At 37.6% G+C, this 288,358-nt stretch overlaps 17 protein-coding genes and 1 long non-coding RNA gene across 31 annotated transcripts in view; 8 read left to right on the top strand and 10 right to left on the bottom strand.

Moving 5' to 3' along the window:
* Window positions 1–7,372, bottom strand: part of ciartb (circadian associated repressor of transcription b) — a 9,256-nt gene extending 1,884 nt beyond the window's left edge. Inside the window, exons 1-5 of the mRNA XM_074632870.1 lie at window positions 7,210–7,372; window positions 4,583–5,030; window positions 4,181–4,256; window positions 3,442–3,520; window positions 1,422–1,548 (exon numbers count right to left, since the gene is read on the bottom strand). Of these exons, the coding sequence (XP_074488971.1) occupies window positions 1,422–1,548; window positions 3,442–3,520; window positions 4,181–4,256; window positions 4,583–4,990 (690 nt within the window). The 5' untranslated portion in view covers window positions 4,991–5,030; window positions 7,210–7,372. The remainder of the gene's footprint in view (window positions 1–1,421; window positions 1,549–3,441; window positions 3,521–4,180; window positions 4,257–4,582; window positions 5,031–7,209) is intronic.
* Window positions 7,373–33,002: 25,630 nt separating this feature from the next.
* On the bottom strand, window positions 33,003–39,470 carry fbxl22 (F-box and leucine-rich repeat protein 22). The gene is given in 4 exon segments (XM_074632865.1): window positions 33,003–34,271; window positions 38,895–39,249; window positions 39,252–39,275; window positions 39,278–39,470. Coding segments are annotated over 4 exon segments (792 nt in total). The 5' UTR covers window positions 39,342–39,470; the 3' UTR covers window positions 33,003–33,922.
* A 3,769-nt stretch (window positions 39,471–43,239) lies between these two features.
* LOC141766890 (uncharacterized) lies at window positions 43,240–46,252 on the top strand. Its single transcript, XM_074634062.1, has 2 exons — window positions 43,240–45,794; window positions 46,227–46,252. Exons 1-2 carry the CDS (start codon window positions 43,268–43,270, stop codon window positions 46,250–46,252), a joined length of 2,553 nt encoding a protein of 850 aa, XP_074490163.1. The 5' UTR covers window positions 43,240–43,267.
* Window positions 46,167–57,781, bottom strand: usp3 (ubiquitin specific peptidase 3). 2 transcript variants are annotated; one of them, XM_074632869.1, is made up of 16 exons: window positions 57,659–57,781; window positions 57,207–57,344; window positions 56,452–56,512; window positions 54,684–54,821; window positions 54,186–54,269; window positions 53,992–54,073; window positions 53,561–53,640; window positions 52,179–52,292; window positions 51,717–51,830; window positions 51,371–51,520; window positions 50,847–50,953; window positions 50,679–50,759; window positions 50,441–50,559; window positions 50,219–50,332; window positions 48,322–48,389; window positions 46,167–47,304 (listed from the first exon to the last, which is right to left on the bottom strand). In XM_074632869.1, exons 2-16 carry the CDS (start codon window positions 57,298–57,300, stop codon window positions 46,854–46,856), a joined length of 1,857 nt encoding a protein of 618 aa, XP_074488970.1. In that variant the 5' UTR covers window positions 57,301–57,344; window positions 57,659–57,781; the 3' UTR covers window positions 46,167–46,853. The 2 variants fall into 2 exon arrangements, with proteins under 2 accessions (XP_074488970.1, XP_074488969.1); XM_074632868.1 differs by having other exon boundaries at window positions 57,654–57,712.
* A 1,977-nt stretch (window positions 57,782–59,758) lies between these two features.
* LOC141766218 (inter-alpha-trypsin inhibitor) lies at window positions 59,759–64,450 on the bottom strand. Its single transcript, XM_074632867.1, has 6 exons — window positions 64,293–64,450; window positions 63,025–63,216; window positions 62,191–62,367; window positions 62,008–62,052; window positions 60,985–61,063; window positions 59,759–60,864 (listed from the first exon to the last, which is right to left on the bottom strand). Exons 1-6 carry the CDS (start codon window positions 64,357–64,359, stop codon window positions 60,774–60,776), a joined length of 651 nt encoding a protein of 216 aa, XP_074488968.1. The 5' UTR covers window positions 64,360–64,450; the 3' UTR covers window positions 59,759–60,773.
* Window positions 64,451–66,520: 2,070 nt separating this feature from the next.
* ca12 (carbonic anhydrase XII) lies at window positions 66,521–79,843 on the top strand. The gene is made up of 9 exons (XM_074632864.1): window positions 66,521–67,195; window positions 67,502–67,522; window positions 70,521–70,700; window positions 71,871–72,013; window positions 75,350–75,445; window positions 75,528–75,591; window positions 75,758–75,915; window positions 76,006–76,132; window positions 76,769–79,843. The coding sequence occupies exons 1-9, from the start codon at window positions 67,132–67,134 to the stop codon at window positions 77,404–77,406; spliced, it is 1,491 nt and encodes a 496-aa protein (XP_074488965.1). The 5' UTR covers window positions 66,521–67,131; the 3' UTR covers window positions 77,407–79,843.
* A 10,970-nt stretch (window positions 79,844–90,813) lies between these two features.
* man2c1 (mannosidase, alpha, class 2C, member 1) lies at window positions 90,814–99,410 on the top strand. Its single transcript, XM_074632861.1, has 26 exons — window positions 90,814–90,997; window positions 91,267–91,392; window positions 91,484–91,607; window positions 91,680–91,750; window positions 91,828–92,005; window positions 92,091–92,280; window positions 93,144–93,250; window positions 93,351–93,461; window positions 93,589–93,681; window positions 93,806–93,922; window positions 94,007–94,102; window positions 94,213–94,358; window positions 94,700–94,823; window positions 95,493–95,614; window positions 95,709–95,794; window positions 95,881–96,027; window positions 96,119–96,198; window positions 96,290–96,384; window positions 96,464–96,568; window positions 96,674–96,830; window positions 96,914–97,057; window positions 97,425–97,534; window positions 97,643–97,722; window positions 98,302–98,444; window positions 98,531–98,634; window positions 98,730–99,410. Exons 1-26 carry the CDS (start codon window positions 90,897–90,899, stop codon window positions 98,839–98,841), a joined length of 3,069 nt encoding a protein of 1,022 aa, XP_074488962.1. The 5' UTR covers window positions 90,814–90,896; the 3' UTR covers window positions 98,842–99,410.
* neil1 (nei-like DNA glycosylase 1) lies at window positions 99,361–103,895 on the bottom strand. Its single transcript, XM_074632862.1, has 10 exons — window positions 103,772–103,895; window positions 102,546–103,024; window positions 102,348–102,467; window positions 100,921–101,029; window positions 100,738–100,822; window positions 100,528–100,649; window positions 100,021–100,048; window positions 99,859–99,929; window positions 99,566–99,776; window positions 99,361–99,481 (listed from the first exon to the last, which is right to left on the bottom strand). Exons 2-10 carry the CDS (start codon window positions 102,998–103,000, stop codon window positions 99,435–99,437), a joined length of 1,248 nt encoding a protein of 415 aa, XP_074488963.1. The 5' UTR covers window positions 103,001–103,024; window positions 103,772–103,895; the 3' UTR covers window positions 99,361–99,434.
* Window positions 103,896–104,715: 820 nt separating this feature from the next.
* commd4 (COMM domain containing 4) lies at window positions 104,716–108,439 on the bottom strand. Its single transcript, XM_074632863.1, has 8 exons — window positions 108,300–108,439; window positions 107,993–108,064; window positions 107,849–107,914; window positions 107,706–107,745; window positions 106,292–106,411; window positions 105,494–105,574; window positions 105,190–105,366; window positions 104,716–105,080 (listed from the first exon to the last, which is right to left on the bottom strand). The coding sequence occupies exons 1-8, from the start codon at window positions 108,300–108,302 to the stop codon at window positions 105,040–105,042; spliced, it is 600 nt and encodes a 199-aa protein (XP_074488964.1). The 5' UTR covers window positions 108,303–108,439; the 3' UTR covers window positions 104,716–105,039.
* A 7,975-nt stretch (window positions 108,440–116,414) lies between these two features.
* Window positions 116,415–126,953, top strand: sema7a (semaphorin 7A (JohnMiltonHagen blood group)). Its single transcript, XM_074632860.1, has 14 exons — window positions 116,415–116,656; window positions 117,142–117,281; window positions 118,081–118,122; window positions 118,227–118,322; window positions 118,573–118,675; window positions 118,864–118,974; window positions 119,222–119,364; window positions 120,310–120,488; window positions 122,106–122,214; window positions 123,467–123,662; window positions 123,857–123,969; window positions 124,395–124,540; window positions 124,685–124,755; window positions 124,849–126,953. The coding sequence occupies exons 1-14, from the start codon at window positions 116,551–116,553 to the stop codon at window positions 125,271–125,273; spliced, it is 1,980 nt and encodes a 659-aa protein (XP_074488961.1). The 5' UTR covers window positions 116,415–116,550; the 3' UTR covers window positions 125,274–126,953.
* Window positions 126,954–133,330: 6,377 nt separating this feature from the next.
* islr2 (immunoglobulin superfamily containing leucine-rich repeat 2) lies at window positions 133,331–137,641 on the top strand. Its single transcript, XM_074632834.1, has 2 exons — window positions 133,331–133,648; window positions 134,348–137,641. Exon 2 carries the CDS (start codon window positions 134,357–134,359, stop codon window positions 136,481–136,483), a length of 2,127 nt encoding a protein of 708 aa, XP_074488935.1. The 5' UTR covers window positions 133,331–133,648; window positions 134,348–134,356; the 3' UTR covers window positions 136,484–137,641.
* A 471-nt stretch (window positions 137,642–138,112) lies between these two features.
* stra6 (signaling receptor and transporter of retinol STRA6) lies at window positions 138,113–157,394 on the bottom strand. Of its 3 annotated transcripts, XM_074632837.1 has the most exons (20): window positions 157,210–157,394; window positions 157,015–157,098; window positions 153,950–154,032; window positions 152,310–152,719; window positions 150,882–150,948; window positions 149,241–149,323; window positions 147,615–147,748; window positions 146,972–147,138; window positions 146,033–146,158; window positions 145,286–145,353; window positions 144,491–144,570; window positions 144,331–144,392; window positions 143,997–144,159; window positions 143,812–143,887; window positions 143,248–143,381; window positions 142,124–142,241; window positions 141,691–141,792; window positions 141,414–141,577; window positions 140,626–140,763; window positions 138,113–139,108 (listed from the first exon to the last, which is right to left on the bottom strand). In XM_074632837.1, the coding sequence occupies exons 4-20, from the start codon at window positions 152,378–152,380 to the stop codon at window positions 138,879–138,881; spliced, it is 1,983 nt and encodes a 660-aa protein (XP_074488938.1). In that variant the 5' UTR covers window positions 152,381–152,719; window positions 153,950–154,032; window positions 157,015–157,098; window positions 157,210–157,394; the 3' UTR covers window positions 138,113–138,878. The 3 variants fall into 3 exon arrangements, with proteins under 3 accessions (XP_074488938.1, XP_074488937.1, XP_074488936.1); XM_074632836.1 differs by lacking the exon at window positions 153,950–154,032 and having other exon boundaries at window positions 157,011–157,098; XM_074632835.1 differs by lacking the exon at window positions 153,950–154,032.
* On the top strand, window positions 156,632–212,389 carry LOC141766203 (coiled-coil domain-containing protein 33-like). 10 transcript variants are annotated; one of them, XM_074632846.1, is made up of 16 exons: window positions 156,632–156,795; window positions 157,784–157,959; window positions 158,068–158,130; window positions 158,717–158,843; window positions 179,704–179,775; window positions 187,801–187,895; window positions 205,659–205,831; window positions 205,969–206,032; window positions 208,466–208,661; window positions 209,366–209,454; window positions 210,244–210,375; window positions 210,518–210,611; window positions 210,686–210,813; window positions 210,991–211,080; window positions 212,034–212,091; window positions 212,246–212,389. In XM_074632846.1, the coding sequence occupies exons 4-16, from the start codon at window positions 158,819–158,821 to the stop codon at window positions 212,335–212,337; spliced, it is 1,308 nt and encodes a 435-aa protein (XP_074488947.1). In that variant the 5' UTR covers window positions 156,632–156,795; window positions 157,784–157,959; window positions 158,068–158,130; window positions 158,717–158,818; the 3' UTR covers window positions 212,338–212,389. The 10 variants fall into 10 exon arrangements, with proteins under 10 accessions (XP_074488947.1, XP_074488945.1, XP_074488943.1 ...); XM_074632844.1 differs by having other exon boundaries at window positions 156,634–156,795; window positions 157,784–157,953; window positions 212,034–212,154; XM_074632842.1 differs by having other exon boundaries at window positions 156,634–156,795; window positions 157,784–157,953; window positions 158,063–158,130; window positions 212,034–212,154.
* Window positions 212,390–212,597: 208 nt separating this feature from the next.
* On the bottom strand, window positions 212,598–216,785 carry LOC141766202 (cholesterol side-chain cleavage enzyme, mitochondrial-like). Its single transcript, XM_074632840.1, has 9 exons — window positions 216,291–216,785; window positions 215,852–216,007; window positions 215,494–215,693; window positions 215,179–215,382; window positions 214,862–215,022; window positions 214,610–214,776; window positions 213,285–213,363; window positions 212,977–213,168; window positions 212,598–212,885 (listed from the first exon to the last, which is right to left on the bottom strand). Exons 1-9 carry the CDS (start codon window positions 216,560–216,562, stop codon window positions 212,763–212,765), a joined length of 1,554 nt encoding a protein of 517 aa, XP_074488941.1. The 5' UTR covers window positions 216,563–216,785; the 3' UTR covers window positions 212,598–212,762.
* Window positions 216,786–216,924: 139 nt separating this feature from the next.
* On the bottom strand, window positions 216,925–221,784 carry LOC141766208 (stomatin-like protein 1). Its single transcript, XM_074632858.1, is given in 8 exon segments — window positions 216,925–217,429; window positions 217,431–217,452; window positions 217,633–217,833; window positions 217,922–218,138; window positions 218,222–218,425; window positions 219,512–219,661; window positions 219,757–219,863; window positions 221,637–221,784. Coding segments are annotated over 8 exon segments (1,209 nt in total). The 3' UTR covers window positions 216,925–217,269.
* On the top strand, window positions 221,654–237,962 carry LOC141766211 (uncharacterized). Of its 2 annotated transcripts, XR_012593588.1 has the most exons (5): window positions 221,654–221,791; window positions 223,994–224,119; window positions 226,731–226,793; window positions 236,012–236,570; window positions 237,368–237,962. It is a non-coding gene; the product is annotated as an uncharacterized LOC141766211 (long non-coding RNA). The 2 variants fall into 2 exon arrangements; XR_012593589.1 differs by lacking the exon at window positions 226,731–226,793.
* LOC141766205 (photoreceptor-specific nuclear receptor-like) lies at window positions 223,563–226,724 on the bottom strand. Its single transcript, XM_074632851.1, has 8 exons — window positions 226,291–226,724; window positions 225,865–226,015; window positions 225,622–225,725; window positions 225,231–225,494; window positions 224,757–224,944; window positions 224,418–224,658; window positions 224,233–224,338; window positions 223,563–224,099 (listed from the first exon to the last, which is right to left on the bottom strand). Exons 1-8 carry the CDS (start codon window positions 226,364–226,366, stop codon window positions 223,967–223,969), a joined length of 1,263 nt encoding a protein of 420 aa, XP_074488952.1. The 5' UTR covers window positions 226,367–226,724; the 3' UTR covers window positions 223,563–223,966.
* On the top strand, window positions 232,667–235,073 carry LOC141766197 (uncharacterized). Its single transcript, XM_074632833.1, has 2 exons — window positions 232,667–232,806; window positions 232,952–235,073. Exon 2 carries the CDS (start codon window positions 233,030–233,032, stop codon window positions 234,773–234,775), a length of 1,746 nt encoding a protein of 581 aa, XP_074488934.1. The 5' UTR covers window positions 232,667–232,806; window positions 232,952–233,029; the 3' UTR covers window positions 234,776–235,073.
* Window positions 237,963–288,358: the final 50,396 nt, after the last annotated feature.

The following is a 288,358-nucleotide window of genomic DNA, read 5'->3' as shown; positions in this document are numbered from 1 at the left end:
GTTATGTCCACAACTCAAAAATATTCAGTTTACTGTCATAAAAGAGTAAAGAAACCAGAAAATATTCACATTTAAGAAGCTGGACTCAGAGAATTTAGACTTTTTTTTTTTAAACAATTATAATCAATTGTCAAAATAGTTGGCAATTTATTAATTTATTTAATGGTTGACAACTAATCAATTAATTGTTGCAGCTCTAGAATTGTCCCTGCCAAATATTAAAGGCGCTTTAAAAATGAAAAAAACAAAAACAAACCTATACACTGTATAACATATAATACAACTCAGTAGTAGTATCTGACTGTGGACCACTAAGATGAATAGGCTGAAAGCAACACAAGAACTACACTAATTTACACTGGAATTTTGTCATATTTCTACAAACAAATAGAATACCATCAGAAAAATATTAAAGCTGTATTAATCACATAAAAAAAATCGACACATTGTGGCCTTTAAAACCTGCAATAATTGATATTTTTGGCCACTCGGAGGTAGCACAACAAAACACGACACTGACACATCACCTTATAAAATGGCTAATTTGTTAGCAAACACGTGCCTATTTACATATTCAGTATTTACACAGAGCAACATTCATTTGAAGATGTGCTTTATTTTTAATCCAATACTCGCTCTCTAGCTTTGATTTGGTCTCACAACTTCCTGAGAAAAACATCTGTTGGCTTTTTCACTGCATGTTCTCTAGCTGGTTGCTAACTTAATCTGTCTGCTGTTTGGTCCTGGGCAGGTAGTGTACTCTGGGTTTATCAGAGCTTTATCACTGAAAACAGATGCCTGCTGTTGCTAAAAACAGCGCTGATGAGAGCGATGTGAACCAAAACAGTAAAGTTGCGAGTCATAACACATAAACAATGATCTGTGGAGCTGAGAACTGCAGAATCGGGTTTTAGTCATTCCCACGATTCGTCATTCTGACCCCTTTCACATTACGAAGTCATTTTATCCATTGTTGATATAAAAATATTTAACATAGCAGCTTTAAAGTTACTGTGTTGCCTTAGCAAACAGTATAACCAGCTACAATGTGCAAAAGAAAAAAAAATGTCCATGACATTCCTGTTTATGGGAGGGTGTGTCAGGATTAGCCACAGAATTAAATCCCTACCAATTAAATGCAAAGGAATGTTCCAGAGTATTCTGACCTTTCTTATCCCCTCAGGAAGCCTCCTCCAAAATTACCTTTTCTCCTCTGTCATTGTTCTTAGCGAACCTGAGACTGCAGTAATACCTCAGCAAAAATAGCTTTTAATCCCCCCTCTCCTGTCCCAGACCTGTGATTAAATAATAAGATATTTTAGTCCCTCTTTCACTGCGTCGTCACCGTATGTTCTTGGCAGCAGGCCTTCTCTCTAACCGAAGAGCTCTTACACAACAGTTCTGCTTTTGTGCAACTTTACCTTTGGTTTCTTGGTGGGAACAGCTTCCTCTGTCTGGGTGACGGTGAGTTGGTCTCGGAGTTTTACATTAGGGAACCAGCTCTTCAGCATTTCCTCCATTTTTAGAATGATATTAATATATTTCTCCCTGAAAAAAAGAGGAAATGAAGGAGAGAAAGAAAGAAACAGGGAGAGAAATAGTTACTCAAGATATCATGCATGAATCTGAGTAATCTACCGATAATCTTGCCAACCTCTTTTCTGAAATCTTATCTCTCCATCAAGCTCATACAGGAAAAAGGCAATGTTGAACAGCGGGTGAACACTTACACTCACTTAGAAAAGCCTGTGTGTATGTGTGTGTGTATGTGTGTGTGTATGTGAGTGTGTGTGCAAGGGGGGGGAGTGGGGTTGTCTTAAGTACATTTCTCACATGTCTTGCGCTCACACGTGTCCTGATGTATAAAAGCTCCGCTCACCTCTAAATATAAAACACCAAAGCCACGACGGTCTCCAACAGCGTCATTGTGAAAATAAACTAATCGCGGCAGTGACGCAGTTTGCGTTGGAGGTGCGCAGCAGAGCGCAGCACACCATTAACTCCCACCCGTCAAAACCAGATGGTGGGTGAGGGATTAGCCCATGTCATATGATCAGGACCTTCCTGCAATACTCCATTCGGGGCATGTTAAATTCATGTGAAAGATTATCCGCAACAGTGACTGCTAAAAAAGTCACTTTGATCCTATCTACCATTGTGTTGCTGCAGGGGCTGCCAGCTGGCAACACAGAGCAGACGCAGGGAGCGACGGAGGGGGGGAGCGACGGAGGTAGGGAGGGGTTCAGTCCACCTTCCAGCCTCTGTCCCGGCTGTCTGCAGGGAGGCTGCCACACCCACTCTTTGTCTCCCATATGAGGGCAGCAGCTGGTGGGTGAGGGCTCCAATTAGTCTCAGCAGCACTTTATCTTATATCAGTATACCTTGATGCTTTGCCTCCCATACAGGTACCAGTAGCGCTGCTTTGAATTCAGAGGAAGATGGTACATGAAGCTGCTATTTCATTTATGGACTTGTGAGATCATAATGTGCTATTTTTCTGTACATTTTTTTTGTCCAATTAAAAATTATTGTTTTTATTGTTTGGTTACTCAATCAACAGAAAATTGCTCAACAACAATTTGCATAATTTATAATCACTGGTCACAGCTTCTCAAATGTAATGATTGTAAATTAAATCCTGTTAGGTTTTTGACTGTTGGTCGAACAAAGCAAGCAAATTGAAGACTTAATGACATCTTATAGACCAAATTAATCAATTACGAGAGATTAATCAATGAAGAATATAATCATTTGTTGCAGCCGTAGTTGAAATTAATGATTGAAAGGAAATTGATATCATTATTCACACGTGAGGAGTTTTTTGTCAAGTCAGATTATACTCTTATTGCTATTGTGATATGGATTTCAACCATATCAGATGCTAAATCAGATGCTAAAGAGCCTGAGAATGGCAATCATTTGCTATTTTATAATGTAAAACATCAAAACATTTAAACATGACTGTATTACAGGGACTAAGACTTTCTCTTTTAAAAGGGGTGATATCATACTCCATTATACCGTCTGGCCAGTGGAGAGCTAATCAAGCAGACAGAAGCGTGCTGCTCCCACAGTGGAGCCTGATACATTTTTAACAAGATGCCCGGCTATAGCGAGACCCAGCCATCTCTGCAGTAAATTTATCCTGAATGTGTGGGGGTGGTGGCGGCTCCTCGCAGGGCAACCTGCTGTGAGCCATGTGTCACAGACGTGTTGTAGACCACTTGGACACACAGACAGCACGAACCATGTCTAGCTATTATTGTTGTGTGTTGGGTTGAGTGTATTTTAGTTGTGATTCTGATAAGATTTCAGTAAAAGTAAAACACACATATCTCAAAATGTGTTTGTATCTACAAAAGCATACAGGAGATATAGTGAATATTATAAGAAGATAGAGCTCATTGCTTCCAGTCTGTGGGTCACGCTGAGGACACTTACCCCATGCAGGGGTTCTGCAGGACACCCATGATCCTCTGAATCCTGTCCATGGCCACGCTCTCCTGGAAACTGCTGAGTCCTGGAAAAGAAGAAAGTTGTACCGTGAGCCATGTGAACTGTGTTGACAGCAGGGCTGTGAGTCTGTGGAGCAGATGGATTGTGTGAAATGCGTGTGTGGGGGAGCAGACTCCCTGCCTCTGTGGCCAGGAAGTGCTGGGTCACACAAGGTTTGACAAAGATCCCAAATGAAGCAGTTTTCAGAGCCTGTCTGAACATGGCGCTGTCTTCTAAAGACCCTTACAATGCCTATCAGACGACTCACAAACAGCAGCTGCTTTGAGGCACAACATGTTCTCGCTCCCCTCTGCCAGGCAGCTAATTTAGAAGCGTGATATTGCTCTCAACTGGCAAAAAAATAACATTTAAATGTGTTTTTTAACTCTTAAAAGAGTGTAGCTGTTAAGAAGCTTTATCCAAAATGAGCTCCATTGTTAAAGATAGACACATGTACACACAGGAAATAGTTGGTTTGCTACTTGATAGCCCTGCAACAATACACATTTCAGACATCTCGCTCTCAAATCTCAGGGACACATATTACGAAAAGAGTGGCACGTTGTCTATCCAGTCCATTGTTCTTTGTTATTTTTTCTCTGAGGCACAAGAAAAACAGGAGCAAAGAAAAAAAACTGTTAACTGTTAAAACAGAGTAAACAGAAAAAGATATTAAATGACTTACGTTCTCTGTATCTCCCTGAACGAAGGCCATTCAAGATAGATGACAGCGGATGAATGTAGCATTGTAGCTCCATGCACTGAAAACAAAAATAGATTAATTTGTAGGTGATATCAAACTCCACACACTGCTGTTCATTTTAATATAATATCAATATGCTGAACATGATTTAGATAAGCCCTAAACTCCTTCTGCTGTCTGACTCAGAATGACTCTAGTTCTGCAGAAAAGCATGACTAATCCTGCTAGTAGTTATAGGGTCATCTTTACTGGAAATGTGATGCATGAAACACCCAGTAAAACCAGCAGGGAGGGGAGTTGATCTAGGTGATAGTGCACGCTCTAGTTTTGCTGACGCCGTCAACCACGTCTTGTGGGAAACAGACACACGTCAGAGGTGCTCACCTTTCTGCTGAAAATTCTGTTTTTCTCGGACACGTTGAGCTGCCGTTCCTTGCACTCCTCCTCCTCCTCTGTGGAGCCGTGAGGTCTCTTCAGTGCTTGCTGAGTGTTTTTGCCATTCGTTTTCTCTCCTTGTTGTGTTTTACACAGTCCAATGGCGCTGTTGACCCAGGCCTCCATGCAGTCGGGGGGAAATCCCCGGCCCGAGGCCTCCCTGACCTTGCTCCAGTTACTGTCGCCTTCCTTCACCTCGCTGCTCCGGCGGCGGCTGCCGTCAGACGGGCCCAGGTGTGGCGGGGCGCTGTCTGTCTGGCTGTGCTTTCCGTTAAAGTCAGACTCCTGTTCGCTGTCGTTGTCCTCATTGTCACTAGCCAGCCAGTCAATGGAGTTGTCCGAATCTGTAGCAGACATCCTCGGCTGCAGGCTCTAACTAGCACTGACCATCACTGACCTGTGCAGACAGAAAGGTCATGGTTATCACACAGAAAAGCATAAAAAGCAGCAGTGATGAAGATGAGAAACTGCAGCTAAAAATGTTCCAAATTCAAGCCATGTAAACAGCTTTAATATATGCAGTGCCCTTGGGCAAACACTGCAGGTTAGTCTGGACCTGAATAAAGGCGCAGACACGGCAGAGCACTCAGAGCAGATGGTGGCAGCGAGACCACAGTTGTTGAGACCACAATGACCTGTTTGTTTTGCAGATGCAACACCTGAGCCAGTAAACACTGACTAGCCGCCATCCAAAACAAACACCAAACATCCCGGTTGTCCACAATGGTCCTGCGAAGCCCTCAGTACGCTCAAATCTTTTTTATTTCATCTCAGAATAGTTGCTATTATAAATCGCCACATCACGACAAGAACAAATACTGTATCTTTATCCCCATTCAGGCTCCATCAACGGGCCTGCCAGCTGCTACCACCACAATCATTCATAAACATTGTGAGCTTGTTTATTCAAAGGGGGCAGGGGTCTGCCACCATGACGACCAGCGCCTCAGACTGCAGACCTCCCATCAACACAAGTGACACTTGTGTGGGGGGGGGGGGAAGGGGATTTTACAAAATGAGAGACTGGCACTGTTTGAATGCCTCGTGAATAAAAAACTCCTCTGACCAAAATGTTCTTCACGGATGTTTCATTTGGCTGAGGAAATCTTTAGATCTCTCCAACATGCTTCCTCAGTGATTAGCAGATAACAAGAAACGTGAGGACAGCATTTTCAGCACGGGGATTATTTTTGGGTGTTTTGAGTGGTTAATGCCTGGCATGTCTCTTGCCTCCTGTGAGATTTGAGGGTAGGAGAGTTAATTGCTCCCTAGGTCTTTGTCACAGGACGACCACCTTCTGATCTTATTGTTACAGACGAGGGTGGAGCAGATTTACGGATTTTTACAAGCTCTAACAAAACAGAGATGCGGGTTATAATTTTACTCCAGGGAGACCACAGTTGACCAATTTTAGTGGGAACAAAAACGATGTGCGAGGAAAACGATTGTGCAGTGGCCAGATTACCAAACAGCACGGGGAAGGGCTGTAATAAGAGTTTATTTCATATCCAAATACTTGGAATCGTACAATATCAACATGTCCAGCATCAAAGACACCTTCTACTGTTGATATTAATATTCAATCCCAGATGGTCCTTTAAAGAAGCGTGACACGACACAACACACAAAGGTAAAATATGTACAAATAAATGTGTTATCTGTGCCAAATGCAAAGCATCCATCATCAAACTTTTGTGGAATATTACATTGTATTATATCTCACGTATATCTTATTATATCCTAGCATAGACATCCTATAATACAATCATCTTCTCAGTCACATGTTTGCTTTTCTATAAGTAGACTTCCTGCAACATACTGACACACAGGGAGATATCAACCACGAGTCATTTCTTATAGCAAGTTATAATACACATTCCTTGTTTGATTTAACTGTCGTAAAACAGCATTCAAATACTTGTTCAAATAGTCATTTTGAATACAGGCCTGCAGTCATTCACAGTGTCTCAGACAGACATTCAAATTGCTCACTGATAATAACAGCTTCTACTCACAGATACATGCTTTTAAAGAGCACACTGTTTCTTTGATAGAATAGCCTTTATGATATCCATGTCTCCATCTATACCTGTGTAGGTGGGGCACATGAATAGAGATGCCCACTTCACACACAGTCTCATTTAAAAAAAAAAAAAAAAAAACAGTGATAAATATGAATTATAAGAGAATAATTCCTTCATCTAGAGATCTTTCCCGCAGAGAAAAACAGAAAAGGATTAAGTGAGTGATCCAATGTGTCGCCTAAATGCAGGTTGGGTAACAGACACAATAGACTTCCTCGTCAAGGCATACAGTATAGTAAATTTGGTAGAAGCCACTGTTAGGTAGTATAAAAACCCCAAAATACAGACAGGACCAATTATCCCTGTCACACCTTAATCTGCCATGTAATAATAATAATAGAATATTAATCCATCACAATAGATACATGTTTGCTTTATTTGCATGCCTGCACCAAAATTCCTGTGGATGATTTTTTTTTAAATAAAATATTTCACCTCCACAGAGATGATGATGATGATGAGGATGATGTGGAATCAGATGAGGGTACCTACCTTCCCAGGGATGGAGAGCGGCTGCTGGTCCAACTCTTGTCGTTGTTCAGCGGGTAAATCCAGCAGGACTGTCTGAGCAGAGAGCAGCTGATGTGTTGGACGTGTGCAGTGTGTGTGAGCGGAGGACACGGTGCAGCCAGCAAATCGTTGCCCGTGTTGCTTCTCCCAAGGCAACGTGTCTGGGAGGGCGGGTTTACCGAGGAGCGTCTCTCCCATTCGCTCCTCCGACGCCCCCGACTGACAAATCATCTTCTCGTGTCGGTGCAGCCGCGGAGCGATAGGCGAGGACCGGTTTACATATGCAAATGACATGGAAATGACACAAACACGTGGACACGCGGATCGGTTTCATTTCAGCAGCTGGGGCGCAAAAAGTCAACCCAGGGCTAGTTTTGGTCATTCTGTAGGCATTTTCTTCCTCGTTATATCATCATCCCGGATGATGGGATGATGGCTGTGACTTGTGTGGCATGCCAGTAAACTGAGCTGGCCTGGTCAGCAGTTTCAGGACTGTGATGGTTCATGTGAGAGTTTGCTCAAGGACACTTCAGCATGTGTGTGAGCTAGACAGTCATTTCCTTCTAAGTTTAGAATAGATTTACCAGTATAGTGGAGGAAGTCTTTACCTCCTTTACTGAAGTAGAAGTACCGATACCTCAAATACTCTAAAGCCTATAAAAGTAGGCCTATCAAAAATAAAAAAATATGCATTGTGGTCACTTAGGCTATACCCTTACAAGAAAAGAAGTTTATTCAAGTGTGCTATTAGTATACTTATTTTAAGCTTAAAATAAGTATGTTTTCAGTTTACTTTTTATGTATTTATCCAAGATATACTTAACAAAATTATACTTAAGTATACTTGGCTTATACTGACAACAGAAAAGTCTTAATATACTTTGCTTATGCTGACAAGTATGCACAAAAGTCTTTGTATACTTTGCTTATGCTGACAAGTATGCAGAAAAGTCTAAGGAAAGTCTAAGTATACTTGGCTTATACTGACAAGTATTCAGGAAAGTCTAAGTAAACTTGGCTTATACTGACAACCAAAAAGTCTAAGTATACTTTGCATATGCTGACAAGTATTCACAAAAGTCTAAGTATACTTGGCTTATGCTTACTTTTTGATAGAGTAGCCTATTAGAGTGTGTGAGAGTTTGTAAACGTATGTTTATTTACTTCAATTTACTTCAATTCATCAGTTTTTACATTCTCCGTTCACTGTGGAGGCATGCGAGAAAAACTAATTTTCATCACAAAACATCAAGTTAAATAGCACAAGGAGCAGGTCTCTTTATGTAATACATAAATCAATGGCTAAGTACTATAAGTTAAAGAAAACTTACAAGTATACTTGCAGCAAAAACTATTAAACTAGTAGTTTACTGAGAGTATACTTAAAAGTATAGTTTCATAAACTAAAAAGTGGGCTACAAGTATATAACTAGTAAACTAACATTATAGCTATAAGTTCACGTGTAGTATAGTTCACTTCCTAGTATAGTTGCAGTACACTTACAAGTATACTACTAGTACATTGATATTAGTAAACTTAAAGTATACTTGGGAAATAAACTGCACTTGAACTTTACTTCAGTTTACTTGATAAAATAAACTTGAAGTATACTACTTTTTTGTAAGGGTAGGCTATATGTTATATTTTTAGCTGCTTTACATTTTTTTTAGTTTAATATATCATGATCATATGTTTAGTATGTCAAATTTTAATCTGAAAAGCATAGTAAGTAGCTCTGGGGTAAAAAAAGATAGTAAAGTAAAGAGTGCAATAGTTCCCTCTGCAAAGTACTTAAGTATGAAGAGGCATAAAATGAAAATACCAACGCGTTCTCATCCCAACTCGTCGTGACGCTATGTCAGACCCCTCGGCGTCACTCTTTTCACTGAACGTTGTGAACACGGGACATGAACAAACAGCTGATTGTGACGTGACGCACGGAACACAAACAGCGGTCATCTGGATGAAAGCCTTGTGTTTGTTGAGAACGGGCTGGATATACTTGTAATACTTGATAATTGTTCTTAAAGGTGCAGTGTGTAGGATTTGGCAGCATCTAGCGGTGTGGTTGCAGATTGCAATATTATAATATTATATTCCATTTCTGCTAATAGATCTCCCTTAATGCTACAAACTGTTCCTTGAAATACAGTGCTTACTACAGCAAAAGTACTTGTAGTTATTTTCCACCACTCAAATTCATGAGAGCTCTCTAAGTTGTGAGTAAATAAGTGATCAAATTAGTTAGTCGTTATCTAATGTTATTTATCTTTAAAAAGAACAGCCTTTAAACCCTAACAAGTAAATCATTTTACTAGCAAAACTGTCTGTAGTTGAAGATGCAATTGACATGCAGTGTGTGTTCAATCTGCATGTTTTTTTCTCTTTGTTGGACAGAGCGACGGTAAAGGCGTGACTCACAGGACCTCTGTTTGACTGAGAGGGTGGGATCAGGAGCACGCCGTCAGAGGCCAGACGAGGATCCTGAGCCTGGAGCCAGTGAGTCACGAAACCTCTCGCAGCAAACGTGATCACGTGCGTTTGGGAGACACCCACCCACAAAAAAGCATAACCAGCCTTGTTTCCCTCAATTGACGAGGACAAGCTGAATTTAAAACAACACATATCTGCAGTGTGAACGGGTCACATGTGAGATGTTTACAGAGCCAAAAACACTGCCCAGACGGTTTTAACAACTGGGTGCAAATCTGTCTGACATAAAACGCTCTTTTGTGCGTTCTATAATGAACCTGCACCATGGTAATTAGATTCTACGAGTATTCTGTGGTCAGGTGATCATAGAAGAGCTCTACTTTTGCTTTATGTGCTGCTGTCAAAGTGAGGAGCAGGCAGGACAAGGTGGGTTTACTCTTTGCTGCTAAGCCTTAAATCACATCCCACTGTGAAGAATGCACCACCACAGACACCACAGCACCCATAAAGCCGGTTGAGGCGTCACGCTTGCTGGCACAGTGAGCAACTCATGTTGAATTTTAATTGTCTTATAAGCTGCTGCAATCTATTAAACTCGCCATAAAGAGTCTCGCGTCGTTCTGCTCCCCAGGCCCAGATCCTCCGGCGACCCCAGACTTCGTGACGACCGAGAGCTTCCTACAGATTCCCAGCAAACTCTCATTTCCCTTTTTTGTCTTCAAGGCTCCCATGTCACTGTGGAGTACATCACAACCACTTCAAAGCACAGGAAACACACATCTACATTTTTAGGGAGGGGGATCAAAGAGATATTTCATGCACATGCATGCAGCCCTTGTACACTGTACAAAACAATGCCTGTATTTATATAAGTAACAGATTAGCACAATTGTCTTTTGTTGAAAGTGTTTTTCAGTGTTAAACCGCAGATTGTTCTGAACGTTTTCAGTACATCTTCTGATCTCCGGGAACGTTTATGTATTTTACAATAATCCGTCTCCATTCAGTTGCACCGCAATTTGTCATCCACATAAAGAACAACAGCAAAGCGATTTGAAATCTCCTCACAAAAGGGAACTCTTTTTATCTGTGCGTTCTCCTCTCAGAATCCGGGATGAGTCACACAACACAAACTGGCACTGTGATTTTCAATTTGTCAGAGAGGCTGGCTGATTCTGTATCCCACAGAGACTGGATGTCTCCCGCTCTCATTCATAAAAAAAATAAAAGCCAAATCAGAGCCCCACGCCCACTTTATTATAGGGCATACAGTGAACATCTGCCCTAACCCACCCTTTTAGAAAAAACGCAGCACACGTGTGCGTGGGTGAACTTCGATGCCACACCTCACCCAATGGGCCGAGGAAGTTTGGAAGCCCTGTGGCCTGCTGGGGGTTTCATGCATGTGTGTACAATTTACAGTATTGCAAAATCTGCTTCTCATTTTCAGACAGGGTGACTAATGAAATAGCTAACCATTGAAAACGTCCACTGGGGCGTGGATGGCTTGCTGATAGCCTCAGTTGACCCTGCGAGCTGTATAGTGAAAGAACGTGTCCATACCTGCAAGTATGCTGCAAGTGGATACGGGTGTGTATGTGAGAGTGTTTGGGTGCTGCTGGCAGGGGGAACATGTTTGTGTGCGTCTTGTCTTACTAACAGCTGTCCCATTCAATGAGCTGTGCATATGACTCAGCTCCGCGGCCCCTGGCTTTGGGCCATGTGCTGTCCTGTACCCAAATCTGGACCTATAGTGACGTGAGTGTCTGTGTGCTCAGGCTATAAAGTGTGCAGCTCCAATCCAAAGTGGGACACCAATCAGCGGGCTTTTTTCACAGCATTGTTCGCATTATAACTGCTCACCACTAATAACTGGAGTGTCACTCAGGCACGGGTTTGGGGCTGAGCTCGGGAGGGAGGAGAAGAGCAACTGTTCATAACTGTGTAAACGACGAGCGAAGCCGCTGCAGGGAACACAAACGTAAACACAAACATGTGAGCGATGACGGCGTGGATCAGGCACATGCACTGATGATGGGACAGAATATTAAGTCCTTGCAGCAGTTTATAGCTTTGACAAGATTACATTATTTTTCCTTTGGTGTTTAAAGGCCTCAGCAGCTGCTTTGAGTCACCTCTCGTCGTCTTTTTAAATAAATTGAGTATGTCTGCCTCGACAATGGATTAAAACTTTATAGCACTCATCAATCTAGTTGAAACTTTGTAGCTTGGATCTCACCCTCTAAAGTTTTCAGCACACTCCAAATGTTTCATAATGCTCTCCACACGTTACACATGACAGTTACATAAAATGTGAAATGCATCATTCATGGACTGAATCTTACAACCTAAGTGTGCTTATTGCATAATTTGGCCAACGCTCCACTAAGTCTGTAACTCTTGTTAATCTTGGTTAGAAAAACGTGTCTTCCACTTCTCTCTAGTGTAGCTTACTCCTCCAGATATGTCATCCTGTTACATTAAATGCTAGTTCAGCCGAGTTAACCCCACCCACACACCAGAAATGTGACTTACACGTAGTGTGGGCACGCTGCAGCAGTGTGAGGGGGGGGGAGGGAAGACAGTTGTGTGTGGCAAGGCGCAGCCAATAGCGTTTAGAGTTGGTGTTAGAGGTTATGTAGTCAGAGGAGAAGTGATACTGGGCGCATTTTTGTGACTTTAAAGGGCTGGACTTCCGGCACCCCGTCACGTACCTCCCTCTCCCTTTGTGGCTTCTTCCCGGTCCAACTCCACTCAGTCACATGTGCTTCACTCAGAGAGAAAGCTCCCTGACTATTTTCCACACACAGTTCACATGCAGGCAGTTGAGAATGTCTGGCAGCGAATCACTGTCACATCTTGTGTGTGTGTGTGTGTGTGTGTGTGTGTGTGTGTGTGTGTGTGTGTGTGTGTGTTTATATGCTCTCTAATGTCTGAACGGCTGCCAGAACAGCTCAAGCGACAGTGGGATATCTATCCGCAGGACTGAACGCTACATGTGACTGGGGTATATTTTAACTGGGTTATGTAAGTGCTCCAGTCTGCGCTCTCCACGCACAGATGAGGAGGGCTACGAATGATGCAGAGGACTGTGAGCTCACCACGAGCATTACCTTCGCACATTGAATAATTCCTTCACTCGGCTGGAACTTGTGCACATTTCACAGAAACTGGCTTTTCAGCATTTGGTTTCCACTTTAAAAAAAAAAAAAAGGCGTTCTAAGACAGACAGTTCTCTCTTGTGATTTACAGTTATTACAGTTTATCTTTGCTGTTAGCAAAATGTCTTCATATTGATTTCAGATGGTGTAACGTTTAGAGCTAGTAGCAGTATGATCTAATCTTATTGTGAGGGTTACGTAAGGGGATTTCTGAGATTAAAAAAAGTGACTCCACTCACTTCACTGCCATTGTTAGATTCATCTGGGGGTTATGGTCACGTGGCATGACATAAGCAGATAATTAGGCAGTCATTACATGCAGACATGAGACAGACACTTCTCGATAGGTTGACCAAGTCTTTACTTGAGGCTCCCCGTGGAGAGCTTGTCGAGAGTGCTGACAACAGGCTAGCCGCCAAATCTATGTCCAATGTAGAACTGCCCACGCTCCCTCTGCTAGCACTTTTATGTGATCATTATGTGGGCGTTTTAGTGTGAGATCCTATCTAGAAGTGATGCGATATGGGCTGATAATTTCTTAGTAGGCAGCCGTCCAACCTCAACTGGAGAGGAGCTGATGATCATAGCGCTTTCATAGCGGAGTTTTGACCCGAAACTTCATCACAGGCCCGCTCAGACAGCATCACAGATGTGTGCTTTCAGAGGTTGGAAGAGATGTTTAAATAAATAAAAGCTGTTCTATTAGGACTATTGTAAACCTCAAATGCACAGGGTAACCTGATACCTTTTCCTTTTGTTCTGTTCTGTCTTTTTATTCTATGTTTCTAAACTTGATCAGTCTCACGAACAAAGTCAAAATGAACCTGAATGCCTCTATAATTAGAATACCCCAATATCATGCAATGCCTGCTTGTGCTTAGTTGTGAACTTTGTGTTATTTGACAGCAAATTGTTTGGCTTCTCAGGCAGTTTTAGCCTAATAGTTTTGGGGAAAAAAGTGGAAAAAATTAAGCTAATTTTTTAAAGATTCAAAGATGTTTTCTGGTAATTCAATAAATAAATAGTCTGTATGAAATAACCACATGGTAAAGCCAATTTTTGCATTATCCTGTGTGAAATAAATACTTGACAAATGAAAAGTACTGAGTATTTTCTCATTTTAACAACAGTTTAAAGTGAAATTATAGAGAAAAAAGAAATAAATATAGGCCTAGCCTATATCGCGATAGAAACGATAAAGAAAAATATATACAATAGGCATTTATATATATCGTTTTGACAATATATATCGTCATATTGCTCAGCCCTAGCAATAAGCATGCAAACAAACACACACACACACACACACACACACACAGGAGCTGTGCAAGTTCTGGATTTGCTATTAGGGCCGCAACTAACATTTATTTTCACAATCAATTCATCTGCAGATTATTTTCGCAATTAAACGCTTAGTCTATAAAACATCAGAAAATAGTAGAAAATGGCCATCAGAAGCAAATGTTTGGCATTTTTGCTTAGAAAATTATACATTTTCTGTCGACTGAGTAATCAATTAACGGACTAATCGTTGCAGCTCTACTCGCTATAGAGCTGCAGGGTAAAACGGGCGAATTGAAGAATGTTTAAATTAGCTTGCTGTGTGCTGTGCAGCCAAAAAAAAAAAGTATTACATTTCTCAATAGGCAAAGCATTATCTCATTAAACAGTGTGTGTACATTCAAAATATGTAGCTGTGAAAGTACATTTCATGGTTGTGATTTTCAAGGTTAAAGTTGCCGTGGCTAGAAATGGAACAAATATGATTAAAAAAAGTTATTTTTATAAAACGGTCACTATATCCTGACAGTAGTGCATGAGACTGGTAATCTGAAAAAAAATCATGTGCCTCTGTGTCCTCCGGTGCTCCTAACGGCATCTGCAAGATTTCACAGACCAGAGGAAAACAACCAATCAGAGCCGAGCTGGAGTCTGCCGTCTCTGTCTCTGAATCACTCGCAAACTCCGATCAAACACTCAAACTAGGCAGCGCTGATCAAATATGAATCAATATTCTGTTACTGTAATGACTATTTCTCACCTCAAATGATTTCAGAAACATCTTATAGTGTACTGTTTAGCTGTAAAATGAGAAAGTTTGTGACCAGGCAGCCATGTTGAGATCAGCTGAGGAAATACCAAGCACCGCCCACCAGCCGGAGCACAGCCAATAGGAACGCTCAATAGGAACGCTCTTTCTCTGAAATGACCTGTGATTCGCCAAAGTGTTCCATCACGGGCTAAATGTTTTAAAGCCTGAAAACAGAGCCATGAGGAGGTGCAGATGTCTAGTTTTCTCTCAGAACACTTGAATTACAATATGCTGAAAGGTTATAATGGAATTTTTGCCAAATGATGCTAAAAACATTCTGCCTACTGAGGCTTTAATTCTGCAGAATAAAAATGTAATGGAGCATCTGATCATGTCATTCAAAATAAAATGTTCATTTGTACTTTATATTCTTAATCACCAGTGAAGCCAATACCGTTCAGAGTTATGTCGACCGTCACTAATAATGTTTGTCAGGGCTGCTGTGTGAGCTGACGGGGAGCACGGTGCGTTTATCCAGGAGGGCAGTTTCACCTTGAGTCACCTCATAGTCACACCTCACTGCTGTAGCAGAGCAGCAGACACACATTAGTCACTCATTCAGAGTTACTTTGCAGTTCGGTTGAGAGTCAGACCTCAAAATTTCCATCCAGAACAGATCTTTAATAGCGGGGGTTGTTTGTGGCTAACACGTGTCCTTGGCCCTGCCCCAGGTGTGAGGTTTCTGCTTCTCTCACCAATGGGAACAGAAAAGCTTCAACGTGGGCTTTTTTTATTATTATTATGCTGCTGCTGCTGCAGTCGTACACTTGCATAACATTGTGAGGCCCACATTAGGACTACAGCTCTTTTGTTTGGATGTCATCCCAACCTTTTCAAGTGAAAAAAAGTACCTGGCATCTCTCCAGCCTTCTTCAGCAGAGCAGTGCTGAGAGGAGTTTGCTTCTCCTCCATCACATCCTTTGAAACAATAACACCAAGATGGCTCTTTAAAGTGATGAACCTATGCCCTATGCTTAGCCATAGGACACCTATAGAGGCGAAGTTAAACCCGTCCGGTGGACACCATGGGACCTTATTTCATAAAAAAATATGTACAGTAGTCAACGGAGAGAGACAAATATTTTTTTATCCCGTTTGAATTGCGTCATGAATCACACGTATGATGTTTGTCAATTTCAAACATAATTTTGCAAGTAAAGAAAGTCACAGTTTGTCGTAGTATCATTTAGTTTTGTGTGAAAACGCTCAGTGAACTACATCTCGTCTCGCACAATAAACGTCACCAACACTAGCTAGCTACCTTACTTGGCTATGTACGCACAAATGAAACGTTATCTTACCCGATATGTTTTATCCAGCGACTCCTGGTCTTTTTATCAGCCAGGAAGAGAAAGAAGGAGCGAGACCCGTTGCTGTGTGAGTACATCAAGTACGAAACACACAGGCATCGTAGCTTCAGCGAGAGAGAGACGTCACTTACGCGACTTTAAAGTGTGTAGTCTTTCTAATTACGTATTTTCACATTCTTATACTTCAACAGTTTTACAACAAACAAAACTTTCTTGACTTGCAAAATTATCTTTTAAACTGACAAACATCATATGTGTGATTCATGGCGCAATTGAAACGGGATCAAAAAAATATGTGTCTCTATATATATATAAGGCCCCATGGGGGTCCACCGAACTTCGCCTCTCTATACTCCTGCTCTTTAAATGAGGCACGTGTTCTCATGGCATTCAAATGTCAACAACATAGATTTACAGTAAAGCCATCCTGCATGAGAGCATGTGCACTGAGTACGCAGAGACAGAGTCATTCAAAAATCCTCTACGGAGGGAGTGAGAGAAAAGCCTGGGGGTGGAGTTAGATAAGGCGAGGGGGAGGACAGGTGTCAGAGTGAGGTTGCTACAGAAAGTACATGTGGAAGGAGCATGGAGGACCTGAGGGACTGAGGGTCTGACTCGCTGCTGCTGCTTCTGCTGCTGCTGCTACTGCGTCCAGAGATCGCCCCTGTGCAGCTCTGTGCTTATTCTGGCATACACGTGACACTCGCTCTCCCTCCCCTGCCCCCAACACACACACACCTTCTATCACTCTACGTACAGAACTAATCCTGTTCCTGCCCCCTCACTGCCCTTACTCACATTTTTACACTCGTTTCCTAATTCCTTCAGTGATCTTCCAGTCAGTCAGCCCCCCACTCCCCCCACCCTTCATCTCTTTTCCTCGTGTCATCCCATCATGCCCACAAGTAAACACATGTGCAAACATCTGCATCCTTCCTCCATGTGATCTTTAGCATGATGACTTCATAGAATGAAGCCTCTGCTCTCTCTCAGTACAGGAATGCATGATTTACAGGCTTTCTTGCTATACAGGCATGTCTGTGTACATTTTGTACAGCTTTAAAAAATGTGGAAAAGTGTGAATTTTTCTGTGCTTAAATAAAGACAGGCTGATGAAGAGAATGAATATGACGTGAGCTGCAGTGTGCCACTGGGTTTTTTCTGTCAATACAGTGTGTGCTTTAGGAAGCAGTCACAGTCAAGAAGAAGAAAGGACCAGGGTGATGATGATGCTGGATGATTCAGACAGCAATTTCTGCTGCCACTGGCATCGTAGTTAAAATGATAATAAGAAGACATTTTCTGTCATCTACATTTTCAGACCTGTGACCCCATATTTAGTCTGGTGACCTGAGAAATTAGGCATTTTAAGAGAATATTTGAAACTGTTTCAATACTCATTTTCCGCAGTATTGATACACGGGTACCAGCTGCACTTTCTGCTCTCTCTTCTCTCGACAGCAAGTTGACATACATGCACTGATATTTATCTTTTAATAAAAATCTAAATGATGCAGTCAATGTTGTGTCAAACTGTCCGACGGCTGGCCGTCGGCTTGGTGTGTCAGGGCCTTTAGACACAGCTCAGGATCCTGAAACAGGCACACCTAAATGGAATGCAGCCATGACTACACCTGTGCTTTTCATATTATGTCAATTATTTTCAATAGCGTGTCGTATCTTCTGTTTAATCTTAAAAAATATTTACACAAAGATCAATCACCTATGATCCCATCTGCATATCAAACGGAAGCACAGAAAAATGACTGTAGGGAACAACTAAACTATGTTTTAATGTTTGTCTTAATCATGAGAATGACCATAATCCTGTCATACCGGCTTCAATGTAAATATTTGAGCAGATGTTAGTCATTAAATTGACAATACAGCCTTCTACTCCATGTGCACATGCCTACAGGACACTTACTGTATTTATAAAGAAGATAAGGGAAGGTATAAAACAAAGACAGGATTAAAAACAATTTGAGGGGAAAGTAATGTATATTGAGAACAAATGTTTTTGTCGATGTTTTGCACCCATTTACCCGTTCACCCGTTATTTAATTGCTGATGTTCACATGTGCATTAAAGACAGGACCAAAAAGAGAGACATGATTACTTGCTTTAAAACTTAATTTCACTCCGTAATAGATTTTGGTACAGAATATGGAGTCCATAAACCAAAGAAACTTATAAAAATCAATCAAATATCACTAAAATATGTTGAAGCTACAGAGGTATTTCATCAGATAAAGATGGTGACCTCATTATGGTCTGATCTGGTATAATGTCAACATGTTATCAACCAGTAAAGGTTGGTGATTTTCCACTATAGTAGATTCTGAGCCAAACATGTCCCCCTATCCTCCTTTTAGTGGACACTAGCCTGTGAACAGGGTGTGTTAAGTATGGAAAATTCCAGGTTTTCTGGAGAGGAGCAGTTGCGTGTGTTTACTCCTCCATCTCTCCAGAGACATTAACTAGGTCAAGCGCAAATGAATCTGCCAACAGCCTAAAGAGTAGTGGTGACAGGGGGGAGGGAGGAGGTGGTGGTGGTGGTGGTGGGGGGGGGGATTCTGTGGACTTTGGGCACAAATCTCATAGTCAGGATGAAACTCTGTTACCTAATTTTAGCTCAAGCCTCCCACATGGCCCATTAACTTTCCAAGGAGGGCTGAATTCACGCAGCACTGGCTGGAGCTCAGCTTAGCGGGATCCTGGTTAAACAGTTTAATGGTCACACAGCTAATTATGTACGGCCACAAACAAAGCCAAGCAAGGACACTCAACATTAAAACCATTTATCCTGCACTAAATCTTCCTTTGCTGTAGACTTTTGAACATGTTTTCTGTCCCCATAAAGTACTAAATTTGTGTGCATGTGACTCTACTTTTGTGTTGTTGGCTGGAGTACGCTTGAGTTAAGCCCATCCTCTCTGTGGTATTTTCATTTCGTCAATAAAACGTGACCATGCAGCAAGACTGTGGGTTATTTTTTTCCCCCCAGATACAGCTTCTCAACTTCCTCTGAGATTAAAATCTCTCTTTCATCGAGATTGTATTTCCCCCTTGTAAATAACAAGACCATGAAATAGCAATACACATTTTCAAAGGATACAGAAAAAACCCAGCAGCAGCATGTTGTAGATCTATATAGCGCTCTAACACATGAGGTGCAGCTAGAGGAAACCATATAATTACGTAAGGAGGACATGCGATGTAATAGAACAGAAATTTTGTTTTTTACGCAATGGAACGCTCCTCTCAGTCACATGCGTATGACGTTAAAGAGGTGTGAGCAAACGGGAAATAGCCTCAAAGCATAGCTCAGCACATTGAGTCTGACATCTGATCCCCAGGAGGACGGGTTTCAGCCAAATGTTTTAGGCTAATTTGCGGGTCTGCTGTTCCACGAGGTCAGTGGGTTCAGAGTGTCACAGATGGCTGAGCCCAGCAGCCCAGGAGCTGGTATTTCTTAGCTAAAAGAAAGCTCTCAGCAGGTCAACGGGTTTGTGTACATTTTTGTGTGTATGTGCACAATGTATGTGTGGAGCCACGTGCACTAGTGTGTTTGTATTAGCGTCCCAAATTTCTTAAGAGCAACCAATTAGTGGATTGGTGTGTATTTCTGAATGGAAATTTGTGTTTCCACTTTACAATGACACATAAATGGAACCTAAAATGACGTAATCTCATTTACAGATTTATGATGACGTAGTGGAGGTTTACAGACACCAATTAAAGGGGTAATTTAGCTTCAATGCCTCAAAGAGGAATGCAAGAAGCACAGACAGAAAATCACCAGTCGTACCTGAAATAACAGCTCTGTATCTTAACAACTTCTCTCCTGCACCCGATACGGAAACACTTGAGCAGTTGAAGTGACTGTTCACTTGCTGGTGCTTAACACACGGTGACCTCTCATTGTCCTTGGCCTCAGCAGAGCTTTTCTGTTCTTCTGTTGTGTTATGAAAACATGAGCTCTGGTCCGAGCTGCCTATAGAACGACTGACACTTCCTACCTCTCACTCCATATACATGCAGCTGATTCAGCGCATATAGTTGTTTCAGTTTCAACCTACTATTCATTAAAGAGTAAATTCATGTAATGTGATGCATTGACGCATTTGCTAGAATCATCATACTGAATTTTACTAACAGTTTCCAGGTTTGTATTTAGAGGAATATTTCAACATTTTGGGAAATATGCTTATTCGCTTTCTTGCCAGGATTTAGATGAGAAGATTGACACCACTCTCCTTTCTGCACTGTAAGTATGTATATAGCTACCGCCAGCAGACGGTTAGCTTAGCTTAGCATAAAGACTGGAAACGGGTGTTAACAGCTAGCCTGGGCTCAGTCCAAGAGTAACTAAATCTGCCTTCACGTCATGCATCAGACTTTTTCTTGGCCCGGAGCAGTTGCCAGGCAACCAGCGGCGACTCAGGGGAGTTACTGCTCCCAACCCAGTAATAGTCGAGCACATAACGGCTCATAAAATGACAAATTGACATTTTTAACACTTCGGTTTTTGTACGGATTAAACAAACAGGATATAAAGTGTTAATTTGTGAGCTTTAGAGCTGCTGGTGTTACCTTTGGACAGAGCCAGGCAGAGAAAACACACAGAACCACAGTTTCCAGTATTTGTGCTAATAACCAGCTGGGGTGTAGCCTTATATTTAAGGAACAAATATCTTCTCATCTAATTGTTGCATGTCGTCATCTCTCTCTCTCTCTCTCTCTTTCCCTACATTTCTTGTCCATCTCATTACATTTTCAGGAATAAAAGGTAATATTCCTCTAAAAATAATCTAAGACAAAAAGTCTGCCTGTTGCATTTAAAGTATACTCAGCTACTTACTCTGGACCAGTGAAGACTACAAAGTTACCATTAGTGAAAGCGTAAATACACAGTGGCATCATGTCATTAACTAATCTGTGGACTTAACTTATAAACAAACTGTCAGCACGACTAAACATTTGTTTATTGAACTTAGTGTCTTAAATTTACACGATGAGTAATACTATGCTAGAAAAAGCTCTTGAATGTGGACACTAAATGTCCGTACAATTTCAGTCAAACCACAATAAGTGCCTTAAAATTTTTCACTTTTCAGGAATGTGACTCCTTTTTCCTTCATGTTATTGTTTAACAATTATTGAAACACGATAGGGTGCGACTGCATTTTGGGCATAAGTGAGTCCCTTTTCATTCCATAGAGCTTCTGCAGGAAGGTATTGACAAGAAAGACCTCCTAGCTATTCTTACAGCACCCGACCTGACCTCTGACATCTAGCCTCTGGCTTCTGGCTTTGGAGTGAGAATGTAACAAGACACAAAGTGAAATGTGAGGTCTGAGCCTGACCTGCCAGAGCACATTCACAGTGAGCTGGCTAAAATGTCACAGCTGAGCCACAGTTCATACAGGAAATCATGTGAATGAGGTCAGAGGTCGCTGGGTTCACTACTATGAGGGGCGTCAGGGTGACCAGTAGTGGAAAGTAACTAAGTACATTCATGCTTAAGCACCCTTTTGCTTTACTTGAGTATTTCCATCTCATGCTATTTTTACTTCTACTCCACTACATTTACAGCTTTAGTCATTTTTTGTATATTATTATCTAACAAAATGTGATCAGCTTCTAAAACATGATGTATTGTTCATTGACAAAAATCTCCCTGTTATCAAGTCATTTTAATGTGGAAATTAGTTTTATTTTCTTATTAAAAAGTGAAAGCAAGTGTGCTGTGTAGGAGGAATATTTCAGCCTGTTTGCAACACCTATCAACTTGTTTCTAAAATCAACTTTTTTATAATTAGATTTAACTGGTGCTGCAACCTGCTTTGTTCCTTCTTGTTTCAAGATACAGACACTCATTTAGACCTTTTTCAACAAGTTGATTTAAAGGGGACATATCTTGCTCATTTCCAGGTTCATACTTGTATTTTGGGTTTCTACTAGAACATGTTTACATGCTTTAATGTTCAAAAAAACATAATTTTTGTCATACTGTGTGTCTGAATATATATATTGTATTCACCTGTATTCACCCTCTGTCTGAAACACTCTGTTTTAGTGCCCATCTCTTTAAGCCCCCCTCCCGAAAAGTTAAATCTGATTGGCTTGCGGGAAAAATATGGTGCACTTTTGCAAAGGTAGTTCTCAAGCTGTGGACGATATATTCTAATGAGCCTGCATGTGACATAGGAAGGGGAGCCAAATCTGAATGGATTGTTGAATTACATGTTTTCTGATCTAGGCAGCCCGCTTCAGATACCCACATGTATGTGCACAAGCACTGAAAAAGTGAGTGTTTCATGATATGTCCCCTTTAAATTAAAAACACTTTGAAATATTCATACTGCTCTGAAAAAATAAGGTTTCGGGACTCAATTACAGGCAGGAATGGCTTTATAAGATTTAAGTTTTTGCAGGTTAAACTGCACAACGTTTTATAAATATGAGCTCTACCTCGACTAGCAATAACAACAATTCAGCTCACATATTAATGCATCCTTGATAATAATCCTATAATATATATAACACCTAGGACTGTGTATTGGAAATAATCTGGTGATACGATACGTATTATGATACAGGGGTTACAATTTAATATATTGCGATATTTTAAATCTAATTTTAGGAAAACTGTATAGTATAAATAACTCACCACCATATGCATAAAATCTGAGTAAGAAGGTTACTTTTTTATGCAATCAGAAAAGTGGGATCTATCACAGTCCCTGTAACATCCAACATCATAGCACTACTTTTTGTGCAATCTGAGCCACTGTCTGCTACAAATCTTTGCATGTCTTTGCACTCTTTTACATTTATTACTTTAAGTACATTTTGCTGATAATACTAAGTAAAATATTGAATGCAGTGCGTCTGAATGTTGTTATATTAGTACTTTTACTAAGTAAAGGATCTGGATAATTCTTCCACTCCTTAAGACGACTAGTACAATGATAGTGATGATGATGATGTCTGAAGATCTTTTGAGCAGGGCTAAACCAAAGCTTGTTAGACCAACAGAGATTCCATCAGTTCACATGCAGATTTAGACGTCTGGACATTAATCATGTCAGACAGGCAGGTTAGTGTCACATTGAGGCTCCTTTTACATAGTTTTGGTTAGGAGAGTTTCACAGCTACTTTAACAACTTCTTTCATAGAAACAACAAGCATGTATGCATTTGGATTCTTGTATTAAAGCAAGTGGAGGTAATTGACCATTGCTACATACAACAGTGAGCACACATGTTCACCCCTAAATTGACCTCTAATGGAACATATTAGAGACAGTGAATTTAAGTGTCAGATTAGCCTGACGCTGCTGCATTCACCAGGGTTAGAAGCCCATTACTGCTACTCTGTGTTTCTAATCCTTTCCACCCATGTTCCCTCTGCAATTTGAGCGCCGACAACAAAAGAGTGAACACATTATGAACTCCAGTTGAAAGCCTGTCATTATAAGTAGCGCGCTCATGTGCCCATGCTGTGACTCACGAGCGTGCTTCATTCAGCCTCCCACTCCTATCTGCACATGTCATCTGCTGCTCTGTCCTCCATCCGTGCTAACGTCAGAGGAGGCTGGCTGTCCTCCTACATCCCCTGCAGAGTGCGACCAGTTGGATAGGAATCCTGGTCCAAGTATGCAACCTCTCTGTAGAGAGCTGTGATCGACAGCAGACACAGAGGGCCCTCATACGGCCTGTCTAATTACCGGGCCACATGGGGGACGAGCAAAACACCACACGGCGTGAGATATCGGCTCAGTGTGCTCCTTCACATCCTGCACCGCGTTTGATTCTGTCCTTGCCTGAAGCCCGGCCAAGACGCATCACCAGTGTCTTCACTGTCTTCCCCTTTAGTGCTCCCGTTACTCCCTCACGCTCTGGGCAGCCTTTGTGGACGCTCTGACAGACGGAAACAGAAATAGCTCCACAAATAGACCCGTCCTCTGGCTCACAGGGGAGCAGTAGCCCCACTTCTGTGTGCTCTTGCCTCCTATTTCGCGTGTGCCTCGGGCCAAAACAAGTTAGCTAAGAACCACAGGGAAATCAAATTTGGAATTATTAGATCATACCGAAAGTATCGAGGGAGAAAGAGAAAAGTGTGCATAAATACATATTGTTAAGAAAATAGGTTGATTTCTGGAGCTTTCTGTCAATGACACAATCAGTTTAATTTGAAACGACAACATAACAGCAAATGTAGGCGGATGTATTCACCTCGCATCATGTTTTGTAACAAATTCCCAATAACCTGAGGGTCCGTTTTAATCTGCAGCATAATAAATTGAGAGACAAATATAGTCAATGAGAAAATGAAAGCAGCCATTTATCTCAGGATGCCGATAGTGTGGCGATCAGATTACTTAAAGCCTCCCTTTTTTTGCAGTCAGACATGTTACATGATGCTTTCTGGGTGATAGGAAGTAAGCAGCACTGAATTTGGAAACTGAGTCTGCACAATGCCAGCATTACATGGAAGAAAAACAATATCTGCATTGAATTTTCATTCTCATTTCACTTGTTCTGTAGCAAATGTTTCCAATTTGACTTTAGTACTGAGTGTGCATTCAGTAAAGCTCATAATCTCAATGCGGTTTCACAGCGCGGGAAAGTGGGAGGTGTGAGACTGTCGACGACTGAGTCAAACCTCCGTCTGTGATGCGGCTCCTATGCTTTTTTTTTCTTTTTTGGGTGCATGTTTGTCATGTTGTGACAGACAAAAACATTGTCTCTTTCCTGTGTCCTTGAGCCGGCCTTCCGTTTCCCCCTGCAAGGATGCTGCTCTCTATCATCCCTCTTAACAGCATCTCCTTCTCTCTGCTGCGTCATTTCACCTTACACAATATCAGTATGTTTGTGCAGAGAAGTAGACAAATCTTAGGTCTCAAGTTTAGGTAATAGAACCAGCATTGAAGGACGTGGATGTGCTTAATTTTCCTTATTCTTACTCTCAGTTTTAAAATATAATCCTGTGTGCATCTTTTATTTCACTTTAAGATTATACTGTATGTCTACATATAACTTAGAAAGACTCCAGCTCTCTAAATAATTCACAACAGAGGCCTCAAGCAAAAAGCCTTTGAGTTACTCCAGCAGGGAATAAGGAGAATAAAGTACACTAGGACAAGAGAGGGGCTTCAAAGCTCTGCTACATTATGAAACCAGTCTCTCCATCTGCAGACTGGGCACCGGGAACAGACTCACACCTGCCAGAGCAGGTGCAAGATCGCACCTATAAGCGTTGAAGTACACAGACGCAACAAGCTTAGCATCGAAATGTCATTTAAAACGAGACTCAAGGGGCAATATTTCTTCATCAAACTCTGATAGCAGTTCTGAACAGACGTCTCAGGGTCAGAGGCGTTTACATTTGTCACTTTATGCATCTGTTATCCAGATAAGACTGATCTACATTCCACGCTCATGTGGGCACATACAAACATCTTAGATATAGAAATCTAGCTGCATCTACACTGTGATGTTCTGTAAAAATGACCTTTATTTAAATAAAATTGGAGCTTGTTGGAGAATGTATTTAGATCTTTTGCTCAAGTAGAGTAGCAATAACATAATGTAAAAATACTTAAATACAAGTCAAAGTTCTGCAATCAAAATCTTACTTAAGTATTAGTACGAATGTACAGTATTATCAGCGACATGTATGTAAATTATCAAAAATAAAAGCACTCAAAAAGCAGAAAATTGGCCCCTCTGAGTGTTATATATTATATATCATATATTATCATATAAACTGGAAATACTCAAGTATAGCTGCAACGATTGATTGATTGATTAATCGATTAGTTGTCAACTATTAAATAAATCGCAAACTACTTTGATAATCGATTAATCGGTTTGAGTAATTTTTTAAGAAAAAAAAGTCAAAAGTCTCTGATTCCAGCTTCTTAAATGTGAATATTTTCTGGTTTCTTTAATCTTCTATGACAGTAAACTGAATATCTTTGAGTTGTGGACAGAGCAAGACATTTGAGGACGTCATTTTGGGCTTTGGGAAACACTGATCAACACTTTTAACCATTTTCTGACATTTTATAGACCGAACAACTAATGGATTAATCGAGAAAATAATCGACAGATTAATTGACAATGAAAATAATCGTTAGTTTCAGCCCTATACTCAAGATATAGTTTCTCTAAATAAATAAGTAAATGCACTTAATACATTGCATCACTGAGAAATATTAACAGAAGAGACATACAGGACTTCAACTTCGGAATAACCTATTTACAATTACAAAGCGGCAGCAAAAAGGGATCATATAAAGCGAGAACACTTTTGATACAAGTGGTTTAAAATCAGATTCCAGCCCCAACATGTCTTATTTGCACTTGCACTTGACAGAGACTTGATCAGCTCAAGACATGTGATAATAGAGGTAGAAATTGAAGGATTTACAACCTATTTACATCCTGTTTCATACAAGCAAAGATAACAAACATGCCTCCACAGTCTAGACACTGGATTACTCATCCACAGTGTAGAGTTTTATACCCCGGCCCAGACTCTTCTGAACTAGTTTGGGTTGTAAAAAGTAGCACAGTCAATGATTAGTTGCTTCAGCTAAATGACTCTATATCTGATATATAATATCACACCAAGGCTCAGATCTCAGATCTCTTCTCTGAACTCAAAGAGATGGAGATCAGTAGAGCCTCTCCAAGCCCTTGATGAGTCACGAACTCACAAACAAAGTACTCCAAAAACCACAAAACACAAACCCTCCCTCTTTTCCTTTTCCTTCCTCCCTTCCATGGGTGAGTAATCAGTGGGAGGACACTAGAAATGCCTCCCGTGGCTGACCTTATAAGGCTGTCAGGAAACTGCTGATTTCAGGTTTCAGGGCTCAAATGGCTACCCCCTTTCCGTTTACCTCCATTGCCTCAGTCCCTCCCTCTATATGCAGCCAGCATCCTGTCTTTATCAGCTCATATTTCACACAGGGGAAAAGCCAGCGCTACTAGCTCCACTCAGGCCTTCTCGCAGCATGAATCCTTAAGATAACATGCTGGATCTTTTGCCTGCTGTCATCCTGAATGCATCTAATATATATTATGTGGGGAATCTTCTCTGCTAATGGCAGGATGCAGACTATACTGTACTTTTTTCAACCACAATAACATGAACTCTCTGTTGACCTGTGATTAGCGGATACGGCCACAATCTTTCAATCCAGCCAATTAAAATGTTTACCATCATTAAAAAAGTTGTGCTATGTAAGTTGATTCATATAGTAAAACCTACCTGATAATAACCAGCCAACTAGTGCAGCTTTTTAATGAGCCTAAAGGAAGGCTTTGGGACTATTGCTTAGGCTTTCTATTTTCAAAAACACTTTCTATCAGGTTCTAGCAACTTTGTTTGTCTTGACTATACCGACTATACAGAAGCAGGTTCAAAAGGATCAATATAAGGTTAATAAAACCTGAGCATGGTTTGGGCAGGGGCTGCACGATTTTGAAAAAAATAGTGATTATTTTGACTGATATTGCAATTGCGATATGATTTGCAATATAAGAGGGAATGATCATTTTTACATCATTATTCTCATTGTCATTGAAAACCATATTAAAATGATTTTGCAGGGATCTGTACCAAACAAAGATGTTTTCTTAAGTCGTAGAATATGATGTGTAGGTCAGGACATCTCTGCAGCACCACGATATTTAATTTAAAATACAGTACACGCAATGTAAATGTTAAATTGTCTTTTTGACACACATTTCACCTTTAACAAATATTATCCTCCTGCGATTGGAAATTTGCCGTATAGGCTATATTGTGATTTCGATAAAATTTTGATTAATTGTGCCACTCTAGTTTGGGCATATATTTTAGCAGGAGGACATACAAACATATGTCAGGCTGTACTGTGCATTTCATGTTTTTTTTAAAAAAGAAGCATATTTGTAATAGTTTCTGAAGATTGTTACAATTAACTGTGTTTAAAATGATTGAGAGGCTGCAGCAGAGTGTTTCTCGAGGTTAAAGGTATTAGTTATTGTGGTCTAATGCTCAATTTTAAATTATGGGGAACTGTATTTTAATAAGCACATCAAAGTTTACAAGTCTTGGGGAGTAGGCTACTATTGCATGAGTGGAAAAAGTTGTATAAAATCTTTAGGTTGGGGATGAAAACTACAGGTTTGAAAATGAAAACAATCTGTTGTGTGTGGAGGAAAAGACAGACGTGAGCTTACCAGACTCACCTGTGCTTCAGGTGAGGTCTTCTTCTTCTTCTTTGAAGTTTTAAGTCAGTTGGCATTCACCATGTTGAAAAGTGTTTGTCCTTTTATCCAACTATAAATATCTGAACACTGTCTCTAAAATGATGGTCCCTAAAATTATAGTACCTGAGGACCAGAATCTCCCAATGAAGGCCTGGCGGCCGAGTTGCATTGTGGGTAATGAAACTTTTTTTATTATTTATTTTTTATTTGTTTGTTTTTGTTTAGCACAAGGAATATATGCAAAACGAGACAGGGAATTAGTATACAAAGATGAAGAATAACTATGGTGGAAATGATGCTGCAAAATCTGACATAAACAGTAAACAATAGATTAACCATTATACTGAGAATCAAGAGTGGGTAATGTAACTTCGTTAATGGCTTCAGGGAAATACAAAAAATATCATATGCTACTGTCATAATACATTTTAAAATGCAAATTATACTAATAAATGAATTATTAAAATATAGACTTACTTTTTTGTCCTTTGTGAGTCACATTAAAATGCAATAAACATGAGTTTTCCAAACTAAATGCAAAAAAAAAAAAAAGAGTCCCATCCTTAACATTATACGCTCTCATCTCCCCATGAAGCCACTTGTGGGGAGCAGAGCAGCTCATTAAAATGATTAGAGAGTTAGAGAGAGTTTCCCTCGGCTGAAGTTTTGTAATGAAATTTGTTATTCTAATGGAGCAACGGTAACTAATTTAATCAATCCCTTAAAATTAGCCTTTTACCCAATTTTCTGTCCGGAGAACAGAATTTAAATCTTGCTCTTCGTTTAGTTCAGATGTGTCCAGCCACGTGCCAGTGAGGGCCTGGAGTATGCAGAGCTCCGTTTCTATTCTTGAAGATGTGCATTTACTCAGAAGGTAATCTGAAGCTGAGCATATGAGATATCTTGCATAAAGTACAGTGGTGAGTGCATTTACTCAAGCACGGTACTTGTACTTTAGTCTACTTGAGCTATTTATAAAAATAATAATAATAATAATAATGCTTTTGCATGACTTTTGCTTGTAATAGAGTATTTTTACATTTTGTTTTTGTTACTTTTTACTTGAGTCAAAAATCTGAATACTTCTTCCACCACTTGTGATGTACTTCTTTCAGAGACTTGAACCTGTTGGGTGGGTTATTTGGCTGAATGGAAAGCACGTCAGCAAAAAACAAGTGCATGCAAAATATAATTCTTATGCTCTCAGTGGTAGAGTTACATAATAGAAAAAACGAAAAGGAGAAAACCGGCAATGCCACATCGTACAGTGTTGCAGCTGAATCACTCCTCAGGCAATTCAAACAAGTCTGTCTGTCTTTTTTTATCCTCTAATGTCTTCTGAAGCAGGTCATAAAGATAAAATGTTTCATCTGGCTTCAACCAGAAATCTGTTGGCACAATATTCCACTTAAGCACTTTCAAAACATGAACGATCTCGCAGACTGTTCCCATAAAGGAAGGATATAATTGCAGTGTGGTCTGTTTGAAGACATAGTTATAGCCCCAACCCCCCGACCCAGTCTGATTCACCTCAGGCAGAGCTGCTTGAACAAGTTCGAGCCCTTTGCAGACCATGGTGGAGACAGACACATGTGGGTGTCCATATTTGATCTTAGAGGATTTATATTACACCAGCTCTCTCATGAACTGCCCTTTGAACCAACCATGGCCAAGGATAGTAAAATACTCAACACAACTCAACTTCAATAACTCAACTTTCATACTATCATGTAGCCCAAAGTGCTAAACAGAGCAAGATTAAAACAGCGCGGACGAAAAACAAAGATAGACAACAATAAATAGAATTTTGCAAGACTAAAAATTACAACTATAAAAGTCACTAGAATAAATAAACACACGGGATAAAAAATAGTTTGAAAACCAACTTAAAACTAAGGAAACAAATGACGAGGCACCTTAAGTAAAAGCCAGTCTAAAATGATATGTCTTGAGGTTTCTTTTAACAATGTCTCCAGAAGTGGAGTCCCTCAGATCTTCAGGCAGACTGCTGGCCACAGTGGCTAAACGCTGACTCATGCGTTTTTGTTGACATTCTTGGCCACGAGGAGGCTGGCTGCAGAGGATCTGAGGGACCTACTAGGTAAATTACCTAATAAATAAGCATGTCTGAGAGAATTTAAAAACTAGTAAGAAAATCCCAAGATTAATTCTAAAACTGATAGGCAACCAAAGTAATGACTTTAAAATAGGAGTTATATGTGCTCTCTGTCTGGTCTTTGTCAGCACTCGGGCTGCTGCGCTCTGAGCAAGTTATAGGTGGCCAACAGTTTTTTTATGTAGAGCATGTTTGAACAAATGCAATAGTCAAGCCAAGAGATTATAAAAGCATGCATTATTTTTTTCTGTGTCAGCCTGAGAGAGAAATGGTCTCAACCATAGTGATGTTTCTAAGATGATAAAATGACCCAAATATTAAGATCACTGTCTTGTCGTGATACAGCTGTAGGAAGTTGTGTGACATCCGTACATTTAGTAAGGGATAATAAACAACGAGCCAGTCATTGTTGTGAAATAAACCTTGCATCGCCCTGAAGGGGTTTACTTCACAACAACGACCAGCTAGCTGTACATTATCCCGCTTATTACACGGCTACTTACTTAAGAAATCAATAATTTGACACAAAAATGGTCCTCCAGAGTCTGACATCAGAACTGCGCCCATAGCAACGGTCTGTTATACATGGCAACGGTGTGCTATAAAGAATTAACAGATTGTAGAGCTCTGTGATTGACCAATCAGAATCGAGTATTCAACAAAGACGTATAATAATGTCATATAAACATTGCACTAACCTGTCAATGAGGCTAAGGATACAGAAATGTATAGTTGGGTGTCATCAGCGTAGCTATGAAACTCACTTTTGTGCTTTCTGATGACATCGCCAAGTGGTGGTTTAGAGACTAAAAAGGACTGGACCCAAAATGGATCTTTGCGGTGCCCCCAAAACATTAAATAAAATAAATAGATAAATAAAACTGACCAACATGAAACACAATTTATCTGAATGTGCCAATAGAGATTGGAAAGAAAAAAAAACATTTACATTTCATGAAATGTTTGAGATCTGAAAAGTAGATACAGTGAATTGGATTACAGTGCACAATGTAGTTTAAATTTAAAATCACACAGTCAGAAAGTGATGTATGACTTTCTCTCACAGTATAATAGGATGATATTCAACATAGTAGCCACTCTTTTCAGACACAAACTACCCTTTTGTTCATCACTTTTCCCTGGATTCTATTAGAGTGAAGGCTGGACTTGAACACTTTATTCACAATTCAGATAAATTGAAGGAGCTGCATAAATGAGGAGTCATACAGAGTTACTTACATCAGTATTGGTGAGGCTGCAGCTGACTCAAACTAAATAGCTTGCACAGCAAAAGGCGGTGCTTTTAAGGACACGCATCTGGGCAACAGGTCTTTCAAGATCGTCATCTTTTCATGATAAAAAAAACCTGCCCCTGGTGGAAACAAGCAGAGGAGTTATGCTTTGATACAGCTGTGTTGTTACATGTCTGGAGTCCTGTATGCAGCCGGATGTGCCTCAGGCGTCTCCCCACCTGGAACTCATAAATCTAAAGCGTCTATGCATTTCTTTATAGTAAATGATATAGCATTTGTTGTGTGGCCTCTAAACATTGAGTCTCTGTGCAACAGAGGGCTTAGGGCTTTCTTTGTCTATTAAAACAGCACGTGCTATACTATCCTCACTAGCCTCGAGGCTTTCTTTTGTCACCATTGTGTGTTGCATTAAAGGGATACCATGTGCCTACAAGGATAAATGACATACATATAGTGATTCACTCTAATTTAAATGTGTTCTGACTCTTATCAACGCAATATGCAAATGTTCGGTTTCACTGAAAAGATACAATTATTCTTAAATGTACTCTCAATCTCCTCTAATGACTTAAAAGCCAAATGGAATTTTTGAAATTGATCCTGTAGCCGAAACCACTCTAACCACATTTCTCAGCTCATTCTGTTTCATGTAACCAAGCACCCAACCTGTGGGAGGGCCAACAATAGTCTTCAAATACAAACTCTGTTCATTATGTCTCATTACGTATCACAAATCAGATCAACTAGCAATGGGACGCAGTTTACTCAGATATATTATATTGTCACTGAATGCAATTTAGACAAAAACATTTGCATGATGATGCTGAGTACTTAAACATACAGTTTACAACCACCAGTGCTATAATTCTGCAATAATGGATCAATACAAACCTGTTAATGGCTCATTGTTGCCTCAGTAGTGGTCCTGCATAGAATCCTGATCATATATATGAGTTTGGTTTTGAATTACAGCACCAAATAAAATGTCGTAGTAGTTATAATTTTAATAGCTTTAGTTTTAAGCTGCTACTAAACACCATTATAGGAAATTATATTAACCTAATATTATAACAAGAGTCATCATTGTGAAGATTCAGATTCACATTCAGAAAAACGTCATTTTCCACCACAAAGCAATGTAAAATTGTCTTTAATATTTTTAATAGATAAGTAAAAAAAAAAAACAGTCAGTAGAAAAACACAGTATCTGAGCACACGCCCTGATGGGATTACAACAATTCTTCATTGAGTTGACCCCTGTGTGGAAATTTATGGTCATTCTTCAGAGATGCAATCATAAGACGGGGAGCACGCTGCACCAGCAGCCTGCAATAAACATTTACAGACGGACACACGCCCAAAATCAACCTTTCATTTGTCTCACAATCTTATATAACACAATTCCAATCAAAGGCACTTTGTCCTCGGAGAACCTTTCCTCCCAGCTCTGACATGTCTTATCATAACAGAGACAAAGCACACGTGCAACCACGCACCTTTTGTACTGTGTAAGTGTGCGTTTCATTTTTGGGGGAGGTGTGTTTGTGCTATTTTAATCCAACTAAATGCTATTAACGGGATAATTTGACATATGCTTTTTTGATTTCTTGTTGAGCGTTACATGAGAATATCAACACCACAATTGCATCTGAACGTGTAGCTGGTGCCAGCAGCCGGTTAGCATAGCTTAGCATAAAGACTGGAAACGGGGGGAAACAGCTAGCCTGGCTGTGTCGCTTCATATTTATCATATAGATGTGACAGTGGTATTGATCGTCTCATCAACTCTCAGCAAGAAAGTGGATAAGGCCACCTGTGTGTACACTATAAGACTTTATTGTGAGTGTGTCTGGAATTCTCCGTGGTTAGGATAACATGGAATTGAGACAGCTTAAAAAGTACATGTCTCCATAAGGAAGACTCATATTCAAAATGTGTTGTATAAAAAGGTGGAAAAAAGGGAGCAAAAACCCTTCTATTAAATACAAATACTAATCACAGCAAATAAGGCATCTTAGTCAAGTCTTCAAAAGTCCAAAGTTACAGTATTTCCATCAGGAGAACAGCAGGACTTTCTGCAGTGTCCTCCTGAGTGGCAGTGTCTCCTCAGGCTTGCTGTCAGGGATCATATCAGCGCTCCTCTCTGCACTCAGCCGGATGCCCGGCCTCTTCTCTCCGACAGCCTGCAGCCCCGCCTGAGTGATGTTCCTGCAGAAGTCCACTTTCACCTCCTCCAGACTGCTTCCGTGGGCCACCATGCCCTCCAGGCTGCGGTCGGTGATGCGGACGCAGTTCTCCAGGTGGAGGCGGCGCAGCTTCCTGCAGTTCTGCAGCACGGAGATCACATCCTGGTCAGTGATGTGTCCACAGCCAGACAGAGTCAGCCAAGACAGATTGGGACACCTGTAGCACATGCAGACAGCAGTCAGTTACATCATGAACAGGTTCAATGACAGGTTTCATGCTGGAGTACAACCAGTACAAGACCTGTTCTGTGTCATCTATACTCATCACGCCTTAGGACATACTGTATATAGATGGGGAGGGATTAGCTTGTTTGGAGACGGACTAGTCTTAAGTAAGCAATGCTGTTTGACGTGTGCGCTTATTTTCAGATGAATACCTCTCAAGTCTCTTGAGTAGAATCAGATAACAGAGGAGAACATAGAGGCCGGGGGCCTGATCTGAGCCATGTGTGAATGAGATCTACACAACACCACTGTGAGGCAGCAACATGATCTGTTTAGCGATAGAGCAGTTTAATACCTAGACCAAGCTATCTTTTCTTTACACGCTGTCCCACTGGGCATGTGCTTCCGTCCTCTCAAAAAGCTTTTGTGAATAAATGGAGCATGGAGAACAATTACCGGATGTTGCTGATGAATTATAGCATGACAAAAATGCATTTTCTCATGCTCAATTTTACAGGAATTACTTCTAAAAATGAATGTGAATTGTTGCTGCATGTTTACTGCATGTTTCCAGCCGGAATAAGGAGTGCACTGCAGCCTACTGGCAGGCCGGCAGTACAGAGCTGGCAGACACAGAATCCCTCTGGTGGCAACGGATCGTGGATGTCATTCACGTTCACTGATGCAGATTACATAAAGACTTACATAATCTAACCACTTTACCACATGTGAGCCAAACATATTCCAGTTGCCTGCAAGTGTTGAGGGTGCTGCCCCAGTAACCTCTGAACATGGGGGGGCACAGTCAAGCCACGTGCCCCGTTGCATTACATGAGGCCAATTTAGGGCTTTATCAGGGGATGTGGCTGCACGCTATCGACATTAACCAAGAGAAAAAAAAGAGGAGGTGGGGCGTGGAACAACTCAAAGCCGGCGGCGTTTAGAGATTCAGCAGTCTCTAATGACTACAGTTGCTGTGTAAGTGAATGGAGGTAAACACGACAGGAATAAAAACTTCATCAACCTTTGTTACATAATCCACCCTCTCACAGCCCCTCCCCTCACTTTGGGCAGATATTTGCATGCGGTTGTTTTTTTTCTACCAAAGCATATAACTATCTGCATGCCACCTTGTGTTAATCTGTCCTTATCAAATTCCTCACTTACTCTCTCACTCACAAATGCACACTTGCCCACATGTTAGTAAGTTTTAGGCACATTAAGGAGCTGGTTCATAACACTTCTTGTGGTGGCAAACTCACCCTATTGGTGGCTTTCTTTATTTTCATTTCCCAACTTTAAATAATTCCACTTAAGGCTTTTTGAAATTAAAATCTGAAACTTATTTTTTCATTTCAAAATATAATAAATGAGATTTTGATCAATTCAAACCAGTGCAAGCTGGTAATTTGAGAACACAACCTCCTCTATTTAAAAAAAAAAAAGTACTGTAAATGAAGACTTGAAACTTCACTTGTACTTGCAAAAAATGACTTGTGAGCATCTTTGCTTTTTAGTTCATGAAGGTATACTTTGTATACTTTAACTTATTGTACTTAGCTAATGATTTATGTATTACACAAAGAGACTTGCTCCTTTTGCTATTTGACTTGATGATTTGTGATGAAATAAATTAATAAAATATGTTGTTCTCGCTTACCTGTACGGTGAACGGATAATCTAAAACTTAATGAATCGAAGTAAATTCATATCAAAACATCCTTTTACAAACTCTCACACACTTTAATATGCTACTCTATCAAAAATAAGCACAACTACAAGCCAAGTATTCTTTTCTGTAGGCAAGTATATCTTGGTCAAAAGATTAATTATACTGTCTTATTTTAAGTTCAAAAGAAGTGTACTAATAGCACACTCTATCTATCTATCTATCTAAACTATATGCCACAAAAATGTCGGTAGTGTTTCCTTCTTTCCATGATGGCGTTCACATTAAAACAAACATCATGGAGGGCAGTCTGATCTGGTCTGAGCTGAGCACAGGCAGAACGCCACACTGCTAACCTGTAATCATCTCTCTAATGACCTGTTTGGTTTTCCTAACGGTTATTTTGTCTGGTCAAATTATCCAGTGGACTCTAAAAGCAACTACAGACATACATTTAACTTTCAGCTGCTTTCGGTCTTTCAAGTGGAAGGGGTCTATTTCAAACATGCTAAACAGATTTTGGACATCTTTAATTTCACTATCTAAATTCAGTGGTGAATATCTTCAAAAGCAGCGGAAACTGTACTTTGTAAGCAGAAGTCATAACTTATAACTTAAATAGTATAGCCCATAAAAGAGAGAGCGAAAGCATCAATTTTATTCAAATGGTGTACATGACATTTTGGAATGGAACTACTCCGAAATATTTAACCATGAATGCCCCATGCCAGAGCTTCTTGTGCAACCCACACTGCATGTTAATTAATGTTGTGTAACTCTAATACTGTGACCTGAAGATAATGAAAATGAGTTATTTATCATTGATTTAATAGTCATCTGGCAATAGAGGAGCGTCAAACAGTAAACTAAAAACGGCCCGAAGTCATGCTATGTTTTATAGTTTTTTTCCATGAAGATAAAAAAAGAGACACATGAGCTTGGCGTCAGAGTTTGCGCGGAGTCTTATCCAGGAAGAGGCAGGCAGAGACAGACGCACATGTTCATTCCTCTGACAGCAACAAAGAGCCAATTGTAGGCTCCACCTGCCTGCATAAAGCTCCAGTCTGCAGCTGACTGGGAGGGTCTGCGGCCAAATCACTCTTTATCACCCCCACAGCTTCTCTGCGTCCCCTCCCACTTTGTCACGTGCACTTGCTCTCTGCTCCCTTAGAGACAATTTGGGAGGGTTTATCAGTATGCAATGAGTGTGCCTTAAGGGCGTTGAGATACAGACAAAGTAGGTGGTTCTACTGGTCTCACAGTCTCGTGTCTTGCGTCTCAAATTTCACAATACAGGAAATCCTCACAGGGTCATACACCGAGCCAATGAGCCGGCCCCTCTTCCCTCCTCTCCTCCGGGCCAGCTGCGGCGGCCAGGCTCCCTCACATCAACGGTTATTACTGGCTGCCTTGAAGAAATTATCCAGAGACCTCATTACGCCTCTCCAGGCTGAGTCCTGCATGCAGCCAGCCACGCACACAAGGCCAAAAGCCAACAGAGCTTCATTTCAGTGACCTATCACATCCAACTGTCACATCATTCAATAAATATAATTTGGTATTTGACCACAGTTATGTTAGTTAATAGAATCAGTCTTATGTCACACAGATGTGTCACTTTTCTGTCTCCAGTCGGCTCCGGATACACCATCTGTTTCTAATGATTTTCTCCCCTGCTGCCTACAGCTAAACATGGCAGTTTTAGTAAGCCATGTGCCTCGAAATGAAAACAACTTTGTTCCCCGTGGTGGGTGTGATTGACCCCAAAGAACCCGGAAATTATGTGATCATCCTCGAGACACATCTGACAAAAAATAAAAACCTTTCTTAAGACAAAAGTTTGAATGTTCATGTGTAACAGGAAACTATGAAACCTCAAGGTCTTGTAAAAAGCAGCTGCAGGGCTGGACAAAATGACAGGAACACCTTAAAATACATGTATCCAAAATAATGCAACGCTACTCATGTTCAGTTTGGATTAAGGATGTGTTGTTAATTCAGCTTCATATTTGAGGTTACAGTTTATATTGTTGTCCAGTGCTGGAAGATGTATTCAGATACTTTACTTAACTAAAAGTAGCAATAGGCTACCACAATATCAAAATACTCCATTATAAGTTCTGTATTCAAAACCTTACTTAAGTAAAAGTATTATCAGCTAAATTGACTTTAAATAGAAAAAGTAAAAGTACTCATTATGCAGAAAAATGGTCCCCATTTTCCAATAACAACCACAGGTTTGTAAACAGAGTCAACTGTTCATGAACTCAGAAATACAGCCCTTGTTTTAATGATGCATTTTCAAGCGAATTCAATGTTTGTTTTTTTTTTAATTGAGAAGGAGGAGAATTTTCTCAACCAGTAAAGAAACACCTAATCCTTCATCTTATCAGAAAAATTCGAAAGTTTGGAGATACATGGTTTTAATCTGAAAAGTAGCTAAAGCTGTCAGATAATGGAGTAAAAAAAAAAAAAATACTGCCTTTGAGATGTAGCGGAGTCGAAGTATAAGGTTGCATAAAATGGAAATACTTCAGTACAAGTACCTTGAATTTGTACTTAAGTACAGTACTTGAGTAAATGGACTTCAACACAGGGGTCAGGACCCCCACAAGGATATATCTGAGGGGTCACAGGAGAGCTAATAAAAGAGTAAAAGCAATTAAAAATAAATAAATAAATAATACCCAAAGCTTTGCTTATTTTTTCAGACATTCAAAAAAAAATTGTGAATTACAGGATCATTTTACTTTGTGGGGACTCTAAAAGTTTCTAAAACACTATAGTAAATACAAATAGTAAATCACTCTTCAAGTAGACAATATTTTGTTTATGGTGTCACAAGCCAAAAAGCCACTGCTTTGGATTATATTACAGCATGCTGTTGGTCAACAGTATTTCATTACAAAATAAAGCCGGAGGGGAGAAGCACACACAGACACTCACATGTGGCAGACATGGGCCAGGAAAGTGCTGACCAGGCTCTCGTGTTTACTGCAGATGTCCTTCTGAAACGAGCTCTTCAGCCAGTCCTCAATGTTGCACACTTTCAGGACTCTACTGGAGTACCAGCAAACTGTCAAGGAACGCAACGAGGCTCCCAGCACAAAGTTGTCCCTGGTCAGCTGACCCGGGTAGCTGAAGTGCAGTAGAGTCCAGAGGCAGGGGTCCAGGAAGACCTCTCGCAGCTCATGACAGCTAAGGGACAAACTCCTCCGGCTGTCCTTGTCTAGGAAGGAGAAAAGGTGGAGGAGACACTCTCGGTTGAGCTGGGTGAGATGCATGGTGAACTGTCCCAAGGCAGAAAGAGAGGCCTCGTCCCTGTGGCGGCCTGCTGGTGAGCAGCAAACAATGAGCCTGCAGCCTGCAGCCTATTGTGTGGCCCAGATACATGATGCCTCCTCAGGCACATGCTGCAGGCCTGCACATATAAGGCCGGGGAGTGCAGGCTATTTTGGGAAGACAACTGGCAGTATAGCCTACGGTCGAAGATGGAAGTGTTTGAGCCATACGCTCCCTTTCCATCTGTCATGGCTGTCTCAACAGGCGGCAAGCGCTGGACTGAGCCAGATGTTTACACTGGCCTGGCCTAGTTCTCAGATACAGATACTGAGTGCTACAAAAGAGAGAGAGAAACACCTCCAGAATGTCCCAGCAATAATAATGTGACCTTCACTGTGCAGAATGACAGTAGTAGCATTATATTTCAATGTGGGAGAAGGAGTGGGTCTAGAGGCCATTTTAAGAATCTTTAAATAGGTAATTGGACTTTTTATAGTGGAGATTCATATCAGAATCCAATTATTAGCCTATTTGAAGCAGAGTATTTTTTAAAAATGTCTTAAAACATATCACCCCTAAAGACAGAGGTGGTGCAACAATTGAAAAGTACTAATAATTTGTCCACTTCATATCTGGAGGGGCAAAGATATGAGGATCAAATGAAAATGTAATGCAATCCACTACAACACCATCACAAATGCAAATTACAATGAGTTGAGTTGACCTCTGCACAGCATCAACAACTGACTTTTCACAATACGAAGAATATAGGCTATCAGTGGTGGAATGTAACTAAGTATATTTACTCAAGTACTGTACTTTACTTTTTTGAGGTACTTATACTTTACTTGAGTATTTCAATGGTATGCTACTTTCTACTTCTACTCCACTATATCTCAGAAGGAAATATTATACTTTTTACTCCTCTATATTTATTTAAAAATTGTACTTACTAGTTACTTTGCAAATTTAGAGTACTGATACAAAATATTGGTTGAGTAAAAGGTTTTAATATATTATTATAGGAGTAGAGTAATTAAAATTAACTCTACCTTTACCAGCTGCAACATTTAAGCGATGAACCCACAAATGCACCAATAATTAGGCCTATAATTCAATATGATTCTGAAATGGGTCATTCTGCATGATGAGTACTTTTACTTTTGGTACTTTAAGTAGATTTGGATGCTAAAACTTTTGTATTTTTCCTTGAGTAAGATTTTGAATGCAGGATTTTTACTTGTAACAGAGTATTTTTACACTCTAGTATTGATACTTTTACTCAAGTAAAAGATCTGAATACTTCTTTCACCCCTGTAGGATATATAGAACCTGTTGTACTGGATTAAATGAAACTATTTTAAGAATCTTTAAAAAGGTATTGGACTTTTTTGTGGGGAACCATACTGTATGCAAATTATTAGTCTATTTGAAACAGAGTATTTTTAAAAAATGTCTTGAAACGTATCTGGTGGGGATCTTTAAGTTGTTGTTTGTGTGCCATTTCAATTCTATGGTCATTTAAAAGATAGAGGTGGTGCGACAAATTAAAGGAACTAATAGTTTGTCCGCTTCATTTAGGGAGTAAACTGACCACCCCTCACTAAGGGACAACATTTATGGATATTTCACATCATATTCAATGCATAACAATAACAATAACAGAACAAAACAACTGATAATCTGTACCATTAACCCAAATAGTGTACGCAATAACTGCAGGTTTGTGTAAAACCTTTTTTTTTTTTTTTTTTACAAATTCAGTGTTTTCTTCTCCCTGATGCTCATTTTCTATCAGCTCTGTGGTTGTTTTACCTGCATACTTTTCAGATGCAGGACGAGGCTGTTTGAACGAGGCTCTTCACTGTGACCTTTTCCAGTTTATATCTTAAATTATAATCCAAACTTAAAAAAAAAAAAAGTTTCTTCAGATAAATGAATGAAATGCTGAGCAGGCCAACTGTATATGTATTTAGAAAAATAAATACATAAAAAAAACACCCCTTTAAATCAAAAAGGCCTCGTGACCTGCCGTGAAGCTTTGGCGACCCCCAGTGAGGGTCGGGACCCCCAAGTTGGGAACCAGTGCACTTCAACACCATCACAAATGCCAATTACAATGAGTTGAGTTAACATCTCTGCACGTTTTACAGAGGTAGTACAAGCCTATACAGTAGATCCCGTTGAACCTGTTGTACTGGCACAATACAAGTTTAATTACCCACTTTTAGGACCTTTCTCTATCATATACAAGGTAATTACATCAGCCTAATAATTTCAGAACCTGGCAAACGTTTCTTCACGTGAGTGCAAGTCACACAAGCACAAACAGTGTTACGTAGGACTTTGCCTAAAGGAACACAGTGAACTATGACTCAGTGTGTTTGAAATTGCTCAATTGAACCACAGAGGACATAGTGAGATGGCAAAAAGGCAAAACAAATACCATTAATATATGCCATTACTCCACACTACATTACCAGTTATGTCCTGTTCCACTTGCTATTACCAATCTCAAAAAAAAGAAGAAAAAAAAACGCAGGACATTGTGAAAACGCTGTTGGGGAGGCTGATTACAGTCTGTACTGTGACTCACTGTGTCATGCTGTTCTCAAGCAGACCTCTGATCTAACAAACACCAATGCAATGTGAGCTTATTATTAGCAGCTGTGATGTAGCCTCCAAGAGGAAAAGAAAAAGGAGGAGGATGAAGAGGGGAGGTGGAGGCCACTTGTGTGTCATTAATGGGGACAGAGTAGCGAGCCCACAGCCACCTGTGAGCAGGCGAGGAAGAGCAGCTGTTCATCATCATACAGGAGTGCTTGTTCCTGCCTGAGCGAGGAGGCTGACTGGCTGGCACGTGTCCCGAGGGGAGTGTGTGTGTGTGTGTGTGTGTGTGTGGGCGGAGATGTTCGCTAGAGGAAAGAGGAAAACAACATAAAAAGGATGTGCTCTCTTTCTCCTTTAAGGTCGTACCTATCAAAGGATGTTTTCTATTGCAAGACAGAACAAGAGTGTCAGGGACAATAATGTAAACGCAATGTACCTTCTGGTGTGCATGTGTCCAGCTTGACATGTTCCTATACACATACATCAAATTGTACACATATGGTGTAAATAGTTTTATAATGCAAATTTGCTATTAAAGTTCCTCAAAGGAAATAAACTACTGAATAAAAAGACATTAGCAGCTACAGTATATGCTGAAAGAATTATAGGCATAGAAACATATTTGTGATCAAGTTTTGTTTGTCTTTAATTTAGAGCTGCAACCAATGATCATTTTCAACATTAATTATTTCTCAGACTAATTGATTAATTGATTGGTCTACATCAAAAGAGTAGAGTGAGAGAGAGTCTGTGATAGTCTTCAAATTGTGTTTTTTTTATCTGAAGAGCCATTTAAAATTCAAATATATTCAGCTTACTATTAGGGGGATAAGGACAAACAGTAAATGTTTACATTTGAGAAGTAAGAATCATTAAATGGTTGGCATTTTTGCATCAAAAATGACTTCAATACTTTAGTTGCTTATCAGAGTAGTTGCAAATTAATATTCTGTTGATCTACTTATCATTTCAGCTATACATTAACTGTCCTTCCCTTTGTCCTGCAGTTTACTTTATCTTCTTCAGTATTTTTTAACTATAGTTCACAAATTTGAATCCTACAACAGAATTCAGAGAAGGTGAAGCACAAATAAACTCCAGTAGGACTGTAAGGGAGATTGTTCCTCCTGGTGGGATGACTCTAGGCCTTTATTATTCTGACTTTAGTAATTACAATAATGGGAGCTTCTGCCACTTTAAAAGATTACTAAAATAATAATAACATTAGCACCCAGTGGACAAAATACTTTAACTACATAAAATAGTAATGGTAGAATAAACAACCATGTCTTCCTGTTTTCCTGTCTATCACTGACAGGAAAATTGACTTTCTCTGTCTAACTGAGACTTGGCAAAATCAGCAGGATTTCATGGCACTTAATCAAGCCACTCCCCCTGGATATGTCTACATACAAAAGCCTCGCTCCATGGGTCGTGGTGGCGGGCTGGCTGTTATACATCGAGCTGACATCCTGGTCAAAGACCTTCCAGTACCCAATGTCACCTCGTTTGAGTGTGTCATTTTCTCCCTGGTTGGGTCTACACAGCTCCAGGTTGTCCTCATCTACCGCCCCCCTAAAACCTCCACCACCTTCATGTCTGAGCTGTCTGAGCTTCTCACCTCTGTCTGCTCCATGTCTCCATCTACACTCCTGCTCGGTGACTTCAATATTCATGTGGACTCCACCAGCTGCTCGTTTGCCACTGAATTCCTGTCACTGTTGGACTGTTTCAACTTCACACAGCACGTTAAAAGTCCCACCCACACTAAAGGCCACACGCTGGATCTGGTGTGCTCCACTGGCACAACTCCCTCCCATCTGCAGTGCCTGGACCTCGCGGTCTCAGACCATCTCGCTGTTCTCTGCACTGTTCCTGTCACCCTGCCCAGGCAGCGCACAAAACGTACCATCCAATACAGGAACATCAAGACAGTGAGTACACCAGCTCTGAACGACCTGATAGCGACCCATCTGGCCTCAGATCCACACGACAGCTCTGCTGATGGGCTGGTTGCCCACTACAACGCCACTTTATCTGGCAGCCTTGACTCCCTTGCCCCCCTCAAAACCCGGACTGTCTCCTATACCCGTCCCGCCCCCTGGTTCACCACTGAACTCCGCACCCAGAAGTCCACCGGCCGTCAACTGGAGAGGCGCTACAAAAGATCTGGCCTCACTGTCCACCTTGAGGCTTATAAAGAGCATGTGAGGGCCTACAAAGTAGCTCTCTCCCAGGCCAAAACACAGTACTACTCCACCCTCATTACCAACCAACAAAACCACCCCAGACTGCTGTTCTCCACCATCAACCGGCTCCTTCGCCCCCTCGACCCCCCCCTCCCATCAGGTGCCCCCGACCTCTGCACTAAGTTCCTGGACTTTTTCCAGGACAAAGTCGAGTCCATCCATCAGCAGCTCCTGGTGCCTGCCCACCTCCCTCCACACACACCTCAGCCACTGGGCGTGGCTCCCTTGGATGTTCGTCTGCCTCAGTGCTCCCTCTCCTTCTTCTCCCCTGTATGTGCTCCTCAGGTCGCAAAGTTGGTCACTAAGGCCAAAGCCTCCACCTGTTCTCTGGACCCCATGCCCACAGCCTTGGTCAAGGCGTGCCTACCTGCCCTGTGCCCCATTATGGTGAACATCATCAACTCCTCCTTGGCATCTGGTCTTGTACCCGACAGCCTCAAGATGGCATCAGTCACTCCCATCCTCAAAAAGCCAGGTCTGGACCGGGATGACAGCAACAACTACCGACCGATCTCCAACCTTCCTTTCCTGAGCAAAATTCTGGAAAGAGCAGTGGCCGCCCAACTCCATCAACATATGGCCAACCATGAGCTCTACGAAACGTTTCAATCTGGCTTCAGACCACACCACAGCACAGAGACCACCCTCATCAAAATCACAAATGACCTCCTCATCGCTGCAGATTCTGGTCACATCAGCATCCTCATCCTCCTGGACCTCTCAGCTGCCTTCGACACAGTCTCCCACACCATCCTCCTCACCCGCCTATCTGACTACCTTGGCCTCACCGGTTCAGCTCTCTCTTGGTTTCAGTCCTACCTCACAAACAGAAAACAGTTTGTCACCATCAGAGACTCCAGTTCCACCCCGGCCCCAGTCAACCATGGCGTACCTCAAGGCTCTGTGCTGGGACCCCTCCTCTTCACCATCTACATGCTCCCCCTTGGTCAGATCATCCGCCACCACGGTCTCAGCTTTCATTCATATGCTGACGACACACAACTATATCTCAGCACCAAACCATCCACCCAGCTACCCCCACAGTCACTTCTATATCTCAGCACCAAACCATCCACCCAGCTACCCCCACAGTCACTTGTAAACTGCCTACATGCAATAAAAATCTGGATGTCATCTAACTTCTTAAAACTCAACAGCAACAAAACCGAGCTCATGGTTGTGGCTCCCAAGGCCCTGCTCCGGAAGGTTGGAGATCTCCACCTGGATGTTGATGGCTGTTCCTTCTCCCCATCCTCGGAAGTCCGCAACCTGGGTGTCATCCTGGACCCAACACTATCATTCCAATCTCATATCAGGTTCATCACCAAATCCGCCTTCTTCCACCTCAAAAACATCTCACGTCTCCGGCAATCACTCTCTGACTCTGTGGCAGAAACCCTCATCCACGCTTTCGTCACCTCCCGTTTGGACTACTGCAATGGAGTTCTGTCCGGGGTTCCCAGCAAAGCCCTGGACAGGCTCCAGTATGTGCAAAACTCGGCTGCCAGGGTTCTCACCCGCACCAAGCCCTGGCAGCACATCACCCCCACCCTCATCCACCTCCACTGGCTCCCGGTCAAGTCCCGCATCACCTACAAAATCCTCCTCCTCACCTACAAATCCCTCAATGCCCTGGCTCCTCAGTACCTATCTGACCTCCTCCACCCTTACACACAGCCCCAGAACCTTAGATCCTCAGGCACGGGTCAGCTCTCCGTCCCTCACACAAGAATGAGAACTTTTGGGGACAGAGCCTTCAGTGTGACAGCCCCCACCCTCTGGAACTCTCTCCCTATAGAGCTCCGCAACGCACCATCTCTGGACACCTTCAAAAGACTCCTCAAAACCCACCTCTTCACCAAGGCCTATGGCCTCCAGCTACTGTTACATTTGTTGTATTTATTTATGTCTTTGTTAAGCGTCCTTGGGTTTCATGAAAGGCGCTATATAAATCCAAGCTATTATTATTATTATTATTATTACGTATTGTCTGGCTGTAGTAAAGGTTTAGTGGTGTTCAGAAAAAGGTGAATTTTAAGGTGTTTTTTTTCCCCCACAGATAAAAAAACATCAAACATTTGAAAAAGATTTTTCGTTGTATTTTGTCATGTTCACTTTATCTGATACATTTTAAAAGAGAATTTCACCGGGGCCCGTTTCTAAGCCCATTTCAGATCAACATAATGTTAAATTATACTCCAGCATCAATACACACAAACGAAACAATTTAAGAATGATCATTTCTTTCACATTGGTTCTGGTCACGAAGTTATACCAACATTTCTAAAGCCCTAAGGATCACTTGTCAGTCAATAAATGCATTCTAGATCCTAAAATCTCCCCTAATGACTGGAAACAGTACTATGAGGTTCTCAAGAGGTTGAAATTACAAAATTAGAAAAAGCAATAAACTCCAAATATTGTTACAGTCGATTTCTTCAGTCTAGGCTAAATATTGGACCAACTGAGGTTTTCCAAGGCTACAGCTTTACTTCATTATTTTAAACAATCACCTTTGGAATCTATTACATACAGAGAAGTCTACCTCAACTGAGGAATAAAACATCGAGGAAATAAATGCAAATACTAACGAAATCTCAAGCAGCAAATTATACATGATGCTGTCATGCAGGTCATAAAAAAGAAAATAGTTGCACATACATTAAACTTGGAAATTATCTATTTAAAATCAAGCACTGTGAGAAATGTGATTGAGGTGAAGCCAAAATGGAGTGAGGAGCTGGTCTGAGGCAGTCTGACAGAATCACTGTGCGACGGCTGGTATGGCTTGGCTGGCTTCCTCTGTTGCAGCCTGGTCTGAGGTATCCCTATCTGTCGCAGCCTGCATTGAAGCCGTGTTATGCAGTTCAGCCATGTCTTCACCCACATTTTCCAACGCATCGTTATCTGGGGCCGCCACGTCCTCCTGGGTATTCATGTGTGAGGCTGGCACATCCATCAAAACCATGTCTGTGGCAACCTTGTCCTGAGCAACTGCTTCTGAAGGGCCGCTGCCCGTGGCTGCTGTGTCCACAGCAGGCTTGTTCGTGGCAGTCTTGTCTGCGGCCACCTGTTCAGTCCTCTCCACGTAGAAGAGGATGTAGGCCTTGGCCTTCCTCACTGTGTCCTCATTGGTCAGAGTCACTGTGCTGTCGTTGAAGTGGTACCACCGACTCTCGTGGCTGCCATATGCTGTATAGTGCCCCGATCCAACTCTGTGAACACAGACACATACATCACGTTCTGCTGTCTGGCTTCTTACAAGAATACATTTATTGCTGCTAACGTGAGAGGGACACATTCGGTTCAGCAGTGCAACATCGCCACTCAGAGGCCAGAGGTGAAACAGCATTTTGATTAACAGTTCTTGGCATATCTTAACGCATTTTTAAGGACTCTCAGCCTTATGCCTTTAAGCATTTAGTGGCTACATGCATTTTTAAACTGCAGCTGTCCACAAGGCTTTTCTACAAAATTGCATCTGAATTGTTTATACAGGAAATTGGAGACTGACAGCCAGCTGTGGTAGGCAGAGCTGGTCGGCAGATGATGTTTAGATTTGTATTTTTTTTTTTTCTCCAGCTGTTAATTGTGCTACCATGGTGACAAAGGCACATCTTGCAAGTGTCATCTATCAGCTGGAGGTGGGGAAAAGAACACCTATCGACCCTAAACAGTACTCACACAGGCGAGTAGTGCGCCTACGCAAGCGTGAGACTGTTTATGCAGAATTGTTTTAAATACAGTAATAAGGTTTAAGCAAAAATGCATGTGTTTGGGAAGTAGTGAGCATACGACTAAATAAAGGCGACTTGGATCATACTGCACAAGTTGTGTTCAAGGTAACACAAGATGAGTAATTGATATATGGATGGTCATTTTGGAGGTGAAATATTCCTTTTAATGCCATTTACAATAATTCACTACATGTTTACAATAGGGTTGGAAAACTCATTAAAATATACAATAAAAAAACAGTGTATATGATGGAATAGTGACATTAGAGCGTGCCAGAGGCCACCAAATTTGGGGTTTTACGGACAAAATATTGGCTACTTTTCCCCACTGGCTGTCTACGCCATCTCCTTGTGGAAAGCCCTGGATATATGCAAGATGCTGCTGCAGCACTCTAGATGCTGATAGTGCTCATTAAAACAGCAAATTATAATCAAACAGAGGAAAATTGAACAAACGTTAATTTCAACTTTTGTGTGTTTACTTCATCTACTCACCCAGATCCATGATGCACTACGACAGCAACAAGGTCGTACAGGCAGCTTCCTGGTAATGAAGTCTCTGGCTGCAAACATAAAAAGACAAGATTTCCTTTCTGGGATCTCAATTCCACCCAAAACATCATGCTTCAAAGATTTACATCTTAAAAGAAGACACGTAGTATCCGGACATGTATGCAAGCTAGAGGTCTCACACACTAGAGTCTGAAAGGTTTCAGGTGAAAATGATGGTACTCTCAAATTCCCCCAAAAATCCTTGGCGGTTCCAGGGTTAGTGTGACAGAGTTCACATGTGTTTTATACAAAGACGAGAGGCTCCACCAACTAAAAAATTATACAACTTAAAGAATAACAAGGAAACTAAGATAACAGAATCGCCTCCCCCCCTGGAGGCATCAGTATGGACACTTTAGCGGGGGAACATTTCCATAGTCTTTGACACAGAATGGCCTAAATACATTACATGCACGGTCATGGAAACAAGTGAGGGCCTCCTACATGGCTGGCTGCAGATCTGTCACCATTAGAGGTATCACCCAGTGATCCAAATAATAAATATGAAATGCACTACAGATGGTGGTACAGTAACAACACAGTTCATTGCCCTTTAAATATCCTCCTTAATTTAACATTTATATTTATTTATTCCTTTAAACATCAAAGTCTAATGATCATTTTCATTATTGGTTAATCTGTCAACGATTTTCTCGATTAATCCTTTCGTCTATAAAATGTTAGGAAACTGTGAAATATGCCCCCCACAATCTCCCAAAGCCCAATTTGATGTCTTCAAATGTCTTTTATCGTCCGACCAACAGTCCAAAACCCAAAGAAAACCAGCAAATCCTCACATTAGAAACCCTGAATTTTAAGCATTATTGCTAAAAAAATCATTGATACAATAAACAATTATCAAAATAGTTGCTGATTAATTTGATGCTGATCAACTAATTGACTGTTTCAGCTCTATTAGTGTGTGTGAACGATGACATTTAAGACAATTCCCATCATTTTCCAGATGCAGTTTATCTTTGGTCGGCCAGCAGAGGCCAACGTTGATCTCTGGTTGACAACTCCCAAAACATGTTTTTTCTCTCTGGATATAAATCCATAATCAGCTGACTAACAGGAAAATTCAATTTGAGTAAATCACCAGTTTGGCAAAGGAGCTATTGTAATTTTTGTATATAAAAAAACCTTCTATATCTTTATTTTAAATAATGTATTCTTCATGCTGTCTGCGGCTCCTCTGTTTGTGCCCAACTTACAATGCAGCCATTTCAGTTCACCATATTATCCATATATCATATTTCACAGGCATTACCAAGTCAGTTGTCTAGCATTTCGTTTGAGATCTTTCCATGGTGTGACTAGTGTCTTGACTCCCTTTTGAAGTTACTAAACCATACCCCTTCATTACAAAGGTTTTACTTTGGCAAAAGTACTCTAAGTTCTTGTGGTATTGTGATGTTTCCTACAAGTATGACTGAGGCAACACCAATAAAACAAGTATGCATTTCTCTTGGAATCTTCCATAACAGCAGACACAGAAAAGCAAAGATGGCTTATTAATACAAGTCTTTGTGAGGATCTTTTTTTGCAAAACTGCAGCTAATTTTCACAGAGTCCTGAAATGAAAGAGCACAGCTGGCATCTAACGGTTATTACTGTGTCACTAGTGTGGCCTACGAGCCACGACTGTTTCCTGAATAATCTGCTGCACTTCCATTTTTGTAAATGTATTATTGTTCATCATTTTTTATACTGATTTAAATGTATTTGTAAAAGTCTCGCCATGGATTTATACCATTTGCTCCTATGCCTTGTCTGAAAAATTATTTAAAAACTATATTATGAAATTCCATGATCAGCATTTCTTCTGTTTTGAGCTCACCTCAAGCAAGTAGCCCCTCATGTCCAGGTCTTTCAGTGGAAACTCCACATAGGTATCCACCTTGTTTCTCAAAAAGGCCGTCCAGTGGAACCTTTTTAGGTGCAGGCACAAAACCTAATAATAGAGGAAAGAAAACCTCCAATTACACCCAAAACTACTATCATAGAATAAACTTTCAAATGAGTAAATTGTAATAAAAGAATTGAGAATTTCGGTCTCTACCTTTGGCAGCTTCTGGATCCAGAACTTCTTAGTGGATTTCTGTCTCTTTTTACACTTATGGCAATAGTACAGCTCCGTTTCATCAAGTTCTTCCAGGTCAGTGAAGCTACGTACGCAGTCTAAAACAAAAATAAATCAATAGAAAATGCCGTCATTGATCTCAGCAGTACACAATTAGAAACTAATACTGCCAAAAATTGTCTAATTAAGGCATTACCTCTGACAGTGGGAAACTTACCACGTAAGGTGCAGGTCGGCCCTGGCTCCTGGTCTTTACTTCTCTTTTGTCTGAACTGGCTGGGAATGTCCAAAGACAGATCTGAGTAAAAAAAGAACAGACATAATTTCACAGTGCTTTAATGATATACCCCTAAGTAATGTGTTCACATCAAATACTGAGCCTTACCAAGAAATGGATCAAACTTCCGAGATTCAGTCCCACATATCAGGCAGTTGACTTCGTTCTGAAGTATGCCACCAAAATTGGATGTGATAACACTGGCCGTCCCATTTCTGTAAAGAATCAAAAAACAAACCATCAATAAACGAACATTCAAATCTTCTGGTGTTCAATCAGGGCATGATGCAAACATCATATTCTTCTTGTGGACCAGTAAATGTTACAGACTAGTAAATGCAATACAAAAGCATTTTATGATATGATCATTTGATCATTACAACTTTTAAAGGCCAAGAGTACAAACTTAAAACTAGACTGCTTTTAAAAAAGAAAATAAGCAGACACATTAAACCAAAATGCTATAATAAAATGGGATATTGGAACAACAAGAAGAAAGCAGACACTTTCGGAAGACATATCATGGATGACAGCATGTCTACAATGCTAAATGTGTCTACTTTGTCAGTATAAAATCAATTGAAAAACAGGAGAAACACATAGAACATAATTGTAAGTTTATATGGGCTTACATGCAGCATTTGCCCTCTGCAGTGGAGAGGCGGACCCCATCCTGAGGTGAGACTGGGTGAGATGCCCCGTTGCGACTGTACTGGAGCTCCCTGTGGAGGTGGTCCAGCAGGTAACGCATGAACTCATGTGCATCCTGCTGCTGATAGCCTCTGGACACAAAAAAACACAGTTACTGTAATAACTCCCAATTGTTCCAGTCTGTGATGCATACTGTCTCTTCCATTATATCTTGACTACAATATGCTTCAAACAAATTGACTGAAAACAGAAGTGAAAAGGAAACGGTTTACTGCTCAGCAGGAGGAGCTTAATTCTGGCAAATTCTTCTGTGCAATGTTGGCATACCTGAAGCTTGGCATGATTTTCCATATAGCATAAAATAAGGAGTCTGGACTGAAGGCCGTCTGGCTTCCTTGCCACAGGGAACACAGGGTTTTCCTGAACTCCTCCACCAAAGACCTGTTCAACATAAAGCAACCCTGTTACACAACCTGGGACAATCAACATCTAAAGCCTGCCTAAAAGAAAAAAGTTTACGGAATACTTTTCAATACTTGACACACAAACACATACCCAAACTTCATTTCTGTACTATTTAGTGTGTGTCTTTCCAGACTTTCTCTGCAGCAGGATTAAGATAAATACTGCTATTAGGAGCCTCATGAGAAAAGATTTCTGAGACGGTCATCTTCCATGATCACTCACAGTCACAAGAAACAATTTTGTCAATTTTTTACTTGCTGAAAATGATTATTAGATCAATACACTCAGCCCATAAATCCTCCCTCCTACAGAAGAGGACCTTACACACTGTTGTCCCCTTGGCTTCGGGTGTGGTACATCCTTCTTCCTGCCGTCTTACCACTGCGTAGAGCCACTGCAGGCAGCTCCTTGAAATAACAGCTGAACTGCTCGATGTTGCTGTCAAAGAAACACATTTTGTTAGAACACCCGCCCCTATCACATCACACTTTTCCGTAAGAAAAACAGACATCAGCCTTGATTACCATGTGACTACCAGTGGTTAATTCAACATAGATAACGAATTACAGGTCTTGCTGACCTTGATGTCAATGGGTGAACGACCTGACTGTAGATACTTGTGATCAGACTGGTGCTACCACTGTGAATCCAAGATAACTTGTATTACAGCTAGAGTAATATGGTTAGTAATAGGAAGAGAGAATAGGACGATGACTGATTTGCACACTATTGATTTTTGTATTAATATAATTTCTAAATGATTTTTGGTATGCATGTATATATAAATGCATTTGCCTAGGTGTATTGCTATCTGCATGTTGATATATACATATTATATTAGAATTCTCATTTAAATAGTTCTACTTGTGTATATAATCTCTTTTGTTTCTTGTATACGTATATTTATGTTTATCTGTATGGATGTGTTGTTTTTTTTGTTTTGTTGTTTTTTTATTCCCCTTATCTACAACTACTTGCTTATTTATATTTAATGCTATGTTTGCTACGTTTCTCTTTTTACAGAGAATATTGTGTTATCGGGGGTACGGGAGGGACGGTGTTTGTGGATGTTTGTTCTGTTCATTCCAAATGAACAAAAAGCCAATAAACATAATGTGAAAACAAGATGACACAAAGAGGATTCATTGCAGATAAATCAAGTCTGTGTTACATTATTGCTCACCCTCATACAAATATGTCGGTTGTTTCGATTTACTGATGAATTGAATTATTTATTGACTTTAAGGGGGAAGCCGAGGTTGATATGCAAAGATAATATAAATACAACAACTATACATTCCATATTATATACAACTAGAAAATTCACAGCCATTTTTCTGATTTTATCACCGTACTGAAATGAATGGAAACTAATGGCTGCCTGTGAAGTAGGAAAACAGATCATGTTTATTTAAAAAAAATCTATGGAATGCGTTGGTAAATGGTCAGCAGTAATATAAAATGTACTCAATAAGAAGAAAATGTAAAAACACCAGTCCTGGAAAAATGTCTCTTTGCTGGGAAATCTGTCCTTTGACTGTGTCTTGTTTCCAAGCAGCCTGTGTAATTCCCCTGACTGTGCCCCAGACTGTATTAATAAAGGATGACTGGTCGTGGGGCCCTGGGTCTACAGGGGCAGAGCTACTGAACCATGCTGCAAACCCAGTTTACCACCCACATACTCCATCTTCAGTGCAGAGCCTTACCTGAGGGACTGCAGAATGGCATTCATGAAGCACGTGTTGCCCAAGTTCCTCAGGCCTGTAGCACCTAAAGCCGCCCCGTCCTGACAGAGACAAGTGAAATGCATAAAGATGTGTATATACTGTATATATAAATATACATATACATGTATACAGTATATTTTTCAAAATGCCTTAGGAAAAATCATGATTAAAAAGCAAGTTTTAAGCTAACATTTAAAGATATTGTGGTAGTCACTTGGTGTGAAACTCTATAAAGGCTGCTGTGACTCATTTAATTGGAGCCCAGTGTGAACAAAGACTTGTAGAAGGAAAATTTGAGTTAAGTTTGAGCCGTAGTACAGTCTTTTGTGCCAGAACACAACTATGGAGTGGCTGCAACTTACTGCTTTTTCTTTCAAAAGATATCAATCATAATATTTTCAGCCACTTACATTGTCTTTCAACAACTTGCTGTCTGGAGCTGGGCTTTCCAGAAGTTTTCTTTTCCTCTGTCTGTCACCCATCATTGCTGGACTGTAAGAGGGAAAACATTGTAGGTGTAATGATGATGGAGTAAAGCAATGAGACAAAATGACATGTTTATCATATAATATTTCAAGACTTTATTCTTGAGATTTGTACTTACTTTTCTAAACTCTGCAGATGTTCCCTCACCTTCTGCACCTGCCCGAGTTTGGTGTCATTGACAACAAAGTCATCACATCTGTAACTAAAAAATCCACATTAGTCAAGACATTGGTCATTTTGGACCCATTAAAACTTTGCATAAGAAGCACAGTATCATAAATATATTACATTGTGTTTCAGTTTGGTATCATGTAACATTTAAGTTGAGTGATTTTCATCAAATATTTCTCAATATAGTTCATAAAATTCAGATCACTGCGTTTGGCTTGTAATTAACATGTGATCATTTGTGGCATGTAACCAGAAGAATGTCGGATCACTTACAAAGGTACCTGATAAGCTTCAATACATTACTTAAGCGGATATAAAGAAACATTTGGTTCTTATTACCACAAGATAACCATCCTTTGACCGTTTTTATGACTGTACTGTTGCAGGGTCCCACAGTGAGTCACAGATTGTAGACGTAGATACGATGGTCATGAAGGACACTCACCAAAACACGCTGTAGTTGCTGCAGTCCATGCAGACAGAATGATGGGATTTCTCTTTCTCCTGTTTCTCGCCCTTCTTTTGATTAATGCCAACGACTTGACTCTCTTCAAAGTGTTTCTTTGCATGTCCATTGACATATCTATATAGAAAGAGATTACTTTATTACACACAACATATGGAACTACCAGAAAATAATCTCATATTTATTGCTGGCCTAAGTTATGCTGACAAATTTTATCAAAAGAATCTGCCCAGAAAAATAGATATTGCAGTTTTCCTCTTGAGAACAACTACGGTGCTCCTCATCGACCAGAGCATCTGTTGTTATGAAAGAAAAATCCCTGATGATCTTTGAAAGTTGTTAAACACAACATGCTAATGTTTTGACAGTATTTCAAGAATCCTCAAAGATTATTCTTACCATCTGGATAAAAAAATTGTCTGTCAGCTGCACAATAAAAACGATTATAACCCATTTGCCGAGCTCAGACAATATTACATTCCCTTGTCCAAACAATGATGGTAACTTGAAATGATACAGTTCCTTGTTTGATTAGATTAGCAGAGTATTTGAAGATTCTGGAAATACTTCAAAAACAGTGGTACATCTTGTTTAATCACCTATGTTTTTCAAAGATTGTCAAAGAATAGGACAGAATTTTAGCGCTGTAACTTAAATGACAGAAACTGGGGCTATATTATTGCCTAATAGGTGCGTTTGCTTTTTGCTTCAACAATAAATCCTCTGCCTCCTACTCCTGCTACTCTGAGCTGACGAACCAGATGCATTCACGGTCAGTATGTAGTGTCCGTCGTCTGACTATAGATTGATAGCATGCCGCTGATACGCCAAAACGAACAAAATGGGTCAATTATTTTATTTATTACTTAAAGGCTACATGCCTCTGTTTTTTGTAATGTTCAAATGTTTTTAATAAAAGAGTACGAGTTGAATTACATGGGATTTATTGTTGTTGTTTTTTACCGTGGTATCGAATTGGTAATGAGAATCGTGGAAATTCACTGGTATTGTTATCGACTACTAGATTTCTGGTAATCGTGACATCCCTAGATCTGTAGACTAAAAACCTTAACTTATGTATTGCAACCCTTACATGGTTGTATAATTAAAAAACGGTCACCAAAAGCAAAAGGACTGAGACTCACCAGAGTATTAGCTACTTAAAGGTCCCATATTATAAAAAAGTGAGATTTTCAAGTTGTTTTATTATAAAGCAGGCTTATGTCCTATATAAATATAGTGAATGTATTGAAACACTCAATCCACAGGGAAATACACACAGCCCGTATTCAGAAACTTTGCATTTGAAACAAGCAGTCAGGATTTCTGCCCATTCGTGATGTCACGAATATACAATATTGAATCCCTTGACACAGTTTTAGTCGTAAACATTGTAAATGTGTCCCAGTTTATTTCCTGTTGCAGTGTATGTAAATGTCATCAGCTAACAGGAAGTACACATGGACCCAAGCTGTTGCCTAGCAACGCAATTCTATTGCAATTCCGTGAAAATGCGCTAAAACAGAGCGTTTCAGACACAGGGGTAAATACAGGCATATTCAGGCAGACAGTATGAGGAAAATAAAGTTGTTGTTTTTTTAACATTACAGCATGTAAACATGTTCTAGTAGAAACATAAAATACAAGTATAAACCTGAAAATTTGTATAATATGGGACCTTTAAGTGTAGTATGTTTGCTACTCTGACTATAGCTTTAGTTGTGAACATGAACGACAACAAACCTACCTTCCACAATGGACCATCAGACAGGTAAGGCAAATCCATGGACTTTTATTGGACCTACAAACTGGAGATAAAAGATGAAGTCTAAATTAAGAAGAGTACAGTACATACACAGAGTACAGTACAATCACAGCAATACAGGACAATGTATTGCTGTGATTTTTCTTTTGAAATGACTATTCCTTCATGTGTTCATTGTGATCTCCCCTTGTGACAGCTGTTGTGTTGACTTGTAATCAAAATCTTGGGAGCTTACATTTAATTTTTGTAAAGAATTTTTTCCTAATTTCTTCATATGTGATATATATTGTAGCAGGAAATGTTGCTCTGTCTCCACCTGTCTCTCTGGACAGAGCTGTCTCTCTCTCTCTACCTGTCTCTCTGTCTCCACCTGTCTCTGTGGGCAGAGCTGACACAGCCTGTCTTCTCTAGGCAGCCAGGTCTGTCTCTCTCTCTCTCTACCTGTCTCTCTGTCTCCACCTGTCTCTGTGGGCAGAGCTGACACAGCCTGTCTTCTCTAGGCAGCCAGGTCTGTCTCTCTCTCTCTCTACCTGTCTCTCTGTCTCCACCTGTCTCTGTGGGCAGAGCTGCCACAGCCTGTCTTCTTCTAGGGCAGCCAGGTCTCCCTGTGTCGGCCAGTCTCTATGGCCAGGCTCTATCTAACATTAGCTGTGTGGCATTATATCAGGAAAGGCTGGGATCCAAAATGATTGCAAAGAAACACCTGTAATGTGTGCATCCATTAAAGTCTATCTTACCGCTGCAGCACCAGGAGGACGGAGCACCGTTACCAGGGAACCGGGAGGTCTCAGCAGGACAGCTCACGTTTGAGTTCAGATGAGGGCACTCCATCAGTCCACAGTTGTAGTAGTAAGTCAGCTAATGTTAGCCAACACCTACAACACCAACCAGGAACAAGGCAGCTGTAACAATAGTCAGCCAGTTAACCTGTATCCTAGATACTAGCTAGCTAACGTTAGCCGACCAACTACTTCTGCTCAAGAACGCACGTTTTCTGTCTTTTCCTGTCTTTTCAACACCGTTTGACTATATTTCTCGCATCATTTCAGTAGTAACAGCAGTTTACAGAACATAAAAGGTAACGCCGGTTCCACCCGGACATGTTGTAGGTTAAAATAGAAAGCTTTGGTGTGTATAAGGTATAAAGATCACTGCTGGCGTTTGCCACAAACAAATGGAAATACCTTACAGGAAGTGACGTCGTTCTCTGCCGGCTCGGCCGTTTGCCAGCAAACCAATCAAAGATGAAAAAGCTTTGGAGAGTTGTATTTAAGTACTTCCTTCTTCGCTTTTACATTTCCACAGCAAACCAATCAAAGATGAAAAAGCTTCTGAGAGTTACGTGTAACTATTTCCTTCTTCGCTTTTACATTCCCCGGTGCCACTTAAGAGAGGTGCCTCATATTTGGGTCCGCAAGTCTTTACTATTATATTTATACCTACTGACATGTAGAAATTCTAATATTTAACCTAATTAAGCCGTGATGTGAGACTTAAATTTGTTTGGAAGTGTAACTGCCTCGCTTATGATGGTTTGTATGATATACAGCATGTTATTTCCAATCTTCTCTTGACTAAAATATAGCATTAGGCCCATCAAACATATATAGTGTATATATATATATATATATATATATTTAGTGAATCAAGACAAAACAGGTGCAATTTGACAAGACAAACAGAAACAAACAAAAGAGAAAAATAAATAAATAAAATACATAGGGTGACATATTTATGTTATATTTATTTATTTTAATATTCATCTTAAGTTTCTCATGTAGAAAGTTGGCTACATCAGCATTCTTGTATATATATATATATATACAGTGAAAGAATAGATGGAAAATACTCTCTTTTTCAAGTCTACAGAAATCACACTTATAATCAATATAATAATATATGATGATTGCTAAAATGGTTGAGCGGACATGAATCAGTTGCTGTTACTGATAAAAGTATGTAATTCCATTACATTTTACTCCTTTATGACTGTTACCTTGTTGTTGTAAGGGAGCTTGTTCACCCCACTGATCCCTTAGAGCTATGCCGGTGAGAGGCAACTCCTGGCAGGTTTTACCAAACCGGACAGGTATAGGGCGAGGGGTCGGACAAAACACAGTCAAAACTGCCTCTTAACCATGGAGCTTTTAGAAAAATGGTCTACGACCACTGCAGATAACTGGTGGAAACGGCAGTTTGGGCTAATCACCCACCCTGCTGTCAAATAAATGATTACAGAAACCGAAACTATGGATACTTACCTTGAAATTGACCTAAGCCTAACTGACGACCCTTAAATGGGACCAATGAACCCCTTGGGGCAAACTCAACAGAGACCTCAAGGGGGGAAAAGTCTGCTGATGCTTAAGTCAAGAACGAGAATTGGATGCTGGAATGTTAGAACATTATACCAGACAGGAAAACTGGAAACAAACATAACAAGACAAACTCTGGACTACAACCCACAAGGAAAGAGGAAGCCAGGGAAACCAAAAACCAACTGGAGACGGTGCACGCTCGACGAGCTAAATAAGATCGGGACCTCCTGGCAGGAAGCAAAGATCACTGCACAGAAGAGAGTGAGGTGGAGATCCATGGTGGACGCCCTATGCTCCTAAGGGGGCCAACAGGATTAAGAAGAAGAAGAAGAATTCAATTACAGTTACTGATCAAAATGTTGGTGATTACAAAAGGGGTTACATCTAAGTATATTCTTTTTTGGTAACAAGCTTATATAACATCCATGCTGTTGCTCTGTTCCAATCTTAATTCAAGTTATTTTGAAGAAGTTTTAATACAAAGTTTGACAGTAATCAGTGTTGAGTACTATTGTGAGGTTTACACTTCCTGGTCTAAGTTTATGTTTTAAGGAATTTTCAGCTTTATTGGCCAGTTTAAGACATTTGTTAGTAATCAAAGTAATCAAATGTAATTAGTTTCATTACTTTGATGAAGTAATTAAAATAGTTACATTACTTATTACATTTTTAACAGGGTAAATAATAATTTCTAATGTATTACATTTCAACCGTCCCAACACTGTATATCAAATATTAGGCTATATATTCATCCCCATCTTTCCATACAGGGGATGGGATCTCGACCTCAAGGGAATATTAGCTTTTTATTTACTGAAAGATTAACTTTTACAAAGTGCCTGCATTCATCAAATCAATGATGATAATCAGATGTTTTATGTATATTTACACCATGTACAGTGAAAAACAAAAACTAAATGGAACCCCACCAGAACATTTCCCCGTAAAATAAGACAACATACCAGTGATTCTTTTGCAAAACTGCTTTTATATCCCAAATACAAAGCATGAGCATTTGATATTACAGCCGCACATTTTAGGATAAATGTGAAAAAAATCTGAAAAGTTGTTTTTTGTTGAGATGTTTACAGCCTAAAACAAAAGACTCACAAACGCTGAGCAGGAAAACATAATAACAGAGTGTGCAGTGGGCATCACTTCACAAAAACACCTCTAAATATATGTGTTGGGTTTAGAATTGGCACATGCCTTCAGGAGACTTCAGACAGTTTTCAGCAGATCTTCGAGCCAGGTGATGATGCAGTTATATTTTGGAAACATTGACATGTTACGAGACCACATTGTTAAAAGCATTTCAGGTAACTTCTTCGTTCTGCTCCTGTTTATACTTGAGTGTCATAAAAAAACTCTGACTTGCTTCTAATGGAAACATTTCCCAAAAGGTTTGATGATGGATGTGTTTTCTAGGGCAGCACTTACCAATGAATTTAATTAATAACTGATGTGCCGACTGTTTTCTCAATTAATCATTTGGTCTATAAAATGTGTGAAAAATGTCACAATTTCTTGGATCCAAAATAATTTTGTCAGGGCCAAGAGTCCTAAACCCAATTATATTGTTTATTATCACATAAGGCAAAGTAAAGCAGGAAATCCTCACAACTGAAAAGCTGGAACAACGGAAACCTCAACAGTCAAAATTGTTGCTGATGAATCAACTAATCAATTAATTGACTAATCGTTTCAGCTCTGATTTCTTTTGATTACACTTTGACTGATCAGATTTGTTTTATATTGCTGAATGAAAGTACACAATAAAGCTCCAGAAAAATACAACTTAAGAAACTTTGGTGAGACAAAAATAGAAAATTGAACAAAATTGTAATGGCTATTACATGTCAGTAAAAAAAAAAGATCTAAATTCAACTTAAATGTTTTAATCAGTTGATATTTGTGGTATCAAGACTGGTAGAGTTATAATACAAAACTAAATACTCCACATGTTGCTATCGAGGTGATGTGATTTTATGCCACTTCAGTCCCCTTCTCCTGAAGAGGTACGTCAGTCTGGGGGTCTTTACTTTTCCCTGATGACTTCTTCTTGGGGTTCTTTTTCCTAGTACAAGACAATATTAAGATAATTACAGGAGGGTAATCATTAACTGTAAGAAATGCTTTTCATTTGTAGTCCGTCATCATTCTTTATGTAAAGACAAATAAAAAACAACCCTCTTACTTTGACTGAATGGTCAAGACGATCACAGTTATGAAGATACCGGCAACAATGAGCGCGAGCAGAACGCCACAGATGATTGCTGTTGAAGAGGACAACAGTGTAACAGATGAGTAGGATTCATGAAGATTAAATACTAACATTCGAACAAAAAAAGTATATAACAATATTTGTAAACTTTAAACTAGGGCTGACCCTTTGGCTTCGAAGCTTCAACCGTTGCCATGGTAATTGACTTTCAAATCAGTATTCTAATGCTTTGTTTTGGTTCTTTTATATATACAGTATGTAATAATAATGTATACATCCCAAAATAGCCCATGAAATAAGGAATAATCCCACAACATTAGTCATTATTTATTTTCAACATGAATTATTATTAGTTATTATCAGACTGATATCGCTGTTTGTTATGTGTAGAAGTGCGTGTGTGTACAGTAGTGGGGCTGCGATGCTGTCCCGAAACTTCGAATACCTTCGAATATTCTCATCAAAGCTTCGGAGCCCAAAAAATGGTATTTGGGACAGCCCTACTTAAAACCTACATATTCAGCCAGGCCTTTGATTAAGAAGGGTTATTATGTTATTCAATTATTTTATTGTATTTAAGTTGTAAACATTTGTTTTTATTATTGTTATTTTATTCATCACTTATTTTATTGTATTTAATTTGCATAATTTTGCTCTATTTTATTGTTATTTTATTAATGTAGTTTTTACTTCACACTGTTTTACTACTGTTACTGTTATTGTAGTTTTTAATTCTATTTTATTACATTTTTATAATTTTATTGTCTCGTGTGGATTTGTCTCAAATTATCAAATTGTTGAATTGTTTTGATCTTTTCTGTTGTTTTCATGGTCCACACTTGTTCTGTCTTATTTTTGGCTTCTCAGTCATCAGTGAAGCACTTTGAACTGCACTAACCTGTATGAAAGTTGCTATACAAAACAGTTTGATTGATTGTTTTTTTATGCACTAAACTAAAACAGGGATCTGTTTTGTTTCATTGTGTGTCTACTGACCAATAGGAGTGTCTGACTCCACCTCCTCTTCTTCGTCGCCCTCATCTTAGAACAAAAACAATTGACAAAACATATTTTCAATAGTGTCATTACTGACTCATTACTGACATTTTAAAACATTCATTGACACATTGATATATTAACATATGTAATTATGAACAAATGTGTACATATAGTGCTCACCGTGGATGCCATCACAGGTGGCGTTGCAGCTGCCCTGGTCAAAAAATCTGTTTCCGTTTCCAAAGCATCCGGTCCAGAGGAACTTTTTGCATTTGTCATGAACAGAATCGTAGTAGTATCTCAAATGCTGAGCCTGGCATCCACCTGCGGCCTTTTTCAAGTGGCAAGCTTGGGACACTGTAAAGAGAAAATCCCCATAGAAGCAGTCATAGCAGTGGTTGCAGTTTATTAACAATACTAATATTATATATATATATTCAAAAGAAAATTAAAACTTTATCCAGCAGTTTATAAAAGCCTCAGGTGTATTCATTCACACTTCCATCTGTCTTGAGTGAGTAGTCCTGCTCTTTCACCACTTGGTGGCGCATTGCTAACACTCATGCTGACACGTGTCTTTCCTGCAGTCTCTGAGGATATAAAGTAATTAAGTGGAATAAGTAAAACTATTTGGGTCTATTCAAGTGACACACAAAATAGCATTGGCATTGATGTCATGAAGATTTTGTGGTCATAATGAACATGCTCCTCTTCAGACAATGATAATCTGGTTGAGGCAGGTCTCAACCAGACTCTCTCTCTCTCTCTCTCTCTCTCTCTTTCCCTCAGTTGCGATAGAGGAGGCTCGATGATGATGGTTTCCTTTCATGATCCTTCAGGCCATAAAACTCTACCTCATTAGCCAGTTCATGTTCCAAAGTCCTCCGACAACAACCAGGAAGGACAGTTGTTGTTTTTTTTAAGTTACATTAGACATTTAGCATATTTAAAACAGAGTTAGTGGTGAATAAAGATGAATTGTTATATTAATATTAGTATTTCAAAGTATCTTACCATCCATGGGGTAGTGAGTCTCTGCATTGATGGAACAGTTTCTTATGCACTCTCTTTCATTCAGAAAACGGTTGGCATTTCCGCCTTCGCCTTTGAATAGGAAAGGAATGCACCGATCTTGGACGGGGTCATAATACAAAGCAAAGGTGAAGCTTAAGCCTTGACCTTCATCATGCTCCAATTGACAGAAATCTGTTGGATAATAAAAAGTATACTGTTAAATATAGTTTAATACGTTTTATTTGCAAAAGGTGATGCTCTGGTTTTCAGTACAGTATTGTGGTTGAAAATGCTAAGATGACCATTGTTACTGTATGATAGGTGTTTCAGTGGAAGTCATCAGCACATAACTAATGTTTAACTAGTATCATCACCAGATACCCACTCCCTCTTTTTATGACAGCAATAAAAAGTGTCATTTATGGTACATTTTCAGTCCTCCCGCCCTTCATAGGTTTCACAGAAGGGAAGTTGTTTCAAACGGTTCTTTTCAGATCAGACTTTTTAACCCAAAATACACTTGATTTTTGAGGGAAACTAACAAAGAAACTAACTGGCTGTCTCTGGTGCCTCTCCGATCATTTGCACAGCCGTGAGGAGAGATGAAGTTGCAGGTTGACATAGTTTCATCTCATCATGCTCAGGCTCAGACAGAAATGATCTCAGTGTTTAAAAGTTTGGAATTACAGAGGAAGGAATTGTCCAGTCAGCTTAGCCGGGTGTAAATAACATTTCCAGGAGAGTAAACATACAGTTAATACCATCTCTAAAGACGATCATTGTTGGCTTCAGTTGCAAGTTACAACATGAACATAAAGGCAGTTAAAAAAGGTCAAATACAATTAAATCCTGCTTGAAAGATGCAGTCTAAGCAAGTCTATTGACTTCTGATTAAATTGATCGATTTTTGCAGGTATCACTTTTATGCTGTATATGATTCAGCCTGGTTTATTAAGTCTTCCGCCAATGTAAGCGCCATGTTGCTCTGAAAAGACTGAAGGTGAAACTTTATCTCTTTGATTCAGTTTCAGTGAAAATGACACATTACATTTAAGTGAAAAAACATTGACAATCATATACGAGATATGTAAAACAATATTTTTGCAGTTATGTTTGAAAAAAGCAGCAATACACAAAGCTAACACTTGATCAGTTTTCATTTAAGATGAGCCTGTTTGCCAAAGTAACCTGGCCTATTCTGGAAAGTAAACCTCTGGTCTATAAACCCTTCTTTGATTTTAAATGAAGAAGAAAACAGTTTGATGTACCTGGAGGATTCGAATGGCTGATGCAGAATGCAGCAAATGCGACCCCCAAAAACAGCAGGTGCTTCATCTTGCTTCTTGTCTTTGTGCCGTTTCTCCTGGAGTGAGAGAGGGTTGTAAACTATAATGGGTTGTCATGACTGACCTTTGGACCAACATTTCCCTGATGGTGACAATGGCTGCAATCGAAAGAAAAGTTAAGGACAGGGATACATCTTCCTCTTTTTTATTACCTTTATTATGAGTAGGTAAGAGGTCTTTTTTTATTTTAGGGCGTTACCAGGTATTACTGATCAATATGCAATAATTTGCTGGGTGTTATGTTTGAAACACCTCATGGCCTAATTCAGGGAACATTCAGGCTCCAGTTTAACATGATACCTGCTACACAGCACATACACACATTAACATGGGTTAGCATATTGACCAACTGGTACATTGTAGATACAGTAGGTTATTTTTGTCATTTTATGGAGCACGTTGAGACCGTATATGCATCAAAACTGAGAAGCATATTAAATGGTTGCAAATGCAACCTAACCTCTTGCAGAGGACTTGATTAGAGAGCATTTTTAGGAAGTTCAAATCCTCCTGTCATAGAGTTACCTCAGGGAGTTGCTCCATTCTCTTATTTTGTTATTTTGGCTGAAATACTATCGTCAGCTTTGTAAGGCTTTCATTTTTAATGTGTGATACTCCTCCTCATCATGAGCCAAGGCAAAAGAAAATAAACAATTTGTAATTATGTTGTCTTCTATGTCTTCAAAGAGTAAGCTTTAGATAGATAGATAGATAGACAGATAGATAGACAGACAGACAGACAGACAGATAGATAGATAGATAGATAGATAGATAGATAGATAGATAGATAGATAGATAGATAGATAGATAGATAGATGTCACCTAAATAGTAACGGTAATGTTGGAGGATGAGAATAGTTTACGGATCCCCTACTGACATGTTTAAGACATATAAATTACTCTGCATGGAATAATAATTTGTGACTGATACAGTGTTTTTTTCCCCCTAAAATTTAATTTCTGAACGCAAGATGTCTGTAAGGTCCATTCTCAGTGTAAGCTATGTCAGTGGTTCCCAAAGTGGGGTCCCCCAGGGGTCCTTGAGGATGTTCCAGGGGGTCCCCAGTAAAAAGGGGAATCATTTATTTTCACTATAAGTCCATCCATAAATAACACAGTTATTTATTATCAGAAAGTATGACTATTTTGGTCATGGGTTTCATACACTTTCTGTCGCCTATTAAAACACCTAAAAGCAAAAAATCCTATCAGATGGGGGTCCGTGGTGTGATTTGTGTCAGTTTAGGAGTCTCTGACATGAAAAAGTTTGGGAACCACATCATTCTTACAGTATGTTCTGATGCATCTTGTTTTTCCCCTTTGCTGCTACACTGCAAATTTCCCCACTGCGGGACTAATAAAGGAATATCTTATCTTATCTTATCTTAACTAACTACAAGTTTCTTAAAATAATTATATATATATTTTTTTAATTTTATTTAGATGACATTAATTATATAACTAATCATTTTGAGAGAAAATAAGTTAACATTTTGCTATGATGGTTGTTTCTTACAGTAATCTATTGTTGGGGTCCCCAGTCAGTGTATGTTATATACTGGTAGGTTGGTAGGATGAGGGTTAACATGCATTTTACAGCATTTGAGTGGGGGAATATTATGAACATCATATTGTATTTGACAGTAAAGCTTTTTATCAAAATGGTGATCTTATAGTATTTCAATAGGGCAGGGGTCAGCAACCTTTAATATCAAAAGAGGGAAAAAAATCAAAAGAACTTTACGAGAAAAAAGTCGTAATATTACGAGAATAAAGTCATAACTTTACGAGAAGAAAGTCGTAATATTACGAGAATAAAGTCATAACTTTACGAGAACAAAAGTCGTAATATTACGAGAATAAAGTCAGAACTTTACGAGAAGAAAGTCGTAATATTACGAGAATAAAGTCATGACTTTACGAGAAGAAAGTCGTAATATTACGAGAATAAAGTCATGACTTTACGAGAAAAAAGTCATAATATGAGAATAAAGTCATAGGTTTACGAGAAAAAGTCGTAATATTACGAGAATAAAGTCATGATTTTACGAGAAAAAAAGAAAATAACACGTAAAATTACTACTCTATAATATTATGACTTTATTCTCAAAATACTACAACTTTTTTTTTCTCGTAATATTATGACTTTATTCTCAAAATCGCAGATTTATTTATTTTTTCCTCAATGTGGCCCTAATACTCCGTCGTACCGTAGACCTACAACAATGATAAATAAAAATGAAAATGTAAACAAAAAAACAGTTATTCATTTCCATGTTTATAAATCCACAGGGAGCCACTGGAGAGGAGCTGAAGAGCTGCATGAGGCTCCAGAGCTGCAGGTTGCAGACGCTGAACTAGGGTTACAAACAGGTTGTGCAGGTGTGTCTCGACTTGTAGAGCCCTCAGTCACACCTCACCTCTTTGACCTCCAGCGTCACACAATCCTCTGTGTAGCACATTTCTGCGTAACACCACCAACGGAACATACATGTGCAGCATTTCCTGCATCTTTCATCCTCCGGCGGCTCTGAGCCCTAAATGAGTGACTTGTCTGGGATGCGGTCGCCTCCGTGGAGCTGTCACTCTCCGGTGACCCGACGACTCTGGAGGCTGGTTTTGTTGTTGCTCTGACGTCAGCGGGAGCCACAATGGAGCTGACAACATGAAGTATAAAAGCCGGTTGGGAGGCTGGAGCTGCGCTGCTCCAAAGCTGCTGCTCTGCACCGGGTTAACTTAACAAAACATCTGAGAGATCAAGATGCAATTCCTGAGCTTCACACCCATCGTCTCACTGCTGCTGACTTTCCTCGCTGGACTGCATGGTAAGATCTTTGCAAAAAAGTAGCCTGTTGTGATGCAGATGCACTTTTAGATTGTGTCTTTGTAGGGTCTTGATGCTTCATGAGCAGGTGTCTCCATCCACCTGCTCATGCTCTTTTTCTGAGGAATGATGCACTTGTCTCTGAGATGAATACTTTCTGTTCCCAAATAAATTGTTTTCTATTTGTTTTTGTTTTATTTATAAAAATGACTATTATGCTGCAGCCTTTAACATGTGTGGAAGTGTAGTTATTCTAATATATTTGAATGTACAGTATGACAATAGTATTTTTTTCTGTCTGTTTCAGGTGCCAAATGGACATACAATGGTAAGTCTGATTTTATTTTCCTATCATAATTTGTCAATGGGCTGTCAATATAAGTTTTTTTTACGACACAAAAATAAATAAATAATGCAATCAGTCAAATTCATCTTTAACTTTGTTTTGTTTTTTCTCTTTTTTTTTGGTAAATGAACTACACTCAAAATACGACTGTAGGGAGGTGGATAGAGTGTCTGTGACTGTAACTGTATATATAAAATTATTTAAGATGTGCTGTATTAATTACACAATATTATCATGTGTACATTATTAACATCATATCAACATTTTACATCAATACCTGTGTATCTCGAAACACCTAATATTTGGTGCACCAAAAGTGAAAATTGGATGTAAATTTACATCCAAATTTCACCGTCTGTGCATTTTTCAATCCCAGTCCATGTGCACTTGTATGTCTCAATCACTCACATTAGTTTTCTACCCTTAAACCAGCATTAATAAATTGAGTGATAGAATTCAATTTGACGCAACTCTCCGACAGTCGATAACTCTGAGTCAGAGATGCCACAAAGTCATATATCGAATGCTGTCTGATCAAGAGGAAAAGATCCTCTGTGACCCTTGTTTGACCTCCAAAGACGAAAACTACTGACACTCCCGCTGCCCCCTGATGTAACTTTGGAGTTCATCACAGACTCTGCAATTACAACATTTCACAAGTGGCTGACTGCCTTTAAGGTCTATGGGCAACCATGACTCTCTGTTACATAAACTGTCCTCAGAGCGTGACCTCTTGTCATTGTGTCACTGCTTCTCAAAAGTGTGTTGCATTCAAGGAATAAACGTTAAAACCAATATGTGGGCAGGTGAAATAATTCAGTGCATTTTTCTTAATTAATTCTTTGGACAAATATTAAACACGCTTTTGACGACTACAGTAGCACCATTGGTCAGACTTTTACTGTCCTCTTTTTAGGATGTCTTAAACTCTTTCACAGGCACATCAGGGATGAATAAGAAAAGAGCGACTTCCCTGCACAGTAATTTATGGTCAAATAATTATAGTTAGAGGAAATTATACTTGTTTAATTCTGACCTCTGAGAGACGCTGATCCACTCTGGTTTTAATTACAGCACTGGCTTGGCATTAATGGGAGCAAATGGCCCTTTGTGGATTCTACACAGCTGTTTGTCTCATATTTGTGGAATTTGGAAAATAAAACAAAACCTAAACAAACAATGGAAAACTGGATTAGAAAACAATCTAATGTCTATGTCAGTACACACGGGAATACTTTAACAATGTAATTTAACAATTTAAATGATGATTCACCCTGTGCTGTAGTTGTCCGAAGTCTTATACATATTGGATCCTTCAAAAATGTATACAGTGCATTATACGTAATAAAATACAATAATCAAATTTTACCAGAAATTTTAATGGTAACAAATTAACTAGGAATCAAAGTGGAAACATACAGTATATAGCCTATATAAAAACAAAACCTCCAGCCTCCTTCGAAGTGCAGCGTGGTGGATTTCATCCTCAGTTACAGTCAAACCCTAAGACGCCTTGTCATAGTAGTCAGTAGTCTTGAGGGCTGGTAGCACTTTCTGTTGACGGAGACACGGCTGAGTCATACAATTTATCTCCACCTCAACACTCCACCCTCTGGCGGAGGACAAAACAGTGAACCTTAACATGATGGGAGTAAAATAAATGATGTTGATGGTGACTAGTTTTCTCACCTTGCTCTTTTGTTCTTTTTACTCTGACCATTGATGTTGAACCATTGACTTATATAAATCTTCTTATTAACATTTCTTCTAGGAAAGCTCCCATGTATTTAAAAATGACCCCCAGTCATGTATGTTCTAGCAAGGACTCCTAAGGGGCCACCAAAGGCCACTGAAGGCCATTATTAAAGGGCAAACTGGGTCTCATTAAAACAGCAAATGAAGTGGACACTGAGTAATTATAGCCATAAGAGCAACTTCCTTCCTTATTACAGGGAGGGTTCGCCTAGATTGAACTTTGCTTCAGACACGCATTCAGTGATTTCACAGCTTCACTTGATGCCTTTTGGCATGTCTTGCATAATCAATCCACATTTGTCTGAGTACTGACAGACAGGGTGGGGGCAGGCCTCATGCTGCATCATTCATATTTAACCACGGTCAGCTGGCATATGGTGAATGGTTGATTTTTTGATGAATTCTGGATAGATAATGAATCGGTGACAAATATGCAGAAGTGATGAGAGCTCTGGTACATTCATTACCGTTTTCTTATCCATAACAATTACGTTATTTCAGACTTGATAGGGTCTATTCATCGCAAACTGTTAGCCTCACTTTATACTGAGCACCATGTTTGAAAAGCTCGGCATAGATCTTTACACTTCAGTCGATACACTGAATGAAAACATCAGAAATCAAGAGCTTCCTGAGTTTGATTTCTCTCTTGTATTATCTCAGAGGCCAGTGTGCCTCATGTTGCATTGAGAGACACCCTCATGCAGCTGATGTCACTCTGTTGCATGACTTTATCTGAAAATGTTGCCGTTTTCGGTGACCTGTGCTTATAGAAACCTCTCATTTGGAGAGAGAAGGCGTTCTCGCTGCCTCTTCCCGCAAACAACAGCCTGGTTCTCACTCCTGCTGCTTTAGAAAGGGCCAAAAGCGAAGCCACGGGCCTCTCCCATGCCGGCTTCTGCATAGATAATAATACTTCATGTTTTGATTACAGATAAAATGTGCAGTGGGCCAAGGAGAAGCCCTGGCCCTCTTTGTAGCCATCCTCTAGTCAAGTTCACACTGCTTTGCTCATTTGCCCTTTAAAATGGAACAGTTGAACATTCGCAAAAGACATAAAATGTATCCCTACTAGTGTTCTAAGGTGAAATACACTTTCTGGATGAAGGATTAGAATATATGTAGAACCACTCTACAGCACTTAAATAGTGAAAATTACATTTTAAGGGGCAGACATCTTCCAAAGGCGTTTCAACGGTAATGATTTACATCAATGTTGTTGCAGGGCCAGACGGACAGCATTACTGGCCAAAGGATTATCCATATTGTGGTGGAGCGTTCCAGTCTCCAATAGACTTCAAGCCAAACCTGCTGAGGTTCGACCCAACGTTACGTCCAATTGAGATTCAAAACTACAACCTGTCGCCCTATGAGCAGCTTACACTTGGAAATAATGGACATTCTGGTGAGTATAAATCATCAGTGTTATCAGCAAGTTACATAATAAGGTATAGTGTGTCAAAATTAAATGTGTATTTCAAACTAATCGCAAAACTATGTTAACTCAGCAAATATTTAAGTTTAAGTACAGACTATGTTTTGTTTGTCTTGGGATCGAGAAATCCTTCAAATCAAAGTGGTGGTGGGTCAATGTATTCATTGGAAAAGGTCCCCCATAAACATGGAGGAGTCTGTTCTCACCGTTAAGACCTAATTTCTGGGTCAACCTAAAGAAAATGATAGGAGGATCTTCTCTCTGCATCTGCCACAGCAATTTTCCATAACCACTCTCTTATTATCTTAGCTGCCCTTCCAGCCAAAGAAAGAGCTCCATGTTTTGGGAAAATATGAGCAGAGATTAGTCATCTGTTCTGCCGCTGCTGGGTCTGATGTAAGTTAACAAAAGAAACCAGCTTCGGCATAATGTTTGATATCTATACATAACTCACAGCAATCAGAACATCGACAACCATGCCCAAAATATTTGGATGACTTGGCAGATGAACATGATTATTCCACCAAATTATAGTTTGTTGAATGGTTTTGTTTTGTTTGAAGATAAGAAACAGTTTCAATCAGAGAAAAGTGAGGTTATGTGAACTCTGGCACTAAACAGTAGGATGCAGAACCTTGTCATTTGTTTCTTACATCAAGCTACTTTTATGTAGAAATTGCTGTTTATGAGAAATGTCAGTGACAAGCTCTGTATAGCCAAACATGTATGTAATGTCTGCCTTGTGTTGGTGACCATTAAGTTGCTGTAATGTTGGTGTAAGTAAACTGTTATGTGCAAAGACCACCAGACAAATGCTTATGTGTGCATGCCTGATGGGCCTCAACGCCACAAGCTGAGTGGCATCATCAGCGTGACGTGTGTCTGAAATGAGCTGACAGAGGTTTTTCACTTGTAAACATTCGTCACACACTGATGAACATGTGGGAAGCGCCCTGCGCCACTCACCATAAAGTAAAGGTAGCTGCACAGCTTTTGCAAAAGGACAGTAAAATGCGGGCCACACTGACTTCTACAGTTTAGATAAAGTTTACCTTTCTTGATCCCCTGATGTTAACTAAAGTAACCTCTACCCTGCTCTGTTATGTGTGGTGGGGATGTGTCATGTCTCTTGATCCACAGTGCAAATATCGCTGCCCTCTAAGATGCACATCTCCAGCCTGCCTCATCGTTACACTGCAGCTCAACTTCATCTCCACTGGGGCACCAACGGTAGACCTGGAGGCTCTGAACACACGGTGAACAGTAAGCAGTACGCAGCAGAGGTAAACAAAGCAAACAGCACTTCTTACTACCCACTATTGTTGGAAAAGATACTGGTGGAAAGTAAATGTAAAATGTACTTTACTTGAGTATTTCCATGTTTTGCTACTTTATATTTATACTTATATTACTCCACTATATTTCACAGACAAATATAGCACTTTTTACTCCACTACATTTATCACAGTTATAGTTAAAGGAGACACATCATGCTAATTTCCCCCCCTCCCCCCAAAAAAAGCCCAGTCTGCTCTGATTGGTCAACTGAACCAAACTCTTCGGACTCCACTCTGGCTCCGCCCTAACTACGCCCTAACTACCTTTGTTTGAGGGCGTGCCACACTAGCTGCTAGGCAGGTACTATGCAAATGTGTTGCATGGTGACATCACCACATTACAGAAGAAAAAGCAGGACTTCAAGCAAGGTGTTTCAGGCAGTTCAGGAGCAGTGTTTCTGTGGGGGAGAGTAACTCCCTTTGGCGTGGACTTTGGGCTTTGTAACTTTTTACATGCACAATAAACTATATAACACACTAAAGGAAAGGGGAAAAGCATAGTAGGTACTCTTTAAAACTGCTCTATACGATATACAGAGCATTAATATAGCAGCAAACAACTATTTTCGATGTAAAAATATAGAGGAGTATTGTCTACCTGAGCAGAGAATGAAGTCGCTCTCCCTCTGTGTGTGTTGTAATCCGAGGTTCTCAGTGCTTTGTTGATATAGCCGGATCAAAGTTTGTGCATGTGAGCGCGCCCCACTGGCTATAGCTCGCAGCCGCCTCTCTGCACTGCTCTCATACGGTGGTTACAGCTGATAACGCCAACCCGACCGACAGCGCCATTGCAAAAGCAGATTAAGATTTGACATGTAAAACAGTTCATACAATATGAAGCATTGTTATGGAATACACCACCCAATAATAAAAGTAATAATATATTTATAATGTGTATATATGGTCCGATACATATAACTCTCTGAATGGAGTACTTTTACTTTTGATACTTTATTTACATTTGCTAATAATACTTGACGTATTGTACTTTTACTTAAGTAACATTTTGAAAGCAGAACTTTTACTTGTAATGGTGTATTTTATAATATAGTGTTGCTACACTTATTTAAATAAAAGATCTCAATATGTCGGTAAAAGGTCAATATGCGGTTAGTTATCAGCGATTAAACAGGTCTTCGACTTATCTGCAGCATCAGGTGACAGCATCTCTGGCACCAGATGAATGATTTCATACTTTATGACTTAAACGTGTGACATTTGATTCGGGAGGAATCGGAGACACTGATTCCCTTCAAGGCTTACAGACGCTGCTCGAGCTCAAAAGCTCTGCATCTGCATATTACTGTTCCAGTTTCTTGACAGCGTGGCAGACATTCAGTTGACATCCACTTGCCAGAAAGACAGTTGCTGAAAATGCTTATTGTGCATCTTCCACTTTATTGTGTAATTGACTGTAAAGTACAATTGAATGCTTGCATAAAGCACATTCTAATTAAAGAGACTTCAAAGTTTTTAACAGTAAACAAGTTATGAGTCTTAAAAATGTTGAATTCTGAAATTATAAAGAGAGGACAGATAAGGTCATTTGTTTTGTTTTTTCAAAATAAATCATACCTATAAAATTTGCATATTTTATGACATAGTTGCACACACTAAAAAGACATGTTTCCAGTCAGCCTCAGTATGTATAGTATGACAGCGTGTCTCATTTCTGCAGGGTTTAAAGGGATTAGACTACCAGACTATTATATGCTTTGGTTTTCAACCACCTCTGAAAAGGAGTGGCTGTCTGCTCTATTTAATGTGTCAAGCCCTGGAAGCAGTTTTCACACACCAGTTTGCTCTATTTACTTGGTACTTGAAGTGAAGCAGACAATAAAGTTTAAAAGTAAGAGTCTCTTTTAACCAAAATGAGAGACTTTTTTTATACATAATTTTGTGTCATTTGAGTTACAGTGGGTAGACACTGAAATGGTTACAACCTGTGTGCTTTTATGTGACCATGCCCCAAGCAGCTGCAGGCGGCACTGCCACATGTAAGGTGCTGTGGTTTGACCTGAAGTTATGAGTGGACACGTGGAGGACGTGCATCTTTTCAAGTCCCTCCAGAATCCAGAACCACAGTTCCTTGATGGCGTGTTGTTTTGGAGGGAAATTGAACATTTCCCAGAAATAGTGCAAATGTCCACCTTAGTCTTCAAGACAGAACAAAGTCTGTAAATACAATTTCATCACATCTGGACAGAATGACCAACAAGCTTTTGCGTTGCACACAACACAATACCGTCAACAAAACAACCGACAGTCTGGTATTTATTTATATGTTGTAATAGACCACCTACTGTGTCTCCAGTGTTTCTCGCGTGCTGTTGTTGTAGACTTCCCACCAATTTTACATCCCCTGAACACCACCAGCTATTTCCAATCCGATATACTGTGCATTGAACAGGTGTTGTGGCAAAAAGAAACAACAAATCTCTTCTGCAGGCTCCCTGAAACTACACCGCATGTTATTCAAATAGAAAATGTCGTAAAATATTAAAGCTGCAGTGGGTAGAAATGGAGCAAATATGATTACAAAAGTTATTTTTATAAAACGGTCACTCTATCCTGACAGTAGTGCATGACACAGGTAATCTTAAAAAATATGCCTCTGCTCACACAACAACCAATCAGAGCGGAGCTGGAGCCTGCCGTCTCTAAGCAGCTGTCAATCACTCACAAACTACGATCAAACGCTGATCAAATATGAATCAATATTCTGTTACTAATGACTATTTCCCGTCTCAAATGTTTTCAGAAACATCTTGTAGTGTACTGTTTAGCAGTAAAATGAGAAAAGTTTGTGGCCATGTTGAGATCAGTTGAGGAAATACTAAGCACCGCCCACCAGCCAGTGCAAACTTTCTCATTTTACAGCTAAACAGTACATTACAAGATGTTTCTGAAAACATTTGAGGTGAGAAATAGGCATTGCAGTAACAGAATATTGATTAATATTTAATCAGTGCTGCCTAGTTTGACCATTTGATCGGAGTTCGCAAGTGATTGATGTATCCTAGTATCTGTTATAGCACTTTACATACCATTTTCCAAAATGTTTCTGATGTTTCCAAAAAACAGTGTGAGAGTGATCTACATCAAATGATCCAGAATTTCTCCAACGTATCTGACGTCAATGTTTCCACTTACTTTTCCCCTCAGATGTAATAGAAACAATTTTTCAATCATTCATTTCAACTACTTGCAACTACATGCTATTTTGTATCTTTTTGTATCTTTTACATGGTCTTGACTCATTTCTTTCATTTTCTTTCACAGATGCATGTAGTACACTTCAATTCAGACAAGTATCCCAACATGGCCTCGGCTGTAGATAAATCCGACGGCCTGGCTGTGCTGGGTGTGCTGATTGAGGTGAGGCATTGAGGGAGGGGGGACGACGACGATGTGTGAATTTCTGAGGAAATCTAACCATCTAACTGTGTTTGTCATACAGGTTGGAGAGTTCAATCCGGCCTTCGAGCAGTTTCTGAAGTTCCTCAATGGTATCAAATACAAGGGTAAGTCTAACGTGATGACTTTATTTTATGAGTAGTGAACTAAATATCAGCTGCCTCTGACATTTTCTGGGGTTTTGGATCTTCAAAGTCTTCATCAGCGTATTCATGTGGCCATTCTGGATGTAAATAGTTGTTAAATGGTTACGTAATACTTCTGTTTTGGCAGATCAGAAAGTCCAGGTGCCCGGGTTCAACATCAGAGCGCTGCTGCCTGCACGTCTGGATGAGTATTACCTCTACGACGGGTCGCTGACGACTCCTCCGTGCTATCCCAGCGTGTTGTGGACAGTGTTCAGGAATCACGTCACAATATCTCGCAAACAGGTGCTCCTAAATGGATTTTGCAGACATTTAAATGTGGTCTCCTCCTTTACAAGTTGCATAACATGCTTTTGTTTTGTTGTGTCTTCTTAGTTCCTGGCCCTGGCTACATCCCTCTACTCCTCCCATGCCCAGGACACGGTCCCCGCGCCTCTGAATGGCAACTACAGGAGACCGCAGCCATCTGACAGCCGAGTTGTGTTGGTATCTTTCAAGGAGGGTAAGTATGGTCTTCAAACTGGGCTTGCTTTATTGTTAGGGCATGAATGCAAAGGTCACATAAATGGCTGCACTGCTTTAGACATTGCAAAAGGACCGGTTTGAATGATGTATGGGCATTTCTTCAGGGCTGTCACACTTGTTTGCTATCACCTGCTTGTGGTTGAGCTTTCACGTCGATGCCTTTCTTAATCATCTTTAAAGCTGATTGACTTTGATTAGCTTGGTGGAAAGTAGACCAAACAAATTAGCCTTCCCCTCTGACATACTGAAATGTCTGCAGCCCTTAAATTACTCCTTAAAGGCTTACTTTTATGTGGTTGACAGGGTTTACCACACTGTATGGTATTTAGCTCCATATAGTGTGGTATGAATGCGCATGTTTTCCTCGTTTTCAAAGCTTCCCTCTCTGAGCAATGCTTTTCTGATCGCACATGTGTTTTGACATGGCAGTGTGAAATCCTCTGCTTTTAGCTTTCATGAGCGGCATTTAGCAGGCGATGGCTTGTGCTTTTAGTTCATCACTACAGGCAGCGCTGTTGCATGCTGGCTGTGAAGGCCCAAAGTCGTTCCAAGAAATATCCCACATGAAGGCTGGGATGTTTAACAAGCTGTGATTGGGTGTGTGTCGATGCAGGCAGAGGACTGCAAGGTGCTATCACAGTCACATCTCTACTTAAGAGGAAGCAAATCGTTCAGCAGCTGCTGGTCGGTGACCTAGCAGACCTGGCTGATGAAGGGCTCTATCAGCTCCTACCGAGCGGCTCAGAGAAGCTCCACGTAAGCAAGAAGAAAGACCTCAATGACCAGGGTGAGACTCTGGCCAAATCCAAACAACTAACGCTGAATCCATCCCCTTGGAAGAAGAGCTCTGTGGGAAACTTAGGGCTTGCCAGAGACGCGCTGTGCTACGTCTCACTGGAGCAGAGCATTTTGCATCCGCTCCAGCAGTCTCACACTGAGTACAAGCTGGTTCACGCTCTCAGAGATGCAACGTTCCCTGAGCTCAACCTCAAGAGCTACATGGACTGTAGGTCAGACTTAGCCCTCCCCACTATCAGACACATCCTCCGTGGACGGCCAACAGATGAGGCTTTTGAGTTAGATCGCTCTCTGACAAAAGCCTGGAAGAATACAAGAAAGACTTCCACAGCAATCAAGCAAAATGTGCCAGTGACAAACCATGGTGGTTTGTCTCCTGCCACTGTTCCCGGGATACCATTCAGACAGGGTTATCCACATCCTTGGCTTTTGCCAATGGAGTGGGAAGACTAGAGAGATTCCTGAAATAGCTGCGACTCACATTATGTCACATTCTGTAGCAGACATCAGTTGTGGGTCCCAGTGAAAGACACATTTTCAAGCCACGCTCTGCATTTCTTTGACCAATCTTTCTCACAAATGTATTTAACATTGAAGGGGACATATCATGCTCATTTTGAGGTTCATACTTGTATTTTGGGTTTCTATTAGAACATGTTTACATGCTTTAATATTCAAAGAACATACTATTTTTCTCATACTGTCTGTCTGAATATACCTGTATTCGCCCTCTGTCTGAAACGTTCCGTTTTAGTGCCTGTCTCTTTAAGACCCTCTCCCTAAAATGTCTGCTCTCATTGGCAAATATGGTGCACCTTTACAAATGTAGTTCTCAAGCTGTGGGTGCAGATACTCAGATGGGGGGGCGGTATATTCTAATGAGCCTGCATGTGACAAATAGAGTTTTTCCATACAAATATGCAGGCTTGGCTCGACGTGGTTTGACTACCCGCTTGAAGGTGTGTGTGTAGTGGACAAAGGAGCGGTTGTAAAATGGTGGATAAACATTTAATTTCTATATTTTTCACAATTCTTCCACCGGTACTTTTGCTGCTTGTTCTCTTCCTCCCTGCAGTATTAGTAGACGTGTTTTTATTAATCATAGCCGCTAACAAAGCACCGCAAATTCGGAGATAAACATTTCACACTAAACACACAATAAAAGTCCCCCGTTATATTATTATTTAAAAGCTTTTATTATGAAGCAGCAAAATCAGGAAATATTGGGTTTTCATCAGCTGCAACTTAACACGCCTCCTATACAGCTTAAAGCGAAACAGTAATATAAAGTAGATATGTGAAAGTACAAACAGGGACGCAGTAGAGAAACTAAACTTCACACCTCAGAGATTCAATTAGAAGCTACAGAAGCAATGAGAGCTGAGCACACATTAACGTCTCTCTGGTCTCCTGCACATTGAGTCTCGCGCATAACCAAAGTGCAACCCACTTGGAGGCGGGTTGGGCGCAGTTTGGCCCGATTCCGGAGATGTTGCATCTCGGGCGTGGTGCGGCACAACTTGCTGTGCTAAAACTGGTAATGGAAACGCAAATCAGCGCGGCATTGTTTGACTCGGCGCGGCCAAAAGGGCTAATAGAAAACGCACTAATACCAAGGGGAGCCAAATCTGTATGTTGAATCGCATGTTTTCTGATCTAGGCAGCCCACAAAAACTGTCTGGGTTGTCCTATTTCATAGTTTGTGGGCTGGTAGGTACTCCAGATACCCAAATGTATGTGCACAAGCACTGACAAATTTTGATGATTTTTTCATGATATGTCCCCTTTAAATTATTTTTTCCAGTATGTGCACATCATTATAACATGATTTCTAACCTAACATTTAGTAAAAGTACAAGTAGTATGAGTTCATGTATTTAATGTTTTTGCAAACATACACCTATGTATAACCAGTCATCACCAGTGACTGTGCTCAGTGCTGTAAGCAGATTCTGAAATGTTACGACAATCTCAACATGTATGTTTTCAGAGATTTTTTTTAATGAAAATCTGCAAAAATGAGAGACATTTATATTCTTTCAATGGGCTTTACGTCTGTTTGTATAACGTTGCCTTGCTATGAAATGCTTTAAAATAAACTGCCACAACGCACATATTCCATTGCTTCAAAATCTACATGCATGTAGCTACATATATAGTACACAAAATGTCTGGCACAGAATATTTATAGTGTTATGCTGTACACCAGGTTCTCTTCTATAGTATGGTAATTGTGGAGTTATACTTGTAATTACTATCTTGCACAATATAGAAATGCAGCTAAACCAAAAGAATTTGTAAGAGCTTAAGGGCTTTACGTCACATCCCTGTCTTCTGTTACAATTTGTTCTTCTGTTCAAAATAATGAAACAGCGACTGTACATATTGGGATCTATTTTCAATAAAAGCATTTTACATTAAGTGATATATGGCAAGTTTCTTTCCTGCTGCATTTGCACCCTTTCTCTGTGAACTTGAATTTAAAATGTAGTCTTTTTCAGGAACACACAGGCCTGCCAGCAAGGCAAAAGTGGGCCAAACCGCCTGGAAATAGACTCCCTGTCTCATTTAAACATTATCATAGTATAGTCGTTATACATGTTCAGTCATATATGTAAAGACATACAATTATGAGAGGCAGAAATCAGAGAAGGGATAATGTTTGCATTAGCCAAGTTTTAAGGGCGATGGGATCACACCAGCTGCCACGCCAAACCGGGCCGTCAGACCACCTTCATTTTGATCTCAACGCATCTGAAAAGTTTCGTGACTGCATCTTGCACGGTTATATCGCCATCGCGGTCACAAAATCTGTCCCCAGACATAAACACACACCCCTTGCTCGGACCACGGCCATCTTCAAACTCAACCTTTATTTTGATTTCAACACATCTGTAAAATTTCGTGACTGCATCTTGCACGGTTACGACGGCACATCGGAGAAGTTTGCCTTCAGGCCTTGCTGCCGGTAAATCTCCTTAAGTTACGCAACAAACCCACTTGGTTAGGTTTAGGAAAAGATGGTGGTTTGGGTTCAAATAAACCTTTCCTGGCAGAACGCCCTGAAGGCAAACTTCTCCCGCCATCGTGGTCACAAAATCTGTCCACAGACACAAACACAAGCAGACACGCCCCCACTTGCTCGGACCACTCCCATCTTAAAACTCAACCTTAATTATGATCTCAACAACACATCTGTAAAGTTTCGTGACTGCATTTTGCACGGTCGCGGTCACGAAAACATTCAGACTCACAAGGTGAAAACAATAACAGCGTCGCTGTCATGGCTGGTAACAACACAGTTTACATTCTGTCCTGTGTAGCCAGGAGGAAATGGGGGAAACGTACTTTGTTGTTTCTTATACTGAAGCTGTCCATGTCCAGGACCCTTATGGAGCTTAGACGAAAAATACTCAACTCTAATCTGAGGAGTAAAGCAAACAAGACGCCATACGGCATAATCTCCATGAATGCCCTATATGCTTTTTGTTTCATTCATGTAAAGCCTCCATTATCACATGCAGTAATTTACATTAGTTTGATACATAACATGATTTGTGCTACAATTGTATATATTAAGACTTACTGTATGTCTGCCTATAAGTGAGTCTTCAAGTTAGAAGATTGGTGTTCAACTCCTTAATAGACCAGCTGTGAGTCTCTATACTGTCAGCTTGTGTCATGAAAAGACTTGTTTCTTATACAAAAGACATTAAAGTTATATATTTTTTGTTTTATCTTTAACACTTTAACTTGTTTTCCTCAGATGGTACCATATCTGAAGTGTCTATTCCTCTATGAATTTCATTTTCACCCTCGTTTCTCTCTTTTTCTCTGTTACTCAGCTGACCTTTCTTGGATAAACACTGGTATGTTACTTTTGTATATTTTGTGCTTCCTTCCTTCCTATATGTCATGTTCACTTTCAAACGCAGCCTCGAGGGCTCCTCCCTTTGTAGGCCACTAACAAATCAAACAACATGAGAGTTCAAATGACCTTTTCTCTGTCTGAATAACGGAAAACGAGATCAGAAATCATAGCTTCAAATGTAAAGCCAATAGAAGGCCAAACTAAACCATTAATGGAATATATACCTTTATTCCATTAATGGAATAAAGGTATATATTGCATAGAGTAGATGATACATTAGTGGAGAATATAACAAATATTTCTCATTGAAACTAAAACACTTGCTGTAACAAATGAAGCATTTAATTGTTTGGGTTGTCGATTGTTTTAATTTACAATCATTTATTTTTACTTTCAAAATGTTTAAACCACACACACCAAATGAAAACATGGATAAAAAAGCATGTCAGATCCTAATTATCACATAATCGTTTGTGCTTGTGTTGCTCCATGCTCTGCAGGTTTACTGGTCACCATACTGGTGGGCTCTGCACTGGGACTTGTTCTCATTGTCTCTTTAGTTTGCTGTCTATTAAGGCAAAAAAGGTAAGCAAAGGACAAAAAAAACAAAACAAGACCAAAATTACATCAGTTGAAATCACCCTCTGCACGTAATTAGACAAAGGACTCAAATGCAAGATTCAACACACTGAGAGAAAGTGAAGAAAAGGTTGACTACTCACAGGTAGTACACAGGTAGCAGTCCAAAAACAGGTAAAGGAATAAAAAAAAATAAAAAATACACTAGGCAATGTGAGTAAAGGTACCTGAAGGTTGGTCCAAAAAACACTAGGAAATCACAAGGAACTTACAGCTGGAACGCTCACTAAAACAGATAAGACAAACTGGCCCAGACAAAAGGGGAGCACACAGACCAACTGTGTGTTCCAATACCCGTACTATCATACTATTTAGTATGCCAGAAAAAGATTTAATATGTCCCAATACATAGTATGTCAAATGCAGTATGCCAAACATACCAGGATGTCCTACTACATCTGGTCGCATTTTGCAGTTTGCAAGCTAGCATGCTTTTCTGGCTATTCTGACCCACAATCCTCTGCGCAGCGGATATATGAGCAAGAGGTCAAAGTTCAAGGTGCAATGTTATGAAGAAGTAGTATGTCCCAATTGTATGAGTACTGCATGCAGCAGTATATACTTTATAAGTGCAGCTGCAGTATGTATTAACAGTAAAAAGAAAATGATGTGATTTGTAGCGTAGCCCATGAAAGAAGAGATAAAAATGAGTCTACCAAAATAAAACAGGAAATAATAACTGGAAATTGGAAACAAGGAAAAGAACATAACCTTAGATCATCATCATCATCATCATTTCCATCATCCAGATTTACAAACCTGTGAGTTGTTTGTCAGTGGGATGAAACCTGTTGTTTGAATACATTTGTATGCCCAAATCCAAGTGAACGAATTCAGAGCTTTCCATGATTTATTGTAGGTGGGGACATATGTAATGCAAAATACAGTTACAAAGGGTATTTCAAGAGGATCGTTAACCTTAACTGACCCGAACATCGAGGGTTTTTTAAAAAAAGGATCAAAGACTTTATAGGGGTGGTGTCCTCATTAGTTGAGATTTTTGGGAATGTGCACTCATTTGTACCGCTCTTAGTCATCCTCGCCGCATAAATTATGAGTCCATTTTGTATAAATGTGGTTTTCTATGAAAGACTAGTTGTGCCCGGGAGAATATTGTCTTGGGTTTGCATTACTGTGGGACATTACAGAAATACATAGTTGAGAATGCATCTGAGCATGAACTTTTAAATTGGACAAAAGTTTGGAAGAAAGCGTAATAGTTACAGTAACTGTAGCTGTTCATAGCACAGAACACACAAGATGATACACCTGCTAGACTTTCAGATTTTAGTGTGCAGGGAACTGAATCCACAGAGGAACAGTCTATGTTAGTGCTATTTGATAATCATTAACTAACTTTACTACATTCAGGAGGAAATACATACAGAGAGGATGAAAATATGAATACAGTAGGCTATGTTATGTAAAACTTCAGTGGCTTAACTGATGATTTTAAAATAGATTTAAAGAAAGTTTATAAAACTACAAAATGTCAGAATAAAAGCCATGACAACTCTCTCTCTACACGGGGACAAACAGGAAATAATAATATAGTATTTTAAAGGTGCTATTGATAACATTCAGCCACTAGATGTCGCATTCTCCCTCCTCCGTACCGTTGCATTTACTTCACAACAAGTCGTTGCCAGGCACTTACCGTCAATTTCAGCCATTTATCTGTTTTTTCCACACTAACTGACGACCCAGAGATACCACGTGATACCAACGTTGTTTTACTATTAGCTCACAAGCCTTATTGTAACGTCAGATATCTTCCACAGAGATAGACAAAACATTAGTTTTGGACCCACCCACATTTTTTTAATTATTAATTCACAATCATATTTTTTTTTTCAGGAAAAGCCATACTTTTATTCGGCATCTCTCTAAAAGATTTGTGGATGTATTATTTTTGAAAAATATTCGTCTACATAAAAATATTATTAATAAGACCTAAAGAGATTGGCTCATTGAAAAATAAAACAGGGACTTATTAATTTGTCTCCAGAATTAAAACAGGCAGATTGTACATTTGTTGGGATTTTAATGGTGAAATGTCCAAATCTCATATAAATTATGTTAAATACATCTTTAGACACAAGAGTATGAAGTCTTCATACATTTCAAGTCCTTCTGCTTTCACAAATATATCTGAGGATAGGGAAAATGTCTTAAAAAGAGGCACTCTAGAGGTAAAATGTGCTTTGAAGCTGCCTCCTCATCAGTGGATATCACTTCTCCTTTTTCATTTATTTATGCAAATGATGCAAAATCCTCTTTTGGAGGTGTAAAGGCTGAGTGACAGTATCATCACAGATGGTTAGGTGTCAGGCTGTGTGCATTAAACAGTGTCAAATGTTCCTCCTATCTTCAAATGTTCCTTCTCTGTCTCTTTCTTCCAGCTTCCAAAGTAATGACAACATGTTTCCTTACACTGCCAAAATCATTCAGCGGCAGTTCTGTGTTTATGTACGACCCACCTCCCGCCCATATATCATGGAACTAAATAACAAACATTATCTTGACGGCATAACAAAACTCAGCAGGAGAAACTTGCAAATTGCATGTATTTAGATGTATGATGTCACTTATAATCAGATTCTGAATGCATTATGGTTCTTTTATTCCTTAGAGCTAGGGCTGCTGAGCGGGACAAAAGCAAAGGTGTTGGATACAACGCTGGAGAGAGAGACGAGTACGGCTCGAGAGTGTAGCCCGTTGCTTCAAATGAACTCAAAGATCATGAGACCACTGTCCTCTTGCATCACTCATTCTGTATTTACGTCCCATGGGTCAGCTGTGGAAGCATGAAAGGTTTAAGTGTATTTACATGATAAAGTTTGCATGCAGCTCTGGGGTTTTTGGGAAGCACTCCTCTTTTTTCTCAAGCCACATTCTGGACTTCCTGTGCTGTGTTGTGGCGGGCCGAACACAGGCCGCCATGGTTGTTTTATGCTGCATGACTACTTCCTTAGAGCAAAAGGAACAGCTGTCCTCTCTAATCCCCCTATTATTTATCTGACACGATGTGGTGAGTTTCTTAAGGAGAGCTCCACACAGATGCAAACACAGTAAAAGGCCAGAGCTGAACTGGCGAGACTCTCGGGTCAAATCTGACCGTGGCACCCGCTGCTCTCCAGACGTGGTGGAGAACCCGACCACAGTCCAAACAATAGCGGGTGAGGAATCGACAGACATCCCTGATGGTAGGGTGGCCTGAGAGGGATGGGCTATACCACATTTTTCCACCAAGTCTGTACTTAGAGCCGCTCTATGGATTTTATAATAAAAGGGCGCTTGGCTCCGTACAAACAGAAACACACAGCTCCTTCCCTGTGAATAATGCCGAGGGAAAAAAGGCTTTTGTGTTTTCCAGCTGCACGTGGGCCGACCCCTAACCCCTGTCCACCCGGCTGATCACAAGACTCCTGAGAGCCTCTCAGTTAAACTGCAGCCTGCACAGTTAACCACGGGACCGCTGGGGAGATATTGCATCATCATGTCATCCTCAAAGGGTTTCCCTCGGCTATTTTATCATCCCTTCTTCCTTTGTTATATACATGCATTTCTTTCACATAATTTTAGATGTAAGAGTTTATGTTCAGTGGACAGTATTTGCATGCTGATGGCGTTTTTAGATACTTTAGACTGCTTAAACAAACTACCTGATAAAATGAGGAAATGACATAGTAAAGAGAAGCACAGGGGGACTTCTTCTCCACAATAAAGTGTTACAGCAGTGCACACGATCTTCCATGACAGAAGATTATTTTGCCCGTTCATTGCTGCGTGTGACCTCATTGCCCTGTTGATATCCTGTTGCTTAGCTATATTTCAAAACAATGTGCCACTCCATGTGTTAGTTGTTTTGTACATTTTATCTGTACCATGATGTTTTTCAGTTGTTACTTTGTGTACAATAGGTGTAAATAACTGTTGTCTCAGAATAGAATAAAAATATTTATTAAGTAAAATGTTATTTTCATTGTTTTTTTTTATAATTCTCAATGGCAAGTCTAGCAGGCTTACTTTAAGCAGCACTGTCAGTGACCTATCATAGAGCCATACCATGACCTATAAGACCTATTTTGACCTTGAATACCTGTTAAAATAACTGAAATATAAATAGGTCTGTTTTATAAGATTAGAATAAGAATATAAGAATTCGACCTGTTAAAAGAGATAAGGCTTGCAGAATCGTCAATTTCTTTTTAATCACTTCTTAAAACTAAAATTTTATAGGGTATCAAATTTTATATTTTTCATACGATGTTGTCCTTTTATCGTATTTTTATTGTATTTTTATTGTTTTCTTTTCTTTTTATTTGTATTTTTTTAATGAATATGTTTTTTTTTAATATTTGTATCTATTGTTCTGTTTTATCTGTGTTTACATTTTACCTTAGTTGTGTCTTGCTTTTGTTTGGCCTCACCTAAGAAGTATTTGTGTTGGGTGGCTGTTGTTCACGCACAGTGCTTAATAGAAAACATATGTATGAAGCATATGAAGCAATTGGTTGAAGCAATTGTCGAAGTCTGTTGACTCAGAGAAAAGGGGAAAGTGACCGCACCTGAAGCGAGATTCATTCCGCCTTACAGCTTTATCTTCGTTAAGCTATAGTAACCTAGACCTCACGAGGGACGCCCCTGTTTGTGTGTCTGTTTTATTGATCTGTATGTCTCATTACCTGTGTCGATATTGTAGTGGCAGAACTATGGAGGTTATATTCCTTTCTGTGAATTTAAATGCACATTGTGAGACACAGTAACGAGTGCATGACACACCTTAACCCTCATCCTACCAAGATATTTAACATACAAGGACTGCCGACTGATAAACTACTATAAGAAACAACCATCATAGCAAAATGTTAACTTATTTCTTCTCAAATTATTATTAGTTCCCTGAATGAAAAGAAAAAAGATAATTTTTTTATGAAAGTTACAGTTAATTTGCATATTGTGTAAAACGAAAATAGACAGAGCACGTGAGGGAATGTGCCACTACCCCCCTGATAGTGTGTGATACTTTAAATTACGACCCATAGCAAATATTGTATCTATCTGTTCTATTTTATCTATTGAAAATGCATAGGCTGCAATGTACTGAGCTAGCAGGTCAGACACAGATCAATCAGGCTCAGTCTACAGTTTGAAATGAAGTGGACACGAAATCACTGAACATTTAGCTCAGAGTTAAACTAGCAATACTAACAAAAGTAGTGAGGTGATTCAGGATGATCTGACACCCAGGAAGGTATTTCTGAACCAACTTTCATGCTGATCTTTTCTCATGTGAATATTATTTTAACTAAATATCGACCTACTATGTGGTAAGTTATGTATGTTATGGTATGTGGTTGAGAGAATGAAACTATTTCAGTAGATCACATCTGACTATACCTTGAGTTTGGGTGTCAGTGGTTTAGAACAGGTGCGTCCCTGTGGCGTACTGGTTAAGGTGCTGATCATGAACCACACCACACCAGGTTCAAGTCTAGCTGGGCGCCCTCCCCACCTCTCTCCCTTCATTTCCTGTCTAAAACCTCTAACATGATGTTTTTCACATAAAAAGCTAACACATACACCGATCAGCCATAATATTAAGACCACTGACAGGTGAAGTGAATAACATTGATTATCTCGTTACAATGGCACCTGGCAGTGGGTGGGATATATTAGACAGCAAGTGAACATTTTGAACTTTGAACTTTGTGTTGGTGGCAGAAAAAATGGACAAGCGTATGGATGTGAGCGACTTTGACAAGGGCCAAATTGTGATGGCTAGACGGCTGGGTCAGAGCATCTCCAAAACTGCAGGTCTTGTGGGATGTTCCCAGTCTGCAGTGGTCAGGACCTACCAAAAGTTGTCCAAGGAAGGAAAACCGGTGAACCGGCGACAGGGTCAGACCAGAGGCTCATTGATGCACGTGTGGCGCGAAGGCTGGCCCGTGTTGTCCAATCCAATAGGAGAGCTACTGGAGCTCAGACTGCTGAAAAAAGTAATGCTGGTTCTGATAGGAAGGTGTCAGAACACACAGTGCATCGCAGTTTGTTGCGTATGGGGGCTGTGTAGCCGCAGACCGGTCAGGGTGCCCATGCTGTCCTAATGTTATGGCTGATCGGTGTATATGTAATACATATATATACAGTATATACGACATGCATTTAAGCTCTTTTAGACCCCAAAAATATACCTATCCCTATTAATTCTGCATCCCCAACCTATAGACGAATCCGGCAACCGCTTTGTGTGTTCCGTCATCTAGCGCAGCCTTTAACATTGATTAAAACATAACTGCTGCCAATACGAGCAACTACAGCTCATTTAGCTGAGTCACCAGTTAACACAGATAGCAGACAATTTGTACATGTTCTGTTTGTGATGCTGACCGATTAATGATGTTTATTTGTGGTCATTAGGTTTCCCTAGTTCAGGGGTCAGCAACCTGCGGCTGTTTAGCCCCTCTCCAGTGGATCCCTGTGGCTTTGACAAAAAATTATATAGAAATGAATAATGGTTATTTTTTTAACATTTTAACTTTGATTAATCATTGTTGTAGGCCTAAAATGATTCTTACATTCTGCAATTGCAAAAATGTGTAGCCTATATTAGGGATGCACCGATACCAATGGGCCGATACCCAAAGCCCAGGTATTGCTATAGGTATCGGGACTGAAAAAGTCGGATCGGTGCATCCCTAGCCTTTACACTGAATAATAAAATAAGTTTCAACATTTCAGTAAACTAAACTGTGTGTCATAGCCTACGTACGTCTACGGCCCGTCACTTATCCTCTAATTTTGACAATCCTCAATAGTGTTGGCAAGTCTTGAGCTTTCCTAGCTACAGTAGGTCTCCAAATCCCCAAAAAAGAAAATTCTTAGAGGAAAATGGAGAATTTTATTGTGCGTGGACAGATTTGTTTGCTTTCTGCGGCGAAAAATTAGCAAACAACAAAAAAAGTAATTGAAAGATATTTCCAGAACAAACACACTTGAAGCTCCGGCTGAAAAGAGCTTCCAGACAAATCTCCTCAAGACGATTCTTCAATGTTCTGCCTCTCGTTTGCACTCGGGTCCTCACTGCATTAGACTTAGTACTCAAATACGTTTTGCGGCTTCGGACAGATTTTTTTATTTATTTTTTTGGCCAAAAAGGCTCTTTTGATAATGAAGGTTGCTGACCCCTGCCTTAGTTAGAGCAACTAATGTTGTATTTCACAATAAAGCCACAGTTAGTTGATTGAGTTAATTTATTCTGTGGGACCACCGCAGCCCCTAGACAGTGTCTCAGCCCGCTAATGTCATTAGCTAACGTCAGCTAAGCAGTGTTAACTTAGCTGACGTTCCTCGTTTCACCATGTCAGGCTAACATTAGGCAGCTGGGAACTGCTCAGATTCTTCCTGAACTCCTAGACATCGTTGTCAAAAGTAACACGTAAATGTACAAAATTGTACACTTCTTAGGACAGCTTGCATTCAAATGTCCACATATAGTAAGGAGACGCCACCGCTGTGATGGCGACTTGTTTACTTCTGTATACCAGTATTAGTCAGTATTAATAGCATCAATATAGTCAAAAATGCCCTTAAATTTTCATAATATGCCTGTGAGATTCATGCAGCATGATTTTGTAAAAAAATTTATATATATATATATACACACACAGTAGACACAACTATATCTTCATAAAAAATCACCACTCACAGAGCAGAACATAGATTTGTGGACAGATTGTTGTACCGCCCTTGACCTTGGGTTTCGTTGAGTTTAGTTCCTGCTACAGGATACTGTACATTTTGAGAAGAGTGACATATTTTAAACTGCTTTTTAAAAATAGATCTTTTTTGGCCTTGGTTATGCATGTTACGTACCTGTTAGAGGTAGATTAAAGATAATATTTAATTTATGGTTTAAAATGGTTCATCATTTTAAACCACATGAACCAGTGACAGGGAAAGGAGCTTCAAACCACAGTGCATCTGCACACTGCACACACACACGTAAAATTACTGAGGTACGGATATGTTTTGTATTTCATAGAATCTGCGCTCACAACCACAACGTCCTCTGTCCTCCGACCCTCACTCTTCCTCTGAGAAGCATTGACCACATGACCGCAGTATGTTTGCATGCTGGGTAGTGTTGATTTTGTCATGTAACCTGCTACCCGTGCCTGCTGCCACACACACACACAGACACACACACACAGACACACAGGCACACACACAGCATAATAAAAGTGAGGGGCTACGAGTGAAGCGGACAGAAAGTAGACAACCAGATAGACGGCAAGCCAGACAGACAACAAAAGCAGCGTTGTCAACACCTGTAAAAAAAGTACATCGAAACGTGCGTAATGATCGGGAATGGTTTGCTATGACTGTTCTAAGAGATTCGCGTAGCGGTCTCCGAGAAAATCGCGCAAAAGCGCTATTTCTTTGCTCCATAGGAATGAGACGTGAAAAGAGCTCAAAAACACTCCTCTTTAGGGCCATACAGAGTCGCCATACTTAAACGTAGAAAAATGATTAAAAGTTTAAATGGGTCACGAGACTTGGGACTTTATTGGGCCTATTATCCCCCTTCTTATAACCTCACTATGGTCCTCAGACCCCCCCACCCCCAGCACCAGGCACACTGGTCAAAATTTCTTGCGAAATTTTCTAATATAGTTTGCTCTTCCTTTGTTAAATGTGCCGCTCAGCCTGTCTGTCAGTAGTCTTGTTCATGTCTGTGATTGGTCAGATGCTGCAAACACCTCTTCGTTCATGTGAACGCGCTCATATTCAGACTGAGAAACCCTGGGTTGACTTACCGAGTTGAAAACCAGCTTCGTAGTACAGTTTAGCGAGATCTCGTTCGTTAGGTTAAGTGAAGCCAGATAATGAGAAGATACCCTGGGTATGTTGAACTCGCTTCGTAGTACAGGCCTCTGACCTTCCTTACCCTAATATTTTATATTTTTCATATGATGTCGTCCTTTTATCATCTTTTTATTGTTGTTTTTTTCTTTTTCTTTGTATTTATTTAATGAATATGTTTTATATATATATATATTGTACTGTTTTATCTGTGTTTACATTTTACTTAGTTTTGTCTTGCTTTTGTTTTTTTGTGCTATATCATTACTATTGTTATTGTTGTTATTATTATTGTTGTTTTATTATTTTTATTATTAAACCCCAAAAAGATGCCCACTGGTGACACTTTGCAGAGTTCACCTGACCTTTCTGACCCCTGAGAGTGAAAAAACAAAACAAGTTGCCTTGTTGCCAGGTGTTGAGTAGGACTGCCATCTAGTGGCTGCTTACATTAAATACAATAACAACACGTTTTACTTCCGGGTCTTCTCTGCAGATTTGATCCTATGATCCGTGATTGGAGTATTGTCTGCTGGCTGCAGACGTGTTGCATGTTGGCATCGTGATGTATCACCAGCCTGTGCTGAAGAACAGGCGCACTCTCCTCGAGAGAGCAGAGAAATTCATCTCTGATATTTATTTCACAGACTGCAACCTGAGAGGACGGTGAGGCTTCTCATATACAGCTGTTTTCAATATCACATTCATTCATATCTTATACTGAAATGCACAGTGTTTCTTTGAAGACCAGTACCACTTTCACCAGTCTGCAACATGGTGTGTATGAAAATAAAACTGTTAATCACTGTAATATCTACAGGGAGATAAGTTGTCTTTATGATACACAATACTAAGTTAATGTTGACCTCATCATACTTAATGCACTTTGTGATTTTGGATTATATAAAGACTTTTTGAATGATCATTCTCTGCAGACTCTATGGAGACTCTTGCCCGCTGGAGTCCCTCGCCTCCTTCTTGTCCTCTAAACGGATCACATTCACAGAGGCCTCCAGACAGACCTTTGCACCCTATAAAGTGGGTGATACCTTTGGACCCACGTAAGTAATATCAGATTGTTTATCACCCTCAGATCTGTTTATTCCCCCTGATCTTGGCAGTAATAACCCAAACCTTGATGCTTACTTGAAGGTGGTGGACCTGCTGGTTTAAAGTGACCCTGAACATCCCCGAGTCCTGGAGAGGGAAAGAGGTTCATCTTCTGTGGGAAAGTGATGGAGAGGCGATGGTTTGGAGAGATGAGCAGCCAGTTCAGGTAATGTAATAGCATTTTTATTTAAGTATCTATGTTAAACACATGATTTCATTGTGACGTGTTTGTTTGTAGGGCCTGACTAAAGAGGGTGAAAAGACAAGTTACATCCTGTCTGACTGTCTGAAAGATGAGGAGCCACACAGGTCAGTTACTAAAACTGTTGCTGCTTCTGCAACCAACTTGGCTCACTGACACGTTCATATCTTCTCTTGTTCTTTAGTGTCACTCTTTACGTAGAAATGGCCTGTAATGGGCTTTTTGGAGCTGGTGGAGGGTCCATGATCGCAGCCCCAGATCCAAACAGGAAGTTTTCTGTCCAGAAGGCTGAGCTGGTGGTATTTAACCGTGACGTACGGGAGCTGCTGACTGATTTTGAGATGCTGATCGACATCGTCAAGGTGAGGTCACACACAAAGCAGAATATGTTGGTGCATTACTTTACTTTAGTTGAAGTTTAATGAAAGTTTTCTCTTCCTTTCACAGGAACTGGGAGAGGGAGAGCAACGAGGCTACCAGGCGCTCTTCGCTGTCAATGAGATGGTGAACCTCTGCGACCCCTCTGATCCCAGGTCTTTCTCCAGAGCTCGCAGTCTGGCTCTCACCTTCTTCAGCCAGCGGAACGGGGAAAGCCAGCACACTGCTCATGCCATGGGTCACTGCCACATAGACTCAGGTCTCAGTTTAATTAGGATGTTCTCATTCCCAGGGGGTCAAATACTGACGCTTTGTCACAGCCGTCACCGTTCGGTACCGCCACACAAGGCACCCTTAAGCGGTGGTGGGAGACGAGCAGGAAAGTGGTGACGTATTATCAAAAGCGAAAGAGACACAAAGGGTGGGAGGGGAGGCGGGCCAACAAACAGAAGACTTTCATCCAGGAGACCGCTGTTTGTGTCCTGTGTGTTACGTTTCATTTAGATTTTTACAATCAGCTGTTCGTTCGTGTCACATTTTCACTGTAAAGGTGTAGTAATTTTAAGCCCAACTATGTTTTTTTTCTAATCTTAACTAAGTGGTTTTGTTGCTTAAACCTAAGCAAGTGTTTTTGTTTAATTCACAACATTTAGCACTTGTTTACTGCGTTGGAAAAAGTGACGGCGAGGGGTCTGATAAAGCGTCAGTATGTGACGAGTTGGGATGAGAACGTGTTGTGTTAATGTCTAAACTTTGTCCTTCTGAGTGTGGAGAACTGTGAAGAAAAGCTGGCGTCGTATGCCTGGTTAGATTTGTAGTTGAATTCATGAATTTGTGATTCGATATTTACTGATTTAAATCATAATTTTGTCAGTATTTGACTATTTCATTTAGCCAACATTTTTCTCTGGCTGCTTGTGTTTAGCTTCTTTTGTTTAAAGGGAAAAAAAGTTTTGTAGAAAAGCATATTTTTTTTCTGTATCTGTCTTAGAAAAAACATACAAAAAAAAGATGCTGAAAAAAAAAAAAGATGCTCTGCCCCATTTTTGAAGTAGAAACTAATATAAAATGCACATAAAATCTTTCAATATTTTTGTCAAATCAGATTTTCTGTATCTGCAGCTTGGCTGTGGCCCTACGAAGAGACCATTCGCAAATGTGGCCGAAGCTGGGTGACAGTGATCCGTCTAATGGAGAAGAACCCAGAGTTTGTTTTTACCTGCTCTCAGGTGATTTAAAAATTTAATTCCCCACTAAAACAGTTCTGTACGAGCCATAAAGTTTCTACAAATATGAGCGGTCCTCTTCAGTTTTTTGCTTTTTGTCCAGGCCCAGCAGTTCCAGTGGGTAAAGAGCTGGTACCCGGGACTCTTCTCCCAGATTCAGCATTACGTTGAGAAAGGCCAGTTCATTCCAGTCGGGGGAACGTGGGTGGAAATGGTAAACCTGATCTTGCAAATATACATATATATACATATTTCATATATCTTATGAATTTAACCGTATTATTGGGCTCTTTTTTATGAACATGATATCCTAAGTTAAGATGTACATGTTTGCCTCTCAGGATGGCAATCTGCCTTCAGGTGAGTCCATGGTGCGGCAGTTCCTGGAAGGCCAACGCTTCTTTAACCGCGAGTTTGGGATCCATTGCAAAGAGGTAGGAATTCATAAAACAGGTTTACATAACTTGACTTGACCTCCGTATGTAACGGCTGCTACATTTGTGGCCACTTTTTCATCCCATATGCATAATAAAAGGATCTTTTCTCCGCTATCTTTAGTTCTGGCTTCCAGATACGTTCGGCTACTCTGCCCAACTTCCCCAAATAATGCAGGGATCGGGCATTTCCAATTTCTTGACGCAGAAGCTGAGCTGGAACCTGGTCAACACCTTTCCTGTAAGTTGGTACTGGGCACCGGTTTTAAAAACACACATTGATTGTTTATTTTTGATCTTCAGTTTTGATTTCTCTTTTTTTAAGCACAACACATTTTTCTGGGAAGGTCTGGATGGCGCCACGGTTTTAACCCACTTCCCACCAGGAAATTCCTATGGAATGGAGGGCAAGGTTGAAGAAGTGAGTTTGGTTTATGGAACACCTAACATAACATGGTGAATGTTGAGTCTCTGGAGACAATATTTACAATTCTCACAAAGCTTACATCAGGGTTTTTTCTCTGCCCACAGCTGGTGAAATCAGTGAAGAATAACAAGGACAAAGGCAGAGCGAACCACAGTGCAGTGTTGTTTGGTTTCGGCGATGGCGGCGGCGGACCCACACAGCTGATGTTGGACAGACTGCACCGGGTCCAGGACACAGATGGACTTCCCAAGTCAGTTCCTGTCCCACACTTTACACTCAGCAGTCAGTAACAAAAACCCAAACTGAGGTGGAAATACGTCCCACATGTCATGAAAAAATGAGTCATGAGGTTTATATTCACTTTATCCTGTGGGGTTTCTGTAATGGGGTGTGCCCGCAGCACGTAGGCAGGGGACTCCTCAAAGCTTGTTGAATTAAAAAGGATATGAGTGATGTCGACTGATGTCATTATGGCGTGGTTCAACAATAATCATCTGTAACAGTCATGGTTTAGTCAGAATGAGTAACAAAGGTGTAACTGGAGACGTCATTTCTCACGTCCATATCAATTTCTCTCTGTGTGTTTCACAGAGTCCAGACATCCAGTCCCGACCAGCTCTTCTCTCAGCTTCAGGCTGACTCGGCTCTGCTTTGTACCTGGACCGGAGAGCTCTTCCTTGAGCTGCACAATGGCAGCTACACCACACAGGCTCAGGTAGAATAAACATCTGTTCAGAGTCCTCATTATAAGAGGTTTGCAATAACTGAACTAATAGGATTTCTATGAGAAAAAAAGAAAAAAATCCAAGCACACAAATAGGCTTTGCAGCTTTAACACTCAGTATGGGAAATAGATTATTTACATGCAGGATTTACTTGGATTGTTGCATCTTACCAATCGTACTAATATACTTCATTGCAGGAGCTCACATACATTTATATTTGCTTACATATGATGTTATTTATATTCATATCACTCTGATAGTGTTTATATTTTTTATAGTGAAAAAGTAAAAATGACAGTGAATTAAAGAAAATAACAGGAATAAAAACAAGGAAAAGATTAAGCATAAACAAAACAGAGAAAGAAGAAGAAAAATAAATAAATTACTAAAATATAAAATAAAAAAAAACAATCGTACTAATTGTCTTGATTACTAAATATAAAATATGAATTAATATTAGTAAAGGCAGATACAAAAGACTAGATGCAGGGTGTAGTCATAGTTACCAATGACATCTTACAATATAATACAGTCCCACACAACACCACAAAATAAGAACAAATGATAGGAAAAGGGTCGTACTTGTCCAGGAAATAGAAATGAAATGTGTGGAGTATATCTGTTTGTACTGTTTGATAAAGTTATTTTCTTGCTTCCAGATTAAACGAGGAAACCGGCAGTGTGAGGCGCTGCTTCATGACATTGAGATCGCCGGCAGCTTGGCGCTGTGTCGGAACAAGACTTTTCAGTATCCTGTGGAAAAGCTGCAGCAGCTCTGGAGGTCCAGACACATCTATTAAAGTTTGTTGATCAATAAATAAATGGTCTCTGTTGTTATGAGTATTAAAATGTTTTCTTTGATTTTTCCCTTTCAGGCTGCTGCTTCTTAACCAGTTCCATGACGTGATCCCCGGCAGCTGTATAGAGATGGTTGTGGAGGATGCACTCCGATACTATGAAGGTTCAGTTGCGTGTCCCAATAAAACCACAGCCATGTTCATGTATTGTTTTCCAAAATAAAAAGAACATCACGCTGTGTGTGTTTAGATATCCGCAGTGATGGTGCTGCACTGCTGCGTGATGCCTTTGGGGCTCTGGGGTCAAAAGGCAACTCCACTGGCGTGTTCAACTCCCTGCCATGGGAGCGCCATGAAGTCATCCAGATTGAAGATGGAGCTGGTAAACCTGGTCTGGGTATGTTGATAAGATATTTACAATATTTATGTTGTTGCCTTCCAAACTACAGCTGCATATCTGATGCTCTGTGGTGTCTGTTGTACTGCAGCTCTGGTGAAGGCTCCCAGCATCGGTTTGTCCCCCGTCAAAGACACACAGCCAGCGGCTCCAGTCTCTGTCACTGTTCAAGTATGTACTATATATATAGAGAGAGAGAGCATTTAATTAATTTAGCTATGTTGTAATTGAATTTGGTTTACCAAGACGTGTAACATTACAGGCCGACGGCACTGTCCTCATGGAGAACGGGATTTTACAGGCTGTCGTAAACAAAGATGGCACATTGGCGTCGCTGCATTTGATCAATGCCAACAGGTACTGTACATGTGGCCATATTTTATACTACTGGATACATACTTTTTTCCCGAATTAACATCTGTTACACCACTTTCAGAGAGGCCATCTCTGACAGCTGTCATGGGAACCAGTTTGTCATGTTTGATGATGTCCCTCTGTACTGGGACGCCTGGGATGTAATGGACTACCATCTGCAGACAAGGTGTCAGTCATTACTGTTAACATCCACTGTGATACACACCACAGTATTTGCAGGTGTTGTAGATATGAATATGAAAAACCTAACTGCAGGGTTGTGACCCTACAGGAAACCGGTTCTGGAGGTGGTGCAGCCTCTTCGCGTGGCGTCCTCAGGCGGGATCCGAGGCAGCGTCAGCTTCACCCTCAGGATCAGTGATAAGAGCACCATCACACAGGAGATCGTCATGGACGCCATGTGTCCTTACATCAAATTCAACACAGAGGTACTTTATAACCGTTATGATATCTGGAGAAACGGATGACAAATGCTTCAAGAAATACCTAATGTTTCGTCCTCCATTTTCAGGTGAAGTGGGCAGAGTCACACAAGTTTCTCAAGGTGGAATTCCCCGTGCGAGTACACAGCCCCAATGCTACATATGAGATCCAGTTTGGCCATCTGCAGAGACCCACACACAGGAACACTTCATGGGACTGGGCCAGATTTGAGGTACAACACTGTGGAACCAACTGTACGAGTAGGTAACGCTGATCTCCTAGGGTATTTTGACAGCAACGCCTAGTGTCCTGTTTTGGCCCTGCACGCCTAAACTGTATGACATCTGGGGGTGTAAGATAATATTGATACACTTGAGTATCGCGATATTATGTTTTGCTATTTTGCAATTTTCAAAAACACTATTAGTATTTAATTAATAGTTTACATGCAAAGATTTGTGGCAGACAGCGGCTCAGATTGCACAAGTAGTGCTATGATGTTGGATGTTGACTGTGATAATTACTAAATAACTACAATGATTACTGTTGAAAATGCTTTGTATTGTCTTTGCTGTTTCTCATCATGGTTTCCTCCTCAGGTTTGGGGTCACAAATGGGCCGATTTGTCGGAGCACAACTTTGGGGTTGCGCTGCTGAATGACTGTAAATACGGCTACTCCGTCCACAAGAACACTATGACGCTGTCCCTGTGAGGTTTCCCACGGTTTATATACAACAATTCTACAAATGGTACAAGAATTCAGTTTCACCAAATTTAAATAATCATTGCATCTAACAGTAGATGTCTTTGTGATAGACTGAGAGCACCCAAGGCACCAGATGTCAACGCTGACATGGGGACGCATCATTTCACCTATGCAATCATGCCACACACAGGTAGGATTTCATTGTTCTCATTAAACCTTAAAACTCTCACAGTGAAACTTGTAATATGTTTTCAATTTCATTTTAGTTTTAGTTTGTTTTCAGCAAGCATTTGCTAGTTTTAGTTTTGTTTCATTTTTTCAGAAAGGTTTAGTTTTACTGTAGTGATAGTGTGTTTTTGTCAGTACCAGTAATAATGTTTCAGAAGTATATAGCTATATACACACAATACATGGTTGGAGAACTGTGTAGGAATGGCCATAATGTTGATGTTTGCGCTACTTTGGTGTCCGATGTGAAGCAATTGTGGAATCTCCTTGAAGGTCAAGTCCGTTCAATTTCTGTGGTTCAACGTCCCGACAAGTTGACGGAAATTAATGCCGTCTCCTTTTTACGATAGTGATACATTATAGCTAAAAAAAAAAAATAGAAACTGAAATTAATTTACGTTCATTATTTTATTTCATTAGTTTTTACCCAGGCAATACATTTTCAGTTTTTCTTAAAGGATTTTGTTTTTATTTAGTTTCAGTTACCTCAAATTATTTTAACTACTTATTTCATTTTCTAATAACCCTGGTTGTCATATAGGATCCTTCCAAGATGCCTCCGTCATCCAGTGTGCCTACAACCTCAACTTCCCTCTGAGGTCAATCCAGTGCGCTCCCGACACTGAGCCCTGGAGTGCCTTTTCCGTCAGCACTGCAGCCGTCATCCTTGAGACCATTAAACAGGTATCCCATTAAAACACTAAGTTTGACCTAGCTTGTCTTAATCCACTCAGCCCGCTAATGGCTGTTTACTGTATTTACCATAACAGGCTGAGGACAGGAAGGGGGCACTTGTCGTCCGGCTCTATGAGTCACATGGGAGCAGCGTGACCGCAACTCTCTGCACCTCCCTTCCGGTCAGGGAAGCCTGGCAGTGAGTGTTTCTATTTTTATAGTCTTCCCTGCTGTCTGGTGTCTTTTATGTTGTATTGTCTTCTAAGAAATAAACTTTTTTTTCCCCCCTTTCAGTTGTGATCTCCTGGAGAGACGAGACTCCACCCAGCCGGCAACCATTACGTCAGAGGGAATTACTCTGAACTTCAGACCCTTTCAGATTGTGTCACTTCTCCTCATCTTGTAAAAGAAGCAGCTTTTTACCAAAACTCAGGGTAGTCACAAATTCTAAATGCTATAAAATAGGGCTACAACGTGGGGACTAATGACTAATTGGTCAATTATTTTCTCAATTAATCGATTAGTTGTTTGGTCTATAAAATATCAGAAAATAGTGAAAAATGTCAATCAGTGTTTCCCAAAGCCCAAGATGATGTCCTCAAATGTCTTGTTTTGTCCACAATTCAAAGATATTCAGTTTACTGTCACAGAGGAGTAAAGAAACCAGAAGCTGAATCAGAATTTTGACTTTTTCAATCTTAAATTACTTAAACCGATTAATCGATTATCAAAATAGTTGGCGATTAATTTAATAGTTGACAACTAATCGATCAATCGTTGAAGCTCTACAAAAAAATGGATCATCTGGTGCTGCAGTTTATCAGGAGACTTCAAATGGAGGACATCTTTTTGAGCTACTCATGGATGACAATCTGACAAAAATAACGTTATTACTTTTACATCAAATCACAAAAAAAGTTTCAGATCTTTTGTAGAAATGTGTTTTATTAAAAACTATTTAAAAATATAAAAACATACAGTGGTGCCTCCTCTTTCTTTTTATTTGCTGTTCTGTCTTGTCACTCTCCCGCTCCGCCTCTGTGGATCTGCAACAAGGACGACTGGGAGATTAAAATACTGTTTAATTTTTTTTTTTTCATTTTCATTTTGAGAGAATATCGTGAGCCCACCTGCTGTTGGCTCTGCACTGCTGCTTTTCCTGCTACGTGCAGATGATCCCTTTTCATGTTGAGTTGTGTTTACTTCTCGGGTCTTTCTTCTCATGGATCCGGCTTCCTCCAGACGTGCATTCTTTTCTTTCTTTGGTGTTTTTGTCACAGCTTCCTGTTTGACCACCTTCTTCTTCTTCTTCGATGTGCTTACTGAGCGACTCCTGGCCACCTGTTGAAATCAAACGTGTGTTAAAGAGTTGCATCTGTAGAGTTCATTACTTGTCAAGGGGGAAAAAAAGGTGATATAATACCTTTTTCTTGTCTGTGTAATCGTGGTCATCTTCTTTCTTTGCTCTCTTTTTTGCCTTGGGTGACTTTGACTCTATTGTGTGAGAAAGACTGGATCAGTTTATGCATTGACTGCACTCAGATACATTTCAGCTGAAGTTCTCAGTTTCATGTATTAAAAGTACCTTTAGGCGCCATGGGGCCTGGATCGCCCTGAAATTAGAACAGTAAGTATTAGTATCAGTGATATTTAAAATTCTGTGCCAGAGATTAAAGGTCTTTATAACATTTTTATGTAGACAAATATATATATATTTTTTTAAATAATACATCTACAGAGCCTTTAGAAAAGTGCCGAATTAAAGTCTGACTTTTCCTAAAAGAAATTATGATTGTGAATGAATCATTTAAAAAATGTTGGCGGGTCCAAAGTGAATGCTTTATTCATCTCTGTGAAAGATATCCGACGTGGTTCCCACTTCTAACAAGGCTTGTGAGCCAAAAGTAACAACATTATCTCTGGCTCCTCATTTAGTGTGGGAAAAAAACATAAATGGCTGAGATTGACGGTAAGTGCCTGGCAACGACTTGTGAAGTAAATTCAGTGGAACAGGGGAGGGAGAATGAGACATCTAGTAGCTGAATGTTTTCAATAGCACCTTTTAAAATATAGGATTTCCCTATTAACTCACTCGGAACCACATTGTTCTGCCGTTGTGGTCCCGTATAGACTTCATTCCATCCACGTAGTAACACTGCAGCCACGCCTTGAAGTCAGAGTAGTCGGCCTTCTGGGGGTCGTAGCCCTTTCCACCTAAAAGACACAAAGTGTGTCAAAAACAGGAGGCACTTCACAGGAAAATCAATGTATTATCTCTTAAATGAATTATGAATTAACCAACCTAGGTTGACAACCTCTAAGGGTACAGTATGACACAGTCTGAGCAGGTCACCCATCTCCCCTTTCACCTGCTTCTGTTGTGAGGTCTTGTGCACAGAGGAAAGAAAGAGGCACTGTTAGAAAGTGTAAAGGGCGGATTCTCCAATGATGATAGAACTGTGAGTCTCTGTCTTGGCTCTTTCACCTTTGTGTCTGTGATCTCATTTTTCACAGGCTTCTTGTTCTCACACAAATCTTCTGACTCAAGGCCTTCCAGTACAGTCCTCGCAGGCACAAAGGGAGGGATGTTCAACCTAAAGAAGATGGACTACTTTAGACCCATTCTTTTGTAACACAGAAAGACTTGTTTTCGAAAGTGCGTCTGAATCATTACGCCTTTTCCCTGGAAGTAAGAAACCGAGACAGCCATTCTTTTCATATCGGGAGGATAACAGACCAGTCTCGAGGTCAAACAGACCTCGAGACTCATGAGAGGCGTTCTGTGTTTCTGTCAACAATACAGAATATGAACAATCGCCTTGTTAACGGTGTCGGATAAAAGCAAAGTTGATACAGTCTTTCTAATCTGACCTTGAGTGAATCATTTTAAGGAACAAGCACTAAAGAAAAGCTACTCTCTGCTGCCTTCTTACTAATCTTGTTTTGTTTCTTTTCAAACTGTTTATAGAGGCCTACAGTTCGACCTTGACTATGTGCCTGCTTTCTCTCGCTTTCTGTTCTAGGGCTGCAACTAACGATTATTTTCATTGTCTAATAATCTGTTGATTATTTTCACGATTAATCAGTTAGTTGTCTGGTATGTAAAATTTCAGAAAATGATGAAAAATGACGATCGGTGTTTCCTAAGGCCAAAATGACTTCCTCAAATGTCTTGTTTTGTCCACAACTCAAAGATATTAAGTTTACTGTCATAGAGGAGAAAATAAACCAGAAAATATTCACATTTAAGAAGCTGCAATCAGAGTTTTGACTTTTTTTTTTCTTCAAAAAATTACTCAAACAGATTAATAAATTATCAAAATAGTTGGTGATTAATTTAATAGTTGACAACTAAGCGATTAACCGTTGCAGCTGTAGTTACATCTAGCAAGGTACTACAGATGCAAACTAGCCGTATGAGAACATCTACAGAAATTTGTTGTCTCCCTGTTAATGAGTAAATACTTTATTAATGATTAGGGATGCACTGATCCAACTTTTTCTCTCCCAATTCTGATTCTGAAACTGAATTTTATGACATTGACAAAGAAGTTGTCTCCGATTAAATAAACTGGAGCTGAAACGATTAGCTGATCGGCATAGAAATTAATCTGTGATGAATAGTTTGAGTCTTTTTTTTCCAAACAAAATGCCAAATATTCACTGGTTGGAGCTTCTTAAATGTGAAGATTTGCTGCTTTTCTTTGTCTTATTTGATTGTAAACTGAATACGTTGGGGTTTTTAAACGGTCAGATAAAACAAGTAATTTGAAGATAACATTTTCAGCCATGGGATACTGATACCCGATCCACTTAATAAGGTCAGTATCGGTGCATACCTAACGTATGACTGTACAATGTGTCATGAATAGTTCTGAGGGTTATTCATGGTTACTGTACTGTACTTTTCACCTGAAAAGGATTTCAGCCCTCAAGTAGTTCCCGATCCCGTTGAAATACTTCTGGTTGAGCAGAACTTCACAGATGGGCCTGTCGAAGGCTCGGTCGGAAAGGTGCGACACAACCTTTTCCCTGCAAAATCGTTACATGGTCAGTGTGACAGACAGTGATAATTTGGTTGACTCAAGTGACACTCTCAGCATTACTAACCTGAATCTTTCGTAATCAAACATGATGCAGGGCCCTCTGTCAGGCTGCCACGTGCCATTGGGCTGCCAGCTGCCGAACCTGCGTGTATCCACAAAGCTCAGCACTCTGCAGGGCTTCTCATTGGAATAAAAACGCAGGTGGGCATGTTTGGGCAGCTCGTCCTCTGCGGTGAAGCGGAAATAGCCCGACATCCCAAAGCGTATCACTACCTCCATGGGCTGGTCTGCTTGTCCGGCCTTCGCTCTCCGTTTTGGATCATCACTTTTCATGGGCGTCAGCGTGAGCTTCACTTCCTTCCCTCTGGAAGTGGCAGTGATCAGATAGGCCTCACAGGTGAAGGGCACATCTGGACTCTTGCTGACCTCAGATTTTGTGACCGGTCCAGTGAACACCACTCCTGCGCACATTTTGTTCACGTAAAGGCTGGCCAGGTGGAGCTCTGGTCCCTCGGGCATTTTGATGGAACAAATGAAGCTGTTCTGCAGAGAAGAAAGTTGCAAAGCAAAAATTACATCACAAAATATAACATCAAGAGCCATATAGCTACCTTTAATGGACACTGAGGGCATGTGTGTGTGTGTGTGTTTTTTTAGAAACCTGAGGAAAGTTTATTCTACAATTAAAAACTTTTCAGATGCTTATTCCAGTATCTGAACACTTGATGTTTACTTTCAGGCCAACAAAATAAGCTTTAACTTTTGTCCCCCAGAATTTTATTCCTAGGACTGTGGAGACGGCTTTGAAACAGCATATAGGGCCTATAGGACCTTTTAGGGAATTAAAAGTTACATAAAGTGTAATTAAAACAGTTTACTGAATGAATAAATCTTTCTATTAAAAAAAAAATAGCCATTGGTTTATGTTCACCAGAGTGGTAGGGTGTGTGTTGGGTGGACTTGTGACCTCAGTATTTTATAAAATCCTGGCCTCTACACACCCACACAACAAAGCATGCACGTCCTACAACCACACATCCTGCTTCAGACACAAAACATTACTCACATATTCTCAGACAACATGATACACCAATGCATAGACTTTACAACATTTTAACAGCTGCACACTTCCTGCCGCAGACAGTCCTGAGTGTATTTTGTCTGAACGAAACATTGTGTTTATGCATTCTGCATTGCACTTGTCCTAACAAGGAAAACAAAGACGCTCTTAAAGTAAAAGTAGGCGTTTTCATTGAGTTGTGAGGAGCATCAAGGGGCAAAAGGACTTACCCAAACCAGGAAATAGACCACGCAGTTGAAAAACTAGTTACTTTAACAGACTTAAACTGCAGTCACATAACCGACGGGTTACTCTCTCTGCAGGACTGCTGCACAATATGCAGGTATGGCACTATCCTAAAGGCTTTCACAACATGCTTGTTACCAAACATCTTGTATAACATCACCGGGGGGTATTCGTTCATCCGGAAATATCGCGAGATTTCCATGGCGTGTTGTAGTCTCGTTTATTTAATTTTATTTAATTTTATTTAATTTTATTTATTTATTTATTTATTTAATTCATTCATTCATTCATTCATTTTTTTATTTTTTTATTTTTCTATTTTTTTGCACAATTTAAGACTATACAACATAACCAGAAAACTAAATGCATAATATACAGTGCAGGAAGAGGCAAACAACCCACTGGGCTTATCAGAAGCCTCCTCCCAGAAACAAGATTAATATAAAAAAAATAATATGACTACATAATAGTGATAACAAACAATTAGGACAATTAGTCACTTGTTAGCAACTACCTTTTAAGACATATAAAAGCCACAAAATTCACAAGTGGGATATTTACTGACGTATTTTATGTCATAGAACAAAACTTTAAAATCTCTTAACCTTCTGTTAACCACAAACTTTATTTCAGGCATCTAACTAATTAAAAAAAAAAACATTGACTGCCAGATGAGGGAACCGGAAGTGTTCAAATACCAACTCATTTCCGGGTTTTAAGACTCACTCCTGCACCACTCTATACTCATGTATTTTTCCTGTGTTTTTCATCTAAGTGGATGTTTTATCATGTTTTGTAATAAGTCATTGAAAACAGCAAAACAAGCTTTTCTAGCAAACGTAATGTAGAAGCACAGCAGGATCAAATAGTCGAGACCCAGTACATGTTGGATATGTAGACATTGCAGAGGTAAGGATACAAATATCTCTGTGTTTCACGCTTTTATTTTGTTATTTATGAGCATACGAAGGTAAAACAGAAATTATTAACATCATTCAAATCAACATGTGTGAATCAATATACAATATTTTACAAAAATGGTCCATTCGGTGTTCTTGTTCAGTCTGAAACCACTTATTACTAATGTGGTAGAAAACAAAATATCAGTTAATATAAATATAAGGAATGAGCCATTCACATGATCTTTGAGATGACTAAATGCATATAAAATTGTACTGTACAAGGTGTAAGTATGGCACTTTTTTCAGCATCATTTATGTCCGTCTCTTGATCAGACATTGAGGTCCACTCTTCATTGCAGTGCATTCATCATAGTCTGGGCTTGTTTGAGCTCTGTAGAAACACACAGGAAAAAAAAACATCACAACATAATTCTAGCCAATAAAATAGTTTGAAATGGAAGAACTTAACTGAAAATAGATGCAATTTGACAAGAACTAACCTGCAAGCAAGACTCTGAACTTGTTGGCGGAAACAGAAACAAGAGTCATCTCTGATTCACCTGACTCTGCTCCTTGCGCCTGCAGTTTCAGCTGAATCATCGGTTCATTCACCTCCCTCAGCTCACTGGAGCTCAAAGTGTAGTCAACACGCCAGGATACAGCCTCGAGTCGGCCCACTGAAATTCCATACAGGCAGAATTGAAAGACAGTCTCAGTCAGCAACCTCACACAGAGGACAGCTCTCATCATCACTTATTTTTGGCTTCCTCTTAAAAAAAGGACAAGACAGACAGAAATACTTACATCTCAGACTCGTCTCTCGTAGTTTGCCTTGCAGTGCAGAGTGCTTGTCTTCATATGATTTGCAGAGCCCCGTTGTGTGTTCTGAAATAATGGATGTTTTAACACACTTTTAGCAGCAAGTACTGTGCCAGCACATTAATACAGAAGTAACCGATCAATAAGAGTAACAGCCACAAAGCACTTGAAAAGAAGTTAACATCTACATTTGAAAAAGATAAACTCATGCTGGTGGAGAGTCAACTGTGATTGTTTTATACTAATGCACCAAAGTCACAATGCACCCCACCAATCAGCATTAACCACACTGTACATTGTGCATGGACGGTGTCACCTTCAAGTGCCAGCTGAGTGCAGTATTTTGTCATATTTAGTCACACACTAGACAATTATGCAATACAGTAAGCTCCAATAATAACACAATCGATTGTGATTTGGGACCTGAATGTTTCTGAAGTGGGGCAATTGTCTGTGTGCGCTATGATTTTTTTTTAAATGTAGATGTTCCCTGCTTGGATTCATATTCTGAGCACAGTTTAATATACAAATTGTGCAAATCTTACTAATATATAACTCTGTATTCGGAGGCCCTTGGGTGGTCAGGAGCCCTGGGTATATGCCCCAAAAGCTCTACTTAATGCAGACAAAGCCCCTGAATTATTACAAGTAGTTATACAACCAGACTGTCCTTACTCTTGGCAAAAATTGAAGTATGGACAGAGGTTTGTGCATGAGTGACTACAGATTATACAACATAATCATCATTCTTATACCAAACATGGTGAACCCCAGTGGACTAACCTTTAGGCAGACCGAGCTGCTGCAGCTCACTGGACAGAGACTCACTGTCAACATCATGCTTCGCTGCACTGGAGAAAATGAAGCTGAGCACTGCCACGCTAGCTTTGATGTCTCCACTCTCTGCAAAATGGATTGATGTCATGAGTGAATGTTTTATAACAAAAGATGCAATACAAGTAGGACCGTTTTATAGGCTTGTGTGTACAGTATGAGTAGATTTAAATGCAGTACCAGCAGTAGTGGTATAAGTACATTTACTCAAGTACTCTACTTAAAAACAATTTTGTAGTACTGGTACCTTACTTTTTGTTTTTAATGCTCCCTTATACTTATACAACACCACATGTATACACAGCTAAAGCAAATATTCTGCATTAATTTTTACTCTACTACATTTATTTGACAGCTATAGTTAAAGGGACTGTTTGTAACTTCTTACACGTATAAATCAATCCGGGTTGATGTCCCATGCGTGCTCGCGTGTGGTTACGCTGTTCAGACAAGACTCCAACACAAACTACACGGAAGCACCAAAGTTATATCTGGTGAAGCCCGTCTTGCAAAACAGTGTTGGCCGCGGTCGAGGACGCGGGGGAGACCATAGCTTTGGTCTCCAGGGCCGGAGTCTCTGCTGTACTCTGCTCCTCTGCCTGCCTGCTTGCCTTCACTCAGCTCGCTCCACCTCACGTGCATGCGCTCACACTACACACTGCAGAAGAGTTAGTAGCTCTGAGAACATCTAGTGAATGTACAGTGGACGTTTGTGCAGAAATAAATGCTGCAGCTCCTCCAGACCAACAGAGGTTTTCCGTGTCTTGTGAAGTGACGGGGCCCCGCAGTGAGAAACGTTATCGTCTCCGACCGGGTACCGGTGTCTCCCTCCGGCCGCAGTCGGGAGGCTGAGGCAGGAAAAGCCAACACTAGGATCAGCATTGATTCATGGAGAGACCTTTGTCTGGTCAGCTAACATTACTGCCAAGCAGGTGAAAAGTAGTGATACTGTGGTTTTAGCTAACGTGTGTCGCCTCACTGTTTTGAGCGATGCTCATTCAAGTCTATGTAGAGCGAGCACAAGCGCGAGGCCGACGCTGACTTTCGTTTACTTAACGGCAACAGGTGTCGCTGTTAACAAGCAATTCTGATTCTTACAAACAGTCCCTTTAATAGTTAGTCCGTAGATTCATATTTTACACACAAAACATATGATTAACTTATAAAACATGATGCATTGTTGTAGATTTAGCTACCCAAGCAGTATTTAAAGTCTAATTTTCCAAAAAAATACTTCTGTGCTTTTAATTAAAACGCACTTTTAATGCAGGCAATTTTTTAAATTTATAATGGACAATTTCTATACTGTGGTGTTGCTACTTTAACTTTAGTAAAACATCTGCAGTATGAGAGGGAGACTTACCAAACTTTGCATCTGCAGTAAGCTTAGTAACCTTGTCATACTAACAAAACAAAAAAAAAGAGAGAGAGAAGATAGCTCTGATCAGTGTGAGTGAATATAACAAGCAAGTAAATGATAATGTGGAAATATTTTTAAACTCTTACATCAATGCCATCTCCGAGCAAATCCTTCAGCACTTGAGCACAGAGTAGTTTCATTTTGACACTTGACTGTAACATCAGAAGACACAAGTATTAGTATAAAAAAAAAACACTATACATTGAATATTGACCTTAATAATTACTCACAATCTTCGCTAATGTGCTGATTTCTGCAAGTACCCAGTCTGGGCAGTCCAAATCCCCACAGAAACGGAACCGCTACAACAGACAAGTCATCACACACATGTTGTTTACTGAACTGCAACACTAGCATCACACTCACATTAAGTTAGCTTAGCCTGCTCGCTACCTCAAAGCAGGGCTAAACTAAATAATGTTAACGTTTATAATTACCTAAAGCAGTTCAAAAGAAAGCGACTAAAATGTCCTATGAATAAACTGGCTTCTAAATAAGCAAATGAGTGTTAATAATAGGATTATTAGTCGTGTTTACCATGGTGGCTGTCAGTCAGTCAGCTGAGCTGCTGGACACGGAAGAGCTGAACCGGAAGTACTTGCTGCCTCCTCACATCTGATTGGACGACAGTGGTCTTCCCTTGTGACGTCGAGGATGGTCCTGATGTTGGAATGCATCGTTATCATATTTTTTGGCACTACTTAACATTCCTTAAACTTAAAAATTATCAGTTTCTCTGGTTTTACTATTTATTGGTATGTGTTTGAATAAAATTAAAATTTGAGTTTTATTCTATAAACTACATTTCTCCCAAATTTTCTCCCAAATTTCTCCTACATTTCTCCCAAATTTCAAATAAAAATATTGTCATTTAGAGCATTTATTTGCAGAAAATGACAACTGGTCAAAATAACAAAAAAAAATTGCAGTGTTTTCAGATCTCGAATAATGCAAAGAAAACAAGTTCATATTAATTTTTAACCCTTGTGTGGGGTTCATGTTTTTGTTACTCAGCCAATGTCCGCCGGTCGTTTTGGACCCACCCCATTATTGGGGTTTCAAATCAATACAGCCATAACAATTTATGTAAAAATACTTAAAGGGACTATTTGTAACTTTTTAAGCGTATAAATGTAGCGGGTCGCCACACAAGCGCGCTCGCATATGTGCGTTTGCGTGTGGCCGCTGCCTTTCCTCCTCTGCCTGCCTGCCTTCACTCAGAGAGCGCGCGCGTTCTCAGCTCGCTCCACCTCTAGACGTGAACGCGCGCTCACTCCTCACTGCAGAAGAGTTAGTTTAGCTCTGAGAATATCTATTTTGCAGAAATAACTGCTGCATTTTGCAGAAATAACTGCTGCAGCTCCTCCAGACCAACAGAGGTTTCCCGTGTCTTGTGAAGTGACGGAGCTCCTCAACTAGTAACGTTATCGTCTCGTTACCGACCGGGTGCCGGTGTCTCCCTGCTCTCTCCGGCTGCGGGTGGAGAGAGCAGGGAGACACGCTGCAGAGCCCCGCTGCATCAGCCTGCGCTGAGGCAGTAAAAGCCAACACTAAGATCAGATCTAAATCATGTTCATGGAGAGACTTTCGTCTGGTCAGCTAACATTACTGCCAAGCAGCTGAAATATAGAGTGATATTGTGCTTTTAGCTGACTTGTGTCGCCTCACTGTTTTGAGCGATGCTCGTTCAGGTATATTTAGAGCGAGCAAGCGCGAGCCCGACGCTGACTTTCGTTGATTTCACGGCCACAGGTGTCGCTGTTAAGAAGCATTTCTGAAAGTTACAAATAGTCCCTTTAACAGATGTTTACATTATCCCAATTACAAGCAATATAGACAGCATATGGTTAATATATGCCATTTACTTCTGTAGGATATTATTTATGAACAAAAGTGCTATTTGTTTTTTGTGATAAAATGTAATAAAAAATAATTATAATGAAGATATGGGTGGAAAAAAACCTTTATCTTGAACAAATATAAATGAAACAATGTTTTTATTGATGTTTATTTCTTTGAACTTAATTAGAAATTCATGTCAGTCTACACAACACGAACCCCATTGAACACATAGCCTATTCATGCCAGCTTATAAGATAAGATAAGATAAGATAAGATGAACCTTTATTAATCCCCGGAGGGAAATTCAGGTGTCAGAGCAGCAACATCAGCAAACAGAGTGAATCACAGGAGAGGTAAAGGTATACAAAAATTATAAAGACAATAATAGAGATATAAAAGATACAGAGTGAATGGGTGAACATAGTGTGTACAGTCCGTCAATAAATAAATGTAGTATGTACAATAAATAAATAAATGTAATATGTACATATGTGCAGTCAGCAATAAAGTGGTAAATAGAATGTATAGTGTAAAGTGAGTGTAAAGTGCGCCAGATAGTGCATGTTAAAAGGTAGATAGTGCATGTTTAAATTTCTTAAAAGTCCTAATAGTTCTCAGCCTTGGTTGTGGAGCCTGATGGCTACCAGCATGAAGGACTGACCCAGGCGCTTTGTGTTGTGCCGAGGAGGGATGAGTCTGTGGCTGAAGGTGCTCCTCATCTTGACTAGCTCATCATGGAGGGGGTGGGAGGGGTTATCCAGGATAGCGTCCAGCTTCCTCTTCATCCTGCCCTCTGCCACCACCTCCAGACCGTCCAGCTCAGATCCAACCACAGAGCCAGCCTTCCTCACCAGCCTGTTCAGTCTGTTGGCATCCCTTGTGTTCGTGTTACCCCCCCCCCCCCCCCCCCCCCCCAACATACCACAGCAAAAAAGAGTACACTGGCTACTACAGACTGGTAAAACATCTGCAGCAGCCTATTACATACATTAAAAGACCCGAGCCTCCTCAGGAAGAACAGTTTGCTCTGTCCCTTCCTGTAGAGGGCCTCGGTGTTGTCAGTCCAGTCCAGTCTACTGTTCATGTGTACTCCCAGGAACTTGTAGGTGTCCACCACCTCCACCTCCTCCCCTCGGATGGTGATGGGAGTTGGGGGCCTCGTGCTCCGCCGGAAGTCCACCACCAGCTCCTTGGTCTTTCCAATGTTGAGCTGGAGGTGATTGTTATCACACCACCCTATGAAGTTCTCCACCAGGGCTCTGTACTCCTCCTCGTTGTCATCTGTGATGCAGCTGACGATGGAGGAGTCATCGGAGAACTTCTGTAGGTGGCATGTGCCTGAGTTGAAGCGAAAGTCGGAGGTGTAGGTGGTGAACAGGAAGGGAGACAGCACAGTTCCTTGGGGGGCGCCGGTGTTGCTCACCAGCACATCTGACAGGCTGCCCTGCAGTCTGACATACTGTGGTCTGCTGGTGAGGTAGTCCGTAATCCAGGCCACCAGGCCATGGTCTACCTGCATCGCTGAGAGCTTCTCAGCTAGCCGGAGTGGCAGGATGGTGTTGAAGGCGCTGGAGAAGTCGAAGAACATGATTCTAACGGTGCTGTGCGGCCTCTCCAGGTGTGTGTAGGCTCTGTGGAGCATGTAGATGATACAACATATGAGGGGCAGAGTTTTACTGTGTGTGTGTTGCATTTTTTGACATCCATATTTCTCCACTTGCTGGCTGCTGGGGGGCTCGTTTTTGGAGCTGCCTGATGGTCAGTCTCATCCTCTTCTTCATACTCATTGTCAGACTCTGAATTGACAGAAAAAGTGATCCTAATATTCTGAAAACTCTTCCTCTTCATCTTCCAAACGTTCTTTCTCTTCTAAAATCATTTCTAAAGCCCTCTGAGCAGAGAGTCTTTTCACCATCTTGATCGATTGCGATAAGGAGCCACACAGCCAATTTGCAGCTGGGATATAGTGTGAGAAAATATAGACTAGTTCCCACAAGACAGAGGGTAAAATGTGCGGGAATGTGGGAGCAGACAGGTGTCGGTGCTTGAAATGTAACAACCTCATGCGGGAACAGCAGGTGCAGAAAGACAAAACTCACACACAAATAGAAACAAACACACACACAAACACACGCACGCACACACACACACACACACACACACACGCACACACACACACATACACTGCACTGTACACAGCACCTACAATTTCCACACATTTATCTCCCTCGGGAGTCCAGAGGACCCGAACATCACATATGTAATATAATTGTGTAGGGGGGTGTACAGTCTGCAGTCATTAAAAAAAGTGTTCTTTTGAATGTTCTTCATAGAAAATGAGCCAAGGCCAATGAGTCTGAGGTTGAACAAATAATGAATCACATCATTTTTCTTTTAGTAAACATTGAAAACGGGTCCCACTGACCCCGAACACCACACAAGGGTTTTAACCCTCCTGTTACCTTCAAATTTACTAACATCTTTTATCCTTGGGGTCAATTTGACCCCAGCAATTTAACCCTCCTATTATCTTCGGGGTCAATTTAACATGCAACTTAAAATCGTCAAAAAACTTTAGGGCCCTAACCTAACATAACCATAACTGTAGTAGTGCGAGAACCACTGATAGTTCACACGACATGGGGGAGGGGAAACATCATTCTCGCGAGAACTTTGATATTTCCCCACGCTTTGGGGGCGGCAAAATATGGTTCCCGTGAAGATATTGCTTTTATTTAAAGGGCTATTTAGGTAGTCAACAAACAAACATAAAGTACCTGACATATAAACTTTAGTAACAATTTTAATTATAATCATTTTTTGGAGGTTTAAGGACTTGTGACCATCCATCTTCCTCTTGATCACATTCCAGAGGTTTTCAATGGGATTCAGGTCTGGAGATTGGGCTGGCCATGACAGGGTCCTGATCTGGGGGTCCTTCATCCACACCTTCACTGACCTGGCTGTGTGGCATGGAGCATTGAGTTGGGGAACATTGTCCAGTTACAACAAAATCTCTTTGCTCATCCAAGTTTTTAGGAATTTGTTGTAAGACAAACCTGGGCAAAAGTAAACAGGTTAGAGACCCATGCAGGAGTGTATATGGACTGGAATGAAAACAATTTGTCTTTGAACAACTTTGCTAAAAACCTGAGAATGAAAGAGCATGTAGCACCTAACCCTAACCCAAAATGGGGAAGTAATTTGTGCACAGCAGAAAAGGAAATATTAGTCATATGTGGAAATGATTCAGATCAGATGAGTCAGTAAACAGAGTCTGGTATCCAAGACAGGGATCCCCATTTGCGCAATAAATCTCGCAAATACGTACTTAAGGTGATGCCACTGTTTACGTCAGAGCTAATGCCTTTGCTGTGAGCTTTTTATAGGATCGAAAAGGAAATTACTCAGACTGCAACTACTTCGTCTCCTCTTTATGGCAAGGGGAGCAATCAGATATTATTTCACTCACATTAATGAGTCTCATGATGTTTTATCTTTTTGCTGTGGTGCTTCAAGCTGAAGATTTGCTCTTATATGGTAAATGGTTTTCTTCTGTAATATGATTTTCATTTATGTTTGTTACTGTAGTTTCTTCCTACTCATTTTCCTCGCAATAGGCATTTGAAATAAGCACTACGTCTTCACAAACAAGTTCACCGCCTAATATTAGTTCCTATATGCTGTACTGTATTTGTATACATTTACATGATGGCATTTTGTTACCTTTTTTTACTACCCATTTTTTTATTAGCTATTATGCAATGCTGACCACTTTCAAATCCAAGCTAAAGACCAACCTGTTGACCATTGCTTTTAATTAATTTTCTTGTAGATCTAATTAATTTGTTATTTGTTTTATTGTTCTTAGTCTGTGGGCAGACTGGCAGGCGCTGCAGTTACTCTCCACCGACTCCAAAGACCCAGGGCATGATGGGAAACACCTGGCTCGCGTCTGATCAAAGAGCTGATTGGCTCTTAGTTTTGACAGCAAACACCAGGTGTTGTAGAAAGTCACAACTTTCTGAGTAATGTAATATTTAACACTAGATTGTAGGATATTAGTCTCATGTTGTGCAATGAAGGTTTCATCTGTTAACAAACATATCTTGTGTGGTTGATAATAATAGTTATTTTAATAATGAAGGTTATCTATATATAACACTTATCAAAACGTGTGCTCATTATGTGCTTTACAAGGCGGACATAAAAATAATAAAGGATATAGAATCCAATGCCAGATACACTCACATTTCCACATATATTTACAAACAAATAAAAGTTTGGAAATTTGTGTTTGGTGGATTATTTCTCTGTTGTTACAATGCTAATTGGCATTGTATTTTACATCATTGGAAAGCCTGTTTATTTACCTTCACAACGATGTCCAACTTGTAAGGATCATGCTTTTGTGGGATGAGCAGCACAGCTGATTATGTGGGTAGCGCCCAAGAAAAATTTGCCAAAATGCTCTGCCAATGGTAAACAGTGTATTCTCCTGTTGGTACTGACTCTTGTTTTGAGTTTTTTGGTGGATTGGATGATTGAACTCTCTATCAGTAACAAGGAACAAACAAGACACAAACTATGGTGTACGGTCTAAGACCTGAGGCCTGTACTACGAAGCGAGTTCAACATACCCAGGGTATCTTCTCGTTATCTGGCTTCACTAACCCTAACAAACGAGATCTCGCTAAACTGTACTACGAAGCTGGTTATCAACTCGGTAAGTCAACCCAAGGTTTTCCAGTCTGGTTATGAGCGCGTGCACATGAACAGGGTTGTGTCTGCAGCATCTGACAAATCACAGACATGGACAAGTCTACTGACAGGCAGACAGACAGACAGAGCGACACATTTAACAAAGGAAGAGCAAACTATATTAGACAAATACGAAGAAGTTAAACACTTAATCCAGACTAAAAGTAACACAGTTGAAGCTGCCAAATGCAGGAAGAACAGCTGATAAAAGAAAGAACTCCGGATGTGTGAATGCGTTAAAATTAACAGACTTATTAATTTAACGGAACACTCAAAAGTCAGATTTAGTCGTCTAAATATAAATAGCGTTTAAGAGTGTAATAGAGGAAAGGATTACTCATTTTCGTACCCTGTGCAAACTGTGGCGTCTATCATTATTTAAACCTTCTTTCAGCTGTGTCCTGCCTCTCTCGCAGTGTGAAACGGACTCAAGAGGAAGTAAACAAATAGAAATATAAAAATATAAATCAAAGCGGTAAACTACCAAAGCATACAGCCAGCTGTCCTTCCTGCATTCATCAGTTTAAACTGTGTTAATTTAAGCCTGGATTATGACTGTAACTTCTTCATTTGTGTGTAATATTATCATACAATCACCGCACTGAGCTCTGATTGGTCAGTAGGTGGTGCTTTTATACGAGTTGATCTCTTATCTGGAACATAACCTGCTCCGGAGCAGGTTAGCCATTCAGCATCAGTTACCATGGTGATCTACCCCGGTAAGAAGTGAACCAGCTTCGTAGTACGGAAAACCCAGAGTTAACCCTGAAGTTACCTCGATAACCGCAAATCCTGCTTCGTAGTACAGGCCTCTATATATAAAGCGTCTCGAGATAACTTCTGTTATGATTTGACGCTATATAAGTTTGAAGAAACACCATCAGCATGTAGATGATGCGGCTTGGACACATCATCAGTGATGAACCCAGGGTCATCGGGTGTTTCGGGTCTTTGATCATCAGACACCCTCACTTGGCCGACCCAACCGGGTCCCTCTGTGAGGGCTGGTCTTTCCTCTTCTCTTGCCTTCCTGTACTGCTGCTTTAGAGACCTCAGTTCTTTCCTGAGCTGGGTGATCTTAATCTCGCGCCGATTTGGCCTAGCTGTGCTGCTATATAAAAATAAATTTAATTGAATTGAAAGACATATTGGCAATTTACACTTTATTAATTTAATACACTATCAGGAGCCTACCCACATAATCAGCTGTGCTGCTCATCCCACAAATGCATAATCCTTACAAGTTGGACATCATTTTGAAGGTAAATAAACAGGCTTTCCAACAATGTAAAATACAATGACAATTAGCATTGTAACAACAGAGAAATAATCCACCAAACACAAATTTCCAAACTTTTTTTCCCAAGTTTATTATGTAAAATAACTAAACCCATTCAGTGCATTTAAGTGCCATTTTATACATTCTGGATTTTAAAGAAAACATTTTCTGAAATGCAAAAACAAATAACCAAATACATAAAAAAATATTTAAAATTACTTAAAAAAAATTATACATACAACCTAAAACTAAGGCATAAATTGAAATGATAATAATACATAAACATTGAGAAATAGAGAAATAATCCACCAAACACAAATTTCCAAACTTTTTTCCCCAAGTTTATTATGTAAAATAACTAAACTCATTTAGTGCATTTAAGTGCCATTTTATACATTCTGGGTTTTAAAGAAAACATTTTCTGAAATGCAAAAACAAATAACCAAATACATAAAAAAAATATTTCAAATTACTTAAACTAAGGCATAAATTGAAATGATAATAATACATAAACATTGAGAAATAGAGAATGATCCACCAAACACAAATTTCCCAACTTTTTTTTCCGAGTTTATGAATAAATCCCAACGTGGTCTGAAAAAACTACAAATGGCCTACAGATCGGATCTAACAGGAAGTAGTTTTTTCTGTGACTTCCTTTAAAATGATGGAAACTGTTCTGATTTGACTGCAGCATTGTGTCACCGCCCCCTGCTGATGCCGCCTGATCTCATCTACTTTTCCATGCGAGGCGCAGTTCATCTCCAACGAGCCTATGATTTACCTCCATGTTGCTGACAACGCACCTGTCTGTCTGCTCCTCCTCGTCGAACAGAGAGACACCGAAGAGCGCTCAAAACGCAGCCTACAGAAATAAGAGAATTATTCACCATCTAAGGCGCAAAAATGATGCGATTTATTTCCATTTATATTTGCCTTGCTGGAGATTTTCAACTCGTCCTTAATTCCCTGACTCTTGGATCGAAAAACAATCCCAGGCTGCTGAGTACAGGTAATGTGATCATCTATATATCACCTCTTCATCACCTGCATCGACTGCAATGTGTTTTAGATGAATATTCTTGTAAAAATCAATGTCTCAAATCAGTGTAGATGTTTAGCAGAGTCAGTTACAGAGTTAATCCTGTCTTCAAATCCTTTTTAAAGCCTAGAAGCTCTAGTTCAGTTCAACTTTACTCTCTAAAGGGAATGATCACACTGAGAGTAGATGCACTATATTTTATACTTCTAGTGTAACACTTCTGTTTATATTTATTTATTAAATCTACTTTACCTGTTTTATTTGCATTATAACTGTGTGTGTTTTACCTGTTATATGTTTTATCTGCCACGTTTAGTCTTGTCAAGTATTTGTTTTAAAGCACTGACCAGAAGTGGCAACTGTGAATCTCGTTGTATTTAATACAATGACAATAAAGCTTTCTATTCTATTCTATTCTATATATATGTGATAATGTGATGCTTTTCCTCCCTCAGATACAATCAGTGGTGGATTTGAATATCCAGTCAATCAGAACCACAGCCTGTTCTTCTACCATGAAGACTCTAAGGAGATGTATATTGGAGGGACTGGTTTTGTGTGGAAACTTGATGTGGATAATTATAATATTACAGAGGTGGGTGTTTCTGAACTTATAGATTTTTAATTAATCTTTTTATTTTATTTTATCCCCTGCATGTACATTTATTTGCCTGTATACTCTTCATCTAATGGTTTATTGCTCGGCTACCAATATAATTTCTGTGGGTGTGTGTCATGCAGCTGCGTGGGGGTCATAATTAGATGCTGTACTTTAGCAGATGGTTGTCACAGAGCCCATTGTTACAGCAGACTACGTCTGGCAGCGCCCGCTGACAGTTATGGCCTTTCAGAGCCAGCTATATATAACATGTAGTTTTAAGCCAGGAAAGAGCTGCTTATTAACTGCTGGTGTCGAACACATGTCACAAACGGACCCTGATGACACACGGACGTTTCTATAATATAATAATTCAGAAAGGCCAGATAACCCCAAGAATGAATGAGTATAATGGGCTAAGGGTTGTTGATGGTTTTCCAAGAAAATAAAGCAAAAGTGGTTCATTTCTGACCATAAGATAGACACATATCTTCATTTCACTAATGGATACTAGCCTGTGGCTGCAGCAGCTTCTGAAGAAGACATTATCTTGAGTGAAACTGTTTATACCCGAGAAAGAAAACCAGATCGGTTACAGATGTTTCTTCCAGGTATTTCAAACATGTAGCCTAATCGCCAAAAACAAATCGAGCAGAGCTTTAAGTGCAACATTCCTTATCGGTTACTAAGTGATAAGGTGATGTTGTTCATTTTGTCTTTATAAGGTCTCATTTTAAACTCTCCTCAAGTGAAAACGTTGTTAATTTGTCCACCAATTGATTTCCCCCCCCTACAGAAATTTCCTCTGAAAGCCCCGCAGCGGCAACACTGCCAAGAGGTTAGTTATTAGAGAATGGTGCATTATGTGATCAGAAAAGACTTCTCAGCAAGTTTGCTGAATAATATCATGACACTTGGTAATAACAGCTTCTGTGTTTGCAGGGCCAATGTGAAAATGTCATCACTGTAATTGAGAAGTTTCAAGACAGCCTGTTTGTCTGTGGAACAAATGGACGCAAACCGCAGTGTTGGAAGCTTGTGAGTGTCTGCATACGTGTCACACTTACTTTCACATCTGTCTGCCACACTGCAGTCATTGTGTCTGGTTAATTTTACGGGCAACAAAAGGGCGAAGCTGATGAAAGCTTGGGATTGTTTGGTGTGGCGGATGTGGTTCTGATTCAACTTTAATTAGCACCCTGTCTGGGATTTCAGTAGGGTGTTAAGTGTCTGGTCTTTTGATATCCATCACATCTAACTATCAGAATATTCCGTTGACTTTCTACAGTTTTCTTCAGTGAACAACCAGTCGCTAGAGATAGTGGAGAGCTACGAGGGAACGGGCATCTCTCCGTTCGTTCACACACATAACTCCATATCCCTCACAGTAGGTATGTCAAACACGGCTTCTTGCACAACCATACAAATAGCCCATGTTTGTGAAGGTTAAAAAATGTGACCACAGACTTGTGTAACCCCATCAAGTCATGTGTGATAACAGAGTGCACATTCACAGAAATACACTCAATAATTGAACATCTTTGCTCGTTTCCCTTTGATGTCTCTGTGCTATTTTTAGAGGGGGATCTATATTCAGCAGCACCTTTGGATGCTGATGGAAGTTCATTACAATTCAGAAGGAACGCTGGCAGCAGAGCGAATGTCTGGATGTATGACAACTGGGTCTCAGGTGGGTAAATGACAGAAGTCGGAATACAAAAAGATCCCATAAACAGCGGAAATCAACAAGAATTAATATTGCTTCATCTTGCATGAAAATAATGCCCCTCGTCAAACTGTCCAATACTTCTATGTTCTGTCCACTCCTCCGTGCACTTTCATTATCTTTGGCTTTGGTATTGCATGCCAAGCTTTTTTGTCACACGGTGTACTGTAAACAGTGAAGCAGTTCGGTAAACATGTCCTCCTCCTCACAGAGCCCACTTTCATCTCTGCGTCATGGGTGAAGCAGAGGGAAGACCCTGACAACGAGAAGATTTACATCTTTTTCCGGGAAAAGAACTCGGATCACAACCCGGAGGCTGACCAATGGATATCGAGGGTTGCCAGAATTTGTAAGGTAAGCCGGACACTTAAGTGGACTCAGCTTACGTCAATGACGCTCTCATCTTACTCGGCTGCTTCAGTGAATTCCCCAGAACCTCTTCAGGCCTATTTATGCTGGTATTGGTATTCATGAAACTATGACTTTACACGTGAATGGAGAACAGAACAAAGTCTGTGCTCCACGCTTTTATTAGACTTATAATGTAGTACATGAATGAATACATTTTCCATGATGTGCTCACACGCAATTACTTCTTTCTTCTTCTAGTTTCTGTTAGAATAAACAGACATTGAATTGTTGGACACCTCAGCAGAGTTTATTGTTAATGTTCTGTGAGTGTCGGCTGTGTCTCCAACAGTAATCCCTCCTGAATTTGCCAGACAAAGGAGATGAAAGGCCGCTGTTGGTCAAACCAGTTTTGTTTGATGTTGACTTTAATCTGTTTTTATTCCATTAACAATGGTTAAAGGTCGGCCACTATTTACATCAGCTTTACAGAGTACAGTATAACATATTGATATGCTCAGGCTGTCGTCATGGATAACATGATGACCGTGTAGGAAATTAATTATTTACCTGCACTTTGCTTAAAAAAACAAAGGGAGATGGCATTGTCAGAGTGATATCCTGCAGTTACAATGCCAGTCTTTGACAAAGGCATCCACATGATTAATGCAGTGGTGAAGCCATCTGGTGGTTTCCACTACCTGCACCAATGAATCAGCCTCTTCTTCTTCTCCAATTAACTGGCGTGCTATTATTGTGGTGAAATACAATCTTCTCAATACCCTTGTTATTTGACATCTGTGCAAAACAAGACTTGCCCTAAAAGCGGTTAGGTGTTTCATGGTCCGTCTGAACAGAGTCCTATCCAATAACGCTTAGATGATGAATTTCAGTTTGCAAGAAAAGCGAAACAGCGTCTTCCTGGTGTAATTCATTGCTGTCATTTTGCAGGTAGATGAAGGCGGATCAAAAAGATTCTTCCAGAACATGTGGACATCTTTCCTCAAGGCCCGGCTGGTCTGTGGGATTCCAGGGGAGTCGCTGTATTTCAACCGGCTCCAGGACATTCATGTGATGCACGCTGAGGACTGGGAGGACACCAAAGTCTTTGCCCTTTTCACGAGCAGCTGGTGAGACACTTTTTCTTCCTTTATTATCGGCCATTAAGCAACAACACAGACAATGCTGACAGGGTAACACAGAGTGGCTCTCACTTCAAATTGAAAGGTCAGCATTTTTAGATGTTTCCGCCCATGGAGACAAAAGTAACCCTGGCCTGTAGGCTTTGACCCACACAGTATATCTGTATAACAAACACAAAACGGGGTTGGCGACATGAGCTATCTTGTTTGATGAGGGGGAAAAAAAGAAAAATCAAAAGACTAAATCCAGGGCGCCTGGGTTAGCTCAGTTGGTAGAGCGGGCGTCCATGTATTAAGGCTTGGTCCTGATCGGGGCGGCCCGGGTTCGAATCCGGCCTGTGGCCCTTTCCGCATACACTCTCTCTCTCCCCCCTTTCAAGACTCTATCCACTGTCCTGTCATAAAAAATGGAAAATGCCCCCAAAAAAATAACTTAAAAAAAAAAAAAAAAAGACTAAATCCAAATCCACTCCTGCTGAGGTTACTGAATTTACTATTTCTACCCTCTTATGCAAGGGTCCATTCATCAAGATTAGACCCACACATAAGATGAGTATTCATTTCATTCTCTACCACCTTTAAGTCTCTCATTAGGAGATGCACACATTTTCATGATTCTACTTTGTGTACAGTGTGTAGCATCTCCTCCGCTCACTCCTCCCTTTCCAAGAATGCAGTAACGTAAGCCGCCAAGTGCAAAACCGCGGTAACGTCATTCACCTCGCTCAGAGGCCATCCATACCATAATGACACTACTTTAGGAGCAACGGAAGTCAGGCGGCGGCTGGCGGTACCACGGTTTTGCACTCAGCGGCTTACATTACTGCAGTTTCACAAGCATGTTGGAAAACTACGGTGGCCTTCAGGTAGTGTAAAAACACTAAAGGCTCTCTCTAGAGCCAGTGTTTGGTTTGTCCGTTCTGGGCTGCTGTAGAAACATGGCAGAGCAACATGGCAGACTCCATGAAGAGGACCCACTCCCTATGTAGATATAAACCTCTCATTCTAAGCTAATGAAAACACAACGGTTTCAGGTGCTTATACATTAATGAAAACAGAGTTATGAATAATTTATTCTATTTCTGCTAATGGATCCCCTTAATGTTACACACTGTTTCCATTAAAGGGGCGCTCCAGCTGTTTAGTATTGAACTTCTATAAGGTTGCGGGACTCACAGAAGAGTCATATTTTTAAAAGGATGCTCAAAATCAATAGATATCCAGACTTTTGGTGCTTAGTACAGATCAATGCTGTATGACCAAGGGAGTGGCTCTTCTTCCACTCGACCAAGCCCCAGGGCTGTTATGTCTGGAAATGTAATATTTATTAGTAAGTGTAATGGAGGGTTTGATTCGAGGGGTTACATCAATGTTCCATTTTGTGAGTACCGCACCCCATTTAAACGATCTTTCAGAAGTTACTCAGTTCTCCGGTGCCCTATGCCAAACAGCTTTTAAGAATCCAGTCATAACTTGTAAGATCTTCAGCTAACAGACAAACAGAATGAGGCAATGGGACAAAATCATAACCCTAACCACCACCACTAATATACAGAAACAATAAATTGTTTTATGCTAATTTCAGTTATCTTATTTCTCCTCTAGGAACTCCACAGCCGTGTGCATCTATTCAATAAAACAAATTGAAGAAATATTTGGGAACTCAACTTTCAAGGGCTATGAAAAAGAGATCCCCAAACCAAGGCCAGGAACGGTAACTATTTGTTTTGTTTCTATTTTGAATACTTCCTCTAAGGCAGGGGTCACCAACCTTTTTGAAACCAAGAGCTACTTCTTGGGTACTGATTAATGCGAAGGGCTACCAGTTTGATACACACTTAAATAAATTGCCAGAAATAGCCAATTTGCTCAATTTACCTTTAACTCTATGTTATTATTAATAATTAATGATATTTATCTTTGTGAAAACACTGATCATGTTAATGATTTCTCACAACAAATATATAGAAACAGATAAATATCAATATGCAACACTTTATTTTTATATTTTCTCTAAGTGCACATGTTTTTCAAATTTTTCAAACATTTGAAAATGATCACTTCTACGACAGTCTTGTGAAATCACAATATCCCATTTTTCTTCTCATTTTCGTTGCGTCTGCTAGCTTGTTTGTATGAGCGCAACAAACGCTACGTTTTGGTCATGCGCACAATACTGACCTTTGAACTATACTAGGTCAGAGTTCATTTATATTAAACACAAAAAACATTTTAAATTTTAAGTGTTTTTATATATATATGTTGTCATTTGTAAGTTACATGCAAGTCTGATTTAAACAACAATAGCAAAAAAATAAAATAAATAAAATTTAAAAAAAATAGAGGCAGCTCACTGGTAAGTGCTGCTATTTGAGCTATTTTTAGAACAGGCCAGCGCGCGACTCATCTAGTCCTTACGGGCGACCTGTTGCCCGCGGGCACCGCGTTGGTGACCCCTGCTCTAAGGGTTTTATTTTTGTTTCAAACCCTCTTGTGCATATTGTACTGTATAGGCGTATCACATGCTCCTGAGTAAGACTGTAAAAATGTTACATAAATGGGTGGAAACGTAGAAAATGTGTGTCTGTATGACTAATCCCCAACAAATATGGTTCAGTTTAGTTCTTTTACATGAAGTCTATTTGAGTTCAACCCTGTAGTTGAGGAACTGAAGGGGCCACACATTGTGCAAAGTTTCTTCTCATTGTAGTAAACAGTTTACGGTGATGGTTCCTTAAAGGGGGTGGACTTGTTGCTATGTCTTGTAAAGAAAACCTTGTGCCTTCCATATTTTCAACTTATAGCTTGAGGAAATGTTTGTCTGATTTGTTTTTATACAACTTCGGATGCCTTTAGTTTTGTATCCCTGAAGACGTTAGACTTGTTTAACCTACAAACATTCAGTTTATGTTCCCATTTCCTACAGTATACAGACTAAAAAAACTTTGCGCCCATGTATTTCCCAGTGTATAAAAAACAGCAGGACTCTGCCGCTGGCTACTGTCAATATGGTGAAGGATTACCCAGAAATGACTGACTGGGTTCACTCCATGCATCAAGCAGCTCCATTTTATATAAGCAGCAACAACTACACCAAGATAGCTGTGGACCGAGTCCAGGCAGTAGACGATCGCATGTATGACATTCTGCTTCTGGCTACTGGTAGGTTACACTGCTCCCGGTCTTCCGTACTTTGTTAAGATATCATGTCATGTCATGCCTCATGTGTTTCCCTGTTGATCTGGCTCGTAATCACGCTTTGTGGATAAACTCTGTGAGGAACAATGGGCTAAAAATATAGCCTCACTCCCAAAATAACAACGCTACAAAATGCTGTTTGTGTGCTGCTCCAACAGACTCTGGGAAGATCCATAAAGTCTTAGAGGCGGGGTCAGAACCTTTCATCATCTCTGAAACACAACTCTCCAGCTGTTCAACCATACAATCAATCAAACTTGACTCCAAAAAGGTATTTTAAATGTCACGCATTGTGCAGAGCATTTTAATAGCTTTCATCTCACTATTTTGGTTTGACAACTTCACTGTTTTAGTTGACTCTTACGGCTCTCATCAGGCAGCTAGTTTCAGCAAATAAACTCTAAAAACCAACTGTATGCCCAACACCAAACAGCAGACAGACAACATTTCCCTCACAAGTTGGTAGAGACCAAAACAGAGCTAAAAGGAGTGGACATACATCAGAAACACAATTGTGTCATGTCTGCTGGGTGTGTAAATAGACAATTATTTGCAAGCATGTTCCCCATAGAAACTTTATATGGTGATAATATGTCAATGTTGTATTTAAAGCTTCTTGTACTGCACCCAAGTGTCGCAAAAATATATTTATGCAGATTTTTAAGTGAAATTATGTGTCTGTCTGTCTTTGCTCAGAAAAAGTTAGTGGTGGGCTTTTCGGAGAAGATTTCTGTCATGGACCTCCAGAGGTGTCAGGAGTACAACAAGTCCTGTGCAGATTGTGTTCTGGCCCGGGACCCGTACTGTGTCTGGACCAAGTCTGGATGCACCAAGACTGTCCCGTAAGTGTGGACAACGTTAAGAATATTTGTTGATGCAAAGATGAGAACATTTCCTTAGAAACTCAACTGTTTTCCAAAATTCAACAGATTATTTCTCATAAAGAAATGCACTTGTTTGAACGTGTGTTTTGTTTTTGTTCACAGTGGGGCAGTTGACCGGGGCATTCAAAATGTCGTTGATGGGAACATAAGTGTGTGTCCTAAATCAATAGAAGGTAACTATGATGAGACTGTTATTCATGCACACTTGTTAAGGACTCAAAAACTTTTGGTCACATCTCTATTTTATCTTCTTTTTATTCTTGTAGCACCAAAACAAGTAAACCGGACCAGACGGGAAACAGCTCTACCATCAACAGTGGATCTAATGACAACACACTCGGCCCCCCTGGGTGTCCCTTTCTATCTGTCCTGTCCTATAGACTCTTACCACGCTGTCTACACCTGGGAGCACGGAGGCCAGAGCAACCCTTGTCTGCAGATGCAGTCTAACTGCCTGCACCTCATCCCCGCCATGACACAAGAGAACTATGGAGGCTACGAGTGTGTTTCCAAAGAGAAAGACTACACCAAAGTGGTGAAAACGTATCAGCTTACAGAGCAAATGATCCCAGATAGAAATGACAACCATGGCAGAAGCGATACCCCTTTTGATGATGCATCAGCTGCCGTGCCGCAGATGGCGTGGATCACCCTCGGACTGGCTGTAACAGTGATGGGGATTTTCAGATAGGGTGTGCAGGAATGACTATTTAATCTTTACACTCCTTTCTCTTTGAAAAGCTTTTCAGTTGGTTCAGCTGTTTAAAAATGTAGCAGAAACATTCTCATGCCCTTCCTCATTGCTATTGCTCACAGGCCAGGACACAGGTTGCATGAAAGGAAATCCACTTTAACATCAATGAAGCCTATTCAAGCAGGAACTCTCCCGCCGTGAACTTTAAACCGTATTTGTGCAAGTGGTCACATAGCTGTGTTTGGCAGAAAAGGTTAGGTTTTGAAGTCTACAGGAACATGCTGTCGCCAAGTTTCTTTTTAAGGGGGAAGCCAGAACAGGAAGAGATTTGGTGTGATGGAGAGAAAAAATCAGCAGCGGACGGAACACAGCTTGAAGGATCTGAATGGCCTGTATGGTGCCTAACGGTGTTTGTTTTGGTCAGTGACCTCAACATACTTCATGAATTACTGCATTGTTTCATGGAGTACTTCTCTTTCGTTTTAAGACAAGTAGGAAAAAGGGAATGTGTAAGAAGTAATCTGAAGGAATTCCTCTTCACAAGGGCTCAGTCCAGACCAAAGCACACTTTAAAATGTTGTTATCACAAGTGCAAAAGCTGCTGGTCAGAGAGCTACAGACAGTACAGTACACCGTAAGTAGGTGTGGCTGTGTAGTAGTGTGTGCACATGTTGAGGCCAGCTTTTTGGTCTATTCAAGGTCAGAATTTTTTTTTTAAGTTCCTGTGTAAATTCCCTCTGTGGCCCACCCCTGTGCACTGCTGATAAATTAGTTCTGTCAGAGCGGTTAGGGAAGGGTGGAGGCAGCCAGGGACCCTCCCTGAATTTCCCTGTTTTGTTGAACTCTCCCACTGCTGTTGTAACAGTCGGTGGTTAGAGAGGAGTTTGGAAAATGTGCAATGAAAAACTTTTTTGCTGCAGAGCAGACAGTCTGACTTCTAAAGTCATAGGGACCTTGTTCAATTTGCACAGACATTTTTGGCAAAATGTATTTGAATTTTGCATTGACATACAGAAACACATCAACATTAGCTGCAGTGTGAGCGATGTATATATTAGTCCCACATTCCATTTGACGTATCACAGGTTTGAGATGGTTTTTGAAGGTTTTGCATCTACACAGTGTGCACTCATCTGTCATTGAAGTTTTCTATAAGCTATTTTTCTAGTCAGTTATTTATATTAAAGCGAGACTATGTAACTTTCGTCAAACAGTAGCCGCTGTTGCCACAAGTTCTAAAACAGCAATGCTAATAAGTAGAGAAAACCGGATTAGTAATGTCCATTATAAAGCAATATCTGGCTGAAGTTTGCTAACATTAGCTAACAAAAGCTCATATCAGACCAAGTAAGGCAGCAAATTCTGAGTTTATTGACTTAACCAGTGGTGTGTTTTATTGCTTATGTTTTCAACTTTTCATATGTAAAAGGAAGACTTCCTTTCAAAGGTTACATACTCTCAATTTAAACTATTCGTTAAAGTGTTTAAGAACTACTAAGCAAGATATATTTATTGTTAATAGTTTTGGTACGTTCTTTTGTGTTTCACACTGGAGATTTTTATACGTGCAAGCAATATGTGTCCTTATAATTAAAAAAAATTGTATATTTTTGCATAATGAAAAATGTAAGTTATTATTGATTTACTGATTATTAAAATAAAAAAATGGAGCTGAAATCTGTAAAATTGTTCACTTAGAGTCGTAGTCACATACCTCTCTTAAATCAAGAAAGTAGTTTATTCATCCTTAGTAGGTCATGCCTTCATCAGACGTGGCACCCAGTAAACCATGTGCAGCCTGATCAGACTACAACTAAGGATCCTTATCTTAATCTGTCTTATTCCTGGATCTAAAGTCTCTACCCTCCTAATGACGGCAAAGTGAGTACATCGTGTTTATACAAGGAAAATAAATAACAGCACAACTACACTGTATCTCTTTGGCCATCGCTCCACAAACACCCAGGGTGGAGATCCTGCATTCTTCAGATTAAGTAATTGGTTGAAAAGCTTCATTAGAATTCTGCTGTTTGTATTCCTGTCATCTAAAATCTAAGATCAAGATTACACGTCTACATGCACAGTCAAATCTGACGTCTGATGTAGAGTATTTCTGAACTCTGACACAGAAATGAACTGCTGGGATTGTTGTGTTACTGAGGTAAAAGCTAAAATGGGGGAGCAGAGTCATCTAGGCGTGCTGTGTTGGCTCTCTTGTTTGCGACCGAACCGTTACTATGTTGTGTTGTCATCCTCAGTTTTGGAAAAAGGGTTTCAACAATGACTTCACATGATATATGAAGTAAAATAACCTACATGTGGTATTAGGCTCCACCAATACCACAAAGTATGTCAGTTGTTTTCATCTGAGGTTACAACACAGACTTTTGACAGCTGAGAAAGAGGCGGCTGTTGTTTTGTTTCCCCAGCGATGTAGGCCACGTCATGCAGTGATGGAATGTAACTAAGTACATTTACTCAAGTATTGTACTTAAGTACAATTTTGCGGTACTTACTTTACTTAAGTATTTCCATTTTCTGCCACTTTATACTTCAACTCCACTACATCTCAGAGGGAAATATTGTACTTTTTACTCCACTACATTTATCTGACAGCTTTAGTTACTTTAAAGATTCAGATTAATAAAAATATAAATAATGATATATCAATTTAAATACCCAGCAATAAAGTTATTGAAAGTAGCTCCACCTTAACCAGCTGCAATATTAAAGGTATAATATGCACCATTTGCTAAAAAACAATCTGTAGGCTGATACAAGCATAATCCCTCTGAATCATCACTTACGCCTCACTAGAAGTGTGTGGCTATGTCTGTATCTACAGAGACCCTGCAGCCTTCTGCCTGGATTTTCTCTTTTCTTCTTATTTTGCTTTACTTGGAACGCTTCTGGGCGTCTGCAAACAGCCTTTAGGCCCCACGTGGGGGTGTAACCAATTACAGCGTGTAGGGTGTGCAGCCCGTTCAGGTGGTCAAATATCGCTGCTTTGTCAAGCCCCTCGGCCTCTGACACCGAGGCACTTTAGCTCTGTTAGATACAAAGCAGCCGTATTTCACGGATGAGAACAGGTTTGTTGCATCGCTGTGAGTTCCCCTGTTCCTCTGTCTCTCCTCTGCTGTGTGCAGTGGCTGCTGTGTGCTGCTATCGGTGTGTCAGTTTGACCGAGGCAGCCTGCCTTTTGGCTGCATTCATTCAAAACCGGGTTGTGGGTTGTGCGGAGGTGTGCGGAGTTAGTTATGTGTTTATTTGTGCTTTGGAATGTAACTGCCGGGAAACAATCAGAAAATGTATTTCTCTGAATCACTGCTTTGTTCCCACTAACAGCGCTCTCTCTCTCTCTCCGTTCAAGCTCGCTCGACAATTGCTGCTCTCTCCATCACTCGCTAGTTGAGCCGAGGAGGAGGGACCAACTTTGAATGCAGTGTGTTTACAAACGGCAACCGACAACGGTTATATAGTATACCTTTAGCATAGTGATGAACGCATTAATGCATCAATAACTATAATCAAGTGATTTCATATTAATCTGAAATTCTGCATAATGACTATTTGTACTTTAAGTATATTTTGATGCTAATACTTTTGTACTTGAGTACGGTTTTGAACGCAGGACTTTTACTTGTAACAAAGTACTTTTACACTGTGGTATTGTTACTTTAAAAGACCTGAGTACTTCTTTCACCACTGACGCATGACTACAGATGACCCACATATTACTGTACATGTGTCTTGTTGTCAGGTCACTTTAATGAAGATCATGGAGTCTCTGGCTTAAGCCGGAGCTGACCTGATACCTGACCAGACAGCTAAGTGCCTCCTGTGGTTAAGTGTCTGTCTGACCTGAAGACTGTAGGTTAGTCATTGTTACAGCCTCTCAAACAAACAAAGGCTCTGTCTGGAGACACCAAAGCATATGAAAGGACGCCATGAGACAGTTATGTGAAAAGAAAACCATCAATTTAGTTTAAATCAGGACAAAAATAACTATCAAAAATGCAACTGAGCAAACAAAGGGTTGGAGATCCCGGTTAAATGAACGAAAGAAGGGGAAGTCGCCAGGCCAGTCTCACAGTGGGCCGTCACACCCAGCTCGTCCCTCTAAACTCACAAAGTAGCTAACTTAAACCAAAAGCACGAAAAAATGTAACTACCAGGGACCTCCAGCCCAAAAACAAAGTAACAAACTAAATGATGTGGGAAAAAAACAAAGGAACATGGAGACGGGAGTGTCCGAGTAGTGCTGCCAGATGGCTTTAGGTGGGGTTTAGGTGGAGATGCAAAACATGTTTTCATATGTCTGTGGTGTCAACGTGGGTCATTGTTTGAGCAACCCTGTTTAATTCAATCCAGACCCTCTCTGCTCAAGCTGGAGGCAACCTTGTATTTATAGCTAAGCATCACTGATATGGTGTTTTGTACCTTCAGAAGCACTTTCAGTATCAACTTCTCGTAACTGTCAGCAGCTCTGAGTCTGGATGGCGCCACTCTGCAGTCTCAACTGTGAGATAGGGTGACAGTGAGCTTCTGGCGTCTGTGCTGTGCTCTGATATGAGCCCAAGTAGACCTTGGTCCCCAGGGAAGAGGGACCACAATTAGCAGCTCCATGTTTTCCTGCTGTGCCTCATGTATGGGAAAGTCTACAGGAAGACTGTAGGAAGGAAATCATGAAAGAAAACAAACAAAAGTCCTTTTTTTTTTTTTTTTCCTAAGCAAGGAAACCAAAGTTATGGTTCAAGGCCGGAACCCCACCCTGTGGATTATAACCAAACTGTACTTGTTGTACATAACAGGAAATTGACATTATCCAAAATTTGATTACTATTTGTTAGAATATACTTTTAATTTAATTACAGGTTTGTTATTAGTACAATAATTAAGTCAAAATGCTCTCTGTAATTACAGCCTTTTGACAGCAGAGGTCACTGTCGTCAAACAGGACTGACATGTTTACAACCTCAACCGTAACTATGGCAACAAAATACCTAACCCCAACCCTCAGACTAAACTTACCCTCATCAGACATAGCCGTCAGTAAACCATTGTCAGAGTACAGACAACACTGTAAATATCTTTAGCTTGATTTGTCTGATTCTTGGATATAAACTCTCAACACTGATTAAAGGGATAGTTTGGGTGTTTTGAAGTGGGGTCGTATGAGGTACTTATCCATAGTCAGTGTATTACTTACAGTAGATGACAGCATCGAGAAATGGACAGGAGCAGTGGCACCGGAGCAAAGCAATACAGTGCTGTGAGACTTTTTCAAAAAGATTTTCCACCTAAAAGAAAGGCTCACCTAAAGAAATCAGAATCAGAATGATCTTTATTGTCATTATACTCAAGTACTATGAAATTTCGCAGGCTTCCTTTGTTGTAGTTAAGATTAAAAACAAATAAAATAGTAATAGTAGCATAAAAAACAGTAATAGCAGTAAAGAATGAAATAAAATATAGAAACAGTAATAGCACTTAAATTAGATTTTTCACATTAACAAAGGTAACAATTTACAGAGGTGGATTTTAAAGACAGATGTTTAAAGAAAAATCTTTGTTTATTATAATTTGTAATAATGTGTTGTATGTGGTTGCAGTCATTGAGGGTGGAGGTGTGTGTGTGTGTGTGTGTGTGTGTGTGTGTGTGTGTGTGTGTGTCTGACAATCTTTGATGCTAAATTTGATGAAAAGTGTATATACATTTAAGTGTTCGCTATAACTGAACTGAAAGTGAACTGTCTCTAGACTGTTTTTGTCATCTGAGCCTGATGGTTTTGGAGAGAGCATTGATTAGTTTCACTCTGAGTTCAGTTCCCTGTCGGAAAGGAGAAGGAAAAGGCTGTCTCACGGCAAGATGAGATATACTTTTTTTAGGTGAGCCTTTCTTTTAGGTGGCTAAAATACTTTTTTCTGCCGTCCACAGCAGTACATTGCTTTGCTCCTGTGTTGGTACTCCTGTGTCTGTTTCTACAAACTGAGGTCGTGCCGACCATCATTTACTGTAGGTAACACACTGACTATGGATAAGTACCTCATACAACCCCACTTCAAAACATCCGAACTATCCCTTTAATATGTGTATGAATATAGAATTTACTTGTTGTATGAGATCTGTCTGTAGTTGCAGTTGTTTGACAGCAGAGGTCACCGTTGTTTAACAGGACTGACTAACGATCAAACCCCAACACTTACCCTAAACTAAACTGACCTTAATCCTGAAACCAATTAGTCTTAAAAGATAGGGTCACATTTTTTCAAATCTGTCTTAAAACAATACTCGCATGCCCATTTATACATTGAACATGTTTTAGCTTGCTATAATCATTCCTCACATTCCTCTCCAAACTTTATTAAGTTAATATGAAGCTTCAGCAGTCTGAGTTGATCGAATCAAGTGAGTATCTTCCAGAGTTACCAGAACACACTGGTGTGTGTAGTTTCTGGAATATCACACACACACAGTCAATAGTTACACTGAAAGTCCTGTGAAACTTTGTCCATAGAGAACAGCAGATATACTGATCTAATTAATCTAAAAAAGAATGAAGTGGGTAGCCAGGATATACTTTAAAAAAGCTTTTGCTTGTAAAGTAAAAACTACAGAATATGAACATTAAGGACCAAAACAATGTCAAAAGAGTCTGAATCTTTAGATTCATGAATTATTCTCTCACTAATTTGACAGTGTATATTGCTCACTTAGTATTGGCCAAGTGGTGTGTTGTTTGTACTGCAGTACACCAGAAGATGGCAGTATTTGAGCAGGAAACCAGTCTCCTCAGATACTAACACTAAACCATATGACCCAAACATTTAAGGAACAATTCTGACTAATAATGTTCATTTAGAAATAATATGTTTAAAGTCATAAGCGACCACATAGGCCTATGTTTAAAAACAAACCAGCAGATTGGCAAAAAAAAATATGTGCATGATTGAGAATGTTTCCGATTAAAAAGATTATGAATAACACATCTGTGATTTACCTTAAAGAGGTTTCTAATCTATTATCTTTCCATGCCACTTCCGGTTGTAACACATCCAATAAAGCTTACAAATCAATTTAGGATTCACATAACATAATGACATGCCATCAAATGATCTGATGTGGTTCAATATTTTGGGTCTTTTCTCTCATTGGACTCCTCTGGATTCAGCCTATTGTCTTTTAGCTTGTTAGTTTTTTTTTATATTAAAGATTAATTCTTATAATGCAGCAGTGATGGAAAATTGTGGTACTCGCAGCACAACTTAACTTAAACCCTGTCGGTGCGTTTAAACTCATGTCTGAGTGCTTTAAAGGTCCCATATTATAAAAAAAGTTAGATTTTAATTATCATTTTTTTTATAAATCAGGCTTAAGTTTTATATAAATACTGTGAAAGTATCGAAACACTCAATCCACAGGGAAATACACACAGCCCGTATTCAGAAACTCTACATTTGAAACAAGCTGTCAGGATTTCTGCCCATTCGTGATGTCACGAATATACAATATTTAGAACCCTTGAAACAATGTTAAACGTAAACATTCTAAATGTGTCCCAGTTTATTTCCTGGTTGCAGTGTATGTGAATGTCATCAGCTGACAGGAAGTACACATGGACCCAAGCTGTTGACTAGCAATGCAATTCTGTTGCAATTCTGTTGCAATTCTGTCAAAATGCGCTAAAACGTAAAAATGTTTGTGCAATGGATTGTCAGAGTTGTATTAACAGAAACTCTGTTTAAAAAAAACTAAAAACGGAGCGTTTCAGACAGAGGGTAAATACAGGTTTATTCAGGTCGACAGTATGAGGAAAATAAAGTGTTTTTTGAACATTAAAGCATGTAAACTTGTTCTAGTAGAAACACAAAATACAAGTATGAACCTGAAAATGAGCATAATATGGGACCTTTAATTAAAGACAATAAGTGGCTGCAGCCAAACCGAATGAGGTCAAAGATTACAGGCTCGGGTCGGGGTTTATAAATTAAACATCCGGATCCTAAATTATGAATGTTTCTCTGAGGATGGAGGACCGGGAGCTTCTGTATCTTTAATAGTGAGGAGAGAGAGATGGGAGAGGCTGCGCGTTCACGCTCCCTTCTTCTCGCTCCGCGGCGTCGGGCACGCGCACTGGATCCCACTCTCACTGGAGAGGAAAAAAAGCTCCGTCGGACAACAGCGAGTCTCCGGGAAAAAAACATGTTGCCTCCGCCGCCCTTCATCAACGATGCTGTCTGCAAAAGTCACGTGAAAGGATCCGCAACATATGAGGACTCTAGTTTTTTCGACCATTAAACTTGTTTCAGAGGATTGTAAACTCTAGGAAGTGATTAAGAAGACACAGGATTTGAAGTTGGACATCTGACAGGTAAGACCATTCAATGCAGGTAAAGGATGATAATATGCATCTAGGTCTAGAGGGGAGAAAATATAATATCGCCCTGTAGGTTAATTGTAACTGATGAATCACATCTATTCATACGTGCAAAAAGCTCCACCTCTATGTAAACTGATAATGGCAATATTGCAATTTAACTCTTGCTAAAAGTAAAATCTTTTTGATTAACTGCAAAAAATCTAAGGTTTCATCACCATAAATAGCTGTCCGAGCTCAGAGCAGGAGCAACCACCTGACCTGAGATTGCTGCAAATATGACACAGTGCATTATGTGCATATGTGTATTTATAACGTGCATAGATGTGCAAAGCTCCTAAAAAAAAACATTTGTTTTTGTGCAGTGCATTGGTTAAAGTGCCATTTGAAACAAAAAGGAAACTTTCCATGCATGCTTTTTCAATCAGATTGTGTGACAGCAGCAGTATTTGTGGTTGTTTTTGTTTTCAGTTTCTTTGATTTTATCAGTTTGTAATATAATCTTGAGCTGCCTTAAAGAGCTTTGATGCCCTTTTAAAAAAAAACATAACCTACTCAGTAAAACATATTTGAGTGGCTATGAGAATTAAAAGCTTCCACAGTGCATTTCCGCTGGTGTAATGGACATAATGGATGAATGTCTGGTAAAAAATTTGACCTTGGGCTAATGTCTAAAATAATTGATGCTTGCAGGTGCAGAAGATGGCGAGACGGCTCCTGCAGGTCCTCGCCTTGTGGACTACCGTGGTTGGCGTTGTGCAGTGCTGTCCAGAGCTCTGCAGCTGCCAGGATAAATTCAACCACCAGTTTGTCGACTGCGTTTCAAAAGAAATGCCGGAGGTACCCGTGGGTCTCCCCGCCAATGTCACCACCTTGAGCCTCTCTGCCAATAAGATCAAATTACTGAGAAGTAAAAGCTTCGTCAACATCACGCAGGTCACCTCTCTCTGGCTGGCCCACAATGAGATAATTACCGTAGAAACGGGCACCTTGGCCCCCCTGGTCCAGCTCCGCAACCTGGACATCAGTTACAACAAAATTGTGCACTTTCCGTGGGTGGATCTGCACAACCTCACGTCCCTGCAGCTTCTGAAAATGAACAACAATGAGATGGTGAACCTTCCCAAGGACGCCTTCTCCAATCTCAAAGACCTGAGGTCGCTGCGCATCAACTTCAACAAGTTCACCACCATTGTGCAGGGAACCTTCAGCCCCCTCCTCTCCATGTCTCACCTGCAGATTTTTAACAACCCCTTCACATGCTCCTGCACTCTGGAGTGGCTGAAGGATTGGATCGCGACGACTAAGATCTCTGTCCCTGAACAAAATTCAATTGTATGTGGGGCCCCTGAACACCTGAAGGGTGCACTGGTTACAGCGCTCCCCAAACTGGACTGTACGGCCCCTGCTGTCACAATAACCTACGAGCCCGACATTGAGAACACGGAGGTCTACGAGGGCTTCATGGTCATCTTAAATTGTGAGACAACAGGGAGCCCTGCGCCACAGGTCAGCTGGGAGGTCACTGCAGGAAACCAGAACTATGTATTCCCCTTGCCCTCCAACGGAGAGATAAATGATGTGCCAATTAATGATAAAACAACCAACAATCGATTCCTCGTCTTTAGGAACGGCACTCTCGTCATCCGTCGGATGAGTAAAAAGGAAGATGGAAATTACAACTGCTCTGCGGTGAATGAGTTAGGTAAGGCGGAGAGCGGTGTTAAAGTGGCTATGGCAGCCACCCAAAAACATGACTCAAAGCCCGATTCTACGGTGGACAAGATCCGCCCATCTGCTAAAAAGCCTGCAGAGCCCTCCAAAAACAATGTGATCAACTGGAGCAAGCCCGACGGCAAGACAAAGGGAAGCCCCGAAGGGTCGTCGGACAAAAGCGCCGGCACGGGGCAGGCCGGCGACGTTTCAAAGGACCCCACCTTTGCGAGCAAGTGCGGCGTGAGAGAAAGCAGTGAATACATCTCCAACCACGCCTTCAACCTGAGCTTGGATGACCTGAAGCAGTACACGTTTGATTTTGGCGTCATTGCGTTAGAAGTGTCGGAGACGGAGGCCAAAGTTCAGCTGAATCCGCTGCAGCTTCCCAGCAGCAAATCTAACCTCCATCTGAGTCACACTGAAAACCAGGAGACGGTGAACAAAGAGGCCTTTGGTGTGTACCAGTCCTCATCCGGCAAAGCCACCCTGGACATGCTCTACCTCTGTGTGAATACAGGTAACGGACACTCCATGATTCAGTGGTCCAATATAGAGGAGGGGGTCAATGCGTACCGCTTCCATGGTTTAGAGCCCGGCACCAATTACACACTGTGTCTCACCTATGGGGGGCAGGACTGCCAAGTCCAAGTAGTCTTCACAACCAGGAGGAAGATCCCCTCCCTTCTCATCATCGTGGTTGTCAGCATTTTCCTACTGGGTCTGGCCACTGTTCCCTTACTGGGAGCCACCTGCTGCCATTTGTTATACAAGTACCAAGGGAAGACCTACAAGCTGATCATGAAGGCCCAGAATCCGGATCAGTTGGAGAAACAAATGACTGGAGATTTTGATCGCAGGGCGTCTTTTGTGGAGTCAGAGAAGACCTTTGACCCCAGCGAGTTAGGCGAGGGAGAGGCCGAGGGAGAGGAAGGGGACGGAGAGGAGGAAGCCGAGGGGAGTGTGGTGACAGAATCCATCCCAGGGTCCTCATCCAAAACCAACCAGGAGGAGTTTGAAGTGGGCTCGGAGTACAGTGACAGGTTACCGCTGGGTGCAGAGGCAGTCAACATCTCGGAGGAGATCAACGGCAACTACAAGCAGCCGAGCCGCTGAGCTCCATCGACGTCTGCTGGCATACTGTAAAAATATTTTACTTTAAAGGTAGCCTACATTAAAGCAGGTAACTCACCCACCATTACTTCTTCATCACGTGACCAACGATGACTTCTCATACAAACAAAAAAAGGTGGATCTTTAATTTTTTTTTGTTACCTCAGAAAGTAGTCAATCACTTGAGCTTGTGACTTGGTTCATGTGACATTTGTAGTCTGCTGTGTAAGGTTGAAATAAGCAACATAAGTTTACAATGCAAGCACAGATTTCTACAGTTTATATAAGACCTCAAAACTGACAGGAAAAGCAGCACAATGTTCCCTTTCTGCAGGACAAACACAGACAGGCGCAAATTGTGCACAAGGCGAAGTTTCAAGTGAAAAAAACGGTATTGAAAATTTAATTTTGGAGAGCAAAAAAACAACAAGTGCCATATATTTTAAAGCCATTTTAAAATAAACTTGACATCAGGGACCAATTGCTCTTTTTTTCTTAGCTGTGCGCGTCTGTGCGTAAAGATGTGGATGAGCGTTTCCATCTCCTCAGGTGTCTCCACTTGACTCGTGCACAAGCAGATATGATATTTGATCAAATGATACTAAATGCAGATTTTTGGTTTCGGTGCTGACCTGCCCGCTGTCCTGTGAGTCTAAAAAAAGGGACATTTCACTTTCAACTGTGTTGTGCTTGACAGGGAAATCCAAAATGTTGTTTTACGTAACGTAAAGGCTTTAAAAAATGTGCGACTTTAACCTCTTTAACCAACCAACAGGGTGCTTCTTGCTCGCTTTTTACAATGAACGTGTCCATGGCATGTCACACGTATTTCCTTGTGTGGGTTTTTCTTAGTGTAGTCTAGAGGACTTTAGATGTTATACTGTCAACCTGTGATGATGTAAAAGCCATGTGAATTGAAATTATTCTTTTTCTTTTCTTTTTTTACGACGGTGAATTTCTATGAAGCCTTTAACAAAAAAGACGCACTGAGCGTCTGGCGGATTCACTGTCTTGTAATTGGATGCATATTATATAATATAGTGAGTTTTTTGTGAATTGTTGTAAAAACGAAACGAAGAACAAAACCCCGTGACTTTTCGATATTTTTTTTATATCATTTTATGTAAGTGGAATTAATAAAACATGAAACTATACAGACTATTTTTCTGGATTTGTCTTTGAGCTTTGCGGATTGAGATGTTTCAGGAAAAAAAAAATAGCCTACATTGAATCTAAATTTATCTCAAATAATAATAATAATAATAAAAACAATTATAATCAAACTAATAGCCTACAATTTCACCAGTTTAAGTTTGAAATTCTGATTTCTTCCCTGTTAATTCATTTTGCATGCGTTTTTTTTCTTTTGATGCCTTTTAATTATGGGGCTTTGGTTCGATGTCTGTCATATTTTCTAACAAAATACGAAAAACTAAGCTCTGTGGTTTTGGAGAATGTGTTTATGCAGAAGAAAGCGTTTGAAAGCGATGATGAACACAAAGCCTCCCTTTGTCTTCATTTTGGCCCTGTGCAGTTTATTTCGCTCAACAACACCACACCATGTATTTAAAATAACCGACTCTAGAATTAAATATTTCAAATAATATAAATGATTGAAAAAAAAGAGAAGACTTTTGTTTCAGTTTTTATTTTCACAGTAATCATAAGGAAAATTCGGCTGTTCATATTTTCACTTAAAAGTCGTTATTTAACATGTAAATGCAGAGACAAACGATGAAATGTTGGTGAATATCAGAAACCAGAAAAAGGACAAGAAGAAAACGCTGGTAGCAGCAAGTGGTTTGGGACTTAAAGATCTAGAAATAAAACAAAACAAATGCATTTGTTTCCTATTCCACAGGTTATTGTTAATTACACAAAATGTGTACAATTGAAAAAAAAGAAAGAAATTTAATACCCTGTTTATGAAAACAGCTCATTATGTAAATTCATAAATAGTGAAATACTCTATAATACCCTCTTTAAAAAGGATGCTGCAGTGGAATGAACGTCCATGTGTTTAGTTTGGGAGACTACACATTTGCATTATCTGCACTTTGTGATAATAACAACATATTGGAAAACATATGCCATTAACCTACAGGTTGAAACATTAAAGCAAATGAATGCCATCCCAAAATAAGCACATGAAAATGATACGTAATGAGTGTGTTCAGATGGGAGATCAGTGCCATATACGAGCTTTCCCATCAGACTGGAGACTGTGGCCCTCACATAGAAGCAACCAGGGCAGCATGAAGAGCACAAAGTGGACACACACATCTCCAGACAGGAAAAGGCTCGGTGAACTCTAAGTGCACTTATTGTGGACAAATAATATGACTGTAGAATTTGCCCAAAACCAGAAGAGACTTTAATCCTTAATCAGGGGTCACATTCATTCCTCTGCCTCCTTGGTTGCTGCCTCCTTCTTGCTCCCCTCCTTGGCGCTGCTGCGGTTCAGGCTTCCATTCAAAAAGCTCTCTGTGGTCTGACGCTGGAAGTGCTTCCTGGTGCCCACCAGGGAGGGGTTGTTGACCAGGGTGTAGAGGAGCTGCCAGTGCCTGCGGGCCCTCTTTGCACTGGACACTTTGTGCTGTTTCTTCTCCTGATGGACCAGCTGGATCCCTGAGGACATTCAGACATCATGATAGCACCCAGATGGTATGTCCTATACAAGTCCTATACAAGTCCTATTGTCACAAGAAGCTTTTTTTTAAATCTTAACTGGAATGGGAAAAGACTTGAAGGCCACCCAGGGACTATCAAGATACAGAAAGAGTAATAATAGAAAGCAATCATATTCTAATCCTCTAAGCATGGAGGGAGCATATTGGGCATGCTATTAACACACTGAAAGCTTAAGCCCTTGGGCTACATGAATACGAAACAGGCAATTAGCGTAGCTCGTCTGTGTAATCAGCTACTGGAGAACTCATCTTTGTAGTACAATAGATTATTTCTGATAATGCATTGTTCTGTAGATGCAAACAAGCAACATCTCCACTGCACATAATTGGACTCAGCTGTGACGAGGTAACATGCAGGCAGAGCTGAATTCCACAACAACCAATGAAGGCTGATGCATTTTCCTGCTAATTTGTCTCTATAATGTCCTCTTGTCAGCACACGTGTAGGCGACTATCGCAACCTGTTTGCCTCAAAGTAGCTGCCCATACTTTATGTAAATTACATAAATGATTCATGGGTTGAATAATATGTATAATGGCGACCTATAGGACTACATTATCTCTTGAGGCTGAGGGCTCAGGCGAGTGTGGGCATGAAGGACAGCTGATTAGTTTATGACAGATTTGATTGAGACCAGCAGCAGGACCGTAACTTATTGCACACAGTGAGACTCAATTTGCTCCTGGCATATTAAATCAGAGCTGCTAAGCTTTCATTTCTTCTGCGCGTGCCAGACAGTGTTATGATCTGATTATGTGAAACAGTGACCTGCTACTGAATTCTAAACCTCTCTGGAGAAATTAAGTGTGAATCTGCTGTTTATCTTTAAAGGATAAAGCTGGTTGATTCTATATGTTTCTTATTATCATGAAAAGACCAAAAACAACAATGAATTGCTCCTTCAAACAAGTATTTACCTCCTATTTTCTTAGCTTATTCATCTGTGCCACAAACCTCCATTGTTGTCCAAAAACTATTAAAAACACTGGGTGACTTGTTCTTTCATAACCATAAACATGGACACTGTAGTTTATTTTTAATAAATTCAACAAACAGCAACCTGCTGCTGTAAACACTCAATAAAGCAAAAAATGTATATTAATGCGATTGAAATTAATTCCCAACAAATGTATTATTTACTTCTGTTTTAGTAACGTTTGCTTAAAACTACAGTGCTCCGTTGTTCTAGGACATTATTGACCCTTTTTTAAACAAATAAACTATATATTTGTGATCTGTTATCTTTTCAGAAAGTGCCATAGACAAGGTAGGGAAGTCAGAAAGAATTAAAAAGGACTAATGTTTTGTTGCTTTTGGTCTTTTCATGTGATTTGTTGACAAAAGAGAAAAACACTAGCCTTATCCTTTAAATGTATGAATACAGTGAACCCACAGTGTGAGCTGAATCATTAGCACTTGTATGTAGACTGTGATGTGAGTTTTGTGCTACAGACCCTCTTCGGCGTCCCGTGACCTCTGCTCAGCATTGTTCTCCTGGCCCACGGACTGCAGCAGCATCCCGCAGAAGGCCTTCATCACGGGGTGCGACTGGCTCACCTCAATCTTCAGATAATGAGCGTAGCAGCGGTAGGCTGCAGACAGACACAGGGAGGGGGGGGGATCACTCTGACTGGGCAAAAGCAATAAACACATAGGACTGCACCCCGTGTTGGCTTTGAGGCAATCACACATAATGGGCCATACAATCACACCTCTTTTTTTCCTTTTTTTTTAAACCACCTGCTTTTTTCCTGACAACAGATGTCTTAAATCTGCAGCCATTTCAGAGATCGGTGTGCAATTACAGTCACTGCACAGAATACAGATATCATAGGAGCTGCAGTGAGCTGCTATGAGGGTAAAGTGGAGAGGATATGCAATTCTGGCCTCTAAGTGGGATCAGTAAAAGTGCATTTGCTCGTAGGAAATTGCTTCATTTTAAGCCTCCACAGTGAGAGTGAAAAAAAACCCACAGTGTCGTCTACAAAGGTAAAAGCAGGATGTTAATACCAATGAATATGTTAACATTGTGTGTCTGAGACTAAGGAGAAAAAAGGCATTGGATTCATTACTGGATTTTAACCCATATAAAATGCACACAGGGGGTCCAAGGTTGAAGCTATCCTTTATATTAATATATACATTTTACTGAAGATGACATTGAACTTGACCTGATGCTTTGGCCCAGTCAGCACATTAGATAATGACATCATCTGTACAGAGTGCAGAATATCCGTCTCACCTGGGTCAAACGCCTCCACATTGCGGTTAAGAAGACTGATGTCCATTCGTCCCATGTGGACAATGTTGAAAAGGGCTGTGATGATCATGCGCCACACTGCCAGCAGCACCCCGATCAGAACGTTGACTGGAAACAGCAGGTACGTCAGCAGGAACAGATTACCCCTGTAAGAGAGCAGGATAGGATACATTAATCACACAGGACTATGCTGTAATTATCTGACAGTAAAACCATAAAGTAAATGAACACGAGATGATGCACAAATACAGTGACTCACCTGTTGTCTAGGTCTCGTGTGCCTGCTGTTTTTTTGATGAAGCAAAACCTGCCGGTGATGTGTTGAATCAACACAGCCAAGAGGATCATCAGACAGAAGGGCCTGGTGGGAAAAAACAATCAACAATCAAACATCTCCTGCAGTGAGACGGAAGTAGGGCTGTCAAAACAGGCCAAAAATTACATTTGAATATTTGTTCTAAAAAAAAAACATATGTTTGAATTATTCAAATGTTTATTTTTGCACATCATGCCAATGACACCGTGTCCCAACTGGCTGCAAGCGACACAGCACTGCACAGCGCGATGCAGCATGTCATTTTGAGCTGAACTCTTGTCTGGTGTCAAGTTTTCAGGAAGTGAAAAAGCAGCCTGACCAACATGCATTTTTGAGATATCTAAAACGGGTAAAAGAGAGATGTGACGACGCTCACCACATACTCAACAGGATCTGAAAGAGGATCAGATTCTGTCCGTGCAGCACAGGCATGATGATGAGGAAGACGGCGACCAGGAGGCAGAGGAAGAACACCATGGTCTGGACGATCATGCCTGCAGAGGAGAGATCAGAGCGTCAGGGCCTCCTCACTGCTGATATCCTGTCCAGCATCCAACAAATCACTGCACACACCCCCCACATCCAGACGCCACACCTCCCTCAAAGAATAACTGATGCTGTAAAGTTGTACATTTATACAACAGAGGAAGGTAAACATGTTGCCTTGGTCTTGTATTATGCCTGGTCAAGTGTTTAATTTGTATAACAACTACTTTTCTTTTTCAAACAGCTTTCCATTTTCCACTGAAGTTGGCTATATCTGGTGTAGTGTCATTTATTACCCTGTATCGGGTTAGTGAAGGGAGGGGCAAGCAATATTTTTTTTTATCTTGGAAAACTCAAGAACAAAATTTGAGAAGTATCCTTTCACGAACCAAACAGACACATACAAACATAAAGGGAGTTGTGAACAGACAGAGTGCGATTAATAAGGCATGAAATGTTACTGTTTTACCACTATCTGATGTGCAAACACATCCCCTCTATTTAGGGGTACAGTATGTATGGTACAGTAACCATGTGACACACAAAATCTAAGGTTTAGCAGCATTTCTGAAGTGAAAAAACAAAAATAAGAGATCCAAAAAATTTAAACAAACTGGAAATATGGTAAACAAACAAAACAAAAAACTAGAATTACACCCTTGTGGTTGTATGCCTCTGCCAACCAGTCAAGTTGCAGTTTACATCCATGTCTGTCCAAAATGTCATCACGTCATCATTTTATCCTGTTAGACATTTGTGTGAAATTGTCATAATTAGCTTATGAATTCTTGAGTTATGGCCAAAAATGTGTTTTGTGAGGTCACAGTGACCTTTGATCACAAACTCTAGTCAGTTCATCCTAGAGTCCAAGTGGACGTTTGTGCCAAATTTGAAGAAATTCCCTGCAGGCACCCGAAAACATAATGCCTCCGGCCACGGCTGTCGCTAGTGTGGAGGCATAAAACCCAGGATAATCTCTATTCTTTTCCTTTAGTATTCAAACTGTAACTGTACCAATGCAGATGTGAGCTGCAGTGAAGCTGGTGTATCCCATCCAGCAGACCAGCGCTGGCCGCGACGCCCTGATGCTCCTCTGACAGTTGTAAACATCATAGATATCTCCTCTGTACAGCGCCTTCAGGTTCGACCTAAAACACAATCAAAACAATGCAGCACTATGCAAAACATAAACTGATTCATCAATGAATGTACAAATTACATAATAAATTGAAGAGGTAATTTAGCATGGGATATACGACCGAAATGCAATTCAATACTCGACACAGAAACCCATTTCTTGTTAATACGACGTAATTTATGGTAATGGCACAGTATTTCATTTCTTATCTTAATAGCCATTTTTCAATTCTAGCAGCAGTTAACGCAGAGTGAATGCTATTCTGTGTGTCTGTGGATGATTAGTACTCTATTATGTTATAATAACTCCTCTGTGAACCATTATGTATTATAATGAAGAAGCCAGAATGAGAAGCACGCTCGCGATTCTTTGAAACTTTGGGAAGAGAATAGAAAGAGTAGGAAAATACAGCTGTTATATTGTTCTTTTCTCACACCTACCGATGTAAAACCATGGACCGCATGAGCATGACCAGGTTAACCAAACCAGACAGCGTCATCGCTGAGATGTAGCACACTGCAGGATGAAGAGCACACGACATTCAGGTTGTAACTAAATGAATACATGTATATTCTGCATCTCACATGTCACTAAATGGCTGCTTCTGTTTGTTGATTTCACTCACCTTCTACACACCACATGTAGTGAACCACTATTCTGACCACTTCATGTTTGTCTGGAGACAGCACAATCTTGAAGCCAGCTAAAACGTTGGCGATGTCTTCATCGACTCCCGAACGGGCAGTCTGGAGAACTGGCACCACTGCCGAGATCAGTAGGAGACCCACCTAAAATAAACAGGACATTTATTCTTCATTACTGGAAAAGCTCTTACCCTAGCATGACAATGAAATGGCTTTTACAGATGTGGAAATTTAAAAATGCACTGTACAGAAAGCAGCACTTAGAGTCTACTGACTTTCTTCTTTCTGGATTATAAAGTCTAATATGGTACTTACCTGATACAGGGTAATAAATGACACCACACCAGATATAGCCAACTTCAGTGGAAAACGGAAAGCTGTTTGTAAAAGAAAAGTAGTTGTTATACAAATTTAACAAGACGTAACACTTGAAGGCGTAACCAGACATAACACAAGAACAAGGCGACATGTTTACCTTCCTCCGGTGTATAAATGTACGACTTCACAGCATCAATTATTCTCTGAGGGAGCTTTGGTGTCTCTGTGCTTGATGTGCTGAGGTGAAAGGTAAACAGAGGCACACATTTACAATGCACTTTTGCATACATTTGTGAAAAACATTCATCCTTGAATACATCAAATAAAAAAAATGTGTTTCTATGTAGGTAGGGTCAAACTCAGAATCAAATTCTCTACAAATGGAAGAGAAAATACATTATGTCCCGGTGCTCATTCACCAACAACCTCTGCATGACACATTGTTCATTTGCATTGACTCTATGAGGAAATATTACAACCATTTGATAGATGTATTTTGTAATTTTCCTCAGATAAAAGTTAATTTTTTTATTTAGAAAAAAAAGATAAAAGAAAGATGGGCTATAAGGGATGTAAGAATAAGTTCATCCATTATAAAATTATATTATTTTACACCCAACAAACTGTTTAAAATGGGCTTAACCCAAGATAATAAATGTTGGAAATGTCCCTTAAAATAGGTGCTGAAAACAACCAGAATCCCCACAAATGTGTCAGTTTAAGGGGATTAATCTCTCATGCTACCAGCTTCCTTAAAGGAATTAACATCCAGCAAAACAAGTTTCTTATTTTAGGAGAAGAGCTCCCACTTCTGCTGTGTTTTAACTCAGAATTACACATAAAATTTGCACGTTTTGCATTACTCTTTTAGCTGAAGAGATGTCCAAATGCAAACATAACGTAACAATGCAGCAAATCAGGTGTGTTACTGATAACAGGCTACAACTCTCACCTGATTTTGATGGGCTTCTTCTTGAGCATTTTCTTCACATAGTCTTTATAGTAGCTGCTGCTGAGATCCTAATAAAAAAATGGACAGCAATCATGTAAAAAAACAAACGATGGTAGATAGTAAATAAGTTAAGATAGAATGCAGCTGAATGAACTGATTTGATTGATTTGGGGGTCACACTTCATATTCCTGACCTCCTTGGGAAGTATGTGGCATTAGGTAGTGTTTAAATTATTAACATGTGGAAAACGCATTGCTCACAAACTAAGCCTCCTTAAGATAAGTGTATCTGTGCAGATTTATGGTGTCAGGTACGTTCCTGTGACGTGGAGGGGAGCTTTGTCACACCCATACTGAGATTAGCATCAAATAAACACAGCATTGTGTCTCCTCGGTGAGAAAACAAGGCAACCTTTTCATAATCTGATCAAGAACATAACGTAAACCAATTACGTCAAATCTACTTAAAATGATTAGACCGGCATGCTGCGTTGGACTTCACATTTTCCCTCAGCCTAGACTGTATGAGCACGATAAGCCTCTTGATTAGCAGGCGGCTTATAAAGGTTGCTCACGTGCACAGATTGTGAAGAAATGTGCGTCTTAGAGAGATTTTTTAATAGTTCAGGCTTACGAAAACTACAAATCTTGTATCTGGTTTGTTATGCAAGCAGGCCAAGCAATCAGTGCTATAAGGGCTGAAGCAGATATGGCAAAGGAGCTGCATGCGCTCAGATCAAAACTTACCTCTGTAGCGTTGTTCTTTTCAGTGCCATTAAAGCCCTTGAATAGAAACAGGGGATACTGGAAACTGAGGAATGCCAAGCAAGCTATCTGGGGCAGGCTGGAGAAAAGGGAGTAGTGTTTGTGTATCTGCAAAGGAATAAAAGAAGACTTTAAATCACCTAGCAACTTGTTTTGGAAGTTTTTGGAGTGACAGACTAGGAATACATGATAAAAGTACATTGTGGTGACACAAAGGGGACACAAATGGCTTTGTGTGTTGTGGTAATGTCTGCATATTGGCCAAATGGGATACCCATCACAACACAAACATCTGAGGCCTTCATTGACCACATTTTTGTGATTTAGCGCCATAAAACGCTCACATAGTGTGATAGTGTTTAGAAAGAAATATACTAAATATAATATTTAGTAAAATGTATTCTATTGTCTTTATGTTGAGCTCAGTCATGCAGATCAGCTCAAATGCTCCCTGCAGCGTTTGGTGTGTGCCAGCTCATGGTGTTGCAACTATTAAAAGAAAAAGACAAACCATCCAGAGCCTGGATGTCGCTCTCTTTTACTGACACACACTAAACTGATTAACTGTGACAAAGCCTCTTGATTAAGACCAACAGACAGTGGAACTAATTGTTTTGAGTCGTAGACATTCATCGCACAGAAACCCCCCCAAAAAACGTGGATGTGGCACAAAATCTGGGCTTGATATTCAACTTTTCAAATCACATCTCTTACATATACTACAGACCAGCTTTGTTTGGTAATTAAAGGGTTTCAAGACCAGAACAAATCTGCTTTTCCTTTGAAATAACCCTTAAAACTCAGACAGATGACACATTGCAAAGAAAGTGACGATTAATCCAGTGACAATATTAATCGCTCTATTCTTCATGAATCCCTTTCTGTCTCCTAAAAGCAGTCTTGGATGCCATCTTTGCTTACCAGAGGTGTTTTGGGACAGTCAATCTTCTGCCAGACCAGAACACCAAAGTGCGTCCAGGACAAGAGGCTACCGAGTACATAGCCAACTTTATTATGTAAAGTACCACATGCCAGGAGAGGGTAGTATAGCGCGGGGTAGTAGAAGACTCCCAGAATCACCCAGTTCTCTGCAAATACAACAAAAGTGTGTGAAGACACAGCAGAGCATCAATATACGCTGATTTGTAGACACAAGATTCAAACTTTGACAACTAATTCTGCTTCAGTTAACACACCTTTTCCCAAAACTTGTGTGGAAACTATGGGTGATCTAACTCTACTCTCATTATATTTCCTACTCTGCTGAACCTTGCACTGTTTGAGGATTGTGTAAAGTAGCAGGGAACCGACTCCTTACAGTCAATTCTTAAAAGCTTCTTGTAAAGCTTAGTCCAAAATAACACATGGAAACAAAATAATCCAATTACATAACACGGATATTAAACAAAAAAGAATGTTTATGTCAATCCATTTGATGCTGCCTAATCTCCTAACAGAACCTTTCTTTTATCCATTTGTTCAAAAGAGGTTACATTAAATATAGAAGATATATTTAAATTGTGAATGCAGATACGCTGATGCCAGTGCAGAAGAACCAACTCACGTTTATTCTCTGTGTCTGTTGTGAAGGGGAGGGGGTTTGGCGATATGATCAGGCCCCACAGTTTGCACAAGAGCACTCCAAACACCGCCACTGCCAGGCCCTTGTGCTGCGTATGATCCAGGAAGTTGACCGGACTGTGAAATCAAGCAGCAGGTATTTAGAGCCCACATGTTACCAGAGGTACTCACAGTTGGATGAGCAGAAATGACAAACTTTATAAAAAGTTTTAGTCCACAAACTACAAACTAACTAACAGACTTAAAGTTTATCAGACATGTTTAGTGTGATATTTCCACGCTGCCCTCGGCTTCCATTCATGTCAGTGTAGTCAAATCAGCTACGGGGTTTGAAACTAGATCGAGATAGGAAAATCCATCGCAGTTTTCCACCTCAATTAATCCAGGGAAAGTTCACTGAGCATGACAGCTCTCATCAGCACCCACCTCCAAAAACCCACAATTACTCACATTCACACCTAGAATGACCACAGTTTGATCTGTCGGCCACTAAGCAGCTCCACTGGAGCAGATTTGGGAGCTAATTGGTGCATCAGCCAGTCAAAAGATTAAATTAGTGCAGAGACCATTTGTGCTATTATTATTAAGTTGCAAGGAGACACTGCTTTAAAACCTTGCTGGTGTGTTCCAGTGCTTTTGGGAAACACCAGTCATCCTAAAGTTGCCTTTATAAAATGACAAACTAATGGTTCTTATCTCGACATCTATGTTTCCATATTGTTTATGTTCTAACATGAACATGCAACGGCTCCCAGCAGTATTCATCTCTTATGCTGAATGTCCAGTCAACCTACTGTAAGTGTTTGCATATTGAACATAACACACTGAAATGAATGGAAGCCAATAACTGCCGGGTTTATAGGAAATCAATCCATAAAACTGCCGTATGCTTTGGATAACCGCCAATAGTGATTAAATGCAATTTGCTGAGCGAGAGTAGACCATGCAACGCTACTAGTATGGTCCTATAAAAGCAAGTCGCTATTTGATTTCACATTTAACCATAGTGTTTCAGCCCATTCTCATTCCCAGGGCATCAAATACCTACGCTTTGTCACGCCCCTCGGCGTGTGATAGCGACGCACATGGCACCCTTTTGTGTCTGTATGAGACGCACTTTGCTTTCATGTAACATCAATATTAAATTCTCGGAGGAAGTGCTTCGGGAGTGTGGTGACATATTTTAAGAGCAAAGAAACACACAATGGGCTGGCGAGGAGGGGAGTTGGATGGGCCCAACAAACACAGGGCTGTCAACCTGGAGACCGCTCTTTATGTCCTGTGTGAAACCAACAACGTGTTGTTTGTCTTTGTGTTCACAACATTAGGTTTCACTTTCACTTTACAAACATAGTAATGTTAAGCCAAACCATGATATTTTTCCTAAACCTAAGCAGGCGATTTTGTTTGAATTCACAACGTTATCCACTCGTTTACTGCGACCATAGTGGAGCGCCATAGTTTCACATGCTGGGCTACCCAAGTGCGTTAGAAAGTGACACCAAGGGGTCCTGACAAAGCGTCAGTATGTGACGAGTTGGGATGAGAACGTGTTGGGTGTTTATTGTCAATCAAGAAAGGAGAAATAAAAGATAAAATACAGCCTCACCTGAGTAAACCTGGGAGTCCTTTCTGTCTGTCGCCCACCTTCGTGCGTCTGGCTAAGATCGCTAGGATCAGCATGACGACGAGCTAGGAGGAGAGGAAACGTCAGTTAGCCTTATCTACAGAGTAGCGTGCAGCTGTGGAGTCCCCCGGGTTCAAACCCGGGAGTCTCATTAGTACTCCCCATGGATGTGGTGTGAATGAGTTGTCATCAGTCAGGATCACTGACCAGTGAGAGTTCAATGACCTGTCATGACCTGTGACACATTTAGGAAACACAAGGATGGGAAGAGTGCCTCGCTCTAAACTGGGACAGTCTGGACTAAAGACCATCTTTAAAACAGACATCAGAGGAAGAGAGAGTGAAAACATGTTGGTATGTGCAATAATTACAAAATGCTAATGGTAGTGAACATTATTGGATCTCATATTTGTGATGGAATTTTCCATCAATTCCTCTCTTATTGGTAGAAAGGTCAGAGTGTTTGTCAGAGTGTCCCTCTGTTGACATTTTTGGGTTGGAGTCCTGTCTAGAGGCGCCACCGTTATCTGTACAGCTGTGTCTGTGGTGGAGACCGTAGAGCCAGTCGCTAGGGCAACCAGGGTCAGAGATGCCAGAGGAACAGAGTAAGTCATAACATGATAAGGGGTAAGACACTGAGCACCGGGGAGGAAGGGCAGAGTTGTGAGGCCTTCACGCAGAGAGCATCTATTGTGGAGACCTGACAATTCTCCTTGATCAAGCTTCAATAAACCTTCTTTTGTAAGACATCATCAGCTCCGGACCTCTTCCTTCCAAAGATAACTTGTATATCAATTATTCCATCACAATATTGGTTGAGTGACAAGATAACCAATATGGCCTCGGGGCTAAATTGGTAAATCCTCTGCTCTCAATTATTATAATACATTCATTTTTCATTTGTATTACTTGTAGGGCTAACTCCTCTTAGTTAATTAGTTGACTAGTTGGTCTTTTTGGTCTTAGTCGACTAGAATTTCTTTGTCGATTAGTAATATTTTTATGCTTTTTCCATGCTTAATGACATATTTCCAAGAAACTTATGAGCACAAGATTTAAAGTTTGTGTGATTCTTTGTGGAGAAACTCAGTTTAAAGATGAAATAAACTAATCGATTGAGTCGACAAGAATTTCTTTGGTTACCAGGACAGCCCTACTTACTTGATTTGTATAATGTAAGTGGAAATCACTTGTAGAGCAAATATGTAAAATATTAGATATATTAAGTCATAATTTTGGGTCAGGCTCTCCATCAACAGGACATAATGGTAGGCAAATAGACATATTTCATAATGTGAATGATCCAGTGTGCCCCACACATGGATCTGGATCATTTGGTCCTTGAACCTTCGTTCCACCAAACTGCATGAAAACCTGTTCACAACTTTTTGAGATATCCTGCTAACTAATAGCCAAACAAACAGCCAGGACTGAAAATAGACAAGGCTGACTTTGACAACCAAACCTTGCATAGCGTTATCACAGGAGAGAAAATCATCATATCTCTGTGGCACATCATAAAACATGCTTTATGTCTGACATCAAGGTGTGATATCATACACCCAGTGAATGAATGACAGCGTAACGTTGCGTCACATTAATCCAACAGGAAAGCGGACTTACAGATATCGCTGTGATGCATATGTGGTAGAGCCTGTCGTCAGCGATGGGGTCACATGGAGGGATTATTCTAAAAAAAGGAACAAAACATTCACACATGAGCAAAAACAATCCAACTTAAGACTGGAGGATTTGAGTCACTGAGCAGACCTACACCTCGCTAAACCTTTCACACGTCACTGTCAGGACCATTTGTGGCTGGAAACTTTGTGACTGAAATCCCACAGCTGAGATTTGCATTTTAAACGGATTGGTATCAGCGTGAGAGGGGAAAACAACAAATGCCTATGTTCACGTTCCTGTACACTGGAAGAGCAGGAATGCCTGGTCATGGGGTGTGATATACAGAGAAGGCCTCATATACTACACATACTGTATGGGCTGCGAGCGCAGAGATGGCAGCTCCCAGAATGGATGTTTTGACATTTTTCACAACAGTCTCCTACCCGTCCAAACAATGTGTGGATTTTGTAACTTATTGGCACTCAGAGAGCGGACCGTTTGTAAATTTAAGGCAATGTCAAAAATTCCCATTTCCAGAGTCAGAGCTGGCTTAGGAGGACATTATAGTGTTTACAAATCAGCTAAATACAAAAGCTTTTCAGACCACAACTCAACACAGTCTATTCATTTACATGACAGCCAGATGGTTTATTAGCTCAACATGGGGGCTGGCGATAAATGACGCTTGTTCCATCGTATTTCTGTCATATTGTCCAGCTGAAGCTGTTATTAAATATCAATATTCTTTCTATTAATCACTCTGTGCCATTGTATACATGGGATTGCAATTTAGGTGTAAGAAATATCTCAGAAATAACTGCATGTGCCCTGTTGCATTGTGGGATGGGCCAGCAGCAAAGAATGATGCTATAAGACTGTCAGTATCCGCTTTGGGTCCAACTTTGCATGCATCTTTACTTTTTGTGGTTGAAAATAGTTACACTAAAAACAGTGAGTTATAATGGGTCGAATACACTTGTGTTTTGTTCACACTGTTGTACTTTCTACCTTCTTCTCTAACACAGTTAGAGGTGAATATGAGTTGAACGATCCCAGGAAGAATAGCTGGTGCCACTGGCATCAGCTCATGGGGATCCTTTTAAAGACATAAATCTCCAGGCATGACAATGAGACAGCTTCTACTGTAATATGACAAGTGATCTGCACAGATACAAGACCACACAATGACACCGGCTCTGTCGAAGTGTCACCTAATATCTCAATGAGAGCTGTATCTCACCGAAACATTGTTAAGACTTTAGAAAGTTTGAAGAACGACTAACACACGTTAAATAATGGACAGACTGAATTATCTTATGTTAGAGAGTTTTATACAAACACTAAAAGCATACAGAACTAAACTAAGTGGACATTTAAGCCTAAAAGAACTAATCTTAAGTCTTCAGAAAAACGATAAAATGTACTTACTCTGCCTCAATTTTAGTCGGCAAAGGATCCAGGTCTGGGTACTCGTAGTCCAGTAGAGCATCCTTATCCATTTTGCTGTCTCTTTTTTTAAACAGGTCCAAAGTCTTTCAAAGGAGGCTGAAGTACTTTCAACCACAATCTTTGGTGGCACACAGCTGCGATCCCCTTGACTTAAGAAATAAAAGTGTCTCCCAAGTCCCAAGCTGGACTCTGTTGCTGCTGCTGAGGCGTCCTTGCTCCCCTGTGTTTGGTCTCGTCTCACTCTGTTACTCTCCTTCGCAGCCTGTGTTCAGGTGCCCTCGTCGTCCCACTGAGGAGCTGAGAGTAATGTGACAGGTCCTGGCTGCAGCGTGCTGCCTCCACCCTGCAAAGGCCCTATTTCAGCTGAGGGTTGCCACCACACTGGGATCCTGGGGACAGAGTGAGAGGGGGGCAGTGTGTGAAAGGAGGGAAAATGTGGAGATCTGGGCAGCCAATCTGGAAGGCCACCTGCAGCTTACTGGGATTACATCTACTTTTGGGGTTGTGTTATTGGACCTGTGGTCGATGGTTGAAGGGGTCAGATGTGCAGAGTTATACAAACTCCAGCTAGGACTGTGTGGGTAGTGATGAGTCTTTCCTATCGGAGCCACCGTGATAACAGGGAAATTCTCCTGTTGTTCCCCTCAGTCATGGATCAGTTACATTTGTGAAAGGTTACCAAAGCAGGATGGAAGAACTGCAAGTTTTCAGGACCTCGCCTCACTACATAACTCTGCACCTTCAGCTTGATAAGAATCAAGGAAGGGTTCATTCAACCCAGTACTTTGTCTTCAGCAGATAAATTAAGATAAAGATGTCCAAGGGCATATTCATGTGGAAGCAGTTTTCTAAACCAGATATCTGCATCTTTAATTTTCCCCACGGCTATTTTAATATGTTGTTTAAAAGAAAAAAAATGGTTTACCCGAAATGTGACAACAGGTGATTTCCAAACAGTAATGAAAGTCGCCCTGTAAACGGCTGATAAAGATCATACACATATCACGAGAGGGGCAAGTCTATGTTTTCAACATGATACGAGCACATGATACGTGAATGAGATGGATTTAACAATAGGTACAGTCACACTGCCCTGAGGAAAGGAGTTTCATTGAAGCTATTTTTGTCATACCAATGGTGTCTTTTGTCAGCTCATGAGACACAAATAATATCCATCAATAATGTGGACAACCTTTCATTGTGTGGACTTACAAAAGAGAGTTGACTTCAGAGTATATCAGCCTCAGAGAACAAATTACCACAGCACATTTTTTTAAATCATCACATCTCTCAATCAAAACAAAAAAGCATTAGAGCAAAACCTAATTGTACTGTTGATGGTTACAGACCACTTAATGTGTGTTTCTCCTGCTGTCCTGTTAACCAACATTAGTGTCAAAATGGTAAGCTCATTAATTAATAAGTTGAGCAACAGAAAATTAAATACAGTTTTGAACATTCATTAATCATTAAGTCACTTGCAAAGCAAAAAGGCCAAATCTGCTATGATTCCAGCTTCTCAAATGTGAGGATTTGCAGCTTTTTAAAATTACAGATTGTTCGATAATCACAATAATTTTTACTTTCAAAACTGAATAACATTATATGAGTTTATTTACATTTCTTATTTTTCACATGACAGTTTGACCTGGCTCATCTCATCCCACCAGGTTGGATCTTGTCCTCAGTAGTGGCCTGACTCCTGAATCCCGACAAATCTCTGTTACATATTAAATCATATCAGAGTAAAGAAGCACAGGTGGTTCACAAACAAAGTACTTTTCTTTTCTTGGGTTAATTTCCGCTACAGTGCACCGTTTTGACTATAAAATATGTTTTTCTCCTTTTTGTATCCTGCTGCTCCTCTTCGTCTTCTGAAAAAGAGTTAGGAGATCTCAAAACAGGAATATGACTTATTTCTTCTGTGGCGGAAAAGCTGATTTGGGCAGCAGGTGTTTCCTATTGAATTCAAGAGAATGAATGAATGACAGCAACAACAGTATAAGGAGAGGCAAATGATCACAAAGAGCCTTCAATGTCAGAAAAGCACAAGCATGTGAGTGCTACAAAGACAGCCTGAGGTCAAGGGTCATGGCAACACCCTAGCTCAAATCATTTTCTTTGTACTTCCATTTCCAGAGTCTACATGCATCATAACATACTCAAAACGTTGTCATGTGAAATATGTCTGCTGAGATCTGTTCCTGCATTCACCTGCAGCCGGCTGAGAGCAAGTCAGTTTTGCAACACTGCCTCCATGTCAGCACACACTCATTATGCCGGGATTACAGTCACACAACTTTAAAAAAGCAACAAAACTTCCCTCCTAACACTCCTGAGAAAACACGGTTTCTCAAGCATAGTAAGCCACCAAATCAAATGTGCTCCCGAAAGAAAAAGCAGCAGCCCAGCAAATAAAGGGGTCACTGAACAAAGAATGCTTTGAACAGTTATAATTACATCACAGAGAGGCACAGTTTGATCGAGCCGGACAGTTCACTTGTATCAGGTTTAGGATGTCGGCTCGAAAACCCTTTGGTTGGAAATATATGAAGCATGAGATATTGTAAAAACAAACATGATTGAATTAGTGATTTACTAATCCATTTTTAACAATCTGAACAGCAACATCATCAACGGCGACGAGTGAAGCATCCACAAACTAATTAAACGTTAAAGAGACTCAATTAACAAATACTTCCAGTGCTTAAAAAAGATACTAAAATAATGCATGGATATACAAATGCTGACTCTACCTTTAGTTATGCTTTTCATAACTTTCATATCCACAATATGAGATGTAAATGTCTCACTTGCAGAAGTTCATTTTCAATTAGATTTAGGGGTACCGAATTATGGAGTAGCTTTTCACATCTGTCAAAAAACTGTTCCTCTATAAAATGCTACAAAAGATGCTTAAAATGTCATTTAACTGCTGTTTTGTAAATGCTTTTCCCCACGTTGTCCATATATGTTTTATCTTTTTTATTAGTTTGACACTTAAATGTACGCACACACACAGGACTTTTTTATGTATATATTGTTATTGTTGTTTGTTGTGATTATATATATCTCGCCAGTGGTTGAATTTACTCAAGTACTGTATGAGTACAATTATGAGGTACTTTTACTTTACTTTAGTATTTCCATTTAATGCTACATTATACTTATATTTCTCTACATTTCAGAGGCAAATATTTTACTTTTTACTTCACTACATTTATATAACAGCTTTAGTTACTTTGCAGATTCAGATTAATACCCAGCAATATATACATTTTCATTACTTTTAAAGCAACATTAAAGTGATGTACACATTAATGCATCACTATATACAGTATAATCCGGTAATATATATAATATATATAAGTGTTGTGATATGGTTCTGAAATGGGCCATTCTGCAAAATGAGTACTTTTGTAGTACTTGTAGTACTTTTTGTACTTTAAGTATATTTTGATGCTGATACTTTTGTACTTTTACTCGAGTAAGATTTTGAATGCAGGACATTTACTTGTAACAGAGTATTTTCACACTGTAGTATTGCGAAAAGATCTGAGTACTTCTTCCACCACTGTATCTCGTTCTAATTGTTTGTCATGACTGTTATATAGTCATAATATTTTCTGTATATTAATCTTGTGTTCCCTATAACATTGAGAAATTGTAACATTATTTAGGTGGAATAAGCCCGGTGGTGTTTTTCTGCCTCTCCTTTTTGTTATGTTTGTGTATTCTTAAATTATGCAATAAATAAATAAACAAAATATAAATAAATAATATAAATAGTAAATTAATACATCACTATTCTGAAAATGGGCCATTCTGCTGAATGAGTACTTTTACTTTTTGTACTTTAAGTATATTTTGATGCTGATACTTTTGTACTTGAGTAAGTAAAAGATCTGAGTACTTCTTCCACCACTGTATCTTGTTCTAATTGTTTGTAATCATTATTACAGTATGTAGTCACATTATTTTCTGCATATTAATCTTGTGTTTTGAAATTTGAACATTATTTAGGTGGAGGCTTCAAATAAGCCCAGTGATGTTTTTCTGCCTCTTCCTGCACTGTATATTATTTTTTTGTTATGTTTGTGTATTCTTAAATTGTGCAAAAAATAAAATAAAATACAAATGATCATCCAGGGACTGTGAGGAACCCAAACGTTTCCAAAAAAAAAATATCTTCTGTGTTTTTATTCGCATTTATTCGCTACATAACTGAATTAAATTAAACTTGATTTTATTTTACTAAACAATATCACAGCATTGAAGCAGACAGGTTCTTGTCTTCCCACAGCTGAGCATGCGTGTCTCTGCTTTCTATGGAGCTGCAGTTATACAGCTCCAGCCTACAGTCCTCTGGATGGATTTAGTTTCACACAGGACAAATTTCATGTCCTTTGAAGTTGAGCTTGATCCTCTGACAACAAAGAGACTTTCAGCCTGAGAGCCACGACAGGTAACTGAGTCACCTGTGCCTCTGTTGTTTCACCTGTACTAACTTTATCTGAGCCTTTTAGAGGCCTACATGAGGAGTTGAACTTGTATTGTATGACTCCACCTGCGTGCAAAAAACACATTGACTGGCTGCTTTATTGTGCGTGTATTTAATATGAGCTTACTACACATGCTGATCAGTTTTATTCTATGTGTTATTTATGATGCTATGGCTACTTACCGACCGCCTGCAGGTGTGCTGCTGCAGCTCCAGGTGGGCGTGGAGGCTGGATTAATGTCAAAGCAGGACCTCTGGCACCAACAGCTAGTTTTATAAAAAAAAAATGTATATTATTTAAATAGGTTTTGTGCATTACCTGACCATATGTAGCACATTAATTTGTCCACACTGCAGCCTACAAAAGTTTGATCTTACCTCGTGTTGTGCTCTCTCAGCTTGGAGGACTTCAAATGACTTGAGTTTTACATCACTTTTCCACCATACTAACCTCCTCCTCCTCGGAGTTCAATAATCACATAGACAAAACAACAATGTGGAGAGCAACTTTTCTTCTTTTCTCTGGACACCTCACATGCAGACAGTGTGTGTGTGTGGTTAGTGGGACTTTGACCAGCCTCTATCTATCTTGTTGTGGCTAGAACATCATAAACGAGCTGCTGCATGCAAACTTGAGGAAATGTTGTTGTGAAACATACAAAGGTTTGCTAATGTGGTCAAGTTCAAGACATTTTGCAATATATTTGATTAATGAAATTACAAGCAAACAATGCATCTGTCATTTGGGTGTGCCTTTTTTTGGATTAAATTCATATTTTAGGCTTTTAAAGTTAAAGTATAAGTTTGTGTTTTAGCTGTGTCTTAATGTTATGTATACTCAGTGACCTTTGGGACAACCTGCTGGGCTTTTTATCTGCTTTTTTCTGTCTCTCCATAGTTGCATCAACATAACAGTTACTGTATATTCTGACACATATTTCCCATGTTACAGAAGTTTTGTCACAGCGCAGGGGAGTCCCATCATGGTGGAAAGGACGGAGGCTGACTGTGAAGTTCAACTAGCAAAGGCATTCATTTCTGGTTCACACTGACCATTCAATGTGGTGATGGAGACTTCCTTCAGTCAAATTCTTGATGCACTGAATACCATTGTGCAGAAAAGTATGGGTATGGGTTTGCACTTTGCACAAAAAAACTAATTTGTCCATACCTTTGTCACAATTTGTTATTGCAAGATTAATGTAATCATGTGTTGTTGTGTTTCTGTAAGAACAGGAACCGTGATGTTCACCTGAACGCAGAGAGAGGCTCAGATCAAGAGGTCGATGTCGAGAGCTGGTGAGAGATGCTTTGTCATACTTTCTATCAACGGTCACATTGTGGCCTCACTGCGACTTTCTGTTGATCCACTGAAGGCAGCTGGTGTTCACTGTATCCCTTCATGAAGTCAGACCCTTTGTGAATAACATCATTGACTTGTTTTTTTTTGTAGAGGAGAGTGCTCTGTGTCTGAGGAAGATAGGAAGTTAGGCTCTATTAAAGTACCTAGACCGGTTCTGGGGTTACAACAACACCAGAGACTCATCTCATTCCTCTGCTTGGTTTACCCAACCAAGCAGAAAATCTCATCCCCTCAAATCCAGCCCCACATACATGTAACTGGAGCAGTTATTATACAAAATGTCACTACTAAAATAAGCTTCACGAATGCATTTCAGCCAAGACTCCACTGTATTTTCACTGCCTCATTAGTGGCAATAGTGCAGGGGCAGAGATTGTTTCTATTGACCTCAGAAATTAGATTCTGTTCATATGAACAACATCATTTGTATTTTAGGATGTGACCTTCAGGGCTTACACAGCTAGTAAATGTGTGTCCATTAGTCTGAATTCAACAACTGTTTGTTATTCTTCTCTCGTCTAGCTTCCTGCCGCCGACACTGAAGTGGAAATCTCAAGTGCAAGCTTTTTATGCATCCTAAAGACTCCCGACTTGTTCCTCCACACACCAAGAGATGACCTTCTTATGACCTTCCCTCCCATGAAAGCAAGTGAGTACACCCCCCCCCCTGACTGCTGTTTCCCAGTAATTTGGTCTACGGACTCAAAATAACTCTGGAGGAAGCAAAGTAATCATTATGCCACGAGGAAAAGCGCACCATCATAATTATTAACTAGCTGACTCCTGTTTTTTTCTTTTGAAAAACATGTAACTGAGTTAGCAATCTGCCGTCACAGCTGTCCCTATACAGAGAATGAATTAGATTCTGTAATAAAAGACATTATTTGAATTATACTTTGGAGACTGTAACAGCGTTTTAGCCAAGTCTAGTTTTGATTTAAGATGCCTCAGATGAATAAAACAAATCAAATTGTATCTGCTTTGAAATTCCGACATTTCATTGTTGGCAAAGTCGATTCAAATTGAGTAATATTGAGAAATATTGCCTCGGTATTAAATCATGCCTCCTGAAGGCCTCCTGGGTGCAGGGGGCTAATTACTAGGGATATTTTTCCCCGGCTCAGTCTGCTGCGCTGCCTCTGTCATAATCAATGAGCCTTGTAACACTCAATTACACCTTAATTGGATTTGCGTGTGTTCGAGGTGGAAAAACATGTACATTTGAGCGGACATGAAAGAACTGCTTATCTCTGTTGACAGCTGTAATGAAGTTGGATTGGGTCGACCAATTGTGAATTTCAGAAAAATTCAGTCAGCGTAAGCATGTTCCAGCACTTCCCCTCCCACTGTACACCCAGATGCACTCACATTTGGCTTGGTTAAAAACAGCTTGCATTCTAATTATAATGTTTAATTAATAATTTACACTTTGGCACATGGCCCTATCTAAATACAATGAGTCCACGTGTACTGTTCACACTGTTGTATACAGTGTGATTGAGCTGGTATTGTATGACTTTTACAGTTAACGGTAAATCTACACAGAAAAATCACAATGGTGCTGTTGTTTTAAAGGTGAATGGAAATTTAACCTTTTCTCTCTTTTTGTGTGAGGAACTACAACGATGCTGCATCTATTGTGCTTAATTTACTTACTTAGGATAAAACAGATTTCAGACATATTTGTAGAAACTGTCTAAGTTCAAGCAAAGATGTCGATACAGAGATTATAAGCTCCGGCAATGGTTTGAAATGGTATAAACTTCCTGTCTCCGAAGTGGGCGTGGTCATGGCATGTTCGCCTCTGTTCCCCTCCTTGTTTGGAAGTTTGGATGGATGAAAGCGGATTGGATTATATTTGCATAATGTATTTATATTTTCTTTTGCTAACATTTGATATTTACACAGCTACCAGCGATATTTAGCATTACGAAAATTAGTTAGCTAGGGCGTTAGCGAACGTTAGTTGCCAGATCTCACGAGAGTGTGTTGCTGAGACAGAGAAAGGTCTCGAACAAAGTTCATTTTCTCCAGATTCGTCTGTCTGAAAAATTTAATTTTAGTGTCACAATGTTCGGAAGATATGTGGCTTGTGACAAATTGGTCCAATATTTGCTTCGGTGACTATGGGGCGGAAGAATCAGTCATTAATCTGTGTTCACGTTCTCTTCTCCCATTGGAGTTAATACACTCAGGACCTGCCGCAATGGCGAAACCCGCGTGACACAGATACAGGAAACTGACTCTCAGTGCGCCGTTTTTCTGAACTGTTTCTGGTTCAAGCCTTTGGGTGGGTGTTTCATGACAGCAGTTGCCTGACATCCAAAGGCCGGTGTTGCTTGGAGACGTGCTGCCAACTTCTGCGCTGCGCTACTGACTGGAACACGTCATAGCTATGTATAGCCTATGTACATTGACATACGACCCCCTTTTTCAACACGCTCACATAGTATTAGTTATATACTGTTAGAGATTTAAAACATATAACCCTTAACAACATACAGGAGGTCCCTGTGTTGCTGTGTTTTCAATCTACTCAGAAAGTTGGAAGCCAGCAAGCAAGGCTAACTAGCTTCCCTCTCACCGAGATGGTAAACTGCCTGTGTGACCATTGGAAGTGATTTTAGAGACTATTTTTAGTGCCCATTTACAAAGATATTGAACAAATTATCAGTACTGATATTGTAAATTGGAACCAAAAACTCACACCTCCTGGAAAACCTCAGTGGTGGAGCTATCATGGCAGAAAAATAAACATGATTTAAATGTCTTCTTTTTGGTAATTACAATTTTGGTGAAATATGTAGGCCTACACGAGTCAAATTAAACACCAATATACAGTATATACTGATTTTATTTCAGTTTGACTTAACCTAACAGAGGTGATTAGTGTGATTAAATCTGAAACACTGATCCAGAGCACTCTCTGGCCCTATAATGGATTTTAATAATCTGTGGTAGATGGGCTTTCATATTGCATTTTCACATCCAAGGTTGATTGAACCTAAACGGCCACTAGAAAGAAAAAAAAATCAATTTCAGTCTCGCAGGTCGTTTCTGTTTTGATATATCGCTGTTATTGTTGGTAGGCCGGGGAGTGAAAGATTTATCTCCCAGCTTATGAGCGCTGAGAATGGGATGTTATATCTAAGGAGCCGGTGACAAGTACAAATCTTCCTGATAGTTATTAAAGTGGTCGTGATCACTTTGGCGCAGACACGCCGGTGTGCAAGCAGCGCTCAGTCTGTCACGATCCTGCTGCGACAGCCTGACAAGCGGCTTGAATTTACGGCGGAGAGGCAGGGTGGTGTCTGAGTTGCTGTGTAATAATCCTCTTTATAGGACCGTTTGGAGAACACCTTGGCAAACACGCTGCATGCACTCGAGAATTTGATTTGATTTTCATGAGCTGTTTATCTTAAATGGCAGTTAATGCTGAATGTTTCTACTGAAGAAATACTTTCTAGACATAGTTATGTAAATGTGCACTTGCCAGTTTATTAGGTACACCTATAATGTGTCTGTCGTGTGTGTATATGAGGGTAGACTAAATATGACCTTATAATATAATGCAAGGAAATTACAAATACTTCCCAAACACAGAACATTTCAAGCTTTACAAGAATGGTATTCATTGCAGGGCTGTTGTATTGCACTGCATTACATTGTACATGTAACTGTTAGCTTTGTTTATGGTGCTGTGTTATGGGTTGTAGTGAGATAAAGAGGATGAAACACAGAGCAAACAGAGGAAGGATATTATATCAACTAGTATTTATTGCTCTTTGAGACGGTATATGTCTGTGTGTGTTTTAGTTGGGGTGTTGTCCGTGTCAGCGTGATAGATGATGTCCTTGCCGTGGCCTCTATTTTGTCATTCTGTGTGTCTGTGTGTGTGTGTGTGTTGTTTGGGTGGTCTGTGTGAGCATAAATTTAAAGGCTTTGGTGATGTGGGGTCATGTGTGCAGGATTATTGGCTTGCTGTTGAATTTCGGATGTTGCAGTCTTATCTTATCACCTACAAACTAGAGTGTAGAGAGTTCAATCATATTGATAGGTTTCATGACCTTTATTTTTTTTCCCTGGATCAGGAGCATTGTTTGTTTTTATTTTGTACTTTGCTCTTTAAGAAGGATATTTCATTACTGAGGTGTTAGGGGAAGGCCAATTGGCTACACTTAGCTTTTAAACCTGGCTTTTAGTCAGAGAAACACAACAAATGTCTTGTATAGCAACAGAAAATGAAAGGCGCTGTCATCAGTTTGCACTGAAATGATGCACACACACACACACAATTTATCCCAAAAAACCTGCTATGAATATGGATTTCCCCGTCAAAGCAACACATCCTGTCTCAGTCTGACGGGGGATTTGCATTTCTCACATCTCAGAGTTTTTAATTATGAAATGAAATTTCACCCCAGCATGCCTAACATAATTGCTATCAAAATGAGAGATTTGCCAAATTGTCCCAAAAGAGCTAATTGAGGACAGAGAAATACTGATCAGTTTTTTTTAGGTTTGATTCTGAGCACACAAGATTTAGCATTTCATATGTGTGTGTATTGCTTATTTTTTAGCTTATATGTATAGTATGTTTTTATTAAATTCATAACATAAATACAGCTTCTGCCTGTGTCTGACTTCTTGTGTACAAATTGGAAACCATCCTACCTTTATTTCAGTATCCTGGTTGCTCTGATCACCACTGTGTTAAAAAGAAACCTTTAAAATACAAAAAGTATTGAACGTTTTGTGTATTTTCCATAGCTGGAATCAAATCTTAAGTGACTCCTCCATGGGGTTTGTAAATCCAATGTCTGGTTATTTTGCATGCCTTTAAGCAGAGCATCACTTGTGTCACAGGGCCTTTGAGTTTGACCAGTTTTCATAAGAGAGAATGCCTCCCAGTCTGCAAGCGTTAGATTTTTTCTGATGAATAATGTATTCATAGTCTGAAGCTGCAGACGCGTCTCACTGTGTGTTCAGAGATGCTTGACTTTCACACGTCTCTGCTGGAATGAGGCTGAATCAAGAGAGAAGAAATGTCTGTGATGTGAGGATATTTCTGAGGCTACATTAGGAGGTTTTATAATGGTGACTGTATGAACGCCCACGTATTGGCCTCGCAGGTGGAACTCTGGCTGATAGCAAGATTTACATATTTTTTTCTCCATTCTCCATTTTTCTCCATTCTGAAATTATAGTTTTTTAATGTCGTCATGATTATAATTGATAGCATACAGGGGATTTGCAATATTATTAAACCCATGTATAATATAAAACAATAAAATACACTAGTTTGCGATATATCCTGCATTTTTTTAAGCTTACGTTTTTGATCAACTGTGTCAGAGAAATGTTGAATTAACTCTATAGCAATTTTTACGCAATATTTTGCATTGTTGTTGTTGTTGTTGGATTCATTGAGCAACCTCCGGGTCTGACAAGTGAGGCCAATATAGATGTGCTGCCATCTATGAGAGCCAGCTGTCAATCACTCGCGAACTCCGACCAAATGGTCAAACTAGACAACGCTGATCAAATATAAATCAATACTCGTTAATTCCTATGTCTCGCCACAAATGTTTTCAGAATCATCTTGTAAAACAGAGCCATGAGGAAGTGCAGAAGTCTAGTTATCTCTCAGAACACTTGAATTACAATATGCTGAAAGGTTATTATGGAATTTTTTGCCCAATGATGCCAAAAAAGTGTTGCCTACTGAAGCTTTAATATTATATGTCTCTGCTCAACATGTTGGAGTCTTTATCATTATTCCTACAACAGCAATTATTATGGAGTTTGAGACTTCTGGGTTATAGCTGAAGTGGATCAATATTAAGGATCACATTGCTTCCATTGGGCACAAAAGCAATCAAACCTGTTTTCCTTTCATAACAGAAATGATTGTAGCATAGGAAAGATGGTTTCTTATCAGCGTAGGTATTGGTTTCTACCTGGTCTCCTGTCAGCGGAGGGATTTTGACCCGCAGTCATAAAATGTTCCTGTTCTGAGGTGTGTTACTGAAGCAGTTGTTTTCTGAGAACAGAGATAAATGCCTGGTTACTTCTGAGATAAGGGAATGTTACACTGTTGATGTAAATGCCTTTTATTACAGTTTGATTAAACAACAGATAATATTTCTACCTGCGGTGCGTTGATAACCTCGTCACATAAATTGTCTATATAACACAGAAAGTTGTAGATTATACATGGATTTGTGCAGGGAAGAGTTTCGTTTTGAGTTTCAAACACCAGTCCCATCCCCACTCCGTCACCATTAATGGATTGCAGCGATTGCTTTGAAGACGGGGAAGTGGTCAGCGCGATGATTTGTAAAAGTCACTTCAGCACAAATGGCCAGACGACCGGGAATCTGGGTGTTCTCTGAAGCTGACGGTAAATCCCGTAGAGACTGCAGTGCCGTCACACCGCGTAGGTCTCCTGGAAAGATCACTCACGCCAGACTCCATTAGCAAAAGGCTGCTCTCCACATGTCACCGCTGGAACAAAGGCACATGTATTCATCCAACACTAAAGGAGGAATGCTAGCAGCCATAAATAAGGTTTTGGTAAACACGGTCTGACACGAGAAAACGCTTGTGTAATTTATAAAATACAAGGTTTTGTAATGCTCAAACTGGAGTATTTGCTGTAGGGCTTGATTGAAGTGTTCAGATCTGCAATGAAATAACTTTCAGATAATCTGAACTGATGTGTTCAGAGTCGGGATCAGATGATGAAAGAGAGCGGTGATTCTTTAAGACAGGAGTTGATTGTCAAAGCAACATTTGTGTCACCTCCTGCTACTGTGTTGGTACTGTGTGTGTGCTGTTTCTTTCATGAAAAGGTGCTCTGCAATTTGGTGCTGTAGATGATAATATGTGATGTTATTTCTGCAGCTCAGCCTTTAGTGCACTATTGAATTATCCACACTAGTGCAGTGCCCGTTCCGAACAGGATTCTGGCCCCCAGAAGTTCTGCTTGCAGCTCTGTCGAGAACCGCGGTCAGTGTGAAGTTGATTGGATGACCGGTTCTGGAGATATGCGAAGGGCAGCCATACATACTGTACATACATACATACATACATACATACATACATACATACATACATAGACAGACAGACAGATGGAGATTCCTTCCTTTATAGTTAGATGATGCTGCTACAGCGCCACCTATTGGCCAAATGGCACCAAATTTGCCATGATCACTCAAATATTGTATCTACACGTATCCACCAAATGTGGTCACAACAGCACAAGGCTTTCAGGAGATATGACATTTTTTTGTAATATAAGCCCTACCCACAGCATTGGAGCTAACTTTGTGGGACAGCTATAGCAAAACTGAACGGAACATCAAAAATTGGTCCAGAGATATTCTGTACCAAATTTGGTGACGATTGCTCAAAATTTGTAGGAGTAGTTGTGAAAAATCAGATTTGGACAAAATTCAAATTGGTGGAAAATCACTTCAGACACGAATGGGCGTGGCTTATATGGATAGATTCGTCTGGACCGTCTAATATTTTAGACTTATGGTTCAAAAGTTGCAGGCCAAAACATAAAGTTCATTGTTATAGCGCCACCATCTGGCCAAATTGCACCACATTCGACACTGCACTCCCTGGGATCCTGAGCAATGCACCCGCCAAATGTGAAATAGATCAAGTGAGCAGTTCTTAAGATATGAGAATAACAGACAGACAGGTATAGTTAGATAGAAGAAATAAACATCGCAATCATTCAGCAGTAGTGCTTTTATGCACATTTTGGGAACATCTGCCAAGTATTATGTTACTGCATTTGTGATTATGGTTTCCCTGATGTATTATCAGTATTGGTTTTGATATCCAGCTGCTGTCACAGTGACATCATGGTATTGATTTCCCGGATGGCTACCGTGGAGAACTGAGTCACGTTTCCCGGAGAGGGTTGACGATAAGCCAGTAAACCCCCTGTGGGCATGCTATGGGCAGGGCAGACTACATCATGTCGACTTCTTATATTTTACACTTTTTTTTTTTTATTGCAAGGCTCTGAAATGCTGCTTCAAAGATGATTTATGAGACACTTTTCATAACATCACAGTCCTTACCTTCCTCAATAGGCTGAGATTGGATCATAAAAATGCCTCTTTGAGCTCAAGGAGTCAGCCCGCTCTCTTTCACGTGACCTTAATTAGAACGGCGGCAACAGATTGTCATTTGCATGAACGTGCCCCAGTGAGTAGATGGGAGGTGGCGTGCATATGGGGGAAGGATAGTGGCACTTCAGAGCCAGTTTGCTTAACAGACCCCAAAGGTGCAGTCAATTCAGATGTGTTGTTATTGCAGCTAATTATAATAGTGGATACATTTGCTTTGTCTTTCAAAATGAGAATAATTTTATGTGCAGAGGTGTACAGGTGCAATTTGTGTGAAATTAAAAATCTGAATTTATTTTATCAGATTTCTATATAGCGAATTCTTAAAATGTCACGCCGTTTACCATCTCCATTGATCCATTAATATGTACGACAGATAAAGAAACTCTACACAGCATCATTATTTTTCAAAGTGTACCCTGATCTTGACAAAAGATACGCCTTATACCTGCTGGGAATTTCTGTCTCTGGAGAACAGGAGCCGTGCAGCGCTGCAAGGACTCCTCCTTTCATTTAGTAGGCAGCAACATTTAGATGTTACATGCCTTCGGCTGTTTGCTTTCAAGTAAAAGAAAAGCCTTTGTTCTAGCATTGATGTAACATCTATTCTGTGGTATCAGATTGTGATTTTGTGTGGTTATTGCATTGTGTCATGAAATGCTTGTACCGTGTTTGTGTTTCCACTGAATGTCGGAGACTGAAAACATAATCTGCCCCATCAGGTATAGTCAATCAGGAAAAAAACAAGACACAACAACAACAGCGGAGTGGTTTATTGACCAGGTTTCTTGTTTTCGTGTGTGTTCAATAAATGTTCCCGTAATAATTAGAATCAAACATGTTTTTATTCTTATCAGAATCCATATCTTTTCTCTTAATAAGAACAAGGATTGTACAATATTACCTGCAGTTTTTGCCCTCTATGAGACAAATCATCTGCCCTGTTTTGAATTTGTTTTTGTAGATCATTATCTCTCTCATTTGTCAGGCTGGTTGTCAGTTATACACATGCTACTGGCCAGTTTAATATCTCACATCATCACTCATACTGTTATCAAGCGGCTAACTACGACTCATGCAAATATTGTCTGCAGTGATTTGCATTTGCGCTGCAGACACTGATCAATGCTCTATTGTGTCTGCACTTTCGTCTCCTGTATAACTGTAGTAGCACAACGATTCCCCCACATATTATCTCACATCACATGTATTTCTCTGATAAAACACAAGCCACAGAAAAGGGAAGAGAAATGTTTATTTTGCTGTACTCCATATCCACCGTTCCCCTGTATTGAGTATTGTGTTGACCGACAGCTAGAATCCCTGAAAGCCTCTGCTGACATGTTATTGCTCTGGGTCAGAAACAGGCAAACAGGAGTTAGCCTTCATTCTCCCCCATATCTCCTCTCTGCACTTCCTCCCTGCTTTTTTTTTTTTTTTTTTTACTGTCCACTATCTTTCTGCCTCCTTATAAAATGTCTCGCTATACTCAGAATTATTGACTAGTCTGGATTCCCGTGAGACTGAGCTAGTGGCGTGTTGTTGTCCATCAGCAGCAGCACACAGCTTTTTTTTGAATCCCCAAACCAAAATGATTTATCATGTTCAGAGTCAGAGGCTGAATCCGCCCTGCCATCTAATAACAGCTACATACTGTACTGATGGGCAGAAAATAGTGTATGAATAAATACATTTTGAATGAAATGAATTGGACTGCTTTAGATGTCTGAATGCTATATGCTGCATACAGTAAGAAATACGTTTATTTTATATATTCATATATATATATATATATATATATATATAGTACCTTTTGCTCAAACCATGTAATCAGTTGACCCAGTCACAATAACATTGACGATGTGAAAGTGGCGTTCTGGTGTAGAATGGAGCCCTCATTAATGTTATTAGTAACGTGTTTTTGTAGCTATGAGGTACAACTAAATGTTTGTCATGAAAAAAAGTCTGATTCTTGGTTTCCATTGATTGGCTTGTTTGTGTGTCAAAATTTGCACTTTGTCAAGGTCAATTCTTTGCAGGAAATAGCTTCTGCAGATAAAATACTGAGAGATATGACACACTATCTACAGTGACACGTATAAGTACAGAAAACACTTAAAGGAACAGTGCGTAAGATTTCGGGGGATCTATTTGCAGAAATAGAATATGATATTCATAACTATGTTTTCATTAGTATATAATCACCTGAAACTAAGAATCGTTGTGTTTTCGTCAGCTTATGCTATGTTCATACTACGAGCAACAAAAGCAACATAACAGCCAGCTACATTGTCACAGAGTTGCCGTTGACGTGTTGCTCAAGTGCATAGTTTTTGGACAACAGTGGACTCTATGGCATAGAGTAATACGCTACATTAGCCTTTGGCTACACAGAAAGTACTTTGGATCAATTCATTGTTGGGTTTTGTCTTTTTATGGGATTAGTTAACGATAATAAAACTATAGAATATCACCATCCTTTCACATAATTCAAAATTGAATGGCTAGTTCCTGTTGGTAATTAATGCATATACACATATATGCATAATGTGTTGAAAACTAATGATTACATTGACTCAGTTTCTACAGTGTGTCTCTAGTTGACTGTCAAGTTTTTATCTCATTTTGACATCACTCTCTCTCACATCTATTTAACTTTGAATAGTCTCCACACACACGTCTTGTTGAATCATTCAAACTTGACCGCAAGTTTTTGCCTCAATATTTTTATCTCTATAAGCTGATGAGGATATTCTTGGAAGCCACCTCTTCGTGATGGGTCGGTTTTCATCATAATTGTTTAAACTCTGCAACCTGAGGCTGCGCCTGGAAACCGCAGGTTGTGCGGGGGAATGTTGATTCACGTGGCGCTGGAGAAGACCTTGCTGCTGAAGATGAATGCTGCTTCATTGTGCTTCATTGTCCTCAACTAATTATTCCAGTGACAAGTGTGACATCACCCCCTCCCAGCTTTGAACAGAGGTTTTTGAACAGTATTGAGTGGCTCAAGGTTGCCGTCAGATGTGACTTTATATTGGCTTGAAACCCTGCTATGAAAAGCTGCTGCTGCACGTACAGCAGTATGTGTTGTGAAATTACCTGTTGCTTAGGAACCAGTGTGACTTGGTGCATGAGAGCAGGCTTTGCCAAGGTCTTTGAACACAGGAATCCTTCGACAAGTATTACTCAAATGTAAATTATTGATATTTTCTATGTATAATTTTGAAGCAACCTAACTATTTCATCTTCTTTGAAAAGATTTAGTACACCTGGAAATCTCTTGTTTTGCTAATATGAACATGGTTGTGAATGATAATGCCACAATCAGCATATATGGTGTTACTCATTCACTCCTTAGCATATTGTTTGCACATTTCACAACCACCCAAAGGGATGTGTAAAAACATATTTTTCAGGTTTACCGAGGATCTTGGGGATGGAGAGGCGTTGGGGAAACAACGCCCACATGTTCGGTCCTGGTACGAGGGTTGTCATTGCTCATTGTCACTGTGCATGGTGATTAAATCCTTCACCGCTGAATGAAAGACATGGTTCACAGCTATTATTTAACATAGTGTGAGTGTCATATCTGAAGTGTTACACAATACTCCTATTTGAAGATGACACAATCCCAATAATGAACAACATCTGGGACTCTTTTTTGTTTAGGCTGCTCTCAACACCGTTCGTAGCTATACCTACGAAAAGTATTATTTTCCTAAAGTATCTTTTCCTAAACCTAACTAAGTTGTTTTGTTGCCTAAACCTAACCAAGTTGTGTCTTGTAAAGATGGAAGTTTATTTTGAAAAGACTGTATGCATGTAACGTGTGGAAATTGACACATGTTGCTGGCCTTTCGTAGGAAAGCGCACGAAAAAATGAGGAATAACTTTATGTAAGATATCATACGAACTTTTGTATGAAGATTGTCTTGTGAACCTGAGTGCACTTTTCACCAGTTTGCAAGGCTTCAGCTATAGTTTCTAAAACTTATCTCTTAAAATGTGAGAATATTCTCATCAAATTATGAATGGGTCTTGCAATGTTGAGATTGATCCCCCTTTTTTTATTTTTTTTTTACTCCTTTGCTTCTGTTTGTATTTAGCTATGACATTTCTTTGGGGAAAATGTGCTAAACGTTTTCCACAAGAGACTTGATCATTTTGGAAACAAACAAAACTTGAACTAAAAAAAAATTATGTGTTATCCATATTTAAATAGCCACTCTGCAGTGTTTAGCCTTTGAAATAATAAATTATTATTAATTATTAATAGACTTAAGTAAAATGCCAATATATCCTAAAGAGGGTCTTGAATATGCTGGCAATTTACTACCAAAGAACACATTTAACTATGTGGCAAAGGAGGGTAACACTTGATAATTAATCTCCAGCTGAAATAAAAGGGCATCCAGCAAGTGATCCTTTACAATTAAGGTGCAATCAGGTGCAACATCACAGGTGTTGCCCGAGATAATAAAAAAAAAAGAAATGAGTAATTTTATCAATAAATAAAAGAAAGACCTACAAAAATATGCAGACACGTTTCTGAACTGAGAGAACTGTGTGGGGGCGAATTTACAGTCAGTGGATTTTAAAAGCAGCTAATCAAAGTATTATTATTGCACAAAGGCAAAAAAGGCCTGTCCTTGATTAGTGAATACCACTGAAGGAGTGTGAAGCCTCGGACACCGTCCCACCCTCTCTCCCTGATTAGCACTCCCACTGTGAGGAAAAGCGCGGGTCGAATGAAGGCGGCAGACGCAGTCGCCATCAGTGGGGGCAGCATCAGAGGAACAGCAGCACTTCAAATGGAGGTTTTCAAGGCATACAGTCATAAATTTTTCATCTGCAAGAGGCTTTGAGGCAGCAGAGGGGGCAGGCTCCAATTGAAGGCTTCTGACAACAAACCAGGGCTTTCAGAGACAAAAGGTAGACGGGGGAAGGGCACTTGAAATGAGAAACAACAAAAATCCTTTGTTTACAATAGATGAACAAAGAGCTGTAAACAAAGTCAGCGTTTAACTGCCGAAGTGGCAAATATCACGCCAGCAATCAAAAAGATAATGGCAGAGCAACAATTGTGAATACGTGTCTCAAATATTGGCTGCCACAACAACGAACTTGAATAGATTCATAAATTACAGTTTGTTTTGCAGTCATCTTATTTTATTGTGTGAACACTGAACAGCTTTTTCCATGAGGGCGTACAATGCACATTATTTAGTGAGCAAATATTATAAATGTTTTTAAAATCCTATAGTTGTTGTCGTACACACTCCCTGGCCACTTTTTACCATCTAATGCAATTCAACACAACAGCTCTGCCATAAATTCCACCTTTATGAAGTTTACGATGTTACATTTTTGGTGATGTTGTTGGAAATGTATAAATTCAAATACATGTTAAATATTGAGGTCATAGTTAAAGGTACTGGACTACATTATATTGACAAGTGTTTTTAATTTCTGTCCTCTGTATTTACCTACATGAGTGTTGCCGAATATTAGAAACACCTCTGAATATAATGCAGTCAGGTACAACCACCACCACTATGACCTCAGTGCTAAAACATATAATTGAGTAAACACCATGACGGTGTACAAAATACATTACAATTAATAAAGTTAATACTAATTAAACACTCCAGGCATCATGAAAATCGACTTCATAGCAGAACAGTATTGGATTGCATTAGATTGTACAGATGTATATAATAGGGGTGTCGAGATATACCGGTATTGACGATAACTGTGATATTTTTGAATTAAATATCGGTATCCTGTTGATAATACACACATGATAACATCATGTAAATAATCCAATACCTCCTTGATAGCTACAGACCCTCTCTCCACCTCCCTACACTCGTAGTTTGAGTGTGATTTACCAAAAAAGACAAAATGCACAATAAACAGAGTTAAAGATGAATTCGATTTTTTTTTTAATTGTCTATAGATATCGCGATAATATTATTATTAAATTGTGTAGTGAAAATCTGATTTTGGGACGGCCCTATTATCTAATAAAATGGTTGCTGACTTTTACACAGCAGTTCGTTGATTTTCATTGAACAATTTTGTCAAAAATGACGGCTTTATAATGGCACTCAGCTTTTATTTTTAAATGCACATTTCATGTACTTAAAGCTCACAGTATAATAATGTGAACACCTCTTATTCTAAGCATGAACTAGAGCCAAATGTGTATTTTTAGCACAGTGCTTTTTTTGGTAGCTGGTGTCTTATTAGTATTCTGTAAATATTGAATGGGCACTTTAAACACCCTGCTGTGCAAAGACGGCACACTATCTCTTTCAAAATTCAGAGATAAAAATATATTGCTCGTCTTTGTGCAACTAAACTTCACCAAAACCATCCTGGGCTTCTGTGTCATTATGTTACAGGCGACTCTTTATCTGCAGGGTGAATCAGAAATATGAACCAGTGCTGTGGTAAATGCATCCTGGCCATAAAACGCTGCCCCTCATCCCGTGAGCAGACAGTGGAGCTCTGCAGACCGCCTGCAAATTTAATGACTGATTTTCCCGGCACTGCTGAATCCTCTGGGTGCTGCAGAGTCTGCCTGGATGCTAATGCAGCCTGACATCTCCAGCCTTGTTTAAACAGCCCATGTTATCCTGAATGGGCTACTGCAACGGCAAATTAAAGGCAACTTTGATACGAAGATCTATCTCAACACTACTGCTCTACTTTTTCAGTACACTCAGATCTCAGCCTCGTCTGATTTGATCCTGAAAATATTGTGTAGGCAGTTTGTGGAAGATGACAGCGCTGTCCTCGTTTCAACACAAAATACAAGATTTGGCTCATTTACTGTTGAGTCGTGTTTTTATGTATGCAGCGTTCAGAGAATTTAACATGTCAAAGCACAATTCAATATAGTTTGATGCTTCATACAAAATTTATTCTCATACATTTCACATATAAGCCATCGTCTCAGCTGAGAGCAGTGACACACGCTCGGTAGAAAAATCTTCACATGCGTTCTCCTAAAAGGTTCATAAAGCTGACTTCAGATGATGCTTATTCTTTTGTTTAGAAAACATAATATGAAAATGTAGTTATTTTAAATGTTGTTTGACACTGGACCCTTGATTACTAGCCAGTTGATGTGCAGTAATCCCAGTTGTCCTTATAATATGGTTCATCTTGAAGTTTGGGAATCTAGAACAGATGTTACTTTTGGAAAAAAGCTTTATCCTCACTGTGGCAGTCAATTGTCAGTGTCACCACATCTCTGTGGAGATATTGCATGAATTAGAGATTATAGCTTCCTCACTGCTAATCAGTGGCTCGAGGCAGTTTGGCTTAATCCAATATATTTTATACGATTAAAGGATAGGTTCACATTTTTTAAAGTGTGTCTTAAACAGTGGGCTGCCTCCGGGTCTGAAAAGTGAAGCCATTGCAGAAGTGTCTTAAACTTGCAATCTTTCTTTCTCATCTGGTTGCAAAAAGAAGTCTGATTATATAGAAGTCTATGAGAAAATGACCCTACTTCTCACTTGATTTATTACCTCAGTAAACATCGTAAACATGAGTTTATGGTCTCAATCGCTAGTTTCAAGTCTTCTTCAATACAGCATGATGTTCATTTAGTAAATGATGGTCCCATTTAGAGTCACATAGACCATAAAGCAGGGTATGCTTTAGGGCGTGGCTACCTTGTGATTGACAGGTCGTTATCACGGTGTTGTCCGGTCTGGGAGTTGTCTGTGTTTTCGTCTTACAACTTTAACCCTTTCACAGTGTGTTTTCAGTTCATGAAAGTTAATTATAAACTTTTCGGTTGCGTAAAAATGTCTTATTCAGCGTTCAGTTGTACTTAGCTCCACCCTCTCGTGTCACTTCTGGTTACATAAAAACAAGATGCCGTTGGCCAAAAAGCCGAACTCAAGGCTTCAAAACAGCAGTCCACAAACCAATGGGTGACGTCACGGTGACTATGTCCTCTTCTTGTATACAGTCTATGATCTTAAAACAATACCAGACATGAACATATTTACGTCAAAACCGTTTTTGCTTACTGTAATCATTCCTTCTGTTCATTCCCCTTTTTTCTTGTTTCCATAGACAATGTTACCATGCTGAGCTGTGGCTTCAGCCTGCTGAAGCGTCATATTACTTTCATATACATTTTGAAATTTATTTTTGCGCACCTGACTATTGTTTTAAGACAGACTTGAAAAATTGTGAACCTATATTTTAACAGAATTGATCGTCTCATAGGGTAGGATTGCCCGATAAATGTTACTTCCCCTCACATACTTTGTCCTAAGTGAGAAAAACGCTCATGTGTTTATTAATTTCTAATGGATATTATGGGTCAAAATCCATTAATCCCAACCTGCAAGCCAGTTGAAAGGATTGTGAGTTTGACGAGTGATGGTGGAAACATGTATGTATGTGGTGAGTCCAGATCCAGCAGTGGCATCTAGATGAAGCTATGCATTTGTTGAAGAGATTAAGGGCGGCGTGGTGTCACAAGGGCGGTCAGGCCTCGAGCTGTATGACTGGAAGCAGGTGGCACGTTTCTTACGTCCTGGCTAAGAGGGATTAGGCCTCTGAGGGGAGAGGGAGCATATTTGATTAGCCTGTTCAAAGGATTGGTTGGATAGAGGGCTGTTCATGTGATTAGCCAGGCATTTTGAGCTGGACTGATTTCTGTGGAAGTGGGTTTTATAACATCTTGTGAAACAGAACAGTGCTATTTCAGTGGAAAGGACCTCTTGCCTCCTCTGGAATTTAAAAAAAAGCTGGTGAGACTCTGCTGCATGTGTGCACACAGTATGGAAAACAATAATGTACGGAGGAGTTATTTGCCTAATAGATTACTTGTTTGGTAGCATGTAAGTGGAATATGTTTTGTACATATAACTTTAAGCAGGGGAATCCATTTTTATAGTGATTATAGATTTATAGTGACTTAATTTGTGTTTGTGACGTTTAAAAATTAAGTTTTTTTGCTGGAAACAACCAGAGTTATGTTATAATGATATTAACGTGTAGTGTATTATACAGTGGCCCTGAAGATAAACACAACTTTTTAGAAAACACCATGACGACGTGAATCTCCGCTGTGTGACGTACAGTTTAGAGAAAGAGTTCCTCAGAAAAACTGACTGGCTTTATTAGAACATATAAAATCCTCTGAGCGTTATCTCCTCAGTATGTTCCATATGTTTGCATCTATGCATTTCACACGCAGAGTGGAGTGGTTGAGTCCTGGTGGGCGGAGGAGTCAGGAGGTGACCCGCTGCACCCACCAGCCCACACACAGCCCCTCCCGTGAGGAGCTGCAGGCCTACAGGGAGGGTGAGCAGCCAGAGTGCAACACCACCAAATAGGATGGAGTGATTGGGTAATGTTGTGTGGGCTCGGCTTCAGATTGTACATTACGGTACAAAGAGCTCAGAGCATGGAACATGATCCGTCTGGGTCAAGGTTTACCAACCTGCTGTGGCTCATTTCATTGGGATGATTTCTGCCGAATCCCATCTGAATTTATGTGACATGCTAAAAGCCATGACTGTGTTCAAGCAATCCTACTCTATCTGCTGCTCAAACATTAATTGGTCTTTTAATCCTGTAAGTGAATGTGGTAGAGAAGAAACAGGCAGGAGAGGTCTTTCAGTATTTATGTTCAAAGATGAGACTGTTGTAAATGCAGAGCTGTGGAGCGCAGCATTTTTAGCATCCCTGCATGTTGTTAATTGCTGCACTCTGAAAGCAGTTACCAACATGGGATATGTCAAAATAGAGAAGATATGACTGGCACTATAACTGATATGAGATATCATAGTTGATTGAGATCATGTTTGTTGTGCAGGCACCAGATCATAGAATGATGAAGCTGTTTGTAGGGGCTTTGGCCAGCTAATGCACATTATGCTAGGCCATGCTCAGGTATGGATTTAACCTTTACCACTCTCCCCCTCATTTTCACAGAGCCATTTTTTTTCTTTTTTAGGGGGGTACAGGGGTCTTTAGTGGGAGATGGCAGGTCAACAGTAGATGTCACATAGAAGTGGTGTACATCATCTGAAAGCTGAGAACCTGAAGATTAATGTGAGATGCAGCTCAGCACTGTGTCTCAAGTTGTTCTAGTCATAAATCAGAAAAAATTTATTCATTAATTAATTTAAATACATTTTGAAAGTATAAAAGGGCTCAGAACATTATGAACAAAGTATATTATTTCCATTCCCATGCTGTGTTATGTCTCATAAGTTGTTGCAGCAATTTTTGGGTTGATACCATTTGTTACACAGATTTGGTGCTAAATTTAACCATTTTTTACCGATCGAGAATTGATAAAAAATGATCAATAATCCCTACAAAATATCACATTAAGACACCAAGACATTGCGGAAGACCATAGGAAAAAATCATGCTGTGATTTGGTATAAAAAACTTTGGACATTTTGAGATTTCTGCAAGAATTGCATTTGTCGGCATTTGGATGGTGAGCACTTCTGTTCTGGAAACTGCTCAGAAACCCCCTTATTGTCAATATACCTAGGAAAGCCATACATCCTTCGAATGCCCTAGGTCTGTAGTTTGTGGCTGTAGAGTTTCATGAGGCTGTGATTATCTTAGAGGTCACCACAGGTCATTTTATACAGTGACGTCAAGTTAGAAAAAATGGTCTCACTATAATGAAATGGCTACTATTGGGACTAACATCATCACACATGAAAACAGTTGGGCTCATTGGATCCACAAGAGTCTCAGCTTTACAGTGATATTCAAAGACTGAAATGTAATGTAATGTAATTCCAAGACTGTTTAGGAACCCCAGTATGCACAAAACATTTCAACAACAGAATATCTTGAGGTCAGAGGTCAAGGTACCCCTTTGAAAATCGCCATGCCAGTTTTTCCTCGCCAAAATGTAGCCTAACTTGGTGCATTATTTAGCCTCCTTCCCGACGGTGGTTGGTACCAATGAATTCAGTAGGTTTCATATGATACCAGTACATTCATTCTAGCTTTAAAACTGAGCCTACAATCTCGGATAGACAGTAAAGTCGGCCGAGGGCGCCGGCACCCTCAAGGGGTGGAAGAGGTTAATACCTTAGTTATTTTTCATTTTCAGCCACACTAACTGACTCAAAGTGAAATGCAGAGCTCTGTTTAGGTGCGATGATGCAAATTTGTCTTCAAATAATTCTCAGCGTTTAAAAGCAACCCACAATTTCTAAAGTCCCATCACTACTTTCACCAATACAGCTAACCCTTCAAGCACTGACTGAACTCCCAACATCAAGAGAAGAGAAACATATTGATATGCATGTGTCTCTGAAGTCTCTCTGCCACCGAGGAAAGACGTTAATTTGGAGGTGAAAAATTCGGCTTATGCTTCTGAGAAACTGTTGCACTTGACTGGCCTCTTTCTGAATATTAACGCAACATATTTTCCTCAGTGGTTTGTTGGGAATATTGGCAGCAAAACGCACATATCTGTGTAAAAATTGCTTTGCCTTGATGTGCTCGACGGCCCAGGAAAAGACTTCAGTGATGGTGATAATTGTCGAGCATGGGTCTGCTCATTCATGGAGCATGGTGTCTGCCTGTTAAGTGACAGAATAATTACACACAAGGCTAAATAGGGCTCTCAATGAGCAATAGCTGTGGATGTGGAGGGAATACTGATGGTCCAGTTTCTGAAGCCTCCTCCCTTTGTTCGAGTCTCTGCTTTATTTGCCAACGGCAGCCTCCTCCCCTCTGCGGCGAAGCGAGCTCATTGGAGGACGGCGAAGTCACGGGTTGACGATCAGGTCCGCAGAGTGACGGATTCTAACTGTTGCTACGGTATTTTGAATTGGTTAGTTGACCATTAGAGGAGTTAATTTGCTGTCCGTCTTCACCTGCTGAATGCTAGGAGATGGCGTGGAATGTGTTCAAAGTGTGAAATCTCAGGATTACTCAGTTTCTCATCAGCGGGCCAGACAGTCTGCACTATCACTTGCTGTCTGGGGTGTTGACGGCTTCAGGCGATATTTGTTATTGAGATTTGACCCGCATCGTGTTGGATTTCTTTATATTGAACGTCTTTTAAATCCTCTGCCAGGAAGAATTTGGCAGTGACTCCTGCTGTCTACAGATAGGTCTCTTTTAAATAGGAGTGGGAAGAAAAGCTCAGGTTCACCCTCAGTTCAGAGCTCATGTAGAGGGAAAGCTACAGTATTTCAGCGCTGCAGACTGAGATGTCATTGAAGGCAGGAGTCAGAGGAGCTCCCTTTAAACCCAGTTATCTCTGCATATATTCATTGCATACTGAATATGCATTTTCAATCTCTGAATTGCTGTATTTCTGGGAATTAATTCATTTTTTTTCCTGTTCGCCATTTCATTTCATTTTTATTTTCTTTACTTATATTGCATTAAAAACAAAATGAATCTATTGGTGGTTCCATTGCAAAAAATAATTTGTGTTTTAGCCATGATCTCTATTCTCCTTTTTTAATTAACCCTTTATTTATTTTACCAAGAAATCCTCATTTAGCTTAGAAATCAATTTTTCAAGAGTGTCCTGCCAATATAGACCGCAAAAACAATGAGTTACAGACAAACGGGTAACACAAAATATGCCACAAATCAGAATAAACCAGAATCAGAATCAAAATCAAATTTATTTGCAAAATACATACACACAAGGAACTTGTATAGTATGTGAGTTTTATGAAACGTACTTGCACAGAAATATAAATAGCAGCTATGAGAAAGAACAACAAAGCTGGACAAATAAAGGTGAGGAGTAGACAGGACTGTTATGTACACAAGTAGAGAAAAAAATAGATGTGTATATAGATATTACATAAATATATATAAAAAACACCAATGACCAACAATAAAATAAGAAATAAAATAAAATGTGTATATATATCTATATCTATATCTATATATATAGATATAGATATAGATATAGATATAGATATAGATATAGATATATATATCTATATATAGATATATATATATATATCTATATATATCTATATATATATTGATATTATTTAAGTGTAAACAATAAAAATAGTACAAAGAAATAAATACTGAATGGATATACATGGACCGGATTATATACAGTATATGAAGATGTCTATATACTGTATGTACAGTGAGTAGGAGTAGGTATATTGACAGTAATAATAATCTTTATTTGTACAGCACCTTTCTAAACATTGATGATATGTACATATTTAAAAATAAATGTGCATTAAAGACTGTAACATTTGAATCAATAACAGCAGCACTGGATATTTTGGTGTTAGAGGGGAATAAAATGTTGAATATATATATATCTGTCTTTCTATCTGCTGTGCCGGCTGACAGTCGGAGCATCACCTCCTCCTTGTGTTAACACCCCTGCAGCCTTCACACAGCTACCATTTGGAGCCAGTCCAGGTGAGCTCACCCCTCCACACAAAGACACACGCTCCAAAGTCTCTTTCTGGATAACAAACTGGTGCAGAGAAATATGTTCTGTAACACTGTACTGAAGGTGACAATGTTTTTGCGTACCTTTTACCGCCTCCCCGCACCTCCCCCTGTCGTTTGATTGGTATGACAGGGCCTTATAAGCTCAGTCGAACGCCGTCAGCACTTGTCTCCTGTTACCTCTCTGCTCTACTACCCTCCTCCTGGTTCTCTAGTTTAAATTTAGGCTCACCTCAGACCACACACACCATCGTTATGTCTGCGATATCGAGGGGAGATGAGAGCCGCTGGCCCTGTCTGTGATTCTGGGGGAGCTCATCATCCCGGCTGCGTGGAGCAGCATGAGGCTGGGCTGCCTGGGACTGTTGGTATTGAGCAGGGAGGAGCGCCCCGGGCACAATCCATCAAAAAGGAGCTGTTTGCACTGTGGGAATAGACATGAATAATCCATGCTTTCTTTACCCTTTCCTGTGTAACTATGCGTATCCCATTACATTCTCTGTTGCCTTTTCTTCAAATATCCAACCGCTGTATTTGTATTAAACATTTTTATTTAACTCAATACTGATTTTATAATATCCAAACCTTAACTACAAATTTAACGTATTTTGTACAATCCTAAAAATATATTTCAGAGAGAAACAAAGCTGATATGTTGTGCAGATTGATATGTTAGTCATCCTTTATTTAGGTTTACTGAGTTCAAGATCGCATTAATATTGCCTGTTAAAATAACAGATTTTGATATATGGCATTTATTTGAATGTAAATGATGCATCAAACCGGTGAAAACCGGTGAACCGGCGACAGGGTCAGACCCAAGGCTCATTGATGCACGTGGGGCACGAAGGCTGATCCGTGTTGTCCGATCCAATAGAAGAGCTACTGCAGCTCAAATTTCTGAAAACGTTAATGCTGGTTCCGATAGAAAGGTGTCAGAACACACAGAGCATCGCAGTTTGTTGCGTGTGGGGCTGCGTAGCCGCAGACTGGTCAGGGTGCTGTCATAATGTTATGGCTGATCGATGTTCTTCTTTTGCACATCAGTCAAGATTTTTCTTGACTTGCAAATATGGATCTATAGGAGGTCAAATTAAATGCATATCATTCCTACTGTGCTACTATTAAAAGGAAAGTAAGTCAAGGTGAACAATCACCCTTAATCATGTTTATTATGAGATAACATTTATGACTGTTTCATGTGGGCAGGCCTCATTTAACTGCTGTTCTTTTATTTGTAAAACTATTTTTAATTCACCAAACTTACTAGCACTAGTAGCACAAAACATTTACATTTATTATAGGTAATGCCAGGTACTACAGATTTGCTCGCGACTCCACACACCTTTGGCCTGAGCTCCGCTATATTCTGCTTCACACAGTAGTAGTATTGAATATCTCTGTGATGCTTATTATATATTACTGCATCAAGGACAGTATAACTGTGGGCAGTAATACCAGTAGTGCCTCCTTCATTTTGTGGTTATTGGGACTAAACTGCAGGGTCAGTTCCAGCGGGGAGATGAATGACTGGAGGACTGGTTTCAGGTTAAATCAGCTTAAAGCTGGTCTAACTCGGTGTGTAAAGAACAGATTTTATGGATGAATCGGGCTTTGGGGGCTTTCTAGTTTGCAGTTTTTTTATTGTGGTCGTAAACATTGATTTGTGCAGCGTTTTTAATGGAGGACCCTCTTGAGAGATCTGAGCTGTAATCACTGTTTGTGAAGTCCTGTGGTTCTAGTTCCCCAATGACAGATGCTAGCCTTGCTAACCATCAACAGTATTTCTTGCCAGGTGAATTATGCAGTGAATGCTGCCGCTGCTAAGGAGGATTTATACTACAGTACTGGATTATAGTTTAATGGACTACTGCCCCACTGTGGCAGCAACATTGCTGTGCCCGAGTGCCACATTGTGCCTGTTTCCTTCCTTTTACCACTCACATTTACAACCTTCACTGGGTGTGAGGTCAGCACACTTCTCCCCATCCAACATGAGCTAGTTTATAAATTTATTATCATCCCCACATTTTCCTCTATTGGGCTGATAAATGGATTAAATCCTCTGGCGGTGATGAATATCCAGGGAGGGGTTAACGGGCTGTGGATTCGAGCAATTATAATGTGGACAAATCATTTTGCTTTAATTAGATCTTGGAATATCTGATAAGATACCCAATCGCAATTTTCCTTTTTTGCAGCTCTGTGCCAGCGAGATGAAAAAGATGCTAACTTAATCAAGCAAAGGGAGAATTTGATATGAACTGAATCTTTCCATTGATCTTCTGCCCACCAGGTGGTATTGAATAGCCTGAGTTTAAATGCTTGCATGTGATACTGCATAACTTAAACTGACCAGTAGAGATGTGCCATGTTTGCAGATTGGATGGCGTGAGGGATTTGTGGTCTCTCTTTCCTCTGCTGCTCAATAAATCAGTCTTGCTTTTAGGCGCCCCTGAAAGCTTTGGAACAGCCCACTGATGAACCCTCTACAGTAGGTCTCCTGCGTACCGTGGCTCATATTGTCCCTTACTATCACTCAAACAGGTCAGTCAGAAATAATATCCCCCAACTTTTATTCTGCCTCCATGAGCAGTATAATCAATATGCTCTGGCTGTATTGTGCAGCTGGTGGGCGAGGCCGGGTGCTTCTTACAGAGAGGGCAAATGCACACCAGCATGCGCATATCCTGCAACGCACTAATGCACCTCAGGGCTCTGACATCAATTAAGAGAGACAATGGACAACTGGCCTGTGCATCGCAGGCTAAAGAGCTTGAACGCGTGAAGGGAATGTGGGCGTGTATGTCGTGAAAGGAACCGCCATTACTGATTAGACCTCTGTTGAATCGACATTTTGTCTCCAATGTCTACCTTTTAGATCTGGGTCATTTTTCATCATCTCTTTAAAGGAATAGTTTGACATTTTGGGAAATACCAATATTCACTTTTTTTGAGAGTTGGCTGATTGGATTGATACATTCATGTTTGTACCAAGCGGCAACGTTCAGTGCTGAGACATGAAGCCAACGCAGTATAAAAAAACATTTTGGTCTCTATAGCTAATTTCCTCGTTCATGACAACTATACAGGTGGGGAATTTTTATACAAGCCATCCGTTAAAATTATATTAAAGCTCAAAGGGAGGCATTATTGAGCAGGTCTCTAGCTGCTAGCTGTCTGCTCTGCTGCGTCACCCTTGGCCCGCCTCAGCTCCACCGACGATTCACCTCTTTGCCCAATTTTGGATTAGCTGTGAGTTTGGCTGCGTCGTCGCTGCCAAGATGGCGACAACTGGAGCCACCCACTTCGAGCTTCACAAGGGCTCTTCAGAAACCTTTGGGTGACGTCACAGAGACTACGTACATATTTTACACAGTCTATAAAATAAACCACCAAGTAAAAAAAAAACACAATATGTAATTTTTACACTTAGTTTTTGAATGGAATAAACAAGACGGATATAGCGTATTAATTAGCGTTTGCCTGCGTTTTTTTATAATTAATTTCCTTTCTTACTAGATGTTTATTATTATTTCACATTAATAAATCAGTTTTATCTCACTTTTCTGATCTCTGATGATATTAATAATAGTGATTGTTCTGTATAGATCCTCTGGCGTCACAATATCATTTTCAGACCGGGTTATGTGTCTGGCCTGTCTGGACACAGTTGGAGCTTTCCAATCTCTGTCTCTCTCGCACCTACCGTCCTTCTAATAATAGTAAAGCTGTTGCCAAGGTACAAATGGTGAAACTCAATGTTTTATTTATTTTGTTCGCTCAAATGGATTTCCTAGCCGAGTGTCAGCACCTTAATCTGCAGCAGGGATGCCGGTCGACGCCCACATCATGTTTTCATTTATGCCTTCTTGTGAGTGGGGGTTGCCGTTAGAAATTCTTATTATTCTGGAAATCCGGGAGCAATTCTGTATTTCCACGGAAGCCATGTTCCCCATCACTCAATCTAACGTAAATGACATATGCATTTATACATATACTGGTAGAAACAGCTGAACATTTTCTTTTATATTTTGTTGTATTCAAAATATTTCTGAATTGTAGAATTCTTAATGAGTTATTGTTCATAATAATTATAATGTTGTAACTGAACTGTTTTTTTATGTGTCATTTGGTTTTAAAAGATGTCATGATGCTTTCCGCTCCACAAGCAGCAGGATTGGCTGTGACCACAATATATTTTCCACCCTCTTGCTTCCACCGTCCACACCTCACTGCACAGGGCTGACTTCAGGTATGCTTGTCGTGCGCTTTTTTGGCCCACCTTAATTGGGTTTCCCCCTGAAGTACTTCCAGAAAGACGACGGGATGATGTATCAAAAAGCCTCCAGATCAAATCAAAAGCTCTTGTGTTTCTCCTGATCGCTGTAACCGAGCAAGGGTGGGCAGGGCATGGCTGACATCCCAGAGTCATGGCGGGGAGCTGGAGTCTGGAGAACCAGTGTGTCTTCCTCTCCTCTCTCAGAGAGCTCTGTTTGTCACTCGCTATCACCGTCTGTCACGCCACAGAGCGCCGCGGCCACACTCGCATGCATCTTTCCATCCTGGCCATGATGGCATTTCCCTCCCTCACATACTCAGCACCTCAAAAGGGAAACATGTCATCCTTCCCTTCTCACATGGTGCTAAAAAGGCCCCGCTCCCCCCGAGGGAGCTCTACTCATCCTCTTCCGATCGATCGGCTGAAACCTCGCCTTCATTCATCTACCTATCTATCCGTCTTCCTGTCTTTACGCCTCGCCATTTGTCTCCAGTCTTTACCACTTGTCTGTATGCTCACTGAGGATCTCTCAATAGCTTTTGTTGGTAATCAATATGTTGTGGCCATCTCTGTTTGGAATATAAATAATGAATATTAGTGGTTTTAATGAGGATTTAAAAAGGACAGCCTGATGCTGATGTATTCATCACATACAGCGAGAGGAACCCTTACTACAGATGCAAATCTTTGTAATGTATGCCGCATGTTTGGATTTTGCTTTCCCTAGCAGTTCTCTTTCAAATGTTCCTTAGATTGCTTTTTTCCTCCGCATTCAACCCCCCACGCGAGGACTATTGATCGTTCCAGTGCACTAATTATGCTGCTTGGCCTTGGATGTCTCTGTGAACCGCAGTCAGTCTTTGATCAACATGTCTGGATGTCTTGCGTTACCGTTAAAAAAAAAGGAAAGAAACTGTTTTGATTACAGAGCATGTTGGGATTTTGACTCCTGATCTTAGTAAAACCTGTGTGACACCTTCTTAAATGACCAATCTGTCCATCTAGAGCTGCTTCCTGTGCCATACAATGAGCTCTTAACTTGGCTGATCAGCACCTATGTGTGGGTGTGTATGTACGAGGGCAGTATTTACATATGCATCCATGCATATGCGATTATTCTGTATGTATGTGTGAGTGTGCACGCGCCTGTGGGCAAAAGTACAGGTCGGTACATCCTGCTCTGCCACCATCTGTGCTCAGGCAGGCAACAGGCCACTTCATACACACTCACCCTCTCCATATACAGTACAGCCACATAGCTCTGTTTGTGTTTGTTTATCTTTTGCTTCTTTAAAATGTGAAAATGTCTTCAGATCTAAATAACAAATATGTTTAATTACATTGTGCTATCAAAGTATTTGAAATGTATACTACCATTAATGAAAGCTACTGTGTGCTAGGGCTGCACAGTTAATCCATTATCAATCACGATCACGATTTCGGCTTTCCAAAATTAAATTAATATGAGGGACTGCGATGTTGACGTTTAAAATGCGTGGTCCGCCCATAGAAAACTCCGCTGCATATCAAATCAAGCGCTTCCTAAACTAACAGCCATCCACTAGGGGGCGATTGACATGTTTTGGCTTCACTTTTGGGGAACTGTTATGCCGCTGCACGTGAACCCTGAAGGTTCAAAGTTCTTTATTTGTCATATTTCAATTCCAGCAAAGCAGTCATTGGCAAAGAAAATCTTTGGTGTCAGGTTCCTTCAACAATGCTCATAAAATATGTATATATAAAAAGGGAAAACACACAAGTAAATGTAAAAGCAAAATGATAATCTAAGGCATAAAATAGTGCAGTTAAAATAAATATAAACATAAGTAAGTATAAAATAGAAATGTGAATGTAAATTTGTAATTTAGTTGATGGGAAAACTAAATGCAAACAGCATGTAGTTTGTATATGCATGACGAGAAGTAATATATGTAACCAGCAGTGTAAACAGGAATGTAGTATGTAATAATTAGAAGTACTAAAAACATATATACAGAGGTGTAGACAAGAATTTAGTAAGGATGTCCCGAATACCATTTTTTGGGCTTCGAAGCTTCGCGCTGCAGGCTGACATGTTCTTCAGTTTGTCTCCATCTTCCCCGTTTCAGTGCCGCTGCCGCACTAATGTACACACACACACCACTACACAAAACAAACCGCAATATCCATCTGACAATAACTAATAATAATTAATGTTGAATATGAATAATGTTGTGGGATTATTCCTTATTGCCACCAATTTCTACATTATTATTATTATTACTATCGCTATATCGTTCTATCTATCTATCGTTCTACCTACTTTATCAGCCTGTCATGTCTCATTTTGTGAGGTGATATTGTACATCACCACTTTTTCCACATTCAAAATGTGTCTTTTATTGACAGTAGATTAATATTAATAAAAGTATTATTATTATCATTAAATCACAACACACATGTTGATGCACCAGTGGGAACACACGGGGGAATCCATGACCTTAAGGTTGAATTATACATGTATTTGCACGACATTACAATTCCAGATACACCCTCACGCTGAATGCATTTCCATGATTAGAATTTCAGTTCCGTCTGTAATTGTCAGGAATAATGGCGGCAGATCGGGAATCAATAAGGAGCTGCGGAGCCAGTGTCACTGGTGACCTTTGTGTGCGCTCCGAGGAGCCTCAGCCAATGACATTTTAAGCACAAAGGTCCCCGTGGATAAGCACTCATCAGGCGGTGTGTAAATGACACTCTTGGCAATCTCTGTGTTTCTAAACAGTGCTCAGCCTGGCAGAACACATAGATGCACCGAAGCAGTGTATGTTTAGCCTGAGTCGTGTCTATACATAGCAGCAGAAAATATTGCAAACGGGTTAGAGACAGGTTAGAGAAAGATGCAGACGTTGCAGGCGTTAATAATTCAGTTGTTGGGTAAAGTATGCAGACCTGCGTTATAAGCCTTAATGAGCTGAAACATCTGCCTGCCTGGGGCACGTTGTGACCCTCTCCAGCCCTGTCCATTGTAGTCCTCCGTTTGGCACTACTTCCTGTCCTCACCTGCAGGCGCCCTCCTTCTTTGCGCTCTCTCCCAGGGAGTAAGGCTTAGTCGTGCTCGGTATATGAGGATGCACACCCCCAGCGTCACTACCATCTGCCAGCTCCCCCCGGGGCACCAGCCAGGTGCTGGGCACGCTCTCACACCAGCCACGCCACAACAGCACCGCCTGCTGCGATCAGCCTCGCCGTGCCAACTGTTGATCATCACGTCCTCTCAGTCCCGCCCAGAGACTCATTATTAACCTAGGGACACCACACTGTGCTTAATATAGATTTACAGCAGACTAAAGATGGATTCAGAGTAAATTTTTGATGAACGAAGATAATTTCCTGAAGCCAAATTGAGCCTTTGTTGTGTTGTTGCAGTGCTCCTCCTCTCTGTTCGCTGCAGGTCTCCCGGGTTGTTTCCCCTCGAGATGCAGCTTGTGTTGAACCACAGCTTTCACTTTCTGCTGCGCTCGCGTGTTTACTGGAGCTGCTGCTCTGATGTTGGAGTACTACTCCATAACCACTGAAACATTGGGACTAAAGTCAAATATGTACAGGGAGAAAATTGAGAAACTAAACTGTTGTTAAATCGTGAATGTTTACACAGGTTTTAATGTGCCGTGAATCCTTCCAGCAGTGTTTCTACAGTGTTTGCTATGTGTTTGTGATGTATGCAGATAACTCATCCATGGCTCCTCCACCAGGAGCTACACAGGAAGCTGATCTCAGAAACAGGGCAGGAGGGGATGAAGGTGGAGGAGCTCCCCTAAGGGTGAGTGAGGAGCTTAATTGCTTCTGCATCACTTTGTAATACTTAGTTTTATACAGCTTTACTTACATTATCCAGGTGGTACAGGATCTGTTGTTCAGTATCGTCATGACAACAGCCATTCTTTGTGTTTCTCTTGGTGCCTTCAAATGAAACTCGTGAGCTCGTGTTTACAACATGTGACATCGTGTACACGATATGCTTGGCGTTCAAGTGGTTAAGTCGTGAAGAACACCGCTGCTAAGCAACGGCAATATTAACGTTACTGTCGGCGTCTAGAAGCCACAGAGGTTAACAATTTAGAAAGTGGGAAACATAATGCAGGAAATGCAAAGGCATAATGACAGAGGAAAAAGATGAGGCTGTTGGGAATATCAACATTTTCCTCAGACCTATTATAAAATTACGAAGAGTTACAATGTTCATATAGACTCTTCTCATGAACACGACCCCATTTGAAGGCACCATGTTTCCCTTATTGTTGTAGATATACTGTGTATACAGTAGAAGTGTGGACACTTCAACACTCAGCTGTCAGCAGCAAGTCTCATTAGTTCAGATCCGAGTCCAGTCACAACCGGTCAAAACACTGTGATATCTTTTTGCCTCGTTAATGATATTTTGTTCTGTCAGAAATATTCATATAGGCTATAAGAGAATATTAAAATCACTAAACACTGCAAATCATGAACTAATTGCTTTGTGGCAAACAGCCTCTGTAAGTAATTTTCCTTGCATTATACAAGTTCAATAATTTTAATAATAGTAGTAGTAGTATTACTCCTAGTATACACATTACTTACTCCTAGGATAACCATTTACTGTATATCATCTTAAAAAGATGAGGCGCTAAACCACAGTGGATTTAATCCCTCCTATTTTACTGCATTGATACTTTTGATCTATAGGGCTGCTCCCTCTTAGTCGATTAGTTGACTGATCGGTCATTTTGGTCTTAGTCGATCAAGATTTCTTTAGTTGATTAGTTGTTTTTTATGCTTTTTTCATGCTGAATGACTTATTTCCAAGAACCTTATGAGCACATCTCTGCTAAACACAAGACTTAAAGTGGTGCTTCTGTGTGATTCTTTGTGGAGAAACTAAGTTTCACAGATCTGTTGATTAAATCAACTAATCCATTAGTCGACAAAATAGTATGAGTGGTCGACTTTGGTCGAGGACAGCCTTAGCTCTTACAGTCTGCATATTTGGGGCTCTGATCATCCCTGTTTTGTTTTCAGTAGATGCTTTTATGTTAGAAACCACAATGTTGTTAAGCTTAGTCACTAACATAAAAAAGAGCTAAAAACATGTTTGCTTTCTCAAAGATTCAACCATAAGAAAGCACATATTCATGTCTACTTTATCACAAGTCAATTTTCTTTTCATTTTTTTCCCATGGAGCGCCCCCGATAGCTGTGGGGCCACAGGCCTCACTTCTCAGCTCAGTTACTCAAAAAATATGTGCTCCACTTGCCTGGAGAGGGTACTAAACACACTTTATTGCTCTTTAATAATTGCCTTTCAACATTATTATCTTAATGCAACCCCTTTTTATGGGATCTGAGAAAATACCATTTACTAGCTCTCGGGAGCAGAGTGACAATCTTAGATGTGATGTGTCTTCCACCTTTGTGTCCCGGTCTGTCTCTCTCCTGCTGTTTGGCTCCTTTATGAGGCCTGATTCATTGGCAGGCTGTAGCCATATGATATTAATAGATCTCTTTCCAGCCGGGATGGCTCTCTGGCGGGTTATGCTTGTAAGTATTATGCCCCCGGATAATAATTCTCAAAAAGGCATTCCCCAGACTGTCACTTCAGTGTTATTTTGCAAATAACTGCAGATCTTTACAGAATTTGTCACTATGTGGCTGAGTTCCTTTATACACTGCTAGACTGTAGAAAATCAAGAGTTCTTGGTACTGCAACCCAAACTTGGCCTTGTGTTCAAGGTCACAATGTATAGCTGCATAGAGGGGGACTTCATGCATAATGTATACAATATAGCATTCATTGCTAATTAGCACTAACAGGAAAGGATGCCCCCAGATTTCCCCTGATTTTAGTCTCATTTGCATAAATATAATGGGGCACAAGAGAGTGTAAAGCCCAACGTCTGTCCTCCCCTAGGGGAGGAGGAGAGGTGTTACTGGGATCTGGGTGCACAAGTGATAATTGTTAGAGATCTGTTATTCTGACGCCCAGACCATAAACTAGACGGTGTGAAGTGAACAAAGAGACTGTGGCTAGCGAACGAATGCACCATGAACCTGAAAATGACGCATTGGAAAGATGAAGCTCAGCTAGATTTTGAAAAAATGTGTAGATCAATTAGTTTGTATTCAGGGCACCAGTACAATTAACACACTTTTTTTAGTTTGACAGATGGATATTTTTCACTGTATTTAATGCAGTGACTGTGAATAAATGCTTGTTTTAGACAGATGTAATAATTATTCAAGATTGATGGCATTGCTGATGAGAGCACACTCCAGTGATTCATCTTTCTGTATAAATGTAAACGGCTTTGATGGAAGACTCTTTTAACAGTTGCGTTACCTGAAACTGGGAATCATAAAACGAGGCTTGAATAATGGTGATGATTTGGGGGTGGGGGGGTTTGAGGGAAGGGGGTGATATATTATTCACAGGGGTGGGGGCCTTAAGTGCCAAATTAATTTGTTTTTTCTTTCCAGTTGGACGGCAGAATAAATGGGCGCTGTCAGTCGTGCAGTAAAGTGCCGCGCATTCATTTAGACAAGTGTTATTGCTGCACTGGAGCAATACGGTTTTGGCGAAGCAGGGCCAGCCTGGTGGGTGGAAGCTGTGTAATTATCTCTGGTTCCTATGATGGCAATGATTGCTGCAACAGCCAAGTGGTCCCAGAGCACAGCAGGTGTGACTGTCAGGCTGCAGGTTGGCGGGTCTGGGAGTGCACATGAGCAGTCGGGGTGGTTGTGACTGAACGGACCAGTGCCTAGATTTGATTTTTGTTCATTTGTGATGACAATAGCACACTGGTAGTTACTTGTGCAAATAGCTTGAGTTTGATTTATTGCATGGTGACGAATATAGCTGTGGAATCCAAAAGGGACCAAACACCATCCGAACACTTTCAGCCTCATATCTGGCGTGCTGTATTACCTCCTATACCATCAATGATCTGTATAATGATCTTGAAAATATTTAGAACAGATTGGTGTTGACAGATATGGCGTGGCACTGATTAAAGCAGACCAAGCAGATGTTTCCATTTTTTTTCCATTTTTCCACCATTGCTTCTAAGCAACTCTGACAACGTGCAAACGCAGAAACACAGACATCTGCTGCATTTCAAAGGACCAGCAGAACGGAAAATGAATACTAATGTCGCTGGACCGTATTTATCTGTCTGACATTCAAAAGAGCTAAAATGCTCCGCTCGTTCTCTGTGATTCAGAGGAAACTTTGAAACATGCAGGACTTTCAGTGTTGTGAGTCAGATAGTGGATATGACAGATGTTTGCCAAGAGATATGTTTTTCTATTGATGCTCACACACAGCTTGGACTGAGAGATCTTCTGCTGGTTTATTTTCTCTCTCTGAATCCCTGTGTCAATTTCGTTCAGTGCTGCAGAGGCTCAACTATGGACAGACAGAAGCATATAATAACTTTTGCAAAAAAGTAATTTTAACTAGCAAGCACAAGGTAAACTACACACAGTAAACAAATACACACTGCATGTACAGTTTACACAAAAAATAGATGCACAAAATGGGGTTTTGTCCTCTTCTGTTAGTCTCTGCAGTGCAAATACTCACCAGTGCAATGAAAATCCTAACAAGGCTACAATTGGCTTCAGCCTGACAGCGAGTCAGAAGCAGATCTGTTCCTCCTCATACTGTTGTGTGGTGAAGACACTGTTTGAGATGATCAACACTTACTCGGCTGACTAATGAGGTGGATTCAGAAGGGGCAAAGGGGTGGGTTGAACGTCTTTGTTAAGACGGGCCTGCAGCCCCTTTCTTTGCAGCCTGCTCCCGTGGGAGGCCTCACAGACTGCCTAATTGAATCAAGTACACATGGTGCCTCCCCCTTCAACACTCGGCCCCTCCCCGTACAAGAGGAGCGAGGAGGAGGAGAGCTCCGGCTTTGATGCTTTTGTTCTCCTCAGCCTCATGGACAGCGCCAGGGGGGCTTCACCGCAACTGGTTGCCCGCTGCTGGATGGAGAGGCTCATCATCGCTGCAGCGCTCTGACAGTCGCTATCTCTGCAGCTGTTGTCACTGCACTCCTCTGCTGAGGCAGAAGATTGGTGTGTTAGACTCTGCAACACCATAAATTACTAGTCCGGCTTTGGATAGATGGAGCTGGCCCAGCCAGAAAGATCGAAAGGTTCAATAGCCCATTAAATCTGTATTTAATAGAAAAACAACACCCCCACAATATAATTCATATGTCAGTGGGCAGGTGGCCCAGGCAAGCAGAACAAACAAATGTTAGGAAGACGAGGACTGTGTGACTACGCATAGCTTAGTGCCTTGTATTTCCTCAGTGGCCTCGTCTTTGCTTTTCCTCAAACACGCCCAGACGCGGACTACATGTCCTTGGTGCTCGTCGCAGTTCAGCACCCTCATTTCAGAGACACAGATTGGAGTTGTGCTTCAAGGAAAAGTCTGCTTATTAGATGGCCTCCAGATGCCAGGTTAATGAAGGATCCATTTGTGAGCCAACATTCAAATATGCAATATACAGAGCAGAGAGTCTCTGAGACGTATGCTGCCTCATCCTGCTGGCTGAGCTGATGTCTAGAAATGTCATGTAGTACGTTTATATACATAAACATGTCTGTCATGCTCCAGTTTGTATACTTTGATCTGAGTCCCTTTAAAGGGCATGATAATGGGATTTTCTATGTTGGTTTGAATATTTGTGTCATATTACGGTCACTAGTATTTTACCAGTTTAACACAGCGAGAATAGTACAGATGTTCTGCTGTAATTCTCTGTGTATAATCCTAAATTTGTACCATCCTTCAAAACTCTTTCTTTAATTAAAATAAGACCATTTGTAAAGCTGACTGGGCTCCTAAGTATTTTTACTAGACTCCCTCTCCAGCCAGTAACTCAATCATAAAGTCGTGCCCGGAAAGCACTATTGCAATGAACATGGGTCAGATATGTTTAAGAGGCTAAAATGTAATTGTGGGGAACAGCTGGATTAGTCCAGGCGATGTGTATCCGCTCCTAATGATATTAGATGGGAGTCTGGCGAATACCTTCCAGCACACAGCTCTCAGTTTGATGAGCAACAGGAACGAGATATTTTCAGTCAAACATGACACAGGCTCCGTCTGCTAGACCGGATGTGAAGTCAGGAGTCTTTCATTTCAAGCGTATCATAACCGCTGCAACTGGAATTATGGAATTATTTCTTAATCATGTTTGAATTTCTATGATGTCAGTATTGAAAATGCTGATAGCTCTGAAGCCAGCGGTAATGCATTGACTGTGTGATGGAGAGCTCAACTGGGTGTGGTGCTCTTGCCTGGGAGAGAGAGTATGAGTGAAGGACCCCTCCTCCTGGTTTGCCTCAAGCAGGAAAGATAGGATAGTCATTGGGAGAATGCATTGATGTTTCATTCTGTAAGTCCTGCTGCTAGAGCATCAATACTATGTGTTGTCTAAACCAGGGTATCCCAATTTTTTTTTCTTAAAAATGATTTACCTATTTCACAACAAGCCATATCTATATACCGTGAGAAGAGCGAATTTGTGCGACCGTTTTTACTGCCATTTCTGCATCACCTTTTATTGAATAAGTAAAGCAGCCAATTCAAAGAGATATACATTTGATAAATCACAACTCTGTTTTATGCATATGTTACTGAAAACATATGCACATGTTAAATACTGTAGAAATGAGACCAAATAAATGCATTCAGGTGGAGTTAACAGGCTGTGGATTTTCCCTCCCTGCAGTAAAACAAGTCTTTCATATTAGATTCATGTTATGTCTGTTAGTAGGCTACAATTATCAGAACAATACGAACATTCAGGCTCATTCATGTGGCTGAAAGGTGCAGATATAAATGTTAAATAAAAGACTATGGAAGAAATTCTACAAATTTATTTGGTGACCCTGATAAAATCTCCTTCGACCCACCTGTGGGGCCCAACCCAGTCTTTGGGAATGACCTAAATTGTATCTGATGAGTATGAAAGTTACAGCACCTCTGCTGCACATACAACATACAGTAACACTATGATCACGTTAAGTTATTTTAAAATATGTAGATGAATGGTGATGTTATTCTCTTCACTCATGTTGGATTTCTACTTGTAGAGTTATGTGTTTTAAACTACATATTGATTGTAAATCTACATGGGCTTTCAAAAGTCTTCTGACTGAGACTGATCAATATCCACTCTGAGTACAAATTTCAAATTCATCAGGCCTCCTTATATAGTATTGATTTTGTGCAATGGCTGCCCTGAAAAGAATCTGATTACTTTTTCCCCCATCAGTCAGAACAAACAGAAGCTTGGTAGCATAGATCTGCTGTGAATTAATACTTCCACTTTGCCTTTTTGTGATGTTTGACTGAATGGTAGAATATTAAGGAAGGAAAGAGAGGAACAGGATGAGGACCATTTTTATAAATGCTCTCCTTTGTATGTGTTTTTTTGGCAATTTTGCCTCATCTACTGCTGGCTAAAATGAAATTAACCTTGCAGAATTATCATCCATTTGATTGTCAAACTGGTCTCTAAGCATCATCACCACTGCAATTATTCCAATAATAACAGTATGCATGTGTGAAATCCTTTTATGTATTTTTTATTGGCAGGGCTGTGGTACTCCCTGCAGGCAGGACCCCGGGTTCAGACGCAGCATAATGTATGCAGTGCTACTCCAGCAGAGCTGCGGTGTACAGTAATTTCCGAGCCTCCTGCCGCCGGGCACTGTTGAGGTTTGAGAGTATTGCAGACGGAGGGACGGCAAGTGTGGAACTGGTCCTGAATAGTAATAGCTTCACAGACACACTTTGCAGCTGTGCAGTTTAGACACAGCAGAGTGAGCAGAGTCTCTCAGCGATTCTCACACAGAGGTTAGTGTCTGTCTGTTGGTCGATCAGCTGACGGGAGATGAAATGGGGCCACAGTGACATCTGGTGGCTTTGTATTGTTACTGTGAGCTGTGTTGAGGATTGTGATCATCGGGTTTTGTTTTTTTTGGCCATTACAAACACATTGTTCAGTGAGAAATTATGTTTTAGAAAACAGTGTAAGAACACCAATTAGTAATAGAGTTTGGGTTGAAGTTGGCTATTTTAGCTGCTTTAACTGAACAGTGTGTACAGGGGGAATCTATTGGTAGAAAATGAATATAATATTGATAATTATGTTTTCTTTAGTGTATAATCACCTGAAAGAAATAATTGTTGTGTCTTTGTTACCTTAGAATGAGCCGTTTATATCTACATAGTGAGCGTGTCCTCTTCACCGAGGCTTTTTGAAAGAGGCTGGAACATGGTCTTGAGCTACGGGTTATGACACATGCACAGTGTAACTGGATCTGTGGTCGTGCGTTGCTATTGGCTCAATTTCGGCGAGTGCAGACCAGATTTTACTGCGCATGTGTTGTACCCCCAACAATATGACGCGTGAAATCTCCTCTTTTCACCCTCCTTGCTCTCGACAGAGTCTGCCATCTTGCATCGCCATGTTTCCACAGTAGCCCAGAACGGACAAACCAAACAGTTAACTCTTTCTGTTTGGGCCAATAATGTTACTCGCTCCTGTAACCGCCGCTCTCTCTCTCTTGCTTCACCACTCACTTCCCACGTACACACACTCGACGCACTGGCTCTGCTTCAAATGACCTACGCTACTCTTACAGCAGCTGGCTCTAGAGAGGGTCATCCACATTTTCGCGTCAGCCGTCGTAGTTCTACACGCTTGGCACACGGGACAGCCTTCATTTAGGTTGCAATCTGCAACCTCACTGCTAGATACCGCCAAATCCTGCACACTGCTTCTTTAATTGAATGTCTAAAAGCTTTTCTTATGTACAATATATTCTCCTTTTGATTTTGACTCCAACCATGACTGTATGGCTTCTCTCTTTCCTCTTAAACGCCCTTCTGCCATGCTGTTGGGATTCCCCATCTCTGTGTTGAGCCAGAAATTGAAGACATTCTGTAGATAATATAATCAACAAGGCCAACAGGCATTTGGCGCTGTCTAGTATACGCAAGTCTAGGACTGAAATGTAGGCAGAACCAAGGTGCTACAAGCCGGCCTTGACAGACAAAAGCAGGAAGAAAGGCTATGAAGCAAACCAGGCATGTGTGGGAGGGGGGGTCATGATTGTGGGCGGTTCAGTCTGAGTCTAAATACAAGAGCTGAGAGCTTTAGAGACCTTGAACACCGAGGGTCATCAGAAGCCAAGGTTCTGATGGCTGTTATAAGGAGGAGCCGCGAGCACGGGTTTATTATTACCCACATTTTAATCAGTGTTTCTTATGTGGCAACAAAATACCAGAAAGAGACATTTATGTAAATTTCCACTTCGACTTACCTCACGGGCACCAAACCCTGCACAAAGCACTCCATGATTCCACATTTAACAGGCAGCGGAGTCATTAAGACAGCTCTTAGCAGGCTTATTTACTGCTAATTCCTCAGTTGTTTACCTCGGTCTCCTGTTGTTCTCTGATAAGGGCGGAGTGGGGGTTGCATGGAGCTCCTTGGCTCCGGTCTGGTGTGCAGGTTGGGCTGGGCTGCTGTGTTTGAAGTGCCATGCAGGGGCCTGTATCTATCCTCCGCAGCCGGAGCGGACCGTGTAGAACAGATTTAAAGCTATTCAGCTATTCCCACCTCAGCTAAACGTGTGACCTCTCTGATCTGAATACAGATGTGCTGCTGCTGTTGCTTCACAATGAAGCTGTTCCAGCAGCAGTGTCAGCTATTGTCTAGCTTGTCTTGTATCAGCTCAGCTCCAGCTAATGGCCTGTCGTCTGTCCGTCTATACAGGGCTGGCCATCATGAAGCCCTGCTGAATAGCACAGCCTGCTCATTAAAGATCAGAGCATTGTCCTGCACAAAATAACGGTTGAAGGGTTAACTTCTCTATTGCGCGCTCTTATCTGATTTTAGAAATGTAAAGGATGTACCTAGTATGTCCCGTCGCCCCCTCCGTGCTTTTGCATGCCTCGGTCGATGTGGAGCTAATGTAAGTCTTTAACCCTCTGATGGACCCCCGGCTAATGCCATTACTTCCTCTCTACACATGACAAATGGTCTTTTCCAAGGCTGCATAAAAGCTATATGACTGATGGATGCATACCAAACAGCACTCTAAACAGCCATCTTCTCCACAGTAAAGTACACACTGGAATGGGAACAATTTATGTGGTCATCATTTGGGTCCATTGACCTTTCTTTTAATGGCAGTTGCTCTCCTGACCCGTTCTCCCAAACTGGGATAATCAAGATGCAGGCCGCTGGCTTTCAGACACAAAGCGTTCTCTATCTCATGACGGGATTCTGGGGTGGACGTTGGTGTTCCTCTCCGAGCTTCATAATCACATCAGTCGACTTGTCTGACCTCAGACCCGTGTTTTCGGGAAGGGGCGTGTGGCTGGGTGTTGACATCATTGCATCACTTGTCTGCCCTCTTGATGTAAATTCAATCCAACTGACAGTCCTGCCAAAATAGGAATGATGTATTATACAACAGGCACGCCTTCCGCTCTCTCATCCATCTTCATGCCCTTTTCACAGCCTCAGACACGATGTGGCGTGCTTTTAATTTTAAGCTAAGATGTTTAATTTATTTGGATTTGTTTGTTTTTGCCAGACAATCATCGGGTAACACTTTATATTATTTTTATTATTATTATTGATTAATGTCCTTGAAATAAAGCATTAGTTACTAGGTAATAATGCACTTATATGTCCATATAAGATGCTTGTTAACATTATTATGTGTTATAATCAGAATCAAGTTTTATTCATCAAGTATATACATACAAGAAATTTGAAATAGAAATAGAAACAGCAAGGAACAAGGACAACAAAGCTGGACAAATAAAGGTAAATAATAGACAGAGCTGTTATGTACACAAGTAGTGGAAAAAATAGGTGTATATAAAAATATTTTAGAAATATTTATAAAAAGCACCAATGACCAACAATAAAATTAGAATTAAATAAAATGTCTATATATAAATCAAGTGTTATTTAAGTGTAAACAATCATTTTTACAAAACCTACTGAAAAGTTTGTTGTTGCAGTTTGTGTTTACTACTTCTCTGCTCAGTTTCATACATATCTCCATATCTTTCACTCTTGGGGGTCCCTTTTGGGTACAAGCAACATTAGCGTTTGGATGTTTCTCTGAACTATTCAACAGCAAGCTGGCTTCGGTAAATGTCAACTGGTGTGTTCGTCATTAAGCTTCGGTTGTATAGCATTTTGGAAAGGTCACGTCGAGCCGGCGGGGGAAAGCAGTCACCGATACTCGCTGTGCTGTGGCTGACTGCGACCTGGACACCGGCCTGCTGTTGGCACGGCTGTAGGGCTGGTTGAGATTGCTTCACTGTCCCCAGAGGCTTAGTCATACTGCTTATACAAGTTTGATTAGGGTACAGGAAACAGACAGGATTTACAGGAAACATTAGAAATTCAATGGCCTCCATAAATTATAGACTTGGTATGCTGGCTTGGTGTCCCCACATAAAAAAACAATTACACTGATCTCTTCTTGTCATGGTGAAATGTAACTAAGTTACTGTACTCAAGAACAAATTTAAAGTACTTAAGCTACTTTATACTTGTACTGCATACATTTCAGAGGGAAATATAACTCTTTATTTCACACTGAAGCCTCCAGGAAAGCTCATTGTTTGACTGATTTTAACTGAAGGTAGACGTGATATTGGGGGCTTAACAAAGGAAGGAACAGGCTCTACTGATTTTCTTTATATTAAGTCTCTTGAAATCCTTCAGGCTGTTACCAGCCAGGAGCAACGGCCAATTGAATTAACATATCAGGTGCTACCTGAGCTCCTGTTTGATTGTGGTTAGAATTAACAGGAGCTCTTCACCATGCAAAGTGTATAAGTAGATATTACCAGTTAGTGTGATCTAGTCAAGAAGTACAATCAATTCAGTAATACTCTACTACTGTCAACAATTTGAGGATTCAAATAGGGCTCCGTTTTTTTCATTGTCATTTAATCTGTTGATAATTTTCTCAATTAATCAATTCGTTTTTTGGTTTATAAAATGTCAGAAAATGGTGAAAAATGTTTCCCAAAGCCCAAGATGACGTCCTCAAATGTCTTGTTTTGTCCACAACTCAAAGATATTCAGTTTACTGTCATAGAGGAGTAAAGAAACCAGAAAAATATGCACATTTAAGAAGCTGATTTTGACTTATTTTTTCTTTAAAAATTACTCAAAGATTATAATAATAGTTGCCGATAGTTGATCAGCAGCTCTAGAGTCAATGTATGTGTGGTTTGTTAAAATCTGGAGGTCATGTTTTAGCTTTATTTCCACCACCCCGCTGTTGTTACTGAGCTGTATTTGCACTCTTTCACCCACACCATTCATTACGCACGGGGCTGACCCTGCTTTTACGTGCGTGCCCTGTTTGTGTATGGAGCACTGTGGTTTCAGGACAGGCATAACTGTAATTGACAGATGTTGATTTACTGATAATCCTTGGCTTCGGTCCCACTGTGGACCTCATAAGGAGTGGGCTTGGCTGCCAGCCTCACACGTCCTTGAGTCAAAGCAGCGTGTTGCCCTTGACACACACCTCTCTCTCCATCCCTCCTCTCACTCTGTGTCGTTCTCTCTCTAGTGCAATATTTTACAAACCTTTATACCCACATAACGACTCGCTGCAGATTTTATTTTATTTTGCTGACAGGGCACACGTATGATTACATACGGGGCAAAATGTTATTTCCTCAGGGGAGTCCGGTAATTAAATTTTTTGGTGACACATTTCAGTCACAGCTGGTTGAAACAACAATTAGTTGAAATTCAATTTAGCATAATTCAATGTTATTGTAAGTAGAGTCTAAATGCAGATCAATTATTACCAATTTGACAGAATTAGAATTTAAATGTGAATTTCCCCAGATATAATTCAGAGCTACAATTAATTACTTTTATTGGTTTGCAAAGTGTATAACATAATTATGCAATTATTTCATATTTTTAATGCTACTCTATAATATAACTATGAAATATGTGCAAGTTATAGTTATTATCTTATGTAATATGCCCAATGTCTCTTCTGGATATCAATATTAATGAAGCTTTTAGACATTTTCCCAGCACATCCTGTGTGTAAAACCATCTGTCTCCATCTGTATTCACATCTCCATCAACCACTAGATGAAGACAATAGGGCTTCAACTAACGATTATTATTATTATTAGATTTTTTCTTTTTTTAATTACTTAAACCGCTTAATCGATTATCAAAATAATTGGGGATTCATTTAATAGTTGACAATGACAGCTAATCGAATAATCGTTGCAACTCTAAAGGCCCTGACACACATGCATTGACCTCGAATAGTTAAGGTTAGGATAGGTTGTCGGGCAACGAGTCTCGCGAGAGTTTCTGTAAGTTTTTGCAGATCTTAGATTAGATTTTGCAATTTGCGGGTTACCTTATAGACGAGACCCCATCTAGAGGCTGTTGTCAAAAAAGCCTCAGATTTGCGTCGCTTTGCTTCTATACTTTTTGTACAGACTTCCGCGGCCTGCTGGTGGGGAGAGTTATTTTCTCTCACTCATGCGCAGAACGTACATGTTAACTGGCTGTCGGCTGTAGTCTTTGCAGCGTGCTCAAACGCAACTTGTCGGCCAAGACAAAAGGTTACGTTAGGCGACGCAAAATTCTGCCTTCATTGCCGCTAGTTCTTTGATGTCAGCTTGGTGTGTCTTGGCCTTAAAACACAAAGTGCATAATTATGAGCGACCAAAACTAGAATATTAGAAGTGAGAAATGCCTTCTGGTTAAACATCAGTCGAACTATGTAACTCTTGCTTCTCTTTTCTAATCCTGTTATTTCTTGATTAAGATCTCCACTGCAGCAGCACAGACATGAAAGAGAAACCGCTGTGCTGAATTCCTGTGGTGACGAGAGACCAGCTGGGTAAACCACTAGATCTTCCTTTCTCCGTTTTTTTTATTAATTTTTTTTTCCTCCTTTCTGCTTCAGTTCTCCAACACCCCTTTTACCTCCATGCGTTTTAGCACACTACAAGTATTTCCGCTCGGCTTGTCATGCGTGGATGGCGCCATGGGACAGCTGTGGAGGAAGGTGCTTTTATAGGGTGGAAGGACGGGGAGGATGCTGAGGTCAAATGTGGGAAAGAGGGAAAAAAGAGTGAAGTCTGGGTCAGATGAAGGATTGAAAGGAAGAAATAAAAGGTGGTGGACAGGAAAGGTGGAATATATGGATGTAGAGAAAGCTCCCGGGAGCTGCCTTGCTCTGGCAGGCTAATTGAAGCTCAGTGTGGCAGTGGACTCTGAGCTGTCACTCCAATGAAGAGCCCATTTGCTGCATTTTGCAGGCTGTGTGCTGAATTCTGATGATGCTACAGAAAGCCCAGACACTGTTTCACTGAGACCCCCTACCCCCCTCCATCTTCTGCATGGGGACACACATCCCATTCCCCTCCCCAGCTCCCCACAGATTATATGTAACAGGGTCAGAGGCATTCTGAACACGAGCAGCGACTGCAAAGCACAACATGTGGATATGAATCATTTTGTAAATTTGTCGGGCAATCTCATGCATGATAATGTGATATTAGACGCTGCTGGAAGTGTTTTCACTTGTACAGGTTTTCCCCTGTTGGATTAGAAGAGATTATGTCTTCTAGTGGAGCACATAGCTGGAAGCATCCAGTGAATTATTTATCATGAATTAAAGCAGTCAGTTATGAAAATATTTATCTAAAAACTGAGCATAGTGGCCTTTTTATATGCAAAGCTGTAACTGAGATATCCATGCACATGGTCGTTAGTATTTAATTAAACCTACTTAAGTTTGGGTTTGGCTACTACACATAATGTCACTGTCCAGTTTTGCCCAGTCGGTCGTCCTTGTGTGTTAAATTGGTAGGATGAGGGTTAAATTCACTGTTTACCTCTTATATGTATTCAGAACATACATGTAAACAACAGAATATTTTATTTTCATTTTACTTTGTTTCCACACGATGCTGATCAAGTATATATAGAGATTGTAAAGTGAGTGCCAGACAGTCTTTTATATAATTGATGACTCTTCCTTCCTGCCCTGTCTTTTATCATTTAGTCTCAATCAGATCGTGTGCCATCAATAATCGTCTATCCCGGCCTAATGAGGCCCCCAAGCAGGAGAGTTATTGATCCATACTATTGAAGGTTCCACATACATTTGCATATAAGCAAGTGCACACATACACACTTTAAACAAGTTAAACCTTAATTACTGTATGTAGCACATTTCATGCACAATGGAAACATGAAAAAAGTACACACACAACGATCCAGTTGCTTAATGTGACTCTCATAAAATGGCTAAAATATCAGCCTTTTACATTGGCTGTCAACTTTTCATTCCAACTGTATTCATCTTTAGGTTTAATTTTGCTTAAAGGTAGGAGACATTTCTATAAATTAACCTCTGTAGAAAAGCAATTTCTGAAGAAATTGCAGTGTGAATGCTGGATGCTGAAGAGCTGACGTTACGCTGAATTGCTGGCAGTTGAAGGACTATGAATGAGTTGGAAAATGAATTAGTATGAATGGGATTTGAAAGTTGAAAAATACCCATAATGTTTGAAAGATGTGGAATTTGCAAAGTTTTTTTTTGAAAAGCTGATGTTACACTGCATTGTTGATTGTAATCTGTATGAAGAAGGTGAAGTAGTTAGAAAAGTGGGAATATCATTGAAAGGTTCAGTAATACCAATACTGCATGAAAGATGTGAAATATATTAAGTTTCGAATGGAGTATGAATCAGTAGTTAAGGGTTGAAAATTCATGAAAAATCAGCTGGAAAAGTGGAAAATTATATCATTCACTTTTTCTGAGACACGTGTTGTTTTTGACACTTTGTTTAAATGTTTTTTTGTTTTATTTTTCCAAAAACCTAAAACTAAACCACCCTAATTTTTGTTTGTTTTTAATCATTTTACAGTGTAAATGAAATTGAATATTTAATTTGTACAGTATTAGTGATCTGACATCAGACTCTCACTGAGTTGAGTGAAGCTGGGAATACTGTAAATGCTCAGAGGGCACCACAGGTGCTGCACAGCATGTCCCCTAGAAATCATTAGTCAGTCCCGCATCAATCTGCTTATCCAAGCTAAGACAGGATTCATGTGGGGGCTGATATTTACTGAGCAGGAACCTCCCTTTGATTCCATTGATTGTTACACGCTGCCTCCAGGTATAAAGATGAGGTTTGATTTTGTTTTCGTAACGCTCAATACAAAAGTGAAATGGTGGTAGAAGTACTACTGTTTTACTTCAGTAAAAGTAACAATACAACAGTGCAGAAACACAAGTAGTCCTTCATTCAGAATTCCACTTAAGTAAAAACGTTTTAGCATCAAAATATACTTCGTAAGTACCAAAAGTAAAAATAATCATTATGCAGATTGGCCCATTTCAGTATAATTAATAATAAGTACAAGTACCTCAAAATGGTACAGTAACACAGTAATTGAGTAAATGTATTGAGTTACTTTCTCCTACTGCAAAAGAGGTATTTACAGATGCCAGATGTGAACAGATTGTGTACCGTTGTTTTGCTTTGTGCTCTCTTGAATATGTACTGGCCTGAGAGTTGCTAAGGCTTGTGTTGTGGTTACAAGTTGATTGTTCTGACTTCATGACAGAGCTCCAACCTTCACATCCACCATCAGTTACGTGTTTGCTCTTCTGATAACAACTCTGACATTTTCTGTTGGATGAAGACCTCAAAACAGACAAAGTCACTTAGCAACCTTGCAGCTGTGAAGGTAGGCTCTGGCGGTGTGGAGGTATGCGTGTCGGAGGGAGAGCCTGTAGGAAGATAATAGATAATGACTCCATTTCATGTCGTTTTCTTTTAACGTGTGCTACCTGGCAACCGCGATCATTGACAGTGTACATTGTGTATGCAAGGCTCATACTTGAAGGGCTTTAGGGCTATTGACTGAGAGCTCTCTTGTTATAGAGTGGGTACTGTATGCATAGTGATGTAACAGCCTTTATATTATACAGAGATGAAGAGGAAGAACAGGCCACACACAAGCACAGTGAGTATTGAGAGGTCATAGCTACAGTGCTTTTTTGGGATAAAAGCTTTTTTTTTCTGTAAAAACACAACTGGTAGATTTAATGTTGCCATTGCAGATGTGCAGTAGTCCTCCCACATTGTTATGGAAGACTGGTCAGCACCTTGCTTGGACAACTTAACAGCCAACATTTTACCTTGCTTGTGGTTTCTGATTTCCATTTAACCCTTGCGTGTTGTTGAAATTGGCTTTACTTCCTTGTGGTTTGGAGTCCCACAGACCCGATTACTGTAGTCTGTGTGTAGTAATAATTCGATTGAAAAATCAATCAAGTTGAAGCCCATAGTGTAGGAAAATGAAATATTCAGGAGGTTTATATTTGTTCCCTTTGGCACAAACTGGACTTGCATATTTGATGAAGGTGGTGTTACTTATGCTTGGGGTTGATTAGACCCCACAGAGGTCAAACCCCTATTACAGTCATTCCCAAAGACTCGAGGTGGGTCGCAGGAGATTTTATTAGGGTCGCCAAATAAATTTGCAGAATTTCTTCACACATATCTGCAGTGCACCTTTGAGCCACATGAGGGAGCCTGAATGTCTGTATTGTTCTGATACAGGCTGGTCTCACACGCTGTTTCGTAGCTATATCTACGAAAAGTAATGCACCGTTATTTGTGTATATTCCACAAAATCAATTTGTGTGTAATTAACGTAATGGTGAATCAGGAAATATAAATAGCGGCGAATGCCGCATAGGGAAGACATTGGGGTGGATGGGTGGGTCAGAAAATACCAGACTTTCGCCCAGGAGACCGGTGTTCATACCCCATGTGAAACCAGAAGTCAACGTTGATTTATTTGTCACGCAAGTTACGTCACCACTGGAGTGATTTTAAGCCAAACCACGATCTTTCCTTTACCTAACTAAGTAGTTTTGTTGCCTAATCCTAACCAAGTCGATCTTTTCCTAAACCTAACTAAGTATATTTGTTGCCTAAACCTGAGTTGTTTCCTATTTTGAAAAGACTGTTTGCATGTAACGAGCGGAGATTGACACGTGTTGCTGGACATTCGTACATGGACATTTGAAAACTAACAAAAAAGGAGGAATGACTATTAGACTCCTTGTGAACAAACTGTTACAAAACTCTAATATCCTGATAGACTAATTTGGGAAGCATATCGCTGCATAAAATGTACTGTCAACACCCTATACAATCCACTGTATTTAACTATGTTTTACAGCTGGGGTCTCTGGGAACAGAACAAAATCATGTTTATTAGCAAATCTCTTTAAATTAGGAAAAATTGTGAAGTATCAATCTAATAAAACAGTTAAGTGTGTTTTTGAGTGGTTAAAGAGGGCCAAACAGGACATTAGGATGATGCTATTTCTGACACAATTTCTAGCCCAGTGGTGGAGATACATTTTATCAATGAAAACTATATTTCCTCTACATCATCTGCAGGATAGATACAACCTCCCATCCCATGATGCCCTGGCACAGATCCTACCAAATAAAGCTGAGCTCCAGAGAGCAGCCCAACAAGAACAGGAGAGGCCAGCTGAGAGGCCAGAGGCTACACAGGCCCACAAACCCAACATAAACCACACCTATCAAGTACATCATCCACATAAACGGTAAGGAAGACAACTACATGTAAGAAGCATGGATATATTGTTATGATCATTGTATGAATAATATATTAGTGAGACTAAAACAAAGATTTTCAAGGATTCATTTAATTAATGAGGTATTAAATGTGTTCATGCTTTAGACCCCCTCTGCACGACTTTGAGGATGATCCCCACATGGCAGAGATCACTGACCTCCAAACTAAGGTGATTAGACACAATCAATACCTAAACTCTTGAATCAATCAGTGAAGCAATCCCCACTGTCAGGTTTAGTTAGTGAACAGTGACACGGGTAGGCCGGGGAGGTGCGACAGTATGGTGAAGCAGACAAAATGACAGATAGTCGAATAGATTAACATTTCTCAGACTGATTGCACTCAAGGACGATCGAGAATAATGAGGCTGAAACTTATGCTAGAGTGTTATTTATGCATATTTTGGCATTTTTCTCCTGTGGCTTTGAGGTTTTCTTCACAATTTCATTTACTTACTTCAATTTGCTGCATAGATCTGTGGATTGTTTATCCATGTAGATTTTATGTTAATTCATGTAGATTTTGATAGATTATATGATAGAAAAGCAGAGATCTGGGTATTAATTGGACATTTCATTTCATAGTGACAGTGCATTCATTTACTGTATAATACTACTGCACATACACAACGGTCATGGTATGGTAAAACCTAATTAAATATCACATCATCACAATTAAATCCAGCTGCCTTCTGTGTGTGATACAAGTGTCTTAAAGTGACAGTATGTATGACAGCAAGGCCACTTTAATGTCTTCAAATCACAGCGAGGGGAGGGAACGTCCAGTATTCACAGGCAGAGACTTCCTTTTATTTTTGACACATGATGGGGCTCTCCAGACTCATCATGGGGAGCCGTCCGTCCCATCATGCATGTGGGGCCCCCCAGCAGAGACACCATCTCATCTACAGTCATGATTGTCACCTCGTCCCTGCCCTTTCAATTAGATGCTCAATTTCACCCTCGTGTCCCACGGGAGTCACAACCGCACCATCCGAGATTGGAATCCCCTAATCGTCGCCCCCCTCCTCGTACATGCAGCTGGACCCTGCTCTCAGTCTCCATTCAATACTGTCTATTCAGTGTGATAGAGGAGTATGTGACAGAGCAGAGAACAATGAGAAGCTGCTAGACAACACATGCCTTACATAGAGACATGTCTTGATAACAGAGCTCTGCAGCAATATGAAGCTAAACTCAGGGAGGAATTTTGGCCTCTTTTCAAACAGAATAAAGGGCAAGAAGAATGTGAGAGAGGAGAAAATGTACAAGACAGTGTTGTTTTTCAGTCTGTCTTGCTGAAATACTCATGAATTTGGCATGAGTTTTGCCTCTACAGTTCAACAAACGGGCTTTCACAGGAGGACACTCCGTGAATGCACGACTAGGATTTATCCAAAAGCCCTGCTGTTTAAAGCTTCCATGACAAAAGAGCTTCACAGGATAGGGTGTTATTGTCCCTTTGGATTTGAAGAGCCGGAGTCATGAATTCATTGTACTTGAACCTTTTACAATCGATTACAAGAACATCCCACATTATGGCATCATGTTCTCTTTTGACTTCCAGTTATGTCCCATTTCTCATGTCATGTGCTCATCCGAAACCAAGACGAATCAATTATTCATTGAGACACTGAAGCTTTGTGATAAACTGGACATGCAATGTGTACTTGCGGCTGGGATGTTTTTGAATTCTCTCAGTGTACAAAAATGTGTTGTTGACTACATCCTGGAGGAGCCTATAAAGAGATGGGGTTGAAGAGACATCTAGTGGTGGTGATCACATAAAACCACTTGGCAGCACATTTGTCCCATCAGATTTCTGGGAATGTTTTGTGCCATTTTTGTTCCTGTGTGTAGTTTTTTTTAATCTAGTCAAGGTTATTTGATAACAAATGACCTTGAGGTATTCTACTGGGGGGTAGTCATCTTGCACTTCACACCAACCTTGATGGCACTCAACTCAACTGGTATGGTTTAACTGTGAGCTGCTCTACAGGGTATTAGCATTAAAAGGGGACGAATGGGATTAAATAACTCTTTTAACAAACTATAACAACTATCCCACTTCAAGCAACTGGTGTGTGAGCATCCACATCTGTGCAATATGCAACCTCCCTTATATTGTTATTATATATTTTATTGTATTATATTTATATATTCATGTATATTTACTATATTGCTTCTTTTCCTTGTATATTTACCATATTGCTTCTTTATTTTGTTATTTTATTTTATTGTATTAAATTTATATATCCTTGTATATTTACCATATTGCTTCTTTATTTTGTTATTTTATTTTATTGTATTATATTATATTTATATGTCCTTGTATAATACTATATTGCTTCTTTATTTTGTTATTTTATTTGATTATATTAAATTTATATATCCTTGTATATTTACTATATTGCTTCTTTTCCTTGTATATTTACCATATTGCTTCTTTGTTTTGTTGTTTTATTTGATTGTATTATATTTTATATGTCATTTTATATTTAGTATTTATTTTCTTTCTTTTATGTGGCCTCCCAGCAAAAGCATTTCACACGATTGTACTTGTATAACCGGAGTGACAATAAACATCTTGAATCTTGTATCAGGAGGTGGAAAACTATCGTTCGGCCATGAGTAAGATGGCAGAAGACATCATAGCGCTGAGGACACAGGTGGTGACATTGGAGGCAGAAAACAGCCAGCTCCGCACTGATCTGTCTCTGCAGCAGGACCTTGGCCGAGATCTGCTGGATGACACAGACATCGACGTCATGACCAAGGCTGAGATTGCTGACCGTATGGGTGAGCCACAGCAGAGCACTGTCGTTTAACCACTCAACCATTCACCAGTAACCTGTCTTAAAATGAGCCTGAAAAAAACATGCAAAAGCAATAATTGACATTCTCTCAGCAAAAGTTGAATTCTCTTCAGATTCATTAATGTCAGAAAATTTATTATCCAGCCAGCAGTCCGAGTTGTTGTGGATTTAAGGGCATTTCATTGGCAGATGAAGGAGTGATGGTGGAAGGTGGCTCACTGTGTGTTTGCTAATCCTTGTGAGTGTCTATTCCCAAGCAGACTGTGCTGTTTTGTGATAAGGCAGCTCATTTAGGCCACGGACCCTGATAAGCTCTGTGGGTAGTGCATCCCTTATCTCCTGAAGTACAGTTTGTGACCATCAGTGAAAGGATGTTCCTGAAGGTCCCGCTGCTGGCATCAAAGCAAAGGGACCAGATTTAAGTCCCATCCAACAGAAAGTCCATTCAATTTCAAAAGCTTTATTGATCATTATTGTTCAAATGTCTGAGCCTCAGAACTGACAAGTTAATCAATCTGAATTTCAAAAGTCATTGGAACGAAAGTTGCATACTTTACAGATCAAATGCAAAGTCTCATCTTAGATAAACTTAGCTGTGCTTTGCTCATATCAACACATGAATGTAGCCCCAAAAATAACACATTCTCCTTCCTATAAAAATCTGCACAAATAACTGTTTATTTGAAGCCTCTCTGAAATTCAAGCTGGCCAGTGAGACCAGTAAGGCTGTCTCTCAAAGGGACAGGATCCAACAGCTGCAGAATGATCTGATCAAGGTTAGAAGATACACACAAATACAACTTAAAGGGACTGTTTGTAACTTTTTAAGCGTATAAATGTAGCGGGTCGGCACACATGCGCGTTCGCATATGCGCGCTCGCGTGTGGCCGGAGCCTCGTCTCCGCTGCCTGCTCTCCTTCACTCAGACAGCGCGTGCGTCCTCGCTGTCTCGCTCCACCTCTAGACGTGAACGCGCGCTCACTACACACTGCAGAAGAGTTAGTTTAGCTCTGAGAATATCTAGTGAATGTAGAGTGGACGTTTGTGCAGAAATAAATGCTGCAGCTCCTCCAGACCAACAGAGGTTTTCCGTGTCTTGTGAAGTGACGGGGCTCCTCAACGAGTTACGTTATCGTCTCGTTACCGACTGGGTGCCGGTGTCTTCGGCTGCTGGCTGCGGCCGGGAGGCGATAACGTAACTCGTTGAGGAGCCCCGCTGCTGAAGCCTGCGCTGAGCAGGAAAAGCCAACACTAGGATCAGCATTGATTCATGGAGAGACCTGCATCTGGTCTGCTAACATTACTGCCAAGCAGTTGAAATATAGAGTGATATTGTGGTTTTAGCTGACGTCTGTCGCCTCACTGTTTTGAGCGATGCTCGTTCATGACTATGTAGAGCGAGCAAGCGCGAGCTCGACGCTGACTTTCGTTGATTTCAAGGCCACAGGTGTCGCTCTTAAGCAGCATTTCTGAATCTTACAAATAGTCCCTTTAAAATAATTCATGTCAATGTATATATGTAATGTTTATATAGTTTTCTATTCTATTTTCATTGTGCTGTGCAGAAGCACGACAGTGAGAAGGAGCTACTAAAGCTTCAGAGAGTTCACCAGCAGCAACAGGAGGATCTGCGGCATCACCAGAGTCACTTGGCAGAGATGGCGACTCTGGAGGCCACAGTGAAACAGCAGGAAAAGGTGAACAGTCAACTACAATGTCCGCTTTACACTTACTGGTATCTGTCTCACAACAGGGAATGCTTCTTTCTATGAATAACAGCTTGGGATGTATGATAGGATAACATCCTGTATACTTGTGTGCCATCCAAATTTTTTTCAGGTCATTGCGACGATGGAGAAAGCATTAGATAGCAAACTCGGAGAGAAATATAAACAGTGTGCTGACAAAAGGCTTGTGGTGAAAAAGCAAAAAGGTAGGTGGATACAGTGTGGTGAGGGAATAATATTTGCACTTGCAGAAGCCAGAGCATCTCTTCATGCTGTCTAGGTGAGACTGGCCACAGAAGGGAAGAGATGGAGTCGGCCCTGGCAGCAGAAAACAGTCGTCTCAGAGGAGAGCTGGACAGGATTCGGCAGCAGCAGCCTGCTCCAGTCATTATACAGCAGTCAGCACAGGTACTCCTGCACATTCAAGCCAGTATTCACACAGTGTGATGTGAAAATGTTTTAAAACTCTCATCAGATTAAAGACTATAGCTCAAGATATTCCATATGTTTTGAGGAATATATCTTACAATTTTATTAAAAATAGTTTATTGTACTACCCAAATTGCTGTGTCATGTCCCCCCCAGACAAAAGAAGCACTGCCAGTCAAGGAGAGACTGAGTTTACTAAATAAACTGGAGAGAGCCGAGGCAAGAGTCCAAACACTGGAGGCTCAGGTGAAAATACAAAAATAGATACTCTGTTTGCTTCATAAACTTATTGAGTCACGGATCAGTTTTCATTTGTGGTTAAAGGATAACTTTGGTATTTTTCAACCCTATTTTCCCATGTTTTTGTGTCTTAAGTGATTAATGGGGACAACAATTTTTGAAAGTATTGAGTAAGTATTGAGGGATAACGCTGTAACCAGCAGCGTTGAAACGAGCTGCGAGGGCAAGTGAGCAGCGTCTATGTAACATTACATTGGCTAAAAGTGCTTGTTTTTGCAACTGACAGGCTCAGATTGTTATTATAAGTGTCTGACAACATTATGGAAAGGACCCTACAGAGAAATAAAAAATTTTCTTGCCTTTCTCTTTGTTTGTTATTTTGTCCAAGTCCCGCTCAAGGAGAAGTCTCGTTGTGAAATCTGAATATCCGTATACTCTGGCTCATATAAATATGGGCGGCCATCAAATTCAAAGACCTCCTCCACATTGTCGAAATCATCTAAATATTCAGCCATGACATTGAAAATCTTTTAGATAATACTAAGCTACACTTTCTGTACTCCAACACAACAAACTCTGCCCGGCTGGCACTTGTGTTTCCATCATGGATGTATTCCACTATTCTACCGTTGTCTTTTGGCAACACGTCACCTCGCTAGATTTCATAACGAGACTTCTCCTTGAGTGAGACTCTTTCCATAATGTCAGACACTTCTGATAACAGTCAGAGCCTGTCATGGCCAAAATAAACACTTTTAGTGGACGTTAATGACGGTGCCAGCTTGCCCCAACAGTACCATATTGTAGCCCGTGAGCAGATGCCGTCTACAGCGCTCTCCTTCGACACTGGACCAATTTCAGAAATTGGTTGGACACAAAAACATGGGAAAATAGGGTCCAGGTTGAAAAATACCGAAGTTATCCTTTAAAACAAAGTTTTGCCTTTGCATTTATTACAGCTGGAGGAGAACTCTAAATTATGGGGGAGACAGAAACAAGAAATGTTGACCAAACTGAGTGAGCACAGACATGGCTTTGTCCGAACATCCACCACAATCCTACACAACGTTCCTTCGGTCAGTTGAGTGCAGTTAGCCTTCATTTTATACAACACATACTGTGCTGTGCGTTATTATTTTATTTAACACAGAATACTTTCTGCTTCTTACAGAGGTCTGTATCAGAATCATTGTATCAGCAAAGCAGACAGAGGAAGCAGAAGCCCATAAAATGACCTGTAAACAAACTGTTGACCAAGACTAAACTCAGACACACTCATACACTAATAAATAATAAAATGATATATTACAAGACACATTTTGAATCAGTTGCATTGTTTTATTCATCAATTTAGAAATTTTAAAATACTTTTGCCTCATGAAATAAAGCATCTGTACATTCCAGTTTTTTTATATATTGTACACACACAGACTACACATTCCCATCATTGTTCAAATATACAGTACATATAATTACTGTTCACTAGTTATGGAATGACAGGTAATTTGTTCATGCAAGTTTTTTAATTTTTCTTTCCTAATGTTTTCTTACTCCATCTAACATTGGAAGATTTTATTTAGTGTTTATATTGTGGTGCTTTGTGAAGCCCTTTACAGTTCACTGTGATAAAGGTCTACAGAAATGAGCCTGGCTCATCATGTGCCACAATTTTTCTCTCAAACTTGGTGTTACCGAGGAGTGTGTAGAGGCTTCAGAGTCAATATTATAGGTTTCTCTGGTATGAGAATGAGCTCAAAGGTACTCTGCACTTCCACGTGGCGCTGTTTCTCCACTCGGAAGTTCTCAAGCATCTGCAAAGACAGAAAATAATGCACACAGTTAATATGCTGTATAAATGACCCGCAGAATACAGTGAAAAACGTCTTTATTCATATATCTCACATGGATTAGGAAGATTTGCATCTCTGCCTCAGCTATTCTGCGTCCTAAACACTGACGAGGGCCGAAGCCGAAGCCCAGGCTCTTGAAGTAGTGCGTCTCTGTCCTCAGCCAGCGGGAGGGCTGATACTGCTCCGGACGAAAAAACACTTTGGGGTCTCTGCCCATTGCGAACAGTCCTAACTGGACCAGAGTCTAAACACAAACACACAGAAACACAATAAGGGTGAACAGTGCCCCAACAACAACAATATCAAATGCTCAAATACAAAAACATGATTAGATGATTCATATTTTTAACTGCCTCTTACCCCAGCTGGGATGTGGTAGTTTTGAATAATGATATCTTCTGCTATGTATCTTTGCAAGCTCACTGCAACCGGGTGTAACCTGAGGGATCAGAGTGAAAAATCTATATTAAAGGATGCAAGTAGATGGCAGTATTTGGTAAACTACAAAAGGTCATTTTCAGAACAACTATGTGTTAGTAGAAAAAGTATGCGTACAAATTTTAATGGTAACAAAGGCAACACTGCTGGCAGAGCTAACTGTGTTAACCTGAAGGGGAACTGGAAGGTGAGTGCTACGCTCCCTCGATGGAGCCGTCAGTCGGGACGGCGTTATCACAAATCTAACCGACGTATGGGAACAGTGCAGAACAGCGGCCGTGAGCTAGCCAGTGGGGCACGCTCACATGCACGAACCAGTGAGCAAATCCGGGGTCTGATAAGTGAAGCCAATGTGGAAGTGCCTTAAACTTGCATTCTTTCTAATAGCCAGCAGGGGCGACTCCTCTGGTTGCAAAAAGAAGTCAGATTGTATAGAAGTCATTGAGAAAATGACTCTACTTCTCACTTGATTTATTACCTCAGTAATCATTGTAAACATGAGTTTATGGTCTCAATCGCTAGTTTAAAGTCTTCTTCAATACAATTCAATTCTTCATTTAGTAAATGATGGTCCCATTTAGAGTCAAATAGACCATAAAGCAGGGTATGCTTTAGGGCGTGGCGACCTTGTGATTGACAGGTTGCTATCACAGCGTTGTCCGGTCTGAGAGTTGTTTGTGTTTTCGTCTTAGAAATTTAACCCTTTCACAGTGTGTTTTCAGTTCATGGAAATTAGTTATAACCTTTTTGGTCACCTAAAAATGTCTTATTCAGCCTTCAGTTGTACCTAGCTCAACCCTCTCGTGGCACTTCTGGTTGCCAATCAAGATGGTAAGGACAAAAAAACATGATGACAACGGACAAAATGCCAAACTCGGCTCCAAAACTGCAGTCCATAAAAAACCAAAGGGTGATGTCACGGTGGCTGCGTCCACTTCCTATACACAGTCTATGGCACGAATATGCACGAATATGCACTAAAAGCACGCGCGGCCGCCCCGACGATATCAACAAAGCGAGGAGAAGCTCGGATTACAACACACACAGAAGAAGAGTGACTTCACTCTCTGCTCAGGTAGACATTACTCCTCTATATCTTTACGTAGCAAATAGTTGTTTGACGCTATATTAATGTTCTGTATATTGTATAGAGAACCTTTAAGGAGGCGAACTTTTTCCCTAAACAATCTAACATCTCTACCGTATCATTAATAGCATTACATATTTTGCACTGCCATTTTGTTCACCTCAGTGTTTCTTTCAAAGCTCCTTTGACTAAAGGAATCCGCTTCAGCATCTCCAGCATGTCTCCATTGCTTTCAGCCCGAGCTGCAGCCACTTCCGCCCTCAGCTCCTCCTGGAGGCTGGGGCGCCTGGCTAGTTCATACAATGTCCACTGCAGCGTTATAGAAGTCTGAAACACACAAACAGAATGAAGCAGGAAGCCAAAAATAAGTCACATTCTGGAAAAGAAATGATTTCTGTCCTTTTTTTCTTACCATATCTACTCCTCCAGCCATTAGCTCAGTGATGCTGGCCTTGATGTCTTCGATGGACATCTTGTCCAGCATGAGCAGGCTAGCCAGGACTCCTGGGTAGCTCTTTGGAGTGCCAGCTTCCTGACGTAACTGCCTGTAGATGTTGTGGATGCAGCGGTCCGCTGATGTACCAAAAGAATAGAAATGAAGCAAGAAATTCCACCATATACAGTGCAAACATAACAAATAGAAAATGTGGTTTTCAAATAACAGAACTGAGAACCTCACGGTCAAAATAATACTTAAAATGTTCATCCTGGTTGTTCTCAGAGTCCTACCTTGGTTGAAGATCCCATCCCAAGCCTCCACATGGTCCCGCCACACCTTCGAACCAATCTTCCTCAACAGAGCAGGAGGTATGTACAGCATGGGTGAGGTAGTCTTGAACATGACGGTGATGCAGTCAATGAAATGTTGAGCTTCAGGGTCGATGTAGTCCAGCATCAAACCCAGGCGCTCCCCATACAGCACTGAACTCACCGCTGTGTAAGACAGAGCAAACATCAGACAAAGACAAGCAATAGTATGGGAGAAAAAAAGGGCACGGACCTTAAATAGATTATGTTATCAAAAGAGATAAATGTCAGTCTTACACTCCAGTGCATATTTAAAGAGTTCTTGAGAGAGGTCCGTGGTCCATTTGTTCTGGCCATTTCGCTTTATCTTTTTGTGAATTCTGGCCACAAAATCCAGGCCCACTTCATCCAGCAAAGGCACAAAGTTTCCCATCACCTTCGGGGAAATCACCTCCTTGTTGAGAATCACACGGTTTGATCTCCAGTCTTCTCCATTCCTGTGGGAAGATACGATGTTGACTTAAACTAGCAAGGCAACTAATAAGCACAATCTTATAGCACATACTGTATACTGTAATATCCTTGGTTCCATGAAAGTGTTAATATATTGGTAAAACAGTTTATACAGGTGGAAGGGGATAATAACAGCACGTACTTTAGTAGAACTCCATATTTGCGATTCCTGTAGTCTCTGTATGATGTCCAAGCTTCAACGTTCAGCCTTTTAGGATAATGACCCTCCGCTTTGAACAGGATAGCAGCATCTTCAGGATTGATGATATTCACGCTTTCATAATAACCTACCTTTTCTCTGACATACAGAAAGTCAGAGGAAAAAAGGGGTGAAAATACTATATCAGCCACTTGTTTTCAGAAAACATGACCTTGTGGATTATTGGTCACAAATATTTTTCATGAACCAAAATGATTATATTTGAACCAGTAGATTTTTATCTCAAACTAGTGACGTCATTCAAAGTCATTTGTTTTGTCTAGTTAAGTAGTTTACTTAAGATCGACCATAGACGATTAGTGTCAGGTAGTTATTTTATCATTTTATTTCAGATTTTTGCAAACTGCTTTGTCTTCCGTACCTGTAAATGGGTCCAAAGGTGTTGAAGTTCTGCAACATGATGCGGTGAAGGTTTTTGAAGCCATCCAGTTTCCAAAAGTTGTACAAGTTGGCCACCCCATTCTTCCGCAGTCCTGGAATCTCACTGAAAGGCCTGACAATGCTGTTGCTGTCCGTGTACGCCTGTCTGATCACCGGCAAACTGCTGCTGCAGCGCACACCTGTTGTTGTCAGCTCTCCTATCCAGGACAGGGTCACCGTCACCGGGCTGCGCCACAAACTCCACTTGGCCATCCCGACAACAAAAATTCTCACTCTGCTCTACCTTCAGCAGCTACTCTGGCTCTCCCAGGGACATCAGATGGAAAACAAGGAGGCTGGTTTAAATAGTCGGCCCCCCTTTGCAGTGCTGATCAAGGTTCTCCAGTAGGCTTGGGCGATACAACGAGATTATCTAACAGCCTAATAGAATACACCACAGTGTATTCAGCGTTACTTACTGAATATTTATCTTGTATCATACCAACCTGTAATCATCTGTAAATAAAAAGTGAGACTATGCCAGCTAATATTAAGCCTAAAGACCTTCAGAAAGTTTGTCTTGTAAACAAGCATTTGCTTTGATTTGTGAAGAAAGACGAGGCCATAACAGACAATCAGTTTAAAACAAATGTAATCAATGTATACATGAACAGCAGTCTCCAATCGAACAGCCTAATAGAATACACCACAGTGTATTCAGCATTACTTACTGAAAATGTTATCTTGTATCATACCAACCTGTAATCATCTGTAAATAAAAAGTGAGACTATGCAAACTAATATAAAGCCTGAAGACCTTCAGGAAGTTTGTCTTGTAAACAACCATTTGCTTTGATTTGTGAAGAAAGACAAGGCCATAACAGACACTCAGTTTGAAACAAATGTATACATGAACAGCATGTTCTGTACAGTTCAACTTAAAGATTTCATAAATATGTATACGAATGCTACTATGAAAGCTATTTCTTAAGTAGCTTTATGAGTTCTTCCAGCCTCATGGCAGTCTTAATGTCTCCCTGGATTTTGAGTCTGCCACTGGTGTAAGCAGAAAATGGTTGTAGTCCGCCCAGGAACATGGCCAGGTCGCTGTCACTCATGCTCAGTGTCACATCTGGCTCCAGCGGCACCAGCGGCACCGCTACCTACAGAACACACACAGAGCGATGGAGATATTTCTGTAAGTGTACTTTTGTTTCTATTTAACACAAACATTTGAGCGTTACTAGACAGATTTAGCACAACTTGCTTTCAGTTGCTGGATTTATCTCAATGGGAATGCTCTTATAATTGTGGCATATTTACAGTAATATATGAACCATCACCTTGGCTCAAATCCACATAGTAACTTTGATGTTGTCCGTCTTCCGAGCTTATTTCAAACTGGAAGCTGGCCCCAACCTGGTGGACCAAAGTTTCCGAGAGCAGGAGCTTGACCTCGCCAAGCAGCTCTTCAACAGAAACTGGTGTGGCCACAACTGCCAGAGGGGCACTGCTGAACTCATCTGTAAAAGTTATGCAGTCCTCTGAGGAGAAAAGGCACATATGTATTACACAACATTATCAGAATGGGTACATGTTGTTAAAAACAGTTATGTGTGAGTGGGGCCACACCTTGTTGAGGTTGTGAAATGTTGCCCAGAAAGTGCATGGCCAACTGCTGAATGGGGCCAGTGATGCCTTCCAGTCCAGGCACAGAAGGAGGCACAGAAGGAGGCACGATGAGGGGTCCAGAGAGGCCTTCCCCTGGTGCTTTTAGTAGAGAGCCCAGGGTAAGCTCTACCCTGTCCACCTCCAGCCCCCAGGGTCGAGTCATCTCATTTATGTCCATCTGTACAGAGCAATAAAGTATGTCAGTTTGACGTGATACAGTGAAAAGCCAGCACAGAATAAATAGGTCCCGTGTAGTCTCACCACGAGATATTCTCCAAGTTTAACTCTCTGAGTTTGGATCTCCCTGACAGTCTTCTTGGCCAGGGTGTAGGTCATAGCCTTCTGTGCCGTCATCCTGGTCGAGGCGTTCAGGTCCTGGACTGATAGTACTGACATGACGGGGTTCCAGATCCTGAACTGGATGTCTGCTCCCACTGCCAACAAACCGTCATCCAGAGTATTCACCTGCAGTAGCAGAATTACATTTTATACGAGTGCTGGACACCTCACATTGGTCATTCAACATTTATCCCCTTTTAAAAATATAGAGAGGTCTTCTCTTCATTCTTAAAGCTGATATTGACTGAGCAATATTTACTGTGTAAGGCTGAATATACAGTTGACAAATGCTGACTGCTCAGAAGGAGAGTCTTGGCACCATTAAGAAACACGTGACATGAGCTGGACACCTCAGTTGTATTGAAATGCTTAAAAATATCTTAAAATCTGTTTTTACAGAACAATGTAGTTGCTTTTAACAAGTGTTATTATTTTTGCCTTGATTATTTTAGCTTCCGATTCCTGTAAGTTGTGTTTTGGTATGTTTTTCATTGTGATGTTAACTGTCCCTGTTTGTACTCGTATATGAAACTTTTTTATTGGGCAACAATCGCAATGGGACCTTTCTGGTTAAATAAAGGATTTTAAAAAATGCAGTGAAGCATCTCAGTGATGGAGCTGTGGCTATTTTCCCCAAAAAATCCAAAGGAAAGGTTATTTAAAAAACTCCCATGTGATAAATGCTTAAGCTTAAAAACGTTAAATGTTGCCATCGGATATCCATCTGCATTTAATTCTGAGGTTTATAGGTGCAAAGACACAGTACACAAACATCAACAGTGCACCAAGAGTGCCACCTGCAGGACAAAGTAAGTCAAAACAGATTTTGCTTGCTGTATCATTCCACTTGCCCATACTGGCCATTAAGAGATTCATTCCTAATGCAGATTCAATGGATGTGATGGGGAACAAACTCCACAGTCCTCCTTCCTTGCAAAAAATACATTCAAAAGTTTATCTGAAGCTTATATGACTGACTATTTTTTAAGACGGACTTGAAAAATTGTGAACCTATCCTTTATTTATTTCATTTTAAAAGGTTTGTTTAGTAAAGACTTAATGTAAAAAAAAAAAACCTGTAGGAGAATGTGAGGGAAACTACTCCTGACCACAGTTGTTTTCTGCATTTGTCAGTGTTTCAGCATGTAAATGGCTTTAACATGTTGTCCATCACAACAGCTAACTAATGATGAACTCAGTATAGTGGTTTACCCGGCAAGGAGGGATGTTGAAAGCACGGGTGCGCAGGTCAACTCTCTGCCACTGGTCAATGAAGGGTAGCACAAGGACAATACCAGGGCCCTTAGGAGGACCAACTCGACCCAGACGAAACACCACTACCCTCTGGTAGTTAGGCACCGTCTACGGACAAAATGTGTCACAGTTGGTTGTGTTTATTCTCAACAAATGAGTGAACAGGCTGTGGGAGTATCTGATTAAATATAATTTCACCTTACCTTCAGTACAAACCATCCTGATATAGGAAATGTTAAAAAGGTGCAGACGTAGACAAGGAAGATGACAATCAGGTTGCAAATCCAGGACAGCCATCCTTGGGAGGTATCTTAAAGAGAAGAAACCGGAAAAAAAGTGTCTCAATCTTTAAGGTATTTTCAGTAAACAAGTCAGCCTGTAAAGAAAAACAGTTGTATGATGTCATCTGTGGCTTTAAGGGGAGTTTTCGATTTGGGATTGGAGACTACAAGATTTGAACAGCAAGCCTGCACTACAAACTAGGGGTGCGAGTGTGAAAGATGGGTTTTACCAGGACAAATGCTATTGAAATGCATTATGGGAAGTGTAGGATCAAGTGTTTTTGGAGAGACATTTTAGGCAACAAAAAAATAATCTGTCTGCAGAGCCGCAAAACATTTGAGCATTGTGATGAAGGTAGCACAGTTTATAGTCAAAGTATATAGTATATAAGTCTAATGCAGTGAGGGCCAAAGTACAATTGTACTACAGAGTATTAGGGCCACATTGAGGGGAAAAAAATAGGAGATCTCCAGAATAAAGTCATAATATTACAAGAATAAAGTCATAACTTTACGAGCAAAAAAGTCGTAATATTACGAGAATAAAGTCATAACTTTACGAGAATAAAGTCATAACTTTACGAGAAAAAAAGTTGTAATATTACGGGAATAAAGTCATAATTTTACGAGAATAAAGTCATAACTTTACGAGAAAAAAAGTCGTAATATTACGAGAATAAAGTCATAACTTTACGAGAAAAAAATTTTTATTACGAAAATAAAGTCATAATTTTACGAGAATAAAGTCATAACTTTACGAGAAAAAAAGTTGTAATAGTACGGGAATAAAGTCATAATTTTACGAGAATAAAGTCATAACTTTACGAGAAAAAAAGTCGTAATATTACGAGAATAAAGTCATAACTTTACGAGAAAACATTTTTTATTACGAAAATAAAGTCATAATTTTACGAGAATAAAGTCATAACTTTACAAGAAAAAAAGTCGGAATATTACGGGAATAAAGTCATAACTTTACGAGCAAAAAAGTCGTAATATTACGACAATAAAGTCATAACTTTACGAGAAAGCCTCAGGTTGCTGACCCCTGACCTACGGACTAAATTACAGGATATGTTGCATGTGCACTGCTATGTAGTGTGATGGGCTTTTGGCATATTTTGTACATTTATTACATACTTAATGTATTTTATTATGTTCAAAGTCTGTACGTGTGTATTGTATTTCAACCTGGGTGCAAGACAAATGTCCCTTGAGGACAATACATTTTCCATTTGTCATTTTCCACTTGTGCAATTTTGTTAATAGTCTGTTTATTGTCAATACTGTATATACTGCTCCTATTTTATACTTCCTTCTATTTAAATGGTTCATATTTTGTTACACTTTGTTTTAGCTCTTTTTTTACTGTGTTAGCTGATGCATCTTGTTGTTTTTTGCACTATCCCCTTTGCTGCTGTACACTGCACATTTCCCCACTGTGGGACTAATAAAGGAATATCTTATCTTATCTTAAAGTTAAAGGTAACGTTGAAACAAAAAACTTGATGGACTGAGCAGTAGTAACACTTTGAAAACGGCAAACCACTCATATTTAGACAGTGAAATAGTTAAAGGGGATGCTCTTATTATTATTTATTAGATTAGTTGGTTTTGTTTGACTTTACATCGCTGTCTCCCTCCTTATAGTCATAAATTACAACAGCACTCTTAACCCTCAAACGCACCACTTCCACAAAAACAAACATAGCTAACGTTCGCATAGTTACCGTGTTAGCTATGGTAACACGGTAACTATGCTAAGGTTACCATAGTTACCATAGTTCATGTTAGCTACCTACCAGTGAAGTCGTTTTCGGACACATTGGGGAAGTTGTCAAATGATAAACCTTTGTGGTAACCGCGCTGTGTGAAGCTGTGAGTGTCCACAAACAAGCCAGGAGTCCTCGAGTCCTTCTGAGGGAGCAGCTGATACGACTTGCCAAACATTGTTAATGTGGGTAAAACAACTGTTATTTCTTATTTAAAGCAACTTCATAATAATTGTCAGTGTCCACTGCAGCTGTCAGCCAAAACCCGTCTGGTTAAAGTAAACAAAGTAGCTGTGGTTACTACAATGCAGGACGCTTTAGCTCATTATGATAATCATAGATGCTAACTAGCCAGTGCTTCTTCCTTGTTTTGTTCTTTCTTCTTTCTTCTTTTTTGGTGTTTATTGGCTGTTGGCAAAATGCTTATAGATGTATTACCGCCACCTACTGGACTGGAGTGTGGAACAGGAGATTGACAGGAAAAAATTATAATTCAAAATAAATTCATTAAAGGGACTGGTTGTAAGAATCAGAAATGCTTGTTAACAGCAACACCTGTGGCCGTTAAGTCAACGAAAGTCAGCGTCGGGTTCGCGCTTGTGCACGCTCTAAATAGACATGAACGAGCATCGCTCAACACAGTGAGGCGACACACGTCAGCTAAAACCACAATATCACTCTATATTTCAGCTGCTCGGCAGTAATGTTAGCTGACCAGACGGAGGTCTCTCCATGAATCACTGCTGATCCTAGTGTTGGCTTTTCCTGCTTGAGCCTCCCGACCGCGGTCAGGAGGAACAGGGGAAACATCGGCACCCGGTCGGAGACGATAAAGTTTCTCGCTGCAGAGACCCGTCACTTCACAAGACACGGGAAACCTCTGTTGGTCTGGAGGAGCTGCAGCATTTATTTCTGCACAAACATCCACTGTACATTCACTAGATATTCTCAGAGCTACTAACTCTTCTGCAGTGTGGAGTAAGCATAAACGTGAGAGTGGAGCAAATTAGCGAACACTTGTTGTCTGAGTCTGAACAGCGTAGCCACACGCGAGCACGCATGGGACACTGACCCGGATTGATTTATACTTGTGTAAGAAGTTACAAACAGTCCCTTTAGGTGTTTGTACTGGGAAGTTGATTTACCTCAAAAAAAATTATCCTCTGATTTACAGACGTCTCTTTATGCGTTCATGGCTATGGACTCATTGCCGTTTTCAGTCCAAAATGGCGGCAGCACTACCGCAGCGGCATACAGCGACCATTGTCAAAAAAAGCACCAGAGTTTCGCCTCTTTGCTTCTATACTCTTTGGTTAAGGTTAGGCATTGATCTGGAATAGTTAAGGTTAGGATAGGCTGTTGAGCAGAGAGTTTCGCAAGAGTTTTTGCAAGTTTTTGCAGATCTCAGATCAGATTTGGTAATTTGCAGGTTACCTTCTAGACACGCCATTTAGTACACTCTGTAGCCATAATGAATATTGTCCTATTGCCCACTGCCCAGTAGATAACTCAAATAAGATCTTGACTGGTATTGGATTTTTGAAGCCAATATCGATGTTTGAGAGTTTGCTTTTTTAAATTATAATCTGTTAGCTACTCAGTTTGTTTTTTTTACAAACGCATAAACATTTTGACCAAGATATAGGCCTACTGGGTGAGACCATTAACAGTTGAAAAATAAACTTATGAAAGCTCTCTGGTTTCTAAATGACCTAAAACATATCTTTGTTTTTTCTACACAGCAATTTCTTGTTACATAGTGACTGACACAGTTACCAATACATCTGTAATAAGCTAAAATTGGCCAATACTAGCCATTATGATGTAATGATCAGGCTCTAAATGATGGGCTATTAATAGGATTAATCTTTGTTGCATCTTTTTGTAATATGTCTTGTGTAATGTGTTCTGTAAAACCAGATAAAGAATGGAAAACATGACCAAAGATCAACAAACTTGTCAAATACAAAATTTCCATATTTATTCAGGACAAATACTTCTTCATTTTCTTATACTATAATAAAAATGCTTTTCCTTCCAACTCAGTAGCCTATCTACACAAAATAATTTAATATGTCTTTGGTTCTTTATGACAAAATTGTAATATTTACAAAGAAAATAATGTAATAATCACTGAACTAAACCTGTATGCTTTAATGAGTCTTTTATTCAACAGAGTTTTAGTGGGAAAATATTTCTATCTGTGCGATTCCAACATGTCTATGGCTATTATGTTGAATTTGAACAAAGTCATAACCAGAATATGTGAAACAAACAAGCAGAAAACATGTTGCTTGAGGGTTGTTTTATGGTGTTTTCCTAGCAGGTATCATTCCTGTGTGCTTGTTTTAGTTAGTGTCTTAGTTTTTGAACATGTCACACAGCAGCTTCTCCATGGGTGTGCTGCCAATGGTCCTGTGAAAGAACAGCTGCTCTAGTTTCTCAGAGCTCACAAAGTGGAGGGATGGCAGCAGAAGTAACAGTCTCCCAAACCTTGATGGGCAAGAACAAAGGTGAGTGAACCATGTTCATGTTTCTATTTAGGCTTTTATATGACAAACTTCAAATACTGCAGATGTTGTTTGAAGATATTTGTCTGTCAGAGACAGAGTTACAGCAGGCTTACCTGGCACTTTGGCCGGGGTATAGTGAATGGATGTGCTGACCTAGCAACACCTGTGACTGGTCCTGCAGATTCTCCACCTGCTCTGGGTCTTTGAGGCTGCGTGTCTCTGCAAGTCAAACAGCATGACATTAGTTACAATGTCCATTCAGTAACAAATGTATATTGCTGAAGGAATAACACCTTACCTGGCTTGAAAAGTACAATGGCTTTCAGGCAGGCAAACTCAGTAGGGTCAACGGCCAGGGCCTTAAAGCGATTAAAGACCTCTTCTAGGATGCGCAGGTCAGCTGTGGGGAGGCTGATCTTGGCCTGTTGTGTGGGAGACAGATCTGGCAGAGACAGAAGAGGACAGCTGTCCATGGGCAGGGACCACTGGATGGCACACAAGAGGAACATCTCACTCCAAGCTTCCTCGAGGAGAATCACCTGAGAATGTCACAGAAATGCATATTGCCAGTCTCACACAAGATTTATATAGGTGTAAATCGGTTCGGTAAATATAAAAAAACATCAGTCGGTCTCACCTGGTCTCGAAATGGCAAGTGAGCAAAAACAGGCAAATTTTTTGCCCACTTGACTGACATGAAGAGGAGTCGTGCCGATGTCTCGTATATACTCTCTGAACAGCTGGAGGTGTATGGGGATGTACGACAGTCAGAGGGACTCCGATCTTTCTCTGAATCATTGGTTGTCACATCAATATTCTCCTCAACTGGCGAAAAAGAGAGTCACACAAATGTTAAGGCCGCTGGGAGTACAATATTGTTAAGTTTAAATGCATCATTAGATGGTGCTACAACACAGACATGAGAAAAGTAAAGTGTTTTTTGAACATTAAAGCAAGATAAACATGTTCAAGTACAAACCTAAAATACAAGTATGCACCTGAAAATAAGCATAATAGGTCCTCTTTAAACTTACTTTATAATAAACACACATGAAAATCTCACTTTTTACAATATGGGACCTTTAATGTAACTTCTGTCATATGATCTCACCATCCTCTGGCTCCAGTTTTGCACAAGTCTCTGCAGTCAGCAGGCTGACCATAAAGCGGTGGTAGTTATTGGGGTTGATGCAAGGCTGTACGGCAGCAGAGGTGGTGACGGAGGAAGTGACCAGAGGTCTGCAGATGACTGACGAGTAGGGGGCAGAGGAAGTGAGCTCCCGCGTGGTGGCCAGGTGCTCCTTTTTAGTGTCCACATTTATGGAGTCTAGACTGACGTGTGCTGTGCTTCGAGGCTGTCGCTCATTCTGCACAGCTGCCAAAAGCACAATAATATATCATGTGAAAACAGTCACGGCTTTAGATCATTTGTACAACGACAGAAATGATACATGCACAGATAATGTACTCCACAAAGTCAATATTATTCAGATTTTTCTCACCATCTTTGTTCATGCCAGCTTGGAGACACTTCTTTAATCGACAAGCTTGACATTGGTTACGATGAGCCTTGTCAACAGGGCACCTGCCATTTCCAGCCTGACACCTGTGATTTTGACAAAAACAAAATCTGATTAAAGATAAGCACTATGTTAAAATACAAATAATTACTTGTTACACTTGTTGTGTTTCTCCATTATACACATGGTAACTCTGACTGCCCTATTCGATAAAATTTTGCTCACCTGTAGATGAGTCTTCGTCTCACACTGCGCTTGAAGAAGCCACTGCAGCCGTTGCAGGCGTAGATGCCATAGTGTTTACCACTGCTTGAATCAGAACACACTCTACATAGCAGACCTTGGCCAAGTGCTTTACCTGGGACTGAACTTATTTCTGTAGAGGACAGATAGCAGAAATAAATACTTCACTATCTTTTAAAGATCAATGGATGACTTAATTGTACAAACTGTATAGGTTTTTCATTAAATAAGTTGTTCTGTCTTTTTAAACTATTTGTTTTTATTGTATATGCAATACAGAAAACTATTATTATTCTAACAACATAATCTGTTGTACAGAAAAATATTTACAAGTTTTGTTTTTTAATTTTGTTGTCTTTGTTAAGCACCATTCTCATATCTTTCATATTACAACAATTATCGGCTCACCTGCTTGAGATCCATCTGTGAAGTCATTAGACGTGTCCGAAGAAAACATGTTCATTTTGGTCATGTGATCCTCCATTTTCAGATAATCTAACTTGAACTTCGCTTAATAAACAGTTTTTAGACAAATAGAAGATTACTCCCAGAAGTATTTCCTCTTCTGTATAAAGTACTTTTTGTGCAGTTGCCTGGCTGGATCAAAGCATTTTACCATGTGAAGTGTTGACACATGGCAGTGCCCCTAAAACAAAAAAGACTTAAAATTTGTAGTTCTTTCCTCTAAAGCTTGTAGTTAACGCCTAATTTCTTCAGAGGTCATCAGAGAGTTACTCCAGGAATGCTCGATGATATTGATTCAGTGCTGTTGTCCCTTCTCTGGTTGTTTCTGATGTAACGCAGGGTCAATAGAGTCACTGCTTGTCTTCTTCCTTTCCCTCTGCCAGAATGAGTGCGAGCCGTCTGGGGGCTTTCTGAAGGAAGACAAGGAGATTAGCACCAGGCGCTGTGTAAGCAAATGCTGATTTGTCATCCTCTTAATCTTTACTGTCTATAAGGGTAAATCAATCAGTCACACCACTTACAGGCATTTTCAACAAAGTTGACCATTGATAAATAAAAGGAAAATGATATATTTTACTTCTCACTCACACTGCTTTCAAATGACTTCATAAATTTGGCTGCTGCATGGTAAAGGTCACTAGTGTCTCCGGAGAGTAACAGCAATCAACATGGCAGTTTAAATTCTTCCTTGTTAAGTCTTTACTTATAATGCCCTTTTAAAAATCAGCTAATTCATTCTTAACCTACATTAATATAAGAAAAGCTAAAGAAAGTTTTCAAGCTAAGATGCTTCACATGTTATCTAGCCTAAAATCATCATGTGGTCAACTACTGCCCACAGCAATGACTTGAGGTTTTAGAAGTTGTTATAGTCAATAAGTGAACTAATCAACTATGGCTAAAGATACAAAGCATTACAATATGGATTATTTATTCCACTCCTACGACGCATATGGCCCTCACCTTCCTGTTAACGGGGTAGTGGGGTTAACTGCGTAGTCTTAAAACGTTCCCTCTGCGCCATATTGGCCCTGTCAATGACACTAATGGCTTCAACAGAAAACAGCCACCCCAAATCAGCAAAGTAGCTTAACCTTCCATGAAATGTGGTCTCCTTGTCAGAGGGGGGATCACGAAAGGGGGTGATGAGAAGAAAAACAATTAGTGTAGAGATTCAAAGAGCAGCAACAAGTTGACCCTTAATTCCATTCTTCTGCCATATGGTGACTACCCTCTGGAGCCTCCGTCTGCCTAATTAGCAAACCCAAGTGCAATTTGCTGTTATTGGAAGTGCACAACTCCTGGATTCACCAATATTCTCACTTCTCTTCACTTTAAGGTATTACACAGTGGATGGCCACAAAGAAATGTCAGCAACATCAACACCTGTGCTTGTTATTTTCTGTGCAGGTCTGCCAAGCCACAGTGATGGCTGTAGTCATTATTGCACATAGCTAATGACATCTAGTTCAGCTCCTTAATCAGATCAAATGCAGCAAAGACACTAAAGATACTAATGTGACTGCCTGCCGTGCCCACAGAATGATTTCTTTAATCCTTATTAAGTCACTCTTGATTTTAGGAAAACAATGTCGTTTTGAACACAGAGCTGTTTCTGTTGGCCTAAACTGGTGTATAAAAGGATTACAAACTAGGGGCCGTCTACGAGGGCTACGCACACAGAGCTGTTGGAACTTAGAACCTGTTCTCTTGAAGTGGAAAAATTGACTGCAGGCGCAACAGTCATTTATTTTATTCTCCTCATTGTGTTTGTACATTTTGTTTGTGTCCAAAATTCCATACTAACATGCTATTTAGTATGCTAATACAGTCTGTGAGATATTTTAGTATGGCCGAAACCTTAGAATGAAAAAAGGAGTACGCAAATTGCATACTATATCCGGTGAAATATTACAGTATGCAATGCTGGGCACTAAGGCAGCATAAGTATCCCACAATGCAATGCGGTAGTGACGACAACGTTCGTAATGGACGTTGACGGACAGCTCTGTAACATCAATAATGCTTGAGTTTAACTGTAAGTATAAGATTTCACTTTGCTAGGCGTAATGTATATTTTAAATTAATTCAGACTTTGATTTTCACAAGGGCCCTTCTGTGTGGAGTTTGCATGTTCTTCCCGTGTTAGCGTGGGTTTTCTCCGGGTTCTCCAGCTTCCTCCCACAGTCCAAAGACATGCAGGTTAGGCTAATTGTTGTGTCTAAATTGCCCATAGGTCTTCGCCCAATGTCAGCTGGGATCGGCTCCAGCCCCCCTGCGACCCTGAATAGGATAAGCGGTTACAGATAATGGATGAATGGGTGAATGGATTCTCACAAACTACTCACTCTCCAACCAGAGACAGACTGACAGAGACGCAGACAGAATGAGAAAAATAAAGTTTTTTTTAACATTACAGCATGTAAACATGTTCTAATAGAAACATAAAATACAAATATGTACCTGAAAATGAGCATAATATGGGACCTTTAACTTTCCACAGTTTATTGACATTGACACAGTTTATAGACATATATACAGTATATATATATATATATATGTGTATATTATGTAATAAGTGTATATTATACACAACCCGTGGCCAACAGGCCTGGTAGCTTGGCCTATAGTAGGGTACCTTGTAACCACTGGATGTAAAACTAGTTAAAACAGTCAGTTAAAATAGTTCAAACCTGACATCAGGATGTCTCAAATGCACCTTTAACAACAACTTGTGATCCTTTTTCACTTCCCAACTTTGACATAATAAACTAAGTTTGGGAAGTTAATGAACACACATTCACACTACACTAGGTTAGATGTTTGGTTGCAGTATACATTTACACTCAAAACACCATCTTTATACTGACCTAAGCAGTACCGAGTATGGTAATCTGGAGCCTCATATCAGATTACATAACACAGGTCTCACTCACATGTCAGGGGTGAGCTGATTATCTTGTTGTTCACACTAGTAGAAAGGAAATTTACATGTAAGGCGCATGCTAAAAGGTCATTTTTGAGGAAAATTATTGTTTGGATAGTTCAGACCATTTCAAATGTGAAAGTTAGTTTAATTTGTTTGTGATCACTAATAATACCTTTACGCTGATATTATGTATGTTCCCGAATTGAGTTACGCATAAGCAAAGCGTAACCTGTGAAACACATAATAGTCTTTTCTTGACTCTCCAGTTGTCGGCACGGGTAAGATGCTGCTGCCATCAGCAAAGTGCTGCTTGGAAGTTTTGCCTAGCAGGGATAACTGTCATGTTTCTCCACTCCTCAGCCCTGTGATTGATGCAGCCAATCTTTAGCAGCCCACTGCCATGAGCGAGCTGGATGATTATGTATTTAGTGGGAACATTTATGATGACAGAGTCCTGCAGGTGATTGAACACATGTCACTAGTAAAACCCTAGCTCAGTTGCTTGGCAGATCAGACTGATCAGCTGTTCATGAGTGCCGTTACCTTTTTACATATTATGATTTTCAAATACTTTTCGCTGTAGTCAGTTGCAGTGCATCAGACATTGAGGGCACATGCCCTGCAGCAGGTATACATGTGTAAGACATAATTCTTTTGTCCTTCAGAGGATGTCCTTGAATGCTAGTTCACAAATCTTTGTATCAGTCTAAGCAGCTTTTTATATAATCTCCATGAATGACAGCTATTGTCAAAGAGTGGGATTAACTTTTAAAGTTGTTGGCATGCACATGGAGCAGGTGCCTCAAGTTGCAAAGGCATAAAATAGGTCATAATTGATTATGTTTGTTTGTTTTTTAATCTAATTATGAGCTAAATCATTTTAATTTTAGGACTATGATAAAACAATGTATATACTGTAGATAAATATATAGAGTATATAGATAGACAACTTTTGGCATCAAAAACATACAAACCTGGACAAAATTCTTGTCAAATAAACTTTGAAAAAACTGTTTTTGTATAAACCTAAAATGTAAAGTTACCAATTTCTAATGAATAAATGTCTCAGCAGGATAATCTTATGCCTGCTCAACAGCATAAGCTTCTATTACACTGCACTCAGCATGTCTACCTGATTTCAAGTAGCTGCAGAGAATGGTTAAACAAGCTTGCATGGTTAAGCTTTGTAGGTTCACTTCAGCAGTTCCTGTGGTCGCCCCCAAGTCAGATGAGGTGGAAGGATTGAGGTGTCAGCACTATGGCTACCAGGGATTGCCCCGCCTTGCCATCTGCTGCCACTACTGTAATCCACACAATGAGAAAATCAGTTGTCTCAGTCCGTATCAAAGTCATGTCAGCTCAATTCAACAGGCAAATCAACATTGGTGAGAGAAAATCCATGTTATTGCTGACAAAGGAACTGAGAGGCTTATTTGGTTATAAAATTGCATGCTCTTTGGCATGGATAAAACGGAACATTTAAAATAAATTAACACAAATTTGAAAGTAAATTAACACTGACATGATTACTTTGTTTCTAACTTGAAATTATATAAATTTCTTACAGTTAATGGGATGATTTTGTCACACCATTATCGACTGTTTTTTGTATTGGCTTATGATATTCTGATTAAATATTAAAACAAAACAAGCCTAACATGCTCTAAAACTGTAGTATAGCAAAAAATTTTCTTATTCAGGACTTTAATCTCAGTAATAGCAAGGTAATAAAGTTACCACAACTCCAAAAGAGCGCAGCTATCAGCCCCTAGAGGTCATGTAAGAGCCTACACCAAACAAAAACAAAATGATTCTATGTCTAAGTGAATTTGCTCATTTAGGTAACAGGAGAACAGAAACAGGTTGCTCTCGGTCGGCTGTGGTCTCTCTCCGGGAGGCTTCATGTAGCCACTCACAAATTAAGATGAATTAAAAACCTATTTTGCCATTTTGACTCTCAGTGGTCACACAGGCTTCTCTTTGAAGCTGTCAAGGTCCATGTCACTGAAAACTGGCCAAACATTGGGGGTGCCCTGGGAAGTCACACTCCAGAGGGAGACAGACGCCCTTTGATTGCGTAATAAAAGTGTGCTCACAGGCGATCAGAGCTGAGTAAACCCACAGCTGATGAGTCAGAGATGCTGTCTGAGACTGTAACATTTATAGGCTTACAGTAGGCTACATACAACAGAACAGTTACAGTAATAAGATCGTCTGGTTTGGTTTCCCTTATATCTGCTCAAAACAGTGTCAGGTAAAATAGATCAATATGTGTCTTTATGCATCTAAGAAAAGTTGGCAGACTGAGGAGTTTTGAGTCTTAAATGCTGTAAAACATGTCCTGAACATGATGTAGGATCTGTTCTCCATGATTAAAACAGGGTGCATCGGGCCTATTTCACCTAGTGACCACAGCATTATTATTTTTTACAGATTTGTTTTGTTTTTCTCATTTATATAAATGCGATCAACCTGAAACCTGAAATTTCCTGTTGAATCAGGTTGGGGAGGGCCATGACATGAGGTGAAGTGAAACATATAATCCAATGAAATATCAGAAAGACTTTTATTTCAGTATTTGTAGTTGTTCTGTTATTTGATAAGGGATGAATATATATACATATATATATATATATATATATATATATATATATATATATATATATAACCGTGATTGACTGTTAATTGTGCAAGTATCTGAAATAATGTGAGTAGAAGTTCCCTGCAGATTTAATTTATTTGATTATAAAACAGTTTATACTCTTCATGATGCATTATAGAAAACAGAGAATCTTTTTACATATGAATTAATTGAAATCTTAATTACTCTAAAATGTATCAAATTTACTTGAGAAAAGTATAAGGAGCTAATTCTTTAAAAATAAAAAGGGGGGGGGGGCCTCACAAATTTCACAAAATAGAAATATTTTGTAAAATAGTTTGTGTGCAAAACATTTAGTACATCAACATTTTATTGAATACGTGAGTAAATTTACACAACATTTTGGTGCTTCATTATGAAACCGATATGAATGTTATTACTTTATCACAGGATAAAATAAATAAAGTATGTCTCTATTATGTAATGATTTGTTGAAATGTTTGTGTGTATGTGTGTGTGTGTGTGTGTGTGTGCGTGTGTGTGTGTGTGTGTGTGTGTGTGTGTGTGTGTGTGTATGTGTGTGTGTGTGTGTGTGTGTGTGTGTTTGGCATCAGTGACATCATCACTGCATGGTGACATCACAGCAGTGGTGACATCATCACTGCATCGTGACATCACTAGATGGAACACTGTGATGGGTTAAAGGAGTGGTGACATCACAGCAGTGGTGACATCATCACTGCATCGTGACATCACTAGATGGAACACTGATGGATTAAAGGAGTGGTGACATCTTAAAGGAGCGGTAACATCATAAAGGAGTGACATTAAGGAGAGAGTCCCAGAATCACACAACTGTAGTTGAATCTGAAGACTCGATCAGACGAAACACATCGACTGAGAGAAGCAGTTGTCTCAAGAGAAAGAGGTATGAATTTTATGAATGCATTGCTTTAGATTAAACCTCCCAACAGTATATGAAGCAGTTAAAATGAGCCTCAACATTTAAATGCAGCTTACATGTTAGTTAATAATAATTAGGGCTGCAACTAACGATTATTTTCACTCATCAGACTACCTACTGAGAGAAGCAGTGAATTTCTCTCCAAAAACCACGAAGCATCGACAAGAATTGACCGTAAATCAGCATTATGGTATCATCAAGAACTTCCCAGCCAGAAGCCATCATGCCCGAGTTCAACGTCCGTCGCGTTGTTTCCAAGCTGCTCAACTCCTTCTTTAAGGGGATGACGGCGGATCAGTGGGGACTTTTGAAATCCGGCAGCCCCGACGACGCCACTATGACCATGATGGGAGAGCTGCTGTTGGACATGACAGCGGCCTTGACAAAAGCTTTCCTGAAATCTCTCGGGAGCAGGACCCTGGCGTCTGAGGACGACGTCCAAATCAATCTGGGAAACGCAATCTCTCAGGGTTTTGCCGAAGCTCTGGGCGTCGACGTCTCGGTTCAGTGTCCGAGCTCCAAAAGCTTGACGACATTGATCTCTGAAGAGGTTTCGGAGAACGTCCGAAGTGCCCTCTCCAGCCCCGAGGGCATAGTCCAGCGCCTCACTCCTCCCAGCAGACTCAACAACATGATTCTGCACGCCTGCAAAATGTGCCAGGCGTTCATCGGCAAGATGAAATCGGTGTTCTTGGCTCGACCGCGCAAGCAGAGGACCATCTGCGAACAATCAGATGTGGAACCGGAACCCTCAGACGCCGAAGACCGCCATGCGGCGACGCCTTCGTCGGACGTCGTGATTGAGATGAAAGACATCATGTATGTCACAATCATCATCAAAAAGCAGTTGAACGACATCACCGAACCTCTCTTGGTTGACGTGCCGGACTCCGAGTACACGTTGCTGCAGTCTCAAAACTCTCGGGAGATTGAAGACGTCGCGGAAGAAATCGCTCGGAGTATCGCCGAAGATGCTGTAAGACAGACTCCGTCGGCGCAGAAGAGCAAACGCTCCAAGAAAAGCATCAGAAGCAAAATTAAGAAGCTTTTGGCAAAGTGCTTTGCCAAAACGTGCCTCCATCGCATTGTGGCACAGATGAGGAAAAGATTCAACCGGGGCTCCAAAGTTCACAGCCGAGAGTCGGCAAAGTCTCTCACAAAGAAGATTACCGATCTGATGAAACAACCAGAGAACCACGATCTTCTGGGACTCGGCGCTCCACTCATAAACATTCCCCCCGGTCGAGTCTTGGAGTTCACAAAGGTCTTAAGTGATCTCCTCTACACACATATCACACATGGGCCAGAGATCATCCCCGAGCCGGTGATACGTGCCAACATGCGCGCCGACTTGCAGCGGAAGGTGCTCGGTTTCCTGTGTCTGGCCAGATGGTGGCAGATCTTTCAGTCCGACGACCTCGTCGACAATATGAGACACGCCATACTGGGGACTAAGCCCAGGGCCAAGAAACCTTTGGCAATCGCTTCTCCGTCTGCCCCGGTATCCGTGATGAAGAGTCGTGATGACTCTGCACGGCGAGCGCGGAACGAACAAAAGAAAAACTGCGTCGAGGTGATTTTGGAGAGGCTGGTCACGCGGATCTTCAAGAAGGCAAAAGTGACCTGGACCCTTTCAAACGTCCAGGACATCATCCAGCGCCTTTTTGATCAAACGTGGGGCGAAGTCGAGGGTCTCGATTTCGATTCCAGCCCAGAAACATTGGAAAACCTCGAAAAGGCCATTTACCGGGACCTGATTAAGACGTGGGGCAATGCGACGTGGGTGCTGGTGTCCTTGAAAGGGGGTCAAACGGCAGTCGGAGAGCGTATCGCCTCCGCCGTCAAAGGTCACCTGATGGCACCACCGAGACAGAGGTGCTGCATGGTATGCAGGTGCTTCTCTTCTATGCTCACCGCCATGACGAGGTGGTAAAGTGGTTTATGGGTTTTCTCCGGGAGCTCCGGTTTATCCCACATATAGTGAATAATTGGACTTATTCTATAGATAAAAAACGTCTTCAATGTGTCATTCATCTTGAAGGAAAAATTGACTTTTTCCTTCTGAATGAATGCGAGGGCTTGAGCTCTCAGCGCCACCTCAGTAGTCAGTGTTGTCTACTGTTGTGGAATGCACGGGTTCGATCTGGGTGATCCAGTTCTCCCACAATCAGTGCATAATAATGAACATTATGCAATATACAAATACAATAAATAATAATATAAATAAATAATATTCATTAATTTCTTCTTATTTCTTTCATCATTTGCTGTAAATATTCAACTCAGACTGAAGTTCTGCTGATACAGTGAATTTTTATAAAGTGCAAAAATAAAGTACAAAGAAAAGTGTGTTTTGCGCTCTCTCTTCCATCATATACACTAATCTTAATTATTGCTAATTTTAATGAGTTTACCTGCCTGACTGTAAACATGTAGAGAATTATTGTAAAGGAGAATCAGGTTTCTTGTCTGTATTAGCTCACACAGTCTGGAAATAGCTATTAATATTTAAAACCACATCTATTCCTGACCGATCAGAACTGTTGTAATTAAAGATCATTAAACCTTATTTATCATGTTTATATATTTATTTACTGACACCTTCACTGTAAGGTGTATCAAGACATATCACAATGATGGTGTATTGTTTTACTAGAAACATAAATGCACTCTTATTCAATGACAATAAATGAGGTTATTTTAAGGGGACGTGTGTTTTTAAGTGTAAAGAGAACTCATACATTAGTTCATTCAATAAGCCTATAAATGTGGAGGACGGCTATCCACATTCTGCAGACAGGTTCAGGTGAGTTTACCAGGTCAACAAGTGACTGTGAGAGAGCTGGAAAGCATCTCCATCACTCAAGGTGGAGGGAGCACACACAGTGACGGTGTAAAGATGGACAAAACAATCTAATACAGGAAGTGATTATGTTGATGTTGTGCTTTTATTATGTTGTGCTTTAATTTTATAATGCAGTGAGGGGCAGATGTGTGTATGTGTGCACGTGTGTGTGTGTGTGTGTGTGTGTGTGTGTGTGTGTGTGAGGGGGGTCAGAATCCTATGCATGTCAGAATTTATGCGTGTCATAATGTGTGTGTCAGAGTTCATGCGTGTCATAATGTGTTCTTATCATTATGTGTCATTGTATTCTGTGTGTCATTCTAGAACGTGTTCTTCACATACTGGACAAACCTCTTGGCAGTCACACAGTGGATCTGGTTGGATTGGAGATACCACTCAGAGTTTCTCCTCGTTATTAGAGGTTTTGCCTAACTTTCTGATGGCCTACATGTGGCTCATTGAGACACTTGAGGGAATGTCCATTGTTTGTGGAAGGGGAAGACGCCTTTTTTCACTTTATGACTGTTGTTTAAATGACTCTTGTTTAATGACTGTCTCGATTAGCTTTTGTTGATTTGTTTGGGTTTTGCAAATGACTTCAGGTCTTGCAGCAGGTAGATGCGGTTGTTGTTTGACATAGTAAGTTGCCATCTTGTCGGATCATAGAAAATGTTATTACCAACTGGAGCAAACAAAAAAAAATCAGGAGGGACAGGAGGAACACGAAAAGGAGTCATAGGGGAAGAAAATACCAAAACTTAAAATCTCTCCTCGATGTCAGCAGAACGGGTCACAAGAATAACTGTGCTTGCATGACTTTTGCCTGTGCTGGAAAGTGTATGTAAAGGGCCTTCCTGCGAAATCCTGAACATAAGTGTAAAAGGTAGGGATCAACGTGCTGAATCTAAGTTATACAACGTTAATATCAGTGGTGGAAGAAGTACCCAAAATGTAAAATAATGCAGAATGGCTCCATTTTAAAGTGGTATATTCTTATCGAATATTATAGGCCTACTATTCTATTTTTATCACTAACACATGCATTTTAATGTTGTAGTTCTTCAATTTGGAGTCAGTGTAGATACTTTATATACTACTGAGTATAGTAGTACATTACTGCATTATATTACAAAAGCATATCATAGGTTTTTTATGTAAAAAGTAACTAGTAGCGAAAGTGTCAAGTAAATGTAGTGGAGTAAAAGGTACAATATTTCCGTCTGAGATGTAGTGCAGTAGAAGTATAAAGTAGCAGAAAATGGAAATACTCAAGTAAAATACAAGTAACGGTACAAGTTCCAGTAATAATATCATCTGGTTTGGTTTCCCTTATATCTGCTCAGAACAGTGTCAGGTAAAATACAATAGATCAATATGTGTCTTTATGTATCTAAGAATATTTGGCAGACTGAGAAATATGTCCTGAACATGATGTAGGATCTGCTCTCCATGATTTAAGCCAGGGCCTTCTAGAGCCAAGTGCATCAGGCCTATTTCACCTAGTGACCACAGCATTATTATTTTGCATAATTTTCTTTTTCTCATTTAAATATCATTTATGGATGTCAGAATTTATGCGTGTCAGAATTCAAGCGTGTCATAATGTGTGTGTCAGAATTTATGCGTTTCATTCTGTGTTCTTATCATTATGTGTGTGTTCTATTCTGTGTATCATTCTAGAACGTGTTCTTCACATACTGGACAAACCTCTTGGCAGTCACACAGTGGATCTGGTTGGATTGGAGATACCACTCAGAGTTTCTCCTCGTTATTGGAGGTTTTGCCTAACTTTCTGATGTCCTACGTGTGGAACATCGAGACACTTGAGGGAATGTCCATCGCTTGTGGAAGGGGAAGATGCCTTTTTTCGAGTTATGACTCTTGTTTAATGACTTTCTCGATTAGCTTTTGTTGATTGGTTTGGGTTTTGTAAATTACTTCAGGTCTTGCAGCAGGTAGATGCGGTTGTTGTTTGACATAGTCAGTTGCCATCTTGTCGGATCATAGAAAATGTTATTACCAACTGGAGCAAACAAAAAAAAATCAGGAGGGACAGGAGGAACACGAAAAGGAGTCACAGGGGAAGAAAATACCAAAACTTCAAATCTGTCCTTGATGTCAGCAGAACGGGTCACAAGAATAACTGTACTTGCATGACTTTTGCCTGTGCCAGAAAGTGGATGTAAAGGGCCTTGATGCGAAATCCTGAGTTATACAACATTAATATCAGTTGTGGAAGAAGTACCCAGATCCTTTACTTAAGTAAAAGTACAAATACAAATACTAAAGTATCAAAAGTAAAAGTACAAAAGACTAATATGTTTTCTGGATGTTTTTCCTTGCTCACTCGAGAGTGGAGTCTTAATAGTTTGTTTTCTTTATTTATGTATGTATCTGTATATGTATTTATTTATTTATTGCTGTTGAAATGTGTGTTATTGTCACTGTTAAGACACCAACAAGCCTTGGAAGAAGGTCTCTCTTGTGTTCATCTTCCCAAGGAAAACATCTTTTTTTTCTGACTAATATGTTTTGTGGATGTTTTTCCTTGCTCACTGGAGAGTGGTGTCTCAATAGTTTGTTTTATTTATGTATGTATGGATTTATGTATGTATTTTTTTATTAGTATTATTTATTTATACCAAATAAGATAAGATAAAATAAAAAAGGAATAAAATTAAATAAAATACATTTAAATTAAATTAAATTAAATAAAAACAAATGTAAATGTTGATCATTTTACTCTGACTAATATGTTTTCTGGATGTTTGTCCTTGCTCGCTGGAAAGTGGAGTCTTAATAGTTTGTTTTATTTATGTATGTATGGATTTATATATGTATTTTTTTATTATTATTATTTATTTATACCAAATAAAATAAGATAAAATAAAAAGGAATGCAATAATATAAAATACATTTAAATTAAATTAATATAAATTAAATTAAATTAAATAAAAACAAATGTAAATGTTGTTCATGTTACTCTGACTAATATGTTTTCTGGATGTTTTTCCTTGCTCACTGGAGAGTGGAGTCTTAATAGTTTGTTTATTTATGTATGTATCTGTATATGTATTTATTTATTTATTGCTGTTGAAATGTGTGTTATTGTCACTGTTAAGACACTAACAAGCCTTGGAAGAAGGTCTCTCTTGTGTTCATCTTCCCAAGGAAAACATCTTTTTTTCTGACTAATATGTTTTGTGGATGTTTTTCCTTGCTCACTGGAGAGTGGTGTCTTAATAGGTTGTTTTATTTATGTATGTATGGATTTCTGTATGTATTTTTGTATTAGTATTATTTATTTATACCAAATAAAATAAGATAAAATATAAAATTAATAAAATAAAATGAAATACATTTAAATAAAATTAAATAAAATTAAATAAAATAAAAACATTGAATTAAATTAAATAACAAAAAATGTAAATGTTGTTCATTTTACTCTGACTAATATGTTTCCTGGATGTTTTTCCTTGCTCACTGGAAAGTGAAGTCTTAATTGTTTGTTTATTCATGTAAGCATCTGTATATGTATTTATTTATTTATTGCTGTTGAAATGTGTGTTATTGTCACTGTTAAGACACTAACAGGCCTGGGAAGAAGGTCTCTCTTGTGTTCATCTTCCCAAGGAAAACATCTTTTTTTTCTGACTAATAGGTTTTGTGGATATTTTTCCTTGCTCACTGGAGAGTGGTGTCTTAATAGGTTGTTTTATTTATGTATGTATGGGGTTCTGTATGTATTTTTGTATTAGTATTATCTATTTATACCAAATAAGATAAGATAAAATATAAAATTAATAAAATAAAATAAAATACATTTAAATTAAATTAAATTAAATTAAATTAAATTAAATTAAATAAAAACGAATTAAATTAAATTAAATTAAATTAAATTAAATTAAATAACAAAAAATGTAAATGTTGTTCATTTTACTCTGACTAATATGTTTTCTGGATGTTTTTCTTTGCTCACTGGAAAGTGAAGTCTTAATTGTTTGTTTATTTATGTAGGCATCTGTATATGTATTTATTTATTTATTTATTTATTGCTGTTGAAATGTGTGTTATTGTCACTGTTAAGACACTAACAAGTCTTGGAAGAAGGTGTCTCTTGTGTTCATCTTCACAAGGAAAACATCTTTTTTTTCTGACTAATATGTTTTGTGGATGTTTTTCCTTGCTCACTGGAGAGTGGTGTCTCAATAGTTTGTTTTATTTATGTATGTATGGATTTATGTATGTATTTTTTTATTAGTATTATTTATTTATACCAATTAAGATAAGATAAAATAAAATAACATAAAATACATTTAAATAAAATAAAATTAAATAAATTTAAATAAAATTAAATAAAATTAAAACAAATGTAAATGTTGTTCATTTTACTGTGACTAATATGTTTTCTGGATGTTTTTCCTTGCTCACTGGAGTGTGAAGTCTTTTATAGTTTGTTTATTTATATAAGCATCTGTATATGTATTTATTTATCTATTTATTTATTGCTGTTGAAATGTGTTTTATTGTCACTGTTAAGACACCAACAAGTCTTGGAAGAAGGTCTCTCTTGTGTTCATCTTCCCAAGGAAAACATCTTTTTTTTCTGACTAATAGGTTTTGTGGATATTTTTCCTTGCTCACTGGAGAGTGGTGTCTTAATAGTTTGTTTTATTTATTTATGTATGTATCTGTATATGTATTTATTTATTTATTGCGGTTGAAATGTGTGTTATTGTCACTGTTAAGACACTAACAAGCCTTGGAAGAAGGTCTCTCTTGTGTTCATCTTCCCAAGGAAAACATCTTTTTTTTCTGACTAATAGGTTTTGTGGATATTTTTCCTTGCTCACTGGAGAGTGGTGTCTTAATAGGTTGTTTTATTTATGTATGTATGGGGTTCTGTATGTATTTTTGTATTAGTATTATCTATTTATACCAAATAAGATAAGATAAAATATAAAATTAATAAAATAAAATAAAATACATTTAAATTAAATTAAATTAAATTAAATTAAATTAAATAAAATAAAAACGAATTAAATTAAATTAAATTAAATTAAATAACAAAAAATGTAAATGTTGTTCATTTTACTCTGACTAATATGTTTTCTGGATGTTTTTCTTTGCTCACTGGAAAGTGAAGTCTTAATTGTTTGTTTATTTATGTAGGCATCTGTATATGTATTTATTTATTTATTTATTTATTGCTGTTGAAATGTGTGTTATTGTCTCTGTTAAGACACTAACAAGCCTTGGAAGAAGGTCTCTCTTGTGTTCATCTTCCCAAGGAAAACATCTTTTTTATCTGACTAATCTGTTTTGTGGATGTTTTTCCTTGCTCACTGGAGAGTGGAGTCTCAATAGTTTGTTTTATTTATTTATGTATGTATCTGTATATGTATTTATTTATTTATTGCGGTTGAAATGTGTGTTATTGTCACTGTTAAGACACTAACAAGCCTTGGAAGAAGGTCTCTCTTGTGTTCATCTTCCCAAGGAAAAGATCTTTTTTATCTGACTAATATGTTTTGTGGATGTTTTTCCTTGCTCACTGGAGAGTGGTGTCTCAATAGTTTGTTTTATTTATTTAATTATGTATGTATCTGTATATGTATTTATTTATTTATTGCTGTTGAAATGTGTGTTATTGTCACTGTTAAGACACTAACAAGCCTTGGAAGAAGGTCTCTCTTGTGTTCATCTTTACAAGGAAAACATCTTTTTTTTCTGACTAATATGTTTTGTGGATGTTTTTCCTTGCTCACTGGAGAGTGGTGTCTCAATAGTTTGTTTTATTTATGTATGTATGGATTTATGTATGTATTTTTTTATTAGTATTATTTATTTATACCAAATAAGATAAGATAAAATAAAAAAGGAATAAAATTAAATAAAATACATTTAAATTAAATTAAATTAAATTAAATTAAATAAAAACAAATGTAAATGTTGATCATTTTACTCTGACTAATATGTTTTCTGGATGTTTGTCCTTGCTCGCTGGAAAGTGGAGTCTTAATAGTTTGTTTTATTTATGTATGTATGGATTTATATATGTATTTTTTTATTATTATTATTTATTTATACCAAATAAAATAAGATAAAATAAAAAGGAATGCAATAATATAAAATACATTTAAATTAAATTAAATTAAATTAAATTAAATTAAATTAAATTAAATTAAATAAAAACAAATGTAAATGTTGTTCATGTTACTCTGACTAATATGTTTTCTGGATGTTTTTCCTTGCTCACTGGAGAGTGGAGTCTTAATAGTTTGTTTATTTATGTATGTATCTGTATATGTATTTATTTATTTATTGCTGTTGAAATGTGTGTTATTGTCACTGTTAAGACACTAACAAGCCTTGGAAGAAGGTCTCTCTTGTGTTCATCTTCCCAAGGAAAACATCTTTTTTATCTGACTAATATGTTTTGTGGATGTTTTTCCTTGCTCACTGGAGAGTGGTGTCTCAATAGTTTGTTTTATTTATTTATGTATGTATCTGTATATGTATTTATTTATTTATTGCGGTTGAAATGTGTGTTATTGTCACTGTTAAGACACTAACAAGCCTTGGAAGAAGGTCTCTCTTGTGTTCATCTTCCCAAGGAAAACATCTTTTTTTCTGACTAATATGTTTTGTGGATGTTTTTCCTTGCTCACTGGAGAGTGGTGTCTTAATAGGTTGTTTTATTTATGTATGGATGGATTTCTGTATGTATTTTTGTATTAGTATTATTTATTTATACCAAATAAGATAAGATAAAATATAAAATTAATAAAATAAAATAAAATACATTTAAATAAAATAAAATAAAATAAAATTAAATAAAAACATTAAATTAAATTAAATAACAAAAAATGTAAATGTTGTTCATTTTACTCTGACTAATATGTTTCCTGGATGTTTTTCCTTGCTCACTGGAAAGTGAAGTCTTAATTGTTTGTTTATTCATGTAAGCATCTGTATATGTATTTATTTATTTATTGCTGTTGAAATGTGTGTTATTGTCACTGTTAAGACACTAACAAGCCTTGGAAGAAGGTCTCTCTTGTGTTCATCTTCCCAAGGAAAACATCTTTTTTTTCTGACTAATAGGTTTTGTGGATATTTTTCCTTGCTCACTGGAGAGTGGTGTCTTAATAGGTTGTTTTATTTATGTATGTATGGGGTTCTGTATGTATTTTTGTATTAGTATTATCTATTTATACCAAATAAGATAAGATAAAATATAAAATTAATAAAATAAAATAAAATACATTTAAATTAAATTAAATTAAATTAAATTAAATTAAATTAAATTAAATTAAATTAAATAAAAACGAATTAAATTAAATTAAATTAAATTAAATAACAAAAAATTTAAATGTTGTTCATTTTACTCTGACTAATATGTTTTCTGGATGTTTTTCTTTGCTCACTGGAAAGTGAAGTCTTAATTGTTTGTTTATTTATGTAGGCATCTGTATATGTATTTATTTATTTATTGCTGTTGAAATGTGTGTTATTGTCACTGTTAAGACACTAACAAGCCTTGGAAGAAGGTCTCTCTTGTGTTCATCTTCCCAAGGAAAACATCTTTTTTATCTGACTAATATGTTTTGTGGATGTTTTTCCTTGCTCACTGGAGAGTGGTGTCTCAATAGTTTGTTTTATTTATTTAATTATGTATGTATCTGTATATGTATTTATTTATTTATTGCTGTTGAAATGTGTGTTATTGTCACTGTTAAGACACTAACAAGCCTTGGAAGAAGGTCTCTCTTGTGTTCATCTTCACAAGGAAAACATCTTTTTTTTCTGACTAATATGTTTTGTGGATGTTTTTCCTTGCTCACTGGAGAGTGGTGTCTTAATAGGTTGTTTTATTTATGTATGTATGGATTTCTGTATGTATTTTTGTATTAGTATTATTTATTTATACCAAATAAGATAAGATAAAATATAAAATTAATAAAATAAAATGAAATACATTTAAATAAAATTAAATAAAATTAAATAAAATAAAAACATTGAATTAAATTAAATAACAAAAAATGTAAATGTTGTTCATTTTACTCTGACTAATATGTTTCCTGGATGTTTTTCCTTGCTCACTGGAAAGTGAAGTCTTAATAGTTTGTTTTATTTATGTATGTATGGATTTCTGTATGTATTTTTGTATTAGTATTATTTATTTATACCAAATAAGATAAGATAAAATATAAAATTAATAAAATAAAATAAAATACATTTAAATAAAATAAAATTAAATAAAATTAAATAAAAACATTAAATTAAATTAAATAACAAAAAATGTAAATGTTGTTCATTTTACTCTGACTAATATGTTTTCTGGATGTTTTTCTTTGCTCACTGGAAAGTGAAGTCTTAATTGTTTGTTTATTTATGTAGGCATCTGTATATGTATTTATTTATTTATTTATTTATTGCTGTTGAAATGTGTGTTATTGTCACTGTTAAGACACTAACAAGCCTTGGAAGAAGGTCTCTCTTGTGTTCATCTTCCCAAGGAAAACATCTTTTTTATCTGACTAATATGTTTTGTGGATGTTTTTCCTTGCTCACTGGAGAGTGGTGTCTCAATAGTTTGTTTTATTTATTTATGTATGTATCTGTATATGTATTTATTTATTTATTGCGGTTGAAATGTGTGTTATTGTCACTGTTAAGACACTAACAAGCCTTGGAAGAAGGTCTCTCTTGTGTTCATCTTCCCAAGGAAAACATCTTTTTTTCTGACTAATATGTTTTGTGGATGTTTTTCCTTGCTCACTGGAGAGTGGTGTCTTAATAGGTTGTTTTATTTATGTATGGATGGATTTCTGTATGTATTTTTGTATTAGTATTATTTATTTATACCAAATAAGATAAGATAAAATATAAAATTAATAAAATAAAATGAAATACATTTAAATAAAATTAAATAAAATTAAATAAAATAAAAACATTGAATTAAATTAAATAACAAAAAATGTAAATGTTGTTCATTTTACTCTGACTAATATGTTTCCTGGATGTTTTTCCTTGCTCACTGGAAAGTGAAGTCTTAATAGTTTGTTTTATTTATGTATGTATGGATTTCTGTATGTATTTTTGTATTAGTATTATTTATTTATACCAAATAAGATAAGATAAAATATAAAATTAATAAAATAAAATAAAATACATTTAAATAAAATAAAATTAAATTAAATAAAATAAAAACAAATGTAAATGTTGATCATTTTACTCTGACTAATATGTTTTCTGGATGTTTGTCCTTGCTCGCTGGAAAGTGGAGTCTTAATAGTTTGTTTTATTTATGTATGTATGGATTTATATATGTATTTTTTTATTATTATTATTTATTTATACCAAATAAAATAAGATAAAATAAAAAGGAATGCAATAATATAAAATACATTTAAATTAAATTAAATTAAATTAAATTAAATTAAATTAAATAAAAACAAATGTAAATGTTGTTCATGTTACTCTGACTAATATGTTTTCTGGATGTTTTTCCTTGCTCACTGGAGAGTGGTGTCTTAATAGGTTGTTTTATTTATGTATGTATGGATTTCTGTATGTATTTTTGTATTAGTATTATTTATTTATACCAAATAAGATAAGATAAAATATAAAATTAATAAAATAAAATAAAATACATTTAAATAAAATAAAATAAAATAAAATTAAATAAAAACATTAAATTAAATTAAATAACAAAAAATGTAAATGTTGTTCATTTTACTCTGACTAATATGTTTCCTGGATGTTTTTCCTTGCTCACTGGAAAGTGAAGTCTTAATTGTTTGTTTATTCATGTAAGCATCTGTATATGTATTTATTTATTTATTGCTGTTGAAATGTGTGTTATTGTCACTGTTAAGACACTAACAAGCCTTGGAAGAAGGTCTCTCTTGTGTTCATCTTCCCAAGGAAAACATCTTTTTTTTCTGACTAATAGGTTTTGTGGATATTTTTCCTTGCTCACTGGAGAGTGGTGTCTTAATAGGTTGTTTTATTTATGTATGTATGGGGTTCTGTATGTATTTTTGTATTAGTATTATCTATTTATACCAAATAAGATAAGATAAAATATAAAATTAATAAAATAAAATAAAATACATTTAAATTAAATTAAATTAAATTAAATTAAATTAAATTAAATTAAATTAAATTAAATAAAAACGAATTAAATTAAATTAAATTAAATTAAATAACAAAAAATTTAAATGTTGTTCATTTTACTCTGACTAATATGTTTTCTGGATGTTTTTCTTTGCTCACTGGAAAGTGAAGTCTTAATTGTTTGTTTATTTATGTAGGCATCTGTATATGTATTTATTTATTTATTGCTGTTGAAATGTGTGTTATTGTCACTGTTAAGACACTAACAAGCCTTGGAAGAAGGTCTCTCTTGTGTTCATCTTCCCAAGGAAAACATCTTTTTTATCTGACTAATATGTTTTGTGGATGTTTTTCCTTGCTCACTGGAGAGTGGTGTCTCAATAGTTTGTTTTATTTATTTAATTATGTATGTATCTGTATATGTATTTATTTATTTATTGCTGTTGAAATGTGTGTTATTGTCACTGTTAAGACACTAACAAGCCTTGGAAGAAGGTCTCTCTTGTGTTCATCTTCACAAGGAAAACATCTTTTTTTTCTGACTAATATGTTTTGTGGATGTTTTTCCTTGCTCACTGGAGAGTGGTGTCTTAATAGGTTGTTTTATTTATGTATGTATGGATTTCTGTATGTATTTTTGTATTAGTATTATTTATTTATACCAAATAAGATAAGATAAAATATAAAATTAATAAAATAAAATGAAATACATTTAAATAAAATTAAATAAAATTAAATAAAATAAAAACATTGAATTAAATTAAATAACAAAAAATGTAAATGTTGTTCATTTTACTCTGACTAATATGTTTCCTGGATGTTTTTCCTTGCTCACTGGAAAGTGAAGTCTTAATAGTTTGTTTTATTTATGTATGTATGGATTTCTGTATGTATTTTTGTATTAGTATTATTTATTTATACCAAATAAGATAAGATAAAATATAAAATTAATAAAATAAAATAAAATACATTTAAATAAAATAAAATTAAATAAAATTAAATAAAAACATTAAATTAAATTAAATAACAAAAAATGTAAATGTTGTTCATTTTACTCTGACTAATATGTTTTCTGGATGTTTTTCTTTGCTCACTGGAAAGTGAAGTCTTAATTGTTTGTTTATTTATGTAGGCATCTGTATATGTATTTATTTATTTATTTATTTATTGCTGTTGAAATGTGTGTTATTGTCACTGTTAAGACACTAACAAGCCTTGGAAGAAGGTCTCTCTTGTGTTCATCTTCCCAAGGAAAACATCTTTTTTATCTGACTAATATGTTTTGTGGATGTTTTTCCTTGCTCACTGGAGAGTGGTGTCTCAATAGTTTGTTTTATTTATTTATGTATGTATCTGTATATGTATTTATTTATTTATTGCGGTTGAAATGTGTGTTATTGTCACTGTTAAGACACTAACAAGCCTTGGAAGAAGGTCTCTCTTGTGTTCATCTTCCCAAGGAAAACATCTTTTTTTCTGACTAATATGTTTTGTGGATGTTTTTCCTTGCTCACTGGAGAGTGGTGTCTTAATAGGTTGTTTTATTTATGTATGGATGGATTTCTGTATGTATTTTTGTATTAGTATTATTTATTTATACCAAATAAGATAAGATAAAATATAAAATTAATAAAATAAAATGAAATACATTTAAATAAAATTAAATAAAATTAAATAAAATAAAAACATTGAATTAAATTAAATAACAAAAAATGTAAATGTTGTTCATTTTACTCTGACTAATATGTTTCCTGGATGTTTTTCCTTGCTCACTGGAAAGTGAAGTCTTAATAGTTTGTTTTATTTATGTATGTATGGATTTCTGTATGTATTTTTGTATTAGTATTATTTATTTATACCAAATAAGATAAGATAAAATATAAAATTAATAAAATAAAATAAAATACATTTAAATAAAATAAAATTAAATTAAATAAAATAAAAACAAATGTAAATGTTGATCATTTTACTCTGACTAATATGTTTTCTGGATGTTTGTCCTTGCTCGCTGGAAAGTGGAGTCTTAATAGTTTGTTTTATTTATGTATGTATGGATTTATATATGTATTTTTTTATTATTATTATTTATTTATACCAAATAAAATAAGATAAAATAAAAAGGAATGCAATAATATAAAATACATTTAAATTAAATTAAATTAAATTAAATTAAATTAAATTAAATAAAAACAAATGTAAATGTTGTTCATGTTACTCTGACTAATATGTTTTCTGGATGTTTTTCCTTGCTCACTGGAGAGTGGTGTCTTAATAGGTTGTTTTATTTATGTATGTATGGATTTCTGTATGTATTTTTGTATTAGTATTATTTATTTATACCAAATAAGATAAGATAAAATATAAAATTAATAAAATAAAATAAAATACATTTAAATAAAATAAAATAAAATAAAATTAAATAAAAACATTAAATTAAATTAAATAACAAAAAATGTAAATGTTGTTCATTTTACTCTGACTAATATGTTTCCTGGATGTTTTTCCTTGCTCACTGGAAAGTGAAGTCTTAATTGTTTGTTTATTCATGTAAGCATCTGTATATGTATTTATTTATTTATTGCTGTTGAAATGTGTGTTATTGTCACTGTTAAGACACTAACAAGCCTTGGAAGAAGGTCTCTCTTGTGTTCATCTTCCCAAGGAAAACATCTTTTTTTTCTGACTAATAGGTTTTGTGGATATTTTTCCTTGCTCACTGGAGAGTGGTGTCTTAATAGGTTGTTTTATTTATGTATGTATGGGGTTCTGTATGTATTTTTGTATTAGTATTATCTATTTATACCAAATAAGATAAGATAAAATATAAAATTAATAAAATAAAATAAAATACATTTAAATTAAATTAAATTAAATTAAATTAAATTAAATTAAATTAAATTAAATAAAAACGAATTAAATTAAATTAAATTAAATTAAATAACAAAAAATTTAAATGTTGTTCATTTTACTCTGACTAATATGTTTTCTGGATGTTTTTCTTTGCTCACTGGAAAGTGAAGTCTTAATTGTTTGTTTATTTATGTAGGCATCTGTATATGTATTTATTTATTTATTGCTGTTGAAATGTGTGTTATTGTCACTGTTAAGACACTAACAAGCCTTGGAAGAAGGTCTCTCTTGTGTTCATCTTCCCAAGGAAAACATCTTTTTTATCTGACTAATATGTTTTGTGGATGTTTTTCCTTGCTCACTGGAGAGTGGTGTCTCAATAGTTTGTTTTATTTATTTAATTATGTATGTATCTGTATATGTATTTATTTATTTATTGCTGTTGAAATGTGTGTTATTGTCACTGTTAAGACACTAACAAGCCTTGGAAGAAGGTCTCTCTTGTGTTCATCTTCACAAGGAAAACATCTTTTTTTTCTGACTAATAGGTTTTGTGGATATTTTTCCTTGCTCACTGGAGAGTGGTGTCTTAATAGGTTGTTTTATTTATGTATGTATGGGGTTCTGTATGTATTTTTGTATTAGTATTATCTATTTATACCAAATAAGATAAGATAAAATATAAAATTAATAAAATAAAATAAAATACATTTAAATTAAATTAAATTAAATTAAATTAAATTAAATTAAATAAAAACGAATTAAATTAAATTAAATTAAATTAAATTAAATTAAATAACAAAAAATGTAAATGTTGTTCATTTTACTCTGACTAATATGTTTTCTGGATGTTTTTCTTTGCTCACTGGAAAGTGAAGTCTTAATTGTTTGTTTATTTATGTAGGCATCTGTATATGTATTTATTTATTTATTTATTTATTGCTGTTGAAATGTGTGTTATTGTCACTGTTAAGACACTAACAAGCCTTGGAAGAAGGTCTCTCTTGTGTTCATCTTCCCAAGGAAAACATCTTTTTTATCTGACTAATATGTTTTGTGGATGTTTTTCCTTGCTCACTGGAGAGTGGTGTCTCAATAGTTTGTTTTATTTATTTAATTATGTATGTATCTGTATATGTATTTTATTATTTATTGCTGTTGAAATGTGTGTTATTGTCACTGTTAAGACACTAACAAGTCTTGGAAGAAGGTGTCTCTTGTGTTCATCTTCACAAGGAAAACATCTTTTTTTTCTGACTAATATGTTTTGTGGATGTTTTTCCTTGCTCACTGGAGAGTGGTGTCTCAATAGTTTGTTTTATTTATGTATGTATGGATTTATGTATGTATTTTTTTATTAGTATTATTTATTTATACCAATTAAGATAAGATAAAATAAAATAACATAAAATACATTTAAATAAAATAAAATTAAATAAATTTAAATAAAATTAAATAAAATTAAAACAAATGTAAATGTTGTTCATTTTACTGTGACTAATATGTTTTCTGGATGTTTTTCCTTGCTCACTGGAGTGTGAAGTCTTTTATAGTTTGTTTATTTATATAAGCATCTGTATATGTATTTATTTATCTATTTATTTATTGCTGTTGAAATGTGTTTTATTGTCACTGTTAAGACACCAACAAGTCTTGGAAGAAGGTCTCTCTTGTGTTCATCTTCCCAAGGAAAACATCTTTTTTTTCTGACTAATAGGTTTTGTGGATATTTTTCCTTGCTCACTGGAGAGTGGTGTCTTAATAGTTTGTTTTATTTATTTATGTATGTATCTGTATATGTATTTATTTATTTATTGCGGTTGAAATGTGTGTTATTGTCACTGTTAAGACACTAACAAGCCTTGGAAGAAGGTCTCTCTTGTGTTCATCTTCCCAAGGAAAACATCTTTTTTTTCTGACTAATAGGTTTTGTGGATATTTTTCCTTGCTCACTGGAGAGTGGTGTCTTAATAGGTTGTTTTATTTATGTATGTATGGGGTTCTGTATGTATTTTTGTATTAGTATTATCTATTTATACCAAATAAGATAAGATAAAATATAAAATTAATAAAATAAAATAAAATACATTTAAATTAAATTAAATTAAATTAAATTAAATTAAATAAAATAAAAACGAATTAAATTAAATTAAATTAAATTAAATAACAAAAAATGTAAATGTTGTTCATTTTACTCTGACTAATATGTTTTCTGGATGTTTTTCTTTGCTCACTGGAAAGTGAAGTCTTAATTGTTTGTTTATTTATGTAGGCATCTGTATATGTATTTATTTATTTATTTATTTATTGCTGTTGAAATGTGTGTTATTGTCTCTGTTAAGACACTAACAAGCCTTGGAAGAAGGTCTCTCTTGTGTTCATCTTCCCAAGGAAAACATCTTTTTTATCTGACTAATCTGTTTTGTGGATGTTTTTCCTTGCTCACTGGAGAGTGGTGTCTCAATAGTTTGTTTTATTTATTTATGTATGTATCTGTATATGTATTTATTTATTTATTGCGGTTGAAATGTGTGTTATTGTCACTGTTAAGACACTAACAAGCCTTGGAAGAAGGTCTCTCTTGTGTTCATCTTCCCAAGGAAAAGATCTTTTTTATCTGACTAATATGTTTTGTGGATGTTTTTCCTTGCTCACTGGAGAGTGGTGTCTCAATAGTTTGTTTTATTTATTTAATTATGTATGTATCTGTATATGTATTTATTTATTTATTGCTGTTGAAATGTGTGTTATTGTCACTGTTAAGACACTAACAAGCCTTGGAAGAAGGTCTCTCTTGTGTTCATCTTTACAAGGAAAACATCTTTTTTTTCTGACTAATATGTTTTGTGGATGTTTTTCCTTGCTCACTGGAGAGTGGTGTCTCAATAGTTTGTTTTATTTATGTATGTATGGATTTATGTATGTATTTTTTTATTAGTATTATTTATTTATACCAAATAAGATAAGATAAAATAAAAAAGGAATAAAATTAAATAAAATACATTTAAATTAAATTAAATTAAATTAAATTAAATAAAAACAAATGTAAATGTTGATCATTTTACTCTGACTAATATGTTTTCTGGATGTTTGTCCTTGCTCGCTGGAAAGTGGAGTCTTAATAGTTTGTTTTATTTATGTATGTATGGATTTATATATGTATTTTTTTATTATTATTATTTATTTATACCAAATAAAATAAGATAAAATAAAAAGGAATGCAATAATATAAAATACATTTAAATTAAATTAAATTAAATTAAATTAAATTAAATTAAATTAAATAAAAACAAATGTAAATGTTGTTCATGTTACTCTGACTAATATGTTTTCTGGATGTTTTTCCTTGCTCACTGGAGAGTGGAGTCTTAATAGTTTGTTTATTTATGTATGTATCTGTATATGTATTTATTTATTTATTGCTGTTGAAATGTGTGTTATTGTCACTGTTAAGACACTAACAAGCCTTGGAAGAAGGTCTCTCTTGTGTTCATCTTCCCAAGGAAAACATCTTTTTTATCTGACTAATATGTTTTGTGGATGTTTTTCCTTGCTCACTGGAGAGTGGTGTCTCAATAGTTTGTTTTATTTATTTATGTATGTATCTGTATATGTATTTATTTATTTATTGCGGTTGAAATGTGTGTTATTGTCACTGTTAAGACACTAACAAGCCTTGGAAGAAGGTCTCTCTTGTGTTCATCTTCCCAAGGAAAACATCTTTTTTTCTGACTAATATGTTTTGTGGATGTTTTTCCTTGCTCACTGGAGAGTGGTGTCTTAATAGGTTGTTTTATTTATGTATGGATGGATTTCTGTATGTATTTTTGTATTAGTATTATTTATTTATACCAAATAAGATAAGATAAAATATAAAATTAATAAAATAAAATAAAATACATTTAAATAAAATAAAATAAAATAAAATTAAATAAAAACATTAAATTAAATTAAATAACAAAAAATGTAAATGTTGTTCATTTTACTCTGACTAATATGTTTCCTGGATGTTTTTCCTTGCTCACTGGAAAGTGAAGTCTTAATTGTTTGTTTATTCATGTAAGCATCTGTATATGTATTTATTTATTTATTGCTGTTGAAATGTGTGTTATTGTCACTGTTAAGACACTAACAAGCCTTGGAAGAAGGTCTCTCTTGTGTTCATCTTCCCAAGGAAAACATCTTTTTTTTCTGACTAATAGGTTTTGTGGATATTTTTCCTTGCTCACTGGAGAGTGGTGTCTTAATAGGTTGTTTTATTTATGTATGTATGGGGTTCTGTATGTATTTTTGTATTAGTATTATCTATTTATACCAAATAAGATAAGATAAAATATAAAATTAATAAAATAAAATAAAATACATTTAAATTAAATTAAATTAAATTAAATTAAATTAAATTAAATTAAATTAAATAAAAACGAATTAAATTAAATTAAATTAAATTAAATAACAAAAAATTTAAATGTTGTTCATTTTACTCTGACTAATATGTTTTCTGGATGTTTTTCTTTGCTCACTGGAAAGTGAAGTCTTAATTGTTTGTTTATTTATGTAGGCATCTGTATATGTATTTATTTATTTATTTATTTATTGCTGTTGAAATGTGTGTTATTGTCACTGTTAAGACACTAACAAGCCTTGGAAGAAGGTCTCTCTTGTGTTCATCTTCCCAAGGAAAACATCTTTTTTATCTGACTAATATGTTTTGTGGATGTTTTTCCTTGCTCACTGGAGAGTGGTGTCTCAATAGTTTGTTTTATTTATTTAATTATGTATGTATCTGTATATGTATTTATTTATTTATTGCTGTTGAAATGTGTGTTATTGTCACTGTTAAGACACTAACAAGCCTTGGAAGAAGGTCTCTCTTGTGTTCATCTTCACAAGGAAAACATCTTTTTTTTCTGACTAATATGTTTTGTGGATGTTTTTCCTTGCTCACTGGAGAGTGGTGTCTTAATAGGTTGTTTTATTTATGTATGTATGGATTTCTGTATGTATTTTTGTATTAGTATTATTTATTTATACCAAATAAGATAAGATAAAATATAAAATTAATAAAATAAAATGAAATACATTTAAATAAAATTAAATAAAATTAAATAAAATAAAAACATTGAATTAAATTAAATAACAAAAAATGTAAATGTTGTTCATTTTACTCTGACTAATATGTTTCCTGGATGTTTTTCCTTGCTCACTGGAAAGTGAAGTCTTAATAGTTTGTTTTATTTATGTATGTATGGATTTCTGTATGTATTTTTGTATTAGTATTATTTATTTATACCAAATAAGATAAGATAAAATATAAAATTAATAAAATAAAATAAAATACATTTAAATAAAATAAAATTAAATTAAATTAAATAAAAACATTAAATTAAATTAAATAACAAAAAATGTAAATGTTGTTCATTTTACTCTGACTAATATGTTTTCTGGATGTTTTTCTTTGCTCACTGGAAAGTGAAGTCTTAATTGTTTGTTTATTTATGTAGGCATCTGTATATGTATTTATTTATTTATTTATTTATTGCTGTTGAAATGTGTGTTATTGTCACTGTTAAGACACTAACAAGCCTTGGAAGAAGGTCTCTCTTGTGTTCATCTTCCCAAGGAAAACATCTTTTTTATCTGACTAATATGTTTTGTGGATGTTTTTCCTTGCTCACTGGAGAGTGGTGTCTCAATAGTTTGTTTTATTTATTTATGTATGTATCTGTATATGTATTTATTTATTTATTGCGGTTGAAATGTGTGTTATTGTCACTGTTAAGACACTAACAAGCCTTGGAAGAAGGTCTCTCTTGTGTTCATCTTCCCAAGGAAAACATCTTTTTTTCTGACTAATATGTTTTGTGGATGTTTTTCCTTGCTCACTGGAGAGTGGTGTCTTAATAGGTTGTTTTATTTATGTATGGATGGATTTCTGTATGTATTTTTGTATTAGTATTATTTATTTATACCAAATAAGATAAGATAAAATATAAAATTAATAAAATAAAATGAAATACATTTAAATAAAATTAAATAAAATTAAATAAAATAAAAACATTGAATTAAATTAAATAACAAAAAATGTAAATGTTGTTCATTTTACTCTGACTAATATGTTTCCTGGATGTTTTTCCTTGCTCACTGGAAAGTGAAGTCTTAATAGTTTGTTTTATTTATGTATGTATGGATTTCTGTATGTATTTTTGTATTAGTATTATTTATTTATACCAAATAAGATAAGATAAAATATAAAATTAATAAAATAAAATAAAATACATTTAAATAAAATAAAATTAAATTAAATAAAATAAAAACAAATGTAAATGTTGATCATTTTACTCTGACTAATATGTTTTCTGGATGTTTGTCCTTGCTCGCTGGAAAGTGGAGTCTTAATAGTTTGTTTTATTTATGTATGTATGGATTTATATATGTATTTTTTTATTATTATTATTTATTTATACCAAATAAAATAAGATAAAATAAAAAGGAATGCAATAATATAAAATACATTTAAATTAAATTAAATTAAATTAAATTAAATTAAATTAAATAAAAACAAATGTAAATGTTGTTCATGTTACTCTGACTAATATGTTTTCTGGATGTTTTTCCTTGCTCACTGGAGAGTGGTGTCTTAATAGGTTGTTTTATTTATGTATGTATGGATTTCTGTATGTATTTTTGTATTAGTATTATTTATTTATACCAAATAAGATAAGATAAAATATAAAATTAATAAAATAAAATAAAATACATTTAAATAAAATAAAATAAAATAAAATTAAATAAAAACATTAAATTAAATTAAATAACAAAAAATGTAAATGTTGTTCATTTTACTCTGACTAATATGTTTCCTGGATGTTTTTCCTTGCTCACTGGAAAGTGAAGTCTTAATTGTTTGTTTATTCATGTAAGCATCTGTATATGTATTTATTTATTTATTGCTGTTGAAATGTGTGTTATTGTCACTGTTAAGACACTAACAAGCCTTGGAAGAAGGTCTCTCTTGTGTTCATCTTCCCAAGGAAAACATCTTTTTTTTCTGACTAATAGGTTTTGTGGATATTTTTCCTTGCTCACTGGAGAGTGGTGTCTTAATAGGTTGTTTTATTTATGTATGTATGGGGTTCTGTATGTATTTTTGTATTAGTATTATCTATTTATACCAAATAAGATAAGATAAAATATAAAATTAATAAAATAAAATAAAATACATTTAAATTAAATTAAATTAAATTAAATTAAATTAAATTAAATTAAATTAAATAAAAACGAATTAAATTAAATTAAATTAAATTAAATAACAAAAAATTTAAATGTTGTTCATTTTACTCTGACTAATATGTTTTCTGGATGTTTTTCTTTGCTCACTGGAAAGTGAAGTCTTAATTGTTTGTTTATTTATGTAGGCATCTGTATATGTATTTATTTATTTATTGCTGTTGAAATGTGTGTTATTGTCACTGTTAAGACACTAACAAGCCTTGGAAGAAGGTCTCTCTTGTGTTCATCTTCCCAAGGAAAACATCTTTTTTATCTGACTAATATGTTTTGTGGATGTTTTTCCTTGCTCACTGGAGAGTGGTGTCTCAATAGTTTGTTTTATTTATTTAATTATGTATGTATCTGTATATGTATTTATTTATTTATTGCTGTTGAAATGTGTGTTATTGTCACTGTTAAGACACTAACAAGCCTTGGAAGAAGGTCTCTCTTGTGTTCATCTTCACAAGGAAAACATCTTTTTTTTCTGACTAATAGGTTTTGTGGATATTTTTCCTTGCTCACTGGAGAGTGGTGTCTTAATAGGTTGTTTTATTTATGTATGTATGGGGTTCTGTATGTATTTTTGTATTAGTATTATCTATTTATACCAAATAAGATAAGATAAAATATAAAATTAATAAAATAAAATAAAATACATTTAAATTAAATTAAATTAAATTAAATTAAATTAAATTAAATAAAAACGAATTAAATTAAATTAAATTAAATTAAATTAAATTAAATAACAAAAAATGTAAATGTTGTTCATTTTACTCTGACTAATATGTTTTCTGGATGTTTTTCTTTGCTCACTGGAAAGTGAAGTCTTAATTGTTTGTTTATTTATGTAGGCATCTGTATATGTATTTATTTATTTATTTATTTATTGCTGTTGAAATGTGTGTTATTGTCACTGTTAAGACACTAACAAGCCTTGGAAGAAGGTCTCTCTTGTGTTCATCTTCCCAAGGAAAACATCTTTTTTATCTGACTAATATGTTTTGTGGATGTTTTTCCTTGCTCACTGGAGAGTGGTGTCTCAATAGTTTGTTTTATTTATTTAATTATGTATGTATCTGTATATGTATTTTATTATTTATTGCTGTTGAAATGTGTGTTATTGTCACTGTTAAGACACTAACAAGTCTTGGAAGAAGGTGTCTCTTGTGTTCATCTTCACAAGGAAAACATCTTTTTTTTCTGACTAATATGTTTTGTGGATGTTTTTCCTTGCTCACTGGAGAGTGGTGTCTCAATAGTTTGTTTTATTTATGTATGTATGGATTTATGTATGTATTTTTTTATTAGTATTATTTATTTATACCAATTAAGATAAGATAAAATAAAATAACATAAAATACATTTAAATAAAATAAAATTAAATAAATTTAAATAAAATTAAATAAAATTAAAACAAATGTAAATGTTGTTCATTTTACTGTGACTAATATGTTTTCTGGATGTTTTTCCTTGCTCACTGGAGTGTGAAGTCTTTTATAGTTTGTTTATTTATATAAGCATCTGTATATGTATTTATTTATCTATTTATTTATTGCTGTTGAAATGTGTTTTATTGTCACTGTTAAGACACCAACAAGTCTTGGAAGAAGGTCTCTCTTGTGTTCATCTTCCCAAGGAAAACATCTTTTTTTTCTGACTAATAGGTTTTGTGGATATTTTTCCTTGCTCACTGGAGAGTGGTGTCTTAATAGTTTGTTTTATTTATTTATGTATGTATCTGTATATGTATTTATTTATTTATTGCGGTTGAAATGTGTGTTATTGTCACTGTTAAGACACTAACAAGCCTTGGAAGAAGGTCTCTCTTGTGTTCATCTTCCCAAGGAAAACATCTTTTTTTTCTGACTAATAGGTTTTGTGGATATTTTTCCTTGCTCACTGGAGAGTGGTGTCTTAATAGGTTGTTTTATTTATGTATGTATGGGGTTCTGTATGTATTTTTGTATTAGTATTATCTATTTATACCAAATAAGATAAGATAAAATATAAAATTAATAAAATAAAATAAAATACATTTAAATTAAATTAAATTAAATTAAATTAAATTAAATTAAATAAAAACGAATTAAATTAAATTAAATTAAATTAAATAACAAAAAATGTAAATGTTGTTCATTTTACTCTGACTAATATGTTTTCTGGATGTTTTTCTTTGCTCACTGGAAAGTGAAGTCTTAATTGTTTGTTTATTTATGTAGGCATCTGTATATGTATTTATTTATTTATTTATTTATTGCTGTTGAAATGTGTGTTATTGTCTCTGTTAAGACACTAACAAGCCTTGGAAGAAGGTCTCTCTTGTGTTCATCTTCCCAAGGAAAACATCTTTTTTATCTGACTAATCTGTTTTGTGGATGTTTTTCCTTGCTCACTGGAGAGTGGTGTCTCAATAGTTTGTTTTATTTATTTATGTATGTATCTGTATATGTATTTATTTATTTATTGCGGTTGAAATGTGTGTTATTGTCACTGTTAAGACACTAACAAGCCTTGGAAGAAGGTCTCTCTTGTGTTCATCTTCCCAAGGAAAAGATCTTTTTTATCTGACTAATATGTTTTGTGGATGTTTTTCCTTGCTCACTGGAGAGTGGTGTCTCAATAGTTTGTTTTATTTATTTAATTATGTATGTATCTGTATATGTATTTATTTATTTATTGCTGTTGAAATGTGTGTTATTGTCACTGTTAAGACACTAACAAGCCTTGGAAGAAGGTCTCTCTTGTGTTCATCTTTACAAGGAAAACATCTTTTTTTTCTGACTAATATGTTTTGTGGATGTTTTTCCTTGCTCACTGGAGAGTGGTGTCTCAATAGTTTGTTTTATTTATGTATGTATGGATTTATGTATGTATTTTTTTATTAGTATTATTTATTTATACCAAATAAGATAAGATAAAATAAAAAAGGAATAAAATTAAATAAAATACATTTAAATTAAATTAAATTAAATTAAATTAAATAAAAACAAATGTAAATGTTGATCATTTTACTCTGACTAATATGTTTTCTGGATGTTTGTCCTTGCTCGCTGGAAAGTGGAGTCTTAATAGTTTGTTTTATTTATGTATGTATGGATTTATATATGTATTTTTTTATTATTATTATTTATTTATACCAAATAAAATAAGATAAAATAAAAAGGAATGCAATAATATAAAATACATTTAAATTAAATTAAATTAAATTAAATTAAATTAAATTAAATTAAATAAAAACAAATGTAAATGTTGTTCATGTTACTCTGACTAATATGTTTTCTGGATGTTTTTCCTTGCTCACTGGAGAGTGGAGTCTTAATAGTTTGTTTATTTATGTATGTATCTGTATATGTATTTATTTATTTATTGCTGTTGAAATGTGTGTTATTGTCACTGTTAAGACACTAACAAGCCTTGGAAGAAGGTCTCTCTTGTGTTCATCTTCCCAAGGAAAACATCTTTTTTATCTGACTAATATGTTTTGTGGATGTTTTTCCTTGCTCACTGGAGAGTGGTGTCTCAATAGTTTGTTTTATTTATTTATGTATGTATCTGTATATGTATTTATTTATTTATTGCGGTTGAAATGTGTGTTATTGTCACTGTTAAGACACTAACAAGCCTTGGAAGAAGGTCTCTCTTGTGTTCATCTTCCCAAGGAAAACATCTTTTTTTCTGACTAATATGTTTTGTGGATGTTTTTCCTTGCTCACTGGAGAGTGGTGTCTTAATAGGTTGTTTTATTTATGTATGGATGGATTTCTGTATGTATTTTTGTATTAGTATTATTTATTTATACCAAATAAGATAAGATAAAATATAAAATTAATAAAATAAAATAAAATACATTTAAATAAAATAAAATAAAATAAAATTAAATAAAAACATTAAATTAAATTAAATAACAAAAAATGTAAATGTTGTTCATTTTACTCTGACTAATATGTTTCCTGGATGTTTTTCCTTGCTCACTGGAAAGTGAAGTCTTAATTGTTTGTTTATTCATGTAAGCATCTGTATATGTATTTATTTATTTATTGCTGTTGAAATGTGTGTTATTGTCACTGTTAAGACACTAACAAGCCTTGGAAGAAGGTCTCTCTTGTGTTCATCTTCCCAAGGAAAACATCTTTTTTTTCTGACTAATAGGTTTTGTGGATATTTTTCCTTGCTCACTGGAGAGTGGTGTCTTAATAGGTTGTTTTATTTATGTATGTATGGGGTTCTGTATGTATTTTTGTATTAGTATTATCTATTTATACCAAATAAGATAAGATAAAATATAAAATTAATAAAATAAAATAAAATACATTTAAATTAAATTAAATTAAATTAAATTAAATTAAATAAAATAAAAACGAATTAAATTAAATTAAATTAAATTAAATAACAAAAAATGTAAATGTTGTTCATTTTACTCTGACTAATATGTTTTCTGGATGTTTTTCTTTGCTCACTGGAAAGTGAAGTCTTAATTGTTTGTTTATTTATGTAGGCATCTGTATATGTATTTATTTATTTATTGCTGTTGAAATGTGTGTTATTGTCACTGTTAAGACACTAACAAGCCTTGGAAGAAGGTCTCTCTTGTGTTCATCTTCCCAAGGAAAACATCTTTTTTATCTGACTAATATGTTTTGTGGATGTTTTTCCTTGCTCACTGGAGAGTGGTGTCTCAATAGTTTGTTTTATTTATTTATGTATGTATCTGTATATGTATTTATTTATTTATTGCGGTTGAAATGTGTGTTATTGTCACTGTTAAGACACTAACAAGCCTTGGAAGAAGGTCTCTCTTGTGTTCATCTTCCCAAGGAAAACATCTTTTTTTCTGACTAATATGTTTTGTGGATGTTTTTCCTTGCTCACTGGAGAGTGGTGTCTTAATAGGTTGTTTTATTTATGTATGGATGGATTTCTGTATGTATTTTTGTATTAGTATTATTTATTTATACCAAATAAGATAAGATAAAATATAAAATTAATAAAATAAAATGAAATACATTTAAATAAAATTAAATAAAATTAAATAAAATAAAAACATTGAATTAAATTAAATAACAAAAAATGTAAATGTTGTTCATTTTACTCTGACTAATATGTTTCCTGGATGTTTTTCCTTGCTCACTGGAAAGTGAAGTCTTAATAGTTTGTTTTATTTATGTATGTATGGATTTCTGTATGTATTTTTGTATTAGTATTATTTATTTATACCAAATAAGATAAGATAAAATATAAAATTAATAAAATAAAATAAAATACATTTAAATAAAATAAAATTAAATTAAATAAAATAAAAACAAATGTAAATGTTGATCATTTTACTCTGACTAATATGTTTTCTGGATGTTTGTCCTTGCTCGCTGGAAAGTGGAGTCTTAATAGTTTGTTTTATTTATGTATGTATGGATTTATATATGTATTTTTTTATTATTATTATTTATTTATACCAAATAAAATAAGATAAAATAAAAAGGAATGCAATAATATAAAATACATTTAAATTAAATTAAATTAAATTAAATTAAATTAAATTAAATTAAATTAAATTAAATTAAATAAAAACATTGAATTAAATTAAATAACAAAAAATGTAAATGTTGTTCATTTTACTCTGACTAATATGTTTCCTGGATGTTTTTCCTTGCTCACTGGAAAGTGAAGTCTTAATAGTTTGTTTTATTTATGTATGTATGGATTTCTGTATGTATTTTTGTATTAGTATTATTTATTTATACCAATTAAGATAAGATAAAATAAAATAACATAAAATACATTTAAATAAAATAAAATTAAATAAATTTAAATAAAATTAAATAAAATTAAAACAAATGTAAATGTTGTTCATTTTACTGTGACTAATATGTTTTCTGGATGTTTTTCCTTGCTCACTGGAGTGTGAAGTCTTTTATAGTTTGTTTATTTATTTAAGCATCTGTATATGTATTTATTTATCTATTTATTTATTGCTGTTGAAATGTGTGTTATTGTCACTGTTAAGACACCAACAAGTCTTGGAAGAAGGTCTCTCTTGTGTTCATCTTCCCAAGGAAAACATCTTTTTTATCTGACTAATATGTTTTGTGGATGTTTTTCCTTGCTCACTGGAGAGTGGAGTCTTAATAGTTTGTTTTATTTATTTATGTATGTATCTGTATATGTATTTATTTATTTATTGCGGTTGAAATGTGTGTTATTGTCACTGTTAAGACACTAACAAGCCTTGGAAGAAGGTCTCTCTTGTGTTCATCTTCCCAAGGAAAACATCTTTTTTATCTGACTAATAGGTTTTGTGGATGTTTTTCCTTGCTCACTGGAGAGTGGAGTCTCAATAGTTTGTTTTATTTATTTATGTATGTATCTGTATATGTATTTATTTATTTATTGCGGTTGAAATGTGTTTTATTGTCACTGTTAAGACACTAACAAGCCTTGGAAGAAGGTCTCTCTTGTGTTCATCTTCCCAAGGAAAACATCTTTTTTTTCTGACTAATAGGTTTTGTGGATATTTTTCCTTGCTCACTGGAGAGTGGTGTCTTAATAGGTTGTTTTATTTATGTATGTATGGGGTTCTGTATGTATTTTTGTATTAGTATTATCTATTTATACCAAATAAGATAAGATAAAATATAAAATTAATAAAATAAAATAAAATACATTTAAATTAAATTAAATTAAATTAAATTAAATAACAAAAAATGTAAATGTTGTTCATTTTACTCTGACTAATATGTTTTCTGGATGTTTTTCTTTGCTCACTGGAAAGTGAAGTCTTAATTGTTTGTTTATTTATGTAGGCATCTGTATATGTATTTATTTATTTATTGCTGTTGAAATGTGTGTTATTGTCACTGTTAAGACACTAACAAGCCTTGGAAGAAGGTCTCTCTTGTGTTCATCTTCCCAAGGAAAACATCTTTTTTATCTGACTAATATTTTTTGTGACTGTTTTTCCTTGCTCACTGGAGAGTGGAGTCTCAATAGTTTGTTTTATTTATTTATGTATGTATCTGTATATGTATTTATTTATTTATTGCGGTTGAAATGTGTGTTATTGTCACTGTTAAGACACTAACAAGCCTTGGAAGAAGGTCTCTCTTGTGTTCATCTTCACAAGGAAAACATCTTTTTTTTCTGACTAATATGTTTTCTGGATGTTTTTCCTTGCTCACTGGAGTGTGAAGTCTTTTATAGTTTGTTTATTTATTTAAGCATCTGTATATGTATTTATTTATCTATTTATTTATTGCTGTTGAAATGTGTGTTATTGTCACTGTTAAGACACCAACAAGTCTTGGAAGAAGGTCTCTCTTGTGTTCATCTTCCCAAGGAAAACATCTTTTTTATCTGACTAATATGTTTTGTGGATGTTTTTCCTTGCTCACTGGAGAGTGGAGTCTTAATAGTTTGTTTTATTTATTTATGTATGTATCTGTATATGTATTTATTTATTTATTGCGGTTGAAATGTGTGTTATTGTCACTGTTAAGACACTAACAAGCCTTGGAAGAAGGTCTGGATGTATGGATTTCTGTATGTATTTTTGTATTAGTATTATTTATTTATACCAAATAAGATAAGATAAAATATAAAATTAATAAAATAAAATGAAATACATTTAAATAAAATTAAATAAAATTAAATAAAATAAAAACATTGAATTAAATTAAATAACAAAAAATGTAAATGTTGTTCATTTTACTCTGACTAATATGTTTCCTGGATGTTTTTCCTTGCTCACTGGAGAGTGAAGTCTTAATAGTTTGTTTTATTTATGTATGTATGCATTTCTGTATGTATTTTTGTATTAGTATTATTTATTTATACCAAATAAGATAAGATAAAATATAAAATTAATAAAATAAAATAAAATACATTTAAATAAAATAAAATTAAATAAAATAAAATAAAAACAAATGTAAATGTTGATCATTTTACTCTGACTAATATGTTTTCTGGATGTTTGTCCTTGCTCGCTAGAAAGTGGAGTCTTAATAGTTTGTTTTATTTATGTATGTATGGATTTATATATGTATTTTTTTTATTATTATTATTTATTTATACCAAATAAAATGAGATAAAATAAAAAGGAATGCAATAATATAAAATACATTTAAATTAAATTAAATTAAATTAAATTAAATTAAATTAAATTAAATTAAATTAAATAAAAACAAATGTAAATTTTGTTCATGTTACTCTGACTAATATGTTTTCTGGATGTTTTTCCTTGCTCACTGGAGAGTGGAGTCTTAATAGTTTGTTTATTTATGTATGTATCTGTATATGTATTTATTTATTTATTGCTGTTGAAATGTGTGTTATTGTCACTGTTAAGACACTAACAAGCCTTGGAAGAAGGTCTCTCTTGTGTTCATCTTCCCAAGGAAAACATCTTTTTTTCTGACTAATATGTTTTGTGGATGTTTTTCCTTGCTCACTGGAGAGTGGTGTCTCAATAGTTTGTTTTATTTATGTATGTATGGATTTCTGTATGTATTTTTGTATTAGTATTATTTATTTATACCAAATAAGATAAGATAAAATATAAAATTAATAAAATAAAATAAAATACATTTAAATAAAATTAAATTAAATAAAATTAAATAAAAACATTAAATTAAATTAAATAACAAAAAATGTAAATGTTGTTCATTTTACTCTGACTAATATGTTTCCTGGATGTTTTTCCTTGCTCACTGGAGAGTGAAGTCTTAATAGTTTGTTTTATTTATGTATGTATGGATTTCTGTATGTATTTTTGTATTAGTATTATTTATTTATACCAAATAAGATAAGATAAAATATAAAATTAATAAAATAAAATAAAATACATTTAAATAAAATAAAATTAAATAAAATTAAATAAAAACATTAAATTAAATTAAATAACAAAAAATGTAAATGTTGTTCATTTTACTCTGACTAATATGTTTTCTGGATGTTTTTCTTTGCTCACTGGAAAGTGAAGTCTTAATTGTTTGTTTATTTATGTAGGCATCTGTATATGTATTTATTTATTTATTTATTTATTGCTGTTGAAATGTGTGTTATTGTCACTGTTAAGACACTAACAAGCCTTGGAAGAAGGTCTCTCTTGTGTTCATCTTCCCAAGGAAAACATCTTTTTTATCTGACTAATATGTTTTGTGGATGTTTTTCCTTGCTCACTGGAGAGTGGAGTCTTAATAGTTTGTTTTATTTATTTATGTATGTATCTGTATATGTATTTATTTATTTATTGCGGTTGAAATGTGTGTTATTGTCACTGTTAAGACACTAACAAGCCTTGGAAGAAGGTCTGGATGTATGGATTTCTGTATGTATTTTTGTATTAGTATTATTTATTTATACCAAATAAGATAAGATAAAATATATAAATTAATAAAATAAAATGAAATACATTTAAATAAAATTAAATAAAATTAAATAAAATAAAAACATTGAATTAAATTAAATAACAAAAAATGTAAATGTTGTTCATTTTACTCTGACTAATATGTTTCCTGGATGTTTTTCCTTGCTCACTGGAAAGTGAAGTCTTAATAGTTTGTTTTATTTATGTATGTATGGATTTCTGTATGTATTTTTGTATTAGTATTATTTATTTATACCAAATAAGATAAGATTAAATATAAAATTAATAAAATAAAATAAAATACATTTAAATAAAATAAAATTAAATAAAATAAAATAAAAACAAATGTAAATGTTGATCATTTTACTCTGACTAATATGTTTTCTGGATGTTTGTCCTTGCTCGCTGGAAAGTGGAGTCTTAATAGTTTGTTTTATTTATGTATGTATGGATTTATATATGTATTTTTTTATTATTATTATTTATTTATACCAAATAAGATAAGATAAAATAAAAAAGGAATAAAATTAAATAAAATACATTTAAATTAAATTAAATTAAATTAAATTAAATAAAAACAAATGTAAATGTTGATCATTTTAGTCTGACTAATATGTTTTCTGGATGTTTTTCCTTGCTCACTGGAGAGTGGAGTCTTAATAGTTTGTTTATTTATGTATGTATCTGTATATGTATTTATTTATTTATTGCTGTCGAAATGTGTGTTATTGTCACTGTTAAGACACTAACAAGCCTTGGAAGAAGGTCTCTCTTGTGTTCATCTTCCCAAGGAAAACATCTTTTTTTCTGACTAATATGTTTTGTGGATGTTTTTCCTTGCTCACTGGAGATTGGTGTCTTAATAGGTTGTTTTATTTATGTATGTATGGATTTATGTATGTATTTTTTTATTAGTATTATTTATTTATACCAATTAAGATAAGATAAAATAAAATAACATAAAATACATTTAAATAAAATTAAATTAAATAAATTTAAATAAAATTAAATAAAATTAAAACAAATGTAAATGTTGTTCATTTTACTGTGACTAATATGTTTTCTGGATGTTTTTCCTTGCTCACTGGAGTGTGAAGTCTTTTATAGTTTGTTTATTTATATAAGCATCTGTATATGTATTTATTTATCTATTTATTTATTGCTGTTGAAATGTGTTTTATTGTCACTGTTAAGACACCAACAAGTCTTGGAAGAAGGTCTCTCTTGTGTTCATCTTCCCAAGGAAAACATCTTTTTTATCTGACTAATATGTTTTGTGGATGTTTTTCCTTGCTCACTGGAGAGTGGAGTCTTAATAGTTTGTTTTATTTATTTATGTATGTATCTGTATATGTATTTATTTATTTATTGCTGTTGAAATGTGTGTTATTGTCACTGTTAAGACACTAACAAGCCTTGGAAGAAGGTCTCTCTTGTGTTCATCTTCCCAAGGAAAACATCTTTTTTATCTGACTAATATGTTTTGTGGATGTTTTTCCTTGCTCACTGGAGAGTGGAGTCTTAATAGTTTGTTTTATTTATTTATGTATGTATCTGTATATGTATTTATTTTTTTATTGCGGTTGAAATGTGTGTTATTGTCACTGTTAAGACACTAACAAGCCTTGGAAGAAGGTCTGGATGTATGGATTTCTGTATGGATTTTTGTATTAGTATTATTTATTTATACCAAATAAGATAAGATAAAATATAAAATTAATAAAATAAAATAAAATACATTTAAATAACATAAAATTAAATAAAATTAAATAAAAACATTAAATTAAATGTTGATCATTTTACTCTGACTAATATGTTTTCTGGATGTTTGTCCTTGCTCGCTGGAAAGTGGAGTCTTAATAGTTTGTTTTATTTATGTATGTATGGATTTATATATGTATTTTTTTATTATTATTATTTATTCATACCAAATAAAATAAGATAAAATAAAAAGGAATGCAATAATATAAAATACATTTAAATTAAATTAAATTAAATTAAATTAAATTAAATTAAATAAAAACAAATGTAAATGTTGTTCATGTTACTCTGACTAATATGTTTTCTGGATGTTTTTCCTTGCTCACTGGAGAGTGGTGTCTTAATAGGTTGTTTTATTTATGTATGTATGGATTTCTGTATGTATTTTTGTATTAGTATTATTTATTTATACCAAATAAGATAAGATAAAATATAAAATTAATAAAAAAAAATTAAATACATTTAAATAAAATTAAATAAAATTAAATAAAATAAAAACATTGAATTAAATTAAATATCAAAAAATGTAAATGTTGTTCATTTTACTCTGACTAATATGTTTCCTGGATGTTTTTCCTTGCTCACTGGAAAGTGTAGTCTTAATAGTTTGTTTTATTTATGTATGTATGGATTTCTGTATGTATTTTTGTATTAGTATTATTTATTTATACCAAATAAGATAAGATAAAATATAAAATTAATAAAATAAAATAAAATACATTTAAATAAAATAAAATTAAATTAAATTAAATTAAATTAAATTAAATTAAATTAAATTAAATTAAATTAAATTAAATTAAATTAAATTAAATTAAATAAAATAAAAACGAATTAAATTAAATTAAATTAAATTAAATAACAAAAAATGTAAATGTTGTTCATTTTACTCTGACTAAGATGTTTTCTGGATGTTTTTCTTTGCTCACTGGAAAGTGAAGTCTTAATTGTTTGTTTATTTATGTAGGCATCTGTATATGTATTTATTTATTTATTTATTTATTGCTGTTGAAATGTGTGTTATTGTCACTGTTAAGACACTAACAAGTCTTGGAAGAAGGTCTCGCTTGTGTTCATCTTCCCAAGGAAAACATCTTTTTTATCTGACTAATATGTTTTGTGGATGTTTTTCCTTGCTCACTGGAGAGTGGTGTCTCAATAGTTTGTTTTATTTATTTAATTATGTATGTATCTGTATATGTATTTATTTATTTATTGCTGTTGAAATGTGTGTTATTGTCACTGTTAAGACACTAACAAGCCTTGGAAGAAGGTCTCTCTTGTGTTCATCTTCACAAGGAAAACATCTTTTTTTTCTGACTAATATGTTTTGTGGATGTTTTTCCTTGCTCACTGGAGAGTGGTGTCTCAATAGTTTGTTTTATTTATGTATGTATGGATTTATGTATGTATTTTTTTATTAGTATTATTTATTTATACCAATTAAGATAAGATAAAATAAAATAACATAAAATACATTTAAATAAAATAAAATAAAATAAATTTAAATTAAATTAAATTAAATTAAAACAAATGTAAATGTTGTTCATTTTACTGTGACTAATATGTTTTCTGGATGTTTTTCCTTGCTCACTGGAGTGTGAAGTCTTTTATAGTTTGTTTATTTATATAAGCATCTGTATATGTATTTATTTATCTATTTATTTATTGCTGTTGAAATGTGTTTTATTGTCACTGTTAAGACACCAACAAGTCTTGGAAGAAGGTCTCTCTTGTGTTCATCTTCCCAAGGATTACTTCAATTTTATCTGACTAATATGTTTTGTGGATGTTTTTCCTTGCTCACTGGAGAGTGGAGTCTCAATAGTTTGTTTTATTTATTTATGTATGTATCTGTATATGTATTTATTTATTTATTGCGGTTGAAATGTGTGTTATTGTCACTGTTAAGACACTAACAAGCCTTGGAAGAAGGTCTCTCTTGTGTTCATCTTCCCAAGGAAAACATCTTTTTTTTCTGACTAATAGGTTTTGTGGATATTTTTCCTTGCTCACTGGAGAGTGGAGTCTTAATAGGTTGTTTTATTTATGTATGTATGGGGTTCTGTATGTATTTTTGTATTAGTATTATCTATTTATACCAAATAAGATAAGATAAAATATAAAATTAATAAAATAAAATAAAATACATTTAAATAAAATAAAATTAAATTAAATAAAATAAAAACGAATTAAATTAAATTAAATTAAATTAAATAACAAAAAATGTAAATGTTGTTCATTTTACTCTGACTAATATGTTTTCTGGATGTTTTTCCTTGCTCACTGGAAAGTGAAGTCTTAATTGTTTGTTTATTTATGTAGGCATCTGTATATGTATTTATTTATTTATTGCTGTTGAAATGTGTGTTATTGTCACTGTTAAGACACTCACAAGCCTTGGAAGAAGGTCTCTCTTGTGTTCATCTTCCCAAGGAAAACATCTTTTTTATCTGACTAATATGTTTTGTGGATGTTTTTCCTTGCTCACTGGAGAGTGGAGTCTTAATAGGTTGTTTTATTTATGTATGTATGGATTTATGTATGTATTTTTTTATTAGTATTATTTATTTATACCAAATAAGATAAGATAAAATAAAAAAGGAATAAAATTAAATAAAATACATTTAAATAAAATTAAATAAAATTAAATAAAATTAAATAAAAACAAATGTAAATGTTGATCATTTTACTCTGACTAATATGTTTTCTGGATGTTTTTCTTTGCTCACTGGAAAGTAAAGTCTTAATTGTTTGTTTATTTATGTAGGCATCTGTATATGTATTTATTTATTTATTGCTGTTGAAATGTGTGTTATTGTCACTGTTAAGACACTAACAAGCCTTGGAAGAAGGTCTCTCTTGTGTTCATCTTCCCAAGGATTACTTCAATTTTATCTGACTAATATGTTTTCTGGATGTTTTTCCTTGCTCACTGGAGAGTGGAGTCTCAATAGTTTGTTTTATTTATGTATGTATGGATTTATGTACGTATTTTTTTTGTTATTATTATTTATTTATACCAAATAAAATAAGATAAAATAAAAAGGAATACAATAAAATAAAATATATTTAAATTAAATTAAATTAAATAAAAACAAATGTAAATGTTGTTCATTTTACTCTGACTAATATGTTTTCTGGATGTTTTTCCTTGCTCACTGGAGAGTGGAGTCTTAATAGTTTGCTTTATTTATGTATGTATCTGTATATGTATATATTTATTTATTGCTGTTGAAATGTCTGTTACTGTCACTGTTAAGACACTAACAAGCCTTGGAAGAAGGTCTCTCTTGTGTTCATCTTCCCAAGGAAAACATCTTTTTTTCTGACTAATATGTTTTCTGGATGTTTTTCCTTGCTCACTGGAGAGTGGTGTCTTAATAGGTGGTTTTATTTATGAATGTATGGATTTATGTATGGATTTTTTTATTAGTATTATTTATTTATACCAAATAAGATAAGATAAAATAAAAAAGGAATAAAATTAAATAAAATACATTTAAATAAAATTAAATAAAATTAAATTAAATTAAATAAAAACAAATGTAAATGTTGATCATTTTACTCTGACTAATATGTTTTCTGGATGTTTTTCTTTGCTCACTGGAAAGTGAAGTCTTAATTGTTTGTTTATTTATGTAGGCATCTGTATATGTATTTATTTATGTATTTATTTATTGCTGTTGAAATGTGTGTTATTGTCACTGTTAAGACACCAACAAGTCTTGGAAGAAGGTCTCTCTTGTGTTCATCTTCCCAAGGATTACTTCAATTTTATCTGACTAATATGTTTCCTGGATGTTTTTCCTTGCTCACTGGAGAGTGGTGTCTCAATAGTTTGTTTTATTTATGTATGTATGGATTTATGTATGGATTTTTGTATTAGTATTATTTATTTATACCAAATAAGATAAGATAAAATATAAAATTAATAAAATAAAATGAAATACATTTAAATAAAATTAAATTAAATTAAATAAAATAAAAACATTGAATTAAATTAAATAACAAAAAATGTAAATGTTGTTCATTTTACTCTGACTAATATGTTTCCTGGATGTTTTTCCTTGCTCACTGGAAAGTGAAGTCTTAATAGTTTGTTTTATTTATGTATGTATGGATTTCTGTATGTATTTTTGTATTAGTATTATTTATTTATACCAAATAAGATAAGATAAAATATAAAATTAATAAAATAAAATAAAATACATTTAAATAAAATTAAATTAAATTAAATTAAATAAAAACATTAAATTAAATTAAATAACAAAAAATGTAAATGTTGTTCATTTTACTCTGACTAATATGTTTCCTGGATGTTTTTCCTTGCTCACTGGAAAGTGAAGTCTTAATTGTTTGTTTATTCATGTAAGCATCTGTATATGTATTTATTTATTTATTGCTGTTGAAATGTGTGTTATTGTCACTGTTAAGACACTAACAAGCCTTGGAAGAAGGTCTCTCTTGTGTTCATCTTCCCAAGGAAAACATCTTTTTTTTCTGACTAATAGGTTTTGTGGATATTTTTCCTTGCTCACTGGAGAGTGGTGTCTTAATAGGTTGTTTTATTTATGTATGTATGGGGTTCTGTATGTATTTTTGTATTAGTATTATCTATTTATACCAAATAAGATAAGATAAAATATAAAATTAATAAAATAAAATAAAATACATTTAAATTAAATTAAATTAAATTAAATTAAATTAAATAAAATAAAAACGAATTAAATTAAATTAAATTAAATTAAATAACAAAAAATGTAAATGTTGTTCATTTTACTCTGACTAATATGTTTTCTGGATGTTTTTCTTTGCTCACTGGAAAGTGAAGTCTTAATTGTTTGTTTATTTATGTAGGCATCTGTATATGTATTTATTTATTTATTTATTGCTGTTGAAATGTGTGTTATTGTCACTGTTAAGACACTAACAAGCCTTGGAAGAAGGTCTCTCTTGTGTTCATCTTCACAAGGAAAACATCTTTTTTTTCTGACTAATATGTTTTGTGGATGTTTTTCCTTGCTCACTGGAGAGTGGTGTCTCAATAGTTTGTTTTATTTATGTATGTATGGATTTATGTATGTATTTTTTTATTAGTATTATTTATTTTTACCAATTAAGATAAGATAAAATAAAATAACATAAAATACATTTAAATAAAATAAAATTAAATAAATTTAAATAAAATTAAATAAAATTAAAACAAATGTAAATGTTGTTCATTTTACTGTGACTAATATGTTTTCTGGATGTTTTTCCTTGCTCACTGGAGTGTGAAGTCTTTTATAGTTTGTTTATTTATATAAGCATCTGTATATGTATTTATTTATCTATTTATTTATTGCTGTTGAAATGTGTTTTATTGTCACTGTTAAGACACCAACAAGTCTTGGAAGAAGGTTTCTCTTGTGTTCATCTTCCCAAGGATTACTTCAATTTTATCTGACTAATCTGTTTTGTGGATGTTTTTCCTTGCTCACTGGAGAGTGGAGTCTTAATAGTTTGTTTTATTTATTTATGTATGTATCTGTATATGTATTTATTTATTTATTGCGGTTGAAATGTGTGTTATTGTCACTGTTAAGACACTAACAAGCCTTGGAAGAAGGTCTCTCTTGTGTTCATCTTCCCAAGGATTACTTCAATTTTATCTGACTAATCTGTTTTGTGGATATTTTTCCTTGCTCACTGGAGAGTGGTGTCTTAATAGGTTGTTTTATTTATGTATGTATGGGGTTCTGTATGTATTTTTGTATTAGTATTATCTATTTATACCAAATAAGATAAGATAAAATATAAAATTAATAAAAGAAAATAAAATACATTTAAATTAAATTAAATTAAATTAAATTAAATTAAATTAAATTAAATAAACACGAATTAAATTAAATTAAATTAAATTAAATAACAAAAAATGTAAATGTTGTTCATTTTACTCTGACTAATATGTTTTCTGGATGTTTTTCTTTGCTCACTAGAAAGTGAAGTCTTAATTGTTTGTTTATTTATGTAGGCATCTGTATATGTATTTATTTATTTATTTATTTATTGCTGTTGAAATGTGTGTTATTGTCACTGTTAAGACACTAACAAGCCTTGGAAGAAGGTCTCTCTTGTGTTCATCTTCACAAGGAAAACATCTTTTTTTTCTGACTAATATGTTTTGTGGATGTTTTTCCTTGCTCACTGGAGAGTGGTGTCTCAATAGTTTGTTTTATTTATGTATGTATGGATTTATGTATGTATTTTTTTATTAGTATTATTTATTTTTACCAATTAAGATAAGATAAAATAAAATAACATAAAATACATTTAAATAAAATAAAATTAAATAAATTTAAATAAAATTAAATAAAATTAAAACAAATGTAAATGTTGTTCATTTTACTGTGACTAATATGTTTTCTGGATGTTTTTCCTTGCTCACTGGAGTGTGAAGTCTTTTATAGTTTGTTTATTTATATAAGCATCTGTATATGTATTTATTTATCTATTTATTTATTGCTGTTGAAATGTGTTTTATTGTCACTGTTAAGACACCAACAAGTCTTGGAAGAAGGTTTCTCTTGTGTTCATCTTCCCAAGGATTACTTCAATTTTATCTGACTAATCTGTTTTGTGGATGTTTTTCCTTGCTCACTGGAGAGTGGAGTCTTAATAGTTTGTTTTATTTATTTATGTATGTATCTGTATATGTATTTATTTATTTATTGCGGTTGAAATGTGTGTTATTGTCACTGTTAAGACACTAACAAGCCTTGGAAGAAGGTCTCTCTTGTGTTCATCTTCCCAAGGATTACTTCAATTTTATCTGACTAATCTGTTTTGTGGATATTTTTCCTTGCTCACTGGAGAGTGGTGTCTTAATAGGTTGTTTTATTTATGTATGTATGGGGTTCTGAATGTATTTTTGTATTAGTATTATCTATTTATACCAAATAAGATAAGATAAAATATAAAATTAATAAAAGAAAATAAAATACATTTAAATTAAATTAAATTAAATTAAATTAAATTAAATTAAATTAAATAAACACGAATTAAATTAAATTAAATTAAATTAAATAACAAAAAATGTAAATGTTGTTCATTTTACTCTGACTAATATGTTTTCTGGATGTTTTTCTTTGCTCACTAGAAAGTGAAGTCTTAATTGTTTGTTTATTTATGTAGGCATCTGTATATGTATTTATTTATTTATTTATTTATTGCTGTTGAAATGTGTGTTATTGTCACTGTTAAGACACTAACAAGCCTTGGAAGAAGGTCTCTCTTGTGTTCATCTTCCCAAGGAAAACATCTTTTTTATCTGACTAATATGTTTTGTGGATGTTTTTCCTTGCTCACTGGAGAGTGGTGTCTCAATAGTTTGTTTTATTTATTTAATTATGTATGTATCTGTATATGTATTTATTTATTTATTGCTGTTGAAATGTGTGTTATTGTCACTGTTAAGACACTAACAAGCCTTGGAAGAAGGTCTCTCTTGTGTTCATCTTCACAAGGAAAACATCTTTTTTTTCTGACTAATATGTTTTGTGGATGTTTTTCCTTGCTCACTGGAGAGTGGTGTCTCAATAGTTTGTTTTATTTATGTATGTATGGATTTATGTATGTATTTTTTTATTAGTATTATTTATTTATACCAAATAAGATAAGATAAAATAAAAAAGGAATAAAATTAAATAAAATACATTTAAATTAAATTAAATTAAATTAAATTAAATAAAAACAAATGTAAATGTTGTTCATGTTACTCTGACTAATATGTTTTCTGGATGTTTTTCCTTGCTCACTGGAGAGTGGAGTCTTAATAGTTTGTTTATTTATGTATGTATCTGTATATGTATTTATTTATTTATTGCTGTTGAAATGTGTGTTATTGTCACTGTTAAGACACTAACAAGTCTTGGAAGAAGGTCTCTCTTGTGTTCATCTTCCCAAGGAAAACATCTTTTTTTCTGACTAATATGTTTTGTGGATGTTTTTCCTTGCTCACTGGAGAGTGGTGTCTTAATAGGTTGTTTTATTTATGTATGTATGGATTTCTGTATGTATTTTTGTATTAGTATTATTTATTTATACCAAATAAGATAAGATAAAATATAAAATTAATAAAATAAAATGAAATACATTTAAATAAAATTAAATAAAATTAAATAAAATAAAAACATTGAATTAAATTAAATAACAAAAAATGTAAATGTTGTTCATTTTACTCTGACTAATATGTTTCCTGGATGTTTTTCCTTGCTCACTGGAAAGTGAAGTCTTAATAGTTTGTTTTATTTATGTATGTATGGATTTCTCTATGTATTTTTGTATTAGTATTATTTATTTATACCAAATAAGATAAGATAAAATATAAAATTAATAAAATAAAATAAAATACATTTAAATAAAATAAAATAAAATTAAATTAAATAAAAACATTAAATTAAATTAAATAACAAAAAATGTAAATGTTGTTCATTTTACTCTGACTAATATGTTTCCTGGATGTTTTTCCTTGCTCACTGGAAAGTGAAGTCTTAATTGTTTGTTTATTCATGTAAGCATCTGTATATGTATTTATTTATTTATTAATTGCTGTTGAAATGTGTGTTATTGTCACTGTTAAGACACTAACAAGCCTTGGAAGAAGGTCTCTCTTGTGTTCATCTTCCCAAGGAAAACATCTTTTTTTTCTGACCATTAGGTTTTGTGGATATTTTTCCTTGCTCACTGGAGAGTGGTGTCTTAATAGGTTGTTTTATTTATGTATGTATGGGGTTCTGTATGTATTTTTGTATTAGTATTATCTATTTATACCAAATAAGATAAGATAAAATATAAAATTAATAAAATAAAATAAAATACATTTAAATTAAATTAAATTAAATTAAATTAAATTAAATAAAATAAAAACGAATTAAATTAAATTAAATTAAATTAAATAACAAAAAATGTAAATGTTGTTCATTTTACTCTGACTAATATGTTTTCTGGATGTTTTTCTTTGCTCACTGGAAAGTGAAGTCTTAATTGTTTGTTTATTTATGTAGGCATCTGTATATGTATTTATTTATTTATTTATTTATTGCTGTTGAAATGTGTGTTATTGTCACTGTTAAGACACTAACAAGCCTTGGAAGAAGGTCTCTCTTGTGTTCATCTTCACAAGGAAAACATCTTTTTTTTCTGACTAATATGTTTTGTGGATGTTTTTCCTTGCTCACTGGAGAGTGGTGTCTCAATAGTTTGTTTTATTTATGTATGTATGGATTTATGTATGTATTTTTTTATTAGTATTATTTATTTTTACCAATTAAGATAAGATAAAATAAAATAACATAAAATACATTTAAATAAAATAAAATTAAATAAATTTAAATAAAATTAAATAAAATTAAAACAAATGTAAATGTTGTTCATTTTACTGTGACTAATATGTTTTCTGGATGTTTTTCCTTGCTCACTGGAGTGTGAAGTCTTTTATAGTTTGTTTATTTATATAAGCATCTGTATATGTATTTATTTATCTATTTATTTATTGCTGTTGAAATGTGTTTTATTGTCACTGTTAAGACACCAACAAGTCTTGGAAGAAGGTTTCTCTTGTGTTCATCTTCCCAAGGATTACTTCAATTTTATCTGACTAATCTGTTTTGTGGATGTTTTTCCTTGCTCACTGGAGAGTGGAGTCTTAATAGTTTGTTTTATTTATTTATGTATGTATCTGTATATGTATTTATTTATTTATTGCGGTTGAAATGTGTGTTATTGTCACTGTTAAGACACTAACAAGCCTTGGAAGAAGGTCTCTCTTGTGTTCATCTTCCCAAGGATTACTTCAATTTTATCTGACTAATCTGTTTTGTGGATATTTTTCCTTGCTCACTGGAGAGTGGTGTCTTAATAGGTTGTTTTATTTATGTATGTATGGGGTTCTGTATGTATTTTTGTATTAGTATTATCTATTTATACCAAATAAGATAAGATAAAATATAAAATTAATAAAAGAAAATAAAATACATTTAAATTAAATTAAATTAAATTAAATTAAATTAAATTAAATTAAATAAACACGAATTAAATTAAATTAAATTAAATTAAATAACAAAAAATGTAAATGTTGTTCATTTTACTCTGACTAATATGTTTTCTGGATGTTTTTCTTTGCTCACTAGAAAGTGAAGTCTTAATTGTTTGTTTATTTATGTAGGCATCTGTATATGTATTTATTTATTTATTTATTTATTGCTGTTGAAATGTGTGTTATTGTCACTGTTAAGACACTAACAAGCCTTGGAAGAAGGTCTCTCTTGTGTTCATCTTCACAAGGAAAACATCTTTTTTTTCTGACTAATATGTTTTGTGGATGTTTTTCCTTGCTCACTGGAGAGTGGTGTCTCAATAGTTTGTTTTATTTATGTATGTATGGATTTATGTATGTATTTTTTTATTAGTATTATTTATTTTTACCAATTAAGATAAGATAAAATAAAATAACATAAAATACATTTAAATAAAATAAAATTAAATAAATTTAAATAAAATTAAATAAAATTAAAACAAATGTAAATGTTGTTCATTTTACTCTGACTAATATGTTTTCTGGATGTTTTTCCTTGCTCACTGGAGTGTGAAGTCTTTTATAGTTTGTTTATTTATATAAGCATCTGTATATGTATTTATTTATCTATTTATTTATTGCTGTTGAAATGTGTTTTATTGTCACTGTTAAGACACCAACAAGTCTTGGAAGAAGGTTTCTCTTGTGTTCATCTTCCCAAGGATTACTTCAATTTTATCTGACTAATCTGTTTTGTGGATGTTTTTCCTTGCTCACTGGAGAGTGGAGTCTTAATAGTTTGTTTTATTTATTTATGTATGTATCTGTATATGTATTTATTTATTTATTGCGGTTGAAATGTGTGTTATTGTCACTGTTAAGACACTAACAAGCCTTGGAAGAAGGTCTCTCTTGTGTTCATCTTCACAAGGAAAACATCTTTTTTTTCTGACTAATATGTTTTGTGGATGTTTTTCCTTGCTCACTGGAGAGTGGTGTCTCAATAGTTTGTTTTATTTATGTATGTATGGATTTATGTATGTATTTTTTTATTAGTATTATTTATTTATACCAAATAAGATAAGATAAAATAAAAAAGGAATAAAATTAAATAAAATACATTTAAATTAAATTAAATTAAATTAAATTAAATAAAAACAAATGTAAATGTTGTTCATGTTACTCTGACTAATATGTTTTCTGGATGTTTTTCCTTGCTCACTGGAGAGTGGAGTCTTAATAGTTTGTTTATTTATGTATGTATCTGTATATGTATTTATTTATTTATTGCTGTTGAAATGTGTGTTATTGTCACTGTTAAGACACTAACAAGTCTTGGAAGAAGGTCTCTCTTGTGTTCATCTTCCCAAGGAAAACATCTTTTTTTCTGACTAATATGTTTTGTGGATGTTTTTCCTTGCTCACTGGAGAGTGGTGTCTTAATAGGTTGTTTTATTTATGTATGTATGGATTTCTGTATGTATTTTTGTATTAGTATTATTTATTTATACCAAATAAGATAAGATAAAATATAAAATTAATAAAATAAAATGAAATACATTTAAATAAAATTAAATAAAATTAAATAAAATAAAAACATTGAATTAAATTAAATAACAAAAAATGTAAATGTTGTTCATTTTACTCTGACTAATATGTTTCCTGGATGTTTTTCCTTGCTCACTGGAAAGTGAAGTCTTAATAGTTTGTTTTATTTATGTATGTATGGATTTCTCTATGTATTTTTGTATTAGTATTATTTATTTATACCAAATAAGATAAGATAAAATATAAAATTAATAAAATAAAATAAAATACATTTAAATAAAATAAAATAAAATTAAATTAAATAAAAACATTAAATTAAATTAAATAACAAAAAATGTAAATGTTGTTCATTTTACTCTGACTAATATGTTTCCTGGATGTTTTTCCTTGCTCACTGGAAAGTGAAGTCTTAATTGTTTGTTTATTCATGTAAGCATCTGTATATGTATTTATTTATTTATTAATTGCTGTTGAAATGTGTGTTATTGTCACTGTTAAGACACTAACAAGCCTTGGAAGAAGGTCTCTCTTGTGTTCATCTTCCCAAGGAAAACATCTTTTTTTTCTGACCATTAGGTTTTGTGGATATTTTTCCTTGCTCACTGGAGAGTGGTGTCTTAATAGGTTGTTTTATTTATGTATGTATGGGGTTCTGTATGTATTTTTGTATTAGTATTATCTATTTATACCAAATAAGATAAGATAAAATATAAAATTAATAAAATAAAATAAAATACATTTAAATTAAATTAAATTAAATTAAATTAAATTAAATAAAATAAAAACGAATTAAATTAAATTAAATTAAATTAAATAACAAAAAATGTAAATGTTGTTCATTTTACTCTGACTAATATGTTTTCTGGATGTTTTTCTTTGCTCACTGGAAAGTGAAGTCTTAATTGTTTGTTTATTTATGTAGGCATCTGTATATGTATTTATTTATTTATTTATTTATTGCTGTTGAAATGTGTGTTATTGTCACTGTTAAGACACTAACAAGCCTTGGAAGAAGGTCTCTCTTGTGTTCATCTTCACAAGGAAAACATCTTTTTTTTCTGACTAATATGTTTTGTGGATGTTTTTCCTTGCTCACTGGAGAGTGGTGTCTCAATAGTTTGTTTTATTTATGTATGTATGGATTTATGTATGTATTTTTTTATTAGTATTATTTATTTTTACCAATTAAGATAAGATAAAATAAAATAACATAAAATACATTTAAATAAAATAAAATTAAATAAATTTAAATAAAATTAAATAAAATTAAAACAAATGTAAATGTTGTTCATTTTACTGTGACTAATATGTTTTCTGGATGTTTTTCCTTGCTCACTGGAGTGTGAAGTCTTTTATAGTTTGTTTATTTATATAAGCATCTGTATATGTATTTATTTATCTATTTATTTATTGCTGTTGAAATGTGTTTTATTGTCACTGTTAAGACACCAACAAGTCTTGGAAGAAGGTTTCTCTTGTGTTCATCTTCCCAAGGATTACTTCAATTTTATCTGACTAATCTGTTTTGTGGATGTTTTTCCTTGCTCACTGGAGAGTGGAGTCTTAATAGTTTGTTTTATTTATTTATGTATGTATCTGTATATGTATTTATTTATTTATTGCGGTTGAAATGTGTGTTATTGTCACTGTTAAGACACTAACAAGCCTTGGAAGAAGGTCTCTCTTGTGTTCATCTTCCCAAGGATTACTTCAATTTTATCTGACTAATCTGTTTTGTGGATATTTTTCCTTGCTCACTGGAGAGTGGTGTCTTAATAGGTTGTTTTATTTATGTATGTATGGGGTTCTGTATGTATTTTTGTATTAGTATTATCTATTTATACCAAATAAGATAAGATAAAATATAAAATTAATAAAAGAAAATAAAATACATTTAAATTAAATTAAATTAAATTAAATTAAATTAAATTAAATTAAATAAACACGAATTAAATTAAATTAAATTAAATTAAATAACAAAAAATGTAAATGTTGTTCATTTTACTCTGACTAATATGTTTTCTGGATGTTTTTCTTTGCTCACTAGAAAGTGAAGTCTTAATTGTTTGTTTATTTATGTAGGCATCTGTATATGTATTTATTTATTTATTTATTTATTGCTGTTGAAATGTGTGTTATTGTCACTGTTAAGACACTAACAAGCCTTGGAAGAAGGTCTCTCTTGTGTTCATCTTCACAAGGAAAACATCTTTTTTTTCTGACTAATATGTTTTGTGGATGTTTTTCCTTGCTCACTGGAGAGTGGTGTCTCAATAGTTTGTTTTATTTATGTATGTATGGATTTATGTATGTATTTTTTTATTAGTATTATTTATTTTTACCAATTAAGATAAGATAAAATAAAATAACATAAAATACATTTAAATAAAATAAAATTAAATAAATTTAAATAAAATTAAATAAAATTAAAACAAATGTAAATGTTGTTCATTTTACTCTGACTAATATGTTTTCTGGATGTTTTTCCTTGCTCACTGGAGTGTGAAGTCTTTTATAGTTTGTTTATTTATATAAGCATCTGTATATGTATTTATTTATCTATTTATTTATTGCTGTTGAAATGTGTTTTATTGTCACTGTTAAGACACCAACAAGTCTTGGAAGAAGGTTTCTCTTGTGTTCATCTTCCCAAGGATTACTTCAATTTTATCTGACTAATCTGTTTTGTGGATGTTTTTCCTTGCTCACTGGAGAGTGGAGTCTTAATAGTTTGTTTTATTTATTTATGTATGTATCTGTATATGTATTTATTTATTTATTGCGGTTGAAATGTGTGTTATTGTCACTGTTAAGACACTAACAAGCCTTGGAAGAAGGTCTCTCTTGTGTTCATCTTCCCAAGGATTACTTCAATTTTATCTGACTAATCTGTTTTGTGGATATTTTTCCTTGCTCACTGGAGAGTGGTGTCTTAATAGGTTGTTTTATTTATGTATGTATGGGGTTCTGAATGTATTTTTGTATTAGTATTATCTATTTATACCAAATAAGATAAGATAAAATATAAAATTAATAAAAGAAAATAAAATACATTTAAATTAAATTAAATTAAATTAAATTAAATTAAATTAAATTAAATAAACACGAATTAAATTAAATTAAATTAAATTAAATAACAAAAAATGTAAATGTTGTTCATTTTACTCTGACTAATATGTTTTCTGGATGTTTTTCTTTGCTCACTAGAAAGTGAAGTCTTAATTGTTTGTTTATTTATGTAGGCATCTGTATATGTATTTATTTATTTATTTATTTATTGCTGTTGAAATGTGTGTTATTGTCACTGTTAAGACACTAACAAGCCTTGGAAGAAGGTCTCTCTTGTGTTCATCTTCCCAAGGAAAACATCTTTTTTATCTGACTAATATGTTTTGTGGATGTTTTTCCTTGCTCACTGGAGAGTGGTGTCTCAATAGTTTGTTTTATTTATGTATGTATGGATTTATGTATGTATTTTTTTATTAGTATTATTTATTTATACCAAATAAGATAAGATAAAATAAAAAAGGAATAAAATTAAATAAAATACATTTAAATTAAATTAAATTAAATTAAATTAAATAAAAACAAATGTAAATGTTGTTCATGTTACTCTGACTAATATGTTTTCTGGATGTTTTTCCTTGCTCACTGGAGAGTGGAGTCTTAATAGTTTGTTTATTTATGTATGTATCTGTATATGTATTTATTTATTTATTGCTGTTGAAATGTGTGTTATTGTCACTGTTAAGACACTAACAAGTCTTGGAAGAAGGTCTCTCTTGTGTTCATCTTCCCAAGGAAAACATCTTTTTTTCTGACTAATATGTTTTGTGGATGTTTTTCCTTGCTCACTGGAGAGTGGTGTCTTAATAGGTTGTTTTATTTATGTATGTATGGATTTCTGTATGTATTTTTGTATTAGTATTATTTATTTATACCAAATAAGATAAGATAAAATATAAAATTAATAAAATAAAATGAAATACATTTAAATAAAATTAAATAAAATTAAATAAAATAAAAACATTGAATTAAATTAAATAACAAAAAATGTAAATGTTGTTCATTTTACTCTGACTAATATGTTTCCTGGATGTTTTTCCTTGCTCACTGGAAAGTGAAGTCTTAATAGTTTGTTTTATTTATGTATGTATGGATTTCTCTATGTATTTTTGTATTAGTATTATTTATTTATACCAAATAAGATAAGATAAAATATAAAATTAATAAAATAAAATAAAATACATTTAAATAAAATAAAATAAAATTAAATTAAATAAAAACATTAAATTAAATTAAATAACAAAAAATGTAAATGTTGTTCATTTTACTCTGACTAATATGTTTCCTGGATGTTTTTCCTTGCTCACTGGAAAGTGAAGTCTTAATTGTTTGTTTATTCATGTAAGCATCTGTATATGTATTTATTTATTTATTAATTGCTGTTGAAATGTGTGTTATTGTCACTGTTAAGACACTAACAAGCCTTGGAAGAAGGTCTCTCTTGTGTTCATCTTCCCAAGGAAAACATCTTTTTTTTCTGACCATTAGGTTTTGTGGATATTTTTCCTTGCTCACTGGAGAGTGGTGTCTTAATAGGTTGTTTTATTTATGTATGTATGGGGTTCTGTATGTATTTTTGTATTAGTATTATCTATTTATACCAAATAAGATAAGATAAAATATAAAATTAATAAAATAAAATAAAATACATTTAAATTAAATTAAATTAAATTAAATTAAATTAAATAAAATAAAAACGAATTAAATTAAATTAAATTAAATTAAATAACAAAAAATGTAAATGTTGTTCATTTTACTCTGACTAATATGTTTTCTGGATGTTTTTCTTTGCTCACTGGAAAGTGAAGTCTTAATTGTTTGTTTATTTATGTAGGCATCTGTATATGTATTTATTTATTTATTTATTTATTGCTGTTGAAATGTGTGTTATTGTCACTGTTAAGACACTAACAAGCCTTGGAAGAAGGTCTCTCTTGTGTTCATCTTCACAAGGAAAACATCTTTTTTTTCTGACTAATATGTTTTGTGGATGTTTTTCCTTGCTCACTGGAGAGTGGTGTCTCAATAGTTTGTTTTATTTATGTATGTATGGATTTATGTATGTATTTTTTTATTAGTATTATTTATTTTTACCAATTAAGATAAGATAAAATAAAATAACATAAAATACATTTAAATAAAATAAAATTAAATAAATTTAAATAAAATTAAATAAAATTAAAACAAATGTAAATGTTGTTCATTTTACTGTGACTAATATGTTTTCTGGATGTTTTTCCTTGCTCACTGGAGTGTGAAGTCTTTTATAGTTTGTTTATTTATATAAGCATCTGTATATGTATTTATTTATCTATTTATTTATTGCTGTTGAAATGTGTTTTATTGTCACTGTTAAGACACCAACAAGTCTTGGAAGAAGGTTTCTCTTGTGTTCATCTTCCCAAGGATTACTTCAATTTTATCTGACTAATCTGTTTTGTGGATGTTTTTCCTTGCTCACTGGAGAGTGGAGTCTTAATAGTTTGTTTTATTTATTTATGTATGTATCTGTATATGTATTTATTTATTTATTGCGGTTGAAATGTGTGTTATTGTCACTGTTAAGACACTAACAAGCCTTGGAAGAAGGTCTCTCTTGTGTTCATCTTCCCAAGGATTACTTCAATTTTATCTGACTAATCTGTTTTGTGGATATTTTTCCTTGCTCACTGGAGAGTGGTGTCTTAATAGGTTGTTTTATTTATGTATGTATGGGGTTCTGTATGTATTTTTGTATTAGTATTATCTATTTATACCAAATAAGATAAGATAAAATATAAAATTAATAAAAGAAAATAAAATACATTTAAATTAAATTAAATTAAATTAAATTAAATTAAATTAAATTAAATAAACACGAATTAAATTAAATTAAATTAAATTAAATAACAAAAAATGTAAATGTTGTTCATTTTACTCTGACTAATATGTTTTCTGGATGTTTTTCTTTGCTCACTAGAAAGTGAAGTCTTAATTGTTTGTTTATTTATGTAGGCATCTGTATATGTATTTATTTATTTATTTATTTATTGCTGTTGAAATGTGTGTTATTGTCACTGTTAAGACACTAACAAGCCTTGGAAGAAGGTCTCTCTTGTGTTCATCTTCCCAAGGAAAACATCTTTTTTATCTGACTAATATGTTTTGTGGATGTTTTTCCTTGCTCACTGGAGAGTGGTGTCTCAATAGTTTGTTTTATTTATTTAATTATGTATGTATCTGTATATGTATTTATTTATTTATTGCTGTTGAAATGTGTGTTATTGTCACTGTTAAGACACTAACAAGCCTTGGAAGAAGGTCTCTCTTGTGTTCATCTTCACAAGGAAAACATCTTTTTTTCCTGACTAATATGTTTTGTGGATGTTTTTCCTTGCTCACTGGAGAGTGGTGTCTCAATAGTTTGTTTTATTTATGTATGTATGGATTTATGTATGTATTTTTTTATTAGTATTATTTATTTATACCAAATAAGATAAGATAAAATAAAAAAGGAATAAAATTAAATAAAATACATTTAAATTAAATTAAATTAAATTAAATTAAATAAAAACAAATGTAAATGTTGTTCATGTTACTCTGACTAATATGTTTTCTGGATGTTTTTCCTTGCTCACTGGAGAGTGGAGTCTTAATAGTTTGTTTATTTATGTATGTATCTGTATATGTATTTATTTATTTATTGCTGTTGAAATGTGTGTTATTGTCACTGTTAAGACACTAACAAGCCTTGGAAGAAGGTCTCTCTTGTGTTCATCTTCCCAAGGAAAACATCTTTTTTTCTGACTAATATGTTTTGTGGATGTTTTTCCTTGCTCACTGGAGAGTGGTGTCTTAATAGGTTGTTTTATTTATGTATGTATGGATTTCTGTATGTATTTTTGTATTAGTATTATTTATTTATACCAAATAAGATAAGATAAAATATAAAATTAATAAAATAAAATGAAATACATTTAAATAAAATTAAATAAAATTAAATAAAATAAAAACATTGAATTAAATTAAATAACAAAAAATGTAAATGTTGTTCATTTTACTCTGACTAATATGTTTCCTGGATGTTTTTCCTTGCTCACTGGAAAGTGAAGTCTTAATAGTTTGTTTTATTTATGTATGTATGGATTTCTGTATGTATTTTTGTATTAGTATTATTTATTTATACCAAATAAGATAAGATAAAATATAAAATTAATAAAATAAAATGAAATACATTTAAATAAAATTAAATAAAATTAAATAAAATAAAAACATTGAATTAAATTAAATAACAAAAAATGTAAATGTTGTTCATTTTACTCTGACTAATATGTTTCCTGGATGTTTTTCCTTGCTCACTGGAAAGTGAAGTCTTAATTGTTTGTTTATTCATGTAAGCATCTGTATATGTATTTATTTATTTATTAATTGCTGTTGAAATGTGTGTTATTGTCACTGTTAAGACACTAACAAGCCTTGGAAGAAGGTCTCTCTTGTGTTCATCTTCCCAAGGAAAACATCTTTTTTTTCTGACTATTAGGTTTTGTGGATATTTTTCCTTGCTCACTGGAGAGTGGTGTCTTAATAGGTTGTTTTATTTATGTATGTATGGGGTTCTGTATGTATTTTTGTATTAGTATTATCTATCTATACCAAATAAGATAAGATAAAATATAAAATTAATAAAATAAAATAAAATACATTTAAATTAAATTAAATTAAATTAAATTAAATTAAATTAAATAAAAACGAATTAAATTAAATTAAATTAAATTAAATAACAAAAAATGTAAATGTTGTTCATTTTACTCTGACTAATATGTTTTCTGGATGTTTTTCTTTGCTCACTGGAAAGTGAAGTCTTAATTGTTTGTTTATTTATGTAGGCATCTGTATATGTATTTATTTATTTATTTATTTATTGCTGTTGAAATGTGTGTTATTGTCACTGTTAAGACACTAACAAGCCTTGGAAGAAGGTCTCTCTTGTGTTCATCTTCACAAGGAAAACATCTTTTTTTTCTGACTGTTACAACCCGGAGTGGGGTAGGGGTAAAGGAAGTAACATTTGAGCCGATGTTATCAGGCAATCACTTGTTTATTAATTAGTGATTGAAATTAAAGCAATATAACACATACAATGGATGGAATTAGTACAACTGAAAACGAGGGTTTAGGGGTGGCCGAAACGGAGGAAACAAAAAGGCACACACCCTAGCCCTGAACGAGCCTAACCAGCAGACAACTCAAACAACTGTTCTACTCACAGCAAAATATACTAAACACGAGTACCTCAAACTAGTTAACAGCTAATATTACAATCTAAAGTCCACTGACTCCAGTGGGACTTATATACACAGGTTCTAGTTAACAGTTTACACACACACAGTCGAGAGGCACGGGGAACAGATCAAATGAAATCACTGCCCGCCTTGGTCTGGTCACAGCTGGCCTTTAATTATTTCCCCCTCGGCCCAGCCGGCTGGTGATTGGCTAATCACTTGTGTCGTGGCAGAGGCAGGACCACAAACGGCGGGAAACAAAGGGCATCCCCCTGAGAGCGTTCCGGAGGCGTGGCCCCGAAGGGAATCTCCAAGACGTGACGTCGTCTTGGAGCGACGGGACAGCTGGACGCACCAAGAGAAAAAGAACACAGGGAACAGCGCCGCACAGCAACATACAACAATACAATACTAACAATACCGAACGGTCACCTCGGCGACCGTAACACCCCCCCACATAAATACAAACCCACCGGAGTTGTCACAACCTCACATCCAACCAATACTCCTTACCCTCTGGACAAGGCGTCGGCCACAATATTTTCTGAACCCTTTTTATGTTTAATCACAAGGTTGCGTTCCTGTACCAGCAGGGCCCAGCGCATGAGCCGCTGGTTGTGGTTATACATCCGCGACAAGAACACGAGCGGATTGTGATCTGTGTAAATCACCAGGGGCAGAGTACAGGAACCGAGGTATACATCAAAGTGTTGCAACGACCACAACAACGCTAACGTCTCTTTCTCAATCGTGGAATAGTTGAACTGATGCTGGTTAAATTTTCTCGAAAAATAACTGACAGGGTGCTCTATCCCATCTGCATCCTCCTGCATTAACACAGCCCCTGCGCCCACGGCGCTTGCGTCTACCTCCAACTTAAAAGGTCGGGCAAAATCGGGGGCAGCGAGGACCGGCGCGTGACACAAAAGGGATTTTACACTTTCAAATGCACGCTGGCACTCCGGAGTCCATTTAAACTCTACCTTGGGACTCGTGAGACTAGTCAGTGGGTGGACCACGGCAGAAAAGTTCCTACAGAAGCTTCTGTAGTACCCTGCCATGCCGAGGAAACGCCGCAATGCACGTCGGGTGCTTAGAACGGGGAACTCGGCTATCGCACTAACTTTAGCCTCGATGGGCCGGACCTCACCCTGACCCACTTGACGACCCAAATACGTGACGGTGCCTTTCCCGAACTCACATTTGGCTAAGTTCAGCGTGAGAGAGGCCCGCGCAAGACGACTGAGCACTTCAGTTAAGCTGAGCAAGTGTTCAGACCAGGAAGAAGAGTAAACTATCAGGTCATCGAGATATGCGTTGCAGTTGGCCACACCAGCCAGAACAGTGTTTACTAACCGCTGGAAAGTGGCAGGAGC

This window comes from Sebastes fasciatus, chromosome 4, assembly GCF_043250625.1.
Source record: "Sebastes fasciatus isolate fSebFas1 chromosome 4, fSebFas1.pri, whole genome shotgun sequence".
NCBI classification, from domain to species: domain Eukaryota; kingdom Metazoa; phylum Chordata; class Actinopteri; order Perciformes; family Sebastidae; genus Sebastes; species Sebastes fasciatus.
This window is presented reverse-complemented; position numbering and strand designations above follow the sequence as displayed.

Bases quoted from the DNA above. Each gene is read 5' to 3' on its own strand.
- LOC141766202 (XM_074632840.1), bottom strand. From the start codon at position 216,562: ATGGCCAAGTGGAGTTTGTGGCGCAGCCCGGTGACGGTGACCCTGTCC. The intron at 215,694-215,851 runs GTACGTGCTGTT...ATCTTCCCACAG, and splicing joins AAATATGGAGTTCTACTAAA to GAATGGAGAAGACTGGAGAT. The intron at 212,886-212,976 runs GTGAGATATATG...CTGTCTTTGCAG, and splicing joins TGCAAATCTTCCTAATCCAT to ATGCTTGAGAACTTCCGAGT.
- islr2 (XM_074632834.1), top strand. From the start codon at position 134,357: ATGGCGAGACGGCTCCTGCAGGTCCTCGCCTTGTGGACTACCGTGGTT.
- LOC141766197 (XM_074632833.1), top strand. From the start codon at position 233,030: ATGGTATCATCAAGAACTTCCCAGCCAGAAGCCATCATGCCCGAGTTC.
- LOC141766205 (XM_074632851.1), bottom strand. From the start codon at position 226,366: ATGGAGGATCACATGACCAAAATGAACATGTTTTCTTCGGACACGTCT. The intron at 226,016-226,290 runs GTGAGCCGATAA...TGTCCTCTACAG, and splicing joins CACAGATGGATCTCAAGCAG to AAATAAGTTCAGTCCCAGGT. The intron at 225,495-225,621 runs GTGAGAAAAATC...TGCTTTTGGCAG, and splicing joins AGCTGGCATGAACAAAGATG to CTGTGCAGAATGAGCGACAG.
- man2c1 (XM_074632861.1), top strand. From the start codon at position 90,897: ATGTATCACCAGCCTGTGCTGAAGAACAGGCGCACTCTCCTCGAGAGA. The intron at 91,751-91,827 runs GTCAGTTACTAA...CTTGTTCTTTAG, and splicing joins AAAGATGAGGAGCCACACAG to TGTCACTCTTTACGTAGAAA. The intron at 96,199-96,289 runs GTATGTACTATA...GTAACATTACAG, and splicing joins CAGTCTCTGTCACTGTTCAA to GCCGACGGCACTGTCCTCAT.
- stra6 (XM_074632836.1), bottom strand. From the start codon at position 152,380: ATGGATAAGGATGCTCTACTGGACTACGAGTACCCAGACCTGGATCCT. The intron at 144,160-144,330 runs GTAAGTACCATA...TGTTTATTTTAG, and splicing joins CATTTATTACCCTGTATCAG to GTGGGTCTCCTACTGATCTC. The intron at 140,764-141,413 runs GTGAGACGGATA...GTCTGTCTGCAG, and splicing joins TGTGGAGGCGTTTGACCCAG to CCTACCGCTGCTACGCTCAT.
- usp3 (XM_074632869.1), bottom strand. From the start codon at position 57,300: ATGGAGTGCCCTCATCTGAACTCAAACGTGAGCTGTCCTGCTGAGACC. The intron at 54,822-56,451 runs GTAGGTTTGTTG...CTTTCTATATAG, and splicing joins CTGATGGTCCATTGTGGAAG to ATATGTCAATGGACATGCAA. The intron at 48,390-50,218 runs GTGAGCTCAAAA...TTATGTTTGCAG, and splicing joins TGAGGGGCTACTTGCTTGAG to CCAGAGACTTCATTACCAGG.
- LOC141766890 (XM_074634062.1), top strand. From the start codon at position 43,268: ATGGGTCGTGGTGGCGGGCTGGCTGTTATACATCGAGCTGACATCCTG. The intron at 45,795-46,226 runs GTCAGCTCTCCG...ACATTTTAAAAG, and splicing joins CCTTAGATCCTCAGGCACGG to AGAATTTCACCGGGGCCCGT.
- LOC141766203 (XM_074632844.1), top strand. From the start codon at position 158,819: ATGACCTTCCCTCCCATGAAAGCAA. The intron at 187,896-205,658 runs GTGAGTGAGGAG...CATCATCTGCAG, and splicing joins GTGGAGGAGCTCCCCTAAGG to GATAGATACAACCTCCCATC. The intron at 210,814-210,990 runs GTACTCCTGCAC...TGTCCCCCCCAG, and splicing joins TTATACAGCAGTCAGCACAG to ACAAAAGAAGCACTGCCAGT.
- sema7a (XM_074632860.1), top strand. From the start codon at position 116,551: ATGATGCGATTTATTTCCATTTATATTTGCCTTGCTGGAGATTTTCAA. The intron at 118,676-118,863 runs GTATGTCAAACA...TGCTATTTTTAG, and splicing joins CTCCATATCCCTCACAGTAG to AGGGGGATCTATATTCAGCA. The intron at 123,970-124,394 runs GTATTTTAAATG...GTCTTTGCTCAG, and splicing joins TCAAACTTGACTCCAAAAAG to AAAAAGTTAGTGGTGGGCTT.
- neil1 (XM_074632862.1), bottom strand. From the start codon at position 103,000: ATGCCCGAGGGACCAGAGCTCCACCTGGCCAGCCTTTACGTGAACAAA. The intron at 100,650-100,737 runs GTTGGTTAATTC...TGTGTCTTTTAG, and splicing joins CTTAGAGGTTGTCAACCTAG to GTGGAAAGGGCTACGACCCC. The intron at 99,930-100,020 runs GTACTTTTAATA...CTCACACAATAG, and splicing joins AGGCCCCATGGCGCCTAAAG to AGTCAAAGTCACCCAAGGCA.
- commd4 (XM_074632863.1), bottom strand. The intron at 107,915-107,992 runs GTGAGTAATTAT...CTGATGTTACAG, and splicing joins TCAGCACATTAGCGAAGATT to TCAAGTGTCAAAATGAAACT. The intron at 106,412-107,705 runs GTAAGTCTCCCT...TCCATTTTGCAG, and splicing joins TACTGCAGATGCAAAGTTTG to AGAGTGGAGACATCAAAGCT.
- LOC141766218 (XM_074632867.1), bottom strand. From the start codon at position 64,359: ATGAAGCACCTGCTGTTTTTGGGGGTCGCATTTGCTGCATTCTGCATC. The intron at 62,368-63,024 runs GTAAGATACTTT...TTCTCTTTACAG, and splicing joins GACTCACTACCCCATGGATG to TGTCCCAAGCTTGCCACTTG. The intron at 62,053-62,190 runs GTGAGCACTATA...TTTTGTTCTAAG, and splicing joins CACCTGTGATGGCATCCACG to ATGAGGGCGACGAAGAAGAG.
- ca12 (XM_074632864.1), top strand. From the start codon at position 67,132: ATGCAATTCCTGAGCTTCACACCCATCGTCTCACTGCTGCTGACTTTC. The intron at 67,523-70,520 runs GTAAGTCTGATT...ATGTTGTTGCAG, and splicing joins TGCCAAATGGACATACAATG to GGCCAGACGGACAGCATTAC. The intron at 75,916-76,005 runs GTGCTCCTAAAT...GTGTCTTCTTAG, and splicing joins TCACAATATCTCGCAAACAG to TTCCTGGCCCTGGCTACATC.